The 243793-nt window shown below is 40.4% G+C and overlaps 1 protein-coding gene and 1 pseudogene across 3 annotated transcripts; both read left to right on the top strand.

The window, feature by feature from the left end:
• The first annotated feature begins 84183 nt into the window (after window positions 1-84183).
• LOC308526050 (ferritin light chain-like) lies at window positions 84184-84705 on the top strand (annotated as a pseudogene). Its single transcript has one exon. The product of its transcript is annotated as a ferritin light chain-like (transcript).
• Window positions 84706-129196: 44491 nt separating this feature from the next.
• On the top strand, window positions 129197-243376 carry MAP4K3 (mitogen-activated protein kinase kinase kinase kinase 3). 2 transcript variants are annotated; one of them, XM_081100762.1, is made up of 34 exons: window positions 129197-129421; window positions 177897-177954; window positions 185299-185389; window positions 187624-187688; window positions 189331-189386; window positions 189979-190026; window positions 192439-192481; window positions 192861-192933; window positions 196838-196969; window positions 197165-197227; window positions 197311-197392; window positions 197495-197605; window positions 198878-198956; window positions 199875-199933; window positions 201193-201255; window positions 208587-208645; window positions 214225-214263; window positions 214789-214842; window positions 217703-217745; window positions 219349-219508; window positions 220874-220986; window positions 224354-224395; window positions 226478-226562; window positions 228037-228116; window positions 229472-229532; window positions 229616-229733; window positions 231633-231691; window positions 232676-232779; window positions 236172-236343; window positions 237342-237410; window positions 237495-237587; window positions 238607-238677; window positions 241064-241119; window positions 241754-243376. In XM_081100762.1, exons 1-34 carry the CDS (start codon window positions 129326-129328, stop codon window positions 241839-241841), a joined length of 2685 nt encoding a protein of 894 aa, XP_080956888.1. In that variant the 5' UTR covers window positions 129197-129325; the 3' UTR covers window positions 241842-243376. The 2 variants fall into 2 exon arrangements, with proteins under 2 accessions (XP_080956888.1, XP_080956889.1); XM_081100763.1 differs by lacking the exon at window positions 201193-201255.
• Window positions 243377-243793: the final 417 nt, after the last annotated feature.

A 243793-nucleotide genomic window follows, 5' to 3' on the forward strand; every position in this document is an offset into this window, starting at 1 on the left:
TGACTCTGAGGCCCATGATCCATGTCAACATTAAACCACTCCTTTTTGGGATCCTAATGGAAACTAAGAAAGCAAGAGATTTAGGGAGCATGAGGAGAAGTGCCTTTGTCTATGGAAAGTTCAGGGTCAGCTTCTACTAAATGCACAAGAAAAGCCTGGCTGCACATAGAAGAAAGGTGAAATGGTCCACCCCCTAAAACAAGGAACTGAGCATTTCTCTTTTAAAAGCATATTTGTATTGATTTCAGAGAAGAAGGGAGAGAGAGATAGAAACATCAATGATGGGAGAGAATTATTGATCGGCTGCCTCCTGCACGCCACACACTGGGAACTGAGCCTGCAACCTGGGCATGTGCCCTGACTGGGAATTGAACTGTGACCTCCTGGTTCATAGGAAGATGCTCAACCACTGAGCCATGCGGGGTGGGCCTGAGCATTTCTTTAAAAGGAAGAGAAGGAAGGCATTAGAGGCAGAGGCCACTGACATTGCAACACACTGTTTACAAGATTTTTGCAAAAATTCTGCTGCAACAGCTGACAAGAACAGCTAAAGGCATGAATCTGGCAGTCTGCCATGGAAAGGCGGGAAAGAGCTGACAGTTTGATGAACTTGAGAGAAGTCACAAAGAGGGGTGCAAAAGAAATTTACTAGGTTTTGAGCAGGGTAAAAGCTTTTTGCTCAGACAACACCAATCATGTATACACAGACTAGACAATAATACAAAGCAGTTTAAGATCAAGGAGCATAGGAAATATTACTTGTAATACAGACTATGAGAAATATAGAAAATTCATAGATTAGTGCTAGATACCATGTGTGCCTTTTATCTTAATTCTTTAAAAAGAAAAATCCCAGATCTTAGCTTGGGAAAGTATTTTTAATTATAAGTCAATGAAACAAATAAAAACCAGTGAGGTTTCATTGAGTAATTGAGAAAATATTGACTGGAAGTCTAGAGATTTAACAGAATGCAGGGTTTGGAAAAGTAGGTTTACAGCTGTGAATATGTTTATTTTTGTATTAATATTTATTAATTATTGTATTATTTTCCATATGAACTATAAACCTACTTTTACCCCACCCTGTATTTCTAAACAAATATCTTTGCATTGCTATAATTTTATTTCCTCACTCATAAGCAAGGTATAATAATACTTTGAGACTCAGAAGATCTTTGTGAACATTAAATGCAATGATGTTTGTGAAAATTGTCAGTATTATTCAATCTTTATCATCATCATTATTATTCCAGCTCTAGTCCTACTTAAGTTGTGTGACTTTAAATGGAAGAGGGGAGATGAGGAGGTTAGACCAGATGACCCCTTTAAGCTCTCACTGTCTATGCTTATATAAATCATTATTTCCTCTTCAAAAATACATAAGTATACTTTGTAACAGATAAGCAATTAAAATGCATAAGAACATACCACCCCCATACCCAGTGGGTAGAGAGAAAGAGAAATTAAACTGACAAGGAGAGAGCAAAACTGCCCATCCAATCCCATACATTGTGTGTAGCATGCAGATTTACCAGTTGTAAGAAAACACTTGCAAGATTTAAAAGCAGTATAGTAAAATTTTGAAAATAAAGATTAATATGTAGGCAGAGCCCCGTCACATCCCATTAAAAGGTCAAATGCCAATAACAGAATCACATAGCAATGCCACCTTTCCATTTATTTGGTCAACTCCTAATGATTCTACAAAGCTCCATCCAGAAGTCTGTCACCTCCCTTTCCCAAATTGGTCATCAAACACTGGGTATATCATAGGCTTACCAGTCATTTATCCTTGGTTATTTTTCACATCTACCTACGCCCTACATTGCTAGATACTTAAGAATTAGAATAATGTCTTATCCAAGTTTATAGCCAGGCAAATCACAGGGTCTGAACCATAAAATGTGTTCAATAATGCTAGTTTGTAAATTGAGTTAATTAACTGAATATTGAAAATGCAAAGTGCATCATAGAAGCTAGTTCATAGGTCAACAGAAAAGACTTCTAACTTTAAATGGCATCTGACACAGTCTCCTTAAAATTTCTTTCAAAATAGCCATGAATATGGAGGATTAAAATATCCCACTCTGAAAAGTAAGACATTTTCATTAGCCATGATACTAACGGAACTGTGCTGAAGACTGCAATTGGTAAGCCCTTGTGTTATGCTGCCTGAATAGAAAGACTGCCCACCTGGAAAAAGTTACAAACAAAGGTATATTTCTCCCAAATTGTCTGGTTCCTTGGAATAAGAATACAAGATCTGTCCCAACCCAGAACCAGATAACTGACCTTTTTTGACTAGCTGCTGCTTTTTAAGGCTGTCAAAATATTATTTCCCACTGCCCCCCGTCCCCTGCAACTTATAAAGATTCAATTTATGAATTATAGGTAAAAGAAACTAAAGCAGGTGGAATAGAAATTATAATCAATGACATAATTGGAAGTCACAAATTGGAAAAATGTCTTAAATATACAGATTTAAGGAGCCCACAATGTTTCAGAGGAATATACATATATGTATCAAATCCACAACTAAGTGCATTCTTGGAAGAGGTTTTAATATAAATGTGAAGAAAATATTCTTCAAGAATCCAGACAGCAATAGTAAATTGCATTTAAAGAGGGAAATATCATACTGGTCTTAGACTTCTTCTTTGTATTATTAGATGTTGGAAGAAAATTAAACAGAATTTTGTGGAGAACATTGCAATCCAAAATTTTATACCCAGTTTTTATGACTCTTTTACTTGCAAGTGAGAGGAAGCCTAGTTCAACCTAGCTTAAGGGGTAAATAAATGAATCTATTGGCTCGCAAAACTTCCAAGGTAACTTTAGGTACAGCGGGACCCAGGGGCTCAAATAAAGTCATTCTTTCTCTCTCTCTTTCTCCCCACCATCAACCCCACCATCTTCTGCTTCATCTTAACTCTTCCTTGTTTCAATATTGACCTCATTTTATCCCACAGTAAAGACACTCTTTCCCTATCCCAGGAATCATGGCCAAGGAGACAATTGCAGGCCCACATTGTCTTAGCAAATGAAAGATAGACTCTACATCCATGAGATTTTTAATTTTATAAAAATACTTTGGTTGTTTGTACTCAGACCATGTCTAGTCACCCTGGATGAGAGATTGGTCCATTATTTTGAAGGCCTGGGTCACTTGCTGCTCCTGTAGCCAGAGGCTACACTGTGATTAACAGTCTCACAAGAACCTAATGAAATGGGAGAGAAGCAGGTCCTTCACAGAAAAAGAGGTAGGCACAGACAATAAGAGCAAATATCAACTTCATTTCCTCCATGCCTATTAAGCACATATTCATATGCATTTCTGCATTTATAATTCCATAAGTGCCTCCACCTAATGTTTATCCAACTAACGTATAACTAAAGTCACACTTACTTCAAAGATAGACAACTCAGAATCACATCCAGTTACCAACCCATCTTCATGTCTGGGATCTCTGGATGATGCACACATTTCTGACATCCACATATGTCTCCTCTTGATCCAAAAACCTGCAGATTAAATGATTAATGTAATAATCACCTATACTTCCATTACACAGTAGAGGAGGAAAACAGGATACATATCTTCAATTAAAACTAAATTCAGAAAAGGTGGCATCACATATGCCATAGCATACAACATACCCCAAAGAATAACATAGCAAGGATGTACATCTTGGCAGTAGAACCAATCTGACTGCCCCAAGCTTTTCCCTGTGCACAGATGGACCAAATTCATCATTTTTCAAGGCTGTGCTTAAAATAAATGCAGGCAGGAGGTAGGGGGGTAAGAGATCAACTAAAGGACTTGTATGCATGCATATAAGCATAACCAATGGACATAAGACACTGGGGGATAGGGGAGGCTAGGGGACTGTCTAGGGTGGGGGGAAAAATGGACACATATGTAATACCCTTTGTAATACTTTAAGCAATAAATTAAAAAAAAGCTAAAAAAATAAATAAATAAAATAAAAAGTATTTACATTAAACAAAAAAAAATAAAAATAAATAAATGCAGTGCATGCATTTTTCTAGAGGCCCTACCCCTTAGCATCCCTCTTACACTTGATGTTGTTACAAGGATCTGGAGATTGCCTTAGAAACCTGGCAATCACTAGTTCCTTTGGATTGTCATTTCTCAATTTAATACTTTGAAACCCCTAGTCATCTACCGATTGTGCCTACATCTGGAAGTGAAAAGCAGTGTCCTTGATTATAGACCAGACTCTTTTGCATTGCTGTCCCTTAGCAGCAGGTCATAGCCTTCAGCTAAATGCCTCCTAAATGACTCAGGCTGAGGTATTGAGGCAGAACTAATAATCAGTGCTGTATCCTAGCGGAACTCACGTTGGTTGACTATTTACTAGAGAATGAAGTGTTATCCTCAACACCAGCAAATGCTAAGCAGGATAATTTGGGAAGGGGCTTAAAGGATAAGGTTTAAAGATTTCTTATATTTTTTCTGAGTCCAAATCATATCCCCTACTGTGTCTTCCATCTCTCAACCCATGCCAATACTAATTTCAGCTTGGGGCAGCAATATTGGTTTTTGTAGTTCCATGAGGTATATGATTCTCTGACCCACAGAGTCTTAAATTACTGCTCACATCCAAATGGGGAAAAGATAGCTCTTAACTAAGTTATATATTATTCCCTTCATGCTTTCAGTGGGACCAATTTATTCTTGAAACTTTTTCTTTTCCTGAAACACATCAAGAAGCAGAAAACATCCTAAAATTTTGATGATTTCTCTAATACTCCAATCTCAGCGGGTGCATGGTCTGAGTCAAAAGAAACAACAGGTGACCCTTCAGTCATACATCTCAGAACAGCATAACAAAGATTGTCAACTTTCCTGCCCTTGGTATGGGGGTGTCTCCATCCCCTCCATGCTTAGCCTCAACCAAACCCTCATTGTAGAGTCTGTCTCTAGCAATGGCCTGCTCCTAGCATCAATTCTAGGCTTCTTTTTTTCTTTTTTTTCAGTTGTAAAGGATAGAAAACCAACCCAATCTATCTTAAGAAAAAAAATGAAGGAAATTTAGTGAATTATATGACTGGAAAGTCCAAAAGTGAGAATTCAATAACAGCTGGATGAAATATCTCAAACAATTCACCTGGACCCACTCTCATTTTCTCATTCTGTACTCTCCAGCTCTTTCTCTCTCCATCTCTCAGACCTGCTTGTTTCTGTTTTGTTTGTTTCATTTTATTTATGTTGGCCTCATTCCCTCTCGCCATAGATGGACTGTGTTCACATGACAGGAAACATGGCCATTGGCATCCCACCCCTACATCCATACAGTTTACAATCCATACGTGTAATTTAATTCAGGGGCCCACTTCTGGTTCCCTAACACAACCATGTGAGCCAGCTCCACAGTAGAGAAGTGTAAGTCACTAACACCCAGACCAGGCTACGCAAGGGGCTCCCTGTTTCCTGCCATAACATTAAATTCAGGACAGTTCTAGCATCCCAAGGACCACCCAGATTCAGTCCTGACCAGAACAAGCTTGGCAGGCCCAATGGCGATCGCTACTTTCTGGAAGCTAAAAGGATGTGGATTTTAGGACAAGAAGAAAGAAAAAGAAAGTGCTGAGATGTACTGATTCCAAAGAAAGAGTCACCCTTCAGTAATTTGCCCAAGTTACAAGAAATTCTCAGAAGTTCATAGAGAGGACCAAAATTAGCCTAGTTCAGTGGTCAGCAAACCGCGGCTCGCGAGCCACATGCAGCTCTTTGGCCCCTTGAGTGTGGCTCTTCCACAAAATACTATGTGCGGGCGTGCACGGACAATGCGATTGAAACTTCGTGGCCCATGTGCAGAAGTCGGTTTTCGGAAAGGAGATAGACGAAACAAGTATACAAGACAAGTGTGGATGGGAGAGTTGGAAGGGGTCAACCTCAGTGAACGTACCTCAATCAGATTGAGGATGTTTTTAGTAAAGGCCAGTTTAGGAGCACCCTAATTAAGTTAATAACAATGTACCTACCTATTTAGTTTAAGTTTAAAAAATTTGGCTCTCAAAAGAAATTTCAATCATTGTACTGTTGATATTTGGCTCTGTTGACTAATGAGTTTGCTGACCACTGGCCTAGTTCAAGGCAAGACACAAAGACCATCCCACAAGTACACTCTCGATATTGAGCTTGTTTAGATACAGCTTCTCAGAAACACTGCCATTTGATATTTCATTTTTCCAAATCCTTCTCTTTCCAGCCTGTCTTTCTTTTAGCTATCCTTTGGCTACCCTTTGTTATTGATTTACTCTTTGACTGTGTTGTATGTGTATGTGGTCTGTAGATGATCAATTCTTGAATTTATTGAGACTTGTTTTGTAGTCTAGTATATGGGCAGTTTTTGCATGACATGTGGGAATCCATATATTTCATGAAATAAAACTTCTTAATTGCCAAAAAAAAAGAGAAAGAAAGAAATGAGTTATGAAGGCCATAAAAACATATGGAAGAACATTAAATGCTTGTTGCAAAATGGAAGAAGCCAGTCTAAAAAAGCAGCATATTGTATGATTCCAACTATATGACGTTCTGGAAAAGGCAACGCTATAGGGCAGTGAAAAGATCAGTGGTTACCAGCAGTTTGTGTGGGGGGAGGAGGGTGAATAGCATAGGAGATTTTTTAGGGCAATGAAATTTTTCTGTATGCTACTGTAATTGTGGATACATGACATTATTCATTTGTCAAAACCCACAGAGTTGTACAACAGAAAGAGTGAACCCTAATTTAAACTATGGACTTTAATAATAACATGTCAATATTGGCTTATCAATTGTATCAAATAAGCCATATGAATGCAAGATGTTAACAATAGGGGAAACTGAGGGGGTTATATGGGAACTCTCGGTACTTTTTGCTCACTCTTTTTGTAAACCTAAAACTGTTCTAAAAATAAAGTACAGCCAGTTTGGCTCAGTGAATAGAGTGTCGGCCCACAAACTGAAGGGTCCCAGGTTCGATTCCAGTCAAGGGCACGTACCTCGGTTGCAGGCTCAACCCCCAGCACTGGTCAGTGTGCATGCAGGAGGCAACAAATTGATGTGTCTCTCTCACATTGATGTTTCTCTCTCTGTCTCTCCCCCTCCCCTCCACTCTCTCTACAAATCAATGGGAAAGTATCCTCGGGTGAAGAATAACAAAAAAAAATTAAATAAAAATAAATAAAGTCTAATAATAATAAAAACACACGACATAGTTGGCTGAAGCATCTTTTAGTGCCAGAAATAAGGAAGTGCTCAAAAACAATATGTGGGTATGTCAGAAGCACACAGGAGCCAATCTAAAAGAGTTCCCAGTTGCCCTAACCGGTTTGGCTCTGTGGATGGAGCGTCGACCTGTGGACTGAGGGGTCCCAGTTTCAATTCCGGTCAAGGGCATGTACCTTGGTTGCGGGCACATCCCCAGTGGGGGGTGTGTAGGAGGCAGCTGATCAATGTTTCTCTCTCATCGATGTTTCTAACTCCCTTCCTCTCTGTAGAAAATCAATAAAATATATTTTAAAAAAAAATAAAAGAGTTCCTAGTAGCCAAAGTTGGATTGACTTGTATATCAAATAAATAATGATGGCATGGGGTTATAATCCAAAGAATAAAACAAATATCCACAAGTCCATCTGATATAAATAAACAAATAAGTAAACAAAGAAGGGACAACTCTTCCTTACAGACGAATTCCAATCGATAAATACAGAGGCATGAGGAAAACAGAAAATCACCAGAACACTACAGTAATTGCAACATGAATGTGCAAATTCATGGAAACTTGAAGAAAAATAGGATATTTTCATGGTCTCAAAATACTGTCTACAAAGTTTATTAATTGCAGTGGGAAAATAGTAACTGTACGGTGGAGAAACCTGGCAGACACACCTTAACCAAGTGACCACGGTTACCGTCACAAGTAATAAAATATATTGAATCATGTATCCACCCAGATGATGCATTGAGAAGGGTATAGAGCATCCTTCCCAAAAATGTATAGTCACATCTAATTATGAGAAAACATCAGGAAAACCCAAATAGAGGGGCATTCTATAAAATACCTGATCAGACTCTTCAACAGCATCCAGGTCATGGGAGACAAGGAAAGGCTGAGGTGCTGTGACATTGGGGAGGACTAAACTCGAGGAGATCGTGGCTGGCTCCTGGGCCAGACAAGGGACAGCAGTGGGAGGAAAACTGATGGAATCTGAATGAAGTCTGCAGTATGCTTAATTGTTTTGTGTAATTTTCATCATTGTATTGTGGTTATGTAAGACATTAGAGGAAATTGAGTGGAAGGCATATGGAAAGTCTCTGTACTATTTTCGTAACTCTTCTGTGAGTCTAAGCTTATCTCAAAATAAAAAGTTTAAAAACAATAGTTGGTGTTGTTCTATGCTGGCTTTTGTTACCAGTGTATAAACTATTTATGGGGCTGGGAAAATTACTAACTAAAAGTTTTTCTTTCCCCCGAAGACAGAGTTATAGAAACAATATCATCATCTTCATTAATGAGAGGTCATTAATTGAGAATTAACCAAAAAAAGAAGGAAAACACCTTATAGAAAAAGAAAAGGGAGAAGTAATATTAGCATATTCTGCTAAACAAAGTTAATATGTAATTGTAAGCATTTAAGTATTCATACTGTGTAAATGCCTTTTGCAAATGAGATTATAGATTTGCTTGCAAACAGAAAGCATGCTAAATAAAGGTAAGGTGCTATTATTTAAAACAACAACAACAACCAGTGGATGATATTGGCAGCAATCCTTGCAGAAATCTCAGGCTTCCAGGAAGATGCTATCTATAAAGAAACATGCACTGCGCACAGCATCCCCACAGCTGGATGGGAGACAGCAAAGGAGAACTAAACATTCCGCTCTGAGTTCTCCCATGAATTGAAATTGATTGGCTTGCTGGACAGTAACATGGTGACTTTCAGGATGAATATTCAAAGGACGGAATCCTCAAGCTTCAGATTGCTCAAGTTTCTCTGTGGAACCCGGGCAAACGTAAACAGGGACTTAGCCCAAGTAAGTGACCCTTCAGCTCTGGTACTTGTAACTATGAGCACATCTGTGTTGCTCCTGTCCACTCAACTGCCCTCCTCCCTTTTATCCACAGAGCTGATGAAGCACAAGGACCTGGCCGGGGGAGGGGAGGCGGGGTGTGGGGAGCAAAGGGGGGCTGAAATCTGTACGTTTACATCAGTTCTGCAGGACACAGCAAAATCCGAAATGGATTGTGACCTGCTGGTAATCTTTCACAGCGAATCAAGTGATCATTGATTAAAAATAGCTTTGAACATGTATCACACATCTATTTCAGGCCTCGTTTTATTTGGAATGCAAATTCTGCTGGAAGCCAGAGCTACAGGAGCAGCAGCTGGAAATCTACTCAGACATTCTAGCCGATTCACACCAAGCCCAGTTGGCAAATGAATGCTATTCTGCGGTCCCAGGGAAGGAGAGATGGTTAATTATACCCTCCTGCCCAGTGGTTTCTATTATGGACACATCTGGACTGAGAGGCTCATTTGAAATCCCCAAATTCACTGTTTTCTAGAGCCTAAACCAAGTTTAAAAATTGATTTATGAGGATGAGACAGTAGTGCATGCAAACTGCCTTGCCCACAGACACCAAGGCAGGCGCCCATGAAAGTCTGTCCTCATTCCAAAGGCTCTTTTATGCCTCAGGTGCTTATATTTTCATCAGTGTTTCCTACCAGTTCTGAAAATGCAGTGTTCGGACAGGTTTCTCAGTAAATAATAAATAAAGCACACACGCCCATTCCTGTATCTCGGGGCTAAGGATTTTTATTTCCAGGACGCCTTCAACCACTGCAAACTGTGATATTTTCATCTCTAAAAGGAAGGCGGGCTGGGACCTTGCCTGTTTCCAAGAGGAAGCCTTTCAAGGAATGCCTGTACCTTGCGTGGAGACACAGCCATTTGCTCGGAGGAAAACTTCCTCCAAGAGATCACTGACTCCTTTTCTGGCAGCAGGAGTGGTGGAGCAGAGACTGCACTGTTGGAGGTGCGTCTTTGAGAAGAGAATTAGAGCTGACCAGGGTGGCCCTAACCTGTTTGGCTCAGAGCATTGGCCTGTGGACTGAAGGGTTCCAGGTTCGATTCCGGTCAAAGGCATGTACCTTGGTTGCGGGCACATCCCCAGTTGGGGGTGTACAGCAGGCAGCTGATTGATGTTTCTCTCATCGATGTTTCTAACTCTCTATCCCTCTCCTTTCCTCTCTGTAAAAAATCAATAAAATAGATTTTAGAAAAATAAAATAAAATAAAGCAGACCAGGGTGGCTATTCAAATTTTCCAGGACCTTAATTTTAGCCAACTGGCTACTTCCTATTGCACTTAGGCCTCAAATAACACAGGTCCCTAAACCTCCCTATGCCTCAACCCATCTTCCCAGTGTTCACAGCGTGGAGAGCATCATCAGACCAGGCAGCAGCCCCAAGGCAGAGATGTGGGGCAGGCATCCGTGAAGAGTCAGGTGTCCCCGCCAGGAGGCGATATCAGAAGCACCGGGAGTGCCATGAAACCAAATGCGAAGACTATGAACGGCCCTTCCCACTGAAGTCCTGTAAGGGAATGACAGATGAGGGTCAGATCTGGGGGAACAAGGTGGCATCCAGATTTACTCAACAGAAAAGTGAAGGGGTGAGGCCTGGGTTCCGAAACCAAATGGAAGGAGCATGGTGCCCTGGAAGAACAAGTGCTTTGGAAGCAAACAGATTTGCATTCAGATTCTAGTTCCACTGCAAGAGTCTCAGCAATTTCCTTGCCTTTTCTGGGCCTGTTTTCCTCATAGGAAATGGGCCTAATAATGCTTTTTTTAAAGGAATTGTATGAGAATTAAATTAGAAAGACTATGGGGAGGCGTAAAAAAAGAAAAAGCTGAGCTCAGAGTGGCATTCTATAAATGTTAACTATCCTGCTCCCTGCTCCCTTGACCCAGTGGTTCTTGCGCCTGGCTGCAGATCAGAATCACCGGGGAATTTTTGAAACCACTACTATGCCTGAGCCTCCCCCGCCCCAGAGATCCTAAATGTAATTGATGTGGGACAAGATTCAGTGATCAGTATTTTTCAAATGTCTTTAAGACCCTCCCAAGAGATTCTAATATGTTTCTAAGATTCAGAACCACTGCCCAAGTTTATCAGAATGAATATCACTTTTGGATTTGAAATTTTCTATTATGGTTTAGGCAAATATTTTACTTATCTGAGGCTTAACTTTTTTATTATTTTAACAATGGGGAATAATATTCTGAATTTATAGGACTTGAATATATTTGAGATATATTTAATAAAACTCCTAATAAAAGAAACTGGCAATTAGTAGATGCTCAATAAGTATTCATTATTTTTCCTTTGTTTTCTTGTCATTAGTCAGGGAACATATATGTGCTGAATATTATTAGAATACATAAGAACAACAGATATGAGATACTGCCAGTCAGACAGTTTTGAAATTAAGATAATCACTAACTACCTTAGGCAAGACTGCCTTACCTATCTTCTGATGGAACATGCGGTTAAATCCTAGGATAGGGAAGGCAACTGTGACGTCCATTTACCTCATTCTTCCCTTCTATGCTCATTGCAGACATCTCTAATGAATCACAGCACCCTTTCCTATTGAGCCCCTCTGAGGCCTCAAAATCCTTTGCCATAGAGATCTCTCAGGCATACACCAGCAATTAATCAGAGCTGGAATATGCACGGAAATAAATTTGCCATCCTTATCTTAGGTGATGGGCTGCCTTACACCGGCAAATGAGGCATATTTCAGAAGTGATTAAGTGGGTTCCCTGGTATGTAGGGAGTGTGTGGCCAGAGATAAAGGCAGATCCTCATAAGGCCCAACTTTATACAATCTGATCTATACGAAGCTAAGAATCTATGCTTTCTGGCGAGTGCAGGGAACATAGCGGGGGAGTGAGTAAACACCAAGTAAAAAATGAAAGAGCCGGTGTCTGCATGGTGCTTAGTGCACTCAGGGTGTGCCTACCTCCCACAATTTCCAGAAAGTGCTATCAGATCATTTTCCAAAAGCCAGATTATTTCTCTAACTTAAGAAACGTGAAGCCAACTATTGCAGTGTTTCTTCCCCAAGGTGACAGGCAGAGGCTCTGATGAGAAAGCTCAAGTCTGTGGGTGAAAGCTTGACATTCATACCTGCAGGCTTCCAGAGCTGAGAGCTTTTAAACAGGGAGGCCAGAAGATTGGTGCGAATGGCTGGAGTCCTCACCTGCTGTGCCCACCCGAGGACAGCCAGCACTTCTGAAAATGAAGCTTCTGCTAATCCCTCTTACTATTGGTTAACCCCTTTGCTGTGTTCACTTGTGACACAGCAGCATTAGCCCCTGCTGGACAATATCCGGACAGTTTAGTGCTGAATCCACAGCAGGCAAAAGCAATAATCCTGATAGCCTGTTTAAAAGTCTTTTATTTGGGGCCTTATCAACTACATAAAGATATGTCATTAAACTCAAAGTCAACATATCCCCAACTCAATTTCCTTTTATCTGGATCCCCAAAATGCCTGCAGTTACATTAAGGCCACCCCACACTTGGGGAATGTAATGAAGGGAAAGGGGGAATAGAAAGATACAGCTGTCTTAACAATTTTGGTCAAAATATCTTACTTTGGCCCAGCTGGCTCAATTGGTTGAGCATCACCCTGTACACCAAGAGGTCACTGGTTCCATTTTCCAGTTAAGGCACATGCCCAGGTGGATTGCAGGTTCGATCCCCAGTAGGGGGCCTTGCAGGAGGCAGCCGATTGATGGATGCTTTTCTCTTTCATCATCTATGTTTCTCTCTCTCTCTCCCTCTCCCTCTCCCTTCCTCTCTCACTAAGTCAATAAAAACAGATTTTTTTTAAAAAAAATCTTACTTTCAATCTTTCCAAAAATATATGAACCTATAAAAGGTATTGCCTGGTCAGTGTGGCTCAGTGGTTGAGCGTCAACCTATGAACCAGGAGGTCAGGGCACATTTTTAGTCAGGGCACATGCCCGGGGTTGCAGGCTCAATCCCCAGTAGGGGGCGTGCAGGAGGCAGCCGATCAATGATTCTCATCATTGATGTTTCTATCTCCCTCTCCCTTCTTCTCTGAAATCAATACAAACATATTTTACAAAGTAAAAATAAAAGATATTGATGGGCCTCCTCCTAGGGTTTTTGGAAAGAGCCGTACAAGCAAGGATTCATGAAGCTTAAGCTACAATAAGTTCACAGTCAATTTGTCCCTGCAGAGGGGCACACAGGATCCAAATGATATAGCAGAGAAACATCTTCAGGGATCATTAGTAGAACTCCCTTGGTACACAACAGTGGGCAAACTGCGGCCCTCGGAGGTTGTGTGACATCCCCATAGTCACAAATATGGTTAGTGACAGAGCTGGGACTGGAATCGTGGCACTAACTCCAGAGCTCTGTAGATTGCTTCAAGCTTTGTGGTTTTTTCCCTTAAGATCTTTAGACTCTGAGAGCTCAATTTCAGCTCAGTGTATATTGAAGAAAATAAAGTGTTTAGAAGAGGTGTCACTCCAGATTTCATTTAGGCAAAGTACCAAATAAATACCTTTTATCCCTGTGATCAGTCTCACAGCCTCTCACAGAGTACTTGTCAACAGAGATATTTTGCTGATGCATTGAATCTTACCCAACAAAGGGGGAAAAACATCCCTTTCGTAAGTCATAATGCGTAACGCATATGTTGAGATTTGGTTTGGTATCCAAATAGACATCCTCTATCCAAAAGGAGAAAAAAATTACTAAGTGCTAATACTAATGCTAATGTTAGCCTATTACAAGTGTCTCATGCTGTGGCTTTATTCTGATTTGTGGCTTGAGATAAAGATTTCATATCCCTCATTTGAATGACAGTATCCACATACTGGGTTTTTATGGGCTGCAGTATGTTCCTATACTAACATTTCAATGCAGTCACTTCCACCCGGAAGATTTATTTCATCTGAAAGTTCACCCACATCACACAATTAAATCAACTTAAATATCAGTTATCTCGGCCCCATTCTATTGTCCTCATGCATACAAAAATCATTTCTTAAATGCCCGATGTGTCATTTCTATACTGTAATAGAGGAAATAGGAGAAGCATGTGACACTGAAGATGAGATACAACAGTGAATAATATAAGATGTTTGCCCTCATGGAGCTCCTAGACAAGGGGGAGGAATAGGTACCTGGCCCAGTGGCCACAATGCAGTATGGTAGAGTCTGAGAGCACAGAGGCAGGGAACAGTCATTCAGCCAGGGAACTCAAGCAGGTTTTGGAGAGCTGACACTTGAATTAATTCTCACAAGAAAACGTTCCCTAGAGAGGAAAGAGGACGGGCATTAGAAGCAGGACCAATATATGCAAAGGTTTGGAGATGTGAAGGAGAATGTTTAGGAGACCACTAACAATTAATTTTGGCTACAACTTAGAGCGCTGGGCAGCAGGGAGGGTGGTAGCAGGAGAAGAGCTGAAATGCAGAGTGTCATATCAGTCTGGCAAGGATTTGGGTACCAGGCTAAGGAGTTTGGACTTGCTTCTGTAGGAAAGAGCAGCTTCGAAACAGCATAGTGACATCATCAGATCTGTGTTTAGGAAAGCCAAGTATAGGAGTCAAGGAGTTACAAGGACCTTTGTGTGTGGCAAAGGTCCAGGTAAGAAACAAGACCCTGAGCTATGAAAATCTCAATGACTATGATGACAACATCCACTGCCAAAGGATCTCAAGAGGTATCTTTCAACAACCATCTCATTGTAAAAGTCTGTAATGAGAAATGTCAGAGCTGAATAACCAGACTAGAGCCCTCCCCATCTTCTTTCATACAGCAAGCAGTTACTCACAACATAAAGTTGCCAGATCATTTCTATATGAGAACAAAACATGTCTCAGGATGACCTGTATCTGATCCTTTCCTCCTACTCCAGCCTAATGACATCACATGTTGCTTACTATTTTTTTTTTTTGCAATCAATGAGGCTGAATCTAGATGGGCCAATAAGTCTGACTCATAGAAATGACAATGATATAAGAGGCTGGGGACCTAAGACTCAAAGCTCCTCCCTTCTAGGTCAAACAGGAAAACACAGAAATGCATTGGCCCAATGGGAACAAAAGTGTCAACTTGTTAGTAGGCCAGTGAGTGTCCAATTGTCCCCAGATGCAGAGTTCACTGGTAAAAGCTAGATTGGAGGGGAAAAGATTAAGTTTAAGGATAAATGTGGCTTCTGCTCCCATCACAAATCTATACCTTGAGGCCTGAGCGCTCAGACATGCCTCTGATGAATGGTCACTCAGAACCGACTACAAGCCCACTCACTCAGCCATCAGAATGGATGAGGTCTGAAGTGGGCAGTAGGACAAAGGGAGAGTTCCTAGCCTCTGTCCCATGAGCAGCCCTGCTCAGGGGCTTTCTCAGGGGAGAGGGAAAGGAAGAGAGCTCTTAGCTCTTGGGTCCAGGTAGTGAAAGCCAAAGTGGAAGCCAGTCATCCCTGTCAGTCAAACGTGGCAAAGGAACAGTTGCTCATTCTGACCAATCAGACTGATCAGAAGGTCCCAGTAAGAGGATGAAGAGAGGCAGAAACATCCTCCCCACATGGAGAGAGGGACAGACGTGTTTGGTAGTAGGCAGAGGTTGACAAATGATGTACAGAATGTTCAGTTAAGAGTTGAATTTCAGCCGAAACCGGTTTGGCTCAGTGGATAGAGCGTCGGCCTGCGGACTGAAAGGTCCCAGGTTCGATTCCGGTCAAGGGCATGTACCTGGGTTGCGGGCACATCCCCAGTGGGAGATGTGCAGGAGGCAGCTGATCGATGTTTCTCTCTCATCGATGTTTCTATCTCTCTCCCTTCCTCTCTGTGAAAAATCAATAAAATATATAAAAAAAAAAGAGTTGAATTTCAGGTAAACAACAAATAAATAATCTTACGTAGTATACGTATGCCCAAAATATTGCATGGGATATGCACTAAAAAATTATTCATTGCTTATATGAAATCCAAATGAAACTGAGCATCCTATACTTCTATTTGATAAATTTGACATCATTAGTGGAAGAATCTTCCCCCATGGCATAGATATTCACATCCCCACATCTGACTTCTAGAATGGAGAACTTATAAATCATCCAGTCCATCAGCTTAAATTCTCTCATGATGAAAATGATGAAGCCCAGACAACTGCAATAACTGGCCCAAAGTCATGCTATTATTTGTTTGTTTGTTGTTAATACTCACCCCTTAGCTAGTTTCCCATTGATTTTTAGAGACAATGGAAGGGAGGGAGGGAGGGAGGGAGGAAAACAAGCATGTGAAAGAGACACACCAATTGGTGTGTCTCCCAGTGCCTAACACAATGCTTTATGAGCCCTGGCAGCACAATCAATATTGTGGAGTGGCAGGCCATGTGGCTGAATTACCTGGATAACTGCCACGTCTTTCCACTTCACTCAGACCTTCTGTGTCCTATTTTTGTAAACCCATTCTGGGGGCGGTTGCTAGAAGGTTGGCACGGCCTCTAGCCAGGTGTGGAAATTGTCCTAGCCCTCCTGAGAGGCCATGAGGTATGAGTTTCTGAATAACACAGCGCCTTTGGGAAGCATCCTTTCTATTGGGGTAATGGGTTCGAGGAAAACACAGCTGGGACCTGTGAGCTTTTGCATGAAAGGAAGCCTTATTTTAATCAGGAATTTCAGCTTCCTCCATGGCAAACCTTTGACTAGAGCTGCCAGCAGAGAACCAGCTGGACGTGTAGGCTTCCTTTCACTCCTTCCCTTGCCTCCCTCTTGTGGACAAGCAGGCAAGCAGTCAGTGTGATGGACATGAGCAGGTGAAGAGTCCTTCAACAGCCTCACAGATGGATGTCTCTGCCACACACAGCACTTGCCAGGCCAGCCCGTGACAGATTAGTGAAGAGGGGTGATCTTCGCTGCCCTCCATCACTTCTCACAACTCATATCACTTCGTCTTCTCCTTATTCCCAGAACCTTGATCATCCCGCTACCCCCCGTCCACCCCAACCTCTTTCAACCTCCATCTCCATGTTCCTGACCTGCTTCTGCTATAAACCAACCAAGACTTAGGCTTCCTGGAGTTCCAGGCAAGCAAGTCCTCACTCCTTCAGGGAACAAGTTGCATCATCCCAATAAAAAGAGACCACACCGTTGAAAGCCGGATGCTGAGATGCTTCATGATAATAATAATATTTATTTAGTGCTTAATAATGTAGGCTCCTTTCACTAAACATCTGATACCCATTATCTTGTTTATGCTCATAATCTTCACAGGAAACCCGATACTGTGCTTCTGTCCATTTGACAGATGAAGGAACTAAGGTTTGGAAACATTAAATAATGCACTCAAGCTTTTGCAGAACTGGGATTCAGACTCAGAACATTTGGCTCTGGACTCCAAAAAGCTCTGTTTCATAGGCCTTTCCGCAGTCATGGAAATATTCTGCCTCATCCAATATAGTGGGTACTAGCTTTAAGTAGCTACTGAGTATTTGAAATGTGACTACTGCCACTAAAGTTTTCATTTGATTTCATTTTTATTTATTTTATTTAAATAGCCACAGATGACTAGTGGTTACTTGAACAGCATGACTTAGAACATAACCCCTGGGTGATTCTAGTTACCTGCTTTTCCTCTCCCCACACACAGACTCACATGCACACCCTGGGTGGGTTAGGGATCCTTGCTCCATGTAAAGTTACAGTAGACCCTGACTACAAAATTGATAGTTGACTATGCCCTCTTTGATGCAAGAAGGCAAGGGAAAGTGAATCAATAATATGAAAGACATGAGCTCTTCTCCTCACTCTGCTGTGACAAGTGACAATAACTTCTCTGAGCCCCAGTTTCTGCCTTTGTTCAAGGACGGAGCTCTACCCCATGACTCCAGCTCTAAGGTTCCCCACCTGCTCTGGCTCTCAAGGTGGCACATTGAAAACAAGAGTCCCAGGTGATGAGTCTGGCACTCACCGTGATTACCTGGAGGAACAGTCAAGCAAACATGCTTGATTGTGCACATCCAACACCCCATAATATATAGGGTTCTTTTTTTAGAACCCTAATCAGAGATTCCATTTCCATAATTAACGTCTTTAGGAGTAATTGCAAATGACACATCTGTTCACCATCACCCCCTCCTTGGCAAAGTATGTGTTATAAACAACGTTTCTTCAGCTTGGTAAACACTTGGTGCCGGTCCTTTGCTTGTTGCGTCAGTCACTTTCTGCCTGGGGATGGTGATGACCCTGGCTGACCTATTCCTGCACGGTCCCATCCCTTCTGCCAATGGCACTCAAACCAGCTTAGGACTTGCCTGCAACAACTACCCATTTTGACTGGCCACAGAGCCTGAGTTCTTACTCTTGGTTTCCTACATCAAGGTTTTAGAGGACTCATGAAATTATATAAAATGCTGGGTAAATATACTTGTGCATGTATGTTCTAGGGAGAAGGTTCATGGCTTTCATTAGAGTTTCAATGGTTGTCTATGATCCAAAAATTAATTAAGAAACATATTATCTGTTTTCATTTATATGAAGGTGAGAATAGGTACATCTATAGAGATAGAAAGTAGATTAGAGGTTACTTATGTCAGGGATGGATGGGGGGTACAAATAAGAGGACAAGGGTGATAGCTAAAGGATACAAGGTTTCTTCTTGAGGTGGTGCAAATGTTCTAAAATTGGCTCTGATGGTTACCCACATCTGTGAATATACTCAAAAATAAACACTGAATTTCACATGGGTAAATTGCATGGTATGCGAATTATATCTCAACTAGAGGCCTGGTGCATGAAATTTGTGCACAGGCGGGGAGCGGGGGAGGTGTCCCTCAGCCCAGCCTGCACCCTATCCAATCTGGGACCCCCTCGAGGGATGTCCAACTGCCCATTTAGGCCCGATCCCAGTGGCGGTCGGACATCCCTCTCACAATCCAGGACTGCTGGCTCCCAACCGCTCACCTGCCTGCCTGATTGCCCCTAACCACTTCTGCCTGCCAGCCTGATCACCCCCTAACCACTCCCCTGCCATCCTGATTGACACCTAACTGCTCCCCTGCTGGCCCAATTGCCCCTAATTGCCCTCCCCTGCCAGCCTGGTCACCCCTAACTGCCATCCCCTGCTGGCCTGGTCCCTGCAACTGCCTTCCCCTGCAGGCCTGGTCGCCCCCAACTGCCCTCCTCTGCCAGCCATCTTGTGTCCACATGGGGGTGGCCATCTTGTATGTTGGAGTGATGGTCAATTTGCATATTACCTCTTTATTACATAGGATAAGACAGTTTTTAAAAATGGCTAAGAACCCCTGCTTTGAAAAGGGGGCTGTAGACTGTGGGTGCCCACAGACAGTGAAGCTGGGACCTCTTTTCTCTCAGAAAGCCTTGGGTGGTACCAAACACAGGTCCTTATTGGAAGAAAGGCCTGCTTTATGTGGGGCCTCCGAAGGGGTATGGTTCCATAGTATCAGGGAGGCTCTCTAGGCCAACACTTCTCAAACTTTAACAAGCATACGAGTTGCTCAGTGATCTTTTTAAAATTCAGATTCTGATTCACAGTTAAAGGGCGGGACAAGGTTCTCCTGGTGATCCAAGGAACACTGTAAGAAGGCACTAGACCAAAACTATGTTCACATCCTCTCACCTCCCATGGACCTTCATGCCACCCAGCTACGTATACAAACGTAATTTCCTGAGATATACAGCTCTGGATACACTCTTTCTGTCTAGAGCTCTTTCCCAGCTAAATTCTCTGCTCCCTTGCTCTACTGAATTAAGCTGAACAGCTTGGAAACCTCAAATGCCCCCTTTATCCTTCTCCCTTAAAGTCTAAGCCAGAAACAGGCCAATCAGCTCATTAGTTTTATTTCCCCTCAGCCCCACGCTGGCCCAGTTTAGCCCTTCAGCATGAGGTTGCATCCCATAAAAGACACACCTAGCTCAAATACAACTTAGACACACGCAAAATAGTTATTTCATCTATGTGTCCTAAATGTAAATGTTTTACTCATCCCACTAAACATTTTACTTCCCTGGTACTGGATAAGGAAGTTGGCACCCTGATGCTGATTTTGAACCAAGGGAGTATTCCTCTAAGGGGAGATGGTGGTCAATATAAAGCAGATTGCCTCAAAAAAGAGTAAGGACTCCTTCATCAGCCTTATTCACATAGAACAATATCACACATGCTGTAGCAAGGACTGAGTGGTATAGTAGATTGAAAATACTACCACAGTATTTTGCAACAACTCCCATCAAGGGGTGGAGTTCACTTCTCCACCTTGAATCTAGGCTGGCCCTGTGACTTGTCTTCACCAGTCAAATGTGGCAGAAATGTTGTATAAGTTCCAGAGCCCAGTTCCAAGAGACCTTGCAGCTTCTTCCCTCTTGAAATGCTGCCCTGAGAACACCATGTAAGGAACCCAGTCTAGCCAACTAGGATGAGAGGCTGCATGAGATGAACAAGGCACCCCTGCTGACAGTCAGTACCACTACCAGACCATGAATGAGGCCATGTTGGATCCCCCCCTCCCCCGCCGCCAACACACACACACACACACACGTAAGTCCAGGTGAAAATAGCAGATGATGAAGGCCTGGGGAGGAGTGGTGGGTAGAGGGCTAGAAGAGGTCAATGGGGGAAGAGGGGAACATATGTAATACTTTCAATAAAGATTTTTTTAAAAATAAAAATAAAATAGCAGAGGAACCACTCAGCCAACCCAAATAATTGTGAGAAATTTCTGTTGTATTTTTTATCTCTACAATCTGAGGTGGTTTGTTACATAACAGTAGATAACAGAGGTAGATAGGATGGCAAACTAGGTAACATCTAAAAACTCTTCAAACATGATTCTGTGTTTTAAGAAATGTTAGTAGTGCCTGGCTGGTGTGGCTCAGGGGTCGAGCATCAACCTAGGAATCCAAGGTCACGGTTCCTTTCCCAGTCAGGGGACATGCCTGGGTTGTGGGCTCAATCTCCAGTAGGCAGCCTATCAATGATTCTCTCTCATCATTGATGTTTCTTTCATTGATGTTTCTATCTCTCCCTCTCCCTTCCTCTCTGAAATCAATACAAAATATATTTTAAAAAAAGAAATGTTAGTAGGGGGCGGGGGAGGGAAGGAGTTGATTAAGTCTCTATCAAGCTTTTTCTTCTATACATCACAGCTCCGTGCTCCATTTATAAGTCTGGTTTCTGCATGTGCTTTTGTTGCTGGTTTGCCATGTGAGGAAAACAATGAAGGGCCTCTTTCACACCTTAGTGACTCTATTGTAACAGGGTGCCTTGCTTGAACTATGGGGGGTGGGGCGGACTTAGATATGTTTGCAGCTATTGGAGTTAGGTCACATCTCCCCACTGCATGAAGTGTTATGCCTGAGGCCTTTGGAGTTAGATTGGACAAAGTTGGGTAGTCCTGATATGGGGTGCCTAGAGGGAGAGAAGGGAAAACAGGATAACAATGGGTGAGGATGGAGTAATGTTTTCCCCCCACCCTGACCTCAACCCCATCACAAAGGACGGATTATGAATCTCAAAGAAAAGAGGAATTACACCAGAAGCTGAAGGAAGACCTTTGGGAAATCTAGGCACACAGCTGCTTTGGAGCCCAGGGATAGAGCTGACAACAGGGTTCCCTTCCTCACCCTGGCCAGCTCTGCTGTTGAAAAAGACCGAAGAAACCCAAGCAATGCTTAGAGAAATGGAGTTACACAGCTTTATTACAGCGGTCTCAGAGGAGTTGCCTCCAAAGTCTGAGCAAACCAATATGGTGGAAGCTCTTCTTGTATCGTCTTTGGTTTCTTTGTCCCTCAGATATGGATGGGACTTCCGGACCTTTCATGGGCTTTGCTAAAAGCCCCGTATGTTGGGGTGGGGGCCTTGAGACCATATCTAAGGGCCTGGCCTGGAGCCAGCACTGATAACCCCCTCTGGGGGTTGTGTATTGTTCATGGCTTATGGCCTCTGTAAAATGTGAGCATTTGGGTAACAGGTCTTGCAAGACCAGATTGTGGAGAAAGGGGCAGTGACTTAATTATAGGTTATCAAGAATGTACATTAGGTTACTGCTGGCCCCCCAAACATCAGGGTTACATTGGAATTCGCCTTTTAACCTTCTCACTGCCAGGCACACAAAGCACCTTGTGCTTCCTAAGAAGAAAAGACTGTGGATGTGTTTCATGGGGTCCCATTATCACTGAGGGCTCGGTCATCCAACATAGGGACAAAGTCCCCTGACAAAGGAGGCCCAGAACATGAGCCAAACTGTTTCTGAGCATGTGTGACATGCCAACACCTTAAGGACGCTCTGAGATAACTAAAGGAGGCCCAGGGGGAAGGTGTCAGAGGTTCAGCCTAAGCAGAAAGACATCTGTCTAAAGCATCGCCGTGAATGTGTCCAAACATGTACCCACAAACTGGTGACACCTTGAAATGTCTTTTCCCGTTTCTCTTTCTGGTAGCAGAGATCCCCATGACCCACACCACATGTTCCGATAGCATCCAGCTGCTTTGCACATTCTTCATTTTTCAAGAACTGGTTTTCTCACGGAGTTTTAGGTTATTTGAAAAATGAAGCTACTTTCCCAACTTGGGTGTATATTTCAACTAAATTTGAAGATAAAGCTATGGAATGAACGTTTGGAGCTCAGAGGGATAAGTTAGACCTCGCATCCAGCTTACCTGCCTTTTGTCCGTGTATGGTGGAATAATCTAGAGATGCTGGTCCAGGCACTATTTCACCTCAAGTAGTCTAGAGATTGCATTATATTCTTATTTCAAGAAGGGAAATACAACCACAGGTATCATGGGCCTGGTTACAGGAAATAGACACAATTTGCCTGATTCAACTAGATTTTTTTTATAACATCTTGTTGCTATTGGTCTTCTACAACTTATTCCTTTTTAGCCTAACCATTAAGGGAATGCTATAAACTATTTTTAAATGCACAGTTTAATAATTTGACAAAAGCTAGCAAGATGGAAGGAAAGTTTACCTGTAACTCAATTATTCTATTCTTACTAGTAAGTGCAGACTCAGAAAGGAAAACTTCATACAGGCACCTAAGGAGACGTCAACAAGAATATGTGTTGCAGCATAACTTGTAGCCTTGAAAAACATGTTTATCAATAGAGTAGAGTGAAATACATTTTCAGTTATTCATCCAAAGCAGTATGATGCAGCAGTTAAAATAATTGAATGAGATCTGTTAGTATCAACATGGGTAAGTCACAACATAATGTCCAATGTAATAAAGTTTTAAAAGGATACATGTAGAATACTACTATACTACAAGAGTTAACATTAAAAGCCCACCTCCCCCAAAAGTACTACATATTCTTTCTGCATATATGTCTACATAGTAAAAGGAATTTTAACGAATAAGGAAGATAAATTCTAGTGCTATGATAGCAGTTCTCTCTGGACAGAAAGAGAAAGGAATAAATAGTGGGGTAGAAATATGGAGATTTAGCTATACTGCAACATTTTATTTCTAAGGAAAGCAGGAAAAAGGCAACGGAGGGAACCAGTGCTAATATGGCAAAATGGCAATTCTTAATATTTTGGTTGGTGCATGAGTGTCAATTATATTCCTTTTCACAGTTTTATGTTTAAATTATTTACTTTTTTATTATTCTTTAAAAATTATGGACAGCTCACCAGCAAAGGGACTTCACTCCCTCTGCTGTCGTGCCTATTCTGTAGGAACTACCTGGGTTGATTAATGACAAGGAGCAAGTAAGCACATCCTCAGATTAAATGCTAATACTCATCTCTCCTCATGCCCACACAAGCTATTTTTCCTCGCCATTACACACATGCATCGCCTTTGGTTTCTGCCCGACGGCACTAGCCCCAGGAGAGAAGATAAGAGAGAAAGGTGGAAAACATGAAACCAAACCCTTGTAAAACATGAAGAAACACTTACTCTGCTAGAACCCACTTTGGAATGCTCTATGTTTCTGCCACCTCGGGCATTCTGATTCATTTGGAGCATCTCCTCCAGATACAAGTCATTTAGCCAGCTGACAGGAGGAACAATTACTGCTGGCTTAAAAGATTGGTTGATTTCTCCTGCGTCTACTTGCCTGCAGGTCTGGCTCTCTGACAAATCAAGTCAGATCAATTTGTACCCTAAAGAGTAAATGGGAGGATGCAATTATTTTCTGGTTCAATAGAAAAGCATTTCATTTCGAAGGGCCGCTGTACAGCATTTCTTTTGAGATTCACTAGGAATGGGTCAGGCCCCTAGAGAGTAAATGATGGGTTCTCGGGGGGCACAGCTCAGCTTCGCTTCTCAACAAGCTCTGAGAACAGAGGCAGGACGTGGGGGGTGAACAGAAGGCATGGCATGGAGAGGGAAGGTTCTCCATAGTCCATTGTCTGAGTCAGTTCGGGCTGCTAACACAAAATACTACAGACTGGATGGCTTACCAACCACAGAAATTTCTCACTGTGCTGAAGGCTGGAAATCCGAGGTTAGGGTGCCACTAGGATGGAGTCCAGGTTGCAGACAGCTGACTTCTCATGTCCTCACATGGCAGGAAAGAGAGCTAGCTACCTCTGCTGCCTCTTCTAATAGGGTCACTCATCTTCTGAAGGCTCCACTTCCAGGACCTAATTACTACCTCCCAAAGGCCTCACCTTCAAATACCATCATGTTGAGATTGGGGTTTCAACATATACATTTTGGAGGAACACGAACATTCAGTCCATGTTTAAGAAATATTTTTTTTGTCTCATCAGAAGCAGTGAATCTTCTGAGAGGTAGAGAATATGCCAAAGATTCAAGAGGCTGAAAATTTAATTCTTCTGGCAGTCACACCAAGATCTAGAAAATTACCCCTGAAATGAAACTCCCCCCCCCCGCCCCCCCAAAAAAGCAGAAATAAACTTCTGAATAACAAGAGGGAAACAGAGGTGGAAAAATCGTAGAACCAGTCTGGTCCTTGACATACTGGTGCCCTTCCCTTGCCTGCCTACAGAACTGATGGTTGAGGCCCAGCACTGGGGGTTGGCTCCAGGTTTCTGTGACTGAGAGCTTCCCCTGCGGGTTGTGCCTTCTCAGATGTTATCTAACACTGAACTCAGTCTTCAGGGTCAGATTCAACTGCACTCCTGCACACTCCCTATGCCCCCACCCCACAGACATTACAGTTGGCACCTAGGAGTTGGAATGATGTAGCACAAACACACAGGTTTTGGAGGCAGGCTGCTTGGGTTCAGTTCTTAGCTCCGTGGCTTATTAGTTGTAAGACCGTAACAAACTACTTAACCTTCCATTTCCTCACCTGTAACACAACAACAGTACTGGCACCTTCCTCATGGGGTTGCTCTTAAAGGACATGATGCGTATAAAGCTCTTAACACAGTATCTGGTATAGATCAAGCACTCTACAGATGTTCATTATGATTATGGTTGTTACTGTCTCCAGCCTTGGCTATGTGAGGCTAATCGGTTTGCTATGAAGGACTTGGAGATTTTAAATCAAAATTTTAGCCCTAAAGGTGAGGCATTCTTCCTCCGAGTCATTCCCATCTATCATAGAATTGTCATTCTTCCCTATATTGATCTCCATGGCAATCAGATATTTATTCTTGCTCCCTATCTCTACATGCTACAGGAGGTAAATTTAATCTTGAGCACAATATTGTAGCAATAGACAAGAAGACAGAAGGCAAGGGTTTTGTTTCTTTCTCTGGAAATAACCAGCTGTGTGTGTAAACAATTTGTTTACTATTTCTGCCTTGTTTCCTCATCTGAAAAGTGAGGATCATTTTTCATGCTCTCTTTACATCCCTGGGTTATGAAAACTGAAAAATGAATGTTGACTTACAAAGAGTAAGGAGAAAAAGAAATGCAAGAGACCATTGTTGGTTGATTATCTTTATTCTGACGCTGAAGTCCCTGAATGCATGAAGCCAGCAACATCCAACATGGTAACTCCCAGAATGCAGGAAGTTCGTCTACATAATACTGCTTTAACAGGCCTCCTGTTATAAAATCCATATTGTAATAATAAGGGACTTCATAAGTATTGTTGATAATGGTGGATCGCCGAGTAAAGTTTAAAACTTTTCAATATAAACTATAATTTCTATCTTTAAACTGCTCATTGCTGCCACATATTATATAAACTTAGCAAATTAAAAGCCTTCTCTCCTAAAATTAGAAACTGACCATGCACAGTTTCTGGTTGGCTCTTTTATAGCATTTGCATCTGATTTTAAGTATTTTATTTCCACAAAAGAATGCAAAGGGGTGAATAAATTTTCAGTTTGTTTCTTTTTATTTAAAAAATATACTTGTAGCCCTAACTGGTTTGGCTCAGTGGCTAGAGCGTCAGCCTGCAGACTGAAGGGTCCCAGGTTCAATTCCGGTCAAGGTCATGTACCTTGGTTACAGGCACATCCCCAGTAGGAAGTGTGCAGGAGGCAGCTTATCGATGTTTCTCTCTTGTTGATGTTTCTAACTTTCTATCCCTCTTCCTTCCTCTCTGTAAAAAAAAAATGAATAAAATATATTTAAAAAAAATAAAAATATACTTGTAGCCCTGGGTGGCATTGCTCAGTGGTTAGAGTGTCAGCCTGCAAACCTAAGGGTTTCAGGTTCAATTCCAGTCAAGAGCATGTACCTGGGTTGCAGGTTCCCTGCCCAGTCTGGATGAGTGTGGGAGGCAACCAATTGATGTAGCTCTCTCACATCAATGTTTCTTTCTTTCCTCTCTTCCCCTTCCCCACTCCCACCACATCCACTTTCATATATATATATATATATATATATATATATATACATATATATATATATATATATATATATATATATATATATATATCCATCCTCCAGTGAGGACTAACCAAAAATAATAATAATACACTTATAAAGTATTAACCAACTGTGTTTTCTGGAGATATTTTGGAAGTCTCTAAACATTTTTTAAAAATATATTTTATTGATTTTTTACAGAGAGGAAGGGAGAGAGATAGAGAGCTAGAAACATTGATGAGAGAGAAACATCAATCAGCTGCCTCCTACACACCTCCCACTGGGGATGTGCCCGCAACCCAGGTACATGCCCTTGACTGGAATTGAACCTGGGACCCTTCAGTCGCAGGCCGACACTCTATCCACTGAGCCAAACCGGTCAGGGTGAAAGTCTCTAGATATTTTGAAAGTCTCATTAAAACTTCGTTTGCAACAGGAAATGGCTTCCACTGATGAACATTTTTGTGTTTCTGCTAAGACTGAGCTAACACCTACTATCACTGTTATCTGCTGTGCTGTCACATCAAAAATGATGCTCACAAAGTGAGTAGTAAATAGTTTATTTGCGACAAGCATGTCCTGCTGCTAAAGACTTATGAGCACTCTGCTTCATATCCCTGAGCAATTTGGAGATGATTAACCATCACTCCTGCTTAGAGGATACAAATATAGGCAACCAGGGAAAATGCATTTATTGATATTAATGGGATTTATTTCCAATTTTTTAAAAAGTGTGCAGCCTCTCCAGTTATGGTGAGTACTTTCCTTTTCCCCCCAAGGAAATTGCTATCCTCATCTACATTGCTTTGTTCAGACAGTTTCCTAAGCCTGGATGCCCCCACGCCTCCACTGTTTCCACATCTGTCTAAATCCTTTCATGTGCTACCTGTTCTGGGATGCCTCCTTCCCATCCCAATACAATTCCTCTCTTCTAAGCTCTCATAACCAAGTACCAGTATCTCTGCATAATGTTGATTCTCCTTTGCTTTTAAATTCTTTGTCTCACACAGAATTTTGTTTGTTAAAGGACTGTGACCCATGTCTTTGAGATCTCTCCCCGCCTCCCTCTCTCTCTCTATTTCTCTCTCTCAATACAAATGCATATATAGCACCCACATGATGCTTTGCACATAGTAAACACACAACAAATATCAATTGACAGATCATAAGAGCCATGATGTACTCACTCAATAAGCATCTATTAAGGACTTCCTATGTGACAGGCTGTGCCAGACTCTGAATTGGAATGGGGATAACAGATAAATAAGACACAGTCCAGCCATACAAATGGCCAGCAGATATAAAAGATACTCAACTGCAGTAGCTATTAGGGAAATGCCAATCAAAACTACAATGAGATACCACCTCACACCTGTTAGAATGGACATTATCAACAAGACAAGCAGTAACAAGTGAGAGGTTGTGGAGAAAAAGGAACCCTCATTCCCTGCTGGTAGGAATGTAAACTGGTACAGCCACTATGGAAAACAGTATGGAGGCTCCCAAAAAAATGAAGAATAGAGTTACCATATGACCCAGCAACCCCTCTTCTGGGTAGCTATCTGAAAAACCTGAAAACATTTATTTGCAAAGATATATGCACCCCATGTTCATTGCAGCATTATTTACAATAGCCAAGAAATGGAAGCTACCTAAGTGGCCATCAATGGATGATTGGATAAAGAAGATGTGGTACATGCGAATATATACAATGGAATACTACTCAGCCATAAGAAAAGATGAAATACTGCCACTGCCAACAACAGGGGTCCTCAAACTACGGCCCGCGGGCCACATGCAAATACAAATATTGTATTTGTTCCCATTTTGTTTTTTTACTTCAAAGTAAGATATGTGCAGTGTGCCTAGGAATTTGTTCATAGTTTTTTTTTTAAACTATAGTCTGGCCCTCCAACGGTCTGAGGGACAGTGAACTGGCCCCCTGTTTAAAAAGTTTGAGGACCCCTGGTCAACAACATGGAAAAATCTTGAGAATATCACGCTAAACAAAACAAGTCCGATAGAAAAAGTTAAAAACCATATGATTTCACTGATATGTGGGATATAAAACTGAAAGCAACAAATGAACAAACAATGAAAACAAACAAAAACTCATAGACACAGACAAAAGTGTGTTTATCAGAGGGAAGGGGCTGGGTGGGTAGTGAAGGGTCAAGGGGGTCAAATATATGGTGACAGAAGAATTGAACTTAGGGTTGTGGGTACACAATGCAATATACAGACCCTAGAACTGTACACTTGAAACCTATATAATTTTATTAACCAACATCACCCCAATAAATTTAATATTAAAAAAGACCCAAAGATGTAAAAATAAAATCATAAGAAGAAAAAAAAGATAGCCTAGCACAGTGATGGCGAACCTATGACACGCGAACTCATTTTTTTGGTTGATTTTTCTTTGTTAAATGGCATTTAAATATATAAACTAAATATCAAAAATATAAGTCTTTGTTTTACTATGGTTGCAAATATCAAAAAATTTCTATATGTGACACGGCACCAGAGTTAAGTCAGTGTTTTTCAAAATGCTGACATGCCGAGCTCAAAAGGTTCGCCATCACTGGCCTAGAAGGAGACAGCCATAAGATTACAACACATTGTGATAAATGCCTTGATAAAAATATTCAAAATAATATAAAAGCACAGAAGAGAGAGGGAGTCCAGACAAGCTTCTAAAAGAAGCAAGCTTGAGCTTCAACTTAAAGGTTGAGAGGATTTCACCAGGTGTCAGGGTTGTGGTGGGTGTGGAAGGCATTAAAAGGAAAAAGACTTGGTTATGGAAAAAATCATAGAGGTGTGAAAAAATAATGGTTTGGGGGGTGTGGTGTGGTGTATGAGATCGGCGCATTTGACATGTAGTGGTGAGTGTAGGGCGATAGGCTGGAGAGAGAAGAAGCCAGACTGTGAAATATTTCCAATGCCAGATAAGGAACTTGAACTTGACCCAGCAGGCAGGAGACCTGCCTCAGGTTCTGCAGCAGGAGAGAAAGTGGATCAGACCTGGGTTTTAGAATGGTCATGCTGGCAGCTGGCAGCTCAAATGACCATAGCTTGTGGCCCTTGCTGTCATTTCCTGCCCTTGGCACTGGTATTTCACTACTCTCTGGAAAATTTAGAGCAAATGATGGTGAGTGCCCAGGAACCGTTAATTCCCGTTAATGCTTCAGTACAAACCAGGCACCGTCTCAGAATATAAATTTACTTTTGCATACTTTCACGTAGGCAAGCACAGTAAAATCAAGGTTGTTAATTAGTGTTGGTCCTAAAGACGAACAGCATTTAATTTCTCCCCCCCCTCCCCATCTCCCCCCAGAAATAGCATTTTCTTTATAAGGAGTCAGAGAGGAAGGGAATGGAGCAAGTGAACTGTAGGAATAAAGCAATCAGAGTAGTTTAATTAAGTGAAACTCTGCCAGAGGTTGTGAATGTGACCCACAGCCTTATTTTGTTTGTATTTCAAATCATCCTTTGTAAAGAAAGAGAAGAAATGTGCCTAGTAAGAATCTCTCTATACTCCTTCGCTCTCACACGTTTAGGCAAACTGCATTGACATGGAATCATTTTTCAGATCAACAGTCAGAGGCAAAGGGAGAGCTGGCGGTGACCCTCTGATCCATGCTACCAGCGCCTAAAGTACTTCATGGATCCTGAAGGGCAATGGTCAGCAAACTGGCTCGCGAGCCACATGCGGCTCTTTGGCCCCTTGAGTGTGGCCACGAAGTTTCCATCACACTGTACGTGCGCCCCCGCACGTGGTATTTTGTGGAAGAGCCACACTCAAGGGACCACAGTTTGCCGACCACTGCTGTAGGGAGTGGAAAATCCTAAAGCTTCCAAAAATGGGAAGGGGGAAGTTGGGGGGTGGGGGAAATGGGAAGGGGGAAGTTGGGGGGTCGGGGTGAAGGATGCTCTGATTGTCAATTGGTTCTACCATCCTTAGGCTTGTATTAAAGAGCAGGGAGGGGGCGAGACATGAGCTAAGAACGCTAATTTCCCAAATACCGCGCTCTGTTTTTCACGATAACCTTCAGCAGCCCAGAATGCAAAGATCTCGTTCCAAACAGCCAGTTTCCCTTTTCCAGTCCTTTGAAGGGGAACAATTAGCCCGTTCATTTTAACTGTTGACTTATCTCTTGCCAGTTCAAGTTTGGACTTGGAAGTCAGACCTCCCAGGTTCTGATCTTTGATCCACAACTTTCCGTGTGATTTGGGACAAATTACTCACGCTCCCTCTCTAAGATGAGGTCTTAAGTCCCTCATCTGTAAATGGAGATAAAGAAAGCAGCTACCTCAAGAGTTGTAAAGAAAAAGTAAAATAATGGATGTGTCTAGCACAAAATAAGAACCCGTAAATGTTAGTTTAGCATCATCAGAAAGTGTCAGCAAAACCTGGCTACTTACTACCACTTATCTAAGAACCCTAGTTAGTGTGAAGTGGTTTATTACATTGTTTTATTTATTTATTTTTTATTATATATTTTTTTCACCAGGTTCTCTAGCCATTGTTTTAGAAATAGAGTTATGGAATCCAAGTTGTAAAAGAGTCAAAGAACACCAAATCCAACTGTTTTACTCTTTAGAGAAGAAAATTGAAGGTCAGCGATCTGCCCTTGAGTCCTTTGCTTCTTCAGCAAACTGGGACCAGATCCATGGGTTCTTGATTCTACCTACGCACCCTGAGCACCGATAGGCTTTGCTCAGTGAGAAAGAAAAAAAAAATCTGAAACCACAGAAAGTCACTGAGCCCCTGAGAAGCTGGTGGTCGGTTAGATACCCAGCTCCTAGACAGAGCTCAGCTTAGGGTTAGGGCCACCAGCTATCTGAGTCTTTTCAAAACTCAGGGGGTTCCGGGATGCAGCACTTTTTGTTCTAAAAGCTGGACACTCCCAGTAAACTGGGCGGTTGTCCTTTCTCAGTACGCTTGTATTGAGTCGGTGAATGAGTGTCTCCTGAGCACCAAACAAGTCCTCTGCATAAAGGTGGTTGGCTCCTGCTGGGAAGGGGAGACACTGAGGAAGAAAGGGCATCCGGCCCCTTTTGTCAACAGTGAGAAGCCTGATTTGCCAGCGAACAACATCTTCTTGGCTAAAAGGAAAGTCTCTCAAAACGGATCCTAAGTGAGAAAAGAAAAACTGACAAGTAAAGATGAACCACGATGGACTTGATGGACTTTATCTAAGGGAGAAAAGCGAAGGATGGGCCAATAAAACACAGCCACAGCCAGGGGGCAGGCTGGCCCTGGTTCGCTGGCCCCGGAGGCCCTGTCTTCGCTGAGGCCTGGGGATGAGGCGGGGGCTCTCCCTGACCTTCAGAGAGAAACCTGCACTGTTTCGGGGCAGAGGGACTCGCCATGTCTGCACCTCCCACAGCTGCATGGGATGGGAGAAAAGGAAGCTTCAAACCTAGAGAACTAGCCCTGTATGGAGAGAGAAATGGAAAGACACAAGAAAAAATACAGCTAGCCAGCCCTTTGGAGAATGATTAAAGGATTCTTACACTGTGAGTCACAGCCAGCCTAGAAAGACAGGAAGTACAAAGCAATATTTTAGGGCCCAAGAATTTGCTGTGCATAAACAGCCATTGCTGTCCCTCCAAAGCCAAAGGGTATTTCCCTGAAATCTAGTGCTGTGTTAAACTAGTAAAATAACTGTCTATAATTTATGTAAAGTTTCATATTAGCAATATGGTCTTTGCTCAGTCAGTAGATTAAACCCTGAAATATGTGAAAGACATTTATTTGCTTTTTAATAATAGTTTTCTGCACAAGCTCTGCCTGATGGTGAGAGGAAATTACCATGCCTGCTGGTAACTTTTAATTCCTTTTTGGAAAGTTACTGTTTCCACTGAACACTTTTCAGGTGATCTCCGGCAAATCACAGCGCCTCTCTAGACCTAAGGCTTCTCCTGGACTTGTGAGTTAATGAGCTCATTCCTGTTCTTTCATTCAGTTCTATGAAAATGGAATAATGGAAATAGTTCCCCTACACGCTCAACACAGCACTGGGGCTCTGACTAGTCTTAGGCTGTTCTCAGAACTTGTCATCAGTAACAAACCCAGAGCAAGATTAATGGGATGGGTTCCTGGAACTCCTAGAAGCTGGGTTGAGGAGCCCAGCAGACAAAATTAACCAGACCAACTGTCCAAACACCGGACATGGATAAAGGGGCAGAGAGGTTGTTGTCAAACTGGTCCTCATCCAATAGCTTTACTTGCTTCTGTTGCCAATTCATGCACAAATTAATATTGCAGCAGGGATCGCCTTTCTCAACAGGGCTATGGATATGGATACCTTTAGCATAAAACGAACTAGCTAGAAATACACTTGTTCATTCCCACTCCCATCAATAGTGAACTTTTTCTGATCTGCCACTATGCTAAGCAGGGCAAAGTGTAGGAAAAGATGTAATAGTCAATGAAATTAGCCTGAGGGATTCCCACCATTTATCTTTGAGCACCCCACCATGATTTTGGCTGTGCCAATTAACTCCTGCTGCCCCCTGGTCACAACCTAGGCACTCGGCTAGAATGGCCACTTCCATGGTATCACGCTCTAGACCTTTCCAAAACCCTGTTCCTTCTTTGCAGTTACCTCTCTCTGCCCATCCCCCCTTTTTGAGGACCTTTATGGCCAATCAACTAATGGATCTTAGTTAATTTATATGCTAGAAAGGGACTCTGGCACACTTGTACTTTATGGCCTTCACTTGGTAAAACATAGGAGATATAAAACAGGGAAAGCAATGTCTCGTCCACTTTACTTACAATTCCTACCTAGGTAGAAGCCATCCTGTGAGCAAACCCATGCGCACATGAATATTTTTGATAAAGGAAGAAGAAAAGGAAATAAAAAATTATTGAAGTCCAGAAGCACCCCAAACATTTGAGGTACTCAGTTTTTACAACTCTTGGAGAGATCATCGCTGTCATGCTTTCTGGTTGCCTCACACCTTTTGTGCATTTTGCTGTGTTTGGGGAGTTCCCTGTCGGATAAGTTCTGCCTCCCTAAAGTAAAGTCAGAAAATGTGCTTCCGCAGAGATGTCCTCAGGCAACAGGTTAATCAGAAATGATGAACTGGCAGAAGGAGGAGATGCCTGGGACCCGTTTGCTGACTGGGTGGTTACAGAGGCATCCGTTTTGCTAGGTACCAGTAGTTGTAAGATCAGTTCCTGGCTCAGTGGATCAGTGCTGGCAGAGTTGCAATGGAATGTGAGCTCCTGGCAGCCAATCCATACTCTGGGGGAAAGGAGGGCCAGCAGACGCCTTACTGGGTCACTCCTGCAGCATAATTTCAGGCCTCGACCTCAGAAGCTCAACCTCAAACCTGCCTCTCTGGCCCTCCCGCTGCTTTGTGAGCTACCCCATATCATTTTTGCTTAATCAGCTAAAATCAGCTGCTGTTGCTTATAATTAAGGGCACCGAGTATATAGGGATATATATTGCTAACTATCCCTTCTTACCGAATGGAAACCAAAGCTGAAACACAAGGAACTAAAATGAAAAAAAAGAAAAGTCAAGTCACTTGCCCAAGGACATACAGCTCATAAGTAGCAGAGGCAGAATTTGAACTCAGGGGTGGGGGTGGGGGAATGGTCCTACCATTTCCACTGACTCTAGGTACGGTTGAGTTGGGACGTCTTTTTCTCTTTGCTTGCGCTCACTATTCTGACTTAACTGTGTGCCAATAAGCAGATGGGTGATGCTAAAGATAAACCAGCACCACTTATTTCCATTGCTACCTTCAAATATTACTGTTCACAGTTTGTGAGGGGTGTGACCACTTTCTGTGGATTGCGGAGGGGGTGGCCAAATGTTGGGGTTTTGTTTACCATTGCTTTCGATGAGTCACAGAGAGTTATGCATTATTCATGAACTTTAGGTTTGAAAAAAGTTCCCCTGTGCAATTTCTGCTCATTGGCTCCACCAATCCAAGATTGAAATAAATACCAGCAGATAATGAAGTATATCGCCCAACCTGTGCTTTCAAACTGTGTAAACCAGTGGTGGGCAAACTGCGGCCCCTTGAGTGAGGCTCTTCCACAAAATACCACGTGCGGGCGCGCACGTACAGTGCGATTGAAACTTTGTGGCCATACTCAAGGGGCCAAAGAGCCGCATGTGGCTCGTGAGCCACAGTTTGCCGACCACTGGTGTAAACTAATGCCCAGAGAACCAAAAAGAGAGGTTGGAAGAGTAGGTTTTAATTCAGCATCCTGCCATGTATGTAAAAAGATGAAAACTGGGCATATTGATAGATACCTAACAAATTGGAATTAATCTACTAGGCACCTGCACATTTCAATATCCCTTAAGATAAAAAAAGAAAAAGAAAAAAGATATCAAGCAAGTGCTAAGAGAGCTGTTCCAAGCAAAATGTGAAGAAGCAAAAATCTGTCTTAGAGCTCTCAAACTTTTATTCTTTCATTCCTAATTGGTGCTCTCAACCCCTCCACCCTTCAATACCTAGATTAAATTCTCTCTCCAAACTCTACTCAAAACCTACTCATTCTCCTGCAAAGCAAGACACAAATGACTGATAGCAACTTAAACAACTACTCCTTTCACAGGCATTTGCACTTAGACTCAATCAAAATCTTAAGTAAAGGGATTACATTCTGTAGTAGACATCAGTTGTTCATAGTTGCCCCAAAATATTTTTTGTATCCCATACCAATATATATATATATATATTATTTGATATATATATATATTTAAGTAGGCAACATATTGTTTTGTGTTAATTTTGTGTTAATTTGCCTAGGTGATGGGGTACACAGATATTTTTGGAAGGCAGCTACGCTCACCACTATACCACCAACGCCAACAACGCAGATATTTTTGGTTAAATGCCATTTTGGGGTAGGTTCTGGGAGGGTGCTTCTGGATGAGATTGGTTAGCATTTGAATCCATAGACAGAGTAAAGCATACTTCCCTCCCCTAAGTGGGTGAGGCTCACTCAATCCCTTAAAGGCCTGATTAGAATAAAAGGCTGGATAAGAAAGAATTTTTTCTCTTTGCCTGACTGTCTTGAACTGGGACTTTGGTCTTCTCCTGCCTTCAGACTTGGACTTGGATTTGAACTATACCGTTGGCCCTCCTGGATCTCCAGATTGCTGAGTATCAATTTTTGAGACCTCTTGGCATCCAAAATTACATGAGACAATTTCTTATAGGAGAGGGAGGGAGGGAGGGAGGGAGGGAGGGAGGGAGGGAGGGAGAGAGAGAGAGAGAGAGAGAGAGAGAGAGAGAGAGAGAGAGAGAGAAAAGAAGAAGAAGAAGAAGAAGAAGAAGAAGAAGAAGAAGGAGGAGGAGGAGGAGGAGGAGGAGGAGGAGGAGGAGGAGGAGGAGGAGGAGGAGGAGAAGGGAAGAGAAGGAATGGAAAGGGAAGAGAGGAGAAGAGATCTTATTGGTTTCTTTCTGTGAAGAACCCAAACTAAGACACATATAAAGTACCAGAAAGATATGCACAATTGTGGCCCTCCCACACAATCCCAATAGTAAATTGCTACTGCTCTCATCTTGTCTCTTCTCCAATCTTTTTACCAGATCTCCAAAAACATTTTGAACACCTTCTTAACATTTTGATAGTTCCCTACTCTGTAGATCTGCCTTCTTGACAACAAATAACTAATTATATTTTTCAGTCCTCTTTGTGCTAGGGTGATTGTGATTCCATCAATCAGCACCCATTTTAGACTGATTCAGATGTATGAATATGAGGCACTCTTATTTCTAGCATGAACTGGAACCAGTAGTGTGGTGGCTCCCTGATCATAGCAGATGCTGTAGCTGTCTTAGAAAGTAATTTTGGAATGTGGAAGTGCACAGTGGGGTTATTCTCAGAAGCTCACCTTGAGTCTGTTTCTTCAGCCTTTGTATTAATTCTTTAAGTTCTTTATCCTTTAACTAGAGGCCCAGTGCATGACATTAGTGCACTCAGGAGGGGGGTCACTCAGCCCAGCCTGCGCCCATCCTTAGCGCTACTGCAGAGGCAGGCCACTGCGCTCACCAGCTGTCAGCCCAGCTTGTGGCTGAGAGGCACTCCCCCTGTCGGAGCGCACTGACCACCAGGGGGCAGCTCCTGCATTGAGCGTCTTCCCCCTGGTGGTCAGTGTGCGTCATAGTGACCGGTCATTCCGCTGTTCGGTCGATTTGCATATTACACTTTTATTATATAGGATAAGTTCCTTCCTGCTTAAAGTAACCAGAGTAAATTCATTGACTGCAACTAAGGAATTATGATCAATATAACAACTGGACAATAAGTGATGGCAAACAATAGACTTCAAAGACATGGAACCTTGTCTTTTAAGGATTGGCTATCTGACCAGGTTGGGCTCAAAGTGAGTGAGTAGCTGGTATATTAGATGAGGAGACACTAGTAACCCCTGGCATGTAAGGTGGCAAAACTGTAACTTAAATTATTATCTTTTGTCATTTGGAATAAAGTGTCTTTTAATTGCTTCCCCACAGACACCATTAACTGGGGCTAAAGAATACAAGAAGTGTGGGTTGGGGGAAGAACAGCCCTGGCTGGTGTGGCTCTGTTGGTTAAGCATCATCCCATGCACTGAGAGGTCACAGGTTTGATTCCCAGTCAGGGCACATGCCCCCAAGTTTGACTCCTGGTCAGGGCACATGCCTGGGTTGTGGGCCTGATCCCGGGTTGTGTGCTTGATCCCCAGTAGGGGGCGTGCAGGAAGCAACAGATCAATGCTTCTCTTTTCTCTCCCTTCTCTCTCTAAAATCAATACAAACATTTTTTAAAAATAAAAGGAAAAAAAACAGACTAGAGAATTTAAATTCTTAGACCTAGGTATTGTTAGAGAAACAGGGAGTTCATAGGAGACACAATATTTTAAGTAATTTAAAAAAATATTTTATAGTCACAGGGTTGTCATGGACAAAAAGCAAATGCAGAACCAGAGCTGGGCAGTTACTGAATTTCAAAGTAGGTTGAATTCATATCCTAAGTAGATATCTCCTATGCAAGTCAGGGTATTATTTGGGAAAGAGAGAAGGGGGTGGTAGGGGCTGGGTGGAGGTGGGCAAAAGTGGGGAAATGGGGACTTCTGTAATAATGTCAACAATAAAAATAAAATTTAAAAAAGAAAATCATAAAGAAGAGAGCATAATAAATCAAATATATAAAATTTAAAAGGCTACTAGAAAAACTAACTTAATTATAACAGTTCACATGCTGTTGGTCCACATGCAGTCAATTTAGTATATCAAATATTTTAAGCTGGTTATTTTTTGTGTTTTTTGTTTTTTTTGTTTTTTTTTTTCAAATATATCAAGGTGGTGGTTAGGTTGAACTTACCAATTATTCCATGGGACTGACAAGTCAGTTCTAACCAATACCCTGAATAGATTCAGTCTGTAAGACTCAACTGCCTTTGATTAACAAAATGTCCTCATTCCCACCATACAATAGCAATTTTTAAGTTTGTTTTTTAATGTAGATATAGCCAGAGACCCATTCTTTTCCTCTTGGTTCTGGAACCAACACAGAATTTGCTAGTTTGATTGAAGGCTTAAGCTCCCTAGACCTCACTAGTGAAAGAAAAATAACACTACCCTCACTATAAATTCCATCAATAGAGAGGTTATGAAGATGAATGAGGCCACATTGGGCCAATTTCCCATTTTATGTAAATCTAAGACAAAGTCAAAGTCACACAGGATTAGAACCATAGGCAATGTTTTTCAGGTTCCCAGAAGAAAGTCACTTTATCAACATAAACTTGGCACAATTTTGAAACATAACAGCATCCGTCTTATCAGCCTATTGACTTACTGCAGTAAGTTGTGGTATTTTCCTTATTATTTTATGCCCAAAGCCATAGAAAGATTAATGTTACGAGTTAAGCAAACAGTGTGATATTTACAGCATACATTGTTGGTGAATATTAAACTTCTTTCCTAGGTCCAGCTTTCTAAGGACCACAGGAGAAGGTCACACATGTGCTGTGGAGACAGTCAGTGCACTTTCCTTAATGTTTAGCCCACAGATTAATGTCAATGTTCAAAAGCAGGAAAGACAAGGATAAGCTGCCATCTGTCTTTAGGAGCAGGAGTGTAGAGTGATGAATCAATTTGAATACACTGTTTATGAATAAGAGAGATGATCTGTACCCAGCTCTGGGTCACAAACAAGCACTGATTTTTTTATAGATGAGAAGGCAACAGTGAGATATTGCTTCCAAAGAGACCTGCTGGTTTCTGGATTTTCAAAATATCACTTCCATCAAGGAGTCTTGTTGAGAATGTCAGCTACATACCAGAGGCTACAGGAGCAACTGAGGCCCTTGAGAAGCTGTATTTCTGAGGCATCAGGGAAGAAGAGAGTGAATCCTAGGCGATGTTGTAACCAGACCATTTTGAAATCCTTTTACAGTGCTGGCAACATAAGCAACACTTGGAACCCAGGTTATCTGTGAAGAGTATATGCCACCCTAAAATATGCCACTTTGACACATTGGTTATTTTGAGCTAAAGACAATTGAGAAGAACAGATATAAGAAAAGTTCTCTGCCCTTCCCCTATTTGTCTAAAAGCAGGATATAAATTTGTAATGGTGTCCCTGGCTCCCTGCTCTTCCAGGAAAAAAAAAAAAGTTAATCATTGGAGATAACTCTAGACCCTTAGTATGGAGACAGCACCAAAGGAATCTACATAATACAATTTATTAACTTGCCCTTATCTTCCACAGTTTTTCTATATATTACCTTCCCCAATTTGCCAACCTAGAAACTCAAAGTCCCTTCCTCTTGTCTTGTCAAGGGTAAAATGTATTGTTCTTTATTTAAGATGCTACATAAGCCCAAGCTTTGACCACATCTTTGAGTTACTCATTTCTGAGTGCTGCCATGTGTATGCACAATGCAAATGTCAATAAATTTCTGTGTTTTTTTCTCTTGTTAATCTGTCTTTTGTCAGTATAATTTATACAGCCCCAGCCAGAGAACCTAGGAGGGTACAGGGGGAAAAAAAACTTTGTTCCTCCCCTATACCTAGAATAGGTCACCAAGAAGTCAGTTTCACACATATCTGAACATTTACCATGAATCAGAAACCAGACCATGATGGAAGATATACATGGGGTGAGACAAGGGATCCTCGATGAATTCACAGTCCAGTAGAGATAAAAATGTGCAAGCCAGCCATTACCACATCAGAGTTCCCATGCTCTTACTACCCCAGTGAAAGAAAAATGTTGTCTTACTCTGCTCACTGGCCCTTTCCTGGCCCTCGAAGAAGCTCTCCAGGTGATTCCTACATGTAGACATGTTCAGGAACCACTATTTTCCACTGAATTGGTTTTCACATCACACTCTCTTGGCTTCCATCTTACTCTGTTCTGATAAAGAACTGATTGGACAGCCCAGAATAGGGGTCTCAATCCAGGTTGCACTTGAGAATCACCAGAGTTGCATTTAAAAATGTTTGCATTTTGGCTCCACCATTTTCCACCCTCAAGAGATTCTAATTTAATCGGTCTGGAGAAAGACTGGGGCATGGGTAGCTTTTAAAGTTTCTTAGGTCATTCTAGGGGAGAACCAAGATGGCGGCATAGGTTAACGCCGGAGTTTGCTGCTTTGAACAACTACTTCAAAAGTGAAACTAAAAGACAGAACGGACATCACCCAGAACCACTGGAACGCTGGCTGAGTGGAAGTCCTACAACTAGGAGGAAAGAGAAACGCATACGGACACTCAGAGGAGGCGCAGTGCTGAAGTCAAATTCTGAGGTGCGGAGTGCACGGAGCGGGCTGGCGGCGGAGGGCACGGTTGGCGTTTTCAATCAGGAGGGAGTCGCAGACTCTGAGCTCCAGATCCGGGTGAGTCTTTAGGGACCCAGACTCAAACGGGAGAAGCGGGACTGCCTGGCTTCGGTCAGAGCAAGTGCAGCTTTCTCTCTGAGCTTTGCAGCGGGTGCTGGGACTCAGAGAGGCAGAGCCCCTGGGGACAGGACTGAGAGCCGCCATAACTGCTCTCTCCGGCCCACCCTGTTGATCCTGTGTGACCCGCCCCGCCCAAGCCCTGCACAGAGGCATTTGCCGGATAGCCTCAGGCAAACGCCAGATTAGCACCTCCCTAGAGGACAGAAGTTCTCTCACTGCTGACACAGCTGATTCTCATAGCCACTTGGCCTGGAGGTCAAACCCTCCCTGGAATTAGCTACAACAATCAAGGTTTAACTATAAGACCACGAACAAAGACCACTAGGGGGTGCACCAAGAAAGCATAACAAAATGCAGAGACAAAGAAACAGGACAAAATTGTCAATGGAAGATATAGAGTTCAGAACCACACTTTTAAGGTCTCTCAAGAACTGTTTAGAAGCCGCCGATAAACTTAATGAGATCTACAAGAAAACTAATGAGACCCTCGATGTTATATTGGGGAACCAACTAGAAATTAAGCATACACGGACTGAAATAACGAATATTATATAGACTCCCGACAGCAGAACAGAGGAGCGCAAGAATCAAGTCAATGATTTGAAATGCGAGGAAGCAAAAAACACCCAAACGGAAAAGCAAAATGAAAAAAGAATCCAAAAATGCGAGGATAGTGTAAGGAGCCTCTGGGACAGCTTCAAGCGTACCAACATCAGAATTATAGGGGTGCCAGAAGATGAGAGAGAGCAAGATATTGAAAACCTATTTGAAGAAATAATGACAGAAAACTTCCCTCACCTGGTGAAAGAAATGGACTTACAGGTCCAAGAAGCACGGAGAACCCCAAACAAAAGGAATCCAAAGAGGACCACACCAAGACACATCATAATTAAAATGCCAAGAGCAAAAGATAAAGAGAGAATCTTAAAAACAGCAAGAGAAAGAAACTCAGTTACCTACAAGGGAATACCCATATGACTGTCAGCTGATTTCTCAACAGAAACTTTGCAGGCCAGAAGGGAGTGGCAAGAAATATTCAAAGTGATGAATACCAAGAACCTACAACCAAGATTACTTTATCCAGCAAAGCTATCATTCAGAATTGAAGGTCAGATAAAGAGCTTCACAGATAAGGAAAAGCTAAAGGAGTTCATCACCACCAAACCAGGATTATATGAAATGCTGAAAGGTATCCTTTAAGAAGAGGAAGAGGAAGAAAAAGGTAAAGATACAAATTATGAACAACAAATATGCATCTATCAACAAGTGAATCTAAGAATCAAGTGAATAAATAATCCGATGAACAGAATGAACTGGTGATTATAATAGAATCAGGGACATAGAAAGGGAATGGACTGACTATTCTTGGGGGGGAAAGGGGTGTGGGAGATGCGGGAAGAGACTGGACAAAAATCGTGCACCTATGGATGAGGACAGTGGGTGGGGAGTGAGGGCGGAGGGTGGGGCGGGAACTGGGAGGAGGGGAGTTATGGGGGGAAAAAAGAGGAACAAATGTAATAATCTGAACAATAAATATTTAATTTAAAAAATAAATAAATAAAGCTTCTTAGGTCATTCTAATTGAAAATTCCTAGCTGAGATGCAACAAATTAACCCTGGCCTTCTGCTCAGTCAGCCTCTCCACTCTGATCCAGCCCACATGCTCAGACTCTGTCCCCTACCTGTCCTCTTGTGCTAGTCCTAGCACCCCCACACTCTGACATCAGTTTGATTATCCAAGTACTAAAGGGTGGCTGATGATTAAGGGGGCACAGTACCAACTAATCAAGTGTATCCGGCAGGCACTGAACGCTGTCAGAAATCACAGATTCACTCCTTTTGTGCCAATTAGCTCCCTGCCCAGAAAATGTTGATCTATGGCCACAACCCACATGGTTTACTTTAGCCTCAAAAATGCATGCCATTCATTACAAAAGACGTCAGAAAAGGGCTGCTTGGTTAATACAACTTGTCCTACTACGGGGGTGGGATAGGCAGGAGATTTGGGAAATATGTGTGTGATGGTTAAGTGTGTGTACCAGCTTGACTGGGCCACAGGGCGCCCAGATATTGGTTAAACATTATTTCTGGGCGTGCTTATGAGGATGTTTCCATATGAGATGCACATCCGAATCTGTAGACTGAGTAAAGCAGACTGCCCTCCCCAGTGTGGGTGGGCCCCATCCAATCCTTTGAAGAACTGAATAGAATAAAAGGCTGAGTGAGAACACATTTTCTCTCTTTGCCTGACTGTCTTGATCTGGGACATTGATCTCCTGCCTTCAGACTAGAATTTACACCATCAGCTCTCCTTCTTCTCAGGGCCTTCAGACTTGGATTGAACCTATACCATCGGTTCTCCTGCACCTGGACTCAGTGCCCACAATTATGTAAGCCAAGTCATATGAATTGTGAATGTGAATTGTACTTCACACAATTATGAAGGCTAAGGAGTCCAGGGCCAAGAGAACCAATGGTATAATATATACATGTATACACATATCCATTTACAAATGCACTTATAATGTATATTATGTGTGTATATATGTATGTGTTTATACACACACAGACACACACACACACACACACACCCTATTGATTCTGTTTTTTTGGAGAACTCTAATACAATGTGTCCTAGTAGTAGTTTATGCATTCATTCATCATTAAAAATATGTGTATTTATTGAGAGCCTACTATGTGCCAGGCACAGTTCAGGATATTGAATAAAAGCAGCATTCACTCTCCCAGCTGTGGAAGCCACCTTTTCCTTGATTGATATCAAACTCCAAAGACCTGTACCTTATATATAAAAAAGATACGGATTGGTATCAGTGCTCATTAGCAGACCTTCAGCAATCAGGCATCATATTAAGTCCCTGCCTGCCAGCTCTAATGTTAGACCTAGAGGTTTAGGCAACCTCTAAGGCACAGTGTCAGGCAGAGCTAAAGAGAAAACATACTTTATAAACATTGATTGCTTCTTGTTACCCCTTGCTAATGTAATCTGCGTTGCAGATTAGAATTAGCATACCATTACGGGTAATGCCAAGCAAAAATGGTCTGAGCCCCAGTTCTGTTTGTGGTTTCGTTTTTGTTCTTCAGGAAGTTGCTATAGGAAGGGCATAGCAAGACCTTGTATTTTCTTGCCAGAGTTGTAAGGGAGAACAATTTCTTTGCTCTTCCCTTTTTCAAATAATAAATCAGGAGTAATAGGCTACATCACTGCGTCAAGTGTATGACTGCTCCTGGCCAAAGAAAATTTAACAAAATGCTGTTAAGTCACAGGGTTTATTTATTTATTTTAGTTCCCTTGGACCTTTCAGATAAAAAAAAAAATGACTAACACCAATGTTTGGGCCAATTACATTTACAATGTGCTATTGGTAAAGAACCTAAGCCATGACCTTTCTAGAAACAGGTGCACGTACACACCGACGCATAAACACAACCCTTCCAAGCACTCGTTTTTTGCTGATTACACGTTGGCTCCTCTCACCTGCCATATTTTATTATAAATCTCTTGCGGGCAGAGGCTTTGTTTATTTGATAGGATCTATTTCATGCCTGCTGGGCTACTGGACTTGTTGTGGCTCCTTGATTATTATTTCCTCACCTCTCTGAACACTGCGAAGGACAGACTATGGAAGAAACACAAGCCACCAATTCTCAGTTAACTCTGGGAGGAAGTCCTGTTAAGTGTAGCAAGATTCTTGCATCGCGTCTACAGCCTTCAGCTTGGTCTAACTCTCGGCACCGAATGTGGCTCACTCAGACTCACCAGCCCCTCTGATGTCAGCTTGAACACTCTGGACTGGGTCTCCATCTCACTTCTCTGGAACCCCTTAACCCCAGACTTCTGTCCTAACAAATTGTTTCCTGACTAGGATATTACCTCTCATGTTCACCCAAAAGTAAAATGGGATCCTTGGCCAAAAGACTTACTTAAGCTTGTAATGTTTCTGATGGTAGAAGCAAGAAATGAAGCTGTGGTTTTGATTTTTCTCCAAGTGAAGAAATAAGAATATGGAGACCATTGTGCTACTGACTTTGACCCTTTGGAAAACCATTTTCCCCTATAAAGTAGATTGATGTTGACTGCAAATGCCCCTTATTAATCCCATTTTTACTTTTTTCCTGATTTTAGATATTTCTGTCATTGTTATTGTACCTCTCCAGGTTAATTATAGAGGAAGGTGATGATTTTTTAAGTGCTTGGATCAAGGGTGGTTATAATTTTAAACCTGTAACTACTTGAGATTAGGATGCATGAACTGCATCCTAATGAACGTTTAAGGGAACTTTATCTTGTGCAACTGATATATTTGTGTTTTCCCCATTTAGAATATCTTCATTCTTCTTCTTTGACTATAAAAATAATACCTGCTCATTATTAAAAACTCAAGCAGTATAGGAATGTGTACATGAAGAAGTGAAAGTTATCTACAATCTCAATAACTTCTGTGAATTTTTTAAATTGAGATATGGTTCATACACCATAACATTTATCCTTTTAAGGTGAGCAATGAAGAGGTTTTTAGCATATTCACAGTGTTGTACAATCATCATCATCATCTAGTTCCAGACCTTTTTTGTTGTGCCAAAGAAACTCCTATACCTATTTGTTTCATCCCATCTCCTATCCCTCCAGTCCCTGACAACTATTGACCTACTTTCCATCTCTGTAGATTTTCCTGTTCTGGACATTTCATTTTAATGAAACCATACAATATGTGGTCTTTAGTGACTGAATTGTTTCACTTAGCATAATATTTTAAAGGTTCATCCATGTTATAGCATGTAACAGTACTTCATTCTTTTTTTGAGTTTATTAGAGTTTATTTGAGCCAAACAGAGCATACACTTCAAAGCAAGATCTCAATAGACTGAAAAAAAAAAGCTCGTTTTTTTAAAATATATTTTTATTGACTTCAGAGAGGAAGGAAAAGGGAGAGAGAGATAGAAATATCAATGATGAGAGAGAATCATTGATCGGCTGCCTCCTGCACACCCCCACTGGGGATTGAGCCTGCAACCCAGGCATGTGCCCTTGACCAGAATCAGACCTGGGACCCTTCAATCCACAGGCTGACGCTCTATCCATCGAGCCAAACCCGCTAGGGCAAAGCTCATTCTTTTTTATGTCCATTTAATGCCCAACAACATTCCCTTGTATGGACATACTACATTTTTTAATCCGTTCATCATTTGTTGATAAATATTTGGGTTGTTTCCACTTTGGGGATGTCATGAACAATGCTGATATGAACACTCATGTACAAGATTTTGTTTGAACGTATGTTTTCAGTTCTCTTAACCTAAAAATATTTTCATAAGTGACATTCCAGACATTTGTCTATGCATACCTATATTTACAGATAAAAATATTGATATATCGCATATTGTTCCCCATCATTTATTCCTTTTTCCTATAGAAGAAATAATTCCTGTAGTCAGTTGTTTTCAATCAGTTGCCAAATGACGTGCATTGCCTCCTGTGGGAAGAACTTATAACCTCATCCCATCATCATGCCCAGCATGTTACCTGGTTTAGCCAATAGTCTGTGATTGGACGTAATGTACACCACAACTGAGCAGAAGTTTTAGAGTCACTGCCTGCTTCTGTGACCTGTCTTACTCTTTCCCTCGGCCATGAGTAGGAAACTGCTTCTTCAGCTTGGGTCCCAGAATAAGAAGAGACAAGGAGCTGAAATGCAGCTGACTGTAGCCATTAATAATATATGAAAGAGGAATAAATCATTGTTACAAGCCACTGAGATTTGGGGGTGGGTAGTATAGCAAAGCTGACTAAGGCATCAATAAATTATTTATTCTCTACTTTTTCTACCTAACAATGTAGTGTAGACATTTTTACAGATGTAAACTTGAAACAGTGGCATCAGCAAAACTGAGGTCCAAGTGGATTAAGTTCCTTGTTCCAGGTGACAAAATTAGTATGAGAGACAAAGTCGATTTTATATCCTTGTTCTGATTTGCAAAATCCAGTTTTCTAATTAAAGTAAAGAAGAGGGTAATCTTGAACATTTTGGTGAGATTACAGAACATTTATAAAGATCCTCATGCAACTACATGTGTATAGGACTGAGAAATGCAAACTCACTCATGTTGAACTAATGAGTTAATACTAATTACAAAATTGTAAAAAGCTTAAAAATGTGTTGTGCTTTTTATAAAACTTTTTTTTTAAGGTGGGAAGCATATTATGAGTAAATCCTTACTCTTCATCATTGCAGCCTTCAGGTGTGGGATTACTACTGACAAATAAGTAGTTCTCTGCTTTCAATACATTTTGCCTGCCTCAGCGAACTGCCACTCCATTTTGCCTGATTTAACATAACTGCCTGCTTTGCCTCAGAGGCTAGATGCTTAGCCTGCAAGGGGTCATGGATGGATGAAAATCTTGGCCAGCCTCTGTCCGCGCTCCATTGGCTTAAGGCAACATTTCCACCTCTTTTTCTAACTTAAACTCATAAGTAAATAACAGTTTTGTGTAACTAATTTTCAGAAAGAAAAGATTTTGGTAAATTGCCACTATCCTATCTAATAAAAGAGAAGCGTGGTAATTGGCGTATGACCGCTACCCTTCCCATTGGCTAATCAGGGTGATATGCAAATTAACTGCCAGCCAAGATGGCGGCCTGCAGCCAGGCAGCTTGAAACTAACATGAAGCTTGCTTGCTTCAGTGATGGAGGACTCCAACGTTCCCCGCCTGCCGCTGCAGGCCTCTGAGCTGCAACTCTAAGCAACTATGTAACAAATACCGCCGGATTTCAGCCAGCAGGATTGCAACATTGTAAGCAAAGGCCAGAAACCTACTTTCAGCAGCGGAGGCCTAAGAGCTGGAGCCAAGCCTCAAAGCTAAAGCTGGCCCAGAATAAAAAAGAAAAAAAGGAGCAGTTGGGAGCTTCAGTCACCCCCAGCCTGAAAACAGCCCTCAGCCCCTCACCCAGACTGGCCAGGCACCCCAGTGGGGACCCCCACCCTGATCCAGGACACCCTTCAGGGCAAACCAGCCGGCCCCCACCCGTGCACCAGGCCTCTATCCTATATAGTAAAAGGGTAATATGCCTCCTGGCACCAGGATCAGTGGAGCCACGAGGCCTCCTGGCACCAGGATCAGCGTGACAGGGGGCAGCACCCAAACCCCCTGATCACCCTGCGGCTCTGTGTATGACAGGGGGGTGCTCCCCCCATCCATCCTGCTCTGTTCATGACAGGGGAAGGTGCCTCAACCCCCTGATCAGCCCTGCTCTGTGCCTGATAGGGGGGAGCTCCCCAACCCCCTGATTGCCCTGCGGCTCTGTGTGTGACAGGGTGCAGCGCCCCTACCCCCTGATCTGCCCTGCTCTGTGTGTGACAGGGTGCGGCGCCCCAATCCCCCCCCGGCCCCCGCCCCACAGGCCCTGCTCTGTGTGTGACAGGGTAGAGCCATAACCTCCCCATTGGCCCTGCCCTGAGTGTGAGAGTGGCGGCACCCCAACCCCCTGATCGGCCCTGCTCTGTGGGTGACAGAGGGTGGCGCCCCAACCTGCTGATGGGCCCTGCTCTGTGTGTGACAGGGGGCAGCACCCCAACCCCCTGATTGGCCCTGCTCTGTGCGTGACAGGGTACAGAGCCCCAACCCCCCCAATGGGCCCTGCTCTGTGAGTGACAGGGGGCAGTGCCCCAACCCCCTGATTGGCCCTGCTCTGTGCGTGACAGGGGGTGGCGCTGCAACCTCCCCATCGACCCTGCCTTGAGTGTGACAGGGGACGGTGCCCCAACCCCCCAATCGGCCCTACCCTGAGCGTGACTGAGGGCGGCATCACAACCTTCCAACCTCCCTGCTCTGTGCATGACAGGGGGCAGCGTCCCAACTCCCCAATCGGCGCTGCTCTGAGCCCGACCAGGGACTGCACCTAGGGATTGGGCCTGCCCTCTGCCACCTGGGAGCAGGCCTAAGCCAGCAGGTCGTTATCTCCCGAGGGGTCCCAGACTGTGAGAGGGCACAGGCCGGGCTGAGGGACCCCCTCCCCCTCGAGTGCACAAATTTTTGTGCACCGGGCCTCTAGTCCTATATAATAAAAGCCTAATATGCAAATTGTCCCCTCCATCAGGAGTTCAACCACTTGCTATGACATGCACTGACAACCAGGGGGCAGCACGAAACATAGCGGGCATTGGCAACACAGCACTGGCAGCGGGTGGCAGTGGAGGCGCTGCCAGCCCCCGATGGGAGCAGAACTGTGGCAGGATGGTGGAATAGGTGAGCGGGCGGTGCCAGGCCAAGGTGGGTGTGAGCAGGGCCCGATCACCCTGCTGATCACCCCACAGACAGTGGCCGGACAGCAACTGGTGGTGGGGGGGTGGGGCCCCTGCCCAGCTCCCAGGTGCTGAGGGAGCTGGCAGGGCCCCATGACTCAGGTGGAGGGAGGCGCGTGGGGGCCCAGGTGCTGCCCAGGGCCCAGAGGTCATCTGGGACCTGCCCTTCCACATCAGATGCTTGCGCTTCAATCACCGGCCAGGCCTAGGGACCACAGCTGTGCACGGATTTCGTGCATCAGGCCTCCAGTTGTTTAACAATAGCTGACCCCTGACAAATCACTATGGTTGGGGCACTCAGTTTTCAGTCTCAGTATCACTAATAGGTGATAAAATGGCCACTGGTGGTCTTCAGAACCTAAACCCCACAGGCTACCCCCCCCCCCTTATCCAAAGGGGACACGTTCCAAACCCCTAGGGGACGCCTGAAACCACATGTAGTACCAAACCCTTTTATTCCTACATATACACATACCTATGAAAATTTAATTTGTGCATGAAGAACAGTAAGAGATTAACAGCAGTAACTAATAATAAAATGGAACAATTATAACAATACACTGTACTAAAAGTTATGTGAATGTGGTAACTCTCTCAAAATCTCTTATTATACTGTACTCACCTTTTCACTTAATGGAAGCATTTTGTGGCTTCTCTTTGGTATATGTGAATTGCCAGGATCACTACTCTTGTGCCTTGTGGTCATCATTAAGTTAAATAAGGGTGATTTTGACACAAGCACCATGATACCAGGGTGGTATCACGTGACTAACTAAGATGGCTATGTGACAGATGGGCAGGGAACACTGGACAAAGGGATGATTCATGTCCCAGGCAAAACATCCTGAAATTTCATCACACTATTCATAATGGTGTGCAATTTTAAAAACTCACAAATTGTTTATTTCTGAAATTTTCCATTTAATATTTTGGACTGTGGTTGACCACAGGTAGCTGAAACTGCAGAAAGTGAGACTGTGGCTACGGGAAGACTATTAGACAGGAAGAGTTTTTCTTCCTTATACTATACCAAGTAGCAAAACTCCACTAAAATCATTGATTTCCGTGCTTTAACAGAGGTGAGAATAGTTACATAAGAAGTTTATTTTATCAATTTTTTTTCAAACCTATCTGCACTTATATGCATAAATATACAGTGGAACTTCATTTCTTGAACTTAATTCATTCCGGAAGACTGTTCAAAAACCGAATCATTTTTCCCCATTAGAAATCATGTAAATTGAATTAATCGGTTCCAGACCCCCAAATGATTCTATATTCGTTTGGGGGGTGGGGGTTGTTTGTTTGTTTTCAAATATATATATATTAATTGATTTCAGAGAGGAAGGGAGAGGGAGAGAGAGATAGAAACATCAACGATGAGAGAGAATCGTTGATTGGCTGCCTCCTGCACCCCAACACTGGGAACGGAGCTCACAACCTGGGTGCATGTCCTGACTGGGAATTTAACCATGACCTCCTAGTTCATAGGTCCATGCTCAACCACTGAGCTATGCCAGCCAGGCTGATTCCCTGTTTTAACCTTTCTTATATACAGTACATGTCTATTGTACTATTTAATCTATAAATAAACACTTTAAAAACAAAAAGGACATTAAATGTAAATGAAAATTTAACAAAAAGGAAAGGAAATGTACAGTAAAAAAATGAAAATTTTACAATTACAAGCAGCAACAAAAGCAAAAAAAAAAAAAAAAAAAAAAAAACACACACAACAAAACCATGAAAGTATTCACAGCACAATAACCTGAGATTTTTTAACAGTGGTAAACTGAATTATATTCACTCATTCTCTCCTTTGTTTGCCACCTGAGAGATTCATAACTCATCATACAGGTATCAGCCAGAAAGCATTATCAGATTGAGAAGCGAATTGTTCCAGATGGGAGACATTCAAGAAATGAGGTTCCACTGTATGGCATACTACCAGAATGCTATATATTGTTAAATTTTTTTACCAAATCAATTTTATATTTATTACTAGAGGACTGGTGCACAAAATTCGTGCATGGGGGGGGGGAAGGGAGGGGTGTCCCCTCAGCCCAGCCTGCACCCTCTCTAATCTGTGACCCCTTGGGGGATGTCCCACTGCCGGTTTAGGCCTGATCCCCAGGATCGAGCCTAAACCAGCAGTGGGTCATCCCTCTCACAATCCAGGACCACTGACTCCTAACTGCTCACCTGCCTGCCTGCCTGATTGCCCCTAACTGGCCCCCCTGCCAGCCTGATCGCCCCTAACTGCCCTCCCTGCCAGCCTGGTCACCCCTCACTGGCCCCACTGTGGGTCTAGTCACCCCAAACTGCCCCCCTGCCAGCCTGGTCACCCCTCACTGGCCCCGCTGTGGGTCTAGTAACCCCAAACTGCCCCCCTGCCAGCCTGGTCACCCCTCACTGCCCCTCTCTGCCAGCCTGGTCGCCCCTAAATGCCCGCCCTGCCGACCTGGTCACCCCCCATCTGCCTGGTCACCCCTCACTGCTCCCCCTGCCAGCCTGGTCGCCCACATCTGCCCGCCCCATGCTGGCTTGGTCACCCCTCACAGCCCCCCCTGCTGGCCTGGTCTCCTCTAACTGACCCCCCGCTGGCCTGGTTGCCGCTCATTGTCCCCCCCCCCCTGCCGGCCTGGTCGCCCCACACAGCCTGCTGTTCAGTCATTTGGTCATCCCTCACTAACCCCGCTCCCAGCCTGGTTGCCCCACACAGCCTGATACTCAGTCGTTTGATTGTCCCTCACTATCCCCCCTGCCGGCTTTGTCACCCCACTCAGCCTGTTTGGTCATCCATTCGGTTGTTTCAGATGTGACGGCCCCTGCCTCTTTATATATATAGATGACAGACCTTTAGAGCTTATCTCAATTTATGAGCAAGAAAAGTAATAACCTCAGAATTTAAGGGGCATATCTCAAGTCAAGTGGTAGAGTTGGGACTTGAATCTCTACTTCCTGACTCTGTCTTGTGCTCTTTTCACTCTATGCTACTTCCTTAGAAAGTGCATAACCAAGAGGGAATTTGTAAGACCTGCTCAAGATGGGTATAAGATGTACCAGTAAATCTTCTAGATTAAAGTTGAACCATTCATGGAAAGTGCCCTATGAGTGGGCATGGGCCCTGCCAACCACCAGGAACCAAGATATCTACTAAATTGATAGATGGGAACAGACACAAGCTTTGATCTGGTGGCAGAATTATGACCAAGTAAGTTTCCCCAATCCTTATATTTTCTCCCCCATGAGATAAGCAAGGACTAGTCAGAGACAGCGTCCTGAAGAACAGTAGAACATGTGGGGGCAGAGAGGTCAATGGGGGGGGGGGGGGGGGAAGGTGACTTATGTAATACTTTGAACAATAAAGAATTTTTTTTTAAAAAAAAGAGCAGAACAAGGAATTATTGAGAGGGGGCAGCTGTTAAGAGGCTGCTGATGCATTAACTCCTGAGCCCAGCAAGGTCTGGATTTGCTCTATGAGAGATAAGAGCAACGCTGGCCCCTCCGGTTGCCATACTAATCTTTCTCCTCACCCAGTCAGGAGCCTTCGGTATCTGCATCAGAAGGGAGTGCAACATTCTCAGGCCAGATTCATCAGGGTGTTCACATCTTGCCAAGACCCAGGTGAAGCACGATCCTGACAAAAGGGGATGAAAGGAAAACGAAACTCAGCAGGTGACCCCTGACTCTGATCCAAACTCAAGCTTCCAAGAGGGAATTCGGAATGCCCTCCACGGGAGGCTTGCGCAGGACTTCGTCTATTTGTTTTTAAAACCACCAAGTTATTCTTAGGCACAGTATTTCATAAGGTCCCGAAGATAAGCCAGTGTTTGGAAGGCTAAAAAGGTGAGACACCCAGGCTCAGTAATAGGACTTGTGGAAAAAATGAGGTCATTCATTGTTCTAAGATATCAGAGGACTAACAGTCTAAATGTTTTTGCCTATTTAGCTTTTTAGACCATTGCTGGAGGGAATAGGGTTGGAGTAGGAAGCTATTAATGTAGAAAACAGACATAGTTTAATCATAATAGAAAGATCTTTTTATATAAGTAAGAAGAGTGGTAAATCGGTGGAATTCTTGGTAGAGACCTCTACATAGATTATTCTTGGCATTTTAAATTTCGTTCCTTTTTCTCGTTTCTCTGAACTCCCCCCAATAGCCTCTGTTCACTGAAAAAAACAAATTCAAAATGCCAAATAAATCTCCACTCTGACTATAAAACTCCAATGTGCAGGCATTCTGTCACTATTTGTTATTAAGTAATTTCTGTTTCCAAAATGCATTTTTCCCCTTTTCTATTCCTTTCAAACTTCCCCCACCTTCTATACTCCCAATCAGATGTTTCTCAAAACATACCTATTAGGTAGGTCAAGGAGAGTTTTATGAGTACATTCCACTGGAATGCAGTAGGGGAGGTTAAGTGGCAAGATCGAGGACACAGACAGCCAGGGGCAGAGCAAAAGCCTGGAGGCCGTACCACCCAGGGCTCTGCTTGCCTCATTATTATACCACATCTCAAAAACCCTTGCTGAGACTGGAGTTCCTCCAGCCTTTATTGTCACCATTAAAAATAATGCTGAAACCGGTTTGGCTCAGTGGATAGAGCATCGGCCTGCGGACTCAAGGGTCCCAGGTTCGATTCCGGTCAAGGGCATGTACCTGGGTTGCGGGCACATCCCCGGTGGGGGATGTGCAGGAGGCGGCTGGTCGATGTTTCTCTCTCATCGATGTTTCTGACTCTCTATCTCTCTCCCTTCCTCTCTGTAAAAAATCAATAAAATATATTTTAAAAAAATATTAATAGTCCAAGAATCCAGAAGACCAACTAGAGTTTTCTTTTTTTTTTTTTTTTAATATATTTTATTGGTTTTTTACAGAGAGGGAGGGAGAGAGATAGAGAGTTAGAAACATCGATGAGAGAGAAACATCGGTCAGCTGCCTCCTGCACATCTACTGGGGATATGCCCACAACCCAGGTACATGCCCTTGACCGGAATCGAACCTGGGACCTTTCAGTCCGCAGGCCGACGCTCTATCCACTGAGCCAAACCGGTTTTGGCCCAACTAGAGTTTTCTCAAAATACCTTACCACGGTTGAAGCACACTGGCGTGAAGCATCATTAAACTGCACTGCCCATAGACCAAGCAAGAAACTAAAGGTATACTCAAAGTCACCCTCAGTCGCCTGAGCTTTTCACCCACTTTACAGTCATTCCTCTGTTAAAAAGGGGGCCCCATCCCAATAGCATTCTGGTGTCAGCACCATCACTGATGTGTTTAAGTGCTGGCCTTTTCTTCCCAGGAGGGCACGGGTGCATCACTCCTCTAGCTCACCATCCCCTTGCATTCTATGCTTTGCAATTACTCCTTTCACATGTATGATGGAAACTACCACCCAGGCGTACTATTAAAGATATCTATTGATATGGAAACACAAATCTGGTGCTCTAAATCGGCTTTTGGACTGTTCACTATGAGAAACTGGGGGCAATACCTTTAAACTCTAATATTAACCAGCCATCCTGAGGTGTTTGATAAGAAAGTAAAAAGTCCACAAATGACATCAGCTTGAACATATCTGACAACAGCATGCAAAGGAAGGACACCTGTATTCTAATCTCATCTCTATGCATACCTAGCCATGTGACCAAGTCACAGTACCTCGCTCAGCCTTCTCTAGTTTTCTTATCTGAGGAAAAGCAATACTTCCCACTTGGCCTTACAGTATTTAAACAATGACATTAAGTAACACAAGTAAAGATGCGTGGTAAAATGTAAAACAGTGTGTCCAAGAAGAAGATGATTTCTTTGTTCATTTCTGCTACCAGCCTGCCAAGTGAAAACTTGAGGACTCTGGTCAGCTGGAGCCAACGTAACCAGAAGATTTTAATCATGTAAGCTAATAGCTGTCCATTTATAAGGGTTCTCTGAATTCTTGGTGAAATGTATTCTCTAATAACAATAATATGTGTGTATACCTCTTGATATGATGCCCATGAGAAACACACTTTCCCAAAACCCATAACCCCAGTCTGATCATGAAAAAATATCAGACAAATCCAAACCGAGGAACTTTCTACAAAATGCCTGATTAGTACCCAGGTCATGAAAAAAAAAAAAAAAAGAAACACCCCACGATTGAGAAACTCACCAATCAGAGGAGTCTAAGGAATCATGATGGCTACAAGTATTGAGGTGTGCTGAACTGGATCCTGGAAGAAAAAGGGGCAGCAGGGGGAAACTGGTGAAATCTGGAGAAAGCCTATGGGTTAGTTGATGGTCATGTACCAATGTTAATCTCTTAGTTTTACAAGTATGCCTCGGTTATATAAGACGCTAACATTAGGGGAAACTGCGTGAAGGGTACACAGGAACTCTCTGTACTATGTACAGTAATTGCATAAATCTAAAATTATTCAAATATAAACAGTTTATTTCTAAAAGACTTAATACACATGTCAACCAATCATATTGTGGGACTGTACTTGAGCCTTGATCAAACAAATGACAGTTGACTCTTGAGCAATGCAGGGGTTAGGGCACTGGCCACACACACAGTCAATAATCCCTGTGTATTAACTTCTGACCTCCCCCCTCCCCCAATTTAACTACTAATAACCTACTGTTGACCAAAAGTCTTATTAATAACATAAACAGTCTATTAACACCTTTCGTATCGCATAGAAATCTCTAAGATATACGCCAGGGACCGCACGCTTTCGGGCAAACTGCACTTTAGGTGTCGTTTTTCAATAATTATAACATTTTTATTTACAAAAACAATTAAACAATTAAAGTTCCTAGTACTTTTTTTAATGTATGGTACTGCGTAAAACATTTTCCTCTATGAAGAGGGACCAAACAAAATTTACATAAGTATCTAGATTCGCTCCTTTTTCCATGGGCGTGAAAAACGAGAACACTCGTGAGCGGTCCTTCACAGATGGCACGCGAAACACGAGAAAACTCCTGAGCGGTAGGAAAAGTGTTAACACATATTTTGTAAGTTACATGTATTATATTGTTACAGAATTTACCAGGCGACCGAGAAATATACACACAGGAGTACTTGGAGATACAGGAAAAAAACCCATTTATTTCCAGATGTACTAATACCATGACTCAGAGGAGCCTGTTTCTAAATCCTGAGCCTTAAATATGGAGGAAGCTTTCCCTTTATACCCTTTGGTTTCTTTGTCCCCCAAATAAGTATCAGACTTCCGGATCTTTCTCGGGTTTTGCAAAAAGCCCCGTGTGTTGGGATGGGGGCTGTGAGACCACACCTAAAGGCCTGGCCTGGCACCAGCGCTGATAACCCCCGAGGGACCCCCTGCTTCAGTTGGGTCACATGAGGAACTGTATTTAAAGAGCCAGAAGGTTGAGAACCACTGCTCTAGGGCTTAATGTTTAAGGGAGTGGTCGTGCAAGGGCTTGTATGGAAGTCACATGAGGCTACTCTCTGCCTCCCTTGTTCCTCCTCTAAGGGTGTCTACCACATGACTAGCAACAAGCCAGAGAAGGAAAAGTCAGGGGTGTGGGGAGGGGCTGAACCACATCACCATCAATCTGAAAAGTCAGAGAGTCTAAACCACATATGCTGGGGAGAAAAGGTCCCACCGGTGGTGAGGTCCCACCCTACACTTGTCCATTGTCGGCCCCCAGGGATTTCTGCCCTGCGTGGCCTCCTGTACCTGGCCTGTGGTTCCTACCCTGCTCATGTCTGTCTAACTGCCTACTATGTCAAAATAATATAACATCTTGAATTTGTTTCAAAAATAATACTGGAAGGGGAAGTTGGAGATGTCGGTTATCAAAGGATGAGTAAATGTTGAAAATGTTTTAGCTTTGTAATAATTCTTGATATCAGCCAGGCTAAGTTCTCGTACTGTGTTCTTCTTCAGGAAGGTCTCAAGTATTCATGTCCCTTTGTTGTTCTGTTTATATTTTTAAATCCATTTGTTAAAAACTCTACTGAAATTTTTATTGGAAAAATAATGGATGATGAATATATAGGAGTTCATTATTTTGCTTTCCTTCTTTTTAATTTTTAGAATTACAAGAAATTAATTTTTAAAATCCAAAGGAGAAAAAACATAATCCCCTACATTTTGAACACATAGTATCATTTTTGTTGCTGTATTTGCCACCTCAAAAACTCCCCAATTATTTTCATCCAGTCTCCTATTCTTACCAAATCCACAGACCACCTTTGGGGGTCAAAGTTCTCTCTAGATGATCCACTCACATGAGCCTCTGGAACTGCCTCAGAAGTCCTAGAATATCATCATCCAAAACCTAAGAAACCAAACCCAGGAACCTGCATAGGTTTTCCCCATACTCTGGGGGCCACAAGGGTCTCTGGAGCGCAGGTGTGAGAAAAGAGGGTGTTTATCATGAGTCTAATGCAAGGGTGGGCAACCTTTTTGTGAGTGCGTGCCAAAACCAGCAAAATCTCTGACTCAAAATTCTTCTGTGTGCCAACCCTAATTTTTTGAGAACATGTTATGCCTACTTGATATCACTTAAGGTTGTACGTATGTGAAGAACCTTGAAGAAATAATAAAATTCATTTGAGCAACAAAAACACAGTATATGATTATGAAAAATACATCTAATTTTTAATGTATACATGTACACTGATAGTTAGACAGAAAACTTTATGACTCCGTTGGATATTATCAGTGGGACTTTTGCTGCTGCATCACTGATGACCGAGATTCTACATCAAGTTTATATTTCGTGACCTTCAGATATATCCACGAGCTACTACTTTCATCCATCAGGCTACTCCTATTACGAGACTTAACAAAATTCATCACTGAGAACAAAGATTCACAAGTGTATGTGGATGAAATCAAAACACTGGTCGGATCTATGAAGGCAGGGAGAGTTAAGGCAGAGGCATAGAAATTGCTCTTCCCCTCTCTCGTCAATCTATGTCTATGGTCTTTAAGATAACTTGTTATGTAAAATTATTTATTTATCTAAGATGCACCTACACTGAATTTATCTGAAAAATAAAAAAGTCGATATTAAGAAAAAAATTGTAAATGGAAGATTATAAGAGAGAGTTTCGCGTGCCAGCAAAAGTTACTGGTGTGCCATGTTTGGCACGCGTGTCGGGGGTTGCCCACCCCTGGTCTAATGGCATCCTCTGTCCTTCAGCCAATTCTAGGAGCAGAGAGGTCCACCCTCCCTCTCTCGGCCATGGTTTTGACATTTTAGTTCCTTTCAACCTCCAAGCAAATTGGATCTGAACACAGATGTGTGGGAAGAGAAGTGACAAGTCAAGGCTTAATTTTAATGCAGAGCTTTTGCTCCCCCAGTGCAGAAGTCTTAGTAAAGAAGCAACAGGATGCTGACAGGAAACTGTATGTAGAAATAACACTTATTATAACAAGTCAGAGCAGCAGGCAGATAGGTTTGTTTGTTTGTTAATTATATCTGGTTTTATTTTCTAATGACTGCCTGAAGAAAGGATCAAGCCATACACAGAATGCATATGTAATTTGTCCACACTTAAGAAGTATAACCTATCGCTCTTTTCCATGTATGGTATTCCCAGAGAGAATAAAGCCTATTTGCCTTTCGAGTAAAGTGTTAGCCTTAACTTCAACTGAATGCCTACACAGCCATGAATCAGAAAAGATATGCAACTTGTAAAATGAGGACTCAAATGAGAGAGAAAGGAAAAAAGTGCTTTGAGGAGCAGGGTTGGGAGTGAATTAACTGCAGCAGTGTTTTTAAGTTGTCCTGGGGGTAAATTAAGCGTGTGTGTGTGTGTGTGTGTGTGTGTGTGTGTGTGTGTGTGTAATGAGTAATTACTAAAAGGAGTCAGCATAGTTCACGTCTTGGCATTTTAATCCAGAATTAGGATTTCACACCATACATTCATGCTCTATGTGTTTTTGTTGTTTGGGTGTTGTTGTTTTTTTTTAAATAAAGGCACTTTATAGTATAACTATAAATACCTGCAAAACCAATGGACGATACCTCGGAAATCAGTTCTGGGCAGACAGAGCAGTCTGAATCATTTAGACCAGAACAAAAATACACACGATTGATAACATATAATAAGTGAGGGGGAAAGCAGATTTATTAACTAGATAATTCAGAGTATCCTCTCACTTCCCAAAGGGAATGCCCTCCTTCCTTTTCCCTTAGCATTTCCTCCACACTAGCCTAGACCATCTTCAAAACTCTGCATTAAACAGGTGCCTCCTTCAGGAAGCCCTCCCTGGTTAACTGACATGATCCTTTCATTCTGCTCCTCATTGCCCCAAGAAGCACGTCTGTATGTGGCCTTTGTTCCTTAGTAATTTGTTTTATATCATTATTAAAATGTCCCTGTGCCTTTATGTCTTTATTTTATCTATGTAGGGATAATGTGAAATTTCCTCCTCCCCCTGCCCCCTTTAAAAACACACAGGAAAAAAAACTAGGTATTCTTGTTATCATTGAAGCAAGTGTTCCTTCAGGCTTGCTTGAATTTTACTAATCAACTTAAAAAAACAGCCTGTAGGCTAACGCAAGGCTGAGTCAGCATAGATGCCAACTCAGGGCAACAGTACCTCCTTCTCAAAGGGACTGGCTTGGATGAATTCAGAAGTTAATGCAATGTACAGCTTGGGGGAGTTTGGCATAATAAAGGGGTTTGAATTCCTCCAGCCACTGATTGTTGAGTCCCTCTGGGGAGAAAGAAGGAAATAAAATTCTTTATCAGATTCTCAAGCCCATGGAATTCTGATAAACAACAGACATGGTTAATTCAAGATGGGAATGAATTAAGGTAGAGCAGGAGGTTGAGGAGATTGAGAATTGATTTCTTAAGGTCTGAAGTAATGGTATTTTCTATTTGAAAAATTCTCCAAGTGGAATTTCTTGCCCTCTCTTTACTGGTATCCAGAGTAATCAGGAGCCTATCCTGAGGCTGTTTCAGCAAAGACATTTAGGCTTACACTTAACCACTAGCATATGCTGGGATTTGGGCAGAGGGGAGAAAGTTGATGTGAAGGCACACATCCTTTTTACCACTGAGGCCAAGGGGAGAATCCAATCTGCATTGTCCCAAAGTAGCTTTCCCTCCACCAGCACTCACACATCTCACAGTTTTCAAGAAAACCAGTGGAATCTCCAAAGAGGACATAAAGATGACCAATAGACATATGAAAAGATGCTCAATGTCACTAATCATTATAGGGATGCAAATTAAAACCACAATGAGATATCACCTCACACCTGTCATAATGACTAGCATCAGTCAATCAACAAACAACAAGTGTTGGTGATGAGGATGAGAAGAAAAGGGAACCCTTGAGAACTGTTGGTGGGAATGCAGACTGGTACAGACACTGTGGAAAATAGTATGAAGGGTCCTCAAATTTTTTTTAATGGAATTGCTTTATGACCCAGGGATTCCAAATCTGGGTATATATCCAAAGAAACCCGAAACACTAATTTCAAAGAACATATGTACCCCGAGGTTCATTGCAGCATTATTTACAACAGCCAAGCTATGGAAATAACTCAAGTGCCCATCAATAGATGAGTGGATAAGAAATGTGTGGTACAGCCAGTGCCCTCTGCAGTCCCGGATCTGTCTCTTGCTTCAACAGTGTTTGGACGGAACAAACCCAAAAACACCCCTTCTTCCAGCTTCCGGCCACCCTCCTGCATCTCATCTAGTCACCACCTTCTGAACCACCTTCAGGACCAGCCAACACACCGTTCTTTTCTGCCTAAACTCCTTATTGCCCAACAACCATGAGCTCCCAAGTTCGTCAGCATTATTCCACCGAGGTGGAGGCTGCGGTCACCGCCTGGCCACCCTGCACCTGCGGGCCCCCCACACCTACCTCTCTCAGGGCTTCTATTTCAACCAGGACGATGTGGCCGTGGAGGGCGTGGGTCTCTTCTTCTGGGAGTTGGCGGAGAAGAAGCGTGAGGGCACTGACCGTCTCTTAAACTTGCAAAACCAGCGCGGTGGCCACATTCTCCTCCAGGTCCTGCTGAAGCCTCCCCAAGATGAGTGGGCTAAACTCACGGTGTATGGAAGCCACCCTGGCCTTGGAGAGGAGCCTGAACCAGGCCCTCCTGGAGCTGCAGGCCCTGGTTCTACCCGCAGACCCTCAGCTCTCTGACTTCCTGCAGAACCACTTCCTGGGTGAGGAGGTGAAACTTATCAGGAAGATGGGCAACACCTGACTCACCTCCACAGGCTGCCGGCCCCCAGGCTGAGCAGGGGAAGTATCTCTTCGAAAGGCTCACCCTCAGGCACGACTAGGAGCCTGTGGAGCCCAGAGGCCCTTGAGAGGCCGCTCTGCATTCCCCTCATGTCTGGCTTTTACCTGAGCCTCTCCCCAAAACTACTAGCCATTCTTTTAACCACCCTGAAGCCCTCTCCCACGCACTGGACCAAATGAAACAATAAAGTCTTTTGCAGAAAAGAGGAGGAGGAGGAGGAGGAGAAGGAGAAAGAGAAGGAGGAGGAGGAGGAGGAGGAGGAGGAGGAGGAGGAGGAGGAGGAGGAGGAGGAGGAGGAGGAGAAGGAGAAAGAGAAGGAGGAAGAGAAGGAGGAAGAGGAAGGAGGAGGAGGAGGAGAAGGAGAAAGAGAAGGAGGAAGAGAAGGAGGAAGAGGAAGGAGGAGGAGGAGGAGGAGGAGGAGGAGGAGGAGGAGGAGGAGGAGGAGAAGGAGAAAGGAAAGAAGTATGTGGTACATATATACAATGGAATATTGCTTGGCCATAAAAAGAATAAAGTCTTCCCATTTGCAACAGCATGAATGGACCGAAAGGGCATTATCCTAAGTGAAATAAGTCAGTCAGAGAAAGACAGGTACCATATGATTTCACTTATATGTGAAATCTAAACAATATAAACAAACAAACAAAACAGAAACAGACTCATACATACAGAGAGCAGGCTCCAACCCAAAAGAGAAGGACACAGGTGTGTGACTGAGGCCTCACCACCTGAGCGACAGAAGGACTCCGAGATGAGTCCGTAGGTTTCTCTGTCAGTTATTGATTGAGACCGTTGCGAAATGAGAAAAGTATCCATCAGGGGAGTCAACAGAAGCAGTCTTCCATCAGGAGTGCCCTGGAAAACTGTGAGCTGAGAATGTGGCTGAGGGTGGAGGTGCTGGTTTTATTTATCAGCAGGCTGCCTGGCAATCCCAAGTTGGTCCCAATTCTATGTCCTCAGGGTGACAGTCACAGAAAATAATGTTGAGCTACTTTCCTAAAAGTAAAGAATATACACAGTATAATTTTGCCTTGCTTTAAGCTATGCTGATTTAAGAAATCCAAACAGATAAATCCCTGAAGAATCCTTGGCTTTATAATACATCTCGCCACAAGATGGCCTTAAAACGGAAAGTCCCGTTGTAGTGCATTGTAGGCAGGGCTGGACTTAACAAAAGAAGAATTCATCTGCAGCGCTGAGCCGCACATCTGCTATGTAAAGGCAGGCAGCCTTGTAGTTGATCCAAAGTCATAAATAAAAGAAGCTGCAGTCATTCTTCACCAACATTATTCAATCAAGTAATCTAGAAGAGCACTCTCAACAACAATCTTCCTGTCAGTGGCTACATTATTAGACGGCGGCTTTCCAGTTTCCTGTGTGTTGACAGGAAGCGGATCCCCTGAAGTAGAAAGAATAACACAATGTATACCCACGGGATCATTCCTTCAGCCCCATGAAATATTATTCAGGGCCAGTGTGTCTACACATAGCTACTTCCACTGCAGTGGGAAGGCTGAAGTAACAGATGGGCATGCAGTGATTTCCAGGAAAGTTCTAGAACGGAGTATATAGATGATGATTTGTGAGCACTTAGGAATTAGGGAAGTGATCACTCAGAGTCAGCCTAGGTTCACTAAAAAATTTTTAAAAAAAGATAAATGGTATCCTTTTTTTTTTTTTAGAGTTACTATACCACTAAAGTTGAGAAACCCCATAGATGAAACTAACTCAGATACTGACGATGCATTTGCAAATGCAATTATATGGATTTATGTTTTCTGTACAAAATGATAGATGAGTAGATTCATGTGATCCTGGAGGGAGAGCCCTCATAGTATATCACAGGACTCTCTCCTACTCAGCACTTTATCAGTGTCTAGAATAAAGTTTTAGAAAGCCCTGTTATCAAAAGCACATAGTCTACAAAGCTGGAAGACTAACAGTTAGACAGCAGCATCTACATTTAAACATTTCAGTGGGATGAAAGAACCCAAACAAACAAAATAGAGTTTATAAGAGATAAATATAAAATTTTGCATCTGGGAATTTATATTAAGACAAAGTCTGGTTGGCCATGGGTTTTATTTGGTTGGCTAATGAGTCATGGATTTTTAAAACAGCAATGAAAAGCTAATAGATTCTTGGCCGTTAATTTTTATTTTCTCCTTGGTTATCAAGGATTCTTATTTTCTTTATACCCTTCTGAATTTTCCAAATTTTCTACAATGAGCATGTGTTATTTTTATGACTAGAGAAAAACTATTCTTAGTATTTGAAAATATTTGAATTTGGGAGTTGGAGCGAGCTATTCTGTATGGGTTTAGAGGCTGGAAGTAGGAAAAATGGCTTGAAGTTACAGAAGACAACTTTAGGCGAACTGTCCAGCTCACAGGGGAGTGAGTGCCTGTCCCCGGAAGTGTCCACCTAGACGCTGGCTAACTGCAGAGGTGGTGTAGCATAGCACAGGGGTTAAAAGCTCTTGCTCTGCCAAACTTCCTGGGTTCAGATCTTGACTGTGCCACTTACTATTCCTATGACCTCAGAGAGCAGTTCCACTCTGCCTCCATCTCCATGTACCTTTCATGTACCTGAGCCTCTCCCTGAAACTACTAGTATTCTTTTAACTGCCCTGAAACCCTCTCCCATGTATTGGATCAAATGAAACAATAAAGCCTTTTGCAGTAAGAAGAAGAAAGAGGAGGAGGAGGAGGAGGAGGAGGAGGAGGAGGAGGAGGAGGCGGAGGAGAAGGAGAAGGAGATAGGAAAGAAGTATGTGGTACATATGTACAATGGAATATTGCTTGGCCATAAAAAGAATAAAGTCTTTCCATTTGCAACAGCATGAATGGGCTGAAAGTGAAATATCCTAAGTGAAATAAGTCAGTCAGAGAAAGACAGATAGCATATGATTTCACTTATATGTGAAATCTAAACAATATAAACAAACAAAACAGACTCATAAATACAGAGAACAGGCTGATGGTTGCTATACAGCTCCAACGCAAAAGAGAGGACACAGATGTGTGACTGAGGCCTCGCCACCTGAGTGACAGAAGGACTCTCAGAGATGAGTTCATAGATTTCTCTTTGAGTTCTTGATTGAGACAATTGAAAGGTACATGATGGTAACTGTACTTACCCATGGGATTGGGAAGGATTAAATGGGTTAATCCATACAAATGGTCTTAAGACAATAACTGACCTATGCACAATAAACATTAGCTATTATTATCTGTCAGGAGAGACGTGGAAAGGATTTCTGTTTTGCCTGAGAAACTGAACTAAGTGGTTACTAAGGGTTCCCTCCAATTCCAAGATCTTAGGGTTCCAGGTGGGAGATCACCCTTCCTCGGGTGGTCCTCTCTCATTACCTAAGCCTGAAGTCCTGAACAGCATCCTCACCTGGAATTAAGTATGGTTGGGTGATGTGAGGCCTAGCATAAGAGGCTCCATTTAGGGCCTTTTTCTTGTGTTTTATCACCTGATTATAAAGCTGGCGGAAATAAGATATCAAGAAAAGCTTATGGAGAAGGCTCTGTGTGGGTTGCTTTTGCAAACATTATATCATTTAATTCTCATAATACTCTATGATACATGGATCTGAGCGTCTGCTCAAGATTAGAGAAATCTGCTTTGCTGAGAGCTCTAGGCGGGTCCTTTTACATCCCAGTGGCCTTCCTGCCAGGCCCGGAGTGAGAGGTGTTTCAGTTCACAGCAGCACTTTTTTCTGAGCATTTCCATACTTTTCCCGGCCAACCCGACTGCTGGAAAAGCTTTGCATTTTACCTTCTCAACTTTCCCCTTTTCCAACTTGTGTTTCAGACAAATAATTGTGGTCATTGCCCAATAAAACCAAAGTGCACAAATATGTAAAAAAAAAAAAAAAAAGAAAGAAAGAAAGAAAGAAAGAAAGAAAGAAAGAGAGAAAGAAAAAAAGAGGCAGGATTTTCTGAGTTCTTACAAGGGACCTGATACATTATTCTTTTTAAAGCCACCAACCCCGACCCAACCCCCACTGTCAAAGCCCTTCTCATCTCTCAATTGACAGAACCAGAGCAAACCACTGAGCAGGGCTTCTAGGAGGAGGTGAGGTTTCTAAGAAATAGGAGGTAAATCTCTTCCCCTCTCCATTTTCCAACTGTATATTCAGTCTATCCTTGCCACTAGGGACCCTTAGGATCAACAGTCCTTGTCACTTGTCACCCCACTGTAATGGCAATACCTATGAGAATATCTCAGTATTCAGCTTTTACTTCACATCAGAGACCAAGGCTAAGATCTGAATTCCCATTAACTTCTCTTGGTATCTTATTTTCCCCAGCTTTATAATCAGGTGATATAAAAAGCGTAAGTAGAATGCTGAAAATGGATTACCAGTCTCATAAAAGCAGTCCCCAAAGAGTTTGTTCCTAAGAAAGAGCAGCTCTAATCTCAAAGCACTTACTACCTCACAGGGCAAATACACAGGACGAGTCTCTAATCCCAGAGTGTCCTGAGGATTGCTGAAGTGGATCAGAGACTCCAAAGGTGTCCCACTCCCATCTGAGGAGAATCCCCACTTCTTTCTCTTTCCAGCCTTTTACTCCTGCCCCACCTACTCTCCTCTCTCACTCCCCACACCTCCTCCAGGTAAAAGTGGGGGAGGTATTCCTCCCACAAGTGTGCACCGGCCTGTCCCCAGCTGAGTTCAGTGATAAATCAGTCAACAAAAATTTATTGAGTACCAGCTCTGTGTAAGACTAGATTCAGCCCCTTTCGTTATCTATCATCTGCATAGATCATTAAGAATGAGGGGGGAGGGAGAAAAAGAATGAGGAACATGGGGAGCATTTGAGTCTTGCTCCCCATATATGTCATCAGTTTAGCTCAAACTCTTTCTTCCATCAGAAAGAAAAAAAAAAAAGAATGAAGAACACTTTGAAAACATATCCTGTAGAAATGCTGAATAATACTGATAACTAATAATAAGCCTAAGCAGAAAGCAGACTTTACTCCGATAAAATTACCTGGGGAGGACAAGGAATCTACTGAACAGAGCGAGTCAGCACCCACACCCTTGTGCTATTTGTGAAAGCGGCATTCTCTATTCAGCTCTGAAGCCACACCTGGCCTTCAAAGCCTATCTGTTTCTCAAACACAAGGCCCTTGCATGCTTTTCCTTTTTAATATACATGTAGCATTGTCTTTTTCGCTGGGATAATTTCAAGGTGCGGGCTCTTTTCTCAACAAGAGCAAGTAGGAGGGAAAATGTCAATGTGATTTTATTGTGTGTTCCATTTATTGATTCATTCCTTCCTGGACCATTGCTGCATGCCTGCTGTGCTGAAGGTATTAATGCCAGGCACTGAGATAGCGGGGTTAATAAGACAGAGTTGGGCCCACGAGTAGCTCACAATTTAGAGAGCACCCACACAAATTATAGCAATTTAGTGTTGCAGGTGCCATGACAGAAATTTGTAAAGTCATTATAGTAGGAGCCCAAAAAGCCATTAGAGCGTGTTCTCTGTGAAAGGTCATCCATTCAAACGTAGAAGAGATGACAAATGGAAACTTGGCCACAAGGGTATAACATTTCAGATTCCTAATCAAACATCCGCTTTCTATGCATTCTGTCACTAGGTGGCTAATCTTTCTAGATACAAAAGAATTTATTTCTGGCAGTAATGATAGACAAGCTTAGGAGGTGTGGTATTGGCTTGATCACATGTGTGAGACGTTTTTCTTTTTTATTGAATTTACTGAGGTGACATTTGTTAATGAAATTATATAGATTTCAGGTGTACAATTCTATCATACCTAATCTATGTATTGTATTGTGTGTTTACCACTCCAAGAGTGAGATGTTTTTAACTGAGGTTTGTGGTTTGCATATTACTCTACAGAAAAATCCACAATCACTGTCCATCTTTTCTGGTTCTCCACTGGCTGACCTGCAAACAAAATAAAGCAATGGCTGTAATTTATTCTGCAAAAATGTTCTGGCTCAGTATCTATTAAAGTTGCACATCCTACAGTTGTGCCTTCACTATTTAAAATATATCTGGTGAAATTTGAATAAGCTTTGTAGTTTAATTAATAGTTTTGTACTAATGTTAATGCCTTTATTTTTAAAATTGTACTATGGTTACTTAGATGTAAAAATTGGGGAACTTGGGTGAGGGAATAGATGGGAAAGCTCTGTACCAATTTTGCAACATTTTAGTAAATTTAAAACTATTTCAAAATAAAAAGTAAATAAGTATATATGTGAATAAAAATTAGTATGCATGTATGTATGTATATGAGGTCAGAGCTATTCCATGTATTCCATAAACTATTACCAATCAAACTAAATATGAAAACTGAAAGCAAGAAATTAGAAATATTTATAACAATTTAACATTTCCACAACATTTAAGCATATGAACATTTTCCTAGAAATGTAATTATTTTATTGCATTGGTAGGTAGTCTGCTGGCAGAATTTCTCATGCTCAGGGGAGTTCAGTCTTTCCTATTAAGACCGTCAACTTATTGGATAAGGCCTACCCGCATTATAGAGGTAATCTGCTTTACTCAAAGTCTACTGATTTCAATGTTAACCTCATCCAAAAAAAAAATTTTACATAAACATCCAGAATAATAATGTTTGATCAAATATCTGGGTTCCATCATCCAGGAGTGCAATCACTACAGGACCACTGCTCTAATTTCCCATGCAAGTAAAGTGATGCTCATGGCGATGCAACTCTCTGCATTATATGGAGCAAGAAAGGCTGGACGTTCAAGCTGGATTCAGAAAAAGAGGCACTCAGTATTTAATTGTGAGCATTCGCAGGATACTGGAGTGCTCCAGGGAATTTCAGAAGGTTAGTCTATATTTTATAGATACAGTAAAACCTTTAACTGCATGGACCATGAAAAGCTATGGGTTGCTCTGAAAGAAATGGGTGTGCCTCAGCACTTGATTGTCCTGGTACATAACCTGTATGGTGGACAGGAAGCCACTGTCAGCACAGAAAATGGAGAGACAGAATGCTTTCCTATAGGCAAAGGTGTCACACAGGGGGCATTCTGACTCCCTATTTGCTTAATCTGTATGCAGAACATATACAAAAACTGAGCTTTGACTCAGAGGAAGAAGGAGTGAAAATTGCTGGAAGAAATATCAATAACTTAAGATATGCAGATGATACCACCTTACTGGCAGAAAGTGGCAATGATTTGAAACGATTTCCGATGGAAGTGAAAGAAGAAAGTGCCAAAGCAGGACTGCATTTGAACATCAAGAAGACAAAAATCATGACTACAGAAGAAATACACAACTCTAACATTGACAATGAAGACAATGAAATTGTTAAAGATTTTGCTTACTTTTATTCAGCCATCCATTCAGAGACTGCATTCAAGAAATCAAGAGAAGGCTGAGACTTGGAAAGGCTCATCAAGAGCAAAGATGTGTTGCCCAGCTGGTGTGGCTCAGTGGTTGAGCATTGACTTATAAACCAGGAGGTCACAGTTCGATTCCCTGTCAGGGCACATGCCCAGGTTATAGACTCAACCCCTGGGGGGGGGGGGGTCGTGCAGGAGGCAGCCGATCAATGATTCTCTCTCATCATTGATGTTTCTCTCTCTCCCTCTCCCTTCCTCTCTGAAATCAATAATATATATATATATATATATATATATATATATATAATTTTTTTTTTAAAAAAGAGCAAGGATGCGTCATTAGAGACCAAGGCTATGATTATCCACATTTCTCATATTCCCAATCACTATGTACAGATGCAAAAGTTGGAGAGTTAAGAAGGCTGATAGAAAAAAATTGATTAATTTGAGTAATAGTGTTGGAGAAGAGCTCTGTGGATACCCTGGACCACCAGAAAGACAGCTAGGGAGTCCTAAGAGCAAATTAATCCTTGAGGGAACACTGCTTGAGGGAAAACGTGACAAAACAGAAGCTGTCTTACTTCAAGTACATTATGAGAGGGCAGGATTCTTGGAAAAACAATAATGCTGAGAAAAATAGAAGGCAGCAGAAAAAGAAGTAGACCAACTATGAGATGGGTTAACTCCATAAGAGAGGCCACAGGCATGAATCTACCGGAGCTGAACAGGGCTGTTGAGGACAGGATATTGTGGACACTCATTCACAAGACTGCCAGGAGTCAGAGCCACCACAATGGCATGGAACACGTACACATGGCCCAGCCAAGTTAATACATAAAATCAATCATCACATAGTCCATGACAGATTAGAAAATTCTACAAATCCTTCACTGAAGATGATTTAAGAAATATCGTACAAGATAACTATTAATAGTCCACCGGCTCACAAGGCCGCCCACCGGCTCACAAGGCCGCCCACCGGCTCACTAGGCTCACCGGCAGGGTGTGATTAAGTGCTTGTGGGGTGTGGTTACGTAGTTACTCTGAGGGGTCTCTGGGAGCCGCCAGGTGCCCACCCTCCGGGTGTTCGCAGAACCAGCTGGGCCAGAGCCTCCGCTCCTGCCCAGGGATGAAGCTGGCAGCCTGGGCTCCTCGCAGGCCCCCCATGGCCAGCCCCCTCCCCGCTGCCGCCAGGCTGCTGTGGATGCCCTGCCTCACCTGAGCTCAATCCCCGATGGCCGTGACGCTGTTGCCCCGTTTTGCTTCCATTAAAAATGTCTGTGTATTTCCAACCTTCGGCAACCGGCTTCCGCCAGCGGAGGCAGCCTGCGCCCTGGGCGAGGTCACCTCTGAGGAGACCAGGGGCCTGTGGCTGCGACAAAGGTGGTTGTGAGCACAGGGGCTGAGGTTGGGGCCACACGAAGGCTCAGGGTCTTCACGGCCTGGCAGGCCGCCCTCGGGACCCCGCTCAGAGGAGAGGGATGCCGGCCTGGGCGGGGCGGGGCCCGGGTGCTGAGACGGCGCCCCTAGGATCGCCCTGGCTCAGCCTGGATCGCCTGGCTCAGCCTGACTAGCTCACGCTGGCATCGGCCAAGCCCCCTGGGCCACCGCTCAGCCACCAAACAGGAGCAGATGAGCCGGCCTCAGCGGGTCTCCCGTGCTGGGCGCTTCCCCCTCCTCCAGAGGGAGCCACCGAGGAGGAGGGGAGGGGAGGCGGTGCGCGGTGCGGTCTCGCCAGGCGCCTCCCAAAGCCGGTGCTGGCTGTTCGGGTGGATGTTGGACGAGGGGTCCGGATCGTCCTTCCAGGAACACACAGTCCCGTGGCTCTTCGTTCCCAACAACAGGAAGGCAACTGAACTAACAGACTCCATTTCTCACCCCGCAGATGAGCACACCGTCCGCAGGCCGGAGGCACTGGGCTGGCTGGGAGCAGGGGCTGCACCCCGAGGTGGGTGTGGAAGCGGCAGCAGCGGGGAGGGATCTGTCTTGTCCCCACAGGTGGGGAGACACAGGGACCTGGCCGGCAGCCCCAGCTCGGTAACGCGGTCACACCGGCCACCTGCACAGCGACCTACATAATCCATGGCGCCCGGGGCAGAGCCTGCAGGGCAGAGGGGGGGAGGGCCTGGGTTATGGCGCCCGGGCTGCTGGGACACCAGGCAGCTCTGAGCGAGAGGGAGAGCGAGCTGCGTGCTGCTGTGAAGGTCTTCAGAGCATGAAGCCAAGTGAGAAGCAAAATACAGACCTGCGGGGGTGGGGGGAGGAATGTGTCAGCATGTGCTTTTATTTACATAAACAAACAAAAAATGATACAGCTGATGAGGGAACTGGGTGTGGCAGACATCTTTAAGATCACGCTGAGCTTTGAACTTCAAGCTATCACCCACCTGGCCGGCTGGTGTGGCTCAGTGGATTGAGCATCGATCTGTGAACCAAGAGGTCCCGGGTTTGATTCCCAGTCAGAGCACATGCCTGGGTTGTGGGCTCGATCTCCAGTAGGGGGAGTGCAGGAGGCAGCCAATCAATGAATCTCTCTCATCATTGCTGTTTCTATCTCTCCCTTCCTTTCTGAAATCAATAAAATATGTATATATTAAAAAATAAATAAAAATAAAATAGTCTACCAAATAGTTGCATTAATTAAAAAAACATTCAGACCAAGAATGCTCACTTCATGTGGGAACAGGGTAAAATGCTGGAGCAGTGGCCTGGCTAGAAGGGGAAAGGATAGAATCACTTTTTTATTCTCAACAATGAGCCTAAGCCATTAAAATCTACCTTTGCCCATTGATATAGTTTGTATTGCTCTAATTCAGAGGTTCCCAAACTTTCTCAACTCACAGCATCTTCATGTCTCACTAATTTTTTCACAGAGCCCCTAGGCCACAAGAAATACCTAACAGAAATATGTATGCAACAGTTAGGTCCTAATAACTTAGCTGTTTGAAAAAAACCCCAATATACATAAATTGAAAGACAAATATTTTAATTGTATTCTTTTTTAAAAAATATATTTTATTTATTTTTTACAGAGAGGAAGGGAGAGAGATAGTTAGAAACATCGATGAGAGAGAATCATCGATCAGCTGCCTCCTGCACACCTCCCACCGGGGATATGCCCGCAACCCAGGTACATGCCCTTGACCAGAATCGAACCCGGGACCTCTCAGTCCGCAGGCCGACGCTCTATCCACTGAGCCAAACCGGTTTCGGCTTAATTGTATTCTTAACCACCGTTGCTTATAAAAGGGTGTGTAAGTTGAACATCATCTCAAATCTTGGAAACTGTGAAGACACCACCACCTGCACATCTTGCTCCACACTGACTTTCAGTCGGTACTTGCATTTTATAACAGCTGAAAACCCCACTTCTCAAAGATAAGACATCTTTGAAAGGAATGGAGAGCAATCTCATGTTGAAACTATGAGTCATCTTGACCTAGTAGTTCATTCACCTGGCATCCAACATATGTCAAGTATTACCATGCACTCCTTGACATTTAACATATGCCACAGCGCCCCTAAGAGTTTGCTATGGTATCCTGGGTACTTGGAGCATAGTTGAGGACTCATAGTTCTATTCTTTTTCTAGTTTTGATTCTGATCCCTCATTTGCAAAATGATAAGAATCTATTTTAAGTGGCTAACACTCAAGAAGCTGTGTTCTTCCCTCCTCTGTTCTTTGTCTATGGTGAAGGTTATCAAAGATTGGCAGACCCCCTCCCTCCCCCCCAATGTCCAGTCATCCCAAATATGTGCCTCTAGAGAGAATAACAAAATCTGTGACTCTGTTGTATATTTAAATAAGAACACCGTTTTCAACTATGTTCATTTTCTAACAATTAGATCAAGACTGAGAGCAGTACAGAAATATGTATAATTTTATACCTTTCCCACAAATTTTTAATCATTCTCAATCACATCTTAATCTAATCCTGATTTTTCTATTAAGTTGTATGATTTCACCGAAACCGGTTTGGCTCAGTGGATAGATCGTCGGCCTGTGGACTGAAAGGTCCTGGGTTCGATTCCGGTCAAGGGCATGTACCTGGGTTGCAGGCACATCCCCAGTGGGAGATGTGCAGGAGGCAGCTGATCGATGTTTCTCTCTCATCGATGTTTCTAACTCTCTATCCCTCTCCCTTCCTCTCTGTAAAAAATCAATAAAAATATATTTTAAAAAAAAAGTTATGGAAGGAAATCTTAAAAAAAAAAAAAAAAAGTTGTATGATTTCATTTACCCTAAATTCCTGTCACTGTAGTCAAAAGTCCCTTGGATGATGTAAGTGGCTCCAATAGGAGCACGTTGGGGCTTAAGCATAGCTTGAAATTAAAAGCCTATTTCTTTCATCTGGGTCAATACTTTCTCTTCATGATTACTGTTGTCAAGATCATCAAAATATGAACTATTTATCCTGTTTGGCTGCTGTCAACAGTTGGGAAGACGGCCTCCCTCTGTCTCCTGTTTGTAGCTTTTTCCTGGCTCATTTTCCATAGGCAGAGCAAAGGGGAGAGACAGACACATACATCTCTTATATCTTCTACAAGACCATCTCTTCCCAGCAATAACAAAAAAGGCTCGCTCACTCTCTCTCCCCCCTCCCTTTTTATGAAGATCTCTTAGCTTCTTTTATCTTCTATCTACTGCCAGCTACCCACAGTGGATACAACCTGCCTCTGATATCAACCTGCTCTCTTGTAATGGAGACTATATTCCCTTTCCATGGAGAAATCCAAGCTTATCAGAACATTATTTAAAAATATGTTTTTATTGATTTCAGAGAGAGGAAGGGAGAGGGAAAGAGAGATAGAAACATCAATGATGAGAGAATCATTGATTGGCTGCCTCCTGCACACCCCACATTGAGGATGGAGCCCAAAACCCAGGCACGTGTACTCCAAGGGGGAATCAAACCGTGACTTCCTGGTTCATAGGTCCACACTCAACCAATGAGCCACCATGGCTGGGCAGAACATACTTTTTAAAGCGTCTTTCCTAACAAACAGAACATAATTGTAGACAGTGGCCTGGAGTGGTTTTGCTCACAGCCCTCCACCGCTGTTCCCATTTCCCCAGCTTGCTGTGGGACTTCCCACTTCTTTCTTGCTGGAGCTTTTCTGCGGACCAGACGTCAACAAATATATTGGATTCTTTATACTTCAATCTGTTTAACATTTGAAAGTGTTGAAAGAGGCGGATTATTCATTCAACTATAGCTACTTTCTACTTTCTGATTACCTGGGGGAGGGGAGCTCTTAACAGGGTACCTCGATCGCTGTGTTTAGAATCCAGCTGGCACACAGCCTTCGTAGGAAGGCCAATGCTCGGTGTTCAGGAAAAATTAAAAGCCTAGGAAAATACAGGCCCCCAGGGACCAGAACAAAGCAGCTGAATGATGGTTCCTTCTGAGAGAAGAGGTAGGAGTTTTTTCTTGCCTTGCTCCTGGGGATAGAAGTGAAGTCAGAACTTCTTTGCAACAGTGAGTGACTAATTCCTCATCAGAGGGCCTGGTGCTTTTGCAGAGCTGATTTCATGAGTGGTAAATGAAGGGTCTCTCCAAGTGAGAGCTGATAGAGGAAGGACCAAAGAAAAAGTACACCCGCATCCCTAACCATTACACACATTGGAAAAAGGGGAGGACATTTTTAGAAGCAAGAAGAGAAGCAGGGCCACCCCCAGATCTTCAGACACATTTTTGTCCTTCCTGACTCATCGGGTTAGGAAAGCCTGGTGAGAAGGGATTAGGGAGGGAGCCTGCCTTTTTCTGGCAACATGGGGCATTTTGATTTCAGATTCTGCAAATCTTCAAGAACAGACACGGTGTGCTAGTGTTCTAGGCTGGAGGCCAGCGGCAGTTCGGCTGCAGACGAAGCGCGTCAGATGGCTGGTGCTGTCAGCCAGAGACCCAAGGACTTTCCTGGGGCTGCACCTCTCCGGAAGTTTGAAGATGTCGGCACAGGTTTGCCTTCTGAAACGTGCAAATGTCACCAGCCGGGAGTGGCAGATGCCAAGAGGCGACTGAAAACAGATCTCCATCTGGTAATGGGTTAGGCTTCCCGGGACACAGATTAGAATAGTCTGAAACAAAGTGACGGAAACACCGGCTTGGCTTTTCACATGTTGTTATGGTCCCTGGGTCATTTCCTGCCTTTGGAATTTACTTCCTTTCCAGGTTCAATAAAACCAGATGATCACAAGGAAGAGGTTGGGATTTTTCTTTGCCTCTGGCCCAGTGGAGGGGCAGCTCTGTGACTGTGAACTTGAATCTCCATGGTGGTTTTAGCCTCCTGTGCTCCTGTCTGCTCACACTGAGCCCAGGAGGGTGAAGCCTTAGGAATGGAACAGTAAATTAGGGACGGGAGCCCCCTCCAGTGGAGTCAGCTGAATCCCCTTGTTCCTCAAAAACAAAACGGGAAAGAACAGACTGGGACGGGTGCACATGATGCTTTGTGGAGGGGAGCTCTTTACTACGGTTCCCCATGTAGGGACGCAGCCGCCCTTGAAGGAAGGAGGCTGAAACCAGCTCCACACGGCCCCACCCTTGACTTGTAGGGGTCAACCAGCAGGCCAGTTAGGACAGTGACATTTGCTATACAATGACCTGCTTTGTTTTTATTTTATCGATATTTATCTCCCACAGAAAAGAATTAAGGTAGCAACAACGATCTTTGTAGCATTTGTATGCTCATTTTGGGGGGTACTTTGAAGCTGATGTGAGTCTTTATTGTAAATTCTCTCTGCAGCCCCCCGTATGTCTTGGACACCCCTGTAGTTCTACAGTGCAGAGACCCCTACCCCCCCCAGAAGCCAAAGTGAACCCTCTTATTCCAAGGGCTATAGGAGCCTGTCAAAATAATGCGGAAGCTGCTGCCACTATTGTGTGTCTAAGTCTGAAAGGTTTATATCTCTAGAGTGACCCTCAGTCACATGTTCCTTCCGAAAAGCCAGCTCGTGCAGCCCCTGGTGTCTAGAGGAAGCCTGTGGCACCTGTTCGAGTCCAGAGCCCACCTCTCTCTAGACTGAGAGATCTGAACTCACAGCTTTAGAGGTAGGGGTCATCTTTGCCCCACCTTGTTATAACACTGCTAACCGGGCAGCAAGTGTCCACTTGATGCAAAGGAAGTGGCAGCTGGTGATCAGCTTTTATCCTGGGCTACCCATCCCCAGAAACAAGAACCAAAACTCCCCGGTCCCCCACTGCCTTGACAGAAAGCCAGGTTATTACTGTGCTCAAGAGTGAATCAAACTGACCTTTCCAAAACACTCTGTCTCATCGGGTATCCACAGAAATGGTCTCCTGTGACATTCACAGCGATGATTCCAACAACATTTAAGATGTTCCAGGGGAAGTAAGTACCTAGGAACAGAGTTGGCTCTATAAATACGCAGGGTCAGAAACACCTGCAGGGTATGATTTCCGAAGCACCAGGAAGTCTGCTCGAGGGCCCCAACTTTCCCACACTAGAGACTGCTCTGGAAACCTATGGCATTCTGTTTCCATGCTGGAGTGTAATCCGGGGCTGGTAACTTTGTAAGCCATTGCATTTAAACTTGGTGGGTCTGATTGCACAGGTGTGTCAGGGGGCCAGGAATTTGCATTTTTATCAAGCTCACCCGCAGATGTTGGTGCAAGGGGCTATGGCCCATACTTTGGAAAACTGTGCTGCAGAGAATTGTGAGTCATTGTCACATTCGCATGGATTGACTGGTGACGCGGGATAGCACCACACCTGAATTCTAGGCGTTGGCCCTCTGTGGGCAAAACAAGTTCATTCTCCACCTCGGAAAGCCTCAGGACCAGATGGTGACCTCTATAGGTTTAGTCGGGGGCTGGTTTCTAAAATACGGTCCAAAAGCCTGCAAAGTATGAGGGTTGGCCCAAAGGGTCAGAGGGGCCGGGGCTTCTCCAGCGTGCCCCTGCACATTCCCTGAAGCTCTGCAGTGCAGAAATCCCTGGACACAAGGAGGAGCCTCTTGCCTCAGGACTGCAGTCTGTCTTGGTGTCTGAGGTCTTGGGATACAAGGACAACTGTAGTAGATTCATCTCCTTTCTTCGCCTTCAGTTATTTACAAATAGGGGGAAAGGAAAGAAAGAAGAGATTTATTGAGTGCTTTACATGCACTATTTTCTAAATTCTCAAATAGCCCTAGTCTCGTTAGTCTCCTTTTGAAGATGAGACCATTGAGATTCAAAGAGATTGAATAACTTGCCTAAATTCCCAACGTCATATGGCTCCTGAATGCTTGAGCTGAAATTTGAACTCTTGCCTGTCAAGGTACAAGTTCCATGTTCTTTCCACAAAACTATTCATAACCAAAAGTTTTGCTGTGGCCATTCTGAAGGCCCTCAAAATAAGCTTACATCTCCCTGGCTGTTATGCATACCTGTTGCCCACTCTGTTTCAGAATCTCCCCACATCCTTGCTCTTTATTGCATCCCTGACCTCCAACCCCTCAGCCCTGCTCATTTCTTATTCCCACAACTTCTTGACCCCTAAGGGTAAAATATGCTGCCACCTCTGCTGGGCCCAGGAGGACTTTTCTGGTCTGCAATTATTCTAGTCACTGACTTCAAGACCAGTGGTTTTCATGACTTGAGAATCCCCAAAAGCTTAAGGAGGCATTTGTGTACTAACTAAAGTGAAACCCCTCCCCTTCCCTTCTCCCCTCCTGTCCCCCAGATCGCTTCTCAAAGGGCACAGATGTAGGAAACCTGAGTCAGCCCGTACCCTTCTATTAGTCAGTCCCCTCCAACCTCAACTTCCTAGTAACGGAGATTATTTTGGGATGCTGGGCACCCCCTAGTGGGAGTAATGGAGAGAGAAGAGAGATTGCTTTGATGCTGTTCTCAGTAACCCACGCATCCCCAGCTTCCACCCCTCCTCGTTGGCCTTTGCCTTCCAGCCCAGTTCACTGTTCTTGGAATGACTCATTGTTCCCACGATGATTGGGCCTTTTGCTCCATAAAGCCCTCCCTGAGTTTACGGGCATAATGAACTAAAATTAAGCAGAAGGCAATTCAGGCAGAACAGTAGGAAAAACTTCCTATGGCGACAGCTCTTGAATCCCTGTAATTCCTTATAAGGCAAACTGTGTAAGACCTGACTGCACTGAGCAAAACAATAGAGAATATCTGGGAAAGATATTTTTGGAAGAGAGGAGGATGAGGGAAAGGCTACTTTCCTGATTTCAAGATAAATGCTAATGCCCACATCTGACACACTTACCTTGATTTCAAGACATATTAATGCCTGGTGCTATGTCTTATCACTTCACATTTCACCATTTCGAAGTAAACAGATAAAGCCCCATCCCAGCAGAGGGACAGTCCATCTGTAGTTGTGGGACATTCTGAACATTTGTCACTATCCCTCACTCTTAGAAGGCCATGACCGTAACCCTCATGACAGGGGATGAGCCCTACTAGTATTACGTTTCAGTCAATAAACCATTTTCTGAGTACCTACACTATCCAAGGCTCAGGTAAAATTGATCTTATCCATTTTCTGTCCACATCTACTTTAGCCCTCCATCCAAAGAAGGGCTTTAATAAAAGATGGAGAGAGCTAACATAGTTGAGTGCATGTACTAAGAATTCTTCTGCCAGAACCGGTTTGGCTCAGTCGATAGAGCGTCGGCCTGCGGACTCAAGGGTCCCAAGTTCGATTCCGGTCAAGGGCATGTACCTGGGTTGCGGGCACATCCCCAGTGCGGGGTGTGCAGGAGGCGGCTGATCGGTGTTTCTCTCTCATCGATGTTTCTAACTCTCTATCCCTCTCCCTTCCTCTCTGTAGAAAATCAATAAAACATATTTAAAAAAAAAAAAAGAATTCTTCTGGGTGTATTCACAGCCCAAATTTTAGTTCAATAGCTGGTCATCTGCTCACTGGCAGGGGTCAGCCAGTCTGGTCCTGTGGCCCAATGCCTGTCCCCAGGGGTTGCTACAATTACACAGCATGCCACCTCTGTATGACTTTAGTTCCTATGGTCTTACCCATTCCTAGGTTTGAGTCATGGACTCATTAGTGTCCACTCCCACTGGCCTTCTCTGAAAGTTCCCCGGAACCCTGATCATAACGCTAGCAATCCCACTGCAGGGTGTTCTCTGCGATGGCTCCTGCCTCATCTTGAACCTAGTTGCTTAGACCAGTGGTCACCAACCTTTCAGACCTCACGGACCACCAGTGGACCACTGGTTGGAAACCACAGGCTAAGACAGTCTAATCTCAGAGCTGCTTACAATGTTAAGCCTTTCCATCTTTTCTTTCAGAGCCATTTGGTGATGTTCATCTCTGTGACAGCCACAAATTTGGGAAGCATCTCTCCCCTCAGGCACTTCCATTTTTGTGTTCAGATTGGCAGCCTTCCCAACTCACCAGAGGCCTCACAGAATGAAACCCTCTGTGGAGGGTTAGAGGAAAACTTGGACGTAAGTGCGTTGGGCATCTGGGAGAGAGACGAGTCAAGGATGCTCCAGCTTGGTCGGCCTCTCTGACCAAGGCTTGACAGCAGAAGCTGGAATTCCTTCCTGCATAACTTGGGCTTGAATTAAAGGCATTACTTTTTTTTTAGTCTGAAGACCTCTGGCTTCACTCTGGATGGAACACTCAAAGGGCAGAGTAAGGTCCCCAGCTGGCAGGAAGGACACACTGACCCCTGGCCCCCGTGCCTTGGCCAATCTGGGAAGAAGACACAAAAGCTGTGGTGACTTAGCTGAGCCACCTGGGGTGCTTCTGTCAGTGCAAACTGTCCTCATCTGTGTCAGCTGGCCTTGACTTTGTGAGAAAGGGTGGTGATGTGTTTATGTGCTCAGAGGAGAAAACCTCCTGGAGAGAGAATGAGAATTAAAAGTAATAAACCCAACTAGTGGCTGCTTTGGGTGGCTGGAAAAGAAGGAATCCTCAGACAAGGGGCCCCAGCTGCAACAGACAGAGATAAGGGAACTTTCACTACTTCTGTTTCTATTTTAGAAGAAATAAAAAGCAAATCATAAATCTAAAGATGACGGTCCATTCATCTGGGGAGAGAATTAAACAAGCTGTTACATTCCAAGCAGATATTAGGACTGCAAAAGTGAAGACTTTTAACCTGCTAGTGGGAATGTTTCTTTCCTGAAAATCACCAAAGATAAGGTTCCAAAAAAATTACTTTTCAGGCAGGTTAAGAAGTATTCATTTGGGCTGCCTGTAGTGAGCTGGATTCTTAGCACTGGATGCTTTCTAAGAAAAAGTAAAAGGTGCGCAAACAAAGCTATTATGGGAAATTCAGGAGTGTGATTTGTCGATAAAGGTGAAGAGGGGGTGATTCAGCTGATCCAGAGCTGCAACAAACAGAAAGCAATGGTTTTGCAGCTTGGGAGGTGCCCAAAAGGGATGGTACCCCTGGTTCATGCCTTTAAGAAACCAACATTGAGCTGCCAAGGCAGTGCTTGTGGGCAGGGGACAGGTCTAAGCTGTCTGCCAGTGCCTGCAGCGTTAGATATCAGTGTGCATTATCTGCTACTATCCCCAAGGGAAGGAAGTTTTGTGCCAGCTGGAAATCTCCCAGAAAAGGCAGGTATGTAGCTCTTGGATGATGTCCAAGGAAACCAAGTGAGGGCTTGAACTCTGGCCAGAGAAGCAGGGTGTGTACACCTGGGGAAGCTGGGTGGGAGTCATTAGACTACACTCAGGCAGGGGAGCGTGGGGTGTGGCGTGTCCATGAAGAGTGGGTGTGAGCATTCCAGAGCCTGGACACTGTTTATGGAAGATGCTTCGGTAAATACAGAACGTGAGTTCCTCTGGCTGTCCTACAACCTTTTCTCCTGCTGAGTTTCTGGTTCTTTTGAAGCTACAACATAAAGTTCTCAATAAAGTTGAAGCTGAGACATAGATGGGACACAATGGCCAGATCTGCAGCACAGAGCCAAGGAGATGAGGCAAACCCTTGGACTTGAAGTAGGTCTCTATGCTTCTGAATCACAGCAATGAAAGTTAACTCCATGTCTTCATCCACTTAATTTTCCTTCTCACTCTCTGGTGACCTTTTGACCTTTTACTTTCTTTCTTGCTCTTTCTCCCACGGATTTCCAGTGGTTAGCTGGAGCCACTTTGGACCACCTTCCAACTCTGTGTCCAGTAATGCCACAAGGCAGCTTACCACCAGCATGGTGGGAGTATTTATATTACAGAAAGAACAAATGCTATAAATTTGAGGTTTGTTTATTTTTCTGAATAGCCAATTGTTGAAACATTTGCCAGTACACCATGCCTGTCACTGAGTTTTTACATGGAAGAGGGGTTGGTGAACTGAAGGGGCACAATGAAAGAAGTTTGGGAGGCAAATGGCGAAGCCCAGTATCTAGAGCAGCGGTTCTCAACCTGTAGGTCGCGACCCCTTTGGAGGTCGAACGACCCTTTCACAGGGGTCGCCTAAGACCATCGGAAAACACATATACAATTACATATTGTTTTTGTGACTAATCACTATGCTTTAATTATGTTCAATTTGTAACAATGTAATTGGGGGTCACCACAACATGAGGAACTGTATTAAAGGGTCGCGGCATTAGGAAGGTTGAGAACCACTGACCTAGAGGAAAGTGGTGGGTTGCCAAGACTGGTTCTGCCCTCCCCATGGACACACACTCCACCCCAACACAAACCTTCGATTCCATGCTTAACAGTTGCTCAGTAAGAACCTGCTCTTGTGTCTACAATGACATGTAGACATTGTTTTCTGGTGACTTAGGGTTTTTTTTTAATCTTCCCACTTGAACATTTTCTTGAGGTTTATGGTGCAAGGTATAATAAGTCCAGCTACCACAACAGCCATTGAGGAGTAGCAGCCATGGCTCTGGGCTACCCCATGGCCATGGCCTCAAGTAGGGCCACAGGGTGACCAAGAAAGTGGGCAAGCTGAAGCCCAGTGGTTACCATGGGCACCTCAGTAAGCATACCAAGCTCATGCAGGGCATGATCTGAGAGGTGTGTGGCTTTGCCCTCTATGAGCGGCACACCATGAAGCTGCTCAAGGTCTCCACGAACAAGAGGGCCTGAAATTCGTCAAGAAAAGGGTGGGGACACACATCTGTGCCAAGAGGAAGAAAGGAGCTGAGCAATGTTCTTGCAGTCATGAGGAAGGCAGCAGGCAAGAAGGACTGAGTCCCATCCCTTCTGTAGGTAATAAAACCTGTTCAGGAAAACAAAAAACAGAAACAACCTAGGTCCAGGGTGTTTTTCCTATTATGGATTTAAAGTGTGTTCACATAGATTCCCTTCCTCTTTTGCTCTTCCAACCACCCATAGAATAGTTTGTGTTCCCTTTCCCCTGTATGTGCTTCCCATTGACCTTTGTCTTCAACATCTTATCTCTTCCAAAAATATCCCTGAGCTGGATAATTATCACTCCCTCTAGAGTACATTTTTAAACTTTAATGTACAGGCAAATCACCAAGGGAATCTTGTTAAAAACCAGATTTATATTCAGTAGGTCTGACTGGGGCCCAAGACTCCCTATTTCTAATAAGCTCCCAGGTGCTGCCACTGGTCAGCAGGTCACTCATTTAGTGGAAAAGGCTCCAGACTGGTCATGTTAATCCATCTGCCTCTTCTGCTTGAAGAAGTCCCGCTACACTTCTGGAAGGGACAGTCTTCAAGGGAGATTGGACCAGTAGTGGAATCATAACCAAACAAGCAAATCTATATGCCAAGTGGGGTTAGAGTCTCTTTCAAGAATTTGAATAGAATGCTATCCTAGCCTGGATTCTCCACAAAGTAGAGCCTGAGATAGAAGTTTGTACATAGTCATTTATTTGGGAATCCCAGAAAATAGGAGACGGGGATATGGGTTGTGAGAAATAAAAGGAAGAAAAAACAATACAAGGATGTGTGATTGAACTGATGATCTCAAAGGGCACCAGGTACTCAGCCCCGTGGGACCTGCTAATGGGCCTTCAGAAAGACATCTCAGTACTGTCTCAAACATTTATACAGCCTTTCCTTTAGGACAGTGGCCAGCAAACCGTGGCTTGCGAGCCACATGTGGCTCTTTGGCCCCTTGAGTGTGGCTCTTCCACAAAATACCACGTGCGGGCGCATACGTACAGTGCAATTGAAACTTCGTGGCCCATGCGCAGAAGTCAGTTTTCGGCCTGGGTGAAACAAGTATACAAGACGAGTGTGGATGGGAGAGTTGGAAGGGGTTGACGTCAGCAAACGTACCTCAGTCAGACTGAGGATGTTTTTAGCAAAGGCCAGCTTAGGAGTACCCTAATTAAGTTCATAACAATGTACCTACCTATATAGTTTAAGTTTTAAAAATTTGGCTCTCCAAAGAAATTTCAATCGTTGTACTGTTGATATTTGGCTCTGTTGACTAATGAGTTTGCCAACCACTGCTTTAGGAAAATACTGATTAAATGCTTCAAAACCTTTATTTTCCAGTTTCCAAATAATGACTTGATTCCTTAGCATCCTCTAAAAGTCACCAATAAATTTTACTTTAGTATGATTATGAACTCATGGATGATAAATATTACATGTAAAGTATTTAACATAAGTTACATAGCAAGTCCTCTGCAAACATTAGCCATTTGCTATTACCACTCTCTTACTATTAATGTGTTCTCATGACTTTTCCAATCATAATGGACCTGCTTGCTCATATAGAACACCAACACCCACTGGCTTCTTTGGATTTACTTAAAATTCCCAATCTTGGCTTATACCCACCCACTGTAACTGGAGAGCCAATCTGATACCCTATTGGGGTTTTTCTGTTCCAGGAGTGTGCAAACTAGGGCCTGTAAGCCAAATCCAGCCTACTACCTGTTTTTTCAAATAAAGTATTTTTTGGAACACAGACACATCCACTCATTTACATATTATCTATGGCTGCTTTAGTGCTGCAACACCTGAGTTGAATAGCAAAGCCTAAAATATTTCTAGTTTTGTTCTTTAAAGAAAGGTTGCCAATCCCTGTTCTGTTCTACTCACAGATTATGTATCAAGTCCGTGCAACAATCTCGGAATGGGTTATTGATCACCAAGGAGACCAGGTAAGGGTGGGAATGAATCACTGCCACCTCTTTTCACTCAAAAAACAATTCCAAGTACTATTAGTAGAGAGGGTGTCAATTCAACCCTTTAAGAGCTGTGCTTTATATTATCCTTCTCTGAATCAGACTAGTTACATAGTCCATCATTTGGCAAAAGTCCATTCAACAAGCAAAACATTAATAAACTTTTCTGTGTAAGATTATTAACTTGAGGCAGTGCCCTCAGCAAGCCCAGATTTGTTTCTTGCTTCAACAGTGTTTGAATGGAACAGACCCAGGGACGCCCCTTCTTCCAGCCTCCAGACACTCTCCTGCATCTTATCCAGTCACCACTTTCAGAACTACCTCTGGGACCAGCAAAGGTTAAAAAGCAGATTTATATTCAGTAGGTCTGACTGGGGCCCACCAGTTTCTTTTCTACCTTAACTCCTTATTGGCCAACAGCCATGAGCTCCCAAATTCGACAGAATGATTCCACCGAGGTGGAGGCTATAGTCAACCGGCTGGCCAACCTACATCTGTGGCCTCCCACACCTACCTCTCTCTGGGTTTCTATTAACCAGGACGATGTGGCTCTCAAGGGCATGGGCCACTTCTTCCATGAGTTGTCAGAGAAGAAGCTGGAGGGCGCTGAGCATCTCTTAAAGTTGCAAAACCAGCGCGGTGGCCACATTCTCTCCAGGACGTGCTGAAGCCTCCCCAAGATGAGTGGACAAAACTCCGCATGCCATGAAAGTCTCCTTGGCCTTGGAGAGGAACCTGAACCAGGCCCTTTTAGAGCTGCAGGCCCTGGGTTCTACCTATGCAAACCCTCAGCTCTGTGATTTCCTGCAGAACCACTTCCTGGGTGAGGAGGTGAAACTCATCAAGAAGATGGGCTTCACCTGATTCACCTCCTCAAGATGGCTGACCCCCAGGCTGGGCTGGGTAAGTATCTCTTTGAAAGGCTCACCCTCAAGCATGACTAGGAGCCTTTGGAGCCCAGAGGCCCTTGAGAGGCTCCTCTGCATCCCCCTGGTGTCTGGCTTTTACCTGTGCCTCTCTCGAAAACTACTAGCCATTCTTTTAACCACCCTGAAGCCCCCTCCCATGCATTGGACCAAAAGAAACAATAAAAGTTTTTTGCAGCAAAAAAAGAAAGAAAAATAAAAGATTATTTGCTTGAAAACAGAAGGCTGTTGCTAAAGGAATCTTCCTCTTATTAAGGGATTTTATCAGACTACTCTAAAAATAAATTAGCCTTTCAAATAAGAATAAATGTAGATAGAATTTATCACTTTCATTTTCTCCACAAATATCTTTGACATGTTAATAACCACCTAATGAGGACAGACATTAGATGAATATTTATGATGGCCATGGTTGATGAATATGATCCATGAACTATGCATTTAGTACTGGATTCAGAATGGAGTCATGAGATATGGTTAGTCATTGTCATTGGGTACACAATGAATGATCACTTTATATTATATTAGGCCCTCCACAATGAGAATGCCCATATCCACATAGAACTTTCAGCTTCTTTTGTGAAATAGTCTTTCAGAGCAGAAACACAGGAAGTTACTTGAGAAGCCCAGCTCTGACCAAACAACACAAATACTTTTATCATGTTCAGAGGTCAAGCTTCAAAAGCCTTCTGAAAACAGTCCTAAGCCCCAACATGCAAAAAGGGTAAGTGGGGAGGGAGTGTTTTGTTAGTGTTTTCTTGCTTATGAAAACAATATAATGTTTTAAATTTTTTAAATAAAACTTCCCTTTAGTCCTGGGCCCTAGTACAGTTGTTTTCATTTTTAGGTAATCTCATTTAGTCTTCAACCAAATGCATATTCATATTCACATGCAATTAACTTCTATGAGAGTTTACCTATCAGGAACAATGATTAAAATACACACAGGATGATCATCACAGAGGTATCAATAACACCGTGTATGAGAGCTTCCAGTGGCTCTCAAGCTTCGCTGCACATCGGCATCTCTTGGGAATGTTTTTTAAAATACTGATGTTGTGGCCCCACCTGCCAAACATCCTAATTTCATTAGCCTGGGGTGGGTTCCAGGGTTGGGTATTATTTTAAAATTCCCCTTGTAATTCTAAAATGTTGATTTAGCCAGATGCCTTGATGTTACAGGTCCAATACTGAGATCCAGAAATGTATTTCAACCCTGGGCCCTTCCCCCAGCTAAAAACTTCCTGACATCACAGTAAAGGAACAGCTAGTGGAAGGCCCTGTATGAAAAAGAAAATACTAGACTGTTCCTTGGATGAGCAGGTGGGGATGTATTCCATGGTTCTGAGAATAAGCCTTTAGCCTCTTTCACAGCACAGAACCAAACTTTCTTGCCATAGTTAAGATCTACCACGATATGAATATGGGCTGTGATCTCAACCCTTAATTGGAGCCGTACCTTTGGCCTAGTTAGTAGACAGTGTCCAGATGTTTGGGATTGTGTTCTCTCAGCCATCCCGTCCTCAGTTTAATATTCAACAGGATGACCGCCATTATTTAGAATTCTCCCGAGGGAGCAGGCTCCAACACTGAAGATTTGACACGCTCCCTCTTCACTCTTTTCCGTGTGGTTGGAGTTTAAAATGCTTCTGTGTTGTCTCTTTCCGTTGGGAATTTCCTCTGGAGCTGGAGATTAATCATTATGCAAATATTAAAGAGTTTGAAAGTTCGAGAAAGGAAGGGAACTTGTTTAAGCAACCCTGTTGTGGTAGTTTAAGTGAAAGATAAACAGCTGTTGTGTTTTGACCTGCATTCCAATTCTACTGTGCAGTTTGTGTGATATGAAATGATGCTTAAGTCTTCTCTGAAATTTATGTGTACCTCTGCCAAAACCTGTGTTCCCGTAAGCCTCCAAATGTGTCGACCACCACCCTCCCTGTTTGCCCTCCCTCTCAGACTGAAAAGGCCATTCTGGGGGAAAAAAAAAAACCAGATTAAAACATTTCTCTCTCAGAATGTTAGTCTGACTGAGATGTTATTTAGATTTTTTAAATAGCCTACATGCCTGGGGTGTTCTGAAAGGAAATGCAGCACAGTCTCATGTTGCCTAATAAATAGGGCAAGTCATGCTCACTCAGGCACAGCCCAAAGGGAAAAACAAAGTCCTCACTCTTACCCTGAAGGTCAAAACTCTTTGGCTTCACTTGTCATATTCTCTCCTTCTATGCCCTCATGGATTTCTAAACAATAGGCTGCTAGTTAATAATTCTTTGTATTAAAACTTCCCTGCTTAAATCACTGTGTACTTTCTCCTGATCTGACCCATACTGATACCGCCCTTCCTAGACACAGAGTTCCCCAAGAGCAAAGGACATTGCTGCAGGGCTGGAGTGAGACAAGCAGGGAAGGCACACAGATTCGTTGAGTTATAGGGTCATTCGAGTGCAGGGTGGATGCCTGCGGGTGGGTGACTCCTTGAAGTCTATGTCCTTGGTCCCTTGTTTGCCTCCCCCGAGTCCAGACCCTGGTGTGGTGTTGTTGTTTTCTTTCTCTCTTCCTCCCCCACCCCCCAAAGTTTCGTTTAGTACATTCCAGAGATACTAGTTAGTACTTGTTATGGGCTGAATGTTGTGTCGCCCTGCAAAATCATACATTCAAGCTCTAATCTCCAATGCGTGAGTATTTTGGAAACAGGGCCTTTGGAGGTCATTAGGTTTAGGTGAGGTCATGAGGGTGGGGCTTTCATTTAGGGATTAGTGCCCTTTAAGAAGAGGAAGACAGAGATTTCTCTCTCTCTCTCTCTCTCTCTCTCTCTCTCTCTCTCTCTCTCTCCATGCATTCACTGAGGAAAGGCCATGTGAGCACACAGAGAGGCCAGGAAGTGGGTCTTCTCCAGGAACCAAATCTGTTGGCTCCTTGATCTTGGACTTCCCAGCCTCCACACTCAGAAAAATAAATGTCTGCTAGTATTTTGATATGGCAGTCCAAGCTAAAACAGTGCCTAATTAGCATTTAGTAAAAAGCTGAATTACCTTTTCTCTCTCAGAATCATTTCTGTAAATTCAGTTTAAGAAAAACAGTTAAGCCCAGCTGGTGTAGCTCAATGATTGAGTGTCAACCTATGAACCAGGAAGTCACAGTTTGGTTCCGGTCAGGGCACATGCCTGGGTTGCAGACTTGATCCCCAGTGTGGGGCAAGCAGAAGGCAGCCCATCAATGATTCTCTCTCATCATTGATGTTTTTATTTCTCTCTCCCTCTTCCTTCCTCTCTGGAATAAGTAAAAACATATATTAAAAAAGAAAACAGTTGAGTTTAAAAATAGGTAGGCATAGTGTTCAAAAGTCAGATTTTAAAGTCTTGTAGACCCATGTTCAATCCTAGCTTTATCACAACCCTGATCTAGTTACTCTCCATGCCTCGGTTTCTTTATAAAAGGGGGGGGGGGGACCTTTTTCTGCCAAGGGCCATTTAGATATTTATAACATCATTCATTGGCCATATAAAAGTATCAGCTTAAAAATTAGCCTGCTAATATTATGCCCAGATTTCAAGATCCCCAAAAGCCCACCAGGGAGCCAGCAAGTCCGATGCAAAAGCAAAGAGTCTTTATTCGAGCTAGCTCGGCTCCCCGACCACACTCACCGACGAAACGGCAAGCCAAGTGGCAGAGAGAGCGAACTCTGTGTGGAAAGAGGTTTTATGGGGGGTTGGAGTAAGGGGAGGAGAAAGGACTGTGGGCCCTGCCGATTGGCCAGACTCAAGTTACACAGGATGTGGTCATATCTATGGTGCACACTTTCCTTGATTGTCATTGGTTAGTTTAAAGAAGTCCTGGGTGTGGCTAGCAGAGGCTTAGGCTTCTGGGAAGAAGCTCCTTGCTGAGCACATGGCTGCCCCAAAATGGAGGATCCAGGGTAAGATGGAGGGCATAGCCCTTACCCTGGGGCAAGATGGAGGGCGTAGCCCTTGCCCTTTCACTATATTTGGTCAAACATTTAATTAACTCACCCCTAATGCCTGGGCAGGGCCAGACCAAATGATTTTGTGAACCTTATTCGGCCTGTGGGTCGGATGTTCCCCACCCCTGATCTATATAGTAGACACAATAATAATGTCTAGTTCATAAAACTGTGGAAAGGATTAAATAAGATAATACATATAAGGGGCTTAGTTCAATGCTCTCTAATATTAGCTTGTAGTGTTGATAGTAGGCTAAAATTACTCCCCATAAAATTAACCCCAAATTCCCCCTAGTCTGAGTCACAAAATGAGGAAATAAGAACCAAAAGCCAGTATGTCAGTAGTTAGTCTTTTGAAGGGATTTCTAAAATCAGAAAAGTTAAACATTGCTTCTCTTTGTCCCCAAAGCCAATGTAAACAATGTGTAGGAAGGAATGTAAAAAAGCACAGCAATGGCATCGATCTCCTTTCCCATGAGAGGAGACTGGATTGGAATAAATATTCAATCTGTTCTTTTTTGTTTCGACTTCAAAAACCTGTAACTTTGTTCAAATTCTATTCAGTGAGAATGTTTAGTGCCTCTTCCACATTCCGGGAATTACACTAATTAGTAAAGATTCAAGCAGCTGAAGGTCTTAAGGTATAGAGATAAGCATGTAAACAAAGCAAAGGTCATTCTGAGTGATGGTTGCTCCAATTGTGGTGGAGCTCACCAGGGCTCTGCAGGAAGGAAAGGGCGGGGACGAAGCAAGGTCAGAGAATCCTTCCCAGAGGTTATATCCCTCCTTCTGCTTGCCTCAGCTGGCTGCCCCGCCCATCGCTGCTCATAGTTCAGTGCCCTGTCCTCTGCCGCTCATAGCTCTCCGCTGCTAGTAGCTCGCACCCTGCCCTTCCCGCGGCCTGGAGAGCTGCTGCTCATTTGGTGTGACGGTGTGATGGCCACGGGCTTTTTATATAAGAGATTGCTATTGCACCTCGGAAGTAGAAAGGGAAAAACGGAAGGCATTACTTGAATTTTTTCAAGTGACTAGAGCAAGATGGTGTGTCTGAAGCTAACAGTGTATTTGATCGTTTGGAACTACTAATATTGACAGTGGAGCTACCATTCATGGAGTAGTTACTATATATGAGGTATTTTAATATGCCTTAATTAATTTTCAATTCAATCCTTCTAAAAACCCTTGGAGATAGGACTCATTATCAACATTTTACAGTTAAAGAAATTGAGACTTTCAGCCAGAATAGTGGGGCTGAAGCCGCCTTCCTCAACTCTGCTCTTGACCTGCTACTGTTAACTTTGTCCAATTTCTAGGAATCTGTGTTTTTGCTATTATACAAAAAACATGCAGGACCTATATAGAATATTTCTAAACCTAAGCAAACTTGACCTAAATTTCTTCATGAAACACTGGCTATTATAATAGGCCAGATTCAACCAGCTTTTATTCACAACTGAAAATTGCATTTTAACAGAAAAATAAATGTGCTACCCAAACCCAGTCAACTTATTATATCACATCTCTAAACCAGTTCTGCCAGTTTATTAATTGCAGCTATAAAGAATAACACAAGAAAATGTCCTTGGATTTTATACCATCCTTAGCCCAATAAGAAAGCTCCCAGCACAGAGCCGGACACAGATCAGGCAATCACCAAATATTGCTTCTGTCTTCCTTCCCTCCTTTGGTACAAACAATAGAAATAAAATAGGGAACTGGGCAAGCAGATCAGGAGAGAACTCCTATCCAAAGACAACAGGATAGAGAATTACAGGCTTATCACCCACAGCCATGGTTCATAGCCTTCTCCAAACCACCTCTTGAGAGATGCTGTTGCCAGTTACAGTTTCATCCAGGAACTGACCTTGGCCCAGAGCCTTCCATTCACTTGTCCAGAAACTCTGCATACCAGAGAGGTCATCCCAGCCAATAGATATACTCTCTATAGTCCCTTTAATGCAGCCGAGAGAGAGAACAGTCAACGGGCAATTGGAAACTATGGGACTAAGATGGGAAAAGTGGGCTGCATACTAGTCAAATGGGAGCCCTGGAACAGCTTTCTAAACAGCCCCAGGGAATGGCTTTCAGGTTGGAGGGAAGTGGGTATGTCTATCATGATGAATGGGCATAGGTTCTGGTGCTCCAAAAAAAAAGAATTTGAAAATACATTTCCTGACTTGGGTAGGAATAATAATGAGATGACGAGATGACTACCTGGTATATGCTGAGCACTCTGCCTGATACATAGGAAGTACTCAGTAAAGAAGAGCTGCTGCCCTGGCCAGTGTGGCTCAGTTGGTTGGAGTGTTGTCTTGTGCACTGAAGGGTCACGGGTTTGATTCCCAGGCAGGGCATATACTCAGTTTGCCAGTTCGATCCCCAGTCGGGGTGCATACGAAGGCAACTGATCAATGTTTCTTTCTCACATCAGCGTTTCTCTCTCTCTCTCTCTCCCTCTCCCTTCCTCTCTACAATCAATGAAAAAATATTCTCAGGTGATGTTTAAAAAAAAAAAAGAAGAAGAAGAGCTGCTGCTATTATTATCATTAAGATTTTGCTCTTTATAATTAAGACTAGTTTGTTAAGGATGTGATACAAGTGCAGCGTGTCCAGGTATGTAAGGGGTGGCAGAGGTGGGTATTGCGGTAGGCTGAAAATGGCCCTCCCAAAGATACCAAGTTCTAATCTCTGGAACTGGCAAGTATTACCTTATTTGGAAAAAAAAAACAAACCAGTTTGCAGATGAGATTAAGTTAAAGATCTTGAGATGGAGGAAATTATCCTGGATTTTTCTGGATGGACCATAAATGTAATTACAAGTGTCCTTTTAAGAGAGAGGAAGATTTCACAGAGGGGCGGGGGGCAATGTGAAGATAGAGCCGAGGGAAATTTGAAGATACTGGCCTTGAAGATTGAAGTAACGCAGCCACAAGCCAAGGAATGCCAGCAGCCACCAGTAGTTGGGAGATGCAAGGAACAGAGTCTCTCCTGGAGTCTCTGGAGGAAGCACAGTCCAGTTAACACCTTGAATTCAGCCCAGTGATACTGAGTTAGGAGTTCTGGCCTCCAGAACTGTGAGAGAGTAAATTTCAATTGTTTTAAGCCACCAAGTTTGTGGGATAGCAGCCATAGGAAACAATACAGTTACTAAGTGGCTTTTCATCCTATCCAAGATTGATCAGTGAACTGTTGTCCATCATGAGTCCTAGCTAATGAGTATTTATTAGATTGTGCAGTTCCAAAGGTATAGACCACACATGCTGATAACCCAGTTCTCGGGGGCGGGGGAGCGGGGGGTGGGGGTGTAATTAAAAAGCCCTGATTTTCTGCAGATGCCAATTCCTGTGATATCAATACTCCCACTGTGGCCCAATTTCGAAGGTTTACCATCTGACTCACACAGTTCCTCAGTATTTAACAATCAGCTCTCATGGGAGCCAACTTCAGCACATCCCTATAGAGGTGCTCTAAACCACGGGTAAAATTACTCTCAAACTGTATTGAGCATAACTTTATTTCTCCTTGAAAATTCTGAAGAGGACTTTATGGTATTGTAGTTCCCGAGAGTCAGCATGGGGAACATTAATTACTGTTGCACTGTGAGTGTGCAGAATTGCCAATCAACAGCATTGTGGTGGGTGGCTTCCCACCCTGCAGGGCTGCGAAGGAAAAGGCAGAACAGAATGTCCAATCTTCGTTAGTTGTATGCTTTTATTCCTTAGGGAGCTCTGGAAGGAATCCAGCAGAGACTACCGCCTTCCTTAGGTAAACTCACTGCGGTATAAATAGTAATAGCAGTGACAGAAATCATCGTCATTTTCTTCCAGTGGAATAAGGCTTTATAGTTTTCAAAGGGAATTGGACTTTCACCTTGAGGAAAATAGAATAGAGGCTTTATCTCCAGAAACAAATGGAGTGTGTAAAATTCAGTCTCTCTGACCAGCCCCACGCTGCTGACTTCTGAACGGCATTCCCATGGTATATATCCGGGGCTTGGGAAATTTTCCTAGTTCCCGGGAAGAAAGTTAACTAAAACATATGACATCTCTGGCAAGAACCACAATTTCACACAAAAACTTCTTGCAATAACTTCCCCTGCATATTGCTTCCCCCCGTGGAATCACTGTCTCCAGGGAAAGCTGGGGTCTGAAATGACAACTCTGTTTAACGAAAGTGAGAGCTGAAGGCTAAATCCAACAGCCCTTTATTCCTTCAGGACAAGCCTTCATCTTAAGATCCCTCTTCATGGATAAGATAAACTCTTCCAGATTCTTTTTCTTTTTGTTTTTAGACAGGAAAGCATTTTATAACTCAAGGGGAAAAAATAAATACAGTTACTACTCCTACAACACAACGGTGTTTCCTGTAGACAAAATATTATAGACTGTTTGTATTGTAGAGTATTTATTTATGAAATTGGAGGTGGGGGTGGTCGCTGGAGAGGGGCCTGGCAGAGATTGGTGGTTCTGTGTTTTATGCCTGGATTAGATTGGTTATGGGAATCAATGTTCTCCAAGTTGAAATGTGCTATATATACCATAATTTGGTAAATATATATGACATATATTTCTGGAAGTAAAAGCAAGACAGTTATCAGCCACCCTTGCTGGTAGAGGAAAGTAAAAGCATGTCCACATTAAAGAACGAGGTCCCCACTTGTGTTTCAAGTTGGTCGTGGCGCCTGCCCTTCCTGCCACCATATGTACAAGTGCCAGGATCTGAACCACAGGCGGCCGATGCTGCCCTTCAGGGATGGCCTACACAGAACAGATTGTCAGAACACATCTGTTGGTCATCACAGTGATGAGATGGTATTAAAATATTGGACAAACATCTACTGGAGGCAACCTCTTCACTACCTATAGGAAGGGAGAGTCAGAGCTAGGAGTGAAGGACTAGATTTATGAAGCTTCAGGCCCTTCAGCAGCACTGAAGAGTGACAGGGAAGACAGTTCAAGTCCTCTAATTGTCCCATAGGCTTTGTGGTATAAAGATGGATAATTTGCTGTGAGCTTGAAATAGTAAAACCAATAACCATTCTTAATTTTGCTACTGTATTGATTATTTTGCTTGTGAAATTACCTACACTTTGCAGAGAATTCTGAGTGACCCATTGCAGTGTATATTTTCATGAGCCCAAAAGTTACTTCCTTCCCTCTACTACAATTATGAGAACAAAAATGTCTGCTTGTAAATTTTAACTAGCACTTTCACACAACTGAGTGTGTTCGAAATCCTCTAAAAAGATTCTAATATTCAGATGTCAAATAGACAAAGAACTAAAAAGAAGACAGAGACAGAATGGAGACATAATCTACAAATAATCCAGTAATGCCATCTCTTAAATTAGAACATTTAACTCCAACTATTACTTCAAGAATTTCATGTTCTTGCTCTTGAATAAAATTAGTAACAAAAAATGAGATGATAAAAAGATAATAGGAAAAAAAAAGATCTGAATAATGATTTTTAATACCCCCAATTCATGAAAAGTGAGGGGAACATGGGTTTTGGATTAAGATATAAACAGATGATTTAATCCTGATCGTCCACTTACAAGCTGTATAATAACCTTGGATAATTTATTTAATTTCTTTGAGCCTTGTCTCCCCATTTTTTAAATGGGATAATTATCTGATGCATAATATTTTTGAGAAGATACACAACGGAAGCACAATAATTCAAATTATCATCCAACACACACGATGGGCCATGTGGTTTCCTTTGAGGCTCTGAGTGGCTATGGATTTCTGCAGCTGATGTAAGCCAGGGGATGTGCCTGTTCTGAGAGGCTGAAAGGCTCTCCCCTCCTGTTCTTTATTTGTACACGTTTGTCACCAACACAGGAGTCACCTGGCGGCAGGTAAGCCTTCACTAACACGGTTTGCATCACTCACATTCTAACTGGATAGAGGAAACCCCAGAATTCTTGTGCTGCCCCTCAGCAAGGATTCAACCCCAAGGAAGATAAGGGCGGGGGGAGGGGTGCGGTATTATGGCAGCAAAAGGCCTTGCAGCTAACACTATACGTTCTTTTGGTAACTTAGGTTCACATGCTATCTGTCTTGTCCTGAGAGTCAGAATAGCACAGTGATAAGGAGAACGGGTTTTGAAGTCAAACAAATCTATTTTCAAAGCCTGGCCCTGCCATATGCCACTTCTAAGCAACAATTTCCTAAACTGTAGATGATGATCATAATTTATTGTACCTATCTCATGGGTCATTAGAAGAATTAATACATTAAGGCAACATATCTTGAGTATAGTGAGTGCTGTCTCCACACCCAGACAGCACCCAAGCCTTTACTAAAGGCTTTGTGTATAATTTAACTAACTCATTTCTCACTTCAACTCTGTGAAGTAGTATTATCCCCATTTTATAGATACAGAAACTGAAGCACAGCTTTCATTGCTTGCCCAAGGACCCAGAACTTGGGTCTATGTCCATGTTGTTAATGACTATGAAACCTAAGAAGAATAAATTAATTAATGCATGTACAATTTCTTAGCATGGGTGTCTGTCACTTAGAAACCAGTCCATATGTGGTAGCTCGTGTAGTATATGTAGCTATTGTGCATCTGAGCTTTCTTTGTGAATTCCTGCTTGGGTTACCACCTAAACCTCTGTTGGGTATGGTCACAGCATTTGTAGTCTGGCTTACCCATAGATAAACTCACAATGCAGATTTTGGGGGTCCGTTCTGGCTGAATTCTCTAAAGTCACTGGAAATGTCAGTGGACAGCTGGGTGGATTGGCCAACAGGATCGGCAGTAATTGTAATTCATGCTCTGGGTAATTTAGCATTGATCTCACCAAACCATTGAGAAATCTGTTTTACTAGCAACTAACTTCAGAACTGGTGAATCTTGGCAAAAATGTGGTCATCATTTGGGTTAATAAATTTTTCTATGTGATAACAATCTATGTGAGTTATAAAGTTGGTTACATAATTTGAAAGGAAATTCTTTTATGTTAATGGTATGTGGGAGCAGGAGGAGAGTGAGGAGAAAGGAGAGTTAGAGGGTTAATGGTATAATTCTGTAAATATCTCAAGTGAGGAAAGAAAAACCAGATGTCAGAAAAAGAAAATATTAAGGAAAATGCAATTGCATTCTTATTGGATATGTTTTTAATCATCATTTAACCCATGTGTTGTAGCTTTTCTGAAAAGGCAAGTATCAAAAGGATCATAAAGTTATTCCACTCTGCATCAACTGTGTTTTGTAGAGGGGAGGAATAAGAGTTCTCTGGTACTACCACCAGATGGGCTGGGATTTTTTAAAAAAGTTTTTGTATTTATTGATTTATTTTAGACAGAGAGGAAGAGAGGGAGAGGGAGAAGGAGAGGAAGAGGGAGAGGAAGAGGGAGAGGAAGAGGGAGAGAGAGAGAGAGAGAGAGAGAGAGAGAGAGAGAGAGATGTGGTTCCACTTATATATGCATTCACTAGAGGCCTGGTGCATGAAATTCACGCACGGGGGTGGGGGGTGTCCCTCAGCCCGGCCTGCACCCTCTCCAATCTGGGACTCCTCGGGGGGATGTCCGACTGCCAGTTTAGGCCCGATCCCTCTCACAATCTGGGACTGCTGGCTCCTAACCGCTCACCTGCCTGCCAGCCTAATCACCCCCTAACCACTCCCCTGAAAGCCTGATTGATGTCTAACTGCTCCCCTGCCAGCCTGATCACCCCCAACTGCCCTCCCCTGCCGACCTGATCACCCACAACTGCCCTCCCCTGCCAGCCTGATCGCCCACAACTGCCCTCTCTTGCTGCAACCTGCCTCCTCCGCTGGGACTTGCCTCCTCTGCGCACCAGGACCAGCCTCCTCCGTGCTGCACAGAGCCATGGGACCCCCAGGCCTCACCACGTAGAGCGGCCACCGGCCCCGCCTCCACTGTGCATGCAGCCATCTTGTGACGACATGAGGACGTGATGCCACCTAGGCTATTATTAGTATACATTGGTTGATTCTTGTATGAGCCCTGATGGGGATCAAACTGGCAACATTTTGGTGCCTGGGATGATGCCCAACCAACTGACCCACACTGGCCGGGGCTGTTATCATCTTTGACTGGATTCTCTGTGAATAAATTTCTGTGACCTAAATAAGGAAGCTTATTCAAGGTATTATCCAGATCAGTGGTTCTCAACCTTCTGGCCCTTTAAATACAGTTCTTCATGTTGTGACCCAACCATAAAATTATTTTTGTTGCTATTTCATAACTGTAATGTTGCTGCTGTTATGAGTCATAATGTAAATATATGATATGCAGAATGGTCTTAGGCAACCCCTGTGAAAGGGTCGTTCGACCGCCAAAGGGGTCGCGACCCACAGGTTGAGAACCACTGATCCAGATGTTTCTTAAAGGGATTTTTTCCATCCAAATTATATGCATCAATATTGTTTACTTGACTGGAAAAAAATTCTAGAATGAGGAAATGACTAGACAAAATTAGTTGAGTAAATTATCTGATCAGTTCAGAAATAAATAAATAAATAAATAAATAAATAAATAAATAAATAAAAAGGTTCAAAGTCTTTTCACACCCTGTCTATGGGTTCAGTTTATTGCTACAACCCTCTCATTTGTTTTAGCAAAGAAGACATGGCCATTCCATTTCCCAGTTTTTCCCAGGAACTAGAACTATATTTTGAAGTATCAACAATTGGCTTTAGAAAATCACTTTTGTACAAATGGAGCTCATATACAGCTAGTTATTCAAATATCCAGTGACAGCATAACAAAAATGTAGGCCCTTTATTTAAATGCTGCAGTTTACTCTTCCCTAAAAGTCGTCACACACACTTGGAAACTGCTCTCTTTCATTCATTTAAAATAGCATCTAACATCAAGACAGTAATTTATTAAGAAATAACTTACTGATCTGAAAGTGCTGATGTGATTTCAAAATGTATTTAGGATGAAGCCAACTCAATGAGGCCTACATGCATAGATTTGGGAAATAAGGAGCTTGTCACAGGCTTTTCATAGACACCTCAAAATGGCAAATGAAGATAAACTGCAGAAATCAGGACTAGTGTTGTAATCAGAAAGGAACCTTCCCACAGACCGAAACAAACCTGAAAAACAAATGAATGGAATATTAAACAATAAAGTCTGAGTAATATTACTTGTTCCCCTATGATTAAAGCCGTGAGTCAAAATGTAAACATGTACTCGTTATGTTGGACCTCACTGGTTCATACATTTCTGGTCAACCACAGCTGCCTCACATTGACTGTTGAAAGGTGTCTGGAGGAAATGAAAGTAGCTGCCACCTTCTTTGATGCATGTGATATATTACTCATACTAAGCAATTCATGTGATAAGAGTAAGCATTCTTACAATGTTCTAATGACTTTTCTACATTCTGAAAAATATATGTATAATATATAATCCCCCCCCCCTTTTTTTTTTCACTTAACCACAAAATATTCAAGAATTTTCCATTACTGCATTTGCTTAATTTTAAGGTCTGAATTTTTATTTTAGTTTCGTTTTTAGTTTTTAAGTTATATTTAAGTCTCTAATAATCTAACTGGATTTTAGTTTTATGTATGGAATGAGGTAAGGAAGCTAACTTCTTTTTTCCCATATGGAAAGTTATCTATCTTATCACCCTTTTTAAAAAGTTCAACTTTTCCCCTTAATATCTCCTCTTCCACATAAGAGTCACATATGCTTACATATATTTCTGAGATCTCTGTTCTATTCCATTAGTCTGAGTTAATGCCAAATTATCACTTTTTTTTTGTCTAAGCTATTTTAAATTATTCTTCCTTCTGTGAAGAGTCTATTTTTTTTCACATTTTCTAACTTGTTACTGCTCATATGCATCAATTTTTGCATGTTAATCTTATATTCAGAAATCTTAACACACTCTCTAATTAGTTTTGTCTGTAGACTCTCTTGGATTGTCTGTGAAGATAATGTACATTTTTAACAAATTCCAATTTATTGTCTTTCTTTCCAATATTTATATATCTTTGTGGTGTGTGTGTGTTTTGCTGCATTGGTGAGGACATTGGCATAGTTTTTAAAATTTTATTGAAAAAATTGTAAATTTTCTTAAATTAAAATCTGAATTTTTAGATACCTTACTTTTCCTGAGATAGCAGCTTTACTAATGCACTACTTCAAACATACAGTCAGGAGCTCCCTCAAATATATACCAAGAAGCACATGGTATAAATGAGTCTAAGTATGGAATCAGCTAGTAATCGTAAAGCTAATGTTTATTCAGTACTTACTATTTGCCAAACATTGTGCTAAGCACTTTAGAAGAATTCTTTTATTTAATCAGCAATCATAATGAGACAAAATGCCAGTATCCCAGATTATAAGAATAAAGGGTTTTGGAAATCCTAGTGGTTGATTAAGAATTAAATCCCTAAGTGAGAATAGAAGGTATTATAGAGGTGATTTCTTGACAATGTGTAAAATTAAAGTTTTCCTAACATTAACTGTCTACTGGTACATACTAGTTAGCCATTGCAAGTGTTTACAGTCAAATTCCAAGTGATTTTTCTGCTTTCTTAGTCATTCTTATCAGCTTTTATATGAAACTTCTTTTTGCAGGTCCAATTGAAGACAAAAAAGATCAAACCACCTTTTCCATACTTTAAGTTAATTCTCACTAAAGTATCCTGTCATCAGAAAACCAGTTTAAGTCCCAAGGGTTTTCTATGATTTGGACCTTTCATTGGTTCCTCAGAGTATAACTACCACACCCTGGAGATGCAAATAGGACGTGAACTCCACCCTCAAACAACATGCAGCTGATTAAAAGGGACATATAAATAAGCCACAGCAAATATAATGTGCAATATATCACATGATAGAGGTAGGTAGAATGGAGGCCCAAAGGAGGAAGTAGTCCATTTTCACAGAATAAAAAAAGGAAAGTTCTAGATAGCTTCATAGTAGCATTGACACAAAGGGTAGTATCTCAAAGGTAGATGAATATCTGTGGCTTTCAATGGTTGCTCAGTTTATTTGTATGTTCAATCTACTTTTTTTCAAAAGATGAATGATTTAAAAAAATGCATAGGATTCTATATCTAATTCACCTACTATTCCATACTATTTCATTTCCTATTCCTCACATTCTGTTTCTCCCAGCACTTATCTTGACCTCATTTTTTCCTAAGTAATCAGATTGTTTCACCATCAACATGAAAATTCTGTCCAAAATACTTATGATGCAACTCAGTGATGCCATACCTAGGTATATATCTCTCATGAGGAGACATATACAAAAATGTTTATTCCTGCATTGTTTGTAAGAGAAAAAGAATGGAAACAATTTAAAGATCCATCAATAAGAGAATGGATAAATCATGGTCTTTTTATACAATAGGACACCATAAAGCAGTTTAAATAAACTAGAAGATGTGTATCAACACATGTCAAGTGAGAACTTGAGAAGAAAGTATAGAATGTATTCATTTAATACAGATGGAAAACATGCAAATTAACACTATGTGCTGTTTACGGATACATGTATAGTATAAGTATAAAAAGTGCACAGAATTTAAAACTTGAAATTTAGGATAGGTTTTACCTCTGAGGATAGCAGGGAAGGAAAGAGAGAGGTTGGTTACAGGGATTTTAACTACATGTGTAAGATTTTAACTTGGGAGGAAGGGAGAGAAGAGAAAGGAAGGGTTGTTGGCACCTCCATGAGACTCTTGAAATTCAGAGAGGTCCTTTTAACTCCAAAAAAGGCCAAATAATAAATTGGACCTTGCCTGAAAGTATATCCCAAGGTCACAGGCTATGGCAGCCAAATCATTCCTGAGCCTCCACACTCTGATGTATCAAGAATTCAACATAATATTCCAGGTAACAATTGACCTACCTGTCAAAGCCAATTGATTTTGTTTTGTATCAGCTACTCACAGGTTTCATCTTTATGTCAGGTTGTACCTATTCCCAATGGATGCCTGTGGATTCCCCAAATCCTCCAGGTCCTCCCTTCTATGACAAGTTCTTTCCCACCCTTGGGCTTCTGCACAGCTGGTTCTGGACCAGAATGCCCTCTTCACAAGCCTAACTTGTCTGATATTAGGTCTCAGCTGAAGGTCTTCCTTGACCACCCTCCCTACAGTTTCGTGCCTCTTGGTTTCCCCATCTCTGACCTTGGTTTTCCTTCACAACATTCATTACAGACTGTACCAGTTGATCTTTCTGAAACCTTGTTAGGTTTAGGTTTAGTCTTGTCAGTCTCCCCATAAGAATTAGAATTCCTTGAGGGCAGGGGCCCTCACTGGATCACCAGCATGTCGCATGCTGGACTTTAGGGGGTTGTCAATGAATATTGATTAAACGAGTGAATGGATCTCTGGCTTCCCTGATCCAGACCTAGCTCATTTATAAGATGCCAATTTGCGTTGGCCTCTCTACTTTGCTTTCTGTCCTAACCAGCCACCAACCTTCTCCTGCCCTGTATCCTGTTTCACCCTCACCCCTGCCTGGCTCAGCCCTTCCAGCCTGCTCTCTCCCCTCAGGTTACACAATGAACAAAGTGTTTGTCTTGGAGCTGTTTCTCTTGCTGCCTCAGTGATCAGCTAAAGCTGTTAACCTCAGCTGCCCTTTGCTGCCTCTACTTGTAAAAAAAACAAGAAGAAAAAAACCACACCAAAAAACAACAACAAAAAAAAGCCCAAACCACAGCTGCCTTGGGATCCTCACAGCTACTCTTGAGAACGGCTGGCTATAATGATCAAATTTATAGAAGGCACACAAGTTGACAGGGCAGCTAATGCAATGGTGAGTCAATATCACAATGATCTTCACAGGCTGGCTGGTCAGTCACACCTCTGGAACATTATTTTCAACCTGGGTTCCCACCTTAAGGGCTCCCCCTTAAATATGGAAAACTTAAAGTACGTCCAGAAGAGGGTGATACGTTTGTGAATTGTTGGACTAGGAATGGGACTGAACACAGACTCTGGAGCCAGACGAAGTGTGAATCCTGGCTCTACCACTCACTGTGTGGTATTTGATAACCTAATTAAACTTGTGACTTGGTTTCCTGACGGGAAAATGGGTTAATAATAGTGCCCATCTCAGAGGGCATTGCGAGGGCTAAATGAGTTGATTGACACATGCAAAGCACGTTATATAGTACTAAATATATATTAAGTGTCCGATGAGTGTCAGATAATATATGGAGAAGGATTAAGAAATCGGTACAGTATCTGATTCATTATTCTTCAAGTCTATGTAGAGCAGTGGTTCTCAACCTTGGCTGCACATTAGAATCACCTGGGAATCTTTTTAAAATCCTGATTTCTGCGCCTCATCCTCCGGAAATTCTGTTTCTTTGTTATGGGGTGAGGCCACCACATTCCCAGGCTGGCTGTTTGCAGGCTGGGAATCTGACTCCTTACCTCTCTGGCCTCTGAAAAGAAGAACTTCCCAAGAGGCAGAATCCCACCTTGAGCAGCTAACCATGCCCTGCACTGCTGTCCAATGGAATGTCCTCACCCTGGGCCCGCTCCATCCACCGGGAGGAGTAGAAGGAAGCAGCCATGGGAGGAGAAGAGAACTTCAGATTGCCTGGAGGCCCTCACGCCCAAGCAGCCAGAGAAAGGATGTGTTTGAGTCCCCACTGTGCCCCTGGAATCCAGCCAATTCAAAATGGCCCAGAATGTCTACCAATGAAAACCTAGTTTCCACCTTATGAAAGACTGTGAAACAAAAAAGTTGCTAATGGACTGAAGACATATGCCAAGGAAATGTGGGAGAGATAGATTCTTGTTTGACTCTACTTTTGAGAGCAAAAGATAGCTTATTTTGAGGGGTCACATTAAGAGAGTTTCTGGATGTAATGGGAATGCTGTGGAAAAAGGTAAGACCATTAGAAAGGAAAACAGGTTCATCAAGATGAAGGGAATATGTTGTCATGTACATATTTTTAAAGATCATTTTCTGCCCAGCCTGCATGGCTCAGTGGTTGAGCATTGACCTATGAAGCAGGAGGTCATGGTTTGATTCCAGGTCAGGGCATATGCCCAGGTTGTGGGCTGGATCCCCAGTAGGGGAGTATGCAGGAGGCAGCCAATCAATGATTCTCTCTCATCATTGATGTTTCTTTTTCTCTCTCTCCCTCTCCCTTCCTTTCTGAAATTAATAATATATATATATATATATATTTTTTTTTAAAGATCATTTTCTGTGCAATTGGTTTCCTAACTAGAGTATAAGATACTATGTGGCAGGGGCCATAACTTTTTCTTTCAGTTTCCTCAAATAGAATCTAATAAACCGCAGTGCATGCACAGTGCTCCATAAAGGCATTGCAGGATTTGCTAATCTCACCAGGACTTAAACCAATTTGACAGCAGATGATTAATAGCATTAATATGAAGAAAGTGTATGGCACTAAGAGACCAGAATCTGCCACAATCCTTGTCTTTCTCTATTGACCAGGCATGTAACAGGAAGGCAGCAAGCGAGAATTGTTAGGGAAAAGTGTAAACAGATAAGGATCGAACTCTAATTTGCTTTGTGGGTCCTGCTCTTAAGTTATTTAGCCTTTACTAGGGTTTTAATTTCCTCGTCTGAAATGAAGACAGTAGTTATCAAAGCAAATGACATGATGGGGATGGGCATCCAAGAGACAACAGGGCAGAGATGCATTTCTGTTGTATTTCCTGGAGACTCCTAGTCTCATATTGGCAGTCACAGGCTTCCCAGGTTGTCCCACATAAGGAATTTATCCTTAATTACCTACTTCATTTTCTTCATTTGAAAATGAAAAAAAAAAAAAAAAAATGAAGGTGGTCCATGAGGCCTGACTGAATATTTGGAAAAGATTCTGAATCCATCAAGGTTCACAGTCAAATCACCCTCCATTACAACTCTTAACCAGCATTTAAATATAGATGGAATTACATAGAACTTCAGGCGTGGAGGGATTGTGAGGAGCCAAATCCTGGCTTTAGGATGTGAAGGGATTAGTAGAGGGGGTGAGATTTGGAACCAGCCTGGAGGGGCTGTCCAAATGTATGTATGACATCCAAGCAGCAAAGATCCCTCTTTGCCAGGCAAGGGAATGGATAGGTAGTAGGGAAAAGAATGGAATAAGAGCTGCCGTGATTCACTATACCCTAGAGAGGTGGTTCTCAGCCTTCCTAATGCCGTGACCCTTTAATACAGTTCCTCATGTTGTGGTGACCCCCAACCATAAAATTATTTTCGTTGCTACTTCATAACTGTAATTTTGCTACTGTTATGAATCATAACGTAAATATCTGATATGCAGGATGTATTTTCATTGTTACAAATTGAACTTAATTAAAGCATAGGGATTATTCACAAAAGCAATATGTAATTATATATGTGTTTTCCGATGGTCTTAGGCGACCCCTGTGAAAGGGTCATTCGACCCTCAAAGGGATCGCGACCCCTAGACAGACCCACACACAGTCACCAAATGTTTTAGTCCATTCTACAACAGAATACCATAGATGGGGTGGATTACAAACAACAGAAATCTATTTCTCACAGTTCTGATGGTTGGGAAGTCCAAGATCAAGGTGGCAGCACACTCCATGCCTGTTGAGAGCCCACTACCTGGTTCATAAATGGCAGTCTTCTTGCTGTGTCTTCACATGGCAAAGGGGCAAGAGAGCTCTCTGGAGTCTCCTATAAGGGCTCCTTGATGATGTAGTCATGACAGTTCCACCCTCATGACCTAATCACCTTCCAAAGGCCCCACCTCTAAAGACTAGCACACTGGGAATTAGGTTTCAACATATGAATTTGGGGGACACAAACATTCAGTCTATTGCATCATACTTGAAAGAGTAAAAGAGGTTCATTTTCTTGCAAGACTCCTCACTACTAAACCAAGGGTCAAGAACAAAAAGTAAATACAGTACTTATTGTTTCAAGACTACATTGTGGCTGAATGTTGGCTGAAATTCAGGCTGCTGTTTCAGTGTCAGAATGGTAGCAAGAAAATGTGGTGCCAAATGTGAAAGCTTATTATATCAGAAGTGGGGAAGGAAGCAAAGAATTCATAGGCATATATGTAACACATATGCCCCCAAATCTTCAGTTATCTCAAGATGAATATGTTCACTGAAAGCAGTGGTTTATGTGGGCTACACCATATTTGGGGGCTATGTTAAGTAACAGAGTGAAGAGGAAGAGAAAGGAAATAGAATCTTAACAAGAAGGAAATGAGCCAAGCAAAGGGAAAGAATCTCTAGAATACCTCTGAAGTAAATCTATGTAGAAATCTTAAAGCCACCCAGCCAGAGTGACTCAGTGGTTGAGCATCAACCTATGAACCAGAAGGTCACGGTTCAAATCCTGGTCAGGGCACATACCCAGGTTGCAGGCTCCATCCCCAGCGTGGGACTTGGAAGTATTCCTTAAGAAGGTTGCAGCCGATCAATGATTCTCTCTCATCATTGATGTTTCTATTTCTCTCTCCCTCTCCTTTCCTCTCTGAAGTCAATAAAAATACACTAAAAAGAAAAAAAGAAAAGAAACCTTAAAGTCCCTTAACCCTTTGGGTAGGAGAACTATTAATCTAGGCTCTACTTGGTTTATCATTTACATTTCTGAACCATGCGTTGTTGTATTTTATGTTTTGACTAGTGGCCCAGTGCACGAAATTCATGCATGGAGGGGGGTTCCCTCAACCCAGGCTGCATGCCTAAACCAGCAGTCGAACATCCCTCTCTCAATCTGGGACTGCTGGCTCCTAACCGCTCATCTGCCTGCCTGCCTGATTGCCCCTAACCTCTCTGCCTGCTTGCCGGATAGCCCCTAACTGCCCTCCCCTGCCGGTCTGATTTCTCCCCCAACTGCTCTCCCCTGCCAGCCTGATCTCGCCCCCAACTGCCTCTGCCTGCTTGATCACCCCTAACTGCCCTCCCCTGCCAGCCTGATCTCGCCCCCAACTGCCCTCCCCTGCGGGCCTGGTTGCCCCCAACTGCCCTCCACTGCCAGCCTGATCTCGCCCCCAATGGCCCTCCCCTGCCAGCCTAATCTTGCCCCCAACCGCCCACCCCTGCCGCCTTGATCTCACCCCCAATGGCCCTCCCCTGTCAGCCTGATCTTGCCCCCAACTGTCCTCCCCTGCCGGCCTGATCTTGCCCCCAACTGTCCTTGCCTGCTGGCCTGATCTTGCCCCCAACTGCCCTCCCCTGCCAGCCTGATCTTCCCCCAATTGCCCTCCCCTGTTGGCCTGATCTCGCCCCCAACTGCCCTCCTCTGCTGGCCAATTTGGTTCTGAGTTGTCAGTTTCTATGCCAGTCAGTGTCTCTGGGCCTATCAACGGGGCCTGAATAGAAAGACGGGGCTGATCAGCAGTCCCAGTGAAGGTCTGGAGAGAAATGGAGGCCCGGCTGCTGGCCCAGCCAGGAGAAAAAGAGAGAGACAAGTGCTGATCAAAAGCTGCCACACAGGCTATGGATCAGACCCTGCTTCTCTCTTCAGGCCTCTCTCCAGGCCTGATTCGCAGCCCCCTCAGCAGTCAGTGCTGGGTCGCCATGGCAACCCAGCGATGACTGCAGGACTGACTTCCGGTTGATCGAGCCTCCAGTTGTGAGGGACCCTGGGTTTTTATATATTAGGGCAGTATTATTGAAACATCAACTTATTGAAAAACAAATTTCAATGGAACAAGATAAAGATCACATAAAATCAAATACAACAGTAAGGTACAGATTAATTTCTAATGCAAATGTTTCCAGCCCCAAATGAAGATTATTAATTGCCTTAAAGATGTTATTCAGGTAAAGAAAGTTGAGCCCAAAGATGTAACTCACTTTATTGGTAGGGGTTCTTGAGGTGGCTTGTGGGAATAAAATCAAACAAATTTTCCATCTATAGCAAGGGTAATTTACATTTATTGGGTTCTATTTACCAGGCATTGTGTTTGAACTCTTCATTTCAAAAATAATAGCAGTTTCTCTAACAAAATTCTATTCATTTTTCTCATGCTATAATTGCAGAAATTTTTTCACTCTTGAATTTCATTAATTTCCATGAATTATCATTAAATTCATAGATTAAACTTTGTTGAGACCTTCTTTATTAAAATGTTTGTCCATCTAATTCTGCCACTCTCATTACAGGATTGTTAATTCAAAGATACTTATTCTTTTGTGTTTGTATTTCTGTTTACTCTTTTTCCCTCTAAAGTTAATCATTGGGGACTTTGCTTTTCCAACTTTAAAATGAGTTCCTGTACCAAATAAGCCTAATGTTAAGAAAACATTTCAGCACATATAATGAAAGTTATCTATTTGCAAAAAGAGACAATACACTAACTTCAAAGGCTTTGTTTTGTTTTTACATCCTATATAATAAAAGGGTGATATGCAAATAGACTGAACGGCAGAACAACCGAGCAACCAATCAAAACGTAATATGCTAATGATACACTAGGGATGCTTAACCGCTCGCTATGACGTGCACTGACCACCAGGTGGCAGTCAACTGGTCGACCAGTCGCTATGACGTACACTGACCACCAGGAGGCAGATGTTCCGACTGGTAGGTTAGCTTGCTGCTGGAGTCTGGCTGATCAGGACCGAATGAGATGGGCTGGACATGCCCTGGAGCCCTCCCGTGGTCCCTCCCTGGCCCAATCGTGCACTGGTGGGGTCCCTCAGCCTGGCCTGCGCCCTCTCACAATCCGGGACCCCTTGGGGGATGTCGAAGAGCTGGTTTCAGCCCGATCCCGCAGGCCACTCCCCTTGGGAGGGCGCCAGACACAGGGCTCATGGCTGGTGAGTGCTGCTGTGGCAGCACGAGCCTCTCCCGATGGGGACTGATTGGGCATGAGCCCATGGCAGGCACAGTGGGGCCAGGATGAGCGGGAGAGACCGGTAGGAGTTGCAGGTGGCATTGGACTGCGAGTTTCGGCCTGATCCCTACAAGCCACCCGGAGGGACCCCACCTGTGCACAAATTCGTGCACCGGGCCTCTGGTATAAGCTATAAAATAATAAGAAGTACAATTCAGTAACATTTCCTCACTGAGGATCAATTCTTTTGGAGTGTTACAATTACTGAAATCAAACCATTTACTTTTTAGTGACACCAACTTCTCTAATAAATAAGCTTCTGTTGAGTGTTACATTTTCAAACTAAGAATAGTGTTTCAGATTTTTCATATACCCATTCAAATATGTCATGTGATGCTGGAAGCCCTATGTATTATATTACATGTTAATGAATCATTGCCACCAGCCAACAGGAAGTAAAAAATAGCCAAGAAATAATGTGATTTTTTTCAGAGTTAACTGAATGCTAAATATTTTAAAATATAGCATTTCTTTCTTTAGAATAGATAAGAATTCCAACATATATAGGTGTGTATACTATATACACATAATATGTAGCATGTATTATAAATAGGCATTGCATGTAAATATACTATATGAATATACACATAATACTTAAATTCCATCCCAAATACCTTGTTTTTATTGTATGTGTTACAATAAAAAAAATCTGTATCTTAAAAATTTGAATTTTAAAAATCATAATAAATAATCTATATACATCATATCTAATCTGTATTTAGTATGAAGTTCTCCGCATTTTAGTATGACTTTTCTTACTACAGTTAAATTTTCTTTCCATTTTATCACATCACAAAAGGGATAACATTATTTCCTGCATACACCTCTGAAAGCTTCTCAGAACAAAAGACAAACTAAGAAGCAAAAGAACAAAAGAGAAAAAGAGTAAATTGGTTTAAAAATCTACAACCCTTAAAATGAGCTCTTAAAAATGATATACTCTTTATAAATTACTATGTTGTAACTGATCCTTCTCATTGTGTTTATTAACATTGAAATGTGTGACAGTTTAATTATTTCCAGTCCTGCAAGTTATTTGCAATAAAATTAAAAACTCATTTCTGTTTTGCTTTTTTTTGCTTTTTCAAATTAAGAAAATTTCATTATCCTTTTCTCTATCTCCTCTCATTCTGGTAGCATCTACAGACTCCTAACACTGGGCATGTGTTACCTCAGGCAAACACATCCCACATAAAATTCAAATAAAGGAAGGGACCTCCTGACCCTCTCTTCCTGTCTTACATTATTTTAAAAATATGACTCAGGGCTCAGTAGTTGGCATTTATTATGGCCACTAACATTTTTTTTTAATTTTCAAAGAAAGCATCAAACATTCAAGTTGATTATACTTAAACTACAGAGTCATGCTATTTTAGGCAACAACTTAAAAGGTTACTTTTAAGGTGTGAAAGGTCACTTTACTTCCAAGGTTAAGTGACTTGCTCAACATCACACAGCTCAGGAAATAGAAGGCTTGCACCAGAACTCAGGCCCCATTCCCGAGTGGGTAATCCCGAATGTGTGCACTATAAAATGAATACAAATGGTAGTATCATGATCTTTATTGAAGAGAAAATGAGACTCACACTCTAAAATACCACTCAGCTCCATAGGATTTCAGGCTATTCTAGTCCTGCTCTAAATGAATAGGAATTTGTAGATTTATAAACAAAGCCAAATTTTCAAATAAGGGAATAAGACAAATGCAGCAGCATACGAGATCTGTGTGCTTAAAAAAGAATGTGCCCTTTCTTATCTCAGAAATACCACATATACATTTTCTTGACTTGAGAAGTCAGGCTAAATTTGATTAAGCACATTTCTACATATCACATGAGCCTATCACTAGTATGAAAGAGAATGGAAACTGAAAGAAATGACACATATTTCATGGTGTGATTCAGTTTTTCTGCAAATGACACTTCCTTTGAAAAGGCATAAATTTGGAATATGCCTTTTGGAAAATGCTTCCTTTCAGTTTTCAAATGTACTTGTGATGTAATTAATATAATCTGCATTTCAAAGCTCCTGGAGCTGAGCTTACCACCAAAACTAAGCACGAGATCCCCTTTTATGGACCAAAATAAAGAGCAGTATATTGAATTATTAGATAAGCTTTTGTTCTTTTCTTCAAATATTTGCATGAATATTCAGACTTTGTATGGCTGAAGCATTGAAATATTCAAATTCCTTGAACTACTTCATTATTTAAGGTTCTTATTTATTAAATCCTGTAGGATTCAGTTCAGCTATTCTTTCTTTAGTAGAAGGTGTACACAGAGCAGAGTGTCAGGTGATGTTGGAGATACGATGATGAGCAAGACAATCTTCAGAGATATCACACATCAGGAGGAAGAAATACAAAGCTGTAAACTGCAAGTTACAGAGTTGCTAACGAGAAAGAGATACCTCCCAGCTGGGGGCTAACGAGGACACTTCAGAGAGAAGCTGGCATTTCAGACGGGCCCTGAGGGGCCCCACGTGAATTTCACAGTAAGAGCTGTGAAATGAGGGGGCTGGATTTCAACATGACTCACGTTCTCGTTTTCATCTATGAAACCCCATCTTATTAATAAAAGCCTAGGTGGTCCTCACACCATCACGCCATGGTGCCCTCACGCCATCACAACATGGCTGCATGCACCGCGGGGGTGGGGCCCGGCAGCCACTCTGTGCGGCTTCCACCGGGGCTTCCTGCAGCCCCACGCCCACCGTGGAGGTGGGACCCCTGGCTCCAGCCTACCTCTTTGGGGTGATCGATTGTGAGGCTCCAGCACTGTGAGAGGGCACAGGCCAGGCTGGGGGAGCCCCCCCTCCCTGTGTGCACGAATTTCGTGCACCAGGCCTCTAGTTTAGTTATAATAACCCACTCAGTCATCTTCGCAGCTGTGATGTTAGCTCCTCTGGTCTAAACCATGGGTCAGTCCCGCCCCCCACCTGGGAAACACATTCCTACTGTCTCAGAAGCCCCCTTTCTGAGGCCTGGCCCTCTACTCCTTCCCCAGAGACTCCCTGTTCAGCAATTCTGGGTGTCACAAGCAGTCCTAAGGATGTAGCACAGAGAAGCAACCACAATCTCATTAGAACCCCAACCCATATCCATTCCTCCCTCTCCCAATGTGGTCATGTGACTCCATCCCCACTTCCAATGCTTCCATGACACCCCAAATAATAGTCCTTGACTTGGAGGATAAGGTTTTTCTGTCCAGCCTCATATCTCTCCTCTCCCTGGCTTACAGCAACTTTGACTTTTCACAGACCACACACACACACACACACACACACACACACACACACACACCCCTCTGCTGTATTTTGCTTCTATTTCACTTGAGCTTCCCGCTCCCCCTGGGTTGCCAAAATAGTTCCTCCTCATCCTTTAATCTTCAGCTCAAATTAGTTATTTTCTTGTGAATAGCTTTTTGCTCTTTCTAGCATATCTTTCTGGACCAAAACCATTACTCAGATCAGCACAACATACCAGTTTTGATGTTTTACCCATAAAACAAAGGATTCTTCCTCCTTGGTAGGAGAGAGGATGGAGCAGGGAAAAGTACTGATGCTACAAAGATTTATATTAGGGGTTATTTTTTTTGGGGGGGGGTAATCCAAATCACAATTTTTGACACAAACACATCAAACTATTGCCACATTTAATGATCCAGCTTCACTGGGAAACATGGAAATGGTCTAAAATAGGAATGATAAGGGATCACAAGCAAGTGTATGAACAGCACAATTTTGAGAAAGGAAATTCGAGGAAAGAAGATCCATAGGATGTGTAATTAAGTGGCTGTGGAGAAGATGAGAGGAATAAAGGATGGGTACGATTCTGAACCTTCAAAACTAGAAGAAAGATGACACCTGTGATGGAATTTGGAAGGCTCAAAGGGGGAAATATTTGATGGGAAAACAGGGCATTGACTGGAACATACCATTACCAGATTTCTAGCTCGCCACTGGGGTGGGGGGAAGTCCTGTGATACAGATAAAAACTCACTTTAGAGATAATTGAAGATTTGAAAATGCAGAAGATTAAAGAACAGAGAGGGTAAAACTTCATGATCAGCTACCTAGAAAATCAGCGGAAAAACTACTAGAACCAATGATGCAAGGTCAACATGCCAAAAAAAGTCAATAAACCAATCATTTTAAAAATAGAAAGTGTGATAAGAAGAAAAAACAGATTCCATTCACAATAGCAACAAAAATTTTAAAATAGCCACCAAAAAACAAACCACTAATAAGATATGTATAAGAATTACAAGAAAAAGCTATACAACCTAGACAAAGATATAAATAGTAGAATTTAATGTTGTCAAGATAACAACTGTCCCCAAATTATTCATAAATTCAATACATTTCTATTAGAACAAGAATTGATCAATAGTTCAGTGGAAAAGAACAGAAAACCCAGAAATGAGCCCATGTATTTAGAAATTTGGCATGTTATAAAGGTGGCATTTCAAAACAAAAAGGGAAAGAATTAACTCTTCAAAATCCAGATAGATTTAGGAGAAAAAAAAACACACAAAAATACTATCAAACTAGTAAAAGAAAATATATAGAAGATCAGGTTTATGACCTTGGGAATAGGAAAGTTTTCCTAAAGTAATACACAAAATTCAAAAGCCAAAAGGAAAAGGATTGTAAACAATCAATAAGTTTTACTTTATCAAAATTTTGTTCAACAAAAGAAACTCTAAATGAGATTAAAATTCTTGTGACAGCCTGGCTGAGAAAATTGTAACATATATAGCAAAGGACTTGCTCTTATATGTCCTCAGGAAAAAGACAAATAAAATAGAAAAATGGGCAAAGAGTATGAACAGGCAATTCACAAAAAGGAAACACGAATGGCAAACATTTAAAAAGATTCTCAATCTCACCAGTTTTGCAGAAAATGCAAATAAAAAGAAGGGGGCACCATTTTCTCACACATTTGATTGACATCAGATAGGAAAGATGGATACTATATCGAGTGTTGGCAAAGGTGTTGGAAAAGAGGTGTTTTCTTACACCAGTGATGGCGAACCTATGACACGCGTGTCAGAGGTGACACGCGAACTCATTTTCTTTTGGTTGATTTTTCTTTGTTAAATGGCATTTAAATATATAAACTAAACATCAAAAATATAAGTCTTCGTTTTACTATGGTTGCAAATATCAAAAAAATTTCTGTATGTGACACGGCACCAGAGTTCAGTTAGGGTTTTTCAAAATGCTGACACGCCGAGCTCAAAGGGTTCGCCATCCCTGTCTTATACCGTTGCTGGGAATATACGGTGGTCAAGTCTTTCGGGCAGTAGTCCTTCCAACTGTAACTGTTTCTATCTTTTGACTCAGCAAGCTCACACCTCCGTATCCACCCTAGAGAAATAGTTACAGATGTACAAAAAGGAAGCTAGCGCTAGGTTGCTCACTGAAGTACTATCTGTAGTAGTAAAAACTTAGAGAGCAACCTCACGGGTCATCACAAGGAGGGCCAGTGAAGTAAACAGTGATGCACCTGAGTTCAGCAAGCGCATGCAGCAAGTGAGAAGAACTAGAACACACTGACAGGAAAAGCTCCGAGACAGGGTTCAATTCAAACGAAAGAAAACCAGCTGAAGAACCATCCATACTTTATGATGTTATCATGTCACTTACGTCAAAGCGAAATTCCCTTTCTCTCTTAATCTCCGTGTGTACACACCTACACACATACATATAAATATATACAAACATATGCCATACAGATAAATACCACAAATATTTAAGAACCCCAAGAGATAAAAAAGATGCACTCCAAATTGAAACCAGCGTTTGACTGAAGTGAGAACCTGAAATGGAAGTGAGAGGAGGGGTAAAAAGAAAAGTATTTTATTCACCTCTAATGTGTGATTCCTTTTTAAGATCCTGTGCAGCTTCGCGAATGCTGATCATCACTGGGACTTGGAAAAAGCCCTTCCCTTTTGTCAGGTCCTGCTCCGGGTCAGGACGGGGCCCCTGTGCTGCATTCCAGACCAGCTGCATTCCTGGCGAGGCCGTGACTCAGCCCAGCGAGCCCCAGGCCAGGCCGGGTACAGCAACTCTGGGTCAGCATTCACTCTGGGGGACCATGGGCACATTCAGTTTCAGTTCCTTTCTCTTATCAACTCAGTTAAGGAACAGTTACTTCACAATGCGGTGAGGTTGAGGGGGTAAGCCCGTGGCCGTACTATAGGCTGCCTCCTGTCAGTGGGGAGGTAGAAAATTCTAGAGGAAATGCTTGTCGACTTTGTGCACTGCTCACAGCAAAAGGGCAAGCTGGGGATAGCTTTGCTGGAAATTTTTAGTGTAGTCAAGCGTTCTTGCCCATCTGGCAGCCTATGTCCAGTTTCCCTTGCATTTCGGGGGGGCGGGGGGGGTGGTAATGGTACAGCAGAACAAAATGGCCCTTCACCCCGTGGAGGAGGCTCTGGAAAGATGATCCATAGACGACAATAGATTGAATTGGGAAAGGGGACCCAAATGCTGTGAACCTCCTCCTAAAAACAATGCCATGAATAAAGACCTTACTTGCCAGTCAGTGACGTCCGAAAAGAGAGGAAGTCAGCATGTAAAAAACAGCTGTGTAAATTATAAAGCTTACAGGGTGCAACCCACCACATCATACCACTTCCTAAACACTGAAGTTTCACCCCCTTTCTCCTCTGCAACCCCCAAATAATCTGAAACAATATTATAACAATCACCAAACTAGGGGAAAGGCAAACCATCCTGGGAAGGAAAAAATAACAGCTGCTCTAGATACTTTTTTTTTTCCAACTTTGGCTAGGATTGTTTAAGTTATTTTTCATTTTCTTTTCTTCTTGGCTGTCTTGACAGCCCTTCAGGATTTCAGCTGCTTCCAAGCACAGCTCAATAAAGACCATTTCAGACAAGTTTCATATTCCTTAGATTCCTTAAATTTCTCTTTCTTCAATTTGGGGAATGAGGTTGAAAGGGACAAAGAGCAGCCCAGATGGCACTGTTTCCTATGCAAGCTTCTTGCAAAGCAAGCTGTGCCTTCCTTTCCAACAAGAACAGAGAGGCGGCTCTGATTGGGGGGTTGGGCAGTGGGTCCTCTGGAACAGTGGTAGGACTAGTGGTCTTTAGAAAAGGCTGTTCGAAACATTTTACAAAGGAGGGGAGGAAAAATAGAAAGGAGACATCCGTGTGCTCAATCATCTAAAAAGCCAGTGAGTGTACTGTGAGCTTCATTCATTCACCAAATGTCTATTTGGCACATATGCTGCACCAGGCTCTGTTCTAGATGCTGAGGGCAGAGCGGTGAAGACAGCCAAGTGTCTGATCCCTGCGGGAAGTTTCTGTGCCTCCCAGCTGGGTGCATGGTGTTCCTTCCCTCCTTTGGGCTCTTGAGTCTCTTCCTTCTGCTATTCCTTCTCCTGCATCCTTGGTTTATTATACGCTTCATCTTTCCCCTTTATAATCACATGTCCCTTTGTAAACATCAAAGGGAAAGAAGCAGGACCAGGGAGCTGACGAAAATGAGGCCTATGACTCATGGGAGGATGTTTTCCTATTTTTTCATTTATACGACTCTCTTCTCAGAAGGACCGAGGCGCCTTCTTATTATGAGCCTAGCTTGCCTCCTCTTTTTCAGGGATTCCTCGCTTTGGCTCTGATGGTCAAAATCTACTCTCAGCCACCCCTGGTGTTCCCCTACAACTCACCTGGGTCCTCAGAGTAGCTTGGCAATCATTTCTTTTCCCCTAAGGAGCTTTTTTTCCCTTCTCTAGTTTGGTTTTCATCCTTCATTTAGACTATTTCAGAAAAATGTCTACACTCTTCAGAGTTCCCTTCCCACATCTCACCCCAACCTCCACGCTCACACGATAAGCCTCAACAGAAAACAGTGTCCATTCTTCATAGAGAAAACAGGAACCATTAGGAAAGGACTCCCTCCATTTCCAGTCACTTCACCTGTGACACTGTGAACGTTTGTGTCCCCCCAAATTCATGTGCTGTAACCTAACCCCCAATGCAATGGTATTTGGAGGTGGGGTCTTTGGGAGGCGATTGGGTCCTGAGGGTGGAGCTGTCATGACAGATGAGGGCCCTTATATGAGAGGCCCCAGCGAGCTCTCTTGCCCCTTCCCCCACATGAGGGCACAGTGAGAAGGTGCCAGGAAGTAAGCCCTCTCTCACACCAATTGTGCCTGTGCCTTGATCTTGGATTTCCCAGCCTTCAGAACTATGGGAAATATATTTCTGTTGTTTATAGTCCACCCATTCTATGTATTCTGTTAGAGCAGCCTGAATGGACGAAGAGCCAATTACATGAAGTTATGTGCATTTGCATGCATTTTCTTCACCCCTGTGCAAAGAAAGGGTATTCTCTCTATTAAGGTGAGCCCCGGCACCAGAGCTATGGAATCCATCGCATTCAGTCTTATCCAGGAGAACATCCCATCAGTGATACCCTTCTCCACCGTCCCCTCTGCTGGATCCTTTCCAGCAGCCGAACACAACCCCCTGGCCTTTCCTCTATGAACTTCCTACTAAACCTGTCCAGGAACTCACCAGAGGATGAATGATATATTTTTTTAAAGAACCAAGACAGGATCTATGAATTATCCTTCTGTCTCTCATATTGTGTTTTCTGAAATATTTGATCAATTATAGTCCTTTGAGTGATATTTTTCTTTTGCCAATCATACTTGTCATCCCAAGACTTTCTCATATTTCTGATCATTCTCTTTATGGTATTCCTGCTCTTGTTTTAGGTAGGCAATACCTTCTCACATCTTTGAAAATACTAATTAGAGATTATGGGTTTGTTGGGGTTTTTTTTTAAAGAAATATCCCTCTGTTCCCTAAAGTATTTCTCTGTCAGCTTTGTGCTATCCTCATCATTACCAGGCATGTGCTGAAGAGTATACATATATACTGCAGCTCACTCCCGAACTCCAGATTTATATCTTTCATTGCTGAATGAACAATTCTACTTTGACATCATAAAGACACCCCAACTGAACTCATATTTTAAAAACTTGGGTTTTTTTATTTCAAAGTACTGCCATTTACTCAGTTATCCAGGTAAGAAACCTAGGAGGAATTCTTGGCTGGCTCTATTTTCCTCACCTATATTCAAACATTAATTCCTAATTATTCTATCTCATTAATATCAGTTAATGTTGTAGTGATGTTTCCTGTTTTGTTGAAGAAACATAGATGGTACAATTCCTGGCATCTCTCCATGCATTTAACCACTCTATCTCAGAGAAAGAGGAATGACCCATGAATATTTGTATATTTTGAAAGGACAAACTGAACATGTTAGTAATGAGCCACCTTCCAACCTCCCGCTGTAGGGGAGCACACATTCTAATCCTCCAGATGTACCATTCCCCAGAGGATGCCACAGGCTGGGTTCCTTGGAAAGAAGATTCTGAGAAAGACATTAGTATGGAGGGGGACCAGAGTTTGCCATCCCCAAATATGCCTTTTGGGATATTGATTTTTATTTTTAAGAAACAACAGACTCAAGATAGAACCTTTGACCCTGCCCTTACCTGCCTGAAAGAATTCAGATAGAAAAACCTGCTTAAAGGAAGGGAGCTATTCACTTTAGCTATTCACCTTGGCATATATGAATGAAGTATGGCAGACAGGGAGGATCCAAGCAAGTCTGCTGTTGAACTCCCCTGGCTCTCATTGTTTCTGGGTGACCCAACATATGTTTGTATTTTCTCATCTACCTATGAATTGTCTACTTTCCCTTTGAAATCTTAGACCCCTGCCTCCCTCCACTTAGTTCAGAATAGTATATAAGTTTCAACTGCCCAATGTGTCCTCGAGTAACATATTCTTATGGAACCCCCATGTGTACATATGCAATTAAGTTGGTTATTTTCTCCTGCTAATCTGTCTCATGTTAATTAGATTATTAGTCCTGCCATTTATATTATGATTAATTAATGATGTATTTGTATTCATAGCTAACATATTACTATGTTGTTTCATACTACTTGTTCCTTTTATTCTCTGTCTTGCCTTTCTTTGACTTAATTGAGAGGATTTTTTATTATTTTATTATTATGTTTTCTCTGAGTATTTATGCATGATATTGTTTACACATACTTTTACTATTCTCTTAATAGTAGCCATAGAGTTTACCACATGTACCCTTGACTTGTTTCAGTTTAGTATAAATTAATACTTCTACTACTTTGAGACCATACATCCTAGCCAGCCTCCATAGAGAGGTCTACAGCTTCTTGATCTGTTATTTTGTAGTAGACATAAGTCCTCACCATTTATGGAAACTGACTCTTCTCTGGTTCTCTCCTCCTTCTAAGCTCAAAAGATCCAAATTCTCCTGAAGTCAAGCATCCCCCTTTTCTTACACCCCTCCCCCTTCCAGATAATTGAGTCTTGTGCCTCCTTGAGGTTTTAGGAAATCACATCGTAACCATCCCACTAGAGAGGAGAAGAGAAAAGTACTTCTCATTTTCCATGATAAGCCCACAGACAAGAAAACAAGACATACTTTCTTAATCAACTTATCCTGCTATACCTACTAATATTATTTGGGTTCTGTGGCCTTGACTTAAAATCTAGCCATAATTAATCACACTGTTTCCATGGGAAATTCATTCCAACTTACAAACACTTATCCTTTAGTGAACTTTGAGAACCCAATATATTCATTATATATATGTGTATATTCTCCTGCTTCTCTTTATTTAGGGAAATTCAAAATTGCAGAGACCAATGACAAGGCTTATCATTACCACAGGAATACTCTGCTTTAGGGCTTTGCTTCAATAATAATGCCTACAAAAGAGGGAAACACGAGGGAATATATGGTATCTTACCAAACTGCAAGAAACTTTTGTCCAGCTTTCTCGGTCAGGACACAAAGAGCACAGAGATAGAGAGAGGTCATCATTACAGAGCTGCAACCTCCCTAAGGGACACTTCCAGGTGAAAAACGCAGGCATAAACACAGGTGCAGGTACGGTTTAATTTAGGAAACTATTCTGAGTGCTGTGGCACTTAGGCCAAAGGACCACGGGAGAGTGGCCTAGTTTAATAAAACATTACAAAGGCCCATTAGGAAACTCTCCAGGGACAAAATGGTGGTAGTTTTGACTTAAACCATAGCAGCTGCTGCTTAGGCTAAAAGACACCATACTGCCCTAACTGGTTTGGCTCAGTGGATGGAGTGTCGACCTGCACACTAAAGGGTCCCAGGTTCGATTCCAGTCAAGGGCATATACCTTGGTTGCGGGCACATCCTGATTGATGTTTCTAACTCTCTATTCCTCTCCCTTCCTCTCTGTGAAAAATCAATAAAATATATTTAAAAAAATAAAAAAAAAAAATAAAAGACACCATACTGATCCCTAAATCTATCTCATTCCGTGATACCCAGCTTTCCATCCTGAGGAGAGACAATACAGTCCAGACTTCTAACCATTTCCTGTGCTCCTTAGCTGTCATCCCGGACTAGTGTAGACTAAGCTATTTCTCTGAGGTTTCAGGTAAGGTGGTTAATTCAAGAACACAGCACTTTTTACATGATAGGCTAAGGGTACATTGAACTCAAAGTGATTTTCTTTTTCCTTCAAAACGCTTTCTTATTCCAAAGGAACAACCTTTGTTTTTTAGTTTCCTTGGACCACCATTCCCATGTCCAATCCAATAAATACTGAAGGCAGAATGATAACAAGGTGTATTTGTATGTGGTTACATTGTATGTCGTAAAAAAAAAAAAATATGTTAATCCAAAATATTTTGCAAGTTTGGCCCGGATTGCCTCAAAACTGGAAATGATCTATACAACAATTCCGTAGTCATAAAATGAAATTTTAAAATCTGCTTTTCCCCATAAGAGTTCTTCCACACTTAATCATTCAAGAGCTGATTTTCCAGAATGTGTAATACACAAGCCAGTTATATCTTCTTTTCCCTTCTGCTGCCTAATTTTTGGTCATTTCACAGCTCATTAGTATTCTCTCTTTGGGAAAATAAAAGCAAATGTAGCTCAAATACTAGTAGTATTTTTTACTTTCTCTGTAAAAGTTTTGTAGGGAGGGTTATAATTACTAGTTAACGTATCACTTTTCTTTAATAAATATCTAGTTAGGCTCCACTGAGCACTAGGGAAGAATTTTAAAAGTTTAAGATGTCCCTGATCTTACGGCTCTTACAATATAATTGAAAAGACAAGATGTGTGTATAGTCAAATATCAATGCAAGGCAAAATATATAGTTAAATAACAACATAAAAAGAATGGTCATCCAAACATAGTAAGAGAACTTTATAGACTTAACGTGATTTGGAAAAGAAAGAACATAGTATGGGCTAACAAGATTGTCAAGAAAATTCTCAATTATGTAGTGAAACTTGAGCTAGATATCAAAGAATGAGTGGAATTTCAACACAGAAAAAGCAGCAGGGGGGAAAAAAACAAAGAAAAATCTAGTACTCCAGGGTCCAAGGCCCATATATACAAGCATACAGAGTATAGAAAACAGTATAACAAATTTGCCTTCCACACACGGCTTTGTCAAATACTTACTTTTTGCCATATTTGCTTCAGAGCCACTTAAAAACACACATAATAATACAGATTTGGCTAAAGGCTTCTCCATGTACTGTCATTATTTTTCTTCCTCAGCAGAGGTAACAATTATCCTGAACTTGAAGTTTATTATTATCATGAAAATTTTAAAATGTTTATCATACATGAAAATAGGTAGTATTGCTTCATGCCTTTAAACTTAATATAAATGGCAGTATATTTTGTGTTTCTTCTGCCACTTTTTTTTCACCTGATATTTTACTTTTCGAGACTTATCTGTAAATATTCTAGTTCCTGCTCTAGTTCTTTTTAAATGTATTTATTTTAGAAAGAGAGGAAGGGAGGGATTGATGGAGGGAGGGAGGAAAAGAGAGAGAGAGAGAGAGAGAGAGAGAGAGAGAGAGAGAGAGAGAGATTGATTGTTGTTCCACTTATTTACGCATTCATTGGTTGATTCTTGTATGTGCTCTGACCTGGGATGGAAACTGCGACCTTGATGTATTGGGACAATACTCTAACCAACTAAGCTACCCGGGATAGTTCATTTATTTTAACTACGAGGGGCCCAGTGCATGAATTTGTGCACCTTGAAAGGAACTGTGGGCCGTGAGGCTGCGGTGGGCACAGAGGCGGGTCTCTATCCATCCTCTGCACCCCAGCCAGGACCCTCCTGCTGCGGCCCCTGGTCCCTTGTCTGCTGGAAGCCCCGCTCCTGCCGCTGCCACTCCCATGCGCTGCTGACGCTGAGCGATTGAGGCCAGTGCCAGCAGCGGGTGCGAGCGGCAGCTTCTGCACCAGCTGCAGGTGCAAGTGCTGGGCGGGATTGTGGTCCGTGGAAGTAAAGAATTTTAAGTAATCACCAGAGGCTTTCCCCGATGACAGTGACTGGCGCCCCCACCTGCTCCACCATCCCACCGTGGCCAACGCCCGCCATATTCTGCATATGGCCCCTGGTGGTCAGTACACATCATAGCAAGCGGTTGTTAGGTTGTTTGGTTGTTCTGCATTTTGGTCTATTTGCATATTAGCCTTTTATTATATAGGATAATATAGTATTCCACTGTGTAATCATGTAACAATTTACTTATCCATTCTCAGGTTGACAAACATTTAGGTTGTTTCCAACTGTTTTCCAGTTATAGACTATACTTCAGTGACCATGTGTTTACATGTCTCCTTATGCATTTGAGGGAGTTTCTTGGGTATACATATATGGAAAAATGGAATTGTTAGATAAGGTAAGGATATCTTTAGCTTTAATAGGTATTGCTAAATTGCCTTCCAATATTGTAGTACCAATTTATTCCCCACACAGTAGTGTGTAATAGTTCCCACATCTTCCTTATCTTTATAAGATGACGACTACATCATTGGCACGGAACTGCCAGGGTACCCTGAAGTCGGTTCCTCCTGTACACTGGCTGTCTGTGTGGGTGATGAACCAGCCCAGCCTAAGCTAAGAGAGCATATCAACCCTCTGGAGAAAAGCAAAGAAAGGAATGGTGTGGTGGCTGAGGAGTGGGTGCACATTTTATTCACTTTTGCATCCCCAATATCTAGTACAATCTGAAGTTCAGTGAGCAAGGCTCAGGAGATGTGAAATTGACTGGAACTAATTATCAACCTTGATCGGTATCTAAGCTCCAGTGTCCCCATGTGTAAATTGTGGATGATAATACTTCAAGGAATTATTCCAAATATAAAATGAAATATAAATGTGGAAATGTTCTTGTTATGAAAGTCAGTGACATTATTTTCATTTTGAATGTTTATAAAATGAGGTCAATAAACATTTTCTGCTCCTGTTAAGTGGCCCTTGTTATAAAGACGTTTGCTCACCGTTGCTCTATAGGCTCAGATTCTCAGAGGTGTCATGATTCCACAATCTTTATTTATTTGACACAAATTTTACATGGTAGTCTAATCCCTTCTTTCTAAATTTGTCACCATCTTTACAATGGCTCCTCCTTAATGCCCGTTCATCTTCTCAACAGGCCTAAAAGTGAACTCACATTGATTCCAAATTTAGCTTCCCCTCAGGACTTCCATATTTCCACGGTTGGCATATTAGAAGCGTGTTTATTGGCCAGGTAATATCAGAAGAGGAAGAGAATCAGGCCAGAGAGACTAATTAAGAGGCTTGCACTACATAGCAGAAAAAAGACTGCATTCAGATTTGCCGTTATAATCCTCCCATAGTCAACACTAAACAGACTGCAGTTGGGATACTGAACTTAAATATAACATGAGTGCCAGAGTTTAGAAAGATATTAATACATTAAATGCACCCATATGAGGGGTCCAGGTGAGCTATATGAAAATCACGATGAATGAGAAAGATTGAAGGGGATCTGGGAGAACTAAGAGGAGGCACAATAGCAGAAGAAAGAATATGAATTTCACTAGTTAGTCAGCACTGACCTCCACAGTGACAAATCTAATGGCACTCTACTGTCTCCCTCCTTCTTAGCCTCTCATTGACATTTAACACTGTTGATAACACTCCCTCCTTGCTTCATTGATCCAATGGTACTAGTTCAGCAGACAGTAAAATTGAATTAGAAATGCAAGATTCTTATATGTGGACACATCTGAGAAGGATAAAGAGGAAAGGGAGGGAAGAGTCTCACATTGCAATGCATGTCTTCATGCCTGTGATGGGAGAGAAAGAAGGGAGAAGGAATGGAAAGCCTCAGTCTGAAGGGCAGCTCCGAGAAAGGCTCAGTCAGGTCAATGGGGAGCCCAGAGCAGAGACTGTTCATTAGAGGAAACTGCGTTGAGTAAGAATGGCTGACAGAGCCCAGTCCCTGGCTGGAAGCATCTGAGACAGACCTCCGCAGGAATGCTGTGATGAATCCCAACGGCATGGTGGCTGGAGGTTTTCAGCTAATTACACTCTTCAGAGCAGGTGCTTCCTTGAAGGGAGTCCTGCGTGGTGCACTCCTATGGCTGCCACACCATTTCCTTTCCACATACCACACTGGATGCCACCTTCCTGGCCTCTTTTTCTGGATGCTCTCCCTTTGCTCACATTCTAAATGGCGGAGTTCTTCAGGAAACCGGTTTCTGCCTATTCCATACATCCTCACTATGAGAATTCATCTCAACCCACAAATTCAAATAATACCATTACTGAATGTTGATGCTAACTCCCTATGTTAATTCAGGCCACCCTTTTCTCTCACCTGGACTACTGCAAGGGCCTGCTAACTATTCTCCCATCTCATCTTCAGTCTTTCCACCAGCCTCCAATTCATTCTGCATGCTGCAGCTAATTGGACACTCCTAAGGCACAAAGAAGGTCATGCTACTCCTGTGCTGAAAACCCATCAAGAGCTCCCTTTTGTTCTCAATAAGAGATTATTTAACATGACTACATGCCCCTTCATGGACTGGTTCCTGCTTACCACTAGCCTCATCTATTGTTCGCCCCAAACACAACACCTTTCATTTCTTTGAATGTAACATGTATACCCATGGTTCGGAGTATACCTTCTTGCCTGGCTAATTCTCGGTCTTTTAATTCTCAGCTTAGAGGTCCCTTCCTCTGTGAAGATTTCTATGACCTGCAAAGACCAGATTCAGTGCCCTCCTATGTCATCCTGGGGACTACCTGATAAAAGGCAAGTAGAATCTACAGAGGGCAGTTAAATAGCACGGTGCTGAATATTAAAAATGTAATAAAAGGAACAATATTTTCCATATCAGAACTTCTCTTGAATATACACTGCATGAGATAGAAAGGAATACTATGGTAAGCAGTTATACGTAGGTGATAGTTCTCCCAAAGGACATGACGGGCAAACATTCTCAATGCAGTCACACTCCCACCCCAATCCCAGCCCAACCCTAGGCATTTGGAAATATGTGAGGCCATTTTTGTTGTTGATGCCAGTATGGATGGGAGTAGTCTTGACACAGGGTGGAGGAAGGTTAGAATGCATGGGGACAGTCCCAAAATGCTAATAAAACCTCCGTTGAGAAACACTGTACTAGGAAGTATGCAAATCTGGGAGCAGAGCTGAATTGCTCAGAAAAACAAAGAGGAAACTGAGAGCTGACATTGGAGGACTCCCATCTCCACCCACTCCCTATGCAGATCACCTGTAAATAAATGTTGGGTGCATGCTTTTAAAAATATTGGCTTAAAGAAAATTTTAAAATATGTATTGGTTTAAAAAGGAGTCAAATTGTTAGCCCAAGCAGCACCTACTATCTCCTGACTCTGCTTCCCGGCATCCAGGATTTATCTCACTGTAAAGGAATTATCTGAGGACTTGTCTGAACCCTTAACTTCAGTTCAGGGACCATGCCCTATTGTATTACCAGAACCTAATATAGTTTGGCACATAATATATGCTCAATAAATATTTCTGAACTATGACTCATTAAATTTAAAACTTAGCCCTGAAATCTTTTCCAACTGTCAACCCTACATATTTATCATTAATTTTATGTTTCCAGTTGAATACATCAAACATAACAGGTACAAAAGAGAATCATCTACTTCGATCCAGTGCTAAAACCATCCCCCAAAGAATTCCAGTTCCTTTTATTATGGCAATTGTTATCACCTTTTTGGGATCCTCCAATTACGTATGCCAGAAGCCTACGTGGCACCCATGTCTCTGCCTGCTTCTTCAAACCTGTTAATCCCATCTTCCAATTACCTCCTCGCTTCTTTTCCCTTCTTTCCTTCCTCCGCTTCTCTGGCCTTAATTCAGGGAGATATATCTATATCTATCTATATCTATATCTATCTTTATCTATATCTATATCTATATCTATATCTATATCTACATCTATATCTATATCTACACACATGTACATATATATACCTGGTGCACGAATTCATGCATGGGTGGGGTCCCTCGGCCTGGCCGGGGATCTGGGCTGATTGGGGCTGTCTCGCTCAGTCCCTATTGGGGTGATCAGGGCCAGTCAGTCGGGGGGTGGGAGAGAAGAGCCGATCGGGGCTGTTGGCTGGGGGGATGCCCCACGAGGTTGGCTGTGGGAGTGCATTGACCACCAGGGGCAGCTCCTGTACTGAGCATCTGCTCCCTGGTGGTCAGTGCACGTCATAGTGACCGGTCGACCATTTGGTCGTTTGGTCACTTAAACTTTTATATATATATATATATATATATATATATATATATATATATATGTAGACTAGAGGCCCAGTGCACAAATTTGTGCATGGGTGGGATCTGGCCGGCTGGCCCTGATGGGAGCCGATCAGGGCTGGGCCGACAGGTCCTGCCTCCGATCAGGGTGGGGGGTGGTCAGGGACGGGGCTGGCCAAGGGGAGGGGACGCGGGAGGTTGGGGGGGCCAGTTGGCCACCGCAATGTACATCATAGCAACTGGTCGTTCCAGTTGTTCCATTGTTCCAGTTGCTTGGCTTTTATATATATAGATTGTTACATTTGCTTTCTAAACCATATCTCCATCCCCATCCCTACCTGCCCTTAAAACTTTCTAAAATATTCAAAATAATAGTAATTAATACTTTGTGGGTTTACTGTGGTGCCAGGCACTACTGCCTTTTGTGTGTATTTTCTTTTTGACTCTTTGTAACAGCCTCAGTTTGAGATAATTTCCCAAGGTCATTCAGTAAAGCTACAGAGACAAGATTTAAACACAGGTAGCCCGGCTCAGAGCTGTGCTGGCTAGGCTGTATAATCTCCTGGAAGCTTCTGCTGTATTGTTTCACATACATGTCCGTGTCTGATTCTCCGCCCCTGCTGGATGCCCTGGCTGTTGTGCGTCCCTTTTGAGCTAGGGCTTGCTCAGGATTCCTTTCCCAGAGCTGTTGGTGTACTGCAAGTGAGCGGTGGTTTTGTTGTATGTGAGTGGTGGCTATGAAACCGGGAGTTGGCGTGGAGAAAAGGAATCCTTAAGCCACATATCTGAGAGGTAAGTTAACTGAAGAGTGGTTTGGAAATGTAGGCAACAAACTACTACTGCCCATTTTAGCCTTTATGTGCTCCCTACTGAGCGATGCTGATAGGAGTGGGCGCTTTAAGGGGCTGCAGCTAAGTGGCCAGCCTGGAGGATAGTGCCTCCTCCTCATTTGTCTGGACAACTGCAATGCGTTCTTCAACCTTTAGCTTTAGCAGCATTCCTAGGTCTTCCTGTTGACATTAATGTCCCTCCTCTGTGCTGTGCACAGTTTTGTGAGACTGCAAACTCCTTGAGGGCAAGGACTGTGGCTTTTCTTCTCTGAATTCTATACCACTTAGCATAAGAGAATTTCTAAAAGGTATACTATGAAGCAGCGTATAGACTAGTGGCTAAATGTCTGGCCTTCATGTCATTCGGCTTCTGTTCAGATTTCAGTTTTCTGTTTTACCTTGAGCAGCTTAATCTGCCTGTGTCTGAAAACAAAATGCAGATCATAGGACTTGCATCATCAAGTTGTTATGAGAATTAAATAATACATGGAAAGTAATTGACTCAAGTCCTGGCACTTTGTAAGCACTTGGTATGTTAGATATCATTATTTTTCTATTATTATTATGATGATAATTCACTAGCACTATCTTATAATGAGGCAAATTACTTTGGAAGCAGTGGGCTCCCTTTTACTGCAGATACAGTAAGTCCTTAGGTACTTAATATGTTCCTAGGTTCTTGGAACTGTGGTGAAATGACATATAATGAAACCAGTTTTCCCACAGGCTAATTGAAATAAAGAAGAGTTAAGTACCTACAGCATCTCATCAACGTCATAACAAAATGATGTGGAATGAGTCCATGGACCTGCTGCATCCAAACAGCGGTAAACCCAGGAGAGATGCTGTGAAGTAGTTTTTATTTGAAAGGATTAGATGATTTCTAAGGATGCTTCCAATCATAGAAGAGGGAAGCTATTTCTCTGACTTAAAGAAAGTGTGATCATTAGTGTTACTTCTAGTAAAGTGAGTGTTAGACTAGAATAAAAAAGACATCGGATATGGTTGTATGCACACAATACAAAGAACGTAATATTTTACTCTCTGTGAGCAGTTAATTGCACAAACCCTTTTATTTATGTTGAAACCCATATGGCAAATCAGGCCCTTACATGGAAATCCATCTCTTTTCAAGAGGACTAGGTTGGCCCTGCCAAAAAGGAACAAACAAAACTTTAAAGGCTGTCCCAGCCCTACTGAAATGTCTTTCCCTTTGAAAGAAGTCTATTAGTGATGCAAATGCAAAGTTATCTGCACAGATGATAATCCTCGCAAACAAAACAGTGAAACCATTAGAACGGGTCTTGTGCCGCATTCAGTCCTGAGAATCCTGAGAATTTGGCATTCCAGCTTTCAAAAGGCAGAGAAAGAGAGCACAACTAGTTCCTGTTTGGGATAGTTTGTTAGATCTGCTTACCTGAATCCTGGGCTGATTATCCTGTTTAAAGAGGCCAAACAATTCTCCAAATATGGACAGGCAGAAGGAAGGCCTGCACTCTCTGCCCCCAGCAAGTGCCTTAAACAGGCAAAAGCAGGATCCTTGGCCACGGAATAACATCTAGTCAGGAGCTTTAAGGTAGATCCATCTAGAAGAAATCCAATTATAAGTATTCATTGGGGAGCAATTCAAGTAACATGCTCATAATGCTGATACTTTAATCTATGTAAAAATTAGACAATTGAAAGGCTACTTGTATCATTGAATAGATGGTCATGTTCCAACATCTTTTCCTCCATAGATACTCAGAGTAAACTTCTTTGGGAATTTGGCAAATATGCAGTCTTACTATAGGAAAAAGGATTGAAAAGATAAAAAATGTATGACGTTAACCTTAAGTAGAATGCTTGGCTATTGTTTGATTATATTCATTCTATCCCTAACAGGTTTGATGAGATCTCCTTTCTCAGGAGCCAGTAGGCATTAGGGAATATTAGTGGTCAGAAGGTGTGGTGCTTAAAGGTATTAGGAAAGCATTTCTGAAGTAACACTCCAAAGTGGCATTGCCTAGGTGGCCATCACCGACTTGATTAAACCTTTTGGAAATGCCTACTGGGCAATTTATCGAGAACAGAAAATTAACCCTCCGTACCTACATGATTTCTTGGGCAGCACTGGTGTCCACATAGACTGGATGTAATGCTGGAAATCTGGGTCTTGAGCAGGGTGGGGCCTTGGGCAGGTGAAGAGCTTCCAGATCGTCACGTGTTTACACTGCAGGTGCAGGAATGGGACTTGTCCACGCTCCACCCTCCGCCGCCTCTTCTTTGTGAGGTTGCTTGACAGCTTGCACAGTACCCGCCCAGAGTCTGATAATCCAGTCGCCTCTGGTGAGGAGGTCAATCACTGCTTCAGTGCTGCGCTCTGCCTGCCTCCCACGCCCTCTACGCCGGCTGCTGGCGGCCGCTCTGTGTGTTCTTGCTCCTCGAGGTTCCCATGCCCTGCCCACTCCACACGCCTCCCGGCTTGCCCTGTTGGCCTGTCCTCTTTTGCATCCTGGCAGGCCAACACCAAGGGCCGGAGGGGTCGGGTATCGGGGCAAGCACTGCTCGCTTTTTTTTCAGGGGCTTTGCTCAGGGAAACCCTTCCCCACAGTTCCAGTAAGTCTGCGGTACTCGGCTGTGTCCTCTGTGTACCTGCTTCTAAAGTTTGGGACATTGTCTGTCTTGCAAACTAAAGCTATTCCACCGGTTTAGCATTGGGACCTGACCCAGCAACCTCAAACATCGTCAACAAGGGAATCAAACAGACATGGGTAGGAGCTACTCTCCGCCGGTCCTGCCCGCGGTCCCCGGGGCAGGCAACCCTTTCCTGGCATCGGACCCCTGCAGCCCGGCACACTCCCGCACCCGGGCCAGCCGGGCCACTGAAAGGGCGAAGCTCGGCCGCCCGCACCGCCGGGCAGGCGCGCGGCGCCGGAGCGCGCACGGGCCTGGAGCGCGCGGGGCAGGGAGCGCTCCCTCCGGGATCGCGGCTGCGCAGTCGGGCGGGAGCCGGGAAAAGGGGAGGAGGGTGGAGGAGCCGGAGTAAGGGGAGGGGGAGGAGCGGCCAAGGCGGAAGCCATGTTGGAGCTTCACCCGGAGCGAGGGGCTGCGAGCGTTCTCCTCTCCCCGTGGGTGTGACCGGGGTTCGGCGCGGCGCGGCTGCGAGGGGCGGGGACGGTTAGCCCGGTCGTCGCCGTCGTTGGCGGCGGCGGCCGCAGCGTGGAGCCGGGCGATTGTGACCTCCGGGGGAGCCGGGGTCCCGCCGCGGCTCCCACTCTCCGTGTGGCCCCCTGAGCGCCCCCCCTCCCCGGCCCGGGAGGGAGGCGGGGGGCACCCGGGCCCGCCATGAACCCCGGCTTCGATCTGTCCCGCCGGAACCCGCAGGAGGACTTCGAGCTGATTCAGCGCATCGGTAGCGGCACCTACGGCGACGTCTACAAGGTAAAGGCGCGCCGCCGGGGACCGGGGTCCCGACCCGCCGCGGGGAGGCGGGGGAGGGAGGGGGCGCGGCGGAGCCCGGGCGGCGGGAGGCGCTGGCGCCCGGGGCTGCGGGGGAGGAGGCGGAGCGGGTGCCCGGGGCTCCGCTGCCCGGGAGCGAACAAAGGGCCGAATGTTTAACCCCGAGACCTCCCAGTGCGTACCTGCGCCCTGCCCTGCCCTGCACGCGCGCTCCCGGAGGGCTGCGGGGCGCGGGGCGCGGGCAGCGGGGGGCTCTGCGCCTCGCCGCGCGGAGGGGCCGGCGTCTGTTGCGCGGCGGGGTCGGTGCGGGGAGCCAGACCGCAGGGCTTTGGCGCCTGTCAAAGCTGCGCGCTTCCGACGGACCTGGCCGGCCCGCTGTCCACCCACCAGGCCCCTCAGTGGCTATCACGCTGGGCAGCTTCCACCGACAGCCCCTCAGTGTTTAGCCTTTGAGCATCAGCATACCAGTTCTTCTTTTTTTTTTTTCTAAGTAACGCCTTTCTTTTGTAAAAGCGATCTAGTTAGCATGATTTTATTTTATTTTTATTTTTAGGAAAGAGAAACTTTTCTCCAAGTCCAACTGGACTTGGATGCCGTATTAAAATTGTGTTGTTTTTTTCCAGTGACCCATAGGTCACTGGAAAAAAAAACAAAAAAACACAACACCTGAATTAAATACTTCGGAAAGGTACTGGTGTGATGAGGTTAGCATTCAAAGCCCGTGAGTAGTACAGCATTGCTGTTGCAGAGGGACCGCCTCTAAATGGGGGAGACAAATCACTCTTCCCTGGCCAGCTCAACTCTTGGCCTCGGGGAGACTGCCAAGAGGGGAGGAGGACAGTGCCAAATGTGGTAGCAGTCTTGATTTAGTTGTGGATCTTCTTACGGGTAACCAGAGTGGAACAACTCCTGTTTCACGTAACCCTGAGGATGCACACAGCCTAACTTGACTTTGGCAAGTTGAAGTCTTCACTTGATTTTGCCCACGTTTAAGCAGTAGGTTTTTACTTTTACTCCAGTGCCATGCATATGACTTAGATATTTAATACGGTACAGCCAGTATTCTGCGTTAGCCTTGGTTTGTGGATGATTTGCTTTCCACCGTCACTTAATCACTTTCCCCCGTACACAGGTGTATGCTGCACACCTGCTATGTGTATAGGGCACAGGGCATCAGAGCGCTTGGGTTGTAACAAAGACAGACATGTTCCCACTTGGAGTTTATAATTTTTTTTGGGGGGGGGGCAGGAGACAAGAACAGCATGAAACAACCATTTACTTTATTGCAGTTTTATTTTGTGCTGCAGAGGAGAAAGGATTAAGATTAGGGTTAAAGGAGAAAGGATTAAGATTAGGGTTAGGAGAGCATGTCACAGGAGGACTGATCGCCTTTAGGGAGTCGGAGGCAATGGGGAGAGGGAATTATGCCAAATAGAGCACATTCTTGTGAAGGCTCTGAGTCCGGAGGTAAGGATTTGAAAGGATGCCTGTGTGGCCTGAGCGTCCAGAGAGGGAGGATGGCCTCTTAGAGCTTGTAAGGAGGTCAGACTCCTCCTTAGGACAGTGGAGAGTGAAATTAAGTTTGGATTTTTGAAAGATCTACCTACTGCAGTGTAGGGAGTGGGGTTGGAGGGGTCGGCTGCGGAGGGGGGGGGGGGCAGTTAGGAAGCCATTGCAATAGTTCATGTAAAAATAACCATTATTAGTGCGTTTGGGAATTGGTGGTGATTGTAAAAGTTGAAGGGATCCAAGTAGCTTACAGCTGGTAAAGGAGCCAACTTATATTCAGATGAAAAGTTACTAAAACTTTGCTAATGTATAAGTCTTAGGTAGCAGTGTGTACAGTGAGTTCTTTTTCAGTTCTTTACAAGAATAATTGGCCATGCATTTACTATATTTAGATAAAACAGCTGTTAGTTAAGCCACATGACTAAAAAGTAAACAAATTAAGGCCTGTAATTTCCTAAGAACATCCAAGTGCAATACAGGTATAAATTGATTAATCTTGTCATCTTTTTAAAATAATGATAATAAAAACTAATATTTACAGAGTGCTTATTATTTGCCAGGCAGTGCTCTAAGATGTTTCCATCTTAGATGGAATGTTAATTTAATCCTCACAACAACCCTATGAAATAGACATTGTTGTTATTAACTCTGTTTTGCAGTTGAGGAAACTGAAGCACAGGGAGGTTACAGTAACTTGCTAAAGCTGGTAGATGGCAAAGCCAGAATTCAAAACAGTCAGCTTCAGAGACTGCGTTTTTAACCAAGAGGCAGCACTGCTTCTGTAAAGATGGGGCATGGGCAGGTGATGTATGACTGAATTTCCCGGGGAGAAACGGAGGCACACATTTAGCTCAGCATTTCTCTTGTAGCCAGGCTCTGAGTTCCATGGGATCTTTAAGTAGCAGTTGGGATACCCAGCTCCTGCTGTGCAGCCTGCTAGGCCTCACCGTTGTAATCTGCCAAGTGGACATCACACGATAGATGCCCGATTCCTGCCTGTCAGACTCTTCCAACACCAGGGACCCAGAGCAGAAAAACTCCCTGTAGTTGCTGGCATTAGACCCACTGCTTGCTAAAAAATCCACAGTTTAAATTATTTGTATTTTTGCCTCTAATCATGTTTATGCTATAAAGATAACATTTTTTTTTGTATTTTGCTGTTTTAGATTTTTCTTATTTATATAAATTGCATTGATTAGAGAGAAAGGCATCAGAGGGTTTGTTTTTAAAAGCCAATATATATAATTTACTCCTTAATTTGTCAGCATTTGGGTGCCAAAAATGGATTAAGGAAATAAGTTAGAGACCTCATTATTTATAGTCATTCTTAGAAAGTTGGTATTTTAAGGGATTTTTATTTTGAAAACTATCCTACTCCAGTGTAGTAAAATGCTTATTATAGTTCAGGTGGCCTGGTTTAGTTAAAAAGCATTGAACTAGGAAGTGGAAGATCTGGAACTTATTAGCTATGTGGCCTTATAAAATCATTTAGCTTCTCAGGGCTGTTTTGTTGTGAAGGTATTACCATCATATATGCCCTTCTGCTTATGGTGTTAAATAAATGACTTGAATTTTAGTCAGCAAATGAGGTTTTATTTTTTCTAGGTCCAAAAAATGCAAATATGTATTTCTTTGCTGTCTTCAACTACATGGGATTATAGTTGTTGTTGTTTTTATAAAGAAGTTATACTTGCCTTTAACTATGTCCTGTAACTGTGGGCTTTATCTGTCAGTTGAAATATCTGTAGCAAGGATTACCTAGGGACTTAGGGTTGACAGCTAGAGAGAGTTCTGATTGGTCCTCAGGAGGCCCATGAAGGCCTCTGAAATTAATAGCATTAATGTTGTATGTATGTATGTTTTTCTGGAGAGATGACTTAATAGCATTCAGTACATTCTCAAAGAGGTCAGTGATCCCCAAAAGGAAAAAAAAAATGAATGACCTGTACGTTTGTCATTTGAAAGGGTTTTCTTGGAGAAATTAGGTAGTTTTTTTGTTTGTTGGTGTGTTTTTTGTTGTTGTTGTTTTTTTACCAGATCACATTATTAACATTGATATGATTTTCACATGCATTATGCTATCTTTTCTCACGAAATTTTCCAGTTTAATTTGTATTATTCCTGCCCTAAGACTCTTTATGTCCTGATGTTCTTCTGCATTAGTGCTAGAGAGAAGCAGAAGATCCTAAAGCTGGAGGAAGGGCAAGGCAAAGGATGTTTTGAAGGACCAGTCTTCATGTGTTTCTCGGGAAGTATCTTACCTAGTTTCATGACCCCCGCCCAGTCCCTGTGAACGCCTCCTCGGTCTCAGCCCTGGGCTTTCTCCTGAGCTCCAGCCCATTGCCCCTCTAACCTCCTCCCAGACCACATCTTCCTCCAAGCGTGTGCCTCTCCTCACACCCCTTTTTGTCAGAGCCCCTAGGTTGACAATTCATAAGTTTGAAGCCTTGGAATCATCTTTTACTTCCGGACTGGACTTCATAGGCGTTTTCCGTAGTGTGGCTGGGATGCTCCAGGGAAAGCAGGACTGTGCGTTTAGTATTAAAGACAGAAGTCCTGTGGTCAGGAACCCAGCAAACTTCAAACTTACTTGACTAAGGGTTCCTTTTCTCTGCAATGTTTATCGCGTGTCCTCGGAACTAGTGCCTGGTAGAACATGCTTTAGAAATGTTGATGTTTATTTTATCTATGTATGTTTGGAGGCCATTTCCTCTGAAGCAGAGGCTGCAGTGTTGCTAAGCTCCAAAGTAGTATTCACATGGTAGTCTGTGTAAACATACTTGGAGTCACTATGAAAACTGACAGGAGAAAAATTGAAGATTGGGCAGTGAACCCAGGAAATTAATTTGTATGTTCAAGTATTTAGTGAATTATATATTGGCTTATTTGTAACTGCATCTTTCCAGGTGTTATGATAATATCATCTCACACTAATTCTTAGATTAGTGTTTTAGAAGAACCTTTCAGGAAAACTTAGTTCTGAAACCTCACCTCTGATGAGGGACATGAAGACCTTAAGCATTTAGAAAAAGAAAAAGAAAACACGGTTATTTGGGGTTATGCTTATTTTTACTTCCATAGAGAACAAAGTCTAAAGGGTATCAGAGGAAATGTCCCTAAACTTTGGAAAGATTGCTTGAATATTTAAGGTAAATTAAGGTAGAATTTTTCAACATCAGTAGTTATTGGAGATGAAAAGTGATGATGGGACAGACTATGGGATAATTTCTCTACAGCATTTAAAAAACACATACAACTAACCTCCAGGTTACGTGATTTTGATATGGATCTGATTCCCTGAAGGAATTACTTAACTCCCAAGATTTGATCTGTGTGTATATTTATATATATTTACTTATGAAAGAAAATCTAATGCATTATTTTGTATTGAGAATGAATAGTTGGTAGTTCTCTCTTGAGAGTACATTGAATAACCATACTACATTGAATAATTATAATATGAACGGAAATGTATTAGGGACTGTGGGTGGAGTAGCAAAAATGACAAGACTTGGTACTAAGAATTTATAGGAACATAAAATGTGTACCTACTCTTAGTTATCATAGTTTAATATCAAAACGTTGTTGATTTTATCTTTTCTGGCATTTTAAATCTCTTACTATTTGAGAGATTTTATCTACATAACCGACCTCTAGCATAGCAAGGTTAGTGCTGGGTTCTGGAGTTAGACTGCATAGTTTCACCATCCTCTAGCCAATTACTTAATCCTTCTCTCTGTGCCTCAGTTTCCTTAATTGTAAAATGGAAATGCATAGGAAAGTGGTTAGGGCGGTGCCTGACACATAGTACTTAGTAATTGTTAATTGCTGTCAGTATCTGGTATTATTTATTGTTAGACTGGAGGCCTGATGCACAAAATTCATGCAAGGGGTTCAGCCCTTGCATCCGCAGCTTCATCCGGAAGGTCGCCTGGAAGGACATCCCGCTGTCTGGTCTAATTAGCATATTATGCTTTTATTATTATGTATAGATATTTCTCTTGTTCCTGTCCTCCTCACTTACTCTGCTCCTCATGCTTCTGCCTTGGGATTTTTGCACTTGCTGTCTGTGCTTGAATTCTTTCCTCCCCCGATATTTATATGGTTTGTTTCTTTTCCCTCAGGTCCCAGCTCAGATGCCACCTTTTAAATGTGTCTCTTCCTTACCACCCTATAGAAGACAGCACATTGCCCTCACTTTCAGTTTTTACCAGGGATGAATCCAGATTTTACAAGAGCCTGAAGTTTTTATAGTTTGGGGAGCTCTCATTAAGAAAACAAAAACATTAAAAAAATTAGATATGACAGAATATTTATTTAGAGTGAGAAAAGAAATCCCAACAAAATGCTGCAGTCCTTTTCTTCTGAGATTTCTTTAGACATTTAATCAATCAGAAATGCTCATAAAATGTTTCCCGATAACAATTTGATTGCTTCTCCCCACCTACAGTATATGTCCCAGTAACTTTTTTTTTTTTACTATATTTGTATTGATTTCAGAGAGGAAGGGAGAGGGAGAGAGAGAGAGGAACATCAATGATGAGAGAATCATTGATCAGCTGCCTCCTGCACGCCCCCAACTGGGGATTGAGCCCACAACCTGGGCATGTGCCCCTGACTAGAATCGAACCCAGAACCCTTCAGTCCACAGACCAACACTCTATCCACTGACCCAAACCGGCTAGGGCAATGTCTCAGTAACTTTCAAAACTCATAGAGGCCCATGCACGTGAGGGGGCCTGACCTTTAAGTTTTGTTAGCTTCATAGAGAATTTGCTCCTTACTCTTCCTAATTTTCATTATGGGATGCATCACCCCATATTTATTTCTTCATTGCTTTCTCTCTGCACTAGAATGTGAATGCAGGAAGCTGGGGTTTTTTGTTTTACTGTATCGTTGAAAGAATGCCTGATACATATTAGACTCTTAGTAAATATTTGTGGAATGAGTAAATGAACTGACATGAGGAAAAAACTTGTGCTACATGAGTTTAGAGGAAAGAGATCCTTGTTTCTGGTTGAGAGAACTCACAGCTAGTTTTGTAGTGGAGGTGGCATTGGACTTGATGTAGACCACTGGCAGTTGTGGGTGCAGAATGAATTAAGCATTGTGGATTATTATTCAGCCTAAACTGCGACAGGCGGTTTAATGTAAGTATCTTCTGCAAATTAAGCAATGCTCATAACTATTATTATGTATATGAAGATACTGTCATTTTAAATATATGTACTTATATTACATACTCCTTTTTTTATGTGACTAAATTTGGCTTTTAGGAAGAGAGCTTTGTTCCCTAATACCAGAGGCCTTAGATTCAAGAGATGAAAACCATGTTTTCTGCTGTAGCTTTGTTTCTCACTGTCCTTTTTGTTGTTGTTGTTCTGGAAGATGCCACACTTCAGAATTCCAGCTGCCTTGACCTGAGATTATAGGTTTGCGTTCCTGTGATGTATTACCTATCTTAGTTTTTGAACTCTGAGGAAGAATTTTAGATTTGACCAAAAACTTAGGTATGTTCAAATAAGACATTTATTTTGTTTGTTTAAACTCTTCTTAGAAATTTGAGATGGTAAGAAAGTTCTTTCTGTATAAAAAAAAGTCTTAAATTATTGACAGTGGATAGAAATTTACCAAGATTCAAATTTCTGTTTGAAATGACTAAATGCATCACTTGCAACAAACACTGTTGTTTTTTTCATTGAAATGACAGATCCATTCAGTTCATTTTCAAGGAAATGTCAAATATGTAAGCATGAATAATCACAGTTTGTCAGTTAAAATGGTGTTCTGTGGAAAAGTGGCTAGTGCAGTTTGCAACTGACAGTCACACATGCTGTTCTTGGAGACAACCATTGCACTTTGGTATGCAGCATTTCATCAAATAGAATATTAAAATGACATGCATTCAAGGGTCAGGATCTAATACAATTAATTTATGTGTATGCCTCAACAAGGGCATTCTTAAATGAAACTGGCTTTCCCCCCCCCCTGTGAGTGCATGGCAGTGAGGAATATGATGACTGCCAGTGCATCATGGGGCTGCTGCTTTGATGTGTGCTAAGGCACTAGCAGTTGGGCCATCATTGCTTTTGCACTAAATCAACACAGTAAAAGGGGGCAAATGACTTTTTAGTATTACAAGCAAAATAGTTTTGACCTTTCAGACTCTCAAAAAATAACCCCAGGGATCCCCGGAATTGTGCTAGAAGACGACATGGAGTAAGCCAACAATGAGGTAGGTAGGTGGTGATGGGCCAGACAAAACCAATGGAAGAAATGGAAAAGGGGGAGACCAGATGAAAAGCGTCTTGGAGAAAAATTTGACAGCTTTGTGGAGAAATATGGGGTGGAGAACAATGATTCAAAGGGGACTTCACAGTGTTAAGCCTGATTGAGGAGCACATTATAGGCACTTTATAAATATTTGTTCAAATAAATTAATAGTTGCAGAATGATCAGTTACCAAGACAATAAAGTTGAGAAGAGGGAGCTATGATGAAGTTTAGATGTTTTATTAGGAAATAAAGAGGTATATGTGAGATTTCTTTTCATTATTTTCTTGCTGTGGTTATTCTAAAGAAACTCTAATAAAATCCCCCCGCACCCCCTGTGGAGAATAGCAATTCTTTTTTTTTCTTCTTTTTTTAAAAATATATTTTATTGATTTTTTTACAGAGAGGAAGGGAGAGGGATAGAGAGTTAGAAACATCGATCAGCTGCCTCCTGCACACTCCCTACTGGGAATATGCCCACAACCAAGGTACATGCCCTTGACCGGAATCGAACCTGGGACCCTTCAGTCCGCAGGCCTACGCTCTATCCACTGAGCCAAACTGGTTACGGCGAGAATAGCAATTCTTTAGCAGTGTCTGTTGAACTAATAGAAACTGATAAGGGTCAGTACCTTCCTCCCAGCTCTTACTGAGGGAATACCAGGAGGATGTACAAAGATATATCCTGTTGAAGAATAGTCCTACAGGTTGGGAGGGTGGTTGACATAAGGAACAGGACTATGGGCTAGATTTTTTTTTTATGGCATAAAGTTTTAAAATGTTTCTTGTTTTATTCTGATTATGATATATGTACATTTTAAAGAAAGAATAATGAGACGATAAGAAAACGATTAAAATGATAACTTAACTCCCAAGAGAATACTCTTAGTATTTTGGTATATTTTCTTGTAGACAAATATGTTACAAGGCTTGTATGCTGTTGTATATTTAAAAAATTATAGTTTATTTACCGTGAAATGCATAGATCTTGTGTGGTTCAGTTAGATGAGTTTTGACATATATATAACTGTGTAACTCATGCCCTTACTAAGAGGCAACATTTCCTTAACCTCAGAAAGTTCACTGTGTCCTTCCCAGTCAGTAGGGCATCCCCCACCCCGTGCAATCACTGTTCTGATTTCTATCACTGTAAAAGCTCTTCTAGAACTTCCTATAAATGAATCACAAATGAATTTGCTTTGGCGCCTTGGACAATACATGTGTAGATATATTCTGGACTCTATTTTGTTCTCTTGAGCTGTATGGCTGTACTTTCACCACTACCTCACTGTCTTGCTTACTGTAGCTTTATAGAAAGCCTTGAAATCAGGTAGTGAGTACTTCAACTGTTTTCTACTTTTTGCAATTGTCTAGGTCCTTTGCTTTTTCTGTATAAATTTTAGAATAAGTTTTTCAAGTTATATAAAAAGCTTCTGAGATTTTGTTTTAACATATTTTGAAACAAACTCATAGGAAGTTGCAAAAAGAATACGAAGAGGTCTCTGCACCCAATATTTATCTTCCCCTCTTGTGTCATCTTTACATAGCTATAGTGCATTATCAAAACGAGAAATTGATTAGCACAGTGTAATTAGCTAGCCCATGGATTTCACCACTTTTTGCATGCACCCATTTTTTTCATGTCTTTGTGCATGATTTTGTGACATTTTATCACATATGTAGCTTGCTGGGATTTTATTGGGATTGCGTGGGATCTGTAGTTTAGTTTTTGGAAAATTGAGATCCTAATAGCATTCAGTCTTCTGATCTATGAATACGGTATTTTTCTCCATTTATTTATGTAGGTCTTCTTTAACATCTCATCAATGTTTTACCTTTTTTCTTTTTATAGATTTATCTCTAGCTTTTTCTACTAATATTTTAATAAATATAACTATTTAATAAAATGTAACTACATTTTCAGTTTGTATTAAAATCCTCACTGTGCAAGTGGTGTCTGACTTCCTTTGACTTAACCTTGTATATTTTTAGCTGTGAGCATATGGACTCCTTTTAAAATTGGCAAAAGTGAAAAGAGAAGAAACGGGAAATAACTATGTTAAAAGCTATGCACTTTAGCTTTCTTATCTAAAGATTAGAACAAAGTCTTTAGAAACCTGATTTATTTGTATATGTGAGATACATGTGTGTATATGTTGCAAAATTTATATTTTTAAGCTTATTAAAGAAAAATAACTTAAGATTTTCTCCATCATTAAGTGAAAAATAAATAACACTGTACTAGATTGTTTATAAAATCTTAAAGAATTTTTTTTTCTGATTTTTAAGGAGTGTGTGTTCTGGTTGAGGAAACAAAATATGCTTAAATGGAATAGACCTTCTAAAGATCGTTTTTAAGGGAATGTTTTAACAATTAAAAGGACAATAACATAAATATGATAAAAAAAAAATCAGTGTAAGTGAAAGATAAACTGGGGTTAATCTGGTGAAGACTTCCCAAAAGAGTATATCTTGATCTGGGACTTAAAGGAGTACTATGTTTGTATTTGTAGAGAATTATGAGGAAAGCCATACCAAAAGAGTAGATAGGGTAATAGACAACCATTCTGCCTAAAGTAAGGGTTTTTATATTGGGAAATGTGAGATATATTTCAAGTATCCAAGATACAGACAAATGCCAGTTGAAGAAGTAGACTCATTTGATTTGCAGTATAGTACTTACCAAATTCATTAAGGCCTATCTTGTTTTTCTAACCTGCTTTGGTTACTATCTGGATGGTATTCAGTGAGTTTTCTTCTATTTTTCCCCTTCCCCCTCAATTGGGTTAAAAGTTATACATTTTATTTTTATACTTTCGGTTATTACCTTAAAATTTCAACATGCATAATAAAGTTAATATCTTTCAGTTTTCTTTAAGAAAAGAAAGTATATGGACTTTAGAATGCCTAATTTCAATTACTGCCTTCTTATTCTGTGTTGTATCTTATTTTGATTATACAGTGTTTTTAAATCTCCCAAATTAGTGTTCATTATCATTTTACTCGTATACACCCCTGGCAAGCAGTGATCTGTTTACTGGGTCCATAGTTTTACTTTTCTAGAATAGCATATAGTTGGAATCATCCAGTATGAAGCCTTTTCAGACTGACTTCTTTTACTTAGCATTTATGGTTCCTCTGTGTCTTTTTGTGACATGATAGCTCATTTGTGTTTTGTTTATTTGTTTTTTAAATATATTTTTATTTCAGAGAGGAAGGGAGAGGGAGAGATGGAAACATCAGCAATGAGAGAGAATCATTGATATTGCATGCCCCCCACTGGGGATGGAGTCTGCAACGCGGGCATGTGCTCTGACCTGACCGGGAATAGAACCAGGACCTCCTGATTCATAGGTTGATGCTCAACTACTGAGTCATACCAGCCAGGGCAGAGCAAAAGTTTTTAATGAAGTCCAGCTTATCAATTTCATTGGTTGTACCTTTGGTGTTATATCTTAAAACTCATTGCCAAACACAAACCAAGGTCACCAACATTTTCTCTCATTGTCTAGAACTTTTATAGTTTTACATTTTACATTTAGGTCTGTGATCTATTGAAGTTAATTTTTATGAGGAGTGTGAGGTCTGTGTCTAGACTCATTTCTTTTTTTTCTTTTTTTTTTCTTTTTTTTACATGTAGGTGTATGTTGTTCCAGTATCATTTATTGAAAAGGCCATTCTTTTCCCATTTAATTGCCTCTTGCTTTTGTCAAAAAGCAGTTGACTGTATTTGTATGGGCCTATTTCTGGGTTCTTTTATTAATTTGCTAGGGCTTCGATAACAAAGGGTCATGGACTGGGTGGCTTAAACAACAGAAATTTATTTCCTCACAGTTCTGGAGGCTAGAAGTCTGAAATCAAGGTTTTGGCAGTGTTAGTTTCTCCTGAAGTCTTTCTCCTTGGCTTATAAATGGCTGTCTTCTCCTGGTATCTTTGCATGGTCTTCCCTCTGTAACTGTCTGTTCAAACGTAGAGGCTAGAAGTTATTAAAAAGTTGTAGCATGGAGTCAGGCATAGCAGAGCACGGGGAGGGGTAAGGACTGGGGTCCATTGAGCCTAGTCTAGTCCTTGCTGTCTGCAGAGTGGTTTTTGGAGTTGTTGGGATGGTTGGCAAAGAATCCTGGTTAGTGATTAGTGATTCAGAAGGTAAGAAGAGATATGATAGAAATAAGGGAACCGTTGAAGATGTTTGAACAGAAGCGTAATAGTGAGCTACTTGCTGGCAGAGACAGGTAGCTGTGATGTAGTTGATGACAGGTAGCTGTATTAATCCTCAGTCTGATATTTCGGATTATCTGGAAGATGGTGCACTAGTCCAAGAGTGAATGGTAATGATATGAGTTAGACTAATGACGACGGGGAATGTTTGGGGCATAGATGGTCTGGAGAGATTGGAAAGCTGAGTGAAGCAAGATGTGGAGTTAGATTTTGGATAGATTGATTGAGATAGTAGATTTAAGTAGAAAAGTGTCATCCCATTCCTCTTTAACCCATCCTACCCTCCCCTCTTCCTCCTGCCCCCCCCCCCCCAGAGTGATAGACTAGCAGATTTAAAAGGCCCATTGTAGGGATACATATATAGTGCAAAAAGAAAGAGCAAACTTGAGGACAAGAATTCTTTAATGATGGGAGCCAAGAGAAGGGGCATCTTTTGCTGTGAGTTTTCAAAGGAAGAGAAGCTCTTAGCTAACATCCTCCTCGCTTTAGTATCCAAGGAATTCAGGGACTTTAAGAGTCATGATTTCAGTCTTCCTTTTGAGGTATGATATATGAGTGAATGAATGAAGTATGACATAACAGACCTATGCTGTAAGTACACATGTATGTGAAAGTTAAGGTCTTTAGGAGAAGGTTTGCTTTTACAAGTTACTGAATATTTTCTAGTTGAAATAGGTAAGAATAATGGAGTAAATAGAAATAGAGGTTACCCACAATTTTTATCAGAGTTTTCTTTCGACACATGCATCATTAAAATCATTTTTGGGATTTGTGTTTTCCTTTCAGTGCCTCAGGAATAGGTACTTATCTCCCTACACACTCGTCTTCCTCCATGCCATTCTTAGGAGGTGACAAAGTTGGCAGAATCAAGAAAGTGTTGAAGGCACTAGGGCAGTGGTTCTCAACCTTCCTAATGCCGCGACCCTTTAATACAGTTCCTCATGTTGTGGTGACCCCCAATTTCATTGTTACAAATTGAACATAATTAAAGCATAGTGATTCATCACAAAAACAATATGTAATTATATATGCATTTTCTGATGGTCTTAGGCAACCCCTGTGAAAGGGTCGTTCGACCCCCAAAGGGGTCGCGACCCACAGGTTGAGAACCGCTGCATTAGGGAATAGAAAACCAGATGGACAGTCCTATATAATAAAAGCCTAATATGCAAATTGTGCCTTTGGGAGTTCGACCAACTGGGAGTTCGACCGCTCACTATAATGTGCGTTGACCACCAGAGGGCGGCGCGAAACGAAGGAAGGCCCCGGCTGGCAGCCAGAAGGCCCCGATTGGCCCTGATCTGTAGCCAGGCCTAGGGACCCTACCCGTGCACAAATTTCATGCACTGGGCCTCTAGTGTCATTATAAAAACATCTTTCCCTTCTCTTTTCCTTGGTACATCTGTCCCCACCCCATGCTGCACCACCCTTGCTCCCTTCAATAAAAACTCTAACCCCAAACCTTCAAAAAGCTTTGAGTAGAGATTATAAAATATAAAGCCTTTGGTAAAACAAGACACATGCAGAGTTATGCTTACTTTTTGACTGTCATTCAGCTTGAATAGTAATAAATAAGTCATTGTCATTTTCATTTCATAGTCATTATTTGGCATTTTTCTTTTAGGGATCTCATGTTTCTGGTTAGTGCTGTGATGTTGATTCACTGACACCACTGGAGTCTGCTAATCATATAAGATGTTTTGATTTGGAATGTTGAGGGTTTTTTTCCTTCAGTAAACTGTGGTTACATGAGGTTTGACAAACTTATTTTTTTCTTTCAAAAACCAAAATTGAAGGTTTCTGTTAATTACTGAGCAGAGTTGCTATTTTTGCAGTAGGCTTGTATTGTTTGTGTTGGGATTTCTTTAGCTGTTTTTTATCATGCTAAAATCCAGTATTTGAATTAAAATTTGAAGAATATTTCTGTAACATAACCATTATTTTTATAAGCGATCATATGAAAGGTCTGAAATTTAAATCAGACTGTTTTCTAAAATTTTTGGCAAAGTATTTTAAAATATAATTTAACTTATTTTGGTGGGCTTTATAAAAGCCTGAAAACTAACTAACCTTAATGGGATCTAATTTTTTTTTTCTTTTAATTAAATCTTTATTGTTCAGATTATTACATTTGTTCCTCTTTTTTCCCCCCATAACTCCCCTCCTCCCAGTTCCCACCCCACCCTCCGCCCTCACTCCCCACCCACTGTCCTCATCCATAGGTGCACGATTTTTGTCCAGTCTCTTCCTGTATCTCCCACACCCCTTTCCCCTCCAAGAATAGTCAGTCCATTCCCTTTCTATGTCCCTGATTCTATTATAATCAACAGTTCATTCTGTTCATCAGATTATTTATTCACTTGATTCTTAGATTCACTTGTTGATAGATGCATATTTGTTGTTCATAATTTGCATCTTTACCTTTTTCTTCCTCTTACTCTTCTTAAAGGATACCTTTCAGCATTTCATATAATCCTGGTTTGGTGGTGATGAACTCCTTTAGCTTTTCCTTATCTGTGAAGCACTTTATCTGACCTTCAATTCTGAATGATAGCTTTGCTGGATAAAGTAATCTTGGTTGTAGGTTCTTGGTATTCATCACTTTGAATATTTCTTGCCACTCCCTTCTGGCCTGCAAAGTTTCTGTTGAGAAATCAGCTGACAGTCGTATGGGTATTCCCTTGTAGGTAACTGAGTTTCTTTCTCTTGCTGTTTTTAAGATTTTCTCTTTGTCTTTTGCTCTTGGCATTTTAATTATGATGTGTCTTGGTGTGGTCCTCTTTGGATTCCTTTTGTTTGGGGTTCTCCGCGCTTCTTGGACCTGTAAGTCCATTTCTTTCACCAGGTGGGGGAAGTTTTCTGTCATTATTTCTTCAAATAGGTTTTCAATATCTTGCTCTCTCTCATCTTCTGGCACCCCTATAATTCTGATGTTGGTTCGCTTGAAGCTGTCCCAGAGGCTCCTTACACTATCCTCGCATTTTTGGATTCTTTTTTCATTTTGCTTTTCCGGTTGGGTGTTTTTTGCTTCCTCGCATTTCAAATCATTGACTTGATTCTTGCGCTCCTCTGGTCTGCTGTCAGGAGTCTGTATAATATTCGTTATTTCAGTCCGTGTATGTTTAATTTCTAGGTGGTTCCCCAATATACGATCGAGGGTCTCATTAGTTTTCTTGTAGATCTCATTAAGTTTATCGGCGGCTTCTAAACAGTTCTTGAGAGACCTTAAAAGTGTGGTTCTGAACTCTATATCTTCCATTGACAATTTTGTCCTGTTTCTTTGTCTCCGCATTTTGTTATGCTTCCTTGGTGCACCCCCTAGTGGTCTTTGTGCGCAGTCTTATAAACCTTGATTGTTGTAGCTAATACCAGGGAGGGTTTGACCTCCAGGCCAAGTGGCTATGAGAATCAGCTGTTTCTGCAGTGAGAGAACTTCTGTCCTCTAGGGAGGTGCTAATCTAGCCTTTGCCTGAGGCTATCCGGCAAATGCCTCTGTGCAGGGCTTGGGCGGGGCGGGTCGCACAGGATCAACAGGGTGGGCCGGAGAGAGCAGTGATGGCAGCTCTCAGTCCTGTCCCCAGGGGCTCTGCCTCTCTGAGTCCCAGCAATGGCTGCAAACCTCGGAGAGAAAGCTGCACTCGCTCTGACCGAAGCCAGACAGTCCCGCTTCTCCCGTTTGAGTCTGGGTCCCTAAAGACTTGCCCGTATCTGGAGCTCAGAGTCTGCAACTCCCTCCGGATTGAAAACGCCAACCGCGCCCTCCGCCGCCAGCCCGCTCCGCGCACTCCGCACCTCAGAATTTGACTTCAGCACTGCGCCTCCTCTGAGTGTCCGTATGCGTTTCTCTTTCCTCCTAGTTGTAGGACCTCCACTCAGCCAGCGTTCCTGTGGTTCTGGGTGATGTCCCTTCCGTTTTTTGGTTTCACTTTTGAAGTAGTTGTTCAAAGCAGCAAACTCTGGCGTTAACCTATGCCGCCATCTTGGTTCTCAATCTTATTGGAAGATGGGATCTAATTTTTTTAGCAACGTGTTTTGCAGAAATTATCCATTTACTTGATATGATCAGTTGTTAATACATTTTTGTTTATATGACCAAAATTTAAACTCATCTTTGGAAACTCATAACATTTAAAAATATTTTAATTGTTTATTTAATTCCTTAATTAAATTTTTTGCATAAGCTTTATTTTAGAAAAGTTTTAGATTTATAAAAAATCACAAAAGTAGTTGAGAGTTTCTTCATACACCTCACCCAGTTTTCCCCTTTTGATAACATCTTATATTACCACTAGGGGCCCAGTGCACTAATTCATGCACCTTGAAAGAAACTGTGGGCCACGAGGCTGCAGTGGGCACAGGGGCGGGTCTCGGCCCATCCTCTGCGCCCCCGCCCAGCCCCTCCCCCCGCCATCCCTGGTCCCCTGTCTGCCGGCAGCCCCATTCCTGCCACTGCTGTTCCCACGTGCTGAGGGCCCTGCCCTGCTCACACCCACTGATAGCGCTGAGCCATTGGGGCTGGCTCCAGCAGCAGATGTGAGCGGAGCTGGTGCTGTATGCAGGTGCGAGTGGCGGCTGCTGCCCTGATCACCCCTCAGAAGCAGGTAGAAAAGCCCTCAGAGGCAGCAGGCACCGCTCGCACTCGCTGACGGCATCAAGTGATCGGGACTGGCGCCGGGCACCGGCAGCAGGTATGAGCGGCGGCTCTGGTGCTGGCTGCCGGTGCGAGCTGGGCTAGTGCCCACAGCAGGTTCAAGCACTGGCAGCAGGTGCAAGCACCCAGCGGGACCGCGGTGCATGGGAGCAAAATATTTTCAGTAACCACCAGAGGCTCACCCCGAAGACAGCGACTGTCGCCCCTCCTTGGTCTGGTACCCCTGCTCACCTGCTCCACCATCCTGCCACAGCCCATGTCTGCCATGTTCCACTCTCTGCTGCCTGCTGCCGACGCCCACGTGCGCCCCCTTGGTGTCAGTGCACATCATAGCAACCGATTGTTCCGCCGAATGGTCTATTTGCATATTAGGGTTTTATATATATGGATGGTACATCACTAAGGAACCAACATTGATATATCACTATTAACTAATCTCCAAAGTTTATTTGAATTTTACTCGTTTTTCCTTAATGTCTCTTTTTCGTACCACAGCCCCATCCAGAATACATTACATTTAGTCATTGTGTCTCTTTAAGCAGAATTTTCTGGTCTCTGATGAAAGTTTCATGGACTTTGTTTTTGATGACAGTTTTGGGGAGTGCTGACCACATATTTTGTAGTGTTTCTCAATTTAGTTTTTGCCTGATTTTTTTCTCATGATTAGACTGTTACGGATTTTGGAGAGGATGGAGTGGTCATGCTGTTAACATGACTTGTCACTGTGATGTTGACCTTGACACCTGGCTGTAGTAATGTTTTCTAGGTTTCTCCACTGTAAAGTTACTTTCCCCGCTTTTTTATGTTGTCTCCTCTGAAAGCAAATTACTAAACACAGCCTCACACTTAGCGGGTGGACAGTTAAGCTTCACCTTTTTGAGGGAAGGAGTAGCTATATAAATTGCTTGGAATTCTTCTGTATGGAAATGTGTGTCTTTGCCCTTGAGTTATTTGATATTTAGTATGGATTTTGGGTATTTATTTTATACTTTGGGTTATAATCCAATACTCAAATTGTTGAGATTGTTTCCGTTTAGCCATTGGGTTCTCTTTCAGGTTGTCTCCTGTGTCCCTTTGATATGTCACCATCATTTTGGTTTTAATCCTGCCTTCCTTTCTGGCAGGATAAGTTGTTTCATGCTCATCATGTTTATTCCCTGCCCCCTTTCATAATCAGCCATTTCTCCAAAGATCCCAGGCTCCTTCTTTGGAGACTAGTCTAAGAATCCAAGGTATGTGCTCTGGGTGCGCTTACTGTTACTGATGGGCCCTTGCTTCTAGGCCCAGCCCATAGGTGGAGCTAGGAAAAATACATACATATTACTACCCATGTATACATGTGTATCTGTAATTATTTCTGTACTTACCTATCTATACGCATTTTAAGCTAAACATGAGTTCATAAGGATGTCTCTGAACCTAACCCAGCACCACATGGTTCGTTCTAGCCTTCTCTCGTTGCTTATCTGTAGCCAGCCTCCTTCTCCCGCAGGGAGAAACCTGGCTTCCATCCGCTGCCATCTATTGTGTATTTCAGTCTCGCTACAGCTTTTTGGGAATTGTCACAATTTTATTTTACAAGTTTTTCAATTCAAGCTGTTCTTTAACTTGCCTGTTTACTCTTTGAATTAATAATTAACATCCTGTGCTAATAACTATTGTCCTGTGAATTTTTACATGGAACAACCAGTTTTAGTCTCAATCCATCTATGATGTAGGAACTTTAATTGTCTCTCTTTTACTGATGCGAACAGAAGGGCACAGATTGCTTTAGGGATTTGCCCAAAGGTCCCCAGCTAGTAAATGGCAGCGTGGCAGTTGGACCCCAGACAGTCTGCCTGTGGAGTCCTTGCATTTGGCTACACTGCCAAAAGTAGGTGTGTGAAAACAGGGAGCTAAACTCTGTTAGTTCTGGTTTTTAAAAAGTATTCCTGTTTGTTCAGGAAGGAGGGTCAGAAGTGATTCAGTGATAATCAGAAAAATCTCCAAAGTAGCTCCCTAGATGCGAGAACAGACAGTGGTTAGAAAAGAATAAATTTCCTTAAAAAGGCAAACATGCAGAAATGGAATTGTGTACTTACTAAAGGAGAGGTTTGCTTTCTTCTGATTAGTTGAGGAGATTGTGCTTGTGAGGAAAGTAGTTTATACTTTTGAAAATGTTCTAGAATAAAGCGTAGACAGCTTTTCCCCCCCCTTTTCCCTAAACCATCCCACCATGATTGCCAGGTTATTTTTTCCTTCTGGTGGAAGCATGTGGTTCTCACCCTCTTCACATATGTCTCTTGCACAGAGGAGAAAAGAGTGGGTCAGAAATTCGCATTTAGCTGGCAGCTGATCAAGTCAAGGACTAAATCAGTTGAAGGGATTCCTTTGTTAACACAGAAACATCTCATCTCTTCTATTTCATCAGAGGCTGTTTAGCATTTGGTTTCGTTGGTCAGTGTACATAGAAAAGCTTAGTTATTCTGGAGCTTTCTTTTCAAACACTGCATCATCCCTCCTCACTGCCACATCTGTCTTAAATATTTTAACAGCTTCATTGAGATATAATTCACATACTTTACAGTTCGCCCATTTATTTGTGTGTGTTTTTTAAATATGTTTTTATTGATTTTTAGAGAGAAAGAGAGGAAGGGAGAGGAGGAGAAAAACATTGATGTGAGAGTGAGCCAACCATTGGCTACTTCCTGCATGCCCCCTACCAGGGATCAAGCTGATGCTCTAACCACTGAGCCAGGGCTCCTTTCTCCTCTTAACTTGCTATCTCCTTTGCTCCCACTCAGTGGTTTGTTTGTTTTTTAATATATTTTAATTGATTTTTAGAGAGGAAGGGAGAGGGGGAGAGAGAGAAACATCAATGATGAGAGAAAACCATTGACTGACTGCCTCCCACACGCCCCACACTGGGGACCAAGCCCGCAACCCTGGCACGTGCCCCTGACTGGAATCGAACCGGGGACCTCTACAGTCTATAGGCCAGCACTCCATCCACGTCCAGGGCACTCCCACTCAGTTTTAAGGGCATTTATCCCTATTAAGCTATTTCAATTAAGTCCTTATTAAGCTGAAATTAGATTGTATTTATTACTTGTCTACCAGTCAGTCCAAAAGTAAGAGATCTTTTATTGTGTGCTTGCAGTTTTCATTTCTTCAGTTGTAGAGCATGTTTAATTTCTCCTGTTGCTTAAGCAAAGTCAGATTAGTTACACAGAAAATCTGAAGGAAATTTTAATCATCAATTCTGATGCTTGTTCAGCTGATCTACATGCTTTTTAAATGATGGCCATACATTAGGAACTGAGATCCATAACTTTCAAAAAGCACCTTATCTCCTAGAAGGAGTTTGGTCTTTATTAGTACAGGTTGTCATTTCCCCGAAAACAAAATTTGGTTGTGAACCATACCCAAGTTATGGGCCATTCATTGCACCTGGCTCATCGAGTATATAGCCTCTTGAACTTCTTAGGTCTTCCAGAAATTGTTGGTGACAGTTATGATCCTCTATAGGGTTTGGTGGCTTGATTTTTGGATAAATGAATAAACACTTATGTAATGAATTGCAGTTTACATAATATTTGTTTTTCATACAAGTTTAAAGTATTGGATTGATACGCACTCGTAAAAGAATTGAGGCACAGTAGGCAGAGTAGGAAACAGCGATCTGCCAGCAGGTGGCCATGGAGGTGGGATGTAGGGGCAATTTCTCAAAAACATTACAAAAACGTTTTCTAATTTTCTTTTGTTGATTTGAGAGACAGACACACAGACAGACAGACAGACAGACATTGATCTGTTGTTCCACCTATCTGTGCTTTCACTGCTTGCTTCTTGTATGTTCCCTGACTGGGGATTGAACCTGGGCGTAGCGGGGTGACGTTCTAACCAACTGAGCTATTCGGCCAGGGCTGAAACATTTTCTTAAGAGAATGTACCTTATTTTTCTGAAAATTTTGCATAATATTATTTTTAAATTGATGTGTTTTGAATTGCCACTTATTTCTTGTTTTCCCCAAGAGTGGTATTAAAAACTATTTTTTTTAAAAATACATTAATGTAAAAAATCTAAAATTACCACACACTAGGATTTGGCAGGATATACTCCCATTAAGGTTAAGAGCAGGATTTTTTTGCCCTCCTACATCTAGGGAGCACTGATCTTTGGAGAAGCTTGGTGCCTCTCTTTGGCTTCTCATGTTTGGTTTTCAGTAGAGGTTGGTGGGTATGTTTCTGGTTTCCAGTCATGGCTATTTCTCTACGGATGTTGCTTGTGGTAAAAGTATCAAGACTGAGAAGAACAAAATTATGGCAGAATATTTTAATGCTTACACTGATAATAGCTTTCAACTAGCCGATATTCCTTGAGCTACTCTTCCTTTGTGGTCACCTTGGAAAGTGTAATGGGAATCTATACTAATAAAAGGGTAATATGCTAATTAGACCGGGAGACCTTCCGGACAAAGCTATGGTGGCGGGGCCGAGGCAGAGGCGGTTAGGGGCGAGCAGGCCGGCAGGGGGGCGCAGTTGGGGGTGAGCAGGCCAGTGGGGTGGAGCAGTTGGGGGCAATCAGGCCAGCAGGGTGAGGCAGTTGGGGGCGATCAGGCTGGCAGGGGGGCAGTTAGGGGCGATCAGGCTGGCAGGGGGGCAGTTAGGGGTGATCAGACCAGAAGGGGGGGTCAGTTGCAGGCAATCAGGCTGGCAGGCAGAGTGGTTAGGGATGGGCAGGCAGGCAGGCAGGCAGGTGAGCGGTTAGGAGCCAGCGGTCCCGGATTGTGAGAGGGATGGATGTCTGACTGCCTGTGGGATTGGACTTAAACCTGGCAGTTGGACATCCCTGAGGGGTCCCAGATCAGAGAGGGTGCAGGCTGGGTTGAGGGACACCCCCCCCCACCCAGTGCATGAATTTCGTGCACCAGACCACTAGTCTTTTAATAACTGTGTGCTCTTTACCCCCATGAGTGGCAAAGTGATCCAAAGCTAAGCTTTCCTAAAAGCTGCTTAGTCAGTATGTATGAGGTGGAGCCTAGGACACTTGCACTCCAAGAATTCTCCAGGTAGCTCTGAGAAAGACAGCTGTGAGCAGACTCCTTTATCTGATGGAATAGTCTGCCTCTCTCTACCTGGTCTTGCCTTTTTTTACGACTTCTTCTGGTTGCGTTCTCTCCCATTTTGTCCCTGTTCCTGGAATGTGCAACTCTCCCATGCTGGTTGTTACAAGTAAAGCCAATGGATTCTCACTGTCAACTTCAGTCTTTGTGGTAACTGGGTGAGACCTGTTTTTGGCTGTCATGTCAGTCGTTGGTTTCAGATATGTTGTGATTGCGATTGTTTTCTCATCAGTACCAGTATCTGACCACTGACTCTGTATCCAGTCCATCCTCCAGGCTGCACTGATCTGGTCACCATCCTCAGGGCACAAGGACAATCTTGGTTCTGCACCTAGCACCCTCATTAGGTAAATGACTGTGCTTCCGTTACTTCACTCATTCAGGGCCACAGTTTTCTCAGCTCTTTGCTAAGTCCTCTCTAAATATCATTTTCATTAAAAGTAAGTTAACATTTGTCTCTTGAAGACAAATTCTGTTTTGTTTTGTTTTTTGCACATGTACGTTTTTGTCCCAAAATCATGTAATAAGTTTCTTGGCTCTTAAAATTAAATGACTGTAATGGTTTTAAGTAGAGTTTGTTGTCATAATGTGTGGGCACCCAACCAAAATTTATATAGATACAAAGCTTTACAAAAAATTCTAAGATTTTTTTTTTAGCATTACCAGTGCTTTGTCATGATTATATTCTTAATTTTCTAGAACTGCAAAATTCTCGCTTATTAAAATGGGTGTAGGTTGTTGTATCAGAACAGGGAACTCAGGATTCTTGATTCCAACTATTTGTGGTATATCCTGCCAGTCCATCTAGAATTCTTCTGCCTCTTTCACTTAAATAATTCAGTGGTCTATTCCTGAACTAGAAATCTTCCTTCTTGTGAAAAGACAGATTAGCAGTCCTCCTCCACTCTTCTTGGTTAAAGTTATTTCTCAGGAAAATTTAATATTGAAAAACAGAATGTTATACATATACCTACGCAGCATTTTGTGTCTCTGCTTTTTGGAGAGAAGTTTTTCAGAGTACTTTTAGTAGTAGACTTCTGCTATTTTCAGTACATTGTTGGGATTAGCACTTATAAACTATCTGCTTAAGCAGTATTGACTCTTTTTAAAGCTACTTTGTCCTTTAACCGTATTGCCCTTATCTTAGTGCCTGTGAATTGTAGGTCTGTCTTTACGTTTATTATAATACTAGGTAAATAGGCATGTATACCGACTAACAAAACCAGCAATTGCATATAGAATCTGGATAATTACTTTTAGTCTGTTTTTGCCCACAGTGTTAAATTACTGTGTCTTCTTTTTAACACTGAGTTTATCTTAGTATCTACTGTGTTTTATTTATTCTAATTTTTGCTCTCTGCAACTAAATTTTTCTGGAGAAATTCACAAACTGGCTAAGTGTTTATACCAAATACAGCTAATCCAGCTTCAAATAGATCTTTATTGAGGTTCAGCTACTCATCTTTAACTCCCTTTCATATTCCCATTCAGTACCTATTTTCAAGCCTTCAACTTCATTCACTGAAGACTGCATTTGTATGTTTTCATTTGGTTTAAAAAAATTAAACATAAATTCAGTTAATCACACATGTATTGAATACTTAATTATATATATATACACTACCCTACCTGGCCCTGGGTATAAAAATATAAATATGACAGTCCGGGAGCTCACAGCCTCAACAGGTAAAATAGACATATAAATAAACATATAACAGCGATTTATTTTAGAAATATATTTAAGTTCTATGATGTGGAATGAATACAGATTCTGCCCGAGGATGCCAAGAAAATTTATAGTGTGGAAGTGACCTTTAAGGTTTTTATTTTCTTTTTAAATGATACTTTATGGAGGTGTAATTGATATTTGGTACATATATTTAAATTTTCCATGGTTTGGTTTAAATCTATCATCTTGATGACTGTTGAGTATTCCAAAGAAGAGATGATGGTGGCTGAACTCTGGGGCACTAGGAGTAGAAACAGAGAAGTAAAAAGATTCAATAAAACATAATTCTGTGAATGGAGAGGTGGAGCGTGGCAGGGAAGGATTCAGATGTTGGGTTGTAGGGTTCTGCTTGGACAGTGGATGGTGTTGCACAATGGCATTGCACCTGGAGAGTAGCAGGGTTTTGAGGGGAGGGGTTGAATTTGAGGCATATGGGGCACAAGTGGGATTATCTAGTTGATTATATGAGTCTTGAGCTTAGAAGAGAGGCCGTTGTAAATTGGTGTCTGTTGCTACAGGATTGAGTTCTTGTTTTTAAACTCACCAGCTTGTTTTTCTTTTTGTGAGCATGCCTTTGGACGTTCCCAGAAATATAAAATACCTTTTTTAAAAATCAGATAAGACCCTCCCGCATATAAATATTATTTACCCAGCTCGATCTTAGATAAGAGAACAAAGGTCCACAGAGAGCAGTCTCTCGTAATAAACACTAAAATGTATGCTTGTAACAGGAGCCGTTAACTCTTTGGCACAGTTTCTATGTAAGTGCTCAGATTTCTCTGAGTGATGTGGCTGTGACTTCGATGCTTATTCTCTAGAAGTCATTGCCAGGCTTATCTTGCCCTGCTCCGAGGCTGCTGGGGCAGCCTTTACTGGAATATAGCCTTTTTGTCTGACTTTCACTTAACAAATGAAGTTCCTAAAATACTTTAAAGAATGAGCCACTTTCTCTTACGTTAAAGAGGTGCTAAATGTTGTAGACTTTGCTTCCTCTCCTCCTTCCTAAACAAAACTCCCATCCACCTCAAAGGTAGAAGCAAGATGGTTCCCAGGGCCTTTTTTATTCTACCAGGGAGAAGAGAATATAGAATATGGCAAATGGATATTTGATGTGGACTTTTCCTCTTATGCTTTCATTTCTGGACTGGATTGAAGGCTGCTATTTACCACTTCCACCCTACCAGTTTTAGCATAATCTCAGTCTGACCTGCATTGAGCTGGCTATTATTATTAGAACCTTGATCTTCATTGTCAGAAGTATTTACTACCTGTTACAGGTGTTTATTTCTCTTGCCAACTTCTTACTGACTACTGACCTGTAAAGTGACACATAACTTGAACAAGGCTAACAGTGTGCTTTTGGCTGCGTAGTACAACATGAATTTTCAAAGTACAAGATATTTTGGCAGGTGTGAGGTGATATCTCATTTTGGTTTTAATTTGCATTTCTCTGATGATTGGTGACATTGAGCATTTTTGCATGTCTAATTGGCCATCTTTGTGTCTAATACAGTTCTTACAGTTTTTCTTTTTCTTTTTTTCATATTGAATTGATATTTATTTCAGGACATGCCATGTCAAAATAAAACAAGAGTCAACCCTTGCCTTTAACAATAATATTGTATTATAAAAGCACTTTACAACTCCATCCCATCTTTGAGTATAAAAGTTTTTCTTTATGTAAATAGCAAGTATGGGAATCCACAGGGCTCTACAAATCTAAAAAGTGTTTCAAGACAAACTTATACTGTGGCTGATCCAAATGTTGCATCGGTAGACCTTACTTTAAGAATTTTGTGACCTTTTACATTACAGAAATAGAGATCTATTTTCCTCCAATAGTAAGAACTAGTAGCCCAGTGCACAAAGTTCTTGCACATTGAAAGGGAATTAATTAGAGGAACGTAATTTGGATTCACTGTTTAATATCAATAATATGTGAGCGTGAGGCAGTCTGCGTTTCTGAAATTCAGTGACATGAATTTTAGCTATTATTTTGCCAAATAAATGGCATTTACAGATATCACTTAAAACAGCATTCAGCTTAATATTAAAAACTCTGGCTACCAAGTCAGGTCTGTTTTCAACTTTCTGCCAGCGTTGTAAATTGTTTGCAATATCTGCCCATTTGGGGTTGCATGTCATGGTTATGAATAAATCGGGCTTGCCATACTTCGTTACAATTGCCATAGCATCCTGATATCATCGCTGCTGCATATTTCTGGGACTACCCTCAGAAGATGATGGAAGTATTATCATTTTACCAATTGGCACATTGTCATTTTCAGATCTAGATGTGAGAAGATCCATCAAACCACTATGTTTTTCAATTCTCAATTTAGATTGGTTTGTTTTGATGAAATTTATCCGATTAGTCTCCATTTTTGAATATGAATCCACAATAAACTGTTGAGTTAATTTTCCTGCATTTAAAATAGGATTGAACATGTCCCTCACAGAGAAATGAAATCCATAATACTGCATTTGTGTGACTCGTGTCCTTACATTTTGTCTAGTATTATTGTCGATTACACTGTTGTCTCTTGAGTCTTAATGCAATATCTGTTCCCCAGCCTTTTTCACCACGTGGAAAAAGAATAGGATATGTCATTGCATCTAATGTAGGAAACAGGATATTGATTTGTTTCATTTTAGTGGCATTTGGATTATTGGGATCTGGTTTACAGTGAATGAGCAAGTCCCTTTCAAAAGGAGGTTCTCCATCTTCGTTTCTGAATATGACAGCAACCTCGGTTATACGGGGAGAATTATATCTACCTGGGTCACTGTTACGATGGTATTTATTTGCTATTGTTACTTCTGTGGGAGCAATACCTTTGCTGCTGCTGCAGATTGGGCTTCCTTTTCTACCTCATGTAGCATCTTGTACGATTTTGTTAATTCATTTATTTCATGCATGAGGTTGTTGATGTTGATCATGAGTCTTTCTGGGCAGCCCTGGTTTTCTGGCATTGCTAATCTTTTACTTGTAGCTTTGGCTGTATCCAAAATATGAGTTGAGCAAACTTCTGAAAAACACCATCCGAAGGATGTAAAGTTCCAGTACGGTGGTAAACTTGTCCGTGTATTCTAAAATAGTATGGCCCATATCCGGATGGCAATGCAATATTTGCACCCATGGAAGCAAAAGCAAAAGAACTATTTATGGAAGGAATATTTTCCATGAAATTTTTACTGTCAGAATCTCCGTTTGTCATTAATCTTTTTAAATATGCCGGGTAATCTGGAAAATGTATATCATTTGGACAGACTTTCCCTTTGCTACAACATCGAGTAAATTTCCCATCAGATGGTTTTTCATCAGAGAAATTTAGTGATAGGCAAAATTCACATCGAACAGTCATTCCACCACAACTGTGTTCAAGGATTGCATCGTCACGTACTCCATTTTCGCTGAGAAGGCAGTTCCTACCGGTATTGGTAGTACTTGTTGATGACTGTTCTCTAGACATATTCTGTCGTCACCACCGCCTTCTTTCAACTTCAAAGGCACATTGGTCTTTAGACATTTTCTATCGATAACGCTGATGTTTTTCGGTATCAGAGCGACATTTTTCCAGTAGCTGGTGTTCAGATACGTTCTGTCACAGGTGCAGCATTCTTTCATGCTCTACAGACATTTTCTGTTGATAACGCCGGCATCTTTCAGCTGCAGAGCTACGTTGTATCAACAGTTGTTCTTTAGACATAGTCCCACCTCTCTACTTTCACAGTCTGAGATGCAGGTGAATGAGAGTCCTGGCTGTCAGGCCGCTGAGAGCTGTCTGACCAAAGGCTGATTCTGGCTGATTCTGTGGGTGTGGGACTTCCTCCTCCCTGATATCAGTTTCCACAGCTGTGATGAGGAAGCTGGGGTGACAGAGGGAGCCGGGGTCTCCAAGCCTCCCTCTCTCTCTCTCTGCTCTATGTCCAGCGGCCTCCTGCTCTGCCAAGTCCTCCAAACCTCCCGCTCTCCACCCACTCCTCTCCTGCTCTACTCTCAGCCAGCAAGGTCCCGGGAGCACGCAGGCGTGGCTTGGTGCAGCAGGCCTCGCCTCCAGGGCCCGCACTGGTCCCGGGAGCCCACAGCCGCCATTGCCTTCTGGGGCACTTGACACCTGTGTATGCAAATTAATTGCCATCTTTGTCAGGTTAATTTGCATAGTCACTCTGATTGGCCTGTGTGCGTGGCTTGAGAGTTGCGGAGGGACGGTTGATTTGCATATTTCTCTTTTATTATATAGGACTAGAGGCCCAGTGCACAAAAATTTGTGCTTTCAGGGGGTTGGGGGGATCCCTCAGCCCGTCCTGTGCCCTCTCGCGGTCTGGGACCCCTCGGGAGATAATGACCTGCTGGATTAGGCCTGCTCCCAGTTGGCAGAGGGCAGGCCCAATCCCTAGGTGCAGCCCCTGGTCGGGCTCAGAGCAGGGCCGATTGTGGAATTGGGGCGCTGCCCCCTGTCATGCACAGAGCAGGGCGGATTGGGAGGTTGCAATGCCACCCTCAGTCACACTCAGGGTAGGGCTGATTGGGGAGTTGGGGCGCCGCCCCCTGTCATGCACAGAGCAGGGCGGATTGGGAGGTTGCGCTGCCACCCTCAGTCACGCTCAGGGTAGGGCCGATTGGGGGGTTGCAGCGCCACCCCCTGTCACGCACAGAGCAGGGCCAATCAGGGGGTTGGGGCGCTGAGCCCTGTCACACACAAAGCAGGGCCCATCAGGGGGTTGGGGAGCTCCCCCCTGTCACGCACAGAGCAGGGCCCATCAGGGGGTTGAGGAGCTCCCCCCTGTCACTCACAGAGTAGGGACGATAGGGGAGTTGGGGCACCGCCCCGTCACACACAGAGCAAGGCAGATCAGGGGGTTGGGGCGCTGCCCTCTATCACCCACAGAGCAGGGTCGATCAGGGGGTTGGGGCGCTGCCCCCTGTCACGCACAGAGCAGGGCCCATCAGGGGGTTGGGGCGCCGCCCTCTATATCACCCACAGAGCAGGGCCGATCAGGGGGTTGGGGCGCCGCCACTCTCACACTCAGGGCAGGGCCGATGGGGAGGTTATGGCTCTACCCCGTCACACAGAGCAGGGCCCGTGGGGGCGGGGTTTGGGGCACTGCCCCCTGTCATGCACAGAGCAGGGCGGATCAGGGGGTTGGGGCACCGCACCCTGTCACACACACAGCCGCAGGGCGATCAGGGGGTTGGGAAGCTCCCCCCTATCAGGCACAGAGCAGGGCTGATCAGGGGGTTGGGGCGCCTTCTCCTGTCAGGAACAGAGCAAGGTGGATAGGGAGGTTGTGGCCCCGCCCCTTGTCACACACAGAGCCGCAGGGCGATCAGGAGGTTTGGGCGCTGCGCCCTGTCACGCTGATCCCGGTGCCGGTGCCGGGAGGCCTCTCGGCTCCGCTGATCCCAGTGCTGGGAGGCATATTACCCTTTTACTATATAGGGTAGAGTCCTGGTGCACGGGTTTGGGCCGGCTGGTTTGCCCTGAAGGGTGTCCTGGATCAGTGTGGGGGTCCCCACTGGGGTGCCTGGCCAGCCTGGGTGAGGGGATGATGGCTGTTTGCAGCTGGTCACACACCCTTCAGGGTGGGGGTCCCCACTGGGGTCAGTCTGGGTGAGGGACTGAGGGCTGTTTTCAGGCTGGGGGTGACTGAAGCTCCCAACTGCTCCTTTTTTTCTTTTTTCTTTTTTTATTCTGGGCCAGCTTTAGCTTTGAGGCTTGGCTCCACCTCTTAGGCCTCCGCTGCTGAAAGTAGGATTCTGGCCTTTGCTTACAATGTTGTGATCCTGCTGGCTGAAGCCCAGCGGACTAAAGCAGGTTTCTGGGGTTTTGTTTAGCTTCTATATTTGTTACATAGTTGCTTAGAGTTGCAGCTCAGAGGCCTGCAGTGGCAGGCGGGGAACGTTGGAGTTCTCTGTCACTGAAGCAAGCAAGCCTCATGTTAGTTTCAAGCTGCCTGGCTGCAGGCCGCCATCTTGGCTGGCAGTTAATTTGCATATCTCGCTGATTAGCCAATGGGAAGGGTAGCGGTTGTACACTAATTACCATGTTTCTCTTTTATTAGATAGGATAGGATGGTCTCTAAATAAAAAGTAAAGACAGGGCACTGTTTCTGGGCTAGTATTTCTGCTAAAATTGTTCTTTTTAAAGGTGTTTTATTTACCCTGGTAGATTTGTAGCTTGTAGCTAACGCACATTGTCTCGAGTAAAAAATATTCTTAGAAGTTCAGAAACAAACTGTAAACTGTCTTTTATTCTACCCAAAGGGACTCTGGAGTATTAGTATAACAATACTTATAGCTGCCTCCCTGGTTTTCTGGTATTTTGATATTTAGGCATACATGTCATCTACACAGTAAGCACAATATATATATATATATATATATATCATCCTGAACTTTTCAGCAACTGTAATAGATGCTGTACTTTTAAGGTTTTAAATCAAGCATATATTTTAGAAAATATTTTGAAGAGTTACTGAGATCTCAGTCCCTCCCCCCTCCCTCCATTTTTCCCTTTCCCTGTCTCTCCTCTAACCAAATGGGAAGAATTATTTGATAATGTGTTTTCCAGATAATGTATAATATAGCACGTTTGGGTTTCTGATTTTTTTTGGGGGGGGGGGGGCGGGTATGATGAGTGTGAGGAAAATGAGAATGTTAAAAATTGGAGTAAATGTAAACAGTTGATTTTAAGCAACAAAGTTTTATTACTTGGTACAGCAGTTTATCCACTTCATTAATCTTTGAGAAATTTTCCTTGCTTAATCACACATTTGCAGGTATATTTTAGAATGCTCACTGCACATTTTCATGTACCCTGTGCATGTGCAGCCAGGCTGTAACCATACTGCACTCTGACTTATTTTCTACCACTGTCAGCACTGGCTGTCACTGCCTCTTACCTTTTCTGTTTGCCACTTTGTTCTTTTAGCTGCTTCCCCTCCCAACCCTAGCACACCTATTTTATTGGCTTCTTTGCCTAAGGCTATGCTTTTCAGCTTTTATGTGGAAAATCTAACCTTTTGTAGATCTCACTGGCCAATCAGAATGGAAATAATCATAGTGCATCTGGCAATGATCTTAGGCTTCCTAATTCTCAGCCTTTTCATTGTTGCTGGTTGCTTAGAGTGCGCTTCACAAATACCAAAGAAACATTTTCAATCATGCTTTGGGGGCTACTTTATTTGTTCAGATTTGCAGGAGGTGTGTTTGAATAACTGAAATATTATTGAATAATCATTATGGTACTGTGTTTCTGTAACGCCCCAATTGAAATAACATACTTACTTGCTTTGCTACCCCTGCCCTAACGTTTCATCTAATTCCTAATATTGTATTAGGATACACAATGCCAATGTAATCAGAGCATGTTCTGAATTAACTAGTACGATTAACTACACCAATCTCTACTGTTGGATAACAGGTTTACATAAATTTGTATTTCTAAAACAGATAATTTTAAAAGATGTTTTTAAACTTCATAATAATGACTATTTGGTTTGCATAAATGCCATCTTACTAGATAGTTAACTGTGAAACTCCTTTTTGACTTTAAGTACTTTTTTACAGTAATTGGAATTACTACTTTTACCAAAATCACCTAGTGTAATCCATTTTAAGGAGATTCATGTATATTTCTCAGTGTTTTCCCACTTTATCCAAGTTTTGAGAGTCACTTCACTGAACTAAGACAGTGGAAAACAAAAGGTGCAAAAATCCCACTCTGTATTCTTGGTCTTAGATCCACATTGAGGTTTTTTAAATTTTTAAATAAGGTTTTTTTTCTGATTATGAAAATATCTGCTTATCTGATCATATTTAGAAAACAAGAACATTGCAACAAAGAGAATAAACATTGCATACCTTGCTGCAAATTTAAAATGACATTTTATGCATTTATGTGTAAGTTTGATTAATAATAAATAATAGTTGACACTTAGTGAGCACATAGTATCTGCCTGCTCTCTTCTAAGCACTTTGCAAGTAGTGACTAATTTAATCCTCACAACTATAATGAGTTAGTTTACCTTATTCATTATTTTCATTTTAGAGGTGGTGAAATTGGCATATGGAGATTAAAGAATGTGCCCAGTGTCATACAAGCTAATAAATGTATTATGTGTTTCCATAATAAATGACAGAGCTGGGGTTCAAACTCAGAATATATTCATAACCACAGTGCTTTATTGCTTTTATATATGTTTATATTTGCATGCATACCTGTATCATTTTGTCTGCCTGTCTGTTTCATTTTAATGGAATAAGGGTCTCTAAAGGGATTCTAGTTTGCCCCTGGATTAAAGGACAAACAGATAAAAGTAAGAGGGGGAAACTTTTACTTTTTAATTTGTGCTCTTTTACTTGTTAATTTCTGTGAGATGTTCAATTTTATAATTAAAAAATAGACTTTTAAAGAGACTAGAATTGTGAATACATAGATACTTGCTCCACATTGTGAGTTTCCCATTTCTGGGGGAATAATTAGAGATGATCATTTCAGCAGCATTTAATGGATTCAAATTCTGTCTGACTCACAGGAAGTTCCCCTTTCCAGACCAGACTCAAGAGACTTTGGGAAGAGGATATAACACTGACCAAAGGTGATAGAAACTTATTGTCTAGTTTCTTACTTCAGCCTTTAAAGACCTGTGTGAGATTATCATGAGAAACCACAACTATCCCACTAACACGTGGTACCTGCAGGTAATACTCATTAGTACTGGCGAGGTCAGTGCAGTTCTGGTCAGTGATCCGGGCCCCTAGCTGCTGCCATCCCTGTCTGTTTAGTCTTGTCTTTGGCCTCACAAGCACATTCTCCTGTCTTATTCTCTGCACTGGTCTTTTTTTCCATAATGTGAGCTTACTGGAGTACATTTCTTTTCCTGCCCATCTGGCCAAACTCTTTTATAACTTATTTGAGGATATGTTGTCTTGATACTTAGCAACCTGAGTGAACTCAGGTCCAGCTTTATTGGAGAGCAATGGCCCTGCTCCATTACGGCCCTTCCTTTGAAGACTGTTCTAGACACCTCTGGATTGAAAGTGTAGCAGAAAAAATATCTGCTTATTCCTGAAAAGACTACCTTAAGCCAGTGGTTCTCAACCTTGGCTGCACATTAGAATCACCTGGGAATCTTTTTAAAATCCTGATTTCTGGGCCTCATCCTCCGGAAATTCTGTTTCTTTGTTATGGGGTGAGGCAACAACATTAGTAACAAAGAAACAGAATTTCTGGAGGATGATGCCCAGAAATCAGGATTTTAAAAAGATTCCCAGGGGATTCTAATGTGCAGCCAAGGTGAGAACCACTGCCTTAAGCAAATATATTGTGGTTCTGGTTAATTTTGGCTCTGGACAACCCCAAAGTAAAAAACCTGGGATAAAGTAGAATTTTAACCATTTCTGTCATTTTCATTGAGTTAGTATTTTAGTTGAAGCGGCCATCATTTCAGGTCTGCTGTAATTTTGCCCTTAGAGTTTGTCCCTCCTTCTGCCGGACCAACTTCAGTTTATCCTCTGGGGTTACCATAATGCAATTGAAGTAAAAAGTCCAGCAGCAGCAGGAGCAAATGAGATGCTCTTGAAAGGTGTTGGGAGCAAAGGAGAAATGTGGGGAAAATGGTATTCATATTGATCATTCTCTTGTAATAACTATGAATTCGTAGTGAAAAGGGGAATAATAGAAAAAATTGTATATATAGTATAGTAACATAAAAATGTTTTTAATCGCATTGCTAGGCGTACTTTGTAAAAATAACATTCATAATTTGATGAAGCTAAAGTTTGTCTGTTTGTCTTATAAAATTATTTAACTCTGGAATTTTGTGTCATAAGAAAGGCATATGCATGTCCTTTTCATTTCATTGATTTTAATAAAAGATATAAATCCAGTCCTCAAATGCTGGCAGATTTAGTAATTTGTTCACTCACTTCAGATCTAAACATAGGTGATTTAAAATAAAATAAAATAAAATAAAATAGGAAGTTTGTTGCTACATAAATATTTTTTTTATGGATAGGTTCTGATTAATACAAGCAAAAGTGGGGTTTTCAAATGGCTAGGTTTCATGACTGATACCATCAAAGGGCATATTTCTCTCTAAGACAGAAATTATCTGAAATGAACAGATTGGGGGAAAACCAAAGGCCTCTAGTGAGATAAATATTTTATTGGGTAGAATAGGTTGTGTGGTTTTATAATAAAATCTAGAGGCCCGGTGCACAAAAATTTGTGCACTCGGGGGTGGGGGTCCCTCAGCCTGGCCTGTGCCCTCTCGCGGTCTGGGACCCCTCGGGAGATAACGACCTGCTGGCTTAGGCCTGCTCCCGGGCGGCAGAGGGCAGGCCCAATCTCTTAAGTGCAGCCCCTGGTCGGGCTCAGAGCAGGGCCGATTGGGGAGTTGGGGCACTGCCCCCTGTCATGCACAGAGCAGGGCGGATCGGGAGGTTGCTATGTCACCCTCAGTCACGCTCAGGGTAGGGCCGATTGGGGGGTTGAGGCGCGCCCCCTGTCACACTCAAGGCAGGGTTGATGGGGAGGTTGCAGCGCCACCCCCTGTCACGCACAGAGCAGGGCCGATCAGCGGGATGGTGCGCTGCCCCCTGTCACGCACAGAGCAGGGCCGATCAGGGGGGTTGGGGCTCCATACCCTGTCATGCACAGAGCAGGGTTGATCAGGGGGTTGGGGAGCTCCCCCCTTTCACGCACAGAGCAGGGCCCATCAGGGGGTTGGGGAGCTCCCCCCTGTCACGCACAGAGCAGGTCCCATCAGGGGGTTGAGGAGCTCCCCCCGTCACTCACAGAGTAGGGCCGATAGGGGAGTTGGGGCACCGCCGCCTATCACACACAGAGCAGGGCGGATCAGAGGGTTGGGGAGCCGCCCCCTGTCACACACACAGCAGGGCCCGTGGGGGGCGGTTGGGGCGCCACCCTCTATCACCACAGAGCAGGGCCAATCAGGGGATTGGGGCACCGCCACTGTCACACTCAGGGCAGGGCCGATGGGGAGGTTATGGCTCTACCCCGTCACACACAGAGCAGGGCCCGTGGGGGGGGGGGGGTTGGGGCGCCGCACCCTGTCACACAGAGAGCAGGGCGGATCAGGGGGTTGGGGCACCGCACCGTATCACACACAGAGCCGCAGGGTGATCATGGGGTTGGGGAGCTCCCCCCTATCAGGCAGAGAGCAGGGCTGATCAGGAGGTTGGGGCGCCTTCTCCTGTCAGGAACAGAGCAGGGCGGGAAGGGAGGTTGTGGCCCCGCCCCCTGTCACACACAGAGCCGCAGGGCGATCAGGGGGTTTGGGCGCTGCCCCCTGTCACGCTGATCCCAGTGCCAGGAGGCCTCGCGGCTCCGCTGATCCCAGTGCTGGGAGGCATATTACCCTTTTACTATATAGGATAGAGGCCTGGTGCAAGGGTGGGGGCCGGCTGGTTTGCCCTGAAGGGTGTCCTGGATCAGGGTGGGCGTCCCCACTGGGGTGCCTGGCCAGCCTGGGTGAGGGGATGATGGCTGTTTTCAGCTGGTCACACACCCATCAGGGTGGGGGTCCCCACTGGGGTTCCTGGCCAGTCTGGGTGAGGGGCTGAGGGCTGTTTTCAGGCTGGCAGGTGACTGAAGTTCCCAACCACTCCGTTTTCTCTCTCTTTTTTTTTATTCTGGGCCAGCTTTAGCTCTGAGGCTTGGCTCCAGCTCTTAGGCTTCCGCTGCTGAAAGCAGGTATCTGGTTTGTTTGGGTTCTATAATCGAAACACTGTTTCAACTCCAGCTCTGAGATCCCAGACGGCTGAAAGCAGGTTTCTGGGGTTTTGTTTAGCTTCTATATTTGTAACAATGTTTCAAACTGCAAGCTCAGAGCCCGACAAGGCAGGCAGGGAACGTTGGAGTCCTCCGTCACTGAAGCAAGCAAGCCTCATGTTCACTTCAAGCTGCCTGGCTGCCAGCCACCATCTTGGCTGGCAGTTAATTTGCATATCACCCTATTAGCCAATGGGAAGGGTAGCGGATGTACGGCTAATTACCATGTTTCTCTTTTATTAGATAGGATAATCTGGACCATCAATTATCTTCATAAATAAATGTTTATTTGAAATAATATATTCAGTTCGTGGTTTTATTTTTATTTCACCATATTCCTAGGTGATTTAATTAAAATACACTTTCTTTTTTTTTTTTTAATATATTTTTTTTTATTGATTTTTACAGAGAGAAAGGGAGAGAGATAGAGAGTTAGAAACATCAATGAGAGAGAAACATCGATCAGCTGCCTCCTGCACATCCCCCACTGGGGATGTGCCCGCAACCCAGGTACATGCCCTTGACCGGAATCGAACCTGGGACCCTTCAGTCCGCAGGCCGACGCTCTATCCACTGAGCCAAACCGGTTTCGGCTAAAATACACTTTCTAACAAACCCACTTATCAGTTTCTCCAACTCAGAGCAAATTAAGAGGTGAGGTGCCTTAAGCAGCACACTGACAGTGAGGTAACCACTGACAGGCTGACGAGAGGGGGGGGAAAGCAAAACTCTTCAAATTAAACAAAAACAGTCCAGGTTTCTTTGTAAGAAGTGGTTCTTAAACTTTGAGTTATGGACACCTTTGAGCTATCTGATGGAAGCTGAAGACTTTTTGCCCAGAAATCTGCGTAAACATGTATTAATTTACATTCAGTGTTGGGATTCTTGGGCTCCCTAAATCCCACCCATTCTTGGGCTCCAGGTTAAAAACCCATGATTTAGTGAAAGGGCAAATAGCTTTGCATACCTCAGTAACCTTTAAGAGCATGACTTTAGGACCGTTTATAGGTAATTGACAATGCTGAGTTAACAGAAAATGCAAAATTTTGTGCTATACACTTAATGAATATATAATATTTCTTTGAATTAAAAATATTCATTTTTTTCCACTTAACATTTATCCCATTATCTGAAAAACTCAATCTGCATTCCTCAGATACTGATTAGTGAGGTATTATTCTGCGTTTGCACAAAATAAGCTAGCTACAATCTTGCATTTAATTTAATCAGTGATGTCCTGGAGCCTTTTAGTGCTAGTGAGATTGTGAACATCTCTTCCCAGCTCCCTATTCTGAGATGTCAAGTTGACCGTCCATAGGGGGAGTGTTCATATTGCTGAAGACCTCAGTCAAAGCTTGCTCTGTGCTCATTTATTTTTATTTTTTTATTTTTTTAAAATATATTTTATTGATTTTTCACAGAGAGAAAGAGAGAGGGATAGTTAGAAACATCTATGAGAGAGAAACATCTATCAGCTGCCTCCTGCACATCTCCCACTGGGGATGTGCCCGCAACCAAGGTACATGCCCTTGACAGGAATCGAACTTGAGACCTTTCAGTCCGCAGGCCGAGGCTCTATCCACTGAGCCAAACCGGTCAGGGCCCCAGGTTGGTTTTTAAATACTTCCTAGCATGTAACTGATTTAAACTACTCATTTTAGTGCCTGTTGTGTTCCAGACACTGTCCTCGGTGCCAGTGATACAATAGTGAATAAACAGAGATTACTTAAGTGAATGTATTTTTCTAAGTCCTAAATTTCCTAATAAAGAGGGAAGAATTGGGAGTTTCTTAATTGAATAATGGTGGGAAATGTGGACTCAAACCAAAGCAAATGGGTTTTCTTACTGTAGAATCTACGGAATCTTTTAATAATGCTATTGTGCATTGTTACTCTGTAGGAAGAGAATATAGTAGGGATTATTTTCAGGACCTAACCAAGGAATGCCCCCCAACACCCCAGGATGTCTTTAACATCTTTCAGAAACACTGTTCTTCCTCTCCAGGGTATTAGGAACTGGTGACAAAAGGGCAGTACTCAAGGGGTGTAGGTCAGAGGATGGCCAGGACTTCTAAAGACAGACCTTCGCACCATCTGTGTATATGGGGTTCATTTTTAATTTGTGGATTGAATTATTTTATCAATGGTGTCCTGAACCATTCTATTGTATTTTTATTTCTAATATATAAAAGAAAAGGCATTGTTCTGGTTATACTGTTATTAATCTTTTAAAAAATGCTTTCTAATCTGCAGTTTCTTATTTGGGGAGACAAAGTGGTATGTGCATGTGAACTTCTGCCAACACCTACCCTCTGCTGCTGGAGTTCTCCTCAGCCTGGCCGTCTCCTCCAGAGCTTGTCCCCTTACAGGGAGGCTCTGAAACCCCATTCATCTGCCACTTCGTCCTCATTAGGCTGCGTCACAGCCACCTGGGTGGTTACTAAAACCATAGCTTCCTACGTCTCACCTCAGACCTATTGATTCAGCATATGTTACACGTAAACCCCAAGAGTCTGTCATTTAAAGCACATCTACAGGTGACTTTTGGATTGAGTTGTTTAATTTCCATATTGAATGGTTTAAATTCCTTTTTTGGTAGGTCTGTACAGTATTTCTCAGTGTAGGAGCTATTGGCATTTTGGCTGGGATTATCATTGTGTGGCGCTTTGCAGGCAAAACTGGACGTTTAAAATCCTTGGCTCCTGCCTATCATCATCCCCTGTTACTGGTACAAACCAGAGTGCCCTCACACATTTCCAAATACCTTCTACTTTATGGGGCAGTATCCTCCCAAATTAAGAATCACTGCTATGTACTATTTTATTATTCTAGATGTTGCTCTTATATTATAGTGCATGTTTTTAACCTAAAACTCCAATTTACTCACTAATTCTAAATACTTCCCAAACAGTACAAGGTCCTTAGAACACATTAATGTCAAGCACACCTTTCCATTTACATGCATTTTGTTCAGTATTTGTTCTAGCTTTTTAAAAAGATCACCTCTGTGTCTTTGGTGTTTTGCAGTTTCATATGTGTCTGGGTGTGGATTTCTTTTTTATTTAGCTTCCTTGGGACTTGGTGTGTCCTAAATCTGAGTCTTATGCCTTCTATCCATTCCGGAAACATTTCAGTCACTATCTCTTGAAATACTGCTTCTTTTCTATTTCTGTTCTTTCCTTCTGAAGCTTTAATTAGGTGTGTGCTAATCTCTCTTTCATGAGACGATTTTGTGAGATTTGGTGATTTGAAGATGTCTCTTAGTCTCTCTTTTTTATCTCCTCTTTGTCTCTCCTTGCTGATTCATATCTGTCATTTTGTTTACTAATTCTGTCTCTGCTCCAATTAGATTTTTAAATGTTAAAGGTTATATTTTTTATATCTAGAAAGTCTACTAGGTTCGTTTTTTCCTATCTGCTAAGTAGTTTTTGTTTCTGGCCCATGTATTGCCTCTTTTTAATTCTGTAAACTTTAAAGTTTTCTTAATTGTAAATTTATATTCTCTATCTGTTAGCACCAAAATATGAACTTCTTGCAAGTTTAATTTTGTTGTCCATTGCTTTTGCTGTTCTGGTGGTTTATTTCCTTTTGGTTTGATAAATTTTTTATCTGATATTTGGCTAATACTAGTACTTAGGAATCTCCTGCCATGGTCGGCAAACTGCGGCTCGCAAGCCACATGTGGCTCTTTGGCCCCTTCAGGGTGGCTCTTCCACAAAATACCACATGTGGGCGTGCACGTACAGTGCAATTGAAACTTTGTGGCCCGTGCGCAGAAGTCGGTATTTTGTGGGAGAGCCACACTGAAGGGGCCAAAGAGCCGCATGTGGCTCGTGCGCCACGGTTTGCCGAGCCGCAGTTTGCCGACCACTGTTAGGGCATGAGCTAAAGGTGTGTTTCACCACAGAGAATGTGCTTCTCTTTCTGATAGATGCCCAGAAACAGCTTAAGTTCCTTCCATGGCTTGAGGCTCCTGGTCCTTGCAAGAGTGTAAATTTATACTCAAATGAGATAGGCTTGTAATTATGAGTTTTCAGGGGACTACATTCCAGTGAAGGTCTGGTTCAAAGAGTTGGTTTTTTATTTGCTGTCTTTGTCAATGGGGCGCGCACACACACACACACACACACACCCTTCACTTGAAAGGTGTGGCCTTTCAAGGGCATTCCTGGTTTTATGCAATAGTCTCAATTACAGCTTTCACCACATCTGATAAAAATCAAAATTCAAGTGTGTAGATTCCAAGTTTAAGTTAAGGTCATGACTTTAGCTCTTGCTTACTCTTATTTTGTTCAATAAAGCCATTCAACATATTTTTTTGAGCTAATTACCATTTTTCTGTTTTTGCCTCCTGTGGATTTCTTGTTGAGTTCAGCAGTGCATTTAAAAGAATATTTGTTGTATCTTGTCTGCCATATCTAAGTATTTGTAATGGAAGGAACTTTCATTTCTAGTCTAACATTTTCAAATGCAAAACCTCAGGAGGTTTCTTTTGTTTGTTTCTTTTTTAAATATATATTTTTTTAATTGATTTTTTTTACAGAGAGGAAGGGAGAGAGATAGAGAGTTAGAAACATCGATGAGAGAGAAACATCGATCAGCTGCCTCCTGCACACCCCCTACCGGGGATGTGCCCGCAACCCAGGTACATGCCCTTGACCGGAATCGAACCTGGGACCCTTCAGTCTGCAGGCCAACGCTCTATCCACTGAGCCAAACCGGTTTTGGCCCTTCACTTTCTTTAATCCAGTCCCCCACTGCCAACAGCTGGCACTCTGCTCCATGTATCTATTACCTCTGTTTCTTTTTTTTCTTTTTCTTTCTTTTTTTTCTTTTTGGGTTATTTTGTTCATTAGAGTTCATATAAGTGAAATCATAAGTCTTTCTCTGACTGGATCATTTCACATAGCATAATACTCTCCAGGTCCATCCATACTGTCGCAAAAGGTAAGATTTCCTTCTTTTTTTATGACCGCATAGTATTCCGCTGTGTAAGTGTACCACAGCTTTTTGTCCATTCATCTACTGTTTCCAGTTCTTGACTATTGTAAATAATGCTGCCATGAACAAAGGAGTATATATATTCTTTCACACTGGTGTTTCGGATTCATAGGATATATTGCCAGAAGTGGGATTTCTGGGTCCAAGGCAGTTCCATTTTTAATATTTTTGAGGAAACTTCATACTGTTTTTTCACCAGTCTGCATTCCCACCAACAGTGCACTGGGGTTCCCTTTTCTCCACATCCTCACCAGCACTTGTTGTTTGTTGATTTATTGGTGGTAGCCTTTCTGGCAGGTGTGAAGTGATATCTCATTGTGGTTTTAATTTGCATCTCTCACACTGGAGTTTGAGACTCAGCTGCCATTGCTTCTTGATGGGAAGTTGGCATTTGGTTACCTACCTGGTGGTCCCTTGTCCTTCCCCAAACTCAATGCCACTGTTAAGTTTTATTCATATTAATTAAATTGGCATTTGTAGTCTACCAATTTCTATTTAATGGTGTTATTGATATAGAACAAACCCATATTGAATTTCAAACAACTTAAAATTAGACTTTGAAATATGTTATTGATGTCTTTTCTCACTCACAGATTATTGTCCACATCTATATCCAATCATTAGCTAAGTACATTTTTTTAAAGTTAGGATAGGCTCAATCTGTTTTTCTTTTCGAAATTAGCATGCTATAGTCCTAGAAATTTAGATCTTTAATCATCGGTTTTAAGAAACAAAGGGCCATTCAAGTTAATTCAAGAAAAGAGAGTCTATTGTAGAAGATACATGTGATGTGGAACTGGAAAGTTGTCAGGACCTCAAGGCAGTTTTGGAAATCTGTTCCTTCCTCAGGTCTCTATTTTCTCTCTGCATTTGTTGTATTCCCTGCTCTTACTGACTGCCTTCTCAATTGTATCTTTCCTGTTTCTTCAAAACTTCACTTTGCCCAAGGTCCTGCTCGCTGAGGCGCTGGCACAATTTTATGGCATCATTTTCTCATTGGGTTACATTGTATGGTGGCACTATTTCCCAGAATTTCCAAGTTCAGACTTTTTGAACCTTTATGTCTAATACAGTTGTTCACTACCACACATGACTATTACATCAGAAATAAAATAATGTATAGGATCTGTATGCTGATAATTGTGAAACACCAATGAAAGATTTCAAAGAAAATCTGAGTAGAAAGTAGTGTGCATGTACTACTTTGCTTGAAGACTCTACAGGCAAAGATGTCAGTTCTCCCCAAGTTGGACCTACACATTTAATGCAATGCCAATCGGAATCCCAGCAAGTTTTTTATAAATATAGACATGCTAATTTTCATGCCATTTATATGGAAAGGCAAAAGACTATAGTAAAGCAGTTTCGGAAAAGAAAATATTGGAGGAATCACAATATCTGTTTTTAAAACTCTACTATAAAGCTACAGTAATGAAGGGTGTGTGTGGTATTGGCAAGGGATCAACATAATATCTATGGAGCGATATAGAATCCAGAAATAGACCCACACAAATATAGCCAGTTCATTTTGTCAAAGGTGAAAGGTAATTCATTGGAGGAAGGATAGTCTTTTCAACAAATATAGGATGTCCCCAAAAATGTATACATACACTTTGAATAATTATAAAGGCAGTGCTTATTAAACTGTATTTCATTTTCAAAATTGAGCTACCAGTTGTTAAAGTATGTATACATTTTTTGGGGACAGCCTGTACTTTGGAACATTTGGATAGATAAATGCAAAAAAAAAAAAAGAACCTTGACTAATGCATGTTCTTGTACCTTAAAAATTAACTTAAAACATACCATAAATGTAAAACTTGCTCTTTTAGAAGAAAACATAGGAGAGTATCTTTATGACTTTGGGTTAAGCAAAAAGATGTTGGACACCAAAAGCACAATATGTAAAAAAACGAACAAACAAACAAACAAAAACTAATAAATTAGCCTTCATCAAAAGTAAAAACTTTGCTCTGTGCATTAGTTTGCTAGGGCTGCCATAACAAATGCCACAGGTGGCCTGGCTTAAGCAGCAGAAATGTTATTCTCTCACAGTTCTGGAGACTGGCAGTCTAAGGTCCAGGTGTTGGTTTCTCCTGAGACTTCTCTCCTTGGATTGCAGGTGACTGCTTCTTGCTTATTCTCACATGGACTTTCCTCTGTATGTGCACATCTCTGCTGTCCCTTCCTTTTCTAAGAACACTAGTCCTGTTGAATTAGGATTCACCCATGTAGCCTCATTTCACCTTAATGACCCTTTAAAGGCCCTATCTCAAAATACAATCACATTCTAAGGTGCTGGGGCTTAGGATTTCAACATATAAATTTGAGGGATGCACAATTCAGTCCATGATGCTCTGCAAAAGACACAGTTAAGGGAATGCGAAGACAAGCTATAGACTGGGAGCAAATGTTTGCATATCATATACTTGGCAAAGAACTTGTATATATTCACAAAACTCAACAATATAAAAATAAACATTTTAGTTAAAACATGGAAAAACAAATGAAGACACTTCACTAAAGGGTGGCAAATAAGCACATTATTAATCATTAGTCATTAGGAAAATGCAAACAAAAACCATGATGAGATACCATTAAACTCCTGTTAGAATGGCGACAATAAAAAGTACAATACCAGCTACTGGCAAGGAAGTGGAAGAACTGCAACTCTCCTACATTGCTGCTGGACATGAACAACGGCACAGCAACTCTGGAAAGAGTTTGACAGGTTTTTATAAAGTTAAACATAAACCCATCGTCTCCTGGGTATTTTTGTAACTTGTACACAACTATATTTATAGCAGCTCGATTCATATTTGCCAAAAAGTGAAAATAGCCAATACGTCCTTCCACTCGTAATGGATAAACTATGGTATATTCATACAATGGGATTCTACTCAACAAGAAAAAAGGAACAAACTAGTAATACATATAGCGACTTGGCGAAAGAAGACAGTCTCAGAAATAACATAGTGAATGATTTAATTTATATGAAATTCTTGAAAAGACAAAACTATGCTGGCAAAGTTCAAAATAGTGATTGCCAGGAGTTGAGGTAGGAAAGATAGAACTGTCAAGGGAGTTTCTGTTTCCGGACAATGGTGGTGATGGTTACACAAATCTCTACATGTGTTCTAACAACTAGAACTATATTTTCAAAAGTTGATTTTTTTTCTAGTTATAAACTAATTCCCGGAGGTGTAACATACAACATGGTGACTATAGTGAACAACACTGTAGTGTATATTTGAAAGATACCAAGAGTAGATCTTAAAAATTCTCATTATAAGAAAACAAAGTTGTAACTACGTATGATGTGATGGATCTTAACTAAACTTATAATCATTTTGTCATATATACATATATCAAATCATTATGTCATACACCTAAAACTAACCCAGGGTTATGTCTCAATTAAAAAAATTTAAAATTCCCAAGTTTATATACTTTATTTCATACATAAATAATTAAATAAAAGTTAGTTCTTTACTTGTTCTAGCCACATTTCAGTTTATCAGTAGCTGCATGTGACATGGGGCTACTGTATTGGACAGTACAGATATAGAACATTTTCATCAACACAAAGTTTTACTGGACTGTGCTGTTTTACAGCAGGGTTCTGCTTTTCCAGTAAAGGGCTAGGAAGTAAATACTTCCAATTTTGTGGGCCATTTGCTCTCTGTCTCAGCTATTCAGTTCTACCACTGTATTGTAAAAGCAGCCATGGACCTAATACTTAAATGAACATGGCTGTATTCCAATAAAACTGCATTGATAGAAACAGTCATGTTCTGCTGATCCCTATTTTTGAGATTTGATAGGTCTATTTCCTTTTTTCATGTCAGCTCAGAGTTTCTTGGTAGAGTGGCCTTATAATTTATCATATTAAATACAATTTTAATTGTAAATTTGAGAGTGAAAGTGGCCACTATTAATAGCATAAACTGGGAATGTCTTCCTATGAATTGATTGCCCTGGTGGTAGGCTTACTAGTATACCTAGTCCACGTAACGGTGGAAAAGCAAACAAAACTATTTCTTCAGCAGCGGCTGTGGGTTAGCCATTTTCCTTGAAAGGTAGTATTTATATGGGAGACACCCTGAAGTTTGGCCTGCCCAGTATACTCAAAATAGCCTGTTTTCTGTCCCTGTGCCTTGCTCATCCTTTTCTTTCTATGCCCTCTTTCCCATCCCTCTGAGCCATCTTTCAGACCTCTGCTTGAATGGTATCTCCTTCATAAAGCCATCCCTTTCAGACTTAGAAGTTGGTATTTATACTTCATAAAATTCAAAGGGCTCAGTGCCTTAGACAGGGTCCCAAAATCTGACTAAAGTGCCTTGATAGCTTTAAATACAGATTTCTGGGGCCATAAAAACATTCTAAGTATTAGATAGTACTGATGGTTACATAACTGTGAATATACTAAAAACCACTAGATTGTACATATTAAAAGAGTGAACTTTATGATATGTGAATTATCCTATATAATAAAAGGGTAATATGCAAATCGACTGGAAGGCGGAACGACCAGTCGCTATGATGTGCACTGACCACCAGGGGGCAGGTGCTCAATGCAGGAGCTGCCCCCTGGTGGTTAGTGCGCTCTTACAGGAGGAGCTCGCTCAGCCACAAGCCTGGCTGACAGCTGCAAGTACAGCGGCAGTGGCGGGAGCCTCTCCCAGCGCTAAGTTTATTCAACTGTGACTTAGGCCTGCTCTTCATGGGAAGTGGACCTAAGCCATCAGTCAGACATCCCTGAAGGCTCCTGGGCTGCCAGAGGGATGTCTGACTGCCAGCCTAGGCCTGATCCCCCAGAGAGTGGGCCTAAGCCAGCAGGTGGACAATCCCCCAAGGGGTCTCAGACTGTGAGAGGATGTAGACCAGGATGAGGAACCCGCCCCCCACCTGCATGAATTTTCATTCACCGGGCCTCTAAGTGTCTAAATAAAGGTTTTATAAAAGTGTTATATTTAGTGAAAAATTTAAATTCTCTGACAAGGAATTTGAATTTTTGTCTTTAAAGCATTGATGTGTGTTCCTAAAGCATTTTAAACTCAAGAACATCACTTGGAAAGCATGTGAAGAATGGTTGGCAAGTCAGTGATGATGGCAGAAGAGGGCTAGATCCTTAAGAGTATTTATCTTCAGCTTTCTGCCCTGAACAAGTCTGAAAACTTTTGTTATTGATACTGAATTAGAAAATTCGAACTCTACACCTGGTGATATTTTATAATATTTATCTTGCTCATGTTCTTTTTTTCTAATAAATTGCTCTAGGTCAGTGGTTCTCAACCTGTGGGTCGAGACCCCTTTGGGGGTCAAACGACCCTTTCACAGGGGTCGCCTAAGACCATCAGAAAACACATATATAATTACATATTGTTTTTGTGATTAATCACTATGCTTTAATTATGTTCAATTTGTAACAATGAAAATACATCCTGCATATTAGATATTTACATTACGATTCATAACAGTCGCAAAATTACAGTTATGAAGTAGCAACGAAAATAATTTTATGGTTGGGGGTCACCACAACATGAGGAACTGTATTTAAGGGTTGCGGCATTAGGAACCACTGCTCTAGGTGATTAAAAAAAGAATTGTAGTTACAGGGTATTAGAGATAATATTTTGAAATTTACCTCTGTGTGTCACTTGACCATAGTAAATTTTGAAACAGCTAACTATGATTTATTTTAGCCAGTAGAGCAAGATTCTTGATGATTCATATGCTTTAAAGACCTTTTATTAATAAGCATATGGATTTTGATAAAAAGCCCAAATTTGTTTTCTGAGCATTTAAATTATTCTTCCCTACTTTTTGTGAATGATCTTATTTCTGTCAAATAAGTTACATATTGGAAAACATTTCAGAAGGCAAAGATTTTAGCTGTTTTGTTTTCTGATTGACTAGAGAACCATAAGTTTTATCCTTTAGAAAATTCTGGACTGATTTAAATTTTGAAAAATTCAAAAGTCAGGCCTTAGTAAATATTGGCTTTAATAAACTGTCACAGTTTTTTTGTTGTTGTTGTTAAATATGTGCTGGTGTTAACTATTAATAAATGTTTTTAGAAGAATGTAGTGTGTACAGCAGCCATTTTGGACAAACACACTTTGTGTAACTTGTGTTGTCAGTAGAGAGTGTGCCCTCTTGTGGTCAGTTGGGAACAAAATTTCATCTATAAAAATAATCCTAGCTTTCTATTGGTTCACATTTTCTCAGCTATTTCATAATGAAATAACTCTCATTCTGAACTTTCTTTCATAAACAAAACAAAATCATGACAGGATTTTTAAATGGAGAATTAAGAATTTGAGAGAGTAGTGTCTTGTCTTATTTTATTTGGATAAGTGCTAAAAAAGATGTGGATTGAAGGACGGCGTGTTAATATCAGGGAGGAGCCTAACAGAGAAAAGATAACGAAGTATGAGAAAAGACAAGTAGTTTTGATAGTATTTGAGAAGATTTATGACTAACATTGATGTGATATACCTGAATATTTTAGGGTTACACTCTGCCCCCTTTACAAAATGTTTCCATAATGATACTCTGATTTTCTTTTTTATTGGGGTGTGTGTGTGTGTGTGTGTGTGTATCTTCATCTTCTCAGTCTAAGGAAGGCAATAAATACTTATCTAGCACTATCTATTTGAAATGCCTATCTCATTTAGTGGAAATTAAATTTACTTTGAAATAACAGTTGATATCTGCTGTGCACTGCCTGTCATAAGTTGGCATCATAAGTGTTTATTAATTATGGGGATTTAAGGAATTAAATTTTCCTGCAAATTTTATTTCAACTTCATTCTTAATTTGTGTAAGGAGATCTTTTAGTACCTTTGTTTTTATTTTTAAGTTAAAAGGTTTGCCGAAACCGGTTTGGCTCAGTGGATAGAGCGTCAGCCTGCGGACTGAGAGGTCCCGGGTTCGATTCCGGTCAAGGGCATGTACCTGGGTTGCGGGCACATCCCCAGTAGGAGATGTGCAGGAGGCAGCTGATCGGTGTTTCTCTCTCATCAATGTTTCTAACTCTCTATCTCTCTCCCTTCCTCTCTGTAAAAACTCAATAAAATACATATTAAAAAAAAAAAGGTTAAATTTCACATTTCAGCAATGGCTGTGTCCCATATCCAGCTACCTTTCTATATCCTTGGCTGATATTTTTAATGCCTCACTATTCTTAGCATTCCGCTGTTGGTGCTTTTATCATCCCTTGTGAGTGATTCACTGATCTTCACCAATTCATTAATATGAGTGCTGCAACTAAGAGTAATTCTGGTCACATGAATGGATCTTTCTGTGATCAGGGAATCACATGTATTGGTCTTCATTGGTTGATATGAAAATTAATTTATTAAGTTTTAGTTTATAGTTCAAATATTATATGTTATAATAGTTTAAAGTTATTATGCAATTAAAGAACATTTTATATTGACAAATAATTACTGCCATTTAATACAAATTGAAAAGACAGTTTCTGTCTGTAATTTTTAAAGTGATTTTTAATATGTGGCTTATAAAAATATATTTGGTTTGTATTGAACTGCAGTGATTTGATTGTGCCATCAGGTGTGTGTATAAACAGATACACAGGGGCTGTTTTCATGGTTATATAATTATGTTAGCTTTTCATATTCCAAGGTTTTTAAATTAACAAGTTTAAAAATAGTTAATAAATTCAAAATTTTAACCAGGCTGAATGAATGCAATAGAGTGTAGTGCTTTAAAGCTCAGACTCTGGAATCGGACTGCCTGAGTCGGAATCCCAGCTCTGTCACTTACCAGCTATAATGGCCTTGGCCAGTTCTTTAACTTCTCTGTGCTTCCGTTTTCACATATGCAACACGGGAATAATAGGAGTACCTGTTTCATAAGATTGTTGTGAGGATTAAATGAATTAATATAAAAACACTTAGAATAGTGCCTGGCACATAAGGCTTATGTGTATATTAGCTATTATGACCATTATTGTAAAATTTATGCTTAAATTAATAATGAAATTCATTGTAAAGAACATAGTGTTTGTTTTGTAAATGTAAATCACTTTTGCAGTTATTGCTTTAAAAAACATTTCCATGTAATTGAAAATAAACAGCTTATGACATTTTATAAAACTTTTAATGAAAGCTTTTTTCACAATTATCTTTTCTTCTTTTTTTTTAGGCCCGGAATGTTAACACTGGTGAATTAGCAGCAATTAAAGTAATAAAGTTGGAACCAGGTAAATTAATTGAAATTTGATGTTTCTTATTGCTGTACGCAACTTATCCTTAAGGCTTATTTTAATGATGTTAGCATTCTCTTATTGTTCCCAGTATCTTCTGAGAAATGGAAGTGGTATCTACTCTTTCCTTCACCTCTTTGAGACCTGAAGACATCTTGCTCAACCTGTTCCTAAAAAATAATTAATTATTGGGGGAAGGGGAAAACTCCTGAAGAGACTTTGTTCCTTCTGAACTCAGTTGAGCAGACTTGTCTCAGATTGCCAGCGGTATGTTCCCCGGTTAACAGTGTCCTGCGGTCAGGGGGCAGTGGTGCAGTGGAAAGAGGTGAACTGAGATTTGGGTGGTTGTAGTCCAGTTCTTTGTGTCCCACTCTCTTGCTCTGTGAACTTGGGCAAGTAACTTCACTTCCTGAGTCTCACTTTTCTCAATAGACCTAGCTCTCACATTTTGTCTTCGTTACTTTCCAACTTTATTGTAAAGCCTCTAGGACTACTCCATGTTTTTTGTCAGTTTCAACTGTATTCTACCCCTGAATTCCTCCCACCTCCCGCAAAGCCCATAGCTTTCTGAGTTAACGATACACTATTGTTTATCCTCTCTTAAAAACCCCATTTCTCCTTTTCTTTTCTGTTATAAGCAAGCAATTGTGTTAGTGTCAAAATTGAGTTCGAGAGCAACGATGCTGCCTTTCTGATGGCTTCTTCCACTACAAACTGATAATATGAATTTATTGGTAAAATAGGTTTTAGCTTCAGTATAACATAAATCCACTCAAAATATTTTTGAAGGGGGGAACTTCTTTTGTAAAAAGGCCAGATCATAAAATATTTTAGGTTTTGTGGACCACCTGTGGTCTCTGTATACAGTTCTCCTCTGCCCTACCTCTCTCCCTGTTAAAATGGAAAAACCATTCTCAGCAAAGCAAGCCACCTGCTGCTGTACTTTGCTCAGCCCTGATTTAGGTTATCAGTAGACTTTTTAGAAGTGCCATTAAGATGGAATTTGAAGGATGTGTTGACTATGATCAAACTACACTGAAATATAATGAATAAAAAAATGCTTTTTCAGTTATACCTATTTACAGATTTGATATAGTTTAATTATATTCGTAACATCGCAGGATAGTTTTTTCTTTTCTCTGAGTCCGCTACTCTTCAGTTTATTATAAGAAATTTATTGGGATTATTGAAATTGGTGAAATCTGGGATTAAAAATTAAAAATTTGGCATTTGAATCAGGGCCTTCATTTTTAGTTACTAATAAATAGTTACTTGATGGGAATAGTTTCTAATCAGAAGTAGTTTGTACATACATCATCCTTCAAATCAGTTTAGTGCCTTCTTTCTCAGGAAGTGTCCTAGTAGATACTCAGTAAATATTTATTGGCTAAATCAAATTAATGAAGATGTGAGACTAAGAAGATATCTTAGAGATGGGTTGGTGTAAACCATGACAGTTTTGCTAATAAATAGCTAACATTTATTCAAACTTACTTTGTGCCAGGCCCTGTTCTAAGTGCTTTACATCTGTTGACTCATTTAATCCTTATATTCTCTTTTTAAAAAATAAGGAAACAAAGCACTGAAAGTTTCAGTTTCTTGTCCTAATTAGTGGCAAGCTGAGATTTGAACCCTGGCAATATAGCCTACTCTTTCACCACTCTCGGAAGTTGGAAGTGGTGTGGGAACTGTATTAGTAGGTTTAGCTGGATGTTTGTTTAATTATACACATGCGTGCGTGCGCACACACACACACACAGTTTCCTAGAACTAGCATATGAAAAATCTTTAGAGGTAGAGCCACCACTTAACAAGCTAAGTGAGTTTTATTCCCATTTAATGAGTACTAAATGAATATCTTGGGGTAAGACACAAGTGTTTCTTCAAAACCAGTATATTTGCTCAAATTGGACATCTTTTGTGGCAAAATTGATGCATAATAAACAAACCAAAAGATAAACCAGCAAATAAACTTCTTTATGAAGAGTATAATGTAATCAGTTTAATTGGCAAGCTGTTCTTCACACTCTGGAGTACAATGGAGACAGTAATCTCAAGTAACTAATGGAGAGAGTGAAAAGCTGCCTCACCATTTATCAGTCTGGAGTAACAGACAGATAAAGTCTCACAAACAGTATTTCTCCCAAGAATGGTGCAGCTGGCAAGTGTCGGAACAAATCCTGCCTTTGAGTGGCTGTGGCTTGCTTACTCTCTGAGAAACTTTGTTTTAAAAAATCATAGACTACCAGAAACTTGGCTGTGTGTAATCATATCAGCAAGAATCAAACTTCCCCCTCTTCCTTGGGGAATCTGTCATTTTGACATAGAGAGGCACTCTTGATTTACAGCCGAGATGCACAGCTCCAGATAAGGGGTTTCTGGACACGGCACCTACATCTATCTTAACTTCTCAGATCCTGAGGAAAGAGGACCTTGGCTTCACTTTTGGCAGTCTAGTCCTGAAGTGGACTCCTTTAGGACCAGGACTAGACTCTGCTTTGCCCAAACCCTACTAAAAGGCTGCTTCGTTTAAATGTCACCTAAACCCCACTCTTCCCAGAATCTTACTAGTATAACTCTTATCTTCTGTTGTGTGAGATGGCCCAAGGTTTCTCTGGTGTGTGGTTTTTCTCATTGCATTGGGTCAGTGAACCTGATTTTATCAGATTACAGGTTTGTTCTTGTGGTCTTCAAGCTGTTTGGCCTAGCACCCTGCCAACTCTTCAGACTTACTTTAAGGGAAAACTAAAGATGGAGAGAACTTGCTCATAGAAGAGAACTCACATATGTATCCTCTCAGGCTTCACTTTCAGGTTCTTACAAGGTATTACAATTCTCTACATTATGAATCTCTTCAATCTTTTTTTTTTTCTTACGTTTTAAAGTCGGAACTGTAGAGTCCTAAGGAACTTTTTAGTTCATCTATCTAGATGGTTGTCAGATGTTTCACAGCTTTCAAAACTTTTGTCATAGAAAATACTGGTGGCTGGGAGCTATTTTGAACATCCTCTTAGGCCTAACACTCACATGTCATATTGCAGAAAAGTAGGCACAGTGTTTGTAATTTGCCCAAAGTCTCACATCTTCTTTTGGATCTGATTCCTCTGATCGTGGCCCATTGTTCTTTAGTTTTTTTATCCTAAAAAAAAAATTTGATGATTAAATTGCTTATTATTACCCATTTGCAGTATTAATTAGTAAAGTAGAATATAAAAACAGATAACTGATTAATTAAGTAGCAACTTGTCAGAGAAACTCATTCCTTTTCAAACACGATGAAAACACCTACATCTATCTTAACTGCTCAGCTCCTGAGGAGGAGGACCTTGGCTTCGCTTTGTGCAGTCTAGTCCTGAAGTAGAGTCCCTGAGGACTGGACTTCTTTGCTCTAACCCTACTGAAAGGCTGCTTCGTTTAAATGTACCGAGATTGACCAGCAGGAAATTCATAGTGAGAAAATAGGGTATTATATTTTATTTCCATCAGAGCAGCATTTATTAAATTGTAGGGAAAAATTTTTAAAGTGTGAAGAGACACCAGTAAGACCTCATTTTACAGTTTTTTCATGGATCTCCAAAACTATATTTTATAAATCTTCTTTCCTTCTTTGCAAATCTTCTTTTCACGTTGGTTTTTTGTGTCCTGAGAGGCAGGAGAGGGGCTCTCTCCCCTTTATTTTCATCTTAGAGTGGCAAGACACCAGGGTAATGATGTATCTGACTCCTCTTCCTGTCTCCCTGGAGCACTTCAGTAGCTCCCTTACCAGCAGTTGTTTACACAGTGCTCTTCCGTGTTTATTGCCATCACAAAGAAAGTTGGTGTTACATCATTTATGATCATTACTTGCATGGTTAATCATGGGATTGCTTAGCTACACTTTAATATATTTGATCCAAAACATAAAAATAAATAAAATAAAAAATACATATATTAGAGCCATATTATGGGCTTGAGGCTGACTATACTGGATAAATTAGAATTTACACATTTAAAGATAATAATGCTCAAAAATAAACAAATAACAAAGGACTTTTGAGTATATCTGCAGTTTCTTTCTCATTCCCAACCCTTTGTGTCTGTTAAGTGATTTAGCTTTATGAATATAAATACACAAGTCAGGATAATCCCCCATCCCAAGATCCTTAATTTAATCACATCTGCAAAACTCCTTTAGCCATAAAGTAGCATTCACAGGTATCAGGGATTGGGAACTAAATACCTTTGGGGTCATTATTCGCTCTTCTACACACAGTTAACATTTATTGAATGCTTAATAATGTCATGTTTAAGAATTTTGCATGTATTAGTTTGTATTTTTCTCTCTGTTTACTTGGTTTATTCATTATCTGCTCTATAGGTAGGCTTGCCTGTTTTTCTCAATTAGGATTTTTGGGGGGTTTTTGCCATCTTCTGGAAGATGTATTTTTCACTTTAATGTCTAAAAACAATCTCAGAATTGGGAATAATTTTTAGATTATGTAGTCTAATCATTCTGTTCTACAGTATCCTATGAAGTATTCTAGAATTGGGGAGGGAGCTTGTTAATCTATTCTTTGAAATCCCTTCACTTGAGCTTTGAAGAAAGTTCTTTAAATCCACCATTAGGCTCCTTTGTATTATTAATGTATTAAACTCTGCTTTCTTTATTCCTACCCAAATCTATTTTTACCAGTTACCTTTAAAAACTGAGTTCTATATTATTTCTTTGGATTCTTTCCATCTATAAATATGTTGAATTTAATTTTGCCATTCTTGTAATCACATGGAAATGACTTAATAGGGAAAAGATAATGTACTTTGGATCAACAACATTTAATGGGAAAGAAGTAGTTGAAGGCTTAAAGCCACTCAGAGGGTTCAGTAGAAAGCTCAAGAGTAGTACATAAGCAACCAATTGCATAACTGGATGAAATTAAACTAGATGCAGACATATCTGATTTAGAGTCATCATGGAGAAGAATAATGAGGTATGGTAGATTCACTCAGGCAACAGTTTTATTAATCACATATTAGGTGCTAGAGATACAAAGATGATTAAGGCATGCATAATCCTGTCCTAGAGGACCTAATGTTCTAGTGAGGACATAGAAATGCAGGCACATTTGCAGTATCATTAGGGCAGGGATATGTGCAGAGATCACCTTAGAAGTTGTGATGCTTACAGTTCTAACAGAAACCACAACTCAGGGTGGCTTCAAGAATGCAGGGAATTTATTGGTTATACTAGAGGCCCAGTGCACAAACTCGTGCATGGGGTCCCTCAGCCTGGCTGGTGATCAGGGCCGTGGGAGATTGGTGGGGGGCGAGGGGAAAGGGCAGGGAGGGAGGTTGGCCATCCGGCCCTATCGGGGCCAGCCGGCCCAGGGAAGGGACTGCAGGAGGTTGGCTGGCCACGGGAGGTTGGTTGTGGGAGTGCACTGACCACCAGGGGGCAGCTCTTTCATTGAGCGTCTGCCCCCTGGTGGTCAGTGCGTGTCATAGCGACCGGTTGACTGGTCATTTGGTTGTTTGGTCGCTTAGGCTTTTATATATATATATATATATATATATATATATATATATATATATATATATATATATAGATAGATAGATAGAGGTATATCTAGAGGCAGCTGAGGTAGTGCAATTACATCATCATATGCTTTCCTCCTCCTTCCTGTTTCTCTTCAGTGTTTTCTGCAGATCAACTTTATTCTAAAGCTGGTTCCCTTTGAGGTTGTGCACTGACTGCTAAACTCTCAGGGCTACCCCTGGAAAGAGAACTGTTATCTGACCATCAAACTAAAGTCCTAGAGTTCACTCTGACTAGGTCAACTTGGATCTCATGTAACTCTTTCACAAGATTGGGGGGAAATATAGTTAAGAGGCAGGTGAGAAAGCAAAATTTAGAATTTTCAAAAAATTCAATATAGTCCTGAAAACTGGTATTAGTCTCATTTGGACTTTATTATTTTTAACTTGGATTTCTTTTAATGTACTAAAAATCTGGGATTCTTCATGGTGGGAATTGAACTCAGAAGAGGATTTCAGTCCAGTGATTTTCTTATGAAATTTTGGAGGCATAAAAATTTCCTATTCTCCCTTTGGAAGTCTTCAATTTTGTGTCCTCTTCATTGCAGAAATTAAGACCCTGACATACAGTCTGTTCTCCGTTGCTTTTTTCCTTGTAACGGGGCAGTGAGGTGGGTTGATATTGGGTCCAGTGGTTCATGGTTGGGCTACTTCAGTACCCTGGTACATTTGCAATAGGAAAAGACCAAGACCAGAAATGTCAGGGCTTGCCCTCACAACCTCATACTTACGATTTGAGGGATACTTTGGAAGACTTCTGTTTTTTACTTTGCCTAATATACACCTAATCAGGCTCTTCAAGCATGTAATACTTTAAAAACTGGAACAGTGATACAAAGCTACTTTGATTTAAATGTAAGCACCTCTATTTGTTCTCTTTTTGCATGGTCTCTGGCTCACCACATTTGCATTCACTGCAGTTCTTTTTCTCTCTCTGACAAGTGTTCATTCAGGAGCCACGGCATGTGACCCTGCTATAGCATTGCCAGATCTTATTTTGAAGAATTTGGGCAGGAGGGAGTAGGAGAAGAGAGATTATTTGCTAATAGTCTGACCAGGCTCAGCCCAGTTGGAACAAGGCTTTGGAATACAGGCTAAGCCTGTGTTTGTGGGCCACCTGACAACTCAATACTGCTGGAGTGTAGACCTCTTGGCCCCACAAGAGCCTGTGGAGGTACATTTGACACTCTCGGGGTATTGGGGTTCCTGTGTTAGGGTTAGCGAATTATCAGTAAGCGCTATATAAGCATTTGCTGTTATTACTATTATGCCTTAGAAATAATCATCAGATAATTCACTAGAAAATAGACATTACTTTTTCCTTTTTACCAAATAACAGTGTAATTTTAGCACAAAGAATTAATCCTTTTTGAAGTTAGGGCAGGAACCCTAATACACTGAGAGTGTTGAATGTATCTCCACAGGTTCTTTGTGGGCCAAGAGGCCTATACTCTAGCAGTACTGGGTTACCAGATGGCCCACAACAGGCAATTATTTTTATCCCCATTTACAGAGGAAGAAATTGGCACAGGGAGGTCAAATAACTTATCCAAATTCACACAGCTTAGTAAAGGACAGAGTTGGGATTTGAATCCAGAAAGTCTGGGACCAGAGTATGTGCTTTTAGTCAGTGTATTTTACTTTCTGTCAAAGACTGAAATTGTCATTAAAAGTATTATCAATAACATTAATTATGTTTTGAAATAAATGAACATTTTTGAACTTATTTAACCTATTAAATATCCAACATGCTTTTTTTTTTAATTCTAGGTGAAGACTTTGCAGTTGTGCAGCAAGAAATTATTATGATGAAAGACTGTAAACACCCAAATATTGTTGCTTATTTTGGAAGCTATCTCAGGTACATTGTCTCCTTTTTGAAAAGCAGTCATGATTCCAGCACCTAATCCATTTAACAAAATAAAGTTAGCGCTAGTCCATGTTTTGTACTTTTTTTCATGCTTTGAAGCTAGGATTATATGAATGGAATTTTTACTTACGATCTGTTTATGCTAATTCTGTAACTAATATGAGAGTCTGCAGTTGCCTGTTATACTCTTGGGAATTCTGGATGTGGTGTCAGTGAGGAAGCTGACAGAAAAAAAATTACTTTTATGGTTAGTCTCCCTGTAGTAGAATAGAGCTCTAAATACGCCATCCTCTTGCCCTTTCTTCTAGACTTGGGTGAATTTAGAAAGTCAGGATCACTTCTTCCTGTTATATTTTTATTAGAAACTCTTTTCTTTTGTGCTTTTAGCCTCAGAGTATTGCATCATTTGTTTCCTTCATTTTGTCCAAAGAACTAGGAACTATAATTATTTCATTGACTTCTTCTTTTTCTAGGTCTTTGAATGAATTTGGAAAGACTGAATTTGCCACCTTATTTTGGTTTAGCAGGACTAGGCCAGGTTCCCCAGGTCATATTCCAGAGGGGATGACCTCGGGGTCAAATCTCATTTTTCCATTCATTTCTATATGCAACTGAGTTCAATACTGGGACCTGGTTTATAAGGTTCCTTCCAAAGGGAGCATCAGTGAATGTTTTCTTATGTATTTAAAAAACTATTCAGTTTTGTTTTGATATATTATAGGATGTATAAGGATATAACTTCTTGTAGCTCCCATTCTCATGATCCATGCACAAAACACTTTAACCCTTCAGATGTAGGCACAGCACGTAGAAAACACTGGGCGATTCTTGTCCTCTCTCGGGCTTGTGAAAAGCCATGGGGACCAGCTCTTCTTGATTCTAAGCACTCTGGGACAGCTTTGATTGCCCACCTTCAGTAAGGTTAAAGATGGTAAATGGAGACTTCAGTTCACATAGGGATAGGTTCTGCCCCCCAGATCAATGACTGTTACACATTTTAAATGGGTTCTTTAACAGGCAATTTACAATTACTTTATAGTCAGTGGATCAAATAGTAACCGAACACAGTTTCTGCATCAATTTGTATTTTATGGAACAAACCCAGTACAGGTAGTTACTATATTAGCACAAACAAAAAACTCTTAAAATCAGTTAAGTTCATGAGATAAATAATTGATTGCTTTCAATATATTAAAATCACCACATCAAACATTTTGTTGTACTGTTACTGTTTCTGACAGAATGACCTACCTAGATTCAATTGGGAGAAGGTTTAGAAAGTTCCCCCCTCGTGCTCCCAACCATTTAAAAATAAAAAAAGACATTTTTAGTTCCTGGACTATATAAAATCAGGCAGCAGGCTAGATTTGGCCCACTGGCCATAGTTTGCTGACCCTTTTTCTAATCTGTTTATTCTTTCAGCCACTCATTTGTTCACGTATGAAACAATATTCATTTGCCAGATATTCTTCTGTGCATTGTGAGTGCATTGATGAGAAGGACAGACGTATTATTAAGGCAGAGTCTTTCTCCTGCATTAAACTTAGCTTGCTGAGTTCAGAGACTTTCTATTCCATCTTTGCCCTAAGAATAATGCATTTCCTCATACATTTTGTGATGAAATAATGGAGGAATGAACAAAGGAATAATCTATTAAATCTTTGCAAATGATTTCTCCTATGTCTATATGATTATACTGTCTTACAATGTAAGTGTGAGAGAGAAATGTTATCTAAAGATAAGTGAGTGATAAAATTTAACATATTATTTTGGAAAGATCTTTGTTGAGTTTAGATATAAGGATATTAAGTTTACATTTTATCTGTTTTGTTGATGAGAGTGCTGTGAAAGTGATTAGAGATGTATTGCCATTCTGTAATGAATCTTTCATATAACTTTGGCATGAGCCTTCTAATTAGCATTGAACTTTTATAATACTGTCATCGGGTAGATGGGTAAACTGGGGGAGGGAAGTTTTTAACTAAAGGGACATTTTCTCTCATCTGGATGGGTCATCGTTATGACATCTTTATATCCTACAATTGGTATATTTTAAGGATTAAAATCTTGGGTAATTCATTTACTCATAGAAATTAGGGGTTTTTTTCCTTAGCACATTGTATTTATATGGTTTCTCAAGATTATAGAATACAACTTTAAAATATTAGTTAGCATAAATAATTTTAATCATCAAACTGTGGTACATGCTTATTTTCTCTTTATAGGCGAGATAAACTTTGGATATGCATGGAGTTCTGTGGAGGTGGCTCTTTACAGGATATTTATCATGGTAAGACCAAAGTTACATTTTATAGAGATTAAATAGAATTTCTTAATATAAGTAATGTACTGTATTAAAACATTAATGTTGTTTTGAGCAAAGTATGTTTGGATACATAAAGATATTTCAGATATATATGGATGCAAGGAGCACTTGCTTTGTAAGTTGGAAAATTATATGCAGTTGAATTATTAGCTAATTCTATAAAAGGAATGTTATATATAATTATATAACTTGAAATTTCAAACTCAGACTTATAGAAGACACGCAAAGGCCTTGATGGCTAATACTAAGCCAAAAGAATATCCAATTGATAAGTGAGTAGATTAATGCAAAGATAGTCGATTTTGTTCTCATGTATTCAAGAAGCATCAATTGAATGTTGTCTTAGATGCTAGATAATGAGGAATTAAAAAAAATTAATAGAACATTTTTCATTGGGATTTCAATGGAGTAGTATATGAGACTTTTAAAGTAAAATGAACAATTTTTACTGTCTTTTTTTTCTGTTCTAGTTCTGTTAATGGGTTACTGTCACAAACTGTAGAGTAGCTTTTATACTTTTGCTGGAGGTGTGCTTTTTGATAAATGTAAAATAAAATTATGTCAGTAATTCATGATGTCAATTTTCCCAAGAAAATATTTTGAAAAAAATTTTTCAGTTTTTCATATAGAACTTGAGCTAATATATCTAGTTTGGGGCCGCTTATGTAATTTTAGGGGCTGATTGTAATAAAGGAAATGTTAAAAGGCTGTTTGGATAGAATACTGATTTTGTTTCACTTCACTATATCTTGGTATCAAGTTATTAGCAAAGATTCCTATAGTTGGACTTTGATTTTCAGCATAGTCTTTCCCAGTGAATTTCTTTACTCTAAAATGATGACTAGTGAAAAAGAGAAAACAGTTGAAATATCTTCCATAGTGGATAGATGCACAAGGAGAAATATTTTTCAAATATTACAATATGATTAAGCTACTTATTGATGCAGGAAGGTGGCCATGATAAGTGAAAAGGGCAGGTTTCAGAACTGTATGTGTAATATGATTCCACTTATGCTTTTGTGTATGATGCACACATATATTATATGAAATGTCTCTGCATAAAATTGTATAGTAATCTATAGGCCAAACTATAGGTAACAGAATAAGGAAGAGGCCTATACTTTCCAAACTTCTCTGTTGATTGAAATGTTTTATAGTGAACTTATATTAATTTTATAGCTATAAAGTTAAAAATTTGGGGGGAAAATATTGACTTTAAATGAGCCATAATACATGTAACACATCAATTTTTTAAAAGCTTTTTATAAAACTAGCTAAACCTTTTGGCCCTGCTTTCTTTCTTATAATATTTAAGAAATAATATTGGTTAGTGAGGTATGAAATTATAACTAATTTCAGAGACTATGTCAGGTTTTTATTCATTATATAAACATTTATTGCACAACTTTTTCATGCTAGGCACTGTTCTGTACACAGGATACAATGAGTCAATCAGATTACTTGAAATCCTTCCCTCATGGAGCGTACATTTTAGAGTTATTTATTAAACGTTAAGCCTGTTGCTTAATGGAACTTGTAAAACAACGTCAGTTTTGAAAAACATGCCTTGCCTAATTTTATTAATGTTAATTTTCTTCTCTGACAGTAACGGGACCTCTGTCAGAATTGCAAATTGCATATGTTAGCCGAGAAACACTACAGGTAAATCCAATGCTAATCAAAAAGTTACATTCTTCATTAAAGTTAATGTTTAATTATTGTGCATTACCTGTTAAGTAAAGTAGGATTAAATATTCTAGTTTGGTAAACTCTTGAATATTAATACATTTTTAATTGTTTTTGTAATAAACCCAAGTTACATCTGCATATCAGTACTTTAAAGCCTCAGTGTGATAATTTGAACTCCTACGTTTTAAGTGCTGTGGATTTTATGTTTTTATATTCCTCTTAATACCAAGGAAAGGCTTGAAAATTAAGCATTCTTGTGGTAATTGAAACTCATTCTTATCCTAATTGCATAAATACTTTTTAAGTTATTTCAAACTATTTGTAGAGTTTAGTGAAAATTACTTATCTTAGGAAAATGAATGGTTCCAACTGAACTTTGCCTTTTTCATTTTCTTGATTCTTTTGTTTATTAAAGTAAATCAGCAAAATAAATTGATTACCATAAGACTTTCTGTAATAAGGAAATAAAAAATGGAGAATACTACTCAGTGGATCATTTTAAATCCCAAAGAGCTCTGTAGTAAAATCTTGTTAATTTTTGTGTTTTGTTTTTTTGAAACTCCAGGGACTATACTATCTTCACAGTAAAGGAAAAATGCACAGAGATATAAAGGTACATACACATTATATGTTTAACCTATTGTCCCTCTCTTCATTTTTAAATACTCTGATCAAACTGTTGACCAAAATTGTCTGGATTTTTCTACTGGATGAATTTGTTATCTGAAATATGTTATTATAATAAAATTGAGTAATGCTTTTAAAGGTTTTATTACTTTTTTATAGCAACTTTATTGAGATACAATTCACCTACCATAAAATTCACCCTTTTGGAGTGTACAGTGTGGGTTAATGTGCAGCCTTCTATTATTCCCACCTCTGTTTGGGGCGGGAAGGGGTTTCCTGGTATTTTTCCCCCATAAGGTTATAATTACATGATTGATGGCACCCTGGACTAAAGAGGCAGCTTACTTTTGCTTGCTCATTTAAAAGTTGCAGAAAAGACAAAAATAAATAAGTAAAAGCCTGCAGTGCCTTTTGGAGACAGTATTTCTACCTCCTTCAGAAGTTGGAGCTTATTGAAAATAAAGTGGTTCATATCTTTGAACTTCGGTCAAGAAGCAAAAGTAGCTAAAATGCTGCTAAGTCATTGTAATGGAAGAAACTCAGGCTGTTTTCTTTCCATGTAGTGAAAAACCCAGTTCTTCCCTGCTGTGTCTTCCTGTGAGTCTCCTTCACTACTGACGCAGAACACTGCACTTCTGGCACGTCTGGTCACCAAACGTGGCGGGTTTTTCCCACAACAAGCAATTCTCTGACACCAGCGGGATGCCCTACAATCTAACCCAGTTCGGATTGAGTTAGATCCCACAGTTAAAGGGCTCAGTCCCTGTGACTTCCCCTCACCCCTTTGCAGCCCCCTCCCCATCACACACACTTCAGATGCTAGTCCCAAGCTCAGGTTATCTGTGCTTCTGACCAACCAGCTATGGATGGAGTGGAGATTGCAAAGACCCCATCCTTGGGTTCTGTGAATTTGCTAAAGCAGCTCACAGAACTCAGAGACATAATTAATGTTTACCAGTTTATTAAAGGATATGATAGCCCTGGCCAGTGTTGGTCAGTAGTTAAGGTGTCAGCCCATGCACCAAAGGGTCATGGTTCGGTTCCCAGTCAAGGGCACGTACTTGGGTTACAGGTTTGATTCCCAGCCCCAGTTGGGGCACATGCAGGAAGCAACCGATTGATGTGTCTCACATCGATGTCTGTCTGTCTGTCTGTCTGTCTCTCTCTCTCTCTCTCTCTCTCTCTCTCTCTCTCTCTTTCTCTCTCTCCCACCCCCCCTTTTTCTTTCCTCCCTTGCCTTCCACTCTCTCTAAAAAAATCAATTGAAAAAATATCCTTGGGTGAGGATTAGCAACAAAAAAAGGATACTGGTGAATATCCACATGGAGGGGATGCACAGGGCAAGGTCTGTGGGAAGAGGCACAGAGCTGCCATGTGCTCTCCAGGGCACACCACTATCTCAGCACCTACACGTGTTCACCAGCTCAGGAGCTCTCCACACTCTGTACTACTGGGATTTTTGTGGAGGCTTCCTCACATCGGCATGATGGATCAGTCACTCCGTTTTTAGCACTGCTCCCTTCTTCAGGGGATGGGGGTGAGGCTGAAAATTCCAAGCTTGCAATCATGGCTTGGTCTTCCAGTGGCCAGTCCTTACCCAGGAGCCGTCCAGGAGTTCACCTAGAGTTGCTTCATTAGAACCAGACACGCCTGTCACCCAGGAAATTATGCAAAGTTTCAGGTGTGCTGTGTCAAGAACTGGGGCAAAAGACCAAATATTGGAACAGAAGATGGTCCTAGTGCTCTTATCACTGAAGAAATTATAAGGGTTTCAGGAGCTTTGTGCCAGGAACTGGAGGCACAGACCAATATATATTTTCTATTATTCACAATCATGGAGACAGGTGACATTTTAATTCTGTGGACCAGTGGCTAATTGTATCCTGAATGGTCCTAAACTCCGGACAGACATATTAAGGATAGACAGCCTCACATACTAAGCAGCAAGGTTCAGTCTTGCACACCAGCACTGGTTCAACTGATGGATTGGAGGTTTGTTTTTATTTTTTAACAGGATATAGCAATTAAGTCCAAAATATAATACAAGGAATTGAAAATGGCAGGATAAGGTGACATTTAAGTGCCGTGACAGTGTTTGATAAGTAAGAAAATAACATTTAGATGAAAACTAATATCACTCTCATAGTTACATTCATATTATGTTAATAGCAGCATTTGCAAGGCAGAACATTTTATAAGCATAAGCAAATTGCTTAAAAAGTAGATAGTAAATTTTTCTGTGACTATAATAATTTAATATTTTAATTGGGCATACTTTACATGTTAAGTATTTCCAGGTCTAAGGCTGTCACTTGTGATTATTTTAATAAATACAGTTATTATATGCACTGTCTGATAAAATGTTTCTTACTTTAACTAAAATGTTCTCACTTTGAAGGGCGCTAACATTCTGTTAACGGATAATGGTCATGTGAAATTGGGTAAGTAAATTAAAATTTTGTCATGCAAATTTATTCCAAAACCAGTAAATTTCTATTTTCCTGTTTAGATTACCTTGGCTCTCTCTCATCAAAATTTCTTTATCTTGACTTCTGTTGTCATTTGATTCATGTGGGGATATATGGGAATCTACTTGACTATAATATACACTGACTACTTTGTAATATTTTAATGCTTATCCATTAAAGTTAAAATTTTTAATGTGGTATTTGAGACTATCTCCTATTTCTGCAAAATTAGTTTAATGGAAATAATTAAAGACAGTTTAATGAAAATAATAATTAAAGATTCTTCTCATGTTGCCTTAAATATTACTTACTTTCAGTTTTCTTTTCTAAATGTTTCTCATTTTTTTAATAGCTGATTTTGGAGTATCTGCACAGATAACAGCTACAATTGCCAAACGGAAGTCTTTCATTGGTACACCATATTGGTAATTGTATTTTAATTGATAATTAACTTTTTGGTGTGTGTGGTTTTTTTTTCATTATTAAATTCAGCATTTAAAAAAATAGACAAAATAATAAAAAACTTTAGGATGAAAACATTAAGAAGTTCATTAACAAGTTAAGTAATTTAGGCATATATGCTTGTGGCTGGATTACATAGCCAAAGAATATTCTACCATGTTAATTTCATTAAGGTGAAAAAGACTAACGATTAATGTCTTCAGAGAACTTTTTCCAATTCTCCTGGAAAAACTCAACCCTTGCTTCTACCTTTCATGTATTGTCACAGATGTTTTTATATGTCTTTATTCACCCCCATTTCCAGTCCATATTTTGACTAGTCTTCCAACATTACGTTATTCACAGTACCACTTTGCTCAAGACTTTTTGACATATCTTGCTTGCACACAAGATCAAATACATATTTCTTGGCATGTAGAGTGTTCCACAGTGTGACCTCTGTCTGCCTCATTAATCTTAAATGCTTCCAGTTGCCTTCACAAGATCCCTCTTTCTAGCCATATTTGTCTGCTAGTATTCTTTAAGCATTCCATAAAAATTTTTTATTAATTTATTCGATAAATGGTTTTGACCACTTACTATGCGCTAGATATGCGGTTAGTCATTGTGAATATAGTGGTGGTAGACGCGTGTAGAGCTTTCTTGTTCACACCATTACTCTGAAGTAACAGCACCTCAGAATTCTTTTTTTTTATTTTTTTTATTTTCTTGTCTAAAGTATTATCACTAGTAGTACATATGTCTCCTTCCTCCCCCCCCACCCCAATTCAGCTTAACTGCCAGGACTCCCCTGATGCCCTCGTAGTCATCAGCAGTGGGATGGCACTAACCTGGGTGACTCATTTCCAGATTTAGGAGATGATACATACCATTTTTTGTATTAATGTTTCTTTTTATCAAGTGGATGTATATTTTAGAAGTTAAGTAGTCCTAAAGGGCTTATAAAAACTTACCTAGTTATGTGTTTTGCCATCTCTAGTTTTATCTGGTGTTGTGTATAAGACCCTGTTATGATAGGTGAAGATTTTAGCTCTCTTCATTCATCATCATCCAGCCTTATCCTTGCAGTGTACTTGCTGAGTCAATTGTTATATTAGTACATGTGCTACCTTGAAATGTTTTTTCTATATTGAATAATTTATTCATTTTTAATTTGCTTAGTTTGTTTTTTTTAATCCCTGGCTGAGAGTTCTATACCTTTTCACATTTTGCAGTCTGTAACATGCAGATATACAATTTTCCACATCATAAAGCCTATCAAATTATTTGTCCTGATTTTTGTTTGTTTTTGCTATGTTTTAATTTGCCTTTTTTCTTATAATAATCTTTTTTGGAGTCTTCTTCCCTCCTATTCCAATCTAAATTGCTCATTTTCTAGGTCTTTTTGCATAGCTTCTCCCTAGGAATTTTTCATCATCAGCTTGGAAATTCATTTCCTAGAATCCAGATCTTCCTCTTTCATTAATTACTTTCTCACACATGTTTTACTAAATTCTCGAGAAATTTGAGGAGTAAAATTTTTGAGACTGCATGTCTGGTTTCACACCTGACTTACAATTTGGGTGAATTTAGAATTTTAGATTAAGATTTTTGAAATATTGCCCTAGAGCAGTGATGGCGAACCTTTTGAGCTCGGTGTGTCAGCATTTTGAAAAACCCTAACTTAACTCTGATGCCGTGTCACATATAGAAATTTTTTGATATTTATTTTATATATTTAAATGCCATTTAACAAAGAAAAATCAACCAAAAAAATGAGCTCATGTGTCACCTCTGACACCCGTGTCATAGGTTCGCCATCACTGCTCTAGAGGCTTCTTTTCTCTGATGCTACGGAAGTGTGATGCCATGATGATGCATGGTCTTTGAATGTAACCCATCCCCCTAGAATCATTTCTAGTGGTTTGATATTCCATGATGATGTATCGCAGAATGTTTTGGGTTTTCTGTCATTTTTACTTTTATTTGTTGTACTTGGCATTTCAAGAGACAATGTTGTACAACATTATTTGTTGTACTTTTTAATCAAGAGATTCATGTCTTTCAGTTCTGGGAAATATTCTTGTATTACTTCTTTGACAATGTCTTTGTTATCCTTTATCCTGCTCTCTCTTTCTGGATCTCATTCGTTATATGTTGGGCCACTTAGACTAATCTATTAACTTTCTTAACTTTTCTACTACTTTAAAAAATATTCTTCATTCTACTTTCTGTAAGATTTTCCCAACTTCTTAGTTTCATCCTTTCATGATGGAGGTTTCCTCAGATGACTCGTAATCCTTACCTTCTGATTCACATTGAAGAGCAAGGCACTAAAAACTGGTGCATAGCTCTGTATGCGTGGAGGCACCATGTAAGCCTGGTGTTTACTGAGAACTGAGCAAGTGCAGGAAACCGGGGGGGTGGGGGGTCCACATTGTTCTGGGGAACCTTTTTGTGCCAGGAGCCATTTGGATATTTATACAGTAGCATCATTTGCAGGCCATCCGAAATTAGCCTGGTCTATTTGGTCAAACATTTAATTAACTCAGCCCTATGGCTTGGCAGGGCCAGACCAATTGATTTCACAGGCGGTATACTGCCCGCGGGGCTGGCCATTCCCCACCACTGCTCTAGACACAGACTTCAGCTGCCCCCAGCTCCTGCCCTTTGTTTCTGCTTCCTTTGAGTCTGAAGCCTCTCCTCCATTTCTCTTGGTCTTCATCCAGTTGGAATGGGGAAGGAGCAACTGCTGAGCCCTGAAGGCGGAAAGGAGGAATCTGGGAGACTAACTTCATTATTTAGACTTCACATTTTCTAATACATATGTTTCCAACCTCAACCCAACTTTTATAAGTTTATAACCCTAATGTGACAGCCTTTCTGGGATTCTCAGGGGCTAAGAACCAGCTAGCTGTAATGTAGCCATCAACAAAGTAATAACTGACATACTTTAATGTTCACTTTTCTGATAATAATTTGAATATTCATAGAGCTACTTTAAGATTAACAAGATTTTAAGACCAAGTGTTTGAAAGTTTGTGGGGGATGTTTTTGTTTTTTTTCTAATTTCACTGACTTACTTAACTTTCCTGAAATCTTACCAGAAAGACAAATGTGCATGTGTAAGGCTACTTATTTAAGTTACTATTTTGATATGAAAGAGTTGAGATATCTATCTCAGTTATTTTCAAAACTGTTGTTTAGAATTTGAAAATTTTAATATTTGAAAATGAATGTAATTATTTAAATTAGTCAAATATAAACTTATACAGATATAATTAGAATCAGACTATAAGAAAATTAAAAGAAACAAAAAATAATAGTTTGGACAGCTTGTCTATGGATAAATATCTTTTTTAAACTAGACACTTTGATAACTTACCCATCATTATAATAAAACTGAAAAAAAATGACAAGTAAATATGAGTTAAGTGCTAAATGAAGATTTTTGGTGCCCCAGTAAATAGTTTTGGTCAAGTGAAAACAGTCAGAGGCCAGATTGTAGTTTATTGATGTAAGGAGGTAAAACTAAAAATTATAGAATATTGCAAGATGTTATTTCTCTGGAATTTTGCTGTGGGGAGGAAGAGAGATTTGGTTATGGACAATTTTGGGATATGTTGTTCTGTCGTAGTTGTAAAGTTTTACAAACCTTAATAGGAAGTAGTGTAGCAAAGTAACAAATCATCAGTAGGGGCTTGGGATGGAGGATCTTAGGAGATGATGAGATCTGAGGAGAAATGGGCCTTTTAAATACTGCATACTTATTTTTCAGATATCAAGGCATGTAGATCTCAACTTAGTGATGGTTCCATGTGCCTCTGGTGGGAATATGAAGGAAAATACAATAAACAAAAGGTTTTCTTTTCTGGAATATTCCTTCAGGATGGCTCCAGAAGTCGCAGCCGTTGAGAGGAAAGGGGGGTACAATCAGCTCTGTGACCTCTGGGCAGTGGGGATCACCGCCATAGAACTTGCTGAGCTCCAGCCTCCTATGTTTGACTTACACCCAATGAGGTCAGTGCATCATAGTTGAAGAATCATATGTTTTAACTAAGGGATTCTCCACTCCAGTATTATTTATTGTGTCATGGACAAATAATATGCTTATTCTTGCTTTACCTTATTGGTGAATAAGAGTAATAGAATTTACATTATATATTAATATGAAATCTTAAAATACTGTGTAATGATTTGTTGTTGATTTTTCAGAGCATTATTTCTAATGACAAAAAGCAATTTTCAGCCTCCTAAACTAAAGGATAAAGTGAAGTGGTGAGTATCTTTGTGTTATTTACTTTTATAGTCATGAGGAAAAAATAATTGAAATTTAAAACTCTCATTTTAAAATTTCGTAGGTCAAATAGTTTTCATCATTTTGTGAAAATGGCACTTACGAAAAATCCAAAAAAAAGACCAACAGCTGAAAAGTTATTACAGGTATTACCTTTGCCCCAAACTATGTCTTGTTTTCAAAAAATAAAACGTCATTCAATCAAGTTTCTAATAAGTGTTCTGTACTATATTATTTTATTTTTATAGCATCCGTTTGTCACACAACCTTTGACACGGTCTTTGGCAATTGAACTATTGGATAAAGTAAATAATCCTGATCATTCCACTTACCATGATTTTGATGATGATGATCCTGAGGTAGGAACTGTTTTTACTAACTTGTATATACAACAGATATGTATAGACAGATGTTTAATTATCCAGTAATCTGCTTATTGAGTAGATTGCACAGTGCTGGCCTTTTTCATGTTACTTTATGACACAGGGCAAGTATCTTTTCTATGCCATGGTGAATGTCAATATTCCTTTTTAAGTTTGGATGCGCTTCCAACATTTTACCCTTTGCATTTTCGATGCATGAACTATCAATCTCTGTAATATAAAGTTTTAGCTGGTGCCACTTCTTCTGGAGTATCTTCATCCTTCTTGTCACAACTACTTGCTTCATGCATGTCAATGAGTTCACCTGAACTTAGTTTACTAAATTCCTTTGGCTGTATGTCTGCAGTTTCTCAAACAGTGGCCATGTCAACATTCTCACAGTCAGCTATTTTCTTTCATAACTCCATTTATTCAAATTGCATTCCCAGCGTTACCCAAGGTTAGCACTTTTTATTTCTTTGCAGCACTTTTATCTTTGTTAGCTAACTCCTGCTTTGAATTACCAATTTTTGTAAAAATGTCACAAGTGTATTATCACTGGGAGACAAGGAGGCAACACAGTTCACACTTTGCTGTTTGTGCGTGAACTGAGTAACAGTCACTCGCTCAGTGACCACCAGACAGACTGTAAAAGAAGTGATGTGAATTCACAGTCAGGAGAACTCATCATAACTCCACCCATCCCCCAGAATACTCCTCTGACAGTGGCTATAACATAGAAAGATTTTAAAAGTAAAAGGCAAGAAGATAGAGGGCTGCCCGTGTAAGAAAAAACATAAAGGGAGAAAATTGTGTTTACTAAGTAATAGGACCATAAATCATTAACGCTTTTAGCATTATTTCATTTCATTTATCTCATCCTTTTTGAAATAGAAGTTGAGGCAGATTTTTTTAATTACAGTTTTTCTCTGCAACAGGGAAAGCTAGCTGCAGCTTTTGGATAGCTATTGAATTATTGAAACATTGAATTTTTAATATTTATTTATATTTAACTCAGAGAACAGTTACTGGGAACCTGCTGTCGATAAAATATATTCCTAATCTTGAGACTATATCCCAATGATGACTGAAGAGTTCCATTTTGTGGTTGCCATTTTTTGTTTTTTGTTTTAATATTGACAAAGTGGTTGTATGTCATTCCCATTTTTACATAAAATGAAGTGTTTTGTTTTTATTGGATTAATTTTGTGGACCAGACTGTGATTTGCTTATCTAATGCCACATGTCACTGATTTTGCTGTTTCCTAGCCTCTTGTTGCTGTGCCACATAGAATTCCTTCGACAAGTAGAAACGTGAGAGAAGAAAAAACACGCTCGGAGATCAACTGTGAGTATGTTCTATACACAGTTCATAATTTAGCATTAACAAATAAGATTTCAGGTCGTAGTTTTGTTATAATACTTTCGCTTTATTTTCTTCCAAGTAGTTCTTTTCATTAAACCTTTTAAAGGTAAGAGTTTTTTAAGGCAGTAAGGATTTTATTCTCCTCGTTTCTAAAGAATTTTTGGCGGCGGCGGGGGAGGTGTGTTGTTACTGATTGGGAAGAGGAATAAAGTTCCTAGAATAGGCGGAGTGAATAAATCAAGTCAATGTTCTTAAACTTCAGTGTGTGTATAAGTCACCTAGAGAGCTTGTCAAAATGCAGTTTCTGATTCAGCAGATCTGGGATTCTTTACTTCTAACAACCTTCCAGGTTATGTAGATGCTGATAGTGCAAGGGCCATGCTTTGAGTGTCAAGAAGAGGTAGAAATCTGCAAACTGGCTTAATATCTGAAGAACCTGAGAGCCTTTAAAAATGGATTCTCAGCCCGGCCGGAATTGAGTACTATTGAAATCTAACTTAAAGTACTTTTTATCTTGTTATCTGATTCTATTTAAAAATTATGTTTTCAGGCCTTTTTTGCAAAGTACAGTTATTTCTGGATCATTTTTTACTAATTTATGTCAGTGAGTTCTCAGCTCCTAACTGCAGAGGCATCTATATGCTATTTGGAACTAGAGACCTATACCCCAGTTTTTCTGATACTGCCCTCCTCTTGGAAAAGGCCTACTATTAACAGATTAAGCTTTAACTGCTTAGACTTTCTTGGACTTTTTCTGGCTATATATTCTTTATTTAAATCTTTGGATTGTGATTAAGGTATGGTAGATAGTAAAATGTGTTTTGCCATGGAGTAACTTTTAAAATTAGTATATCGTTAAGAATCAAGAAACAGATCATGGCTTTACTTTTTCTTTTTTAGTTGGCCAAGTAAAATTTGATCCACCCTTAAGGAAAGAGACAGAACCACATCATGAACTTGTAAGTAGTGTAGTCTTGGAATGTTAACACTAAAAGTAAATATTTTAATTAGTCTTTATGATACATTGGAACTGACTTAAAAGCTAGTTATTAAAAGCATTTGGGGAAATAAAAAGGTAAGTAATTCTGAAATTCAGAATAAATAAATCTGTGTTGCTGAGATTGAATATTTTCAAAATTATTTAGGAGAAACTTACTAGTTTTACCAGTCTCTAATTCAGTGTTTTTAATGCTGGCTCTTTCATTTTTTTCATTTTTATTTTTCAGTTTTTGAGTAGCTTTTGTGTATGTATTTATTAGGATAAATGCTGTAGTATTAAACTAAAATGTTTGATCAATAAAAGCCCATCTTCTCACTAAATTTTTGGACAGTCTTTTGAGTAAGCCAGTTTTTTAAACATCAGAGTAAAGTCATATCTGTTTGGAGTACTAAAGCTCAGGAGAGAGTAGGCATACATAATAGATCAAGTTTGTCATTCATTTAAGGCTTGCTAACTGTATGAACTTTCTTTTCATGATTCTTTTTATTAATGTTTTATACTCCTTTCCAGATACATGATATATTAGATGTAGTCTTAGAAACAAAATGCTTTGCAAGTATTTGAGATGTTACTATTCTATGGAAGAATAAAACATGAGACTTAAAAAAAATAAACAGAATTAATCCTAATTAATTACCAGAGCTCAAAATTGTGTTGTTTTTTGCTTTCTTTTTAATAATGAGAAGAAAGTAACTGTTAATAAGTACTAAGGGTTGAAGTGGGAACTTCCTTCTTAAATTTAATTTAACCCACTTGACTAAAGGCACACAGAGAGAATATTTAACCTTTAACTTTTGGAGTTATTTTAATTCAGTATACCAGCATGGAGGAAAGGAATGTTAAAGAAAAATTCTTAAAATGATCATATTAAATACTGAAGCCTGACATTTATGTAGAAGATGGAAAAGGTTAAAAAGAAAAAGTAGTCCTGATGTTTATTAATGCTAATTGTATTTTGTTAAGGCAGTTTATTTGCTCTTTCTTTTTTTAAGTGGGCATTGCATGTATTTAAATTCTGCACTAATTTAGTAACTGCATTATAGAGTAAATTCGTTGCAGCGTTGCTTTTTTAGAAACCTTTTAATATGATTTAACTTTGCATTTGCCTTAACAAAATTATGTTAGCAGGACTTACTTCAGTTAAGAGTTTCCCTTTGTGAATTTGTGGCTTTTAGTGTAAGTGTAAATAACTTGGGTTTCTTGGTCTCTGCTAAACAGCCCGACAGTGATGGTTTTTTCGACAGTTCAGAAGAAATATACTACACTGCAAGATCTAATCTGGTATTTCTCATCTTCTGATTTTCTTTGTCAGCATTGTTTTAGTCTTAATTGTTTGTTTTATTTTTTTCCCCAAACATTTTGTCCAATTTTAATGAACCAGTTAAAGCATTGTTTTATAAGATCCTGCTATATTAAGGATTATAGCAAGTTTTTCCATAACAAGTTAAATAAATATATCTACTCAAATATATTTTAATGTTACAATAAAAAAGAAAAATATTTTTCTTTTTTATGAAAAACATTTAATTTTCTGACTCAAATATGAGTTTTAATTATAGTTCCCTATAAAAATGTCCAGTTTTAATGAGCTAGGACCCATCCATATATATACATATATATATTCATTTATATATGTAAAACTATTTATATATTGCATATATTATGTATATATATCATTTTAAGAAGTAATTTACCCCTTATTAACAAAGAAATCAGTCTTAGATGAAATTATAGCTCGGTCAGTAGCATTATTATAATATCCATTTTTCTCAGACCAAAATTTGGATTATAAAGCCCCCTTGAAGTTATAAATATTAAGACTATCTTACCATTAGGGAAGAAAAGATGGGACATTAGCCCTGGTGAATATTAAATAAATAATACTTTTAATAGTTGCTATTACATAAATAGTTCTTTTCTACTTCTGTAGCTGGCCAGGTTGCCTTTATGCTTACTTCTAGATTTCAATTTTCTGCACTTTTCTGAATTTTCCTTATCTTTTCTTCCTCTCTGCTTCAGTAACATCTCTTTCAATTCTGGTTTATTTAAATGATTCTTAACATAAATTCTTAAATTTGTGCCCTCTAATATTTGTAGAACATAAAAGAGATTTTAGAAATAATGTCTAGCCCTAGCTAGTTTGGCTTAGTGGCTAGAGTGTTGGCCTGCAGACCAAAGAGTCCCGGGTTCAATCCCAGTCAAGGGCACGTACCTTGGTTGCAGGCTCCTCCTTGGCCCAGGCCATGGTTGGGGCTCATGTAGGAGGCAACCAATCGATGTGTTTCTCTCACATCGATATTTCCCTCTGTCTTTCCCTCTCTCTTCCACTTTCTCGAAAAATCAATGGGAAAATATCCTCGGGTGAGGATTAGAAAAAAAGAAAAAAGAAATAATTTCTCTTAGGGCAGTTGCTGTCTCGATGGACAAAAAATACTTGTACATAGAAACTGTTCAGTATGCAACAAAATACGTAGTGGATTGCCAAAACTTTGCCAGGTGGTGACTTGTGGTGACTGTTGATGAGGAGAGGCTAACATATCATTTATGTAATAGACATCAGAGAATAAGAAAAGCCTTTGGGTTAATGTGGTTTGTTTGGCTTCTGGGAGGGACTAAGATTGATTTCAGTATTGTGTAGGAGCCATTATAGGTTCTTCAGGAAGAAAGTGGATATATAAATACCTCCTGTGTTTCATGGGAATTAATGTAGAGACAGTCATTGGCACAGTTTTGAGAGATGGCAGATAGAGAGCTGGAATTATGGAGTGGTCACACTACTGCTGTAATTATGGGATTAGCTCTAAGGAGGGAGATTGAAGTAATGAAAGAGGAAATGATAGATGGAACCATGAGATGTCATGTGTTCACCAGGTAGGTCTCATTAAAGAAAAAGGGTAAAATACTGCTATGGGTGATGTTTGTGTTTTACACTCAAAGGTAGAACCAACATTGGAGGTAGGGAAGAAGCAGTTGAAAAGCAAGAAGAGTCAGTAGATGCACTGTCACAAAAGAAAGAAAGATACATCAGATGGCCCAGAGAGGCCAGAAAGTGAGAGGACTGAGAACCATCCAAGGACGCAAATGAGGAGGAGTGTCTGAAGAAAACACTATCAGTGATTTCTGGATTGAAAATTTCTCTAGAATTGGGCCTCAGTAGGCTAGAATGACAGAAATTTGTTGTGAAAATAAAAGATTACAGAACCCAAAGTTTAGATTAATATTCTCCAGATAAGACAATTACAGCACCAGAAACACAATACCTTGGAGTTACAATATTCTTTTCTGTACCTGTGCTGAACTAGCCCCTCTCCAAATAATCAGGAATTTCTTATGAGCGAGGGAACAGTTGATGGGATCTTGTGACAGAGGAGGGCATGAGACAGATAAATTGTAGTAGGAGAGTGAATGAAATATTTGTCAGATCCTGACATTTATAAAATCAACCTTTAAAAAGCTCACTTCTAATGATAATAAAAGCTAACACTTATCTAAGAAGTTTTTATATACCAGGCATTATTCTAAACACTTCAAATACATTAACTTATGTCTTACAAATGAGAGAATTTAAGGTGCAAAGAAGCTGAAATTGGTCTTGCCACTTAGCTAAATAATAGCAGAGCTGGGATTTGACCTACGCAGCCTGGCTCAGGAATTCATACCTAAACCACTATGGTAGGTACTGTATTGCAACCATGACCACTATTGGTCTCCAAACATTTTCATCTTCCCAAACTACATCTCCTTGCCCATTAAATAATAACTCTCATCCTCCCTTCCCCCCGGGCCCTGGCAACCATCAGTCTATTTTCTGTCTCTCTGGGTTTTTTTGTACTCCAGTGACCTTATATAATTGGAATCATGCAACATTTGTCCCTTTGGGACTGGCTCCCTTTACTTAGTAAAATGTCATCACATCTTCAAGATTCATCCATGTTGTAGCATTTGTCAGAATTTCCTTTTTTAAGACTGAATAATATTCCATTATACCTATAGACCACATTTTGTTTATTCATTGAGCCATCAGTGGGCATGAGTTGCTTTCACCTTTTGATTATTGTGAATAATGCTCCTATGAACATGAGTGTACAAATATCTGTCAAATCTGTGCTTTCCTAGGTATATAACTAGATAAGGACATGCTAGATCACATGATAATTTTACATTTAATATGTTTGGGGAACAGCCATACAGTTTTCTATAGCAGCCGCATCATTTTACAGTTCCCACCAGCAGAGCACAAGGGTTCCAGTTTCTCTGCTTCCATCAACACTTGTTCTTTTGTGGCAGGGGAAAGGGAGGTTTTTGTTTTTGTTTTTTAAATAATAGCCATCCTAATGGGTTTCACCTGTCCTTAGTTATTTCAGTCCCCTAATTTCATCAGTCCTAAAATTTCGGTGCCGCGAACAAGATTTTATGTCTTACAAATACTTGTTGCTGGAGCCTAGAAACCACATGAACCCAGAATGTTTGGCTGTCATCTTAGTGGGCAGTTGCAGCCCTAAGTTCTTTACGGCCCAGAAAAAACATTTACTCCCTTATAAGAAGCCTGCTGCCTAAAAGTTTGATGTCATCAGTGCTTTCTGGTTGTTTTAAGTGCTAAGTATATTTATTTATTATTTTGTAAATGAATTTTGAATGTAACACCTCAATTTTCATTACTACAATAAAATGATTTTTTAAAATCAGGCAATTATAATACATGGAACCAGAAGAATAGACTTAATTTTTAGGATTGTTAGTGAATAAAAAAAAGTTCTTTAAATTTTAAAAGATGCCCAAGTTAAAAATAAAAACCTCATTTTAATGTGATAATTAAATAGTAACAGTTTTGCCCATAACCATACAGATGTGTTTACCTGATCTGTCTTTAAATGAGATATTATTACACATCTGTTCAGCTGATGCTAATTTTTTAAAATTTGCCTGATTTTTACTGTATATTTTGGCCCATTATGATGAAAAGTACATCTAAAGTTAATTGTAGGTGAAACACTATGTTAATTGCTATGGAGGAACATGAATAGTTATATAATTATTACTCTGAAGAAACTTACAGTCTACCTGCGGGAATAAGAATAAAATATGTAAGTTACAATTAAAAACATGTTAGGAAGATAATAACCAATTGATTGTTATCAATAATTATAATAAAAGTACTTTAAAATTATTACTGAATTAGGTCAAAACTGAATACAGTCTATAAAGTTATATTCTATAAAAGAAATAGTAAATGCCAACTTTACTTATTTTTAAATCTGTTAAATTATTATTTATTATAAAATGTATGTTGTGTGGTCACTTTTCTTATCTAATGTTGAAGACAATTTCTAAGGAGACCTCATTTCATAATTGCTCAATGGTAGCACATTCTCTAGAATGTCAAACCTAACCTAGTATTCATTTCCAAGCTTGCTGTACAGAAGTCATGTTATTCAGTTTGAGCTTCCTTAAGTCTTCTGCTTTTATTAGAATACTGACTGCTTGATTAGTATTATGACTCCACTTGCTTTTCTGACTTTTTAAGAAATAAAAACTTTTTGAATTATCCAGGATTCAATCCCTTTTTACTCCTGTAAATTATCTACCACATTAACAGGTATCTAATGGTTTTATTTGTTCCACAATTCTCTCATTTTTTATGATAAAAAAAGTTTTCCTCTTCTGTGTTTTTTTTCTTGGGTAAAATAAATTGGTGAAGTACTTTCTCTCTCTGTTTTTGTAGCCAACTGTGTCAATTCTATTAACTTCCTGCTGTTTTCTCGTTAGGTATATAGACTGTAATCTTGGGGGGGGAGGGTAATAAAAAAATCAATATCTTCTTGATCATATATTTTCTTTTTCTAGTGTTCACGTCGCATCCTTTTATTCTTTTTCATTTTTTTCTGGCACCATATTTTCTTAGAGACTTTATCCTACATTTAAAAATACAACCCCATTCATTGAAACGAACCATGGAAATTAAGACTTTGTGGCTCAGAAAGATATTTTCATTGAGCTGGGTAGACCATCAGAAATTTTTGTTGGGTTGAATCTGTACTAGGCTATTGCATGTTTTCAGTCCATGTTGTTGACCTTGACTATGTTGTTAAGTATTGTCATTCACTAATAAGTTGATGCCTGATTTATGCAACTAATATTTTTATGTCTGTCCTAACATGTTCAAATGTATTCTTATTTAGCCCATCCATGTTTTACTCATCTAGGGTATATTTTGAGTGCTTTTCCAAGAATAATTTTGGTAGCATTTTCTGTTACAGAATAGCTTTCAAGTCCTTTTACAAAGGGTTGTAGATCAGTTTTCTTAGACTGCCCTAAAGATACATAAGTAATTACTAACTTTGCCCAGGTCTCACGTTTTTTTTCTTTCCTTTCTATTTCTTTTCATTTTTCTTGTCTGATTTACTATCTGTATTCTTGCTATTTATAATAGGTGCTTGGTAAATAATAGCTGAATTAAAGAGGATTGGATAATTAATAGAAGGACTTAGTGTAATTTTTTTACTTGATGACATGGCCAGTACATTGTTTATATTCCATGTTTGCTAAAACGTAACAGAACTTGATTTACAGAGAAGGAATTTATAAAGAACCAAGCCCCTTTCAATCTTAGCTCTCCTGGGAGGGCTTCACGTATGGCCCGGGGAATCACCAGACTTGGCTCTGTCTGCAGAGGGTGTTAGTTGTTTTTAAACTCTTCTCTTACCTTCTTAAGTACACTGATCGTCTCAGTTTATTTTTTCCCCAGTCATTGTCATCAACCTGGTAGTTGTCACGTCTGCATTTAAGGAACAGAAGTATATGCTTTGGGAAACTGTCATTTGATTAAAGGTTTAAGAGATTATTGGCTAAAGATATTGCTGGTCTGTAGAGGGCCCAGTTATCTACAGCTGAAGAAAACAAACTTGAATTGGAAAGTAAATTCATTGAGATAGTACTTCTCTTTACTGATTATCAACGTTTAAAAGTTCCGTATAAAGTCATGATCAATTAAATTGTTCAGCATAATAATGTGTGACTGTCTCATAATAACAGTGATTTTATTCTATTAAGATCTATCATTGATTAGAGAATAGGTATCCCTTTTCATTAGAATTTCATGTGATACCAGTGTGACAATTGACTAATTTTTTTTTGTTTATGATATATTATCTTTTCTCTCACTAGTAAGAATATTTATTATGCATGGAAGAACACAAATATTGAAGACAAAATTAGATATTTATTTTCATCAGATATTATTTTGACAGGTCTTGTAATACTTAAATGTTAAGGTACTTTTCATTTAAATGTAATGTATTGCTTAGAATCCTCTCGGGATTCTAGGCTTAGCAGTTTTGGACCTAGAATTATTTTAATGTATATATTAACTAGAGGCCCAATGCACGAATTTGTGCAAGGGGGCTCGGCCCTTGCAGCCCCGACTTCGTCCAGAAGGACTCCGGTCTAATTAGCATATTACACTTATATTATTATAGATGAGGCTGAAGCGTTAGTTATGTGTTTATAGGAAAATAAACAAATAGCATCTGAACAAGCATTTACTTAGGGCCTCGTTAATATGTGCCAGTTGTTATGCTAGACCTTGGGCTGTAGGGAAGAAAGATGGATTTAACAATTTCCCTTTGTTTGAGGAGCTCACAGCCTGGCAACTATTTTTATAGACTTGTAATAAATTAATTAAAATGCAGAGTAATTGCTGGAGAAGAACTATGTATTAAATGCATCGGAGACTTGGAGAAGGTTGCAGCTATCTTACTTGGCAATCTTGGAAGGCTGCTTACAGCACTCTTAAGTATATTATATTCTAGTAAAAATAAAATTCACTTGAAATGTTAAATATTCCCCCTTTATTATTAAAATAGTGCTTGAGATACATAGGCTTTAAGAAGTAGGGGAGAAAAGGAGACTCTGCTTTCCATTATTGTTGGAAAGCATTTTTTTTTTTTTTGGTCTCAAGGTGTCTGTGTTGAGCACATATATATTGATTGTACCTTTAAATTTCAATTCTGAATTCTACAACATGCAGCATTTAGTGAGAATGTTTAAATAGCTGATGAACTGCCTTAATGATATTGAAGTTTTGCTACTTACACTTAACTCTTTAAAATATGTTAAAAGCCCTAACATACAATTTATAATCTTTTGCAAATCCATATATATATATTTTACTTTAAAAGAATACCCTATTTTATTTCTTTAAAAAATTATTACCTGCATAAAGCAGTAGTAGCAATGTGTGAATAGACATAATTATTGCAGCTCGTACAGACCAAGATTTTTGTTGCTTGCTCCCTTCTGTAATCATTTTTGCTTCATTAGAGCTTGAGAATAAAGACTTTATTTGAACTTTTTCTAAAAGCTGACTTTACCAATGTTAATTACAATAGCAATATCCTTAAATGAAACTTGCATATATTATTTAAATGAGTTCCCAGAAAAATATTGAACTTACCTTTTATTGTTGCAAGTCCTACCATGCCTTCTTTTTAAGAACATACAGCAATACAGATTTATTTGAAGTTTGGGGTTTCTGTTTTAAAACTAATGTATATTATGTATAGTGATTTGTAAGATACTACTGTTTTACTAAATATTTTGTTTTATACTATTAGGATCTACAACTAGAATATGGACAAGGACACCAAGGTAGTTACTTTTTAGGTGCAAACAAGTAAGTAAAGTTCTTTTAAAATTAAATTTAAATCAGGAATAATTAAGTTGCCTTAAAATATTATATTTTAATAATTACAATACTAAATAATTAGAGTAGTAAAATAGTTGGTAGATATATTTCATAAAATACTTTTAACTTTGTTTTACTGCTACTTTGCTAATCATTTAATCAATAATTGTTATAATAGAGACAATCACCTTAAATTTTTTACATCAAACTACTTTGTAGATCTCTAGAGAAAACTAAGTATATTCCAAATGAGGATAAATATATGTTTGAGAAATTTATTTTTTTATTTGTAAAGACTTGTCTGTTCCTTATAAAACTTGCTTTGGTATGTCTCTTAGATGTGTTGGCCTCTGAAAACAGCTGGAAATATTCACACTGTTTAGAAATCTTAATATTTTAGCTGGTAAGAGTCTTTTAAAAAGTGAACAGTAATTAAAATGTGTCTAAAGTTTTGAAAGGTATTTATGCAAGAAATAAACCCAAGTTATTCAAGGCCTACTCTACACCACGCACTAAGGTGTAACAATTTCAGTTGTTCATAAGCCCGAGTTAGCAAGGTATGGAGACCAGACTCTGCTATTCCCCATAGATTTTCTTATTGTCCTCTCATTCCTTCAACCCTCCCCCAAAGGCCCTCAATAAAATGGTTTTATTCCCCCACCCCCAAAAAGCTAATATTATAAGGAAATATTATTTAAGTTGCCAAAACCTCCCAGCAATGTAGATATTTTAATAATCAGATCAAATTAAAATTTCAAAATATTTCAGTTGCTTTAGAGAGTTGAGACATACACACACACGCACACACACACCCTTATTTTAAGTTAAACAGTTGACAAAGGGTGACTAAAGACAAGTAGCTCAGATTTAGTGATTATAGTGCAAAATCATGTCTCTTTCTTTAAATAAATGAATCATTTAAATATGTTTTTCAACACAGAAAAAAAGCGTTGAATGACAACCTACAGAAATGCCTTAGTTTTTATTTAAACAACTTCATTTAAGTACTGTGAGGTGTTTTTTATTAAATTATTAGTAGTAACATTATATTTCCTAAAATGGGAAATAAGTGTGAAATTCTCCTGGTAGAAAAATGAAATTCTATCTAAATAATAACTAGTCACTATTTATAGTTTGTCCTGATTTGTTGATGGACAACAAAGGAAAGTTTGTCTCATAGTGAGTTAGCAAATGAAAATTTTATGTATTTTTTGTTATTTTGTCTAAATTTGAGGTCACTGGTTTAAGGCCCTTGTTAGTAAATTTCGATATATTTTAAGAGACTGGAAAATTTGGAAAGATATTTTATTTACCTTTCTTGGACTCATTTAAAATATATTTTTAAATGGCATACTTGCAAAAATAACCAAAAAAATATTATATATATGGTCCATCTCTAAATGATTTTCCAGATTCCTTAGTTTCCATTTTCTGATTTTTATCTGTTAGACATTTTCATAGTATATGGTTACTTTGGCTAGGTAAAATATTAATAATTTGCCCAACCTTCATTTTTTTGATTAATTGGATCCCTGCTTAAGGAACTGTATTCTTTATAACGAATTACTGGCAAGGTAGGTTGGCCAAAAGTTTGACCTTTGGCTGTGTTTCGTGTACAGGTACATATACATACATGTGACATGAGCATGGATGTAGCACTTCTCTTACTGTACTGATATGTCTGCTTTATCCTTGTGACTAGGCAGTGTGTTAAAACTCACAGAGTTTCCTGCTTTCTCCATAGGTGATCAGGCAAACAGATTTTCATTTCTGGGTTTCTACCTATTACAGACCATGTGGCAACTATCTAAGATAGTAGCTATTTTTAAATAAATGCCTATATATTTTGACTTATTGAGCGGTTTTCTTTTCTTTTGAATAATATTATTATTGAGGTCAACTTTTCTCACCATTTAAAACCAACAAAATATTTTTTTTAAAGTTTTAAATTATTTTTAATTTTTTAATGAAGCGCAAAAATTCTAAAGATAAATTCTCTTTTAAAAAAGACCTAAATAGTAGTGAAAAGAGTAAATTGAATTACACAATTCCTGGCACAATCGAATGTAGTAGTAGTAAAGACCAGAATTGTCTCTTTCTGTAAGCCATGAGACTTCTCTAGTAAAATGGGGATTACAGTAGTACCTTCTTTTGGGGTGAAATGGAATAGTCATTGTAAAACATTTGGCATATTTATGGTTTAGTAAGTACTTACTAGTTGCTCTTATTTGTAGTATTTACTCAGTAATTGTTGATTGTAAGATCAAGTGAATATAAGTAAATAAAACTGCTCTTTTTGTTTTAGAGAAACAGGGAGTGGTTTTGTTTTCAAATATAATCAAGGCAGTACTTTATAGATTGTTTTGAACCAGTTAGACAATTTTGAAAGACTTGAGTAGTCAGCAGCATGAATTCCTTAGTTAATTCAAATATGCTAAGTATTTTTGGCGGTTTTGTGGGGGTTTTTTACTTCCAGATTATTTTCTTCACATGATCCGTTAAAACTATATTTGCATACAGTTCCATTTTTAATCCTATTCAAATTTTTAAATCATTTTGGGTTGATTTAGTAATTCAGTATCTGAGGGCATCATTTTTGTTTTGTTCATTACTTTCTAAAAATTCCATAATAGAATAATGAAGTGAACTAGTGAATAGTGACATTGTTTATTGTATGGTACCCAGTCTTGATGGTTAAATCAGCATCACATTTTTCTCCAGTGCTCTCCAGATATAGTACTTACTGTAAATTAACATTTTAGCAAATTTAGCCATGTTTTATCTTCTCCTTCATAATGCCTGAGAAGCAAATGTATTCTACTTTTCATTAATACTTAATGAAATCTTTAACTTTATTAACAAAAAAGTCTTAACACATAGTAGGAGATTTATAAGTAAATGAATAAAAAATATATATGGGTTCGTAAGCCACAAATTAGCCACTTTTTCATGTTTGCTTATTCAGCTTTTTTCTCTTATTCTTAGAGAACCTAGAAAAGTGGAATGCCATATAAGTTCAATTACACAGGGTGACTAACAATAAACTACATTTAAACTCTCCTCTTAGTTATTCTCAAATCTTGATATTCCCTACTGGAAAAAAAATGCTTCAAAAAATAATGTCATATGCTCAAGAAAATGTTGTGTGTTTTTTTTTTCACATCTTCTGAAAGGATATGAAAGCCCACTGTATAGTTCAAAAATATTATGTTTAATTCAGTAAAATAGTTTAAAGCAGCACTTCTTAAAATTTTGGTCTCAGAATCCTTTTACAGACTTAAAATACTATTGAGGATTCCAATGAGTTTTTGTTAATATAGGTTATAACTGTCAATATTTATGTTTTTAGAAATGTACACAGAGCTTTTCAAAATATTCTAATTGTAATATACTCATTACATGTTATAGGTAACATTTTTGGTGTATTACAGTTTTTTCTTATATTTAGGACCAATTCACGTGCCACCTTTATGGCACCTCCTTCCTAATACCACTCAATTCTTCTCATGAGAATTAGAAGCAACAAATAATTGCAAGAAGGTTTTATATAGGTCAGTGTAATACAACAAACTTTTTGTTGAGGCCCACTAATAACATTTTTTATGAAGAATAGCTATTTTTTCTGAAATAAAATACCATTAGTAAGAAAAGTACATTGATTTTTTTTGCATATCTCCTTAATGTCTGGCTTACTAGAAGACAGCTGGCTTCTCATGTCTGCTGCTAATCTCTTGTGATATCTATATATATATAGAAGCCTAAACAACTGTTACAACCGGACGACTGGACGGTAGCTATGATGCTCACTGACCACCAGGGGGCAGACGCTCAATGAAGGAACTGCCCCCTGGTGGTCTGTGCGTTCCCACAGCCAACCTCCCCTGCCAGCTGGCCCCACCTGTGCACAAATATGTGCACTGGCCTCTAGTGTTCTTTATAGTCTAGAAAACTAGAGTTCCATTTTCAATGAAAGAATAAAAGTGAAAAGGTGAACACTTTAGTATTATGAAAATAGTGTTGACCTTGCAGACCTTCTACAGGAGAGTAAGACCCCCAGGATCTACAGACCACATTTTGAGAATTGTGGGTTTAAAGAAATGTTGTTTAGTCAATAATAATAAAGACTTAAAACACTAATTGAATGCTTACTATGTTCTAAATTACTATTCTAAGCATTTTACCTATATCAATGCATTATATCTTCAGATATATAAACATTTGACATCATGTATATTGTAATTCCCATTTTACTCATGTGGCAACTGAAGCATAGGGAAATCAAAGTGACTTATTGCGGGCCATGCAGCTTCCAGTGGCCGAGGCAGGAGTCAGACTCAGGCTGACTTTGCTTCACAACCCGGCACCGTTTTGCTAAGCTGCCTTTAGACAGATGCTCTTGCCTTCCTGGTGGTGGGCCGGAAAGAGCTTTGTGATTAAGGTGATGCATTGACTGAAGAACCTCACTTTTTTTATCTGCAAAGTAGCATCCAGATTTAGAACTTCGTCATTTTCAAAGTTAGATCATTCAGCTGGCCTAATTAAAATTTGATGGCTAAACTATATTCAATTAATTGCTTATACCAGCTTTCAGTTTCTCTGGTTTTACATTTTGATAATCCTAATGGCAGTTTTCCCCCAATATATATATATATATATATATATATATATATATATATATATATGAAGGAAAAATGATTAGAAGGTACTACCTTCTAACTTTTGAGAGAGAAAATTTTCTGCTGAATACTTTTGCCTTAGTCACCATATTTCTCTCTGTTCCATTAGTTTTAAGGAGACTATTGATATTTTATGCTTGAAGAGTATAATACAGGAGATACGCTGCATGAGCTTGCAGTGGAAAGAAGTAAAGGGACTTCAGAAATGCCATTAGTTCTCTCTTAGCTTCCGGAATAGCAGGTTTTATAAATTGCTTCCAATGATAAACCCTCGCACCTGGCCTGATCCAGGCTTAGTCTCCCAAAAGTGTAAATGTGTTTGCCAGTCCACCACTGGAGAGCAGATGTTCAGGTAAGTGAGTGTGTTCTGTGGAAACAGAGTGCTACTACATTCATGTATTCACATCACATGCATGCATGCTTCTGCAGAGAGAGCCAACATGTTGAGTTTCATTTTGTAGGATTGCCTGAGAGCATGTTTTTTTAAAGTGTGTCACCTTCCTTACTTTAAGAAAAAGAAAATGTAATTTCAGGTGTCACGTAAATATTCCGGGTAAATTTGAATCCTGGAAGCTCCTGACGATGACCCTGCAGTTATTGTTCTGTCAGTCCTGTTGTGACATTTTGTGGTGGGTTGTCCTCTGTTTGAGTTGGTAATTTTCAGTAAACATTAGGGTTTATTTTGTTCATTTAAGATACATATGTAAAGACATTAGCAACAGGAAACAGAGGTAGCTCATTAAATTAACTTGATGTTTGATGGTATAGAGATGATCATTGTAGCATATTCCTAATAAATCTTAAGTAAAAAATTTTGTGGATAAGGTTAAAAGGATGAAGATATATACTTACTGCTTGCTTAATTCACATTACTTTTTTTTTTCTTTTAAGGAGTCTTCTGAAGTCTGTTGAGGAGGAATTACATCAGCGGTAATTTTACTTTTTGTTTTGTTTTTTTAATCCTTACCTGAGGAATGAGGATATTTTTTCCATTGATTTTTTTTTTTTTTTTTTTTTTTTTTTTAGAGAGAGAGTAGAAGGGAGGGGGAAGGAGAGAGAGAGAAACATGGATGTGAGAGAGACGTTGATTGGTTGCCTCCCACATGCAGTCTGACTGGGGCTGGGGATGGAACCTGCAACCCAGGTACATGCTCTTGACCGGGAATTGAACCCTGAGACCCTCTGGTGTACAGGCCAACGCTCTAACCACTGAGCACACCAGCCAGGGTGGCAATTTTACTTTTTAATTAAGCTTAAAATACTTTGTCACAGATGAGTCGTCTGTTTGTTCCCTTCTCTGACATGTGGCCTTAAGGTCATTTTGTTGTTACTGGTGTTTTGATTCTGTAAACATATAGAAGTAAAATTCTGTCTTGCAGTTTTCTGAAATTTCTTCTTAAGCTATTTTGGTCAAGTTCACTTAGTAACAATGGAACTATCCTTCTTTATCTTTAGAGGGCATGTGGCACATTTAGAAGATGATGAAGGGGATGATGATGAATCTAAACAGTACGTTCTGTTTTGATTTTTAGTAAAAGAGAAAGTATCATATGCTCTGATTTCGTAAGTCTGACAGCCTAATATTGACAGTAATTTTAATGTCATTGGTAATGTAGTATTATGGGTTCTAGCACAGTTTCCTTTTTCTGTTTTAGTTGTATTAGTCTGCTCCATCATCCTTAATAATATACCATAGATTGGTGGTTTAAACAAAATTTATTTCTCACAGTTCTGGAGTCCAGGAAGTTTAAGCTCAAGGTGCTGACCAGTTTAATTCCTGGTGAGAGCTCTCTTCCAGGCTTGCAGACAGCTGCCTTCTCACCATGTCCTCAGACGGGCTTTCCTCAGTGTGTACATGCAGAGAGAGAACTCTTTCCCTCTTCTTATAAAGCCACTAATCCTGTTCAATTAGGACTTGACTCGTAAGATCTCAGTTAACTTTCATTACCTCCCGAAAGCACTATCTCCAGATATGATCACATCAACTTTAGGACCTCAACATACAATTTTGAGGGGACACAGTTCAGTCCATATTATTGTGCCCCTCATCCCCCAAAATTTATGTCCTTAACACATGCAAAATACAGTCATTCTAAAAGGCTTAGCTCTTTCCAGCATCAACTCTAAAGTCGTAATAAATCAATTCAAATTAGATCTAATGATCTATGGATCGCCTTCAGAATTATTTTTTCGCTCTTCTTGAAGAGTAGTGCACGTTCGGAAACCTCTGTCCATCCTGTTCTATAAAATCCAAGGAGTTTGCCGCCTTCCTTTGTTTTTGTCTCATCTCCATCGCCTTCCGTTCAAGCTGCGGTGTTTGTGCTGGTAAAAGCCCATGAATTCCGTATTGAGTGACAGTCCAGCCACACCCTTGCTGCTCTCTTCAGAACATGCTTTCTCATGCCATCCGTTGGTGAGCTAATATGGATAGGCTGAGAATTTTTCAAACTTCAAGTTCTAGTTTCTCTTTTCTTGGCATTTTTTTCTCTAGTTCATCTCTTTCATTTCATTATAAGCAAGCCACTCCTTTAGCACTTTGCTTAGAAATCTCTGGTAAATATCCAATTTCATTACTTTGAATTTTTACCTTCAACAAAACACCAGGACATAATTCAGCCAAATTTTCCCTGACTCTTTATAATAAAGGTCACCTTTCCTCCAGTTTCCAGTAACATTTCCGTTAAGGACCCAACCACAGTGGCCTTTAACTGCATTCTGTTGATGATTATTTATGTACTAGAGACCTGGTGCATGAAAATCATGCACGCTGGGGGGGGTCCCTCAGCCTGGCCTGTGGGGGGTCTCTCATAATTCAGGAGCTCCGCGATCAATCGCCCCAAAGGAGTAGGCCCCACCCACCCAGCCAGGGCTCCGTGATGGATCACCCCCGCAGAGGGAAGCCCCGCTCACCTGCTACAGCCCACCGGTCAGTGGCCTGGGCCTCCCTCTTTGGGGCGATCGTGGAGCCCCCTGATTGATTGATCACCCCACCGGTTGGTGGCCTGGGCCTCCCTCTGCAGGGTGATCATGGGGCAATGGCAGGCCCCCAACCAATCTCATCGCACCCGCCTTGGCTGGCCTGGCGCCAGTGTCTGTCATAGTGTGGCTGTCCAGACAGTCGTTCTGCTGTTCGGTTGATTTGCATATTACGCTTTTATTAGTATAGATTCTGTAAGAAGATGGGAGCTTTCTCACAAGCTCTCCTCTTTTCTTTTTTGACTTCTAAACAGGCTCACTTTTTTTAAAAATTCTATATAATAAGAGCCTAATATGCTAAGTGTCCAGTCCGTTCAACCAATCAAAGCATAATATGCTAATGATATGCTAAGGCTGCGCAACCACTTGCTATAACATGCACTGACCACCAGGGGGAAGACACTCCAACCGGTAGGTTAACTTGCTGCTGGGGTCAGGCTGATTGGGACTGAACAAGATGGGCCAGACATGGCCCTGGAGCCCTCCAGCATTCCCTCTCCAGCTGGCCAGCCTCCCTCGTCCCTCCCCATCCCTGATCGTGCACCGGTGGGGTGCCTCGGCCTGGCCTGTGCCCTCTTGCAATACAGGACCCCTCAGGATGTTGGAGAGCCAGTTTCAGCCCGATCCCACAGGCCAAGCCAAGGGACCCCACTGGTGCACGAATTCGTACACTGGGCCTCTAGTATTTATATATATGTGTGTGTATTGATTTCAGAGAGGAAGGGGAAGGGAGAGACAGAAATAGAAACATCAATGACAAACGCACTTGAGTCCTTGGAGGCGTAGGTTTTCCTTTCTACTTCACTACTATGTGACCTTGGATCAGGTCCCTTAACCTTTCTGGGCTTCATTTTCCTCATCAGAGAATTTATGCTCTATTATCTTCGAAGTTTTGTAAACGTTTTAGAAACTACAGGCCTGAATTGTAATGAATCTAAGCTTCAGTCAAGTCAGTTCTGTCTATAATTTCATAGAGCATGTATATTTTGATGAGGTTCATCAGAGATATTTCATATCTAATGATAGTAAAAATATATATTACATTATGATAATTTTATAGTATATCATTTTGCTGTTTTCCTGTAAACCAATTACTTGTTTTACATTAAGTACCTTTCAATTGATATAAACTGTAATTGTAGTTATCTTTCCCAGTTTTAATTACTGGATAGAATTTGAAATCAAGAAAGCTTATCTACTCAGTTACCTCTGAATGATACTCCATTCAGCATAATTTGAATATTTAACAAAATATTTTAGAAAATGCCCAGTCTTAGAAAAAAGTAACTTGTTATACAATTTTTTTTTCATAACTTTGAAAAATTAATTATAAATTTAGTAATGATTTTTTTATAAAATAGAGTTCTAATTCTAAATTTTTGTATTTTTATAGTTCAACCATGAAAGCAAAAATTCCACCTCCTTTGCCACCAAAGGTAGACAGATTTATTTTTCAATTTAAATTTGTTTCTGTATGTGTGTGATTATTTGATACTGTATTAATATTTACCCTGTAGCTTATTTTCACATGGGACCCACAAAGAAACATCATGAAGAAGTTACTAACTAATCATGATATAAGTCGATAATTGTGTTACTGTTGTTTCTCCTTTTTAATTATCAACTTGCCACTTGTTTATTCTAAATAAGTTCTAGAAATTTGTACATGAAAAAAATTATATTAATGAATTAGTAGTATTTCACTTAGTTTAGGAAACTTACTTTTTTTTTCTAAAATATGTGTATTTTTATTTCAGAGAGGGAGAAAAAGAAATAGACACATCAATGATGAGAGAGATTGTCTGCCTTCTGCACACTCTCTCCTGGGGATTGAGCCCACAACCAGGGATTGTGCCCTGACTAAGAATCGAACCTTGACCTCCTGGTTCATAGGTCAACACTCAATCACTGAGCTACACCTGTCGGGCAACTTATATTTTTAAATAAGATTTTGTTCCTCAAAATCTACAATCTAGTAACTGATGCCCTAAGGATGAGTAAAGAATAGTGTTTTATCACATATTTAATTTTCAGAAGGTACTTTTAAATTAAAAATAGGTCATTAATTTTCAATTTTTTTATCAATGAAATCCTTTTGTCAGAAAAAAGCATCACAAAAATAATAGATTATTCCAACAGATGAGGAGTTTTTTTTAAGATAAAAGGAGTTAATATAAATTTATTTTATAAGCTTATGCATAGCAAATTTTAATTACAGAATGAACTGTTTATAAAGTGAGCTGTTGGTTTTATAAGGTTTGAAATTATGGGTTATAAATGAGAATTAGAGTCTGATCAGTCTTGGCATCCAATATGTTACTACATTTTGTTTTCATTTCTTACTTTTGAGAAAATCATGATTCACACAGATAGATAATACTGCACTTGCTAGTTTAGTATTATATTAGCTTAAGTATAAAAATCTGAATCTCAAAGAGATAAATGCTAAGTAATATTCCTAATAAGGGACATATTTATAAGAATTTATAAATTCTCCAAACCTCCTGCTGGTGGAGGTTTCATAATTGTCTGAACAGAAAGTTTCTCAGACATCTTTTATTAGTATTCTCCATGACGATAAAATTTTAATTGATATCTTCTTCTACCCCCAGTCTGAAAGATTAAGCATTAACATAAAAGACATTGAGTCATTTAAAAGAGACAGTTTAGATTAGTCTTGTAAGGAGCTGAATAGCCTGAATGTTTAAAATAAAAAGAGACTCATTTAAATTGAAGATAAGAAAGACCAGAATATTTTTATTTGGCAAGTCTAAGTGGGAAGGCTTGTAAGGAATTAATAGAAAGAGGTCTCTTTTTTTTTTTTTTTTTTCTTCCCTGAGAAAGCATTTTAGTGTATAATTTTAAAATATGTATTGAGATCATCTGAATCAGATAGTTGAATAACCTTGAAACTCTGCTAGTATACACAGTTTAAAAGCCTCTGATATATAATAATATTTATTTTAGTATTTTTTATGTTTAATTAAACATGAATAATTTCATGTTTAATCATTGGTGTCCTTTTCTGTATTATTTCAGCCTAAGTCCATATTCATACCCCAGGAAACTCATTCTACTGAGGATGATAATCAAGGAACAATCAAGAGATGTCCCATGTCAGAGAGCCCAGCTAAACCATCCCAAGTCCCACCTAGACCACCACCTCCCAGATTGCCTCCACAAAAGCCTGTTGCTTTAGGTAATGGGGGAAGGGAGGGTGAAATAGGTTTTCATACCATATGAAAAAATAATGCAGGGAAACTTTTAAGAGATTATTTGAAATTCCTTTGAGGAGGAAAGAAGGAAGGCTACAGCTCTAGAGATGTTTTCTGCCTTTCGCTTCAAGGTTTAAAGTGTTTTTATGACAGGATTACCTGTGGCGTAGTTTGGGATATTTTGCCCCTTGTTTTTTGTTGTTGTTATTTTCTTTGTTAAATATATTTTATTGATTTTTTAACAAAGAGGAAGGGAGAGGGATAGAGAGTTAGAAACATCGACGAGAGAGAAATATCGATCAGCTGCCTCCTGCACACCCCCCATTGGGGATACGCCCACAACCAAGGTACATGCCCTTAACCAGAATCGAACCTGGGACCTTTCAGTCCACAGGCCGACGCTCTATCCACTGAGCCAAACCAGTTTTTTATTTCATATCTAGCCTTTCCTCTTTTGGAGAATTGTTTATGTCCATTTCATCATTTATCTGTAGTTGGGCAACAAAAGAAATTTAAACTCTGAACAAACAAGGAAAATGTGTATTGATTATAGGGTACTTCTGTTTTAGTAAAAAGAAGAGGATATTTTGGCTTACTCCTTTGTTTTATTTCATTTAATCATTTAAAAAAATAATGGTCAATATTTGCTGGATATTTGCCTCCAAGTTAATAATAGAGGATGCTGTGTTAATACTGTAAAGTTTCTTGTGTATTATGCAAAAGAAGTTGTTTAAAAAAAGAGCAATGAAAGTGTCTTTGATAACATACTCTAAATTGCTCCTTTCCTGAAAGTGTTTCTTTTTTGTCTTCTTAACACTAATATGTGATACAACCTGAATTTAAATTTGCCCATATGATCCTAGCCGGTTTGGGTCAGTGGATATAGCATCAGCCTGTGGACCAAGGGTTCTGGGTTTGATTCAGGTCAAGGGCACATACTTTGGTTTCAGGCTCCTCCTTGGCCCAGGCCCTGGTAGGGTCTCCTGCAGGAGGCAACCCATCAGTGTGTTTCTCTCACATTGATGTTTCTCTCTGTCTTTCCCTCTCTCTTCTACTTAAAAATATCCTTGGGTGAGGATTAAAAAAATAAGTAAGTTGGGTGAGGATTAAAAAATAAGTAAGTATGTAAATAAATAAATAAATAAATAAATAAATAAATAAATTTGCCTATGTGAAAGAAATAGATATAAGTAGAAGAGCACATATGTAAGACTTCTTAATTCAGTGCTAAGTATTCTAATTGGATGATCCCAAATGAAGGCTGAAACTGTCACAGAGATGTTTTTCTTTCCTACATTTTCTGAGTGAAAGAGTCCTTTTTTTTAATATATTTAAACATCTTATTGAAGGAAATGGAGTGGGCTCCTTCCAGTTAAATGGTGAACGAGATGGATCCTTATATCAACAACAGAATGAACATAGAGGAACAAACCTTTCAAGGAAAGAAAAGAAAGATGTACCAGTAGGTATTTATATTCATAAAGTCTACTTATATTTGTTTTCTTTTTCACTACTAGGTTAGGTTTGCGATTATAATTAGTGAGTTACAGCAATTGTATGTATTATAATTAGTTATGTTGGTATTTTAGTGTATTAAGTATAATAATATGAATTGTTTAAATCTTTAAAAAAGTAACTTTGCTCAATGGTAAATTTGAACAATGGCTTTCTGTTTGAGTCATTTAGGCCAGTTTGTGACCTGCGTGCAAGTGAACACTTGGTCTTCTTGTGCTTGTTCAGAAAATAGCTATTGTTTTTTTCATTGTTCCTTAAAAGTCCCTTTTACAGTGTCAGGAAGTTTGGGAAACAAGGACATGGACAGATAAGGAAAACTATAGCTTCTACCCTAGGATAAATTTCTAACTATAGATTATGCAGTTTGTGATATTACTACTCTTACTTGGAATAGCTAACAAGGAAGAAAAATTAAGATTATTTTCTAGTAGAAATCACTTCAGGAAAGATGAAATTAGCTGTAGAAGCTATCTGTTATAAATGCAACATAAAACACATAACTATCCTATCTAATAAAAGGGTAATATGCAAATTGACCCTAACAGCAGAACCATCAGTCGCTATGACGCACACTGACCACCAGGGGGCAGACGCTCAACGCAGGAGCTGCCCCCTGGTGGTCAGTGCGCTCCCACATGGGGAGCTGCACTCAGCCCCAAGCTGGGCTGATGGCTGCAAGTGCAGCGGCAATGGCGGGAGCCTCTCTCGCCTCCTCAGCAGCGCTAACGATGTCCAACTGACGGCTTAGGCCCGATCCCCCGGGGAGCAGAGCCTAAGCTGGCAGATGGACAATCCCCACAAGGGGTCCCAGACTGCGAGAGGGCACAGGCCAGGCTGAGGGAGACACCCCCCCCCGCCCCCCCGCTGAGTGCACAAATTTTTATGCACTGGGCCTCTAGTTAAAACATAAATAGTATTTATCGGGGAGATTAACATTTTTTTAACATTTGTAAAGAATTTGCTCATCATCAGAGAGCAAATCTGTTGTCATAGAACTTAAAACAACAAAAAATTCTTAAACCCCCATTCAGCAGATGCCAATACAATCATGAGATGAGACAGTATTTTTGAAGTCTTAGTGTATACTAATATTGGTTGTTAGCTTTATAGAAATTTATTATAGTACTTTTAATACATTTATGTGCATATACCTGTGGTTTTACACAGCAAGCAGTGTTGAGGCTTTGTACTATAGCTGTTTAACTGTTAAAGAATTCACAATAGAATATGACATATTGGAGCTCCAGTGGTGCAATCGGTTAGCGCGCGGTACTTATAAGAATATGACATACTGTTTTTAATAATTCAATTAAGGCATTTGACTAGGGTTGTCCATTTGTAATTTGTGAAACATATGACATTTTTAGCAAAAGGGTAAAGTATCCTTCAGAAATGGGTTTAATAGAGTCTTCAACTGAGCAGTACCTTTTTTGCGTTCATCAGTTTAAATTTTAGCAGCCCTGCTAATGTAGTACAAAAATGTAATGGCTCTGCAAAGTATAATAACCTTTGAAAGATGTATACATCTTATTATACGTGCATTTTTAATTTGCTTTTCTGTTACCTTATTTAAGAAGTATAAGAAACTCCTAGTTAAACTAACATCTTAATAATTCTGAAATAAATATTTCATGATTGTATCACAGGATAAACAGTATCCGTGATATACTGAAACATGATTACCGTTTGTGCAGCTTATTGAAATTATTTACAGCCAATTCTGTTAGTACTTAAGTCGAACAGTTATAACATTCAGAGCTCCCTAATTAAAAATAATGTTTCACAAAATAGATGATAGAAGGCAATTTAGGAACATAAATATAAAAATAAGGACATAGAGTATTTGCCAAATGGAAAAAATATTATCAGAAATTTGTGGCAGTAACAGGCTGTATATTCTCATAAACCGATCTACAAAGTAAAATTGTATATAGTCAATTTCAGAAGTGTCTAATAGTTACTCATATAAGTGGTACTACACAGAATATTTGTATCATATCACAGAATTATGAAATCAACAGCAGCTTTTTAGTTAATTTTGTTGTATCATTTAAATAGTTCTGATTTATGTCAAATGGAGAAAAAAATACAAGTCATTCCTTAAAAAGCTATTCAGGTTAACCTTGAAAGAAATCTAGACTTTAATACAATTTATACTTAAAGTATATTCTCTCCCAAAGAGAATCTTTCTCCAGGGGACAAAGCATATACTCTAGGAATGTAGTTCCTTGGGAAAACATCTGATATTCTTGAGGATATTGTAGGTGAGCATATGTGCTATTTTTGCTCTTGTAATTATCAGTATATGCTGACCAATGGTTAATATATTTGAATAAATCAAAATGTAAAACTTCAATTAATAAAACACATTGTGAGCAAAGTGAAGATAATCTACAGACTAGGAGAACACATTTGTAATATATATATTAGATACTGTATTTAAATCTAGATTATATCAAGAACTCCAGCTAATAGATAAGAAAAAGGCAACTTAGTAAAAAATATATGAAAAAAAAACAGTGTACGGAAGAGCAGATGCAGAGAGCCAGTAAACATTTTTTTAGAAAGATTCTCAACCCTTCTCGCAATCAGAGGCATGCAAATGAATGACAAAATAGTTTTTACTAATCAGTTTGATGACAAATGTTAAGTGTCTGTGAGACTATAAGGAACCGGGACTCTCATGTATTACTGGTGGGTGTGATGTGATGTGGGCACTGTGAAAGTTTGGCAGTTGGTATCCACTAAAATGTAAAAGGTACAGATCCCACGCTCCAGTAGTTTTATTTCTCACGGTATACCCTAAAAAACATTCACACAGCTCTGGCCATTTGCTTAGTGGTTAGAGCATCAGCCTGGAGACCAAAGGGTCGTGGGTTCAATTCCTGGTCAAGGACACATACCTCGGGTGCAGATTCCTCAGCTGCTTAAGGGCAAGTACAGGAGGCAACCAATTGATGTGTCTCTCTCACATCAATGTTTCTCTCTCTCTCTCTCTTCTCCTCCTCCCTCCCTTCCACACTCTGGAAATCAATGGGGAAAAAGTCCTCGGGTGAGGTTTAAAAACAAACAAACAAACATTCACACATTGCATAGTAAGGTTTAGGCAAGGGTGATGGTTTCCATATTGTTGTTACAGTAATGAATTGTAAGTAACCTAATTACTCAATACCAATTAGGGAATAGCTGAATTATGTCATAGTCATGCTGTGCCGCAGTTAAAACATGTATTTGTCTATTTTATTCTACTATGTGTGTTTGTTATACCAAACAGCAACAAAAGAGGTGTAATCATGCATGTGTTCTTTTTCTAGAAGCCTATTAGTAATGGTCTACCCCCAACACCTAAAGTGCATGTAAGTATAAATATCAAATAGCCGAAGTTTTCAAAGTAAATACAGTGACAAACAAGTGCTCATATGTGTACCTTTGGTTAGATCATTTGCCTATTTGAAAGAACCTCCATGATTGTTGAAAAAACCTATAAGATTGGTAATTTCAATATTTATTACATCTAAAAAGTAGTTTTCCAAATAAAAGTATGATAAAATTACACATTTTAAAGTTCCTTTATTCCAAACTTTATTAATATCTTCCTTGCAGATATTGTTGAAGAAATGTGAAAAAGGCATATGGATATAATAGGAAGTACAGGATGTAGATACAACACTTTTTCTAATATGTTTTCAATTATCAAAACATTGAATTTTAGGGTACAGCTGAGACACAAATGTCTTAGTCACCCAGATCACAAAACGTCACCTAACTCTAATAAGACCTACAACTCTAACGAGGCCAACAACTAGATCTTAGATGTCCTATAATGTACTCTGCTGTAGGTGGCGTTTTTTATGAGACCATACTGTCCTAGGATTAAAATTATTTTAACTCAGTGTGGCTTTAGGTTAGTACAGACAGACTACATTTTCACTTCTACAAAGCTATAATCCAAAACTGCGTAACACTAGATGTCCATGGTTTTTCTAGTTTTTAACCTCCCAACTATACTTTTTTAGCCTTTTTACTTTTTAACTTTACTTTTTAATTAGTATAAAGATCTAAACTATTTTTATCTTACAAAATAAAAGAAGCTTTGAATTTAAAGAGCTCCCAAGTCTAGCAGACAGTAAGGATGACATTTCCTATCTGGCTACAAGATAAAACTATTACGCCTGGTATGCCGTTCACAGGGAGGAGCTGATGAATAGGGAACGCCAGACAGGGCCAACTAACAACTCAGCTTACGGTTGAGACTCGTTTCTTTTGTAGCCCATTTTGTCACGAGGATTTTTAGAGGGTTTAGCATTACTTTAACATACGACTTTTGGTAGCTATCTGAATGGATAATTTAATTATTTGTTAGTAAAGCAATATGATCTCTGCCCTACACCATAAAAACATTTTTTAACAGTATACTGCCACCTCATGGTATTTATTGCCTGGCTGTTACTCTTTTTTTGGTACAGAAGCCTTTGAAATATTGGTTGGTATGTTTTTGAGAATAAAGGAAATCTTAAGATTTATATATTTTAGGTTAATATTTTTAATCCATATAGTCAACTAGTGATGTGTTTTCTCAGCGTACAGGGTGAGGCAAAAGTAGGTTTACTGTTGTGATTACACGAAACACAAGAGTTTATTCCTGTGTGATTACTTATTAATTTTTATGTTATATTGCATACAAACAACTGTAAGCCTCCTTTTTCCCCACTCTGGATTATCTCCACTTTTGTAAAGAAAACATTAGTGATATAAAATGAAACACATGTTCTTCTGACCAAATATTTGTATGTTCTTTTTTCACAAGTTGTTGGTAGTAAACATGACTAAATGAGAAAGCATTCTTAATTGTGTTTATTCTTACCTGAAAATTAATGTTTCACTCTTTGAAGATAAAAAGTTAAAATGAGTGATACTGATTTTCAGTATAAGGTACTTTCTGAAAGATTTGTAAATAGCCTCAAATAAATATCAACATCAAAGAATAAAGCTTTTCTGTTGAATCCTTGCAGGGAAAATCATCAGATTGCTCAAATTTTTTTTTAAAGTGAGTTTGTATGTTTTGAGATTGAAGTACATATATGAATTTTTAAATCAATCATACCTTTTACTTTTTAATATTAAATTCACTGATTTTTAGGCTCATAGAACCAAATAAGAAAATTTTTACCTTTGTAGAGATTATGATTTTCTTCTTACCATGGAATATTATATTGCTCTTGATGTGTAAGTAATATTTCTGTACATAAATTATTGTTCAGAATTGCTTGCTATCACTGCTTCATTTATATGAGAAGATAGGGAAAATAAAATAACTCTTTTAAGTAAAATCTTGTGTCAGTTGACATTCACTGTTGTGCCTAGACCCTTTGAGGTACCACTGTAAGGCAAAGGACTGTGGCTTGGTATCTTAATTTGTTTATTCTTCATTTTTCTAGATGGGTGCTTGTTTTTCAAAGGTTTTTAATGGGTGTCCCTTGAAAATTCACTGTGCAACATCATGGATAAACCCCGATACCAGAGGTAGTACTATATGTTTTTATCTGTTATCTTTCTAATTGTTTTTTTAAACTTGAGGCCATGAAAGCATTTGATTTTATTTATTTTCTGAATCTTTCTGAGAAAATTTTTGTTACAATTAAAAACATTTTTAAGGTAAATGTTTTTTTATGCTATTAGCAGTGCTTGAGGTGACACATCACATTAAAATTTTACTGTGTAGCCCTAACTCAGTTGGTTGGGCATCATCCCATACACACCCAAAGGTTGCTGGTTCAATTCCTGGTCAGGGCACATGCCCAGGTTCCGGGCTCAATCCCTGGTAGGGAGTGTGCAGAAGGCAGCTAATCAATGTCTCACTCTCACATCAATGTTTATCTCTCTCTCCCTCTCCCTCTCCCTCTCCCTCTCCCTCTCTCTCTCCCTTCTTCTCTCTCTCTAAAAATCAATAAAAAATCTTTTTAAAAAAAATGTTCACCATGCAGTCCCTATATCAATATGCACTCTCTGCCACCTTAATTTCCTCCAGGAAAGTTTCTTCCTTTCTGCAGCACAATCATTCAATATCTGTGCTTTAGACATGGCCATTGCTAAAGGAATTTACTGAGGATTCAGGATCTGGTGACCACTTTAGAGGATCTCTCACCTTAAAAAGGGTCATAATAACAATAGTTGTCATTAGGCACTAAAGACTATATATAATATCTGTATCTTAATAACTATATAAGATATCCCCCCCCCCAAACCTTAAAAATCCAAGGTATAGGTGCTTTCATTTCACAGGTAGAGAGAATGACACTCAGAGGGTCCCAGCCATTCTGTGGTAGAGCTGCAGCTTGAAGCCAGTTCAGTTGTCTGACCACAGCCTGTGCCTGTAAATGCCAGAACTAATCCTGAACACCGGGCAGTGCTGGAGTGCTCACGCATTCTGAGTTGTTCTCTGTACTTCAGTTTAATCTGGAGAAGTGTATGTTGTAAAAACAGACCAAACAGGACCATGACCAAACTTCTGGTATTTTCTAGAAGATATCAAGTACTCTAGCAAGTATCCAAGTTTTAGTGAACTTCTAAATGGGCACAAGTCAGTTCTTTTTTTATATTAGTGCTTATAATAGTAATAGTCCATTTGCACAGATTTCGAATCTGTATCAGCTATTCTTGATTTACATTCTGTCAGTTGTACATGATCCGAAGGAATTTTAAAAAAGGAACTGCCGATTCTCTGCCAGTCCTTAGCACCTTCCGGTGGGTGAGAAGTCCAGCTTGCCACTCTTCAAAAATGTTTTTTACATAGAAGTTTCTTCACTGCTTTGAGGGTAATATTTGCATATAATTCAGTTCATTAAGTTAGAGTGTCTGACCACTTCTACACATTAAAATAAAAAATATGTAATTCTTATAAATCAGTTATTTTTTCCTAATGTATATTTACTTAATTTTAGACCATAAATTTAAAGTGGTATATCTCAAAATCAATGAATTCTTTTTGTCATTTCAGATCAGTACTTGATATTTGGTGCCGAAGAAGGGATTTATACCTTGAATCTTAATGAACTTCATGAAACATCAATGGAACAGGTATGTTATTTTGTGTTTTTTCTTATTAATTTTTAAATGATTATAAGTAGACAATAGATAAGAAATAATTTAAATTCTGCAATTTGCTGCCTCTCATTCATAAAACCTTTACAGAGCATGTTCTATTTACTGGATCCTGAAGACACATTCACATACCAGTCCTTACCCTTAAGGAGCTCATGCTCTAATAGAGGAAACAGGCACATAAAGCAGTAACTGCACCACGCAGAGTTAGATGTGTACACGGCAGAGGCCGCAGAAGCAGAAGTCAGTAGCGCCTCCTGGGGGGAGGTGGGGAGAAACATTTGAAATGGACCATAAATGACCATGAGTAGAAGGTTGCGAGAGAGACAGAGGTTAATGTCCTTAGAGGCCTTGATATGTTTCCTCACCTTTTTCTTCATTCTCTCCATCCCCCACCCTCATCCCAGTCTATTTTGGAGTAGCCTAGTAGGAATTTCCGAGCAAAGCCAGTAGCTAAGCTTGTTAAATCAGAATACTTTGATTATACTCATCAGTGGTTCTCAAACTTCACTGCCCATCAGAATTACCTGAAGGGCTGGTTGAAACAGATGCTGGGCCCACCTTCAGAACTTCTGTTCAGTAAGTTTGGAGTGAGTTCCAGGGATTTCCATTTCTAATAAATGCCCTTGTGTAAGGACCACTGTGAGACCCACTGATGCTCATAATGAAGTATCCAAATGAGAGCAGTTATTTTTTTCTTCAAAGTGCATGGACTAGGTTCCATAAATTCCCTTTGCCCTAAAAACTAGTCACTTTCAAGCTTTCAGAGATGTCTCTCAGTTCTTAAGCACTAGATTTCAGTAATGAATTCCATATATGTATCCTTTACGATTGATGTTTTTATCATATTCTCTCAGCCATTTTCCTCTACGCCTATGTTCCACTGCACTGTGATCCTCCTATCCTTCTGTTCCAAAAGCCCTGTGTGTTCATATGCATACATAAGAACATTTTGGGGGAGTACAGAAGACAGTCTTAGCTATCTAACCCTAGAACCAAAATAAAGGCATAGACACTGTTTGAAAAGGTCCTTTTCCTAGGAGTTTGGGATTACCTAGTCCTTATCATAAACCAGGCTCGAGCTAATCATAGCAAGTTAAGACTTAGATAACGAAATTACACTGCTAATTTATTGTTTCCCTCCCATATAAATGTGCATGTATGTGTATCATCTTGTTTTAAATGCCTTGTAAAATGAATTTCTATTCAAAATAAGTTTCTTTTTTAAAAACTGACCTATTGATATGACAGCTTAGGTTAATATGCACATATTACATTGCTGTTACCTAATATCCTTTGTAAACCTTGTGTTTTTGTGTGTTTTTTATCAGCTATTTCCCCGAAGGTGTACATGGTTGTATGTAATGAATAATTGCTTATTATCAATATCTGGTAAGTCTTTTAGTATTTAAGTACCTTATAATTGGTCCTATTTATATTATTAGCTTTTATGTTATGTTTATTTTTCTCTACAGGTAAAGCTTCTCAGCTTTATTCCCATAATTTACCAGGGCTTTTTGATTATGCAAGACAAATGCAAAAGTTACCTGTTGCTATTCCAGCACACAAACTCCCTGACAGAATACTGCCAAGGTAACTGCACATCTAATTGTTTGCATCCTTAAACATAGCATGTTAAGTCACTCTAATAAGTAGTTATACTATAGAAGTTGAAAAAGCGCTCCGTTTGGGTTAGTAGAAATTATGTATAATGAAAAATTATAAGAACTAATGCACTTTCACACGTGTTCTCCTTTATGATCTTTCAGATTCTGGCAGTCAGTTCATCCTCCTGGGTTTTGACGATTCAGTAACCTAGCCCCTTAGTTACACAAGTGTGAACCAGGGACGTTACGGTGCCCATGGAGATCTATCAGGGGCTTGGTTCAGATTTTTTAAAACTCTCAAAAGGACTTTGGTTCAAGCAGTTTGCTTAAGGATGTGGGAATTTTTGTTTTGCTTTAAGCTGTACGAAACTTCTGCATAAATAAAAGGGGCATTTTTATAATTTATCAGTCATAAATTAGATTACTTGATAAATGTAAAATTCTTCCCAGTATGGCTTTGTTACCAGCAAAACACAGCTCTGAATTTAAAAAAAATAATAAAATAAAATGGTGTGGAGTAATGACATCTAATCTGTGACACATTTAAAAGTTTAAATATGTGTACAGACATGGAGGAGTATAGTTTGAGGATTGTACCACTTGGTATATTAACTTTTATTATAAAAGATATTTGACTGGTTTTTTTAAATTGTAGTTTAAAAATATCATTTTAAATGGATTTTTACACAGTAAATTTGAATATTTGCAAATCTCCTAAAGTACTTTGCAGAAAATCTACATCCCACTTTTTCTGAGTAGAGAAATAAAAATGTCTAAATAAAAAGTTCTTATGGCCGTAGCCGGTTTGGCTCAGCGGATAGAGCGTCGGCCTGCGGACTGAAGGGTCCCAGGTTTGATTCCGGTCAAGGGCATATACCTTGGTTGTGGGCACATCCCCAGTGGGGGGTTTGCAGGAGGCAGCCAGTCAATGTTTCTGTTTCATTGATGTTTCTAACTCTCTATCCCTATCCCTTCCTCTTTGTAAAAAATCAATAAAATGCATATATTTTTTTAAAAAAATTCTTATGAATTGTCTTAGTGATAAGACAAATTTTTACATAGTTTAAATTTATTGTTTGTGCTAAAAAGATCTTTTCCCAGTTTGTGGCTTATCTTTTCACTTTCTCAGTGGTAACGTTTTGTAAACCAGAGTTTTCAATGTATTCAACAAGTTCATTCACCAAATTGAATGCCACCTGTAGCTTGAGATGCCTCTATGGAAAATGTCAGTTAAAGATTATCAATATTTTCCTGTATGATTTCTCCTCTCTGCATTTTTTAAAGAAATCCTGAGATCATCATCTTCTACAATCTAAATATTTGATAGTTTTGTTTTTCATATTTAAACTTTAATCCATTTAGTATTGATTAAAGGGGGAATTGAGAAAGGGATCCAGTTTACTCTTATCTATAAATATCTATAAATATAAAAGCCTAAGCAACCACTATCTATGATGCACACTGACCACCAGGGGGCAGATGCTCAATGCACAGGCATGGAAACATGGAACAGACTGATGAATCTCAGAGGGGAGGGGGGAGCAGGAGGGCAGGAGGAGATTAACCAAAGATCTTATGCATACTAATGGCCCAGTGCACGGATTCGTGCCCCAGTGGTGTCCCTCGGCCTGGCTGTGGGGATCAGGCCGAAACCGGCAGTCCAACATCCCCAAGGGGTTGCTGATTCAAGAGAGCACAGGCCAGGCCGAGGGACCCCACTGGGGCACGAATCCATGCACCGGGCCTCTGGTTTTTAATAAATGACCTATTATGTCAGCACCAATTTTGGGAAAACTAATTTCTTCTCCACTGATCTATAGCAGTTTCATTATCATATACTCACTTTACCTACATTTATTATATATTAATTTTCATTTACATTTAGGAAATTTGCTGTATCAGCAAAAATCCCTGAAACCAAGTGGTGTCAGAAGTGTTGTGTTGGTAAGTAAACTGTCCAATCACGTGTGGTTCTTCTGCTTCACAAAGTGGACAAGAAAACACGAAGGGGCTTATTTTTAAACCGAGTGTAGAAAGTACTCCTCCAGGGCATTCTGCCAGCAATAGGTTTTTCATCCCTCCCCCCAGATCCCTGCCCCAAAGTAACAAATGTCTTGAATTCTGTCTCCATGTAAACTAAACCTAATATAATACCTTGCACAAACAGTTGTTTTGCAAATAATTTATTGACTAGATAAATGGAGAAAGTAGGATAACTTTTTATTACAACACTTTATGACACCCTATTTTTCAAAGGACCTGTTATTTACAATTCACCATTGTGCTTTGTAATGGCTTATGAGACTGCAGATAGTCAGTGAGCATATATTTTAATACCTTTAATTGTGAAACCTTATGCTGTGAAGGTTGAATTTCCCTATTTACATACCTCTATCCTAAATTCCTCACTCATCCCATAATAACTAGCTGTTTTATTTGCATATAGCAAAAACAAAAAAATAGTTTTCTTCCCTTAAAAAACTCTTAGACAATTCAGTTTTATTATTTGTAAATCTGTATTTTGAGATGTGATTTATGTCATCGTATTGTTATAACCAAAGCATTTGGTTATGCCTCTGAACATTACTACCAAAAGCACCCTGAATCACTTGTCCCTAAGTGTGCTATAGCCTATCAATTTGGCAACTTCTCCCCAAATCTTCCTGCTACCTTAAGACCTAAGTCCTTCTTCTGGCCCCCAGGTCTCATAACAACCAGCAAATTCATTTGTGCAGACAAACAAAAATCGTGCAAGTGATGAGGGAGTTTCATGCTGTTCCCTGAGGCAGTATTTCTTTTGCATCCTGTAGTTTAACTAAGAAATTGAACTGGCAGCCAGCTTTTGTTTGTTTGTTTTTGTAGCATGTAACTGTTATCGTAAGGACTTTGCATCTTAAGAGAACTTACTATACTTTTTTGCCTCGACAGTGAGAAATCCTTACACAGGCCATAAATACCTATGTGGGGCACTTCAGACTAGCATTGTTCTATTGGAGTGGGTTGAACCAATGCAGAAATTCATGTTAATTAAGGTAAGCATGAAAGTCAACCTAAGTCATTCTTAATATAAAAGCTGAGTAAAGCCCAATTTCCTGTTCTTTCAAAAATATTTTTTTCCCAGTTAATTCTCAAGTTAACTTAATGATTTTGGATTATGTGGCAAGGTAGTGGAAATCTGCCCAATTGTAAGGAACTCACTTGGCCTGAAAAAAGTTTTGAAAGACACTAGAGCAGCGGTTCTCAACCTGTGGGTCACGACCCCTTTGGGGGTCGAACGACCCTTTCACAGGGGTCGCCTAAATACATCCTGTATATCAGATATTTACATTATGATTCATTACAGTAGCAAAATTACAGTTATGAAGTAGCAACGAAAATAATTTTATGGTTGGGGGTCATCACAACATGAGGAACTGTGTTAAAGGGTCGCGGCATTAGGAAGATTGAGAACCACTGCACTAGAGAAATAGTGCAGGGATATGGCAGTAGGAGCTAGAAATAGTGTCTTGCAAATCTATATATAGTCTGATAGGGTCAAGAATATGTGCTAAAAGAGCAGTGAAATACCTGAATATGCTCTCTGCTCCAACACAGTAGAGAAACAACCTACAGGTTGGTGTTTGGCCAAGGGATGAGGACAGGGGATGCCATATGAGGGGGAAATTATTTATTTTGATTATATGCCTACCTGTTAATTTGCCCAGGCTTTCCCTTGGATGGTTGTTTTGTTTTATTTTGTTTTGTTTTGTATTGTTTTATGCCTAGGCTTCTCTAGACTCTTGAATTAATGAATATATGTTTTAATATTTTATTAATTTTTAGAGAGAAAGGAAGGGGAAGAGAGAGAGAAAAACATCAATGTGAGAGCAGAACATTGAGGCTGCCTCCTGCACACCCCCGACCTGGGACTGAGCCCCCAACCAGGATCACCCTTCAGTGCAGGGGATGATGCCCAACCAGTGCTAGTTAATGAATATATTAAAAAATATTTAATATTACTCAGCTGTAACTTAAATTTGAGGAAAAACTCTGAAGTACAGGCTTAGTCACACCAAGGAAATTCCAAATGGATTTTTTAAAGCTCTTTTCTTTGCTACTTTATCTAGATTAAGTTATTAAACATTTCACTTTGGCTTCGTTAGTCAGGGCCATGCTTCCTTGTGTCATCTACCTGGCCTGGAGAAAACATGGATGGGCACTTTTTAAGCTTACCATGTCTTCAGAGCCCTTTATTCCTTACTATTTTAAGATAGTAGATTTACAGTACATTTCTACTTGCAAGTCTCCCTCAAGATTTCTCGCTTAAATTCCCTGAGCTACAGGCCCTTACCTACTACTCCCTTTAATCTCAGCCCAACTCTCCTTTCTCTGTCTCTCTGCTCAAAACTATCTGTACGTTGTTTCTGTATTTGACATTATTTTGATAAGTATTTATGATGTTTCTATACTACAGCGCGTATCAGATGTGTTCAAAAAGATTCTTATGCTTTCTATATCCTTCCTTCCTCTTAATGACATTTCTGACAAAGCTTTTGCTTCACTAAACAACATTTTTATCATAAATAAAACTTATAAATTAAAGACATTCTCAAAAAACATTTTTGTTCTTATTACAAAGCAGGCACAGTGCTGTTTAACTAGAGACAAAGATGAGTAAGATATAGCCACTACCCTCAAGAACTATCACCAACAGCAACTGGATTTAAAACGATTGCACAGGAATCCTCTTCTGTCAGTGACTCATACTCATTGCTTCGTTAGGATTGGAAGCTAAGCAGAAGTGTTCAAAATCTGTCAGTTTTCTTATTTGCTGACAAAATTAAGCAAAAGCATTATTTTCTCGATGCTTTACTGCTCTTACCACATTTCAAAGAGAATTATTTAAAGTGTTTTACCTTATTAAAAATATGACAGATTGTATGCAAAGCATACTCCCAGGTAATGGGAGAACTAGAGAGAGGGGTTTTGGAGGGTGTTGATGAAGGCACTCCAGCAGTCACGGGGAAGGAAGGGATGTGGGAGCAACAGGTGCACATAGCAGCCGTGGGCAAACTACGGATCCGGCCCGTTTGAAATGAATAAAACTAAAAAAAAAAGACCGTACCCTTTTATGTAATGATGTTTACTTTGAATTTATATTAGTTCACACAAACACTCCATCCATGCTTTTGTTCCGGCCCTCCGGTCCAGTTTAAGAACCCATTGTGTGCCAAAACCGGTTTGGCTCAGTGGATAGAGCGTCGGCCTGCGGACTCAAGGGTCCCGGGTTCGATTCCGGTCAAGGGCATGTACCTGGGTTGCGGGCACATCCCCAGTGGGAGATGTGCAGGAGGCAGCTGATCGATGTTTCTCTCTCATCGATGTTTCTGACTCTCTATCTCTCTCCCTTCCTCTCTGTAAAAAATCAATAAAATATATTTTAGAAAAAAAAAAAAAAGAAAAAAAAAGAACCTATTGTGGCCCTCGAGTCAAAAAGTTTGCCCACCCCTGACATAGAGCTTTAAATCCCAGCCACAAATCTCCTATGCATGTGTGGACTCGTGTTCTCTAGAACGTAAAACTAGGAGTGTCATTGCAGAGTCCTCAGGAGTGCACAACATCAACAGATAATATAATTAATCAGTGTGGTCAATTCCAATTTATACTCCAATTTATGAGCATTTGTTTGCTTCTCTGAGTAATGCTTGTTATTGTTGTTCTTTTTGAGTTTAGCCATTCTGGTAGGTATGTATAGTAGTACCTCATGGTTTTATTCCCTGATGATTATTAATGAAATTAGTGTTTTTCAGACTTCAAAAATATGATCTCATTTAATCTCTTTATAGAACTATAGAAATAATTTTAAATGTTATGTAAAATTAAAATGGCTGCATTATAACTAAGTTAATTTATTAAATATAACCACTTTGAGATATGGAGCTCAGCTTCTCTTGTGTGTTTTTCTGAGCACACTTACAGAGGAGGGTCTCTTGCTCATTTGCATTTCTGTTTTCTGATCCATTTTGCTCAGTTGGATAAGAAGGCAGAGGCGTGTTACTGAAGCAGCATTGAGTTGGGAGACAGGACTCTGCCACAAAGGGTGGGGGACCATGGGCCAGTCACCCCGTTTCTGGGTCTCAGTTTTCAACTCTGAAAAGAGAGAGGGGTTGGAATGTGATTAATAAGTTCCCCTCCAGGCCTAATATCCTAAAATTAAGTAATTTTTAACTTTAAAAAAATTGCAGTGCTAAATTTAAAATCCTCATAAAGATACTTCATAATTTGGATTTGTCTGCATACTCCAGGTTTCTGTGACAAGAAGCAATATTTATAATAGAGATCTGTTTTGTATATTTCATAAAACTAAAAATTCTTAGTGGGGTTCTCGTGAAATTATTTGGCTTTTGTTTTCCTTTGTTTAACATATTTTTGTTTCTTTCTCTAGCACATAGATTTTCCTATACCGTGTCCACTTAGAATGTTTGAAATGCTGGTAGTTCCCGAACAGGAGTACCCATTAGTTTGTGTTGGTGTCAGTAAAGGGAGAGACTTCAGCCAAGTGGTTCGATTTGAAACAGTCAATCCAAATTCTACCTCTTCGTGGTTTACAGAATCAGGTTTGTGATTTTTATTGATTTAGTAATGCCAAGACATATACTAGATTTATAAGTAATAAATTTAATATTTCTCATTAGGCAAAATAAAGGTATTATATATATATATCTCATTAGTGCATAAAAATCCAATCTTGAGTAACTTATTAAACTGGAAAAAGGAAGATGACTTAAGACAGTCATTTGTTTGACATTTTTAAAACAACCAGTGGTTCCGTCTTCTCATTGAGCTCCTTTCTGTCGCTCTGTGGCAGTTTATGGATTCGCACGAGAAGAAGAGAAAATTCACAGAGCTAGCATTATGTTGCCTCCTGTCTTCCGAGGTGTATTCTGCTGTTTTGTGAGACATTCTTAAAAAAATAAATAATAAAATATAACCAGTGGCTCCCAGACTTGAATATGCTCAGCAGTTTCAGTTTTGATGTTCATACAAAGCTCAGGATATTCTTCATTTTACCTGATGGAAATCAAGTCGTTGAACTTTTTCAGTTTGTAAGAAGTTTGATAAATCATTATAACAAAGATAATGCCTCTTTGCATTTTGGTAGTACTTCATACTTTTCAAAATACTTGTTTTTTTAAACTCATTTGTGCTCAAAGTAATTTGTTCCCCTCACTGATTCATTCATTCAATAAATATTTATTGCATGTGCTAGGCACTGCCATATGGTAATGATATACAAAGCATAGTCCCTGGCCTCCTGAGCTTAAAATAAAATATTAGTTATAACAATAATGCGGAAGATTAGACTCCTATTTCACATATGAATAAAAATAATTATATCACCAATAGTTTGACTATAGTTAATACTCCACTGAGCACTCACATAGTTTAGCTCCTGCATAGTCTGAACACAAGCAACCTCGCTCAGCCACCATGTTCAGCTGAAACTATATATCCATTTCAACTTCAGTGATGTTCAGAATTCTTTTATTTTTAATGTCCTGTGTTCTAATAATTCCTTTTTTCTGTAAGTGGTTTGAGTTTGTTTGTTTTACAGATACTCCACAGACAAGTGTCACTCACGTAACCCAACTGGAGAGAGACACCATTCTTGTGTGCTTGGACTGTAAGTTTTTATTTATGTACATCTGACTTTAATAACGTTTCCTCTTACCTTAGTTTCTCAGTGACTTTTTCTCTCTCTCTCTAGGTTGTATAAAAATAGTAAATCTCCAAGGAAGATTAAAATCTAGCAGAAAATTATCATCAGAACTCACCTTTGATTTCCAGATTGAATCAATAGGCAAGTCACAGTTTTATATTTTTGTTTAATTGCATTATGAGTTGCTTAAAATAATTTATTTGATAATTACCCAATATTATAAAAATATATTACTAAGGACTCATTTTTTAAAATATAGGATATAATAGTAAATATCAGTCTTCACTTTTATACATTCTCTAAAATAGCTAATAATTATGATACAACCCAAATAATATTATCTTCTTTATAGATTTTTTACTTTCAAGAGAAAGAATTATTTTTCATAAAGTTATGAATTTGTATTTCTTCTAATTTTCCTATAAGTACTTTAAAATTTAGTTAATATACTCTATTGTATTTTTGGCTTATATCTGCCAATCAGAAAGTTTTAAGTAGTATATAGAATTTCCTTCCTTCATTTTGTTTGACAAGAATTTTTTCCAAGAAGGGATTTCTTACATAATTAGTATTCTAAAATGATTACATTCAGGAAAAATAAAGTGAAATGATCATATATGAGATAGTGCTAGGGAAAATGGATGACGGGTAGTTCACTGTTTATACACACTTTCTCTGGTGTCCTTTAGCAATAAGATGAAGACATTTGCATGTATATCTGTTGGTAGAAGTTTGTCTTCTTCCCGGTTCTATTTTTACTCTTTCCTCCAACTAGAGCATCTCTCTCCCGCAAGCAAATGCTGATGATAAGAAGTCAGTTTTAAGGGACATCTGCTCAAAATGTTAAAATGTAGTCCATATTTAAAAACACATAGCCAGGGTAAAAACCAAAAACCAAAAAACAATAAACCTTTTTTTTTTTTCATCAAGAAATTTCTTTAACAAATATTTTTGGTAAATTTTCTTTTTTCTTGTCAAAAAGATGACTAAATTCTATATAGTATTTTTTTATTTCAAAGGTAAAAATGCCATATAAATATGGAGTGACTGACATTAGTTACTAATTGAAATATTGCTATGCAAGACAGAGAGGGATGAAATGATGCTTATCAGTTGAACTTTGTACTATTAACAGTAACTGAGCTGTTCTTGCCTGCTAGTTTGCCTACAAGACAGTGTGCTAGCTTTCTGGAAACATGGAATGCAAGGTAGAAGTTTTAGATCTAATGAGGTAAGTCATCGTAAAAACTGCATCCATTAAATAGTCATGAGGCATTATCAAATTCTACATCAAACAATTTTATTTAACTTTAGAAAATGTCTCTGGTACAGGGCATACTTGATTGGCTAACTTTATTAATATTTACTGTATTCAGTCTAGTGATAAAAGTAATAGCACATACTTCACAGCCACCTCTCTCTCCCCAGTTACTCAGACAATTTTAGTGCCTATTTCATGTGCTTCCAGATAATCAAGCACCCTTATATTCAGAACAGGAACTTCCTAATACTGCTAAACGTGAGCCAACTGTGATTTTCTCTCAGCTTTCCCAGACCATCACCTGGGACCAGAGTGCTGATGAGGCACTCTGCCATGAGGCACTTGCTACCTTGTTTTCAGAAATAATGACCAGTGCAGTCGATAATGGCAGAGGGTTCTCCATTTCCCTCGAAGCCACCTTGCCTCCTATTTCTGTTACCCTTACTCACTTGCCATTTATAAGATTCTTTGCTTCTTTTCCCTTTTCTATTATTAACCTTTAGCTGTATAGTCTGAGTCCTTCCTACCTTAATTTAACTACAGGAATAATTGAACTCCAAGTCATGTGACATACTCACTTCAGTTCAACATTTACACCAGAGAACGCTGGGGTTATAAACATGAACAAGATGTGTTACTTGCCTGGAATATTCTAGGCAAGTAAAATCATCAGAAATTCTCCCAGCACCCCCACGCTTGTCTCGGTAGGATAGCTCTTCCTTGAACATTAGAGGGAGAGGAGAACCGTAGGTGCTTCAAGCAAGAAAATAGTCCATTTATGTCCTAAACTGTCATTCAGCTCAGAGCGTGTCTTCTAACAAAGCAAACAGTCTAGCCCAGTGACGGTGGGCTTGGGTCAGAGTCACAACACCTGAGTTCGAGTCTCAGCTCTGTGCTTTACTAACTGACCTTGGCATATCACTTAGCTCTTTTATGTTTTCATTTGTGATTTGAGGATAACAAAATAGTTTCATAGGTGCGTTAAGATTAAATGAAAGGTAAACACCTGAAACTAAAATAATACTGAATGCCAAGGGTAAATGAAAAAAATTTTAATTAAAAAAGGTTCAATGAAAGGAAGCATATAATGTGCTTGACATAATGCTGGGCCTGTGGTAAATATTCAAGAGAGGTTGCTGTTAATGTGTATCTAGTAGCAATTCCCACAAGAGGGCCACTTCTCTGGAAGATGTTTAAAAATCACCTGAGGGAACCGAACAGGGAGGTAAGAACAGTCAGCAGCTAATAAACAGTAGGCAGGGAAAGGGAGGCATCCGAGGCAGGATACAAGAGGGTTGTTCTAAAAAAGAAAGAAGAGTTTGTTCCCCAAAATCACCTGACAGGCTTTTTCAGATTACACAAGCATCCCTTACCGAATACAGTCCCTCGTAGGCAAACCCCAAAATTCCTTGAGGATCAGGCATGATGAGCCACTTTGCCTGAGTGAGCATGTATTATCCTTCAAGTGGGCTGGATACAGACAAGATAAGAATACCTGGTGTTTCCACAATAGCTAATTGTAGCAGTACTGAGGGAATAAATTTCATTTCAAAATCAAATTGTTTCTCCGCCTACCAAATTTTGGAGAGAAGTTACGGACATTATAATTTGAAATGTTTTGCATTCAGTAAACAGTACGTAAATAGTGGGTTGTTTTTTTTTCTCCGATAGATTTATTCTTAACTCCCCAACTGGGGAGAACTTCTTGGAGAATAGGTGCCGTGGGGAAATATCATGTCAGGAGACTGGCGAAGAAAGGAGAAACAGGGTTATCTGTTGAGCACTCCTTAGCTAGGCATTACACCCACTAGCACTTACAAGACCACCGCAAGAGATTGCTATCATGTGGGTATTTCCTACCCCATTTTGCAGAAGGCAAAGCTGTTGGCAGCAAAATGCTTCCCTTGTGCAGTGTCGCAGCTAGTAAGTGGAGGAGCTGGGATTCAAACTCGAGTCATACGTTTGTCCCTTCGGACCACACTGTAGCCTTTCAAGTAGAAGGCCCGGCTCCAAGTGGCTTTCTGCTCCAGTAGCCTCGCTGTCAGCATAACCGACGAAAGGTTTCTGTTAAATACAGCAGGCTGGGTGCTTTGCTTTTAAAATTCCCCTTGAGTTCCATAATTTAACCAGGAAACGGTTTTCCTGCTCTTATTTTATGACTAATTCAAAATTAGCCACAATTTCTCCTAAACCGACAAATTGATGCACCAGTATGCCCACTTAACAAATTCACAGTCATGCAGGGATCCGTTTCTGTCACAGGAATGTTTCTTTTCCAGAGTGCTATGAGTTAAATGCCTGTATAAAATTTTATGTCTTTAATTTCAGAAATTAAATTTTAATTTTAATTGAACAGGTAACACAAGAAATTTCAGATAGCACAAGAATTTTCAGACTGCTTGGATCTGACAGGTATGAAAGGGGTTGTATTATATACATAGTACTAGGCATAGTATTTTATAAATCCAGCATGAAACTGGTTTCTTTTTCCAGAGAATTGAAATTTCTCCAGTAATATATTCAACATTATATTTTCACCCAATTAGAATTCACAAGTCACAGTTGTAAAGCCTTTGAGAATGTGCCTGATCTTCCAAGAAATAGGAATATATAGATCTGTCAGTAGTAGTTTTGTTTTAAACATACTATCTAAAGTATAAGTTATAGCACAAGAAACAGGAAATACTGTATGTTAACAAGCAGAAATTTTATGTTAGTGCCAAATAGGATTTGGGGTTTTATTCTGACTTATTTTCTGACTTTTGAACTATAAATTGTTTTTAGAAATTTTAATAAATTAAGTTTCCCCAATTATTCCTAATAGAGGTGGTGGGGAGTGGGGGTGCATAGCAAAATTACTTCCCAGAGCTAAACTGGCTCTTTAATCATAGTGATTTACAAGTGATTTCTGTCCAAAAACCAAATAAGCAGCATTTATAGAGGCATACAAAGAAGAAGCAATGGAAAATTTTTCTGTTGGCATTAGTTTCAAGAATAACTTCTTGTTATCTGTTTTTTGTTTGTTTGTTTGTTTATTAACTTTTAGGGTCGTGGTTTTGGAAAGTAGGCCAACTGATAACCCCACAGCAAATAGCAATTTATACATCCTGGCGGGTCATGAAAACAGTTACTGAGAAATGTGCTTTGGCAGTTAACTATGAAAAAAGAACACTACCACTGCAACACTAACGGATGCTTGAAGCTGTACAAAGGCTGCAGTAACCTGGCTGAGTTACTTGTAATTTATTGTGGCATGAGACAAGATGGGGAAACTTTTCGTTTTAAGTGGTATGGATATATTTAGCATATTGAACCACACAAGTGCTTAATTCATTGTTATGTAATCTTTGTACATATAGGCAGTATTTTTCTGTAAAACTTCATATTGCTAAAGACATACACTAAGAATTTATGTAGATAATGTACTTTTATGAGATGTACAAGTAAGTGTCTTATCTGTACAAATGTAAATGTTGATGAAAATGCAATTGGAGTTAATATTTTAAGAATTCTTTAGTATACTCTTGGTGTGACTATATTATAAAATGGGATGCTGGCAATGAAACAGTACATTTAACACTATTGTATTTTTATTATATGTAATTTAGTAATATGAATATAAACCTTGTAACGTTTAAAGTTATGATGGAGGCTGTAATCATTTTATAATCTTGTTTTTAATTTTAATGCAAGTACACTGGTGTTTATATTTGCACAAAGTATTGATACGTGATGCAGTCAGTCACAAAAGTAAGCTGTGACATTGTCAATATGCATTTGGCGCCACAACATCTTTTTAAAATGTATTTGGATTGTTTTCTATGTGAAACAAACCAATTAACCACCTGTTGTAGTAACTGGTCTTTTTATATTTAAGCAGAATCTGTAAGATTGCTTGTCTGTGCTTAAAAACAATACCTTTGAAAAAATTTTGAGTCACAGAATAGCGGTACCATGATATAACACTGCAGTTGTCTGAACTACAGTATGCACAAAGAATAAATTAGCATTAATAAAGAGTCCACACTAAACATTTCATATAATCACATTGAAAAGCTGTAACATTCCATAGAGTGAAGTGGTTCAAATTTCTAGTGGAATTTTTACTTTTGTTGGCCTTATTTTATGATCATTTTCCTATTTTTTTTATTTAGAGTAGTAGTTCTCAACCCGTGGGTCGCGAACAATGAAAATACATCCTGCATATCAGATATTTACATTACGATTCATAACAGTAGCAAAATTACAGTTATGAAGTAGCAACGAAAATAATGTTATGGTTGGGGGTCACCACAACATGAGGAACTGTATTAAAGGGTCGTGGCATTAGGAAGGTTGAGAACCACTGATTTAGAGTTTAACACATGGCCAAAATAATTTAGTTACTACCTCATATAAACAGTATAATGGTTACTACACATCACAGGAACTTAGTTTTGGTTCAAGTCATTTTTTATTGCTTTTTTCCAATGGAATATGTATATACCAAGTTTTAGCAGAATGCACACTCTTGGCTCTTTTTTGGTATACGGTCTTTATATTTTAATGTAAGTATATACACTAAGAACAAACTAAATTGTGATTTATGATCTTCATTTATTTTAATTGACAATGCTTTTAAATATGTGTCTGATTGTACATAGTGTAAAATAAACATGTTTTTTTAACATGCTGTTGTATAGTAGCTTGTTATCTGGCTTCATCTACATATAGTAAGACTAAAATATATTGAGTAAAAGTGTTTTTAAATTATATTCTGCATTAAATCCTTAAGGATTCATTCTGGTACCTCCAATCATCTCTTTTTTTTCTAATCTGTCATCTCAATTTTGTAAGGGAGTAATATTCCCACATTTGAGAAAAGGAAGTCTTTTGTAGAATCTTCAGCTTCCTGATTGGGAAAATTAAACAACCATAGTCTTTTGGTTAAAGCAGGTGTTGTCAGATAACATACCTCAGCCCATTCGCACTCACCATCTGACTTTGTAAATGAAGCTTTATTAGAACACACTAGATATTCATTTACTGTTGTCCGTGGCTGCGTTGGCACCACAGTGGCAGAGTTGAGCAGTTGCAAAAAAAAAAC

This window comes from Myotis nattereri, assembly GCF_964212035.1.
Source record: "Myotis nattereri genome assembly, chromosome: 10".
NCBI classification, from domain to species: Eukaryota; Metazoa; Chordata; class Mammalia; order Chiroptera; family Vespertilionidae; genus Myotis; species Myotis nattereri.

Coding starts and splice junctions, on each gene's coding strand:
- MAP4K3 (XM_081100762.1), top strand. CDS start 129,326: ATGAACCCCGGCTTCGATCTGTCCCGCCGGAACCCGCAGGAGGACTTC. Junction 192,482..192,860: donor TAATGGTCATGTGAAATTGG/GTAAGTAAATTA, acceptor TTTTTTTAATAG/CTGATTTTGGAGTATCTGCA. Junction 229,533..229,615: donor TTGCTTATTATCAATATCTG/GTAAGTCTTTTA, acceptor TTTTCTCTACAG/GTAAAGCTTCTCAGCTTTAT.